Source organism: Salmo trutta, chromosome 16, assembly GCF_901001165.1.
Source record: "Salmo trutta chromosome 16, fSalTru1.1, whole genome shotgun sequence".
Lineage (NCBI taxonomy): Eukaryota > Metazoa > Chordata > Actinopteri > Salmoniformes > Salmonidae > Salmo > Salmo trutta.
The window spans coordinates 46,067,352-46,355,709 of record NC_042972.1 but is presented as its reverse complement, the minus strand read 5'-3'; the positions used below and the strand labels follow the sequence as shown (position 1 = coordinate 46,355,709).

General features: G+C 43.1%; 3 protein-coding genes, 1 long non-coding RNA gene, 1 other non-coding gene and 1 pseudogene across 15 annotated transcripts; 5 read left to right on the top strand and 1 right to left on the bottom strand.

Moving 5' to 3' along the window:
* The first annotated feature begins 18,723 nt into the window (after positions 1-18,723).
* On the top strand, positions 18,724-31,386 carry LOC115150862 (leucine-rich repeat neuronal protein 1-like). 2 transcript variants are annotated; one of them, XM_029694616.1, is made up of 3 exons: positions 18,724-18,901; positions 19,027-19,125; positions 28,152-31,386. In XM_029694616.1, the coding sequence occupies exon 3, from the start codon at positions 28,405-28,407 to the stop codon at positions 30,565-30,567; it is 2,163 nt and encodes a 720-aa protein (XP_029550476.1). In that variant the 5' UTR covers positions 18,724-18,901; positions 19,027-19,125; positions 28,152-28,404; the 3' UTR covers positions 30,568-31,386. The 2 variants fall into 2 exon arrangements, with proteins under 2 accessions (XP_029550476.1, XP_029550477.1); XM_029694617.1 differs by lacking the exon at positions 19,027-19,125.
* A 50,076-nt stretch (positions 31,387-81,462) lies between these two features.
* LOC115151215 (U7 small nuclear RNA) lies at positions 81,463-81,515 on the top strand. The gene has a single exon (XR_003867233.1). It is a non-coding gene; the product is annotated as a U7 small nuclear RNA (small nuclear RNA).
* A 2,183-nt stretch (positions 81,516-83,698) lies between these two features.
* Positions 83,699-86,836, bottom strand: LOC115150861 (uncharacterized). The gene is made up of 2 exons (XR_003867165.1): positions 86,684-86,836; positions 83,699-85,929 (listed from the first exon to the last, which is right to left on the bottom strand). It is a non-coding gene; the product is annotated as an uncharacterized LOC115150861 (long non-coding RNA).
* A 1,007-nt stretch (positions 86,837-87,843) lies between these two features.
* On the top strand, positions 87,844-90,168 carry LOC115149825 (histone-lysine N-methyltransferase SETMAR pseudogene; annotated as a pseudogene).
* Positions 90,169-115,422: 25,254 nt separating this feature from the next.
* Positions 115,423-251,350, top strand: LOC115150859 (inositol 1,4,5-trisphosphate receptor type 1). Of its 10 annotated transcripts, none has more exons than XM_029694607.1 (62): positions 115,423-115,580; positions 118,948-119,061; positions 125,975-126,045; positions 149,085-149,200; positions 149,741-149,827; positions 153,119-153,277; positions 155,157-155,255; positions 156,325-156,408; positions 156,519-156,665; positions 158,386-158,481; positions 158,750-158,794; positions 158,921-158,950; positions 160,152-160,306; positions 165,968-166,067; positions 166,160-166,320; positions 166,631-166,772; positions 166,915-167,073; positions 167,212-167,384; positions 169,187-169,306; positions 169,510-169,704; positions 169,885-170,136; positions 170,254-170,395; positions 170,492-170,645; positions 170,867-171,057; positions 171,265-171,397; positions 171,640-171,685; positions 171,795-171,960; positions 172,176-172,340; positions 172,448-172,519; positions 172,663-172,800; positions 173,004-173,129; positions 173,243-173,443; positions 173,603-173,854; positions 174,053-174,178; positions 174,495-174,623; positions 176,058-176,178; positions 176,375-176,559; positions 180,732-180,880; positions 182,154-182,265; positions 183,012-183,047; positions 188,515-188,556; positions 189,539-189,586; positions 190,147-190,276; positions 194,326-194,513; positions 208,208-208,397; positions 208,702-208,976; positions 209,736-209,936; positions 210,305-210,415; positions 212,110-212,205; positions 212,319-212,456; positions 214,664-214,762; positions 215,396-215,630; positions 222,313-222,435; positions 227,364-227,539; positions 228,043-228,207; positions 228,293-228,482; positions 228,709-228,801; positions 230,498-230,646; positions 231,302-231,467; positions 238,195-238,355; positions 247,941-248,102; positions 249,858-251,350. In XM_029694607.1, exons 2-62 carry the CDS (start codon positions 118,970-118,972, stop codon positions 249,945-249,947), a joined length of 8,355 nt encoding a protein of 2,784 aa, XP_029550467.1. In that variant the 5' UTR covers positions 115,423-115,580; positions 118,948-118,969; the 3' UTR covers positions 249,948-251,350. The 10 variants fall into 10 exon arrangements, with proteins under 10 accessions (XP_029550467.1, XP_029550468.1, XP_029550472.1 ...); XM_029694608.1 differs by having other exon boundaries at positions 171,631-171,685; positions 176,067-176,178; XM_029694612.1 differs by having other exon boundaries at positions 171,631-171,685; positions 215,396-215,588.
* Positions 251,351-259,893: 8,543 nt separating this feature from the next.
* LOC115150858 (class E basic helix-loop-helix protein 40) lies at positions 259,894-263,893 on the top strand. The gene is made up of 5 exons (XM_029694604.1): positions 259,894-260,290; positions 260,414-260,477; positions 260,619-260,726; positions 261,468-261,591; positions 261,756-263,893. The coding sequence occupies exons 1-5, from the start codon at positions 260,214-260,216 to the stop codon at positions 262,610-262,612; spliced, it is 1,230 nt and encodes a 409-aa protein (XP_029550464.1). The 5' UTR covers positions 259,894-260,213; the 3' UTR covers positions 262,613-263,893.
* The last annotated feature ends 24,465 nt before the right edge of the window (positions 263,894-288,358 follow it).

Sequence of the window (288,358 nt, the reverse complement as noted above, 5' to 3'; positions counted from 1 at the left end):
TGCATACACCTTAGCCAAATACATTTAAACTCAGTTTTTCACAATTCCTGATATTTAATCCTAGTAAAAAGTCTCTGTTTTAGGTCAGTTAGGATCACCACTTTATTTTAAGACTGTGAAATGTCAGAATAATAGTAGAGAATTATTTATTTCAGCTTTTATTTCTTTCATCATATTCCCAGTGGATCAGAAGTTTACATACACTCAATTAGTATTTGGTAGCATTGCCTTGAAATTGTTTAACTTGGGTCAAGAGTTTCGGGTAGCCTTCCACAAGCTTCCCGCAATAAGTTGGGTGAATTTTGGCCCATTCCTCCTGACAGAGCTGGTGTAACTGAGTCAGGTTTGTATGCCTCCTTGCTTGCACACGCTTTTTCAGTTCTGCCCACAATTTTTCTATGGGATTGAGGTCAGGGCCTTGTGATGGCCACTCCAATACTTTGACTTTGTTGTCCTTAAGCAATTTTGCCACAACTTTGGAAGTATGCTTGGGGTCATTGTCCATTTGAAAGACCCATTTGTGACCAAGCTTTAACTTCCTGACTGATGTCTTGAGATGTTGCTTCACTATATCCACATAATTGTCCTGCCTCATGATGCCATCTATTTTGTGAAGTGCACCAGTCCCTCTTGCAGCAAAGCACCCCCACAACATGATGCTGCCACCCTCGTGCTTCACAGTTGGGATGGTGTTCTTCAGCTTGCAAGCCTCCCCCTTTTTCCTCCAAACATAACGATGGTCATTATGACCAAACAGTTCTATTTTTGTTTCATCAGACCAGACGACATTTCTCCAAAAAATACAATCTTTGTGCAGTTGCAAACTGTAGTCTGGCTTTTTTTTATGGCGGTTTTGGAGCAGTGGCCTCTTCCTTGCTGAGCGGCCTTTCAGGTTATGTCGATATAGGACTCGTTTTACTGTGGATATAGATACTTTTGTACCTGTTTCCTCCAGCATCTTCACAAGGTCCTTTGCTGTTGTTCTGGGATTGATTTGCACTTTTCGCACCAAAGTACATTCATCTCTAGGAGACAGAACGCGTCTCCTTCCTGAGTAGTATGACAGCTGCGTGGTCCCATGGTGTTTATACTTGCGTGCTATTGTTTGTACAGATGAACGTGGTACCTTCAGGCGTTTGGAAATTGCTCCCAAGGATGAACCAAACTTGTGGAGGTCAACAATTTTTTTTCTGAGGTCTTGGCTGATTTCTTTAGATTTTCCCATGATGTCAAGCAAAGAGGCACTGAGTTTGAAGTAGGCCTTGAGATACATCCACAGGTACACCTCCAATTGACTCAAATGATGTCAATTAGCCTATGAGAAGCTTCTAAAGCCATTACATCGTTTTCTGGAATTTTCCAAGCTGTTTAAAGGCAACGTCAACTTAGTGTATGTAAACTTCTGACCCACTGGAATTGTGATACAGTGAATTTTAAGTGAAATAATCTGTCTGTAAACAATTGTTCGAAAAATTACTTGTGTCATGCACAATGTAGATGTCCTAACCGACTTGCCAAAACTATAGTTTATTAACAAGAAATTTGTGGAGCGGTTGAAAAACAAGTTTTAATGACTACAACCTAAGTGTATGTAAATTTCCGACCTCAACTGTATGTGTGCACATAGGATTTTGCTTAGCGTAAATAGAGAGGCAGAATCAACTCTAGTCTCTATTTGTCCCCTTTACATGCCCTTTGCGGTCCTGATACAGGCGTTTTCAGTGGTGAACTTGTATTACATTTGTCCTACAATGCTTGTCTGCCTGTGTCCGTGGTACTGATATCACCATGAGAGACTCATGCTGGGATCCATAATTGTGTGAGTGCTGTGCAGCAATTTCTGGAAGAGGTTACAACAAATACACACTGGGAGTATAACAGCCTCACAGCTGCAGTCTACATTTTACCCTACAGGCCCAGGGTTATTACGTCTATACACATTAATACAAAAAATGGGGCTGGACAGGAGAAGTCAATGCTAAAAAACATAACTGGTAGGATCATGATATGTCTCATGGATCCAGTGGGAGCGTATTCGTTTTGTTTTCAAAACATTACTCTATATTTTCTCTCTCTCTCTCTCTCTCTCTCTCTCTCTCTCTCTCTTACTCTCTCTTACTCACTCCCTCTCTAAACCATTAAGCAGGAAATAAACCCCTCTCAGGCTAGACATCTCTCAAATCAAATCTAATCAAAGTTTATTGGTCGCGTCCACAGATTTGCAGATGTTATCGCAGGTGCAGCGAAATGCTTGTGTTTCTAGCTCCAACAGTGCAGTAATACCTAGGGAGGTGACCAAGGACCCGATGGTCACTGACGGAGCTCTTGAGTTCAAATGTGGAGACGGGAGAACCTTCCAGAAGGACAACCATCTCTGCAGCATTCCACCAATCAGGCCTTTATGGTAGCGTGGCCAGACGGAAGCCACATGACAGCCCCCTTGGAGATTGCCAAAAGGTATCTAAAGGCCTCTCAGACCATGAGAAACAAGATTCTCTGGTCTGATGAAACCAAGATTGAACTCTTCTCCTGAATGCCAAGCGTCACGTCTGAAGGAAACCTGGCACCATCCCTACACCATCCCCACCACCCTATGCATGGTGGTGGCATCATCATGTTGTGGGGATGTTTTTCAGATCATCCGTTCACCTACTCCGCATCACCCAAAGGCATGGTGGTTGGAACCAAAAATCTCAAATTTGGACTCATCAGACCAAAGGACAGATTTCCACCAGTCTATTGTCCATTGCTCGTGTTTCTTTGGCCAATCAAGTCTCTTCTTCTTATTGGTGTCTTTTAGTAGTGGTTTCATTGCAGCAATTCGACCATGAGATGTGTCTGTTACTTGAACTCTGTGAAGCATTTATTTGGGCTGCAATTTCTGAGGTGCAGTTAACTCTAATGAACGTATCCTCTGCAGCAGAGGTAACTCTGGGTTTTCCTTTCCTGTAGTGGTAATCATGAGAGACAGTTTCATCATAGCGCTTGATGGTTTTTGCGAATGCACTTGAAGAAACTTTCAAAGTTCTTGACATTTTCCGCATTGATTGACCTTCTTGTCTTAAAGCAATGATGAACTGGACCATAGTCATAGACTGTTCTCTCTGCTACTGCACGGCAAGTGGTACCGGAGCGCCAAGTCTAGGACCAAAAGACTTCTAAACAGCTTCTACCCGCAAGCCATAAGACTCCTGAACATCTAATCAAATGGCTACCTAGACTATTTGCATTGCCCCCCCCTTTTACGCCGCTGCTACTCTCTGTTATTTTCTATGCATAGTCACTTGAATAACTCTACCTACATGTACATATTACCTCAATTACATTGACTAACCGGTGCACCCCCACATTGACTCTGTACTGGTACGCCCTGTATATAGTCTCGCTACTGTTATTTTTCTGCTGCTCTTTAACTACTTGTTACTTTTATTTCTTATTCTTATTTGTATTTTTTAAACTGCATTGTTGGTTAGGGGCTTGTATGTTGTATTCGGCACATGTGACTAATAACATTTGATTTGATTTGACTGTCATTTCTCTTTGCTTATTTGAGCTGTTCTTGCCATCATATGGGCTTGGTCTTTTACCAAAAGAGATATCTTCTGTATACCACTCCTACCTTGTCACAACACAATTGATTGGGCTCAAACGCATTAACTTCATTAGCATACTGGTTATTGTTCGGAATTTTGGATGACTGACGTGCCCAAAGTAAACTGCCTGTTACTCAGGCCCAGAAGCTAGGATATGCATATACTTGGTAGCATTGGATGGAAAACACTCTGAAGTTTCTAAAACTGTTAACATAATGTCTGTGAGTATAACAGAACTGATATGGCAGGCAAAAACCAGAGGAAAATCCATCCAGAATTATGTTTTAGGTCACAGGCCATTTCAATGCTAGCCTATAGGAAATACAAATAGATAGGACCCAGATTGTAGTTCCTATGGCTTCCACTAGATGTCAACAGTCTTTAGAAAGGGTTTCATTTGACTTGTTTGGATGAACTTTATCGGTAACTTTTTGGATTTGTTTGTATGCATGTTGAACGAGTGGATCACTGAGATCATTGGCACCAACTAAACTGACTTTTTTGGATATAAAGAAGGACTTTATCGAACAAAACGACTATTCATTGTGTAGCTGGGACCCTTGGGATTGCAAACAGAGGAAGATCTTCAAAGATAAGTGATTTATTAAATCGCTATTTATGATTTTGTGATGCCTGTGCTGGTCGAAAAAGTATTTTGATGTGGGGCGCTGTCCTCAGATAGTTGCATGGTATGCTTTCTGACAACGCGGTTGGTTTAACAAGAGGTTAAGCTCTTAAATGATGTATGACACTTGTATTTTCATGAATGTTTAATATTACGATTTTTAAATTTTGAATTTCGCGCTCTGCAATTTCACCGGATGTTGTCGTAGGGGTCCCGCTAGCGGTTCATTAACTTTTAACAAGGAACACCTGTTAATTGAAATGCATTCCAGATGACTACCTCATGAAGCTGGTTGAGAGAATGCCAAGAGTGTACAAAGCTGTCATCAAGGCAAAGGGTGGCTACTTTGAAGAATGTCAAATATAAAATATATTTGGATTTGTTTAACACTTTTTTGGTTACTACATGATTCCATATGTGTTATTTCATAGTTTTGATAGTCTTCACTGTTATTCTACAATATAGAAAATAGTAAAAATAAAGAAAAACCTTTGAATGAGTAGGTGTGTCCAAACTTTTGACTGCTACTGTATATATACATAAAATGGTGTATATAGACAGTATGGAAAGTATATGACAATAAAAGGTGTGTACCACAGTAGTTAAATAGGATGAGCCGTGACTAGAATACAGTATGTACATTTAATGTGGGGGAAACACTATGTAAACATTATTAAAGTGCCAGTGTTCAATGACTCTATGTACATAGGGCTGAATTCTAAGGCACAGGGTAGAGTACCGTGTGATACCCTGCTAGAACAGTGACTAAGGTTCAGGGCAGGGTATTGGGTGGAGGCCGGCTAGCAGTGACTGTTTAACAGTCTGATGGCCTGTAGATAGAAGCTCTTTCTTAGTCTCTCTGTCACGTGTGCTCCCTCTCCGGCCTCTAGGTTACCAGGCTGCTTGTTATGGCGCTCACCTGTCACCATCGTTATGCGCACCTGCGTGTCGTCAGACTCACCTGGACTACATCACTTCCCTGATTCCCTTCCCTATATATGTCACTGCCTTTGGTTCCTTCCCCAGGCGTCATTGTTTCTGTTTCTTGTCTGTGTGCTGTTAGTGTTTCTTGTTTTGTATTATATTCTGTTTATTTTGTTAAAACACTTACTACCTGAACTTGCTTCATGTCCTTACACTCTCGGTCCCAGCTTTGATGCACCTGTACTTTGTATTCGTATTAGCTGCTGCCAAGGCATCAGCTACTCTTCCTGGGGAGCAGCAAAATTAAGGCAGTTATTTTGCTTCGCATGATGTATTGCTTTCTCTACCTTCTTGCCCTTTGTGCTGTGGTCTGTGGCCAATAATGTTTGTACCATGTTTTGTGCTGCTACCATGTTGTTCTTCTGTAATGTTGTGTTGCTACCATGTTGTTGTCATGTTATGTTGCTACCATGCTGTGCTGTCATTTGTTGCTGCCATGCAATGTTGTTGTCTTAGGTCTCTCTTTATGTAGTGTTGTGGTGTCTCTCTTGTCGTGATGTGTGTTTTGTCCTATATTTTTATTTTATTTTTCATTTTTAATTCCCCGTCCCCGCAGGAGGCCTTTTGCCTTTTAGTAGATTTGGCAAATTTTACTGCTGGCATGAGTTACTTGATGTGGAATAGAGTTCCATGTAGTCATGGCTCTATGTAGTACTGTGCGCCTCCCATAGTCTGTTCTGGACTTGGGGACTGTGAAAAGACATCTAGTGGCATGTCTTGTGGGGTATGCATGGGTGTTTGAGTTGTTTGCCAGTAGTTCAAACAGACAGCTCGGTGCATTCAACATGTCAACACCTCTCACAAATACAAGTAGTGATGAAAAGATTTGGCATGGGTCCCCAGATCCTCAAAAGGTTCTACAGCTGCACCATCCAGACCATCCTGACCGGTTGCATCACCGCCTGGTATGGCAACTGCTCGGCATCTGACCATAAGGCGCTACAGAGGGTAGTGCATATGTCCCAGTACATCACTGGGGTCAAGCTTCCTGCCATTCAGGACCCATATAATGTAGGCAGTGTCAGAGAAAAGCCCATAAAATTGTTAGAGACAGTCACCCAAGTTATAGACTGTTTTCTCTGCTACCGCACGGCAAGCAGTACCGGAGTGCCAAGTCTAGGATCAAAAGGCTCCTCAACAGCTTCTACCCCCAAGCCGTAAGACTGCTGAACAATTAATAAAATCGACAATGGCCTATTTACATTGACCCCCCCTCCCTTTTGTACACTGCTGCTACTCATTGTTTATTATCTATGCATAGACACTTCACTCCTACCTACATGTACAAATTACCTCAACTAACCTGTACCCCCGCACACTGACTCGGTACCGGTACGCCCTGTATATAGCCTCGTTATTGTTATTCTTATGTGTTACTTTTTATTATTATTTTTTACTTTCGTCTATTTGGTAAATATTTTCTTAACTATTCTTGAACTGTACTGTTGGCTAAGGGCTTGTAAGCATTTCACGGTAAGGTCTACACTTGTTGTATTCGGCGCATGTGACAAATAAAGTTCAATTTGATTTGACAAAGTCAATCTCTCCTCCACTTTGAGCAAGGAGAGATTGATATGTATATTATTAATCTTAGCTCTCTGTGTACATCCAAGTGCCAGCCGTGTTGCCTTGTTCTAAGCCAACTGCAATTTTCCTAAATCCCTCTTTGTGGCACCTGACCACACAACTGAACAGTAGTTCAGGTGTGACAAAACTAGGGCCTGTAGGACCTGCCTTGTTGATAGTGCTGTTAAGAATGCAGAGCAGCGCTTTATTATAGATAGGCTTCTCCCCATCCTAGCTACTGTTGTATCAATATGTCTTGACCACGACAGTTATCAATCCAGAGTTACTCCATGCAGTTTAGTCTCCTCAACTTGCTCAATTTCCACATGAATCATCACAAGATTTAGCTGAGATTTAGGGTTTAGTGAAGGATTTGTCCCGAATACAAAGCTTTTCGTTTTCATTGCCACCCATTCTGAAACTAACTGCAGCTCTTTGTTAAGTGTTAATGTCATTTCAGTCGCTGTGGTAGCTGACGTGTATAGTGTTGAGTCATCTGCATACATAGACACACCTGCTTTACTCAAAGCCAGTTGCATGTCATTAGTAAAGATTGAAAAAGGTAAGAGGCCTAGACAGCTGCCCTGGGGAATTCCTGATTCTACCTGGATTTTGTTGGAGAGGCTTCCCTTAAAGAACACCATATGTGTTCTGTTAGACAGGTAACTCTTTATCCACAATATATCAGGGGGTGTAAAGCCATAACCCATACATTTTTCCAGCAACAGACTTTGATCGATAATGTTAAAAGCCGCACTGATGTCTGACAAAACTTCCCCCACAATATTTTTATCGTCAATTTCTCTCAGCCAATCATCAGTCATTTCTATAAGTGCTGAGTTTGTTGAATGTCCTTCCCTATAAGCGTCCTGAATGTCTGTTGTCAATGTTTACTGTAAAATAGCATTGTATGTGGTCAAACACAATTTTTTCCCAAAGTTTACTAAGGGTTGGTAACAAGCTGATTGGTCGGCTATTTGAGCCAGTTATGGGGGCTTTACTATTCTTAGGTAGGGGAATAACTTTTGCTTCCTTCCAGGCCTGAGGGCACACACTTTCTAGTAGGCTTAAATTGAAGATATGGCAAATAGGACTGGCAATATCGTACACTATTATCCTCAGTAATGTTCCATCCAAGTTGTCAGACTTGTCATTGTTGATTGACAACAATCATTTTTTCACCTCTTCCACACTTACTTTATGGAATTCAAAATTACAGTGCTTGTCTTTCATAATTTGGTCAGATATACTTGGATGTGTTAGTGTTAGCGTTTGTTGCTGGCATGTCATGCCTAAGTTTGCTAATCTTGTCAATTAAAAAATTATTAAAGTAGTTGGCAATATCAGTGGGTTTTGTGATAAATGAGCCATCTGATTTTATGAATGATGGAGCAGAGTTTGCCTTTTGCCCAAAATGTTATTTAAGGTGCTCCAAAGGTTTTTACTATCATTCTTTATGTAATTTATCTTAGCTTCATTGTGTAGTTTCTTCTTTTTATTCAGTTTAGTCAAATAATTTCTCAATTTGTAGTATGTTCGCCAATCGGTTGTACAGCCAGACCTATTTGCCATCTCTTTTGCCTCATTCCTCTCAAGCATACAACTGTTCAATTCCTCATCAATCCATGGGGATTTAACAGTTTTTACAATCATTTTCTTAATGGGTGCATGCTTATTAGTAACTGGGATAAGCAATTTCATAATGTATAATTCATAATGTGTCAAGTGCAGCGTCTGGTTGCTCGTCATTACACACCACGGATCAACAAATATTATTCACTTCAACAACATAGGAATCACTACAAAATGTATTGTATGACCACTTATACACAAGGCCCAGCCTTTGAAACTTTGGTTTTCCTAGATATGGCTACTAAACTCAGCAAAAAAAGAAACATCCCTTTTTCAGGACCCTGTCTTTCAAAGATAATTCGTAAAAATCCAAATAGCTTCACAGATCTTCATTGTAAAAAGTTTAAACAGTTCCCATACTTGTTCAATAAACCATAAACAATTAATGAACATGCACTTGTGGAGCAGTCGTTAAGACACTAACAGCTTACAGACGGTAGGCAATTAAGGTCACAGTTATGAAAACTTAGGACACTAAAGAGGACTTTCTACTGACTCTGAAAAACACCAAAAGAAAGATGCCCAGGGTCCCTGCTCATCTGCGTGAACGTGCCTTAGGCAGGCTGCAAGAAGGCATGAGGACTGCAGATGAGTCCAGGGCAATAAATTGCAATGTCCGTACTGTGAGACGCCTAAGACAGCAATACAGGGAGACAGGATGGACAGCTCATCGTCCTCGTAGTGGCAGACCACGTGTAACAACACCTGCACATGATCGGTACAGCTGAACATCACACCTGCGGGACAGGTACAGGATGGCACCAACAACTGCCCGAGTTACACTAGGAACGCACAATCCCTCCATCAGTGCTCAGACTGTCCGCAATAGGCTGAGAGAGGCTGGACTGAGGGCTTGTAGGCCTGTTGTAAGGCAGGTCCTCACCAGACATCACGGGAAACATCGTCGCCTATGGGCATAAACCCCCCGTCGCAGGACCAGACAGGACAGGCAAAAAGTGCTCTTCACTGACGAGTTGCGGTTTTGTCTCACCAGGGGTGATGGTCGGATTTGCGTTTATCGTCAAAAGAATGAGCGTTATACTGAGGCCTGTACTCTGGAGCGGGATTGATTTGGAGGTGGAGGGTCCGTCATGGTCTAGGGCGGTGTGTCACAGCATCATTGGACTGAGCTTGTTGTCAATGCAGGCAAACTCAACGCTGTGCGTTACAGGGAAGACATCCTCCTCCCTCATGTGGTACCCTTCCTGCAGGCTCATCCTGACATGACCCTCCAGCATGACAATGCCACCAGCAATGCTGCTCGTTCTGTGCGTGATTTCCTGCAAGACATGAATGTCAGTGTTCTGCCATGGCCAGCGAAGAGCCCGGATCTCAATCCCATTGAGCACGTCTGGGACCTGTTGGATCGGAGGGTGAGGGTCATTCCCCCCAGAAGTGTCCGGGAACTTGCAGGTGCCTTGGTGCAAGAGTGGGGTAACATCTTACTACAGCATGAACTGGAAAATCTGGTGCAGTCCATAAGAAGGAGATGCACTGCAGTACTTAATGCAGTTGGTGGCCGCACCAGATACTGACTGTTACTTTTTATTTTGACCCCCCTTTGTTCAGGGACACATTATTCAAATTCTATTAGTCACATGTCTGTGGAACTTGTTCAGTTTATGCCTCAGTTGTTGAATCTTGTTATGTTCATACAAATATTTACACATGTTAAGTTTGCTGAAAATAAACGCAGTTGACAGTGAGAGGACGTTTCTTTTTTTGTTGAGTTTATATTGCGATCACTACATCCGATGGATTTGGATACTGCTTTAGTAAGATATGATCAATACATGTTGATGATTTGATTCCTGTGTTGTTTTAACTACCATGGTACGTTGATTGGTATCCTGAACCAGGTTGTAGGCACTAGTTACAGTTTGAAGCTTTCTCTTGAGTGGGCAGCTTGATGAAAGCCAGTCAATATTTAAATCACCCAGAAAGTATACCTCTCTATTGATATCACATACATTATCAAGCATTTCACACCTTATTGAGATACTGACTGTTAGCAATTGGTGGTCTATAGCAGCTTCCCACCAGAATGGGCTTTAGGTGAGGCAGATTAACCTGTAGCCATATTACTTCAACAGTATTTAACATCAGATCCTCTCTAAGCTTTACAGGAATGTGATTCTGAATATAAACAGCCACACCTCCACCTTTGGCACCACTTTATAATCAAAGGTATTTTTAAAGTGAGTTTCAGAAACTGTCAGAATATGAATATCATCTGTTATATCTGTCACGTTTCTTCAGCTACAAATGTTAACGTGGGCTATTGTTAACACTTTTCTGGGATGCTTAATTATGTTTCTTGCTTTACTGGGAAGTTTAGCAGAGGTAGACATACTCAGGTTATTTTATTAGTGCAAGGTGAGCTGCACACGGTGGACTTCCTACTAGGGCACACCACCTTAGTAGTAACAGTATTATGATTACTGCATACAATAGCTGCAGGATCAGCAGAGGCCTTCAGGGCAGTAAAAGGACATAAATTAGGATAATGGCAGCCTTGTGAGGGTTAAAAAGCTTAAATGATTTACTCATGTCTGCCACGGAAAAGGAGAGCACACAGTCCTCGTCAGCGTCGGGGCTTGATGATGTTTTCCTCGAAGGGGGAGAAGAAGGTGTTTAGCTCGTCCATTGTCTGTAGACCCTGCCACATACGTCTCGTGTCTGAGCCGTTGAATTGCAACTCCACTTTGTCCCTGTACTATCGTTGTGCCTCTTTGATTGCCTTACAGAGGTACGAGCTGGTCTTTTTGTACGTCCATATCCCCAGTCCCCTTGCCAAATGCAGTGGTTTGCGCTTTCCATCTTCGCAAATGCTACCATCTATCCATGTTTTTTGTCTTGTTCTCATCATCACAGTGGGAACAACATCCTCTATGCACTTCCTGATGAACCCAGTCACTGCGTCAGTCTACACATCGACACTATTCTCAGAGGCAACCGAGAACATTTCCCAGACTGGGAAATTAGCAATGATAGCAGTGATCCAGGGTCTGTGTTGCACATATAGCACAGGAGATGTGTGGATAGAATTTCAATAGCGTTTTCCTTAGATTTCCTTTATTAAAGTCCCCCGATACCATAAATGCGGCCTCAGGATATGTGGTTTACAGTTTACACATAGTCCCTTCAGAGCCGTCGCTGTGTCGGCTTGGGGGGGAATATACATGGCAGCGAAGATGACCCGAAGAAAATTATCTCGGGAGGTAATGCGGTCAGCTTTTGATGGTAAGGTATTCCTGGTTGGGAGGACAAAAGGACTTGAGTTCCTGTAAAAAAAAAAAACTTTATTTTTCCCAGAGAGTTCTTTCTTTCTGTCTGTGTGATGGGCGGAGAACCCCATTGGCTGAATGGACGGGGACAATATATTTGTAGAGTGCCATGATTCCGTAAAACAGAGAATGTGACAGTCCCTGATGTCTCTCTGGGAGGAGATCTTCGCCCTGAGCTTGTCTTCTTAATTGTCTCACTACTCTGTGGGAGATGGCAGTACAGTATAGCAGCCCATGAAAGGCACATGTGTGGTTACTAGATAGAGGTTATTCAATATTTAAAAGGCGTAGTCCTGTGCATGTGCTGAGTAAATTAATTTCTGCCATCTCCAGTGACGCAGAGGCAGTGGACCTTCCCCAGGAGGAATGCTGGGGGATTCCTGTGGATGTTTAACTGATGACTATACTACCACCATCTCTTATGAGTGACAGCTTACAGCAAAACTCTCTTACTGGATGTTTATTTATTGAAATACTCAGGTACTGAAGTGGATGGTTCACTTCCAGCTCCTCCATTTTTCTGAATTTATCTAACCTGAATATTTCTGTTAGCTATGTATTGTGTGTGTGTGTGTGTGTGTGTATGTGTGTGTGTGTGTGTGTGTGTGTGTGTGTGTGTGTGTGTGTGTGTGTGTGTGTGTGTGTGTGTGCATGTGTGTGTGTGTTTGTGTGTATGCGTGTGTGTGTGTGTGTGTGTATAAGAGAGAAGGATAAAAACCTTTTAGACCTGAGGGAGAAAGAGAGAGCGTAGGCAAGCAGAAGAGATGAGATTCCCCCAGTCAGGGAAAGGACAGGCTGCATAGCCGACGTCAAGCTATCAAATCTGCCTGGCAACTGTAGCAACGCAAGCATTATCAGTCTATCTGCGATATCTCCGCTCCCTGCCTGACTCCTCCCATCCCTTTCACTACACTACCCCTGACCTTGTTATCCCCAGACATCCACTTTGTGATTCTCACTTTTGACCCACAGTCACTAGCCACCACATTGCCTGAGGACAGAGTCATTCTGAACTCAGAAACACTAACATTTGGTATTTTCTCCTCAACGCCACCTGGGTGGGTATTTACTGAAAGTGATACGAGGAGTGAGGAGTGGGGGGGAGGGTGGGGGGGGGGCAGTGAGGAATCTCATACCTAGAGGCACACACTCAGATGTACACATACTGTACACACAATAACCCCAAAATTTTAAAGTAGAATTCTGTTTTTCCAGATTTTTACATATGAATTAAAAATGAAAATCTGAAATGTCTTGAGTCATTAAGTTTTCAACCCCTTTGTTATGGTAAGCCTTGATAAATTCAGGAGTAAACATGTGTTTAATAAGTCACATAAGTTCCATGGACTCGCTCTGTGTGCAATAATAGTGTTTAACATGATTTTTGAATGACAACCTCATCTCTGTACTTACAATTATATGTAAGGTCCCTCAGTCGAGCAGTGAATTTCAAACAAAGATTCAACCACAAAGACCAGGGAGGTTTTCCAATGCCTCTCAAAGAACGGCACCTATTGGTAGATGGGTCAAAATAGGGATTTCACCATGAGGCCAATGGCGACTTTAAAACAGTTACAGAGTTTAATGGCTGTGATAGGAGAAACCTGAGGATGGATCAACAGTATTGTAGTTACTCTAAAATATTAACCTAATTGAAAGAGTGTAAAGAAGGAAGCCTGTACAGAATAAAACTATTCCAAAATATGCATCCTGTTTGCAATGAGGCACCAAAGTAATATTGCAAAGAATGTGGCAAAGCAACTCACTTTTTGACCTGAATACGAAATGAGTTCCACTCTCCATATTTTCAAGTAGAGTGGTGGATACATCATTTTATGGGTATTCTTGTAATTGTTAAGGACTGGGGAGTTTTTCAGGATAAAAAATAAACAAAATGGACCTAAGCACATGCAAAATCCTAGAGGAAAATTTGGGTTAGGCTGCTTTCCACCAGACACTGGGAGATGAATTCACCTTTTTGCAGACAATAGCCTAAAACACAAGACAGCATTTATGCTGGAGTTGCTTACCAAGAAGACAATGAATATTCCTTAGTGGCCGAGTTACAGTTTTGACTTAAATCTGATTGAAAATCTATGGCAAGACTTGAAAATGGTCAATGATCAACAACCAATTTGACAGAATAATGGGCAAATATTGTACAATCTAGGTGTGCAAAGCCCTTAGAGACTTATCCAGAAAGACGCTGTAATCGCTGCCAAAGGCAATTCTAACACTTATTGGCTCAGGGGGTTGAATACTTATCTAACCAAGATATGTTAGTGTTTTATTTTTCATTGCAGAGTATTTTGTGTAGTTTGTTGACAAAAAAAACAATAAAATCAATTTTAATCCCACTTTGTAACAGAACATGTGGAATGTGGAAAAAGTCAAGTGGTGTGAATACTTTCTGAAGGCACACACACTCACACATTATTTTTGTCATGCTAATGTTACAGGTGCTCAGCGGGAATATGAGAGCTCAGGAATCTAGCATGTGTCATGTTCAAGTCCTGTGACTTTAAATGGAACTAATGTTACCAGATTGTTTATGTGCTGGGTAAGTAACAGGTTGTAATGGCTGTTGAAGGGAGTAGACCAAGGCGCAGCGTGGTTAGTGCTCATCTTGTATTTCTTAAACTAAGAACACTATAAACAAAGAAACAAAAACGACAGCCCACAGTTCTGTCAGGTTAGACAACTAAACAGAAATTAACCACCCACAAACACAATGAAAAAAAAACTACTTAAATATGGTCTCTAATCAGAGGCAACGAGATTCAGCTGCCTCCAATTAGAGACCAACCCCAAACAATTCCAACATAGAAATAGACACCCTAGAAAAAACATAGAAATAGAAGAACATAGAACATAACCCAAAAACCCCAAAACACACAAACACCCCCTGCCACGCCCTGACCAAACTACAATAACAAATAACCCCTTTTACTGGTCAGGACATGACACAGGTATACAACTGTGGATTCCATCAATAGATGAAATGATAGCCTAACCTTCTTTTCTATTGGCCAGTGCTTTGAAACTATTATGTCTAAACTGCCATAATCCTGCATCCTTTATTACAAGCAAGAATGGGACGTTGAATGGAAATGAAATAACTTAACAGTAACATATCTTCAATTTGCACTACCTCTGCCTCAGGTAGCAGATTAAGAGGACAAGTTGCTCTCAACATCCTGCAGAGGCTCTGTCTTAAGCCTGCCCTACATTCTTATTCTCATCTCAGAGTGAAATATGAACAAACTTCAATCAACCAGTGGAGGAGAGCAGCGTGGTGTGAGGCTCGACAGTTGTAGGAAAAGGGCTGGAAGAGACTTCAGAGCTATGCAGAGCAGAAAAGACCTTTAAACAGAAACTAAAGAGGAAGCGAGACACCCCCCTCCATGTTTTTTTTCTCTCTTTTTTTGGTTCAATGAAAGTCAATGAACTAAGTAGAGCAGGCCCAGCTGCAATTGCATTGGTATCTATGGGAGACATACCCAGTTATATAGACCTGAGTGGACTATCTTCATTTATCCACCACCTTTGCTTTGGATAAGTCTGGGAAGAGCAGGGCTGTGCTCTGTTGCAGGAAAGACAAGTGTGATCTGTGGTGGAATTTGTAAAACAAAGCAACTTTGCTGAATGTTGAGAAGATCATGTTCAAAGAGAGAAAGGTCACGATGTACTGCAGTGGGACGATGTTTGACTTGTCTAAGAGGAGGAGTGTCTCAGCTCCTTCCCACTGGATCACGTTCAGTCAGTAGGGCTGCAGGGAGAAGAGAGATACTGTTGTTACTTCTGTCATATGAGGCTGAGAGAATGTCTCCATCTGGTGCTGCCTCCTCAAAGTAGTGTCAGTAGGCCCATACATGGCTGACGGTCAGTGGTCCTGACAGGCTGACCTCCTGGCTGACTCACAGCTAAATGCCATGTCACTCTGGCCAGGCATCATGCTCACAGTCTGACCAGACTCTCCCACAGAACCTCTCACTTCGACTTGACACATCATCCTGGAAATGAGTAACGATCAGTCACATTAATCACACTCTCTGTTATCACTGTCCATCATCAGACATGTACAATTTAGCCGATGGAAACAAATTCACTTGATACAGCTATCCATATCAACGCACTCCTAAACAGTATTAGTTACCAATAAGTATTCCTTGCACGGTCCATATTCTCAACTGTTTTAGTTTTCTCCTCACACCCCTTCACATTTCACATAAAACATCACAGTCATTCAGTTGCAGCTGGCAGCTGTGAGTGATAGCTTTATGGTCATTCCAGAGACTGTCCCTTTGTGAGATTAAGGGATATTAGAAACTGAGACACCAAGCACAAATGTGTTTGTTGTTTGTGCTCCCGAGCTCCCCTTTAACGCTTGTTATGTGATGTGGACTTTAGTATTCACAGAGAATCATCCTGGAAGCAGATGACCACGCCTGATAAACCACACTGTTTACCGCACAAGTTAATGGGAGGAATCAATACCAGGCATCGATACTGTGAATACAAAATGACTGGAATTAAAGCAGGACACGCACGCCAAAGACTCTATCACAACTGGAGCAACTATCTGCGTGTCGTGATCTTACTGAGACAACATAGTCTTTATTGCCATTATATTCTCTTCTGTGTGATAGGCCCATTTGACTACACCAAAGACCTTGTATCAAGACCTTCAAGAACTACACAACAAGACCTTCAGATCTACTGCGATGACCGGTGGGAGATGTCCCTTTGAGAAGTTCCTCAATGAAAAGGCTGTGAAGTTCTCAGGAGGAACAATACATCATCATTTTGCTTGAATTACAAACAGTTGATGCCTATGATCACCCCCAATGTTGCATTTTTACTGATATGAACAGACATGAATCATCAAAAAGCAGCTCCATTGTCATATACCACCACAATACACCTGGAAGAGGTAGCGGTGCAAGATGGAGCCTTCTTCCTGACATTCCTCCCTACCTCATTTGGTCAATCCATCTGCCCATCCAGCTTCAGACAGCCTGTGTTTTCACTGCAGCCTCTCTCTATCAGGGCCAGAGCTGGCCATCTGTCTTCATCTCTCTCCGTGGACAGGGACGGACAAACAGAGGCCTGGGAGGAGTCGATAAGAGCTTTCCTCCCTACCTGCCTCCTCCCTGCCCACCTCTCCTGTCACCTCACCAAGGGAGGCTTTGAAGCCATGGGTCTTGCACAGTCTGCAAGATCTACCTCCTGGTGTACAGCTCAAACTGTTGACTTTATCTTTCCAGAAAGGATGAAAGCTCAGAGTCATTTTTTAAAGGCTTGGTATCAGTCCTTTTTGTATCATGTTTGACCAGTCAATCAGTTCACAAACACATATGTCTTTTTATGCCTAGGGATCGTAGATCGAGGATAGATTAGGTTCAGGATTAAAGCTTTAAACCTGTTATGATTTCAGTCTCAACCTGAGGTGTTCACTTTCAACTGGAATGAATCACTGAGCATAGACTTGGAATAGTTCATCTTGCCAGTCATGAACCTTAGATTTCAAGAGTGTGCATGTCTCATCTATCTCATGTTGTGGAGTGCATTGGGATCAAGGTGCTTCAAAGTGAAGAACACTCAAGGAGAGCAGTCCACGTGACATCAAGCCTCACTTTCTTGAAAATAAATTGGACCTTTTTGACATTTACAGAGCAGGGTAAGGGGTGTCTACCAGAAAAACATTTAGGTCTACTTCTTCAACATGACATGGATTGCTTGGAGTGTATAGTTCTTGTTCTAATAAAGAAAAGTTCTCCAGCAACACATGGATGTGAAGAGAGCAGGAGATGGTTGGAGAATAGAGGTGGAGGAGCAATTATTCATTCAGGTCTTCCACTTCAACCCTTTCAGTATTCACTTGGCTCCCGTCTGGTTTGTTGCCATGCACTTTGAGACATGGCAACAGGGTTATGTTGCAAGAGCAGGTTCCCTCAGCCTTGTGTGTTCCTGTGCCTGGAGCGGGTTCATGTGGGTTCAACCCTCACTAAAAGGATTCTCAGCATCATTCATTTTTTATATTTTTATTTCACCTTTATTTTAACAAGGAGTCAACACTGCCTAAGTGGCACCAGAACACCCTATTTTAATAAGATCTGTGAATTGTTCCAGCAGTGGGGTGTAGTAAAACTAAAAGCGGATTCACCTAATTCGGTGGAGAACTGAGGAACCTCATGAGTTAACCAACCCTGTGAACGTGTTTTGTAACTCATGTTTTTATACTTCAACACTGAAGTTAGGCAAGTCTGCAGCTTGTGTAGGCCTAGCAGAGCTTTGTAAACAAAGAGGGAGTAATGAAGTGACCTACAGGACATTAATGAGGACCAGCCAACCTTTTGATACAGGACGCAATGATGCATACTTAAACTGTCCCCTGTGATAAATGTGATGCCGTCATACACTATTGCGCAAATCTAAATGCTGCAACTACAACACCGAATAATGTGTTGGGTCCATTACATCTGAGTCACTGCCTAGGGAGACCTGAAAATATCTGGGTTTGGATTGAAATCATTTTCAGGTCTTGCCATGAACTTAGGGTTCTGTCTATCTGGTCTAAAATAGGTGAGACTGTCAATAATTAATCAGCCAATTCAACTTTGCTGAAGGTCTGCAGTATATCTCTATTCTAACAAAAAGACCCCTCCAGTTACTGCTGACATTTGTTCAAAGTATACAATGTTACAAAGCTCAAGTGGAGCAACAAATAGAACGGGTTGCATATTAAACAACTTTAATCAGAGCAACTCAACAACAGCAAAACAAAGAGGCACATTGTCTCCTTGTCAAGCTGGGGCAACAGACGTAGCATTGCAGTCTGGATGAAAGAGGGGGCCGCAGGCAGAAGACTTTCTCACAAGGAAAATCAAGAAAAAGTGCCCCCCTTTGCGTTTCTCTATCCACTCCCCTCGTTCTCCAACTGCGCAGCCCTAGCGCATGCCTTTGTCCCCATCACAACAATCATCGAACAGATGGTGCTATGCTTGGGTGAGAATGACAGGCACCAGCCAGCAGCCAATCGCGTAGTCAGGAATCAGCTGACTCGTCTGGACAGCGCCAGGTGCTGTTTTCATATTTTCCTTGAAGGAGCAGTGGGCTACGGGCGAAGAGTAGAATATCGGCAGGCAACTAGTCAATGTGGCTTCAGTTGGCGTTTGGATGTCTCTACAATCTGCACTATGCTCTGCTCGAAGGTTAGCTTACCTGAGTTGCTGCTTGAATCACATGGAATAGAGGAAGAATAATTGTACATGATCATATTTAAGGAATCCGTTCAGGCTATCTATGTATTTATTGTATGCATTTGTTGGGGATGTAGGCTATTGACGCATAGAGGTGAAGGCTATTTGCATAAACCTTACTGATGTCCAAAGAAACTGGATGCAACTGAGAAGAGAGGGGATTGCATATCCACGAGGTGAGGCCAATACTTACAATTATTGCTTTAATTAGGCTAATGTTTGAACAAAGTCAGAATATATTAAACGGAAGCTGTTTATTTTGTAGCCTGGCATGCTCTTTCGAGGTATTTTGCAGTAGTAGGAGAACAGGTGGACGTGGATGTTATGAAAACTGGAACTCCGTGGCTGTACACCGATTGTCTGACACTTACCTTCACAATAAGGTTAAACGTGGCCAGAAAAAACAGCGGTCATAGTATCAATTTTTCTGTGAAGGTGACATTTCCCTAACAAAATTGTATTTGTTTGCCAACAACCTACAGTTACTGCATCACTGCCAGGGCATGACTTGCTGTGCATGGGGTGGAGGGACCCAAGGCAATAGCCTTTTATTCGAAATAATAACTAATAGCCAACCGATTTTTATAATAATGTAATATCCGGCTATCTAGATAATTGATCAGGATTAAGACTACTCTGCCTGTTGTTTTATATCTGCATCTATTATTCTTGTAATTATATTCCGGCCATTCACAATCAGAATTATACAAATTTCAACATCTCAATGCGTCAGATAACGTGCTCGGAAACAAACTTTGATCCTCGTGTGGCTCACCGCTGCGCATAAATGTAGGCAGGCACGCGTGGTGCACGCAACGTTGGGAAAATGTGATCTGCATATAGATGCGAAAGCATGTGGGCAGATGTCTCGATTATTTCATTAGTCTATTTCGGCAGAATTCGAACAGGCAACCGGTCTGTAAGAAAAAAAAGTCCAATGTTTCAAGAATATCTAAGAGAGAACAGGTTGTTAAAGGGGGGCAGGGAGTGGGGTAGCCTATTGTCATTGTATATACGCGTCTGCTGTTTTGCAGCTGTTGCTCCTATGTAATAGCTGAGGTTATTAACTTAGACTATTGTCTCACAAGCTTCTTATTCCCCCTTTGTATGACCAACAGTTTTTGTCAACACTAGGGCTAGGGTATGGTAGTGGAGCAGTATCTCTGGCACTGTTTTAAAGCAGTAATCAACAGTAGAAACAATAACAAAGATGATTCCCCCCCCATTTCGGTAAAAAGCTGAGGGATGGGGTTGGAGAAATGTAACCACTCTCAAATTCATAGACAGAGATATGGGTGCAAGGACTTATAGTTATCGGTCAGTCTGTTAAAGTTGCCATTTCTCATCACTTAGATACAGACTTTCATTGTTTTATAGGATGTCACTCATTGCTGTGGTTTCAAGTTGCCTATGCTAGAATTGTCATGTCACCACTTTGCCTGCTGAGCCTCAGTCAGTGTTGGCAGTGTGACATAGGCTGTCAGTGTCTAGACTGAAAAAAAATAAAGTGTTGAGGATGACCTTTTTCTTACAGCAGTTCAAATAAAGAAATGAGTAATGCTAAAGACACAACACTTGACCTTGTTGTGAGCCCTATGTGATATGTCAGGTTACACTCCAAGACCAGATTGGCAGTGACCAAACTGACAGTGAACAGCGGGCAAATCCATTTCTCAAAACTCAAAGAACAAAGTATTAGAGGAGGGGCAGAAGAGTGGCAAGGTGCCTGATGAGGAGTCTGGCCATTTCTTCTGTCTACCCTGGGGGTAATAGCCCTTCCCCCTCCCCCTCCACACACACACACACACACACACACACACACACACACACACACACACACACACACACACACACACACACACACACACACACACACACACACACACACACACACACACACACACACACACACACACACACACACTGTGAGAACACTCTGTGACAAAGGCCTGCTAATAGGCCTGTGTCTGTCCACCAGGCAGGGTTGTTAGGAGTCAGTGAGAAAGCCACAATGCCCTCCACCATGGAGAAGTGAGTTCCCTTGGGGCTGGGGCGGGGGCTGGGGATAGGGGGGCTGGGTAGGGAAGGGGAGGGTTCAGTGGAGGGTGTTGCGCTCAAGCTTCTCCCATTATTCTTGTAAAAAGGGGCAACCCATTAGTCTTTGTGTGGATCTCAGAGATAAGGCATGGTACAGGCTCAGCAGCTGTTCAACTAATTCTGTCCTCATAATCAGCTGAAGAAATCATTCTGTGCTGAATGGAACTTTTACAGTGGGCTTAGTGGCCCAAACACCCCAGGCTTAGTGGTGGGACATTACTGTTCTATTTTCTCAGTGCGAAGGGCACAGGCTACAAATACAAGCATACATTTCAGGTAACGCTTCAATTTACAGTGTTCTTAATACCGGAGAGACTCAACACACCTCTCTCACAGATATCTTATGACTACAGAGATGTACAATATGAATATTTTTCATATTCTAATCTAGCCTACAATCAACATGCATCTTCTCCTGTTGACATGACATGAAGAGGCTGAACCACTTAATGCAGGACATCATTTGAGCCGGCCAGTTGATTCTGCTCCTCGTATCATACTGTACAACATACTTCCCTCCCAAACCCTCCCTAACCCTCCTGTATGTAACTTATTTCACCCCTCCCACCCTTTCATGGGAATATAGTTATTTTAATACTTACTGTTCTTAAAAATATTCTCTGTGCTAGCTACCAATTTCCTTTCCCAATCCCAGCCCACCAGACTCTTACGGAGGTGTAAATGTTCATGGGCTTTTAGGAATCAGAATAATGGATTCTGAGCACCCTTCAAGCCTGCCCCTCGAGTGCCTCAGGGCTTATCAACAGTTTTTGTTATCTTCGACTTCATGTTTACACTCCTCAAATGAACGAGTGTGTTGAAAATCTACTTTCTCATTTTGTATTTGCTCATTGTCACTCAATTATAGAGTTAGCATAGGACTCCCGACTGGCGCAGCTGTCTAAGGCACTGCATCTCAGTGTAAGCGGTGTCACTACAGTCCCTGGTTTGAATCCAGGCAGTATCACATCTGTCCGTGATTGGGAGTCCCATAGGGCAGTGCACAATTGGCCCGGGTAGGCATCATTGTAAATAAGAATTTGTTCAGTAAAGGTTACGTTTGAATATTTAAAAACATTTATTTGAGCGTGAGTGTCCGTTTAAAGCAGGGGTGTCAAACTCATTCCATGGAGGGCCTTGTGTCTGCAGGTTTTTATTTTTTCCTTTCAATTAAGCCCTAGATAATCAGGTGTGGGGAGTTCCTTACTAATTATTGACCTTAATTCATCAATCAAGTACAAGGAAGGCAGGGAAAACCCGCAGACACTCGGCCCTCTGTGGAATTAGTTTTTTCACTTGGTTTAGAGGGAGTTCTAGAGGGATTGGTGATGGCGGAGAATTGACTTAAATTTGATTGTCCCTAAGGGAAGCCTTATCTTGTTTATTTAGATATCAGAATTATGGGATGGGATTTCATGTCTTCTATTGCTCACATCTCTGTGAGTAATATGCACTGTGTACACAGGATTGAAAAGTAAACACCCTTCTCATGGAAAAATGGATTTCACTCCTCATTACATATCAAAGACCTGGGAACAAGCAAATCCTTAACCATCAGCATTCAAAAAGAATCCTGTAACTCAAATATTTCTCAATTGTCAATTTGTATTCATGTATTCTTCGCATGATTCAGTGTTATCTGACAACTAGAGGTACAGTAGTGAAGTGAACCATTAGATTTTCCAGCACAGTCTCTTCTATTTGATTACACAGATTTGTATTGTAATGTATAACTATATAACAAGAGTACAGCTAACATTTGATTTTTTTAAAGCTCTGTGTTGTGTGTCTATTATGTGTAGTCTGAGTGTCTGTGTACCAGATATTTATTGTGCGGTTGTCCTCTTGGAGTTTGTTTGAAGTATTGTATATATACTGTAAATGTAGAATTTTCCCATACATACTTTTGTTTAGTTTACCATTCATTCAAGAACACCCTTATTTTATTACCATGCATTCAAGGACACACAGTCAGCCCATGAACGTCATTATTTTGTCGCAGTCTCTTTATATTTAAAATGGAGTACATCAGATGAAAGCCAACATGGAAACGTTCACATGAAACAGAATAGCATACTGTGACATTGACGGCAATGACTTGGTGTTGAAAACATATTTTTGGTTGACACTGTTTTGCAATTTGGCATTCAAATCAAATCAAAGTGTATTGGTCGTGTACATAGTTTAGCAGATGTTTCATAGCAGGTGCACCGAGGTAGGAGTAGTATGAGTTCTTGACAAAGGACAGAGAGTTTTCTGGATAGACAATGGCAAGTGTATCACTCATAAATAATCCTTTTCATGGTTGTCATATGCCATTTTGGCTCATAGCAGACAAGCTACAACTACTGTGCGTACCAGTAACCACTGATGCCCAAAAATCATGTATACCAAGGAGTTATGCACTTACATATCATGTGCTAAAGTAGCTTTGTGCCAATATGAATTCATACAGGATGTACTACAATATCACAGAAAATTGTGATCTTCAAATCACTAACCCATAGGATCACATAGTATTAACTGTGACTACTGTATTTAGGTTAAGTACCCCCATTGAGGATACAAAGGCTGTCGTGATTCAAACTGAATAGCTTTTTCTTTCCTTCCATGTAGTGTTGTTTTCTTCCCCCCTGCTGTGTGGCTGTGGAGGCCAGGTTTCAAGGCTGAGTTTCCTCTGGCTCCGAGCCCTCTGGGTCAGGAGAACACGGTCAAGGCTGCTTCAGGGTAGTGTCAACGCGGCTTTACAGCTGTTTATTAACACAGCATTGGCCAAGTTCACAAGCTCTCTTCAGCTGTATTGTCATGGTTCCAGGCAGTAATGATACACCCACCCCACTTAAACGTTCACCCCACTTAAACGTTCACCCCCCGCCCGCCCCACCTGCCTTATAAAACTAAACTGTTTCCAATATAACCATTTTGATACTTGTAAATGTTTAATGACACCGTTATCGCTGTCTCTGACAGTTCAAACTTGACACAACAATATTTTTTTTGTTTTCACTGGCTTCGACTGTTGTCAGGGAAGCTATGAGAGTAAAAGAAACAAAAACGTGTATGTTTTTAATCTTTGGCTTAGACCTTTTAGATAATATTTGAACTGAAGCCCTTGTTTGGAATACAAAGTCTTACATGAAATGATGGCCACTTAAATGTCACCTCTCACACTGAAATGGTACCATCTCTAAGGTCGTTCGGCGTCATGAACAGAATCTCAGATTAACCCCATTGTGATAAATGGAGGCATTATAAGAGAATGCATAACTACAGTAGGAGTAAATTGAAATATCAGATTTAAACCAATGGTATCAATGGGAATCCTTTAGCTTGTGAAACCTTTTAGGCTCCATATTTATTGCCTTAAACTTCAGGATTTAAGAACTTGCATAACTTTGTCACTTTTATGTGTTTTTGAGGCATTGTGGGCTACTTCTAAGCCTATTTAAGCCTATCAGTAATGGCTGACTGAGGACTCTCTGTTCAGGCTCAACCTTTGTCTCAAATGGTGTGTTCAGAATACATACACTACTATAATTCTGTAGTGCATTTAAAGCATTAGTGCAATGACATAAGGGTCCAATAATAAGCCGTTTTCTTACATTTCAATAGAATGGTTTGAATATGTTGTTTTTCTGTAAATAGTCAGTGAGTGAATAAACATGAGATAGGCTACAGTTGTTTTTAATTAAAGTAGTTGCACAGTGAGCTGTATCTCGGGGCGGCAGGTAGCCTAGTGGTTAGAGTATTTTGGTTAGTAACTGAAAGGTTGCTAGATCGAATCCCCGAGCTGACAATGTAAAAATCTGTCATTCTGCCCCTGAACAAGGCAGTTAACCCACTGTAAATAATAATTTGTTCTTAACTGACTTGCGTAGTTAAATGAAATAAATAAAAAATCTCTCATGAGGGTTTCAACTGTTACATTTCCTTGGATTGATCTCCACCTCCACTCACTTATTCTGCTTTAGCTTAAGGAACATGTCTGTATTACCCTTCTTTCACCCTGTGCAGGAAGAGCTTAAACCTGTTTCATGTCACCCTTGCACTGTTGCCAAGCAGTTTTTCACTCAGATGAATTAGTCAGCTCTTTAGTTCCAAAGCCTATTAGCGAGTGTTGACCACAGACACTGTTAGGTTAAGAAGGCCTATGGCAATGCAATACTCACTCACTGAGATTGATACCTCCTTTAGTAAATTCACCTAATTAGGTTACAGGATTTCTTGTTGCTCAGATTATAATGCCCTACAGGATTCCACCATGGTAGAGCCAGCTAGCCCATCTACATTCTATACTTTTACTACACATACAGGACAGGTTGGTACTCAAAGAGTTAAGCACTATTTCAAATGGTCTGAATGTTCCGGTAGTTACAGGGAGGAATCAGTCCTTATTGATTTCCACTTGCCACATTCAGAACTCAATTACAGAACCTTGTAGTTGCTCAAGTGTGCATATGTGCCTGCCTCTCCTCTGCAAAATCACTAACACACTTTAGTGATGGGAGCAAAAGCCTAGGAACCAAGTCAATTGTCAGTGAAATCATTATGTTCAAGAACATTACCACAATTAGAGTCAATGTTAATTGATATCACATATTAACTTGAGGTTTAATAGTATTGTGGCCTATTTGTTAGTCAGCACTGTATGGTATGGCAGATGCCAGTGCTCCTGTTATGCTCCTCACAAGACAAGACCATTGGGCCAGATTCTGGATTTACAAGTCCTTTTCCTGAAGTCCTTGGACAAAAGTAGTTATGGATGAATAACTGACTGTTGAGGCTGAGGAGAAGTGTGATGTATGCTTTTTACAAAATACTGTACTTGCAATGCTCACTGAAGGCTTCTCTCAGAAATACACAACAAATGTTAAAAGAAATCCACCATATTTCTGTACCAAAACCAGGACACAGTGGCTCTTTCATTAATAATCTAGGAACATACTTCTGCCATCATTTATTTTCTTCAGAGGCATGGAGAATACTGACATATCTCAGAGTATTTAATGATGTGCAGAGAAGCTAATGATCTATTGCTGATGGGCCTGTTGGATAGATGAAAGCACTCAAGTGAATTTGATCTGTGTCCAAGTATATCCAAGTTTTTTTTTGTGCCTGCATTATAATGATCTGATTTAGCATTTTTCTTCAACTGATGATGCTGCATAATTCACATTAATAATCTCTCAGGGAGATGAAGATGTAAATGTCAGCCAAACAGAAGGTTTGCTCTCAACATCATCATGAGCTGTGTTACATTCATGTTTTATTTAACATGGCTGACATGTAACTTTTGATTAACATAATATGACTAGACGTATGATACAGTATACCCTACATTTACCCCAGACACTACTTTTCACCAACTCCCTGTCTCATAAATCAAATTGTTTATGCTATACAGTTGAAGTCGGAAGTTTACATACACTTAGGTTGGAGTCATTAAAACTTGTTTTTCAACCACTCCACACATTTCTTGTTAGCAAACTATAGTTTTGGCAAGTCGGTAAGGACATCTACTTTGTGCATGACACAAGGAATATTTCCAACAATTGTTTACAGACAGATTATTTCACTTATAATTCACTGTATCACAATTCCAGTAGGTCAGAAGTTTACATACACTAGGTTGACTGTGCCTTTAAACAGCTTGGAAAATTCCAGAAAATTATGTCATGGCTTTAGAAGCTTCTGATAGGCTAATTGACATCATTTGAGTCAATTGGAGGTGTACCTGTGGATGTATTTCAAGGCCACCTTCAAACTCAGTGCCTCTATGCTTGACATCATGGGAAAACCAAAAAAAATCAGCCAAGACCTCAGAAAAAAAAATTGTAGACCTCCACAAGTCTGGTTTATCCTTGGGAGCAGTTTCCAAACGCCTGAAGGTACCATGTTTATCTGTACAAACAATAGTACGCAAGTATAAACACCATGGGACCACGCAGTTGTCATACCGCTCAGGAAGGAGACGCATTCTGTCTCCTAGAGATGAATGTACTTGGGTGCGAAAAGTGCAAATCAATCCCAGAACAACAGCAAAGGACCTTGAGAAAATGCTGAAGGAAACAGGTACAAAAGTATCTATATCCACAGTAAAACGAGTCCTATATCAGCATAACCTGAAAGGCCGCTCAGCAAGGAAGAAGCCACTGCTCCAAAACCGCCATCAAAAAGCCAGACTACGGTTTGCAACTGCACATGGGGACAAAAGATCGTACTTTTTGGAGAAATGTCCTCTGGTCTGATGAAACAAAAATGGAACTGTTTGGCCATAATGACCATCGTTATGTTTGGAGGAAAAAGGGGGAGGCTTGCAAGTCGAAGAACACCATCCCAACCGTGAAGCATTGGGGTGGCAGCATCATGTTGTGGGGTGCTTTGCTGCAAGAGGGACTGGTGCACTTTACAAAATAGATGGCATCATGAGGGAGGAAAATGATGTGGATATATTGAAGCAACATCTCAAGACATCAGTCAGGAAGTTAAAGCTTGGTCACAAATGGGTCTTCCAATGACCAAGCATACTTCCAAAGTTGTGGCAAAATTGCTTAAGGAAAACAAAGTCAAGGTATTGGAGTGGTCATCACAAAGCTCTGACCTCTATCCCATAGAAGATTTGTGGGCAGAACTGAAAAAGTGTGTGCGAGCAAGGAGGCCTACAAACCTGACTCAGTTACACCAGCTCTATCAGGACGAATGAGCCACAATTCACCCAACTTATTGTGGGAAGCTTGTGGAAGGCTACCCAAAATGTTTGACCCAAGTTAAACAATTTAAAGGCAATGCTACCAAATACTAATTGAGTGTATGTAAACTTCTGACACACTGGGAATGTGATGAAAGAAATAAAAGCTGAAATAAATCATTATCTCCACTATTATTCTGACATTTCACATTCTTAAAATAAAGTGGTGATCCTAACTGACCTAAGACAGGGAATGTTTACTGGGATTAAATGTCAGGAATTGTAAAAAACTGAGTTTAAATGTATTTGGCTAAGGTGTATGTCATTTTCCGACTTCAACTGAATGTGTTCCTGGTTGTCCATGCATTAAACTAGACTGCACAGTAACCCATAGTCTTTTTTGTCTTTGTTTTACAGACTCACCGTGCAGTCCTTAGGTTTTGATGAAAGAAACACTCTGAACAGTGGGAGGCTCACTATAACTCTGGAACTGTTTCACTGGAACCAACCCCCTGCACATCTTTTCCCACCTGGACCATTTTACAGGGATACAACTACAAGTCAGCAAAACCTCTGGTTAATGACAATAACACAGCTCTTTCCAAGGTCATCAACCTTTTCTGGTGTCCAACCCTCTGTGGGTTTGGACCGGTGAACACAGACAGACAGCATGGCTAGAGGGAGGTTCATCTACTGTCTATTAGGACAGTTGTTGGCTGGCCTGATTCTGGCGTCCGTTGGACTATCCTCCATCCAGAGAGATAATGAGTGTCCCCAGCTGTGTGTGTGTGAGATCCGACCCTGGTTCACCCCCCAATCTACCTACAGAGAAGCCACGACGGTGGACTGTAACGACCTCCGTCTCACACGCATCCCAGGCAACCTGTCCAGCGACACTCAGGTGCTCCTCCTGCAGAGCAATTACATCGCCAGAACCAGTGAAGAGCTGGAGCAGCTCTTCAACCTGACCGAGCTGGACCTGTCTCAGAACAACTTCAGCAGCATCCACGATGTGGGCATCACCAACATGTCCCAGCTCACCACACTGCACCTTGAAGAGAACCAGATTACTGAAATGCCTGACTACTGCCTACAGGACCTCAGCAACCTGCAAGAGCTCTACATCAACCATAACCAGATCAACATAATCTCCCCAAACGCCCTCTCTGGTCTGCACAATCTGCTTAGGCTCCATCTCAACTCTAACAGGCTCAAGGCCATTGACAGTCGTTGGTTTGAGTCAACGCCCAACCTTGAGATCCTCATGATCGGGGAGAATCCTGTTTTGGGCATCCTGGACTTTAACTTCAAGCCGCTTGTAAACCTGAGGAGCTTGGTTCTGGCTGGAATGGATTTAACAGACATCCCTGGAAATGCCTTTGTGGGACTAGACAACCTAGAGAGTCTCTCCTTCTACGACAATAAGCTAATTAGAGTTCCTCAGAACGCCCTTCAGAAACTACCTAACCTCAAGTTCTTGGACTTGAACAAAAACCCTGTGCACAAAATCCAAGAGGGGGACTTTAAGAACATGCTGAGGCTGAAAGAGCTGGGCATAAACAACATGGGGGAGCTGGTCTCCATTGACCGCTTTGCCGTCGATAACCTCCCTGAGCTTACCAAGCTGGAGGCTACGAATAACCCCAAATTTTCCTACGTGAACCGCCAGGCTTTCCGTGACGTCCCTGCCCTGGAGAGCCTCATGTTGAACAACAATGCCCTTAACGCCCTCTACCAGTCCACTGTGGACTCCCTGCCCAACCTGCGTGAGATCAGCATCCACAGCAACCCCCTGCGATGTGACTGCGTCATCCAGTGGATGAGCTCCAACAAGACCAGCATCCGCTTCATGGAACCCCTCTCCATGTTCTGTGCCCTTCCAGTTGAGGTCAGAGGTCAGCATGTGAGGGAGTTGCTCCAGCAGGACTCAGCAGAGCAGTGCCTGCCCATGATCTCCCACGACAGCTTTCCCAACCACCTGAACCTGGACATAGGCATGACTGTGGACCTGGACTGCCGTGCCATGTCCCAGCCTGAGCCAGATATCTACTGGGTCACACCTGTAGGGAACAAGGTGATGGTGGAAACCCTGTCTGATAAATACAGCCTCAGTAGCGAGGGAACACTGCGTATCTCTCAAATCCAGGTCGAGGACTCTGGCAGGTATACCTGTGTGGCCCAGAATGCTGAGGGGGCGGACACTCGGGTGACTGCTATTAGGGTGAATGGTACTCTCTTAGACAGCACCCAGTTGATGAAAGTGTACGTGAAGAAGACTGAGTCCCACTCCATCCTGGTTTCCTGGAAGGTCAACTCCAACGTCATGACCTCCAACCTCAAGTGGTCATCTGCCACCATGAAGATAGACAACCCCCACATCACCTACACAGCCAGGGTCCCAGTGGATGTCCATGAGTATAACCTCACACACCTACAGCCCGCCACCGAGTATGAGGTATGTCTCACCGTCTCCAACATCCACCAGCAGACACAGAAGTCCTGTGTCAATGTCACAACGAAGCACGCTGCCTTCACTGTGGAGATATCTGACCAAGGCACTAACACCGCTCTCGCAGCGGTCATGGGTACCATGTTCGGCATCATCAGCCTGGCCTCTATGGCTGTGTACATTTCCAAGAAGTGGAAGAGGAAAAACTACAATCACTCCCTGAAAAAGTACATGCAGAAAACATCCTCCATCCCCCTCAATGAGCTCTACCCTCCCCTCATCAACCTGTGGGAGGCGGACAGTGAGAAGGAGAAAGAGGTTTCCTCCTCATCAGAGACCAAACCAGGCCAGGTGGACACAACACGGAGCTACTACATGTGGTGAAAGCTACTACACGTGGGGTAAACCAGAAATAACACATTTTAGGAGCACAAAGTCCCTTATTTTGCTTCTTTGTGTGACAGTAATATGAAATATTTTTTTGCAGTTTTCTGCTTTGCTCATTTGAGGCGAAGAACAGACAGATATTTCAGACTTTTTAGTATAGTGTATTGCCTTTCTCTTCTTGCCCCCTTTTTGACAGTCAATATGGCAGCTTTGTTTAGCTCCCAGGACTTGGTAGTCATTGTGCTTTATTTTGAGTACTTGTTTTGATATCATAGCATGGGTATTGTCATGGATTCAGTCTGGATCAACTTGCTGGAGCTGGAATTGGATCCATTTTGATTTCTTTCTCTGGAAGTATTCTTAGCGAATACAATGTTTTTTTTCTCATAAAACAGTTTAAGTGTTAACTGTTGTACAATGCAATATATAAACCAATTTGTCTATGGACTACAATATAAGCTGACAAAGTAAGTTTAGACTTGATATACTGTCTATTGAATAATGTTAGCAATTGTTCTGTAATGTTGTATCAACTATAATTTCAATGACTTTTTTGACATTAACAAACAGTAATTTTTTATTAAGAACTTAAGTTTGCAGAGAAAATACCATAAACCAGCAATAGAAATATGAATGTTTAATAACTAGGTAAGTAGACTTAAAGCTTTTTCAATTCTCAGAATATTATTTTTTATTTTGCTAGAATCATTCAACAATCACTGATTTTGTTGTGATTTACACACGCAAATACTGTATGTTGTATATTGAGGAGCAAGCAAAAATAAAATACTTTTTTCCTCATATTTTTTTATACCATTTCCAGACCTTGTGTCATTATTTGTATGTTACATCATATGTAGTAAAAACAGGCTCTGGAAAAATATATTCATTTCAAACCTTAAGCATTTACTTTGACAACAAAGGTGTTTACCATAATTCCATATAACTAAAATGAGAACATGTAGTGCGGGGAGATGGTAAGATGTGTTTTACATTATGACATTATGGTAAATTATGCATTATATCAGTTTGAGTGTAGGTGTAGGCACAGTGTAGATTGCGATAAAGAGAGATGGAGTGGAGAGATACTAACTACAGAGGCTGAGATGCTGCAAAAGCAATTATCAGATCGTAATTAAAATCTGCCCCTTTAGTCTCCAATTATTGCTGCAAAAAGCCTTCGAGGAGCAAACAGCCCTCCAAAACCACAGATGAAAGATTTTGGAAACCAGGAAGAGGACATATGGGAGTAAATGGCAAGACAAGCCTCCCAAAGTGATGAAGACCACCGGGCACAGAGGACAGATCTTCAGTGTTCACACTGCCTTTTAATGACATATAGGGCAACAGTGTCCTCCCTTGCCTTGCCCACTCTCCAGGATGAGATGAGATGGGTGTGGGCAGCATTGAGGGGAGGAATGAAGTGGCTGAGCTTAGATCAAAGGAGGATGTGATTATGGATAATGGGCACTATTAAGCAGCACAGAATGCTGCATTATCTTACAGTCAGCAACCCGGATTTAATCAGAAAGATTCTAGCAGCTCCCAATTCTCTGCACCCTCATACTGTATGAGCAGAGCCTGTTCCAGGCATAAGCGACATAAGCGGTCTCTTAGGGCCCCGGCCACTCAATCGGGGTCTCAACTTACTATTGAGAGTAAGAAGAGTAGAATACACCAGGTGCAATTTCAAAATGTGGTTGTGCATAAGCAGTTTTTCTCTTGTTATGTCAATCACTAACAGTCACTCAATTAGCCATGTCAGCTAACGATTTTTAATTAAAATGGTCAAAAAGAAACGGCATGCACGCACCGATAGGACGCACAGAGTGTGAGTAGCTCTGTTTAGTACCAGACAACAAAGTTTAAATTAAGCCTCTAAAATCGATAAATCAACAAATCCCCAAGCAACTGGGAGAGAGTGAGCGGTCAGTTATGTCCAACAGCGAACCAATCAGTTGGTAAAACGGCGTGACTACCTGAATACAACAAGCCATGGATTCCCCCAGAGGAAAAGACAAGGAGCAACTTGAAGATGCGAACTAGAGTAATGAACAGCTAAAGGATATCCAGGAAAACATAGCTAAAGTGCTCTCAATGTACACCAAAACATACAAACTGTTACAATCTATTGTTAAAAAAGTAGGTTAGCTCGAAAAGAAAGTGTAGGATATCGTGTCAGATGTGTAGAAACAAGACAGCAAAATTAGCCACTTGGAAACAAAATTTTGAAGATTAATAATTGGACCAGCAAGAAAAACAGAATAAGATGAAACAATATCAGAATATTTATATATGTTTTGTAAATATATACATATTCAATATATATACAGTGCATTTTGAAAGTATTCAGCCCCCTTGACATTTTCCACAATTTTATTCTAAAATTGATGAAATAGTTTTTATTTCCCTCATGAATCTACTCACTATACCCCAAAATGAAAAATGAAAAACAGGTTTTTAGAATTTTTTGCAAACGTATTAAAAATAAAAACGGAAATATGACATTTACATAAGTATTCAGACCCTTTACTCAGTACTTTGTTGAAGCACCTTTGGCAGCGATTACAGCCTTGAGTCTTCTTGGGTATGACGCTACAAAAGCTTGGCACATCTGTATTAGGGGAGTTTCCCATATTCTTCTCTGCAGATCCTCTCAAGCTCTGTCAGATTAGATGGGGAGCGTTGCTGCACAGATATTTTCAGGTCTCTCCAGCGATGTTTGATCGGGTTCAAGTCTGGTCTCTGGCTGGGCCACTCAAGGACATTCAGAGACCTGTCCCAAAGTTACTCCTGCATTGTCTTGGATGTGTGCTTAGGGTCGTTGTCCTGATGGAAGGTGAACCTTCGCCCCAGTCTGAGGTCCTGAGAGCTCTGGAGCAGGTTTTTATCAAGAATCTCTCTGTACTTTGCTCCGTTCATCTTTCCCTCCATCCTGACTAGTCGCCCAGTCCCTGCCACTGAAAACATCCCCACAGCATGATGCTGCCACCACCATGTTTCACCGTAGGGACGGTGCCAGGTTTCCTCCAGACAGGCCAAAGAGTCCAATCTTGGTTTCATCAGACCAGAGAATTTTTTTCTTTCATGGTATGAGAGTCCTTTAGGTGCCTTTTGGCAAACTCCAAACGGCTGTCATGTGCCTTTTACTGAGGAGTGGCTTCCGTCTGGCCACTCTACCATAAAGGCCTGATTGGCGGAGCGCTGCAGAGATGGTTGTCCTTCTGGAAGGTTCTCCCATCTCCACAGAGGAACTCTGGAGCTCTGTCAGTGACCATCGGGTTCTTGGTCACCTTCCTGACCAAGGCCCTTCTCCCCCGATTGCTCAGTTTGGCCGGGTGGCCAGCTCTAGGAAGTGTCTTGGTGATTCCAAACTTCTTCCGTTAAGAATGATGGAGGCCACTGTGTTCTTGGGGACCTTCAATGCTGCAGAAATGTTTTGGTACCCTTCCCCAGATCCAATTTGTAAGTCGCTCTGGATAAGAGCGTCTGCTAAATGACGTAAATGTAAATGTAAATCTGTGCCTCGACACAATCCTGTCTCGGAGCTCTACAGACAATTCCTTTGACCTCGTGGCTTTGTTTTTGCCCTGACATGCATTGTCAACTGTGGGACTTTATATAGACAGGTGTGTGCCTTTCCAAACCATGTCCAATCAATTGAATTTCCCACAGGTGGACTCCAATCAAGTTGTAGAAACATCTCAAGGATGATCAATGGAAACAAGATGCACTCAATTTCGATTCTCACAGCAAAGGGTCTGAATACTTATGTAAATAAGGTATTTCTGTTTATATTTTTAATAAATTTGCAAACATTTCTAAAAACCTGTTATTGCTTTGTCATTATGGAGTGTTGTTAGAATAAGTCTGTAACGTAACAAAATGTGGAAAAAGTCAAGGGGTTTGAATACTTTCTGAATGCACTGTATAAAGTGGGTAAAACGGTATGTAAACATTATTAAAGTGATGAGTTTTCAATGACCCTATGTACATAGGGGGAAAAAGTCTCTAAGGTGCAGGGTAGTGTACTGTGTGGTAACCGGCTGTTTAACAGTCTGATGGCCTGGAGATAGAAGCAGTTTATCAGTCTTCCGGTCCCAGCTTTGATGCACCTGTACTGTTCCTCCGTCTAGATGGTAGCTGAGTGAATAGGCCATGGCTCGGGTGGCTGAGGTCCTTGATGAATTTCTTGGCCTTCCTGTGCCACCGGGTGCTGTAGATTTCCTAGAGGACAGCCAGTGTGCCCACAATGATGTGTTGGGTTAACCACACCAACCTCTGGAGAACCCTGCGGTTACAGACGGTGCAATTGCCGTACCAGGCAGTGATATAGCCGACAAGATGCTCTCAATGGTGCATCTGTATAAATTTTTTAGGGTCTTATGGGCCAAGCCGAATTTCCTCAGCCTCCTGAGTTTGAAGAGGCGCTGTTGTTCCTTCACCATACTGTCTGTGTAAAGGGACCATTTCAGGTCATCAGTCATGTGCACGCCAAGGAACTTGAATCTTTTGACCCTCTCCGCTGCGGCCTCTCTGATGAATCCTGCAGTCCACAATAAGCTCTTTCGTTTTGTTGATGTTGAGGGAGAGGTTATTGTTCTGGCACCACTCTGCCAGGGCTCTCACCTCCTCCCTGTAGGCTGTCTTGTCATTGTTGGTAATCAGACCTACCAGGGTTGTGTTGTCAGCAAACTTGATGATTATGTTGGAGACATGTGTGGCCATGCAGTCATGGGTGAACGGGGAGTACAGGACGGGGCTGAGCATGTATGATCTTGAAGGATGATGTTGAAGGATGAGCTGTAGTCGAGGAATCACATTCATAAATAGGTATTGCTCTTGTCCAGGTGGGATAGGGCAGTGTGCAGTGCAATGGCGATTGCGTCGTCTGAGGATCTGTTGGGGTGGAATGCGAATTGTAGTGGGTCTAGGTTGTTGGGTAAGGTGGAAGTGATATAGTCCTTAACTAGCCTCTCAAAGCACTTCATGATGACTGAAGTGAGCGCTATGGGGCGATGGTAATTTAGTTCAGTTACCTTCACTTTCTTGGGTACAGGAACAATGGTGGACATCTGAAACAAGTGGGGACAACAGACTGGTTTATGGAGAGATTAAATATGTCCGTAAACACTCCAGCCAGCTGATCGGCACATGCTCTGAGTATGTGGCTTGGGATCTTGTCTGTGCCAGCAGCCTTGCGGGGGTTAATACGCTTAAATGACTTGCTCACGGTGGCCACGAAGAACAAGAGCACACAGTCCTCATGAGCGGAGGGGGTCTGAGTCAGTGGCTCGATGTTATTTTCCTCGAAGCGGGTGAAGAAGGTGTTTAGCTTATCCAGGAGTGGGCGTTGGTGTCTGCGACGTGGCTGGCTTTCCATTTATAATCCTCGCCACATACATCTCGTGTCTGAGCCATTGAAATGCTACTCTTTGTCCCTGTACTGTTGTTTTGCCTCTTTGATTGCCTTGCAGAGGTCATAGCTGGTCTGTTTGTACACGTCCATGTTCCCAGTCACCTTGCCATGGTTAAATGGAATAGTTCACGCTTCCTGTTTTGCACGAATGCTGCCATCTATCACAGTTTTTTGGATTGGATAAGTTCTAAATGTCATAGTGGGAACAACATCCTCTATGCACTTCCCGATGAACCCATTCACGGAGTCAGTGTATTCGTTGATACTAAAGGCAACCCGAAACATTTCCCAGTCCACGTGATCAAAACAATCTTAAATCATAGATTCCGGTTGGTTAGACCAACATTGAACAGTCCTTACAAAGGGTGCTGCCTGTTTAAGTTTCTGACTATATGTGGGGAGGAGCAGAATGGAGGCATAATCTGATTTGCCGAAGGGAGGGCATGGAAGGGGCTTGTAGCTGTCCTGGAATCAAGAGTAGCACTGATAAAGAATTTGTGATGTGTGTGTGTAGCACAGGAGATGTAATGATAGAATTTCAGTAGCGTTTTCCTCAGATTTCCTTTATTAAAGTCCCCAGATACAATAAATACGATTTATGCGATATGTGGTTTACAGTTTGCACATAGTCCAGAGTATGTTACAGTCCCTAATGTCTCTCCGGAAGGAGATCCTTGCTCTCAGCTCATCTACTTCATTGTCCAGGGACTGAACGTTAGCGAGTAATATATTCGGAAGTGGTGGATGGTATGCACACCGCTTGAGTTTGACTACGGCCCCACTTGTTCTTCACTGTCTTTGGCATCAGCGTTTTGGTGCAGGCCCCGTGATGAATAAAGCTGCCTCTAGAAGTTCAAACAAAGGACCCTGGTCAGGGAAGTAACATTTTTGCTTGAATTTCTGGTGAGTGACCGCCAATCTAATGTCCAAAAGTATTTTTCGGCTGTAGGTAATAATACAAGGAACTTTCTGAGCAAATAATGTAAGAAATAACAAAAACATTTAAAAGAATACTGCAAAGTTGGCTAGGAGCTAGAAACAGGGTGACCATGTCTATTGGCACCATCTTGTTATAAATTGAGTAACACAAAGTGACACTATGGATTTAGACACACCAAAGTATCAATAGAATCCTCAAAGTAATGTCATACTAAAAGGAAGCTAATAATTGTATTTAATATAGACCCCTCCCCCGATAACAGTTTGCCACTGGGGGGAATGCTCAAGGTCCTTGCATATCTATGTAATGAGTGATTTTCAAGATGGTGACATACAACTGAGGGACAGACAGTAAAATCTAATGTTTTTAGAAAACTTAATTTTTGATGTTTTTACTCCAAATACAAACAAATACAACAACTTACAGATGCACACAAACAACGGCTACATCTCATCTGGCCAGAACCACATTCTCACACCTCCATCCCAAGTGCCTGCGTTATTGTTTACCACTTGGCCTTAAATTGTACCATTTTTTTTTCTCATTCGCCCATGCTATTTCATTATTTCAATAATAAATCATTACATTTCTCTATTGTGTTACTGATTGCGGATTGATTGATTTCCAAGTTTTTAATATACGTTTTTCAACATGAGCGTTGAGAAGAGAATCGTCCATACCATTGGGTATCTCACCCCCATATGCCATGTCTTGAAATATGCAGACAGACAGATTAACCCTCCTGTTGTGTTCGGTTCATGTTAATTCATTCTGTGTTCCCGGTCCAAAACGACTGCCCCATTATAGCTGATTATAAATCCATAATAATACATATATTATCACCTAATATTGTGTTAGATCTTTTTATCAACTTAAGTTCTTGTGAACATTGCCAGTTTTGAACTTCTATTTGCTATTTATGGCCTGTAAGACCTCATTGACCTGAGCTCATACAACTCGCTTTTGAGTAAAAAAAGCATAATGTATGAATTATTTTGACTATAACAAATACTCAGATGAAACATATTGTGCTATTTATCACAGACTACTTTGTGTCAAAGTTTAACAAGGACTCTCCTTCTCACCAGTGTCATGATCAAAGATATGATCAAGAGCCTCACATACAGTATATCGATTGGTCATTGTGCTGCCACAGAATGAATTGTGAGCAAGGCCCCAAAAAAGCTTTATATACCAGAGCAGTGAGAAAAGTTCTATATATTATTGAAACAATATTGCGATTGTTTGTGAGAATGTCAACAGGTGTGGTTCCCGTGGGGGAAAGATTATATTGGGGAAAGGTTCCCGTGGGGGTTGCCATGGAAGCCAAGAAGAGGAGTGAGGTGTGTGTGTGTGTGTGTGTGTGTGTGTGTGTGTGTGTGTGTGTGTGTGTGTGTGTGTGTGTGTGTGTGTGTGTGTGTGTGTGTGTGTGTGTGTGTGTGTGTGTGTGTGTGTGTGTGTGTGTGTGTGCGTGTATGTGCTCAAACACACATGCATGTGGGGGTCTGGGAGTGGAAGTGTGTCCATCTGATGAATGGGCATGTGCCTGAACTCAATTGTATACACTAATTGTAGTTTCACCAATTCATTTCTAATGACCGGTCATTTTGACTGGGAACACCACAGGTGTACAAAAGATAAATAAAACACCCAAAATGTAATGAAAATCATCCAAATGTATTTTGTGTGTTCAGATGCTCTGTGTGGACAAAGTCATGGAACCTTACGACAATCAGATTAAATGAACTACATTTTTCAGAGAGAAAACTTGGAAATCGGTCCAATTCGATCGGAACACAGTAAAAGGGTTAAAAGTATGTTTACATTGTAATACCTTCTAACTTTCTAGCTCTGTCCATAACTTCTGGACATTATTGCATTCACAGAAAGCATTGATAATTGAATATTTATTTGTTTTACACTTATTGTAAGATATGACTCTGCCGTTGTTCTGTAGATTATGTGAATTTTGTCTCTTGTATAATAAATCTATACATGTCACGTCCTGGCCAGTATAAGGGTTAATTAGTATTGTAGTTTGGTCAGGACGTGGCAGAGGGTATTCGTTTTATGTGGTTCGGGGTGGTGTGTTTTGTTGAAGGGGCATTTGGTTTAAGTATTCCGGGGTTTTTGGGCACTGTTTGGTTTTCAGGTATTCTATGTTAGTCTAGTATGTCTGTTTCTATGTTTGGTTAATTGGGGTTGGGACTCTCAGTTGAAGGCAGGTGTTGTCTATCTGCCTTTGATTGAGAGTCCCATATATTAGGGTGTGTTTGTTGTTGGTGGGTGATTGTTCTGTGTTTCGCCTTGTGCCTTACCAGACTGTTTTTTGTTGATCGGTCGTGTTTTGTTATTTTTGTACGTTCATTTTGAAAGTTAATAAAAGTCAAGATGAGCCTACACGTACCTGCTGCGTTTTGGTCCTCCTTCACCGACGACAACCGTGACAATACATTAGTTTTAACTGGAATAAGTATACATTTTAGTTGTAATTTCGTTAGATATGCTTCAACTGTCTCTCCATCTTGTGCCAACATCAGTTCTTTTTAAGTCTTGGTTCCAATAGTTTATATTTTTTCTAAGAGATTGTCAGTTGGATATGCTCTTTGCATTGTTTTATATATCTTCACAATCATATGAATATCCTTTTCTGATTCAAATAAGATTCCCTCAAGGTTGCTCTGACGTACAAAATATTTAAAATCAAAATTTCATGAAATGCAACTTTTAAGTTGCATGTATTTGAAACTATCTACATTGGTCAGTCCAAAATTACTTATTAATTCTGTCATGGAAACATTTATTTCCTGTTACCGGTTTATATTCCTTTAGTTTTCCATGTAGACCAAGTTATCAGCGAATTCTGAAAAGCTATCCAAGGATTGCTCCATAAGGTTGTGTTTTTAGTGAGTAAAATTGGTTCTTGTAGAATACGTTTCATTTTCTTCCATGTTGTTATAGTGTTCTTAACTATGAAGTTGTTAATGTTCTTAGCTTTATCCTTTGAAAGTAGAAAAAAAAATATTCTGGGGATGAACATGCACATCTTCAATATGTACCCCTTGTTCCTCTTTAGTGCATTTACGTAACTACACTGCTCAAAAAAATAAAGGGAACACTAAAATAACACATCCTAGATCTGAATGAATGAAATAATCTTATTAAATACTTTTTTCTTTACATAGTTGAATGTGCTGACAACAAAATCACACAAAAATAATCAATGGAAATCCAATTTATCAACCCATGGAGGTCTGGAGTTGGAGTCACACTCAAAATTAAAGTGGAAAACCACACTACAGGCTGATCCAACTTTGATGTAATGTCCTTAAAACAAGTAAAAATTAGGCTCAGTAGTGTGTGTGGCCTCCACGTGCCTGTATGACCTCCCTACAACGCCCGGGCATGCTCCTGATGACGTGGCGGATGGTCTCCTGAGGGATCTCCTCCCAGACCTGGACTAAAGCATCCGCCAACTCCTGGACAGTCTGTGGTGCAACTTGGCGTTGGTGGATGGAGCGAGACATGATGTCCCAGATGTGCTCAATTGGATTCAGGTCTGGGGAACGGGCGGGCCAGTCCATAGCATCAATGCCTTCCTCTTGCAGGAACTGCTGACACACTCCAGCCACATGAGGTCTAGCATTGTCTTGCATTAGGAGGAACCCAGGGCCAACCGCACCAGCATATGGTCTCACAAGGGGTCTGAGGATCTCATCTCGGTACCTAATGGCAGTCAGGCTACCTCTGGCGAGCACATGGAGGGCTGTGCGGCCCCCCAAAGAAATGCCACCCCACACCATGACTGACCCACCGCCAAACCGGTCATGCTGGAGGATGTTGCAGGCAGCAGAACGTTCTCCACGGCGTCTCCAGACTCTGTCACGTCTGTCACGTGCTCAGTGTGAACCTGCTTTCATCTGTGAAGAGCACAGGGCGCCAGTGGCGAATTTGCCAATCTTGGTGTTCTCTGGCAAATGCCAAACGTCCTGCACGGTGTTGGGCTGTAAGCACAACCCCCACCTGTGGATGTCGGGCCCTCATACCACCCTCATGGAGTCTGTTTCTGACCGTTTGAGCAGACACATGCACATTTGTGGCCTGCTGGAGGTCATTTTGCAGGGCTCTGGCAGTGCTCCTCCTGCTCCTCCTTGCACAAAGGCGGAGGTAGCTGTCCTGCTGCTGGGTTGTTGCCCTCCTACGGCCTCCTCCACGTCTCCTGATGTACTGGCCTGTCACCTGGTAGCGCCTCCATACTCTGGACACTACGCTGACAGACACAGCAAACCTTCTTGCCACAGCTCGCATTGATGTGCCATCCTGAATGAGCTGCACTACCTGAGCCACTTGTGTGGGTTGTAGACTCCGTCTCATGCTACCACTAGAGTGAAAGCACCGCCAGCATTCAAAAGTGACCAAAACATCAGCCAGGAAGCATAGGAACTGAGAAGTGGTCTGTGGTCACCACCTGCAGAACCACTCCTTTATTGGGGGTGTCTTGCTAATTGCCCATAATTTCCACCTGTTGTCTATTCCATTTGCACAACAGCATGTGAAATGTATTGTCAATCAGTGTTGCTTCCTAAGTGGAAGAAGAGTAGGGAGGTAGGCAATAAATAGGCCATAGAGGCGAAAATAATTACAATTTAGCATTAATACTGGAGTGATATATGTGCAGATGATGATGTGCAAGTAGAGATACTGGGATGCAAAAAGCAAGAGGGTAAGTAATAATATGGGGATGAGGTGTGCTATTTACAGATTGGCTGTGTACAGGTACAGTGATCGGTAAGCTGCTCTGACAGCTGATGCTTAAAGTTAGAGAGGGAGATATAGAGTCCAGCTTCAGTGATTTTTGCAATTCGTTCCAGTCATTGGCATTAGAGAACTGGAAGGAAAGGGGGCCAAAGGAAGTGTTGGCTTTCGGGATGACCAGTGCAATATACCTCCTGGAGCGCGTGCTATGGGTCGGTGTTGCTATGGTGACCAGTGAGCTGAGATAAGGCGGGGTTTTACCTAGCAAAGACTTAGATGATCTGGAGCCAATGGGTTTGGCAACGGATAGGTAGTGAGGGCCAGCCAACGGGAGCATAGAGGTCGCAGTGGTGGGTAGTATGTGGGACTTTGGTAATAAAACGGATGGCACTGTGATAGACTACATCCAGTTTGCTGAGTAGAGTGTTGGGGGCTATTTTGTAAATGACATCGTCGAAGTCAAGTATCGGTAGGATAGTCAGTTTTATGAGGGTATGTTTGGCGGCATGAGTGAAGGAGGCTTTGTTGCCAAATTGGAAGCTGATTCTAGATTTAATTTTGGATTGGATATGCTTAATGTGAGTCTGGAAGGAGAGTTTACAGTCTAACCAGACACCTAGGTATTTGTAGTTGTCCACATATTTGTAAGGCTTGGGCGTAGTAGGTGAGGAATCAAACGCAGGAAGCAGCGATACAGGGTAATGGCTTTTAATGAGCCCAACGGCGAAAACACAAGCCACCCCAAACAGCGATGAGAGCGCACACAAAACAAAGTGCCCCAAACACAGGGGACAAACACAGTCGGCGCACAACCACGCACTAGCGCAAAAACACAATCAGCAGGTACACAAGCAATACATACAGAGAAACAATCCCGCACAAAGAGCAGGCGGGCCTACTGGCTAATATAGCCCCGCTAATCAACCCAACACAGAACAGGTCCAAACAATAACTGAAAGGGGGAAAACAAAAGGGAATCAGTGGCAGCTAGTAGGCCGGTGACGACAACCGCCGAGCGCCACCCGAGCAGGAGGGGGAGCCACCTTCGGTGGGAGTCGTGACAATATTCTAGATCAGAACCGTCCAGACTGGTGATGCTAGTCGGGCGGGAGGGTGCGAGCAGCCATTAGAGGTAAAGATTTTTTGCACCCCCATTTTCAGTACTCCACAAAACTTCGCTTGCAAGGATAACGGCACTGAGCCTTTTTCTAAAATGTTTTATGAGATTGGAGAAGACATTGTGATGAATCTTAAACAATTACTCCATAGAGTTTCTTTCCAGATCCTTTATATCCTTCGTGTGCGCTTATGGACTGCCCTCTTCAACTCAAACCACAGGTTTTCAAATTGGGTTCAAGTCCGGAGACCGTTGGCCATTGCAAAATGTTGATTTTGTGGTCAATTAACCATTTCTTTGTGTATTTTGATGTGTGCTAGATGTTATTGTCTTGCTGGAAGAGCCACTTGCGGCCAAGGTTTAGCCTCCTGGCAGAGGCAACAGAGTTTTTGGCTAAAATGTGTTGGTACTTGGTAAAGTTCATAATGCCGTTGACCTTAAAAAGGACCCCAGGATCAGTGGAAGCAAAATAGCCCCATCACATCAAAGATCAACAACCATATTTTACAGTAGGTAAGAGGTTGTTTTCTGCATGTGATATCCTTCTTTTGACACCAAACCAACCACTGGTGTGTGTGGTCAACGAGCTCTATTTTCATGTCATCTAACCGTAGCACTGTTTCCAATCCAAGCGCCAATATCTTTCAGCAAACTCAGGCAGGAATTTACATTTCTTGGTTGCTCTAAAGAATTTTACAAATTCCGGCAACCCTTCCAAAGAGGCTATTATTGTCTTTTAGGTGGCATCTAATGCTAGATTTGGAGACTTGGTGAACCGAAGATGCAACCAAGTTCTGTAATTCTCCAACTGTGGCCCTTGAACTTTTCTTTGTCTCCCGAACTATCTTCCTCACTTTGCGTAGGGACAAGATACACATGCGTCCAATACAAGGCAAGTTTACCACTACTCCAGTGGTTTTAAACTTCTTACTCGTTGCCCTAGTAGTGGTAAGTGGTATATTTGGATTTGTATACCTTTTTTGTACCTACTGTCTGATTTATGAAGGTCAACAACCATTTGTCTCTTTTACTTTGTGAGTTGTTTGCCTTTTCCCATGGTGATACTTGACAAAGGGATTTTACATGCGTACTGCCAAATGTTTATACCCTCAGTAAAACAAGGAAACCATGGAAGGCCATAATACAGTTCCTTAAACTGAGATACACCTAAAAAAAAAGTAGAATGTTAATGCAGAATAATTGTTGTTTGCAGCACTGTACATACATAAAAACACAATTGGAACTGAGGCTGATAAATCAGGATTCTGCCTGTTTTAAAACTCTGTACAGAGCAACTGGCGGGTATTATCTCTTTCGTTTTTAAATCCTCTTTGGATCAGCAACATGCACCTATGCTCTGGAAAACTTTACTATAGTACCCATCCCCAAATTGACAAACACATCTGTAATAAATGACTGTAGGCCAGTGGCTATGAAGTGTTTTGTGAAGGGGATTAAGACACAGCAGCGTCTTAATTGCCTTCAGCTTGCTATTGTGACTGGTAGGGGGAAGGGGTTGTTGATGCCATCCTTATGCTACGGAACCTTATTGTATCTACAAGCACCTAGAGGGTCAAATGCCATGCTAAGGTCTTATTTGTTGATTTCTCTTTGGCGTTTAATACAATCCATCCCTCCACCTTGGCTCAGAGACTGACAGACAATTTATCATTGGATGGAAGCCTGGTGCTGTGGATCCTGGATTTCCAGAGCTATAGGACACAGCAGGTCAAGGTGGGACAGTGGATGTCGGACAAGCGCACCACTAGCATGGTCTCTCCTCAATGGTGTGTGCTTTCTCCGCTGCTGTATACCAATGACTGTAAAAGCTGGAAGACAATTGATTAAGATTGCAGACAACACAGCACTGGTCAGGCTAATCCAGGATGAGGAGAAGGAGCACGGGCCAGTCTTGGAGAACTTTGTTAAGTGGTTGATGACTCTCACTTAGGGCTGAACACAAAAAGAGAAAAGAAACGCATATTGACTGTAGGGAAAACATAACACCCTCACCACTGACTGTTGTTCAGGGGCAATACATAGAGGTAGTGTAGGAGTATAAAGATTTGGGTGTTGTACACAGAGTTGGGGAGTAACAGATTACATGTAATCTGTTACATGTAAGGCATTACAAAATACGGTAACTGTAATCTGTTACATTACCAGCAACAATATTGTAATCAGATTACAGATACTTTTGAAAAACTAGATGATTACTTAGAAGATTACGTTTAAATTCAGAAAGGATTTTTGCAAAAAAAATAATTGACATTTCTCTGTTTTCTCAATGACATTCAAATGAGCAATGAAAAATGGCGTAAATGTAAGTTTGTTCCATCTGAGCGAGTCTGACCACAAGTCAGAGACTACTATGTTGACACACCAAATGTGTTTGATGGATCGAGGGAAAAGAGCAGGAATAGGCTTTTGTAGGCTACAGTCCAAGCTATGTCTTCCAATGGTGTGACTGCTGTCGGCATCTAAAGATGATGTGAATTTAAGTATGCTCTCTCTAATTCTCTCTTCCTTTTCTTTCTTTCTTTCTTTCTTTCTTTCTTTCTTTCTTTCTTTCTTTCTTTCTCTCTTTCAGAGGACCTGAGCCCTAGGACCATGCCTCAGGACTACCTGGCATGATAACTCTTTGCTGTCCCCAGTCCACCTGGCCGTGCTGCTGCTGCAGTTTCAACTGTTCTGCCTGCGGCTATGGAACCCTGACCTGTTCTCCGGACGTATTACCTGTCCCAGACCTGCTGTTTTCAACTCTCTAGATAGAGACAGCAGGAGCGGTAGAGATACTCTCAATGATCGGCTATGAAAAGCCAACTGACATTTACTCTTGAGGTGCTGACTTGTTGCACCCTCGACAACTACTGTGATTATTATTATTTGACCATGCTGGTCATTTATGAACATTTGAACATCTTGGCCATGTTCTGTTATAATCTCCACCCGGCACAGCCAGAAGAGGACTGGCCACCCCTCATAGCCTGGTTCCTCTCTAGGTTTCTTCCTAGGTTTTGGCCTTTCTACACCTGCATTGCTTGCTGTTTGGGGTTTTAGGCTGGGTTTCTGTACAGCACTTTGAGATATCAGCTGATGTAAGAAGGGCTATATAAATACATTTTTGGGGATTTTTTTTGATGATCCAACTTGAATAAACGCTTGGAGGTAAGGATGACATCAGTGGTGTAGTCTATGGCGATACGGATCACCTATTGATATCTACATAGCGCATTGATGTGAATCACACTGCTGCTCTCTCATTTAGCTATTTGCCGCTTACGGATTGTGGTTGTTGTGGATGGCTGTTCACAAATCAAAATGTTTATTTGAACCCAATAATGGTTGAATTCAAGAAGTTTAAACTGCATATCAATCATTGTTTATGAAACCAGTGGAGAGCCAGTGAAAAATGCGATCTTGCAACAGCTGCATAGTGCGGATCCCAGCCTATAGAATAAAAGTGGGGCTTTTATTGCTCAATCTAATCCATGCTGATCATTTTTTTATATTCCATAAACCTAATAGAGACATGTTCAAATGCACACACTGTTGATAGATTTAAAGGGGCAATCTGTAGTTGCTACATCCATCTTTGGACTTATAAATTATATATATTAATGTAAAGATATAACTGAATCGTATTATTTTATCTAATAGAAAGCGATAGGTTAGAAGAAGCATACATAACCAACCCATATGTCATGTACGTCGTAAGGGACAGACCAAGGCACAGTGGGTATAGTGCTCATCTTCCTTCTTTATTTAGAGAGAACACTCAAACAAAATAAACAAATTACAAAACAGTTCCATAAGGCAAACAGGCTACACAGAACACAACCACCCACAAACCAAAAGGAAAAAACAGGCTGCCTAAGTATGGCTTCCAATCAGAGACAACGAAAGACACCTGACTCTGATTGGAAACCATACTCGACCACACATAGAAAACGAACATAGAAAATTAAATTTAATTTAAGTATTCCGCGGTTTTTGGGCACTGTTTGGTTTTCATGTATTCTATGGTTAGTCTAGTGTGTGTCTTTCTATGTTGTGTTAATTGGGGTTGGACTTCCAATTGAAGGCAGCTGTTTGGTGTTGCCTTTGATTGGAAGTCCTATATTAGTTGGGTGTGTTTGTCTTGTATTTTGTGGGTGATTGTTCTGTGCTTAGCCTTGTGCCTAGTCAGACTGTTTTGTTGTTCGTGGTTTCGTTTTTTTGTTATTTTTGTATGTTCATTTTTCAAAGCAAATAAAACATCAAGATGAGCATACACATACCTGCTGCGTTTTGGTCCTCCCTCACCGACGACAACCGTGACACATACATTTTTTTATTTTTCTGCCTCTTAAGGGGAAAGGAATCTAAAAGTAACTGAATGTAATCAGATTATGTTGCTGAGTTTGGCTAATCCAAAAGTTATGTTAGTGATTACAATTTTGGACAGGTAACTACTAACTGTAATGGATACATTTAGAAAGTAACCTACCCAACCTTAGCTGTGCATCAGCACAAGCTACGTTGGGGAAAATGCACAGCACTGATGTATAAGAAAGGACAGCAAAGGCTCTACTTTTTAAGGAAACTAAGCTCTTTTAATGTTGATCGTGTTTTATTGTCACTGTTTTACAAGTCCTTCATTGAAAGTGTCTTAACATTTTGTATCATCTGGCTGTGTTTTTTGCCCCTCTTTTTGGAACTTTGTGTCAATATATTTTATTAAACGAAATAAAAAATGTGGCGCTGCCACACATTTTCCGCCAGCCCTGCATCAGCCTTTAAATCACTGACTACTAATCTGCCTACAAGGAGCTTTACCTATGAAACGGCTAACACGGCAGAATCCTGATTTATCAGAGGCTGAAATGTAATCTGACCAGCCTGTCAGAAATGAAGCTCATTAGTGAATGATGGGGAAATGCTAGCTAGCTTTAACCACCCTATGTTTTACTAATTAAAATAATTATTGCTTTGAGTCTGAGAATGGTACTAGAGAAAATAGTGGCCGTTTTACAGGCTCCTGACCAATTGTGCTATTTTGTGTATTTTTGTACATAATGTTTCCACCATAATTTCCTATGACTGAAAAGAGCTTCTGGACAGCATGCTATCACTAACCTCGATTTGGAAGAGGACTTCTACTTAAATGAATCGGAGGCGAAACCAGGCCCAAATCTTCGACAGTCAAATAAGGAGGAGACGGCGCTGTACAGGCTACCTGACGAGACTACGTCGCAGAGAGGATAAATTGCCAATCACTGGAGAATACACTGGATGAGTTCCGTTCAAGACTATCCTATCAACGTGATCTGAAGAACTGTAATATCCTATGGTTCTCAGAGTCGTGGCTGAACAAGAATATGGTAAATATAAATCTAGCTGGTTTTTCTTTTCATTGGCAGGACAGAACGGTGGCGTCAGGGGAGATGTTGCGTGTTGTGTTTGTTAACATCTGGCGTGCAATCTTTAATATTAGGGAAATCTCAAGGTTGTGCTAGCCTGAGTTAGAAAATCTCATGATAAGCTGTAAATAGTATGGTTTAACAAGATATTTCTCGTACCTGTCTATTTACCACCACAAATGAATGCTGACACTAAGACCACACTCAACAAGCTGTATAGGGCCACAAGCAAACATGAAAATGCTTACCCAGAGGCGGCGCTCCTAGGGGCCGGTGACTTTAATCCTTAAGAGTCTATTGACACACCCCTGCTTCAATCTAAGTAACATAATAAAAAGAATCCCCATCAAAATCCGTAATCTGCAGTGGAAGGTGGCCGAGCTACAGCAGTGTTTGTCAGATCATGAGACGTCCCGAATTTCGGTGTTCTCACAAAAACCCGATGGTGTTCTTCGTTTTGCTCTATGACCTTCACAAGTGTCACGGGACTTGTCTCAAGGTAACCCATACAAACAAATGGAAGTATGGAGGTAGTTTCTTGACAACAAAAATATTTTGTGAGCTTTCTTATATCTCCTATATACTGTATACTGTAGGAAACACTTCAAAACCTTATTCCTTGTGATTTATTTTTCGACTCTCTGTTTTGCCATTTATGAATGTGTTATTCAATGCGTTTCTATGGGCTATAGCAGTGAAGGCCAAATTCTATATTTTATCAAATATATATATATATATATATATATATATATATATATATATATATATATATATATATATACACAGTACCAGTAAAAAGTTTAGACTCACCAACTCATTCAAGGGTTTTCTTTATTTTTACTATTTTCTACATTGTAGAATAATAGTGAAGACATCAACACTATGAAATAACACATATGGAATCATGTAGTAATGAAAAAAGTGTGAAACAAATCCAAATATATTTTATATTTGAGATTCTTCAAAGTAGCCACCCTTTGCCTTGATGACAGCTTTGCACACTCTTGGCATTCTCTCAATAAAAACCCTTGAATGAGTAGGTGAGTCCAAACTTTTGACTGGTCCTGTATATGTTTCAGGGCAGAAAACCATAGTTCCTGTGCCCAAGAACGCCAAGGTAACCTGTCAAAATCACCCCGTAGCACTCACATCTGTAGCCATTAATTGCTTTGAAAGGCTGGTCATGGCTCACATCAACACCATCATCCCAGACACCCTGGACACACTCCAATTTGCATACCGGCCCAACAGATCCACAGATGACGCAATCTCTATTGCACTCCACGCTGCCCTTTCCCATCTGGACAAAAGGAATGCCTACGTGAGAATACTGTTCATTGATTACAGCTCAGCGTTCCACACCATAGTGCCCTCCAAGCTCATCACTAAACTAAGGACCCTGGGATTAAACACCTCCCTCTGAAATTGGATCATGGATTTCTTGACGGGCTGCCCCCAGGTGGTTTTGGTTATTGAACTACATTAAGTGAAGTGGATTTACAGCCAGTAACAGAATTGCGGTAAAATAATTTCATCATGGGTCCCTGATCTGTACTGTACAGTAATGCATAATTATGAATGTCATTCTCTTCATGGTGATATATCCTAATAGGTACAACAAGGTAGAAATATGCAATATCCTCCGTTGCATATTTGGGTATTATTCTACACTCGGGCTATTATTTTAATGAGCTCTGCCACCAAACAAGACCAAATTTGGTTGGTCCAAACCGGACCAAATCTGAACCAAACATAGACGTCAATGTTTCAGAAGTTTGGACATCAAAGTACAGAACAGTGAAGCACAGTACAGTACAGTATAATACAGAATAAAGCATTCAAGTAGAGTTGTGTATTGTATAGTCAAGTAGATTAGAGCAGCAGGAGAAACAAAAACACTTTGAAATTTGACGTTTGGAGAACATAGATGAACATTTAATTCTGCAGGTAGACAGTGAGATCTTGTTGGATATATGTAGTTACCTTGAACAACTTGTGGTATAGTACCTCTTAAACGTTACGTCCCCTATTTAGGGGAGTTAATAAATATATAAAATAATGTAATAGAATTTAAACAAGACTACTTTCTCTTGATCACAGAGGGATGAAATCAGAGGAAAAGCAACGATTCAGCAGGCATTTGAATGGCATCTGTGCGTCCCTCAGAGGACGCTGGGCAGAAAATGCTCTGTTATCAGTTATATGAAATGTTGCTAATTTTGTACTGTCACTAAGTATAATCATATATATGTCATATTTATAATTTGATTGTTACTATATTTAGAAATATATTTAGAAAGCTTTTAAATACTTTCAAGCCTTATTCCCCCACTTTTGTTGAATAAGAAAAAACATACTTTTTCAAATTTTCATACACTATATATACAAAAGAATGTGGACAACCTTCAAGTTAGTGGATTTGACTATTTCAGCCACACCCATTGCTAACAGGTGAATAAAATCGAGCACACGGCCATGCAATCACCATAAACAAATATTGGCCGTAGAATGGCCTTACTGCCACCTTTCCAACAAGTCAGTTCATCAAATTTCTGCTCTACTAGAGCTTCCCCGGTCAACTGTAAGTGCTGTTATTGTGATGTGGAAACATCTAGGAGCAACATCGGCTCAGCCGCGAAGTGGTAGGCCACAAAAGCTCACAGAACAGGACCGCCGAGTGCTGAAACGGGTAGCTCGTACAAATCATCTGTCATTGGTTGCAACACTCACTACCGAGTTCCAAACTGCCTCTGGAAGCAACGTCAGCACAAGAACTGTTCGTTGGGAGCTTCATGAAATGGGTTTCCAAGGCTGAGCAGCTGCACATAAGCCTAAGATCACCATGCGCAATGCCAAGTGTTGGCTGGAGTGGTGTAAAGCTCGCCGCTATTGGACTCTGGAGCAGTGGAAACGCGTTCTCTGGAGTAATGAATCACGCTTCCCCAACTGGCAGTCCGACGGACTAATCTTGTTTTGGTGGATGCCAGGAGAATGCTCCAATGCATAGTGCCTACTGTAAAGTTTGGTGGAAGAGGAATAATGGTCATGGGCTGTTTTTCATGGTTAGGGCTAGGCCCCTTACTTCCAGTGAAGGGAAATCTTAATGCTACAGCATACAATAACATTCTAGACAGTTCTGTGCTTCCAACTTTGTGGCAGCAGTTTGGGGAAGGCCCTTTCCTGTTTCAGCATGACAATGACTCCGTGTACAAAGCGAGGTCCATCAAAAAAGGGTTTGTTGAGCCTTCTGAGTGGTGCAGTGGTCTAAGGCACTGCATTGCGGCGCTTGAGGCGTCACTACAAACCCGGGTTCGGTCCCAGGCTGTGTTACATCTGGGAGTCCCATAGGGCGGCGCACGATTGGCCAGCGTCGTCTGTGTTAGGGGAGGGTTTGGTCGGGGGGGTTTACTTGGCTCATCGTGCTCTAGCGACATTTTGTGGCGGCCCGGGCGCCAGCAGGCTGATCTCGGTCGTCAGTTGAACGGTGCTTCTTCCGACACATTGGTGCGGCTGGCTTCTGGGTTAAGCGTGCGGGTGTTAAGGAGCGCGGTTTGGCGGATCATGTTTCGGAGGACGGATGACTCGACCTTCGCCTCTTCCGATCCCGTTGGGGAGTTGCAGCGATGAGACAAGATCAAAAATGGATATGATGAAATTGGGGATAAAATGGGGGGGTAAAAACATATATATGGTTTGTCGAGATTGGTGTGAAAGAACTTGACTGGCCTACACAGAGCCCTGACCTCAACCCCATCGAATACCTTTGGGATGAATTGGAAAGCTAACTACGAGCCAGGCCTAATTGCCCAACATCAGTGTCCGACCTCACTAATGCTCTTGTGACTGAATGGAAGCACGTCCCCGCAGCAATGTTCCAACATCTAGTGGAAAGCCTTCCCAGAAGAGAGGAGGCTGTTATAGCAACAAAGGGGGGGACCAACTCCATATTAATGCCCAAGATTTAGGAATGAGATGTTCGACGAGTGTCCACATACTTTTGTTCATGTAGTGTATTTTTTATCATATTAGTATCAGTATCACTCAATCAAGGGAAATATAGTATTCTTTCTAACGAAGAAGAAACAGGGTCCTGAAAAAGAAATGTCCCTTTTTCAGGACCCTGTCTTTCAAAGATAATTCGTAAAAATTCAAATAACTTCACAGATCTTCATTGTAAAGGGTTTAAACACTGTTTCCCATGCTTGTTCAATGAACTATAAACAATTCATGAACATGCACGTGTGGAAAGGTCGTTAAGACACTAACAGCTTACAGTCGGTAGGCAATTAAGGTCACAGTTATGAAACTTAGGACACTAAAGATGCCTTTCTATTGACTCTGAAAAACACCAAAAGAGAGATGCCCAGGGTCCCTGCTCATCTGCGTGAACGTGCCTTAGGCACGCTGCCAGGAGGCTTGAGGACTGCAGATGTGGCCAGGGAGATAAATTGCGATGTCCGTACAGTGAGATGCCTAAGACAGCACTACAGGGAGACAGGACGGACATCTCATCGTCCTCGCAGTGGCAGACCACGTGTAACAACACCTGCACAGGATCGGTACAGCCGAACATCACACCTGCGGGACAGATACAGGATGGCAACAACAACTGCCCGAGGAATGCACAATCCCTCCATCAGTGCTCAGACTGTCCGCAATAGGCTGAGAGAGGCTGGACTGAGGGCTTGTAGGCCTGATGTAAGGCAGGTCCTCACCAGACATCACGGGCAACATCGTCGCCTATGGGCACAAACCCACCATTGCTGGACCAGACAGGACTGGCAAAAAGTGTTCTTCACTGATGGGTCGCGGTTTTGTCTCACCAGGGATGATGGTCGGATTCGCGTTTATCGTCAAAGGAATGAGCGTTACACCGATGCCTGTACTCTGGAGTGGGATCGATTTGGAGGTGGAGGGTCCGTCATGGTCTGGGGCGGTGTGTCACAGCATCATTGGACTGAGCTTGTTGTCAATGCAGGTAAACTCAACGCTGTGTGTTACAGGGAAGACATCCTCCTCCCTCATGTGGTACCCTTCCTGCAGGCTCATCCTGACATGACCCTCCAGCATGACAATGCCACCGGCCATAATGCTCGTTCTGTGCATGATTTCCTGCAAACAGGAAAGTCAGTGTTCTGCCATGGCCAGCGGAGAGCCCGGATCTCAATCCCACTGAGCACGTCTGTGACCTGTTGTATCAGAGGGTATGGGCTAGGGCCATTCCCCCAAGAAATGTCCGGGAACTTGCAGGTGCCTTGGTGGAAGAGTGGGGTAACATCTCACAGCAAGAACTGGAAAATCTGGTGCAGTCCATGAGGGGGAGATGCACTGGAGCACCAGATAGTGACTGTTACTTTTGATTTTGACACCCCCTTTGTTCAGGGACACATTATTCAATTTCTATTAGTCACATGTCTGTGGAACTTGTTCAGTTTATATCTCAGTTGTTGAATCGTGTTATGTTCATACAAATATTTACACATATTAAGTTTGCACAATCATTGGCTCAACTTACCCCATGGTCATTGGCTCAACTTACCCCAAGGCAAACTTTTTGACTATATTTGCCCACGCAGCTACAAGGATGTACTTTCATGCTAGGTTTAGGACCTCATATTGAAGCCTATAGAGACCCCCAACTGATGTAGAGAACAATCTACTTTGGCTTAGATTCAAGCATCATTAAACTTCTAACACAATAAATTCATTTGTCTTGGTGAAAATCACTTTTTCCATGTGGTTTCTTCCATTACAGACTCCTAAATATTGGGTCAAATTCTGAATTTTGTGTATGGTTTCCTAGAAACAAGAGGTGTCTCAACGAACCCTTTAGCTCAACTTACCCCACCCTCCCCTATTGTGTACTTCAACTTGTGTCCTCAAAAGTGACTACACCTCAGCAATTGATAGCTATTTTTTACCAGAAAGGTGAGAATTACTACGTATTGTTTATGATAAATAATTTGGGTATGTCTATTTAGTCGGAAATCTATATTTTCACATTACTTAACTAATGCAAACCTAATGATCATGCATGATCTGATATGTGTTTATGGGCATCTGAGGATTAGAACAGATGTTTTTTGTTGTTGTTGTAATGCCAATAAATGCTTTCTTTTGAAAATGTGTGTGGTAGTCTGCGCCATGTCTCATCTCAGCGGCCTGTTTCCATGACAACCCCTAGCTGTTACTACCTACAGAAGGTGGCTGGCAGCAGTCTGAAAAAAAAGCCCCAAGGCACAGAGCCTAAAATACCACTGACAAGGTTAACTCCCTGCAGGCAGGGAACTACAACACCATGTTCCCTTTCAAAGGTGTTCAGAGATTTTTTTGTTGTTGTTGCCTGTATACTAGTACTTAATTCTAGGCATCATGCCGCTGTGTAAGCCATGCTTTTGGAGAAGTGTGGAAAAACCTAACATGGGTCAAAGTCAGGACAAGTGTTTACTGAGAGTAGCTGTGATTTCATCGGGTTGGATTTTTCTTACAATTCATGGTGCAATAGATAAACGCCAATGCACAGGTTGGCTGTGTCTGTGTTTCTGCAAATACAGTGAATCATTTTCATTTGTCAAATCTGACAGAATGGGGTCACCCTATAACCATGGCACCAAATGGAGATCCATTTTAAAGAGATTCTTTTGGCAAGGCTCTGGAGCAATAACTGAAACCAGATTAAGCAATCCCAAATGACTGAAACATGAGCCTAATACTGTCTGTTGGCACGGTGTGTGGGAATACAGCTGGAGATTTGTCATATTCATGTTTCAGCCCAGAGCATGTTCTAGGTGTCTGGTGTGTCAGTGCTGGTGTCTGGTCTCTTTTTACTGCTCCGCTGGAGTGTGAAGCTGGCAGCAGTGCAGCCATCCAGAGCTGAGGTGACCTTCCGTTTCCCCCTGTCTCCTGACTCACAGCCCAGCTATCAGCTCTCCCTCAACAGGCCCATGGCCTGCGGCGCTCGCTGAGAGAAATTAATCAAAATGTAATCTTTCTGCTCAGCATGAGGAGAAAGCCAAGGCCTGCACCAGGACCTGACACTTTTTATTAGACCAGCTCACTGAACAGAGGTAGCTCCTTCTTTAAGAGGCAGGAATTAACTTACAATAGGCCCATATTTGTTCAGCAGCGTTCAGTACATACTAAGAGAAACTGAGTTCAAATGATGCATACTGTCATAGAGGTACACTTCAACAAATGCTGACTTTGGCCAATTTATCATTATTGGCAAGGGAAGAAGACTGCTGTTGAATACCTTTTATTTCTTTTTTCCCCCAATATTTTATTTTTCATTTTCTTTCCAAGTAAAAAAAAAAAAATGGAATACATTAATTTCAAAGAAGAGGTTGTCAATTCATGAGAGGTGTCTACTGTGTGAAGATAGCAATAGCCAGGGTGGAGGAAGTCACAGCAAGCAGGAGAAATCACTCAGCAACAACTGCCGTGGTATTCTCAAAAGTTCATTTTCAGCCAAGACAAAAGGTTACGCAAATACAACATTGCATGATTGACATGAAACACATTTTCACATAACACATTTTATTAAGCTCTCAGTCATTCCATTTGTTTTCGCAATGCCGGCATAAAGTTAGCAATAAAAATGTCAGCTCAAATAATGGCTGGGATTTGCCATAAACTGAATAGTTGTGCCTTATGCTAAAACAAATTGAACTCCATGGATTCTTGAGCGACAGAGCAATTATACTCCTTTATATCTCAATGAGGCTTTTATGCATACCAGATATGAATCGTGATTTCTGTCATAATCTAAATAATGTCAATGATTATAAGCCAATACAGGCAGGCACTGTGAATGAATCTTACTCCAGATTCATTGGAAAAGTTATTGATATCTTTATTAGCATCCAAAAATGCTTCCCTCTGAGTAAACTGATGACGGCACATTACAAATTCCTAGACACACAATGTCACTTTTAACAGTAAAACTGGTGACATTTTCCTCCATTTAGTTGTAAGCTTCTCTTTGTCAAGTGGCCTGCCTGTCACCACCAGTGCAGGGGGGTTGTTACCATGGCAACATTGATTTCTCTTCATCTCCCTTCGGGGGTTTAGGCAGATTTTATTTACAGGCTGCTGATATTGTTGCTAAATAAGGCCAATAACTCTAATTGAATTACTGATGCCTTGATAACAAACACAATTACCTTGTCCATGTGAAGAGTTTGTGAAGGAATGGGCTTTGATTTAATGCTCATCAGATTTATGTTCATGAACAGAACCGCATGGTTTTCCAGAGCTGAGGGATAGTTATGAGGTGTCATGTAGGCCATTAAAAGAAGGATTCGGAAGCCTTATACGGTATACGCTAAGGAACTTCGGCTGTCCCCATAAGAGAACCCTTTCAAGAACCCTTTCTGCCAGCCGTACACCTTTAGAAAAAAGGGCTCCAAAAGAGTTCTTTGGCTGTCCCCATAGGAGAACTGTTTTGGGTTCCATGTAGAACCTTCTGTGAAAGGGTTCTCCTATGGGGACAGCCAAAGAACTCTTTTGGAGCCCTTTTTTCTAAAGGCGTACGGCTGGCAGCTTAATTTCAGATATTCTGGACATTAATAGAATATGTATACCTTTGTTTTCCCTGCTCACCCTGAAATCTCTGTCATAGAATAGCAGGCTGTCTGTTGGTCAACCAATATAGGCCAAGGACAAACCCCCATAATTGGCATTGCTTTTCATAGGTCTTCCAAGTTAAAGGCTTTGTTCTTGTAGTCAGCTTAGATAATAATGATGGATGGATATAGAGTGGAACACAGGAGACAGAGATGAAGGACTCACAACAAAAGACTCAGAAGCTCTGCAGAGCAAAGAGTTGTAGGCAGAGACAGCTAAATTGTCCCTCAAATTGCTGTGATGAGAGAAGACTTTGCTGAGAACTGCACTCTGGCGTTTTCATGGAAGCATTTAGGGGTCTGCCTGTGTCTACAGCTGGACATGTGATGGGCACTACTCATGCTAGTGTAATGGAGGTTGTTCCAGACTAAAGTAGAATTTTCTTGTTTCTTTCATTTGTATGACATGATTTCACCCCTGACCCAGAGTGCAATGGGAGGACCTGCGGAGAGGGAACTTGTCAACTTGTCATCTCTTCCCTCCCCCATCTCTCTCCCTCTCTCCCTCTCTCTCTCTCTGTCTCTCCTCCTCAATATCAAATCTCTCTCTCTCCGTTACTCCCTCTCTCTACTCCTCAATGTCCAATCTCTCTATCTCTCTTTCCCTCTCTCTACTCCTCAATCTCTTTCTCTCTCTCGTTCGCTCTCCCTCTCTCTGTCTCTTTAGACTTTGTAAAAGATAAAAGATATAGAAAGTTAATCTTCTCTCAAAAGCAGTTATATAAATGAGCTCAATATAAATGACTGCTTATTCGTATGCCTAAAGTACATTCTCAGGGTAGAAGTGATCTAATCTGAGTGTTCTATATTCTCATGGGTGTGTCTGTTGACTGATGGTGTTCTAGTTCTGCCCACATATAGGTCTCTGCAGTGATGCACCCTTTGTTGTGTTCATTGGGCGTCAACTAGCTATTGAATTAAGAGCTCAGTGAAAGTACCCAATCTACGTTATTTCAGCATTGTTAATCATCTGTTAAATGCATAATAAATCGGGTGGACTGATTGTACTGTTGTTGTGTTTTCTCCCAGGGCCTCATTAAAAGATTCAGTTGGCTTGAAGTGCAGTGTGTGTTAGTCTCACTGTGAGAGTAGCTTTCAATTCATCAACTTTTCATCTGTACACTGTTCCCAGCTAACATGGTGGATCTGGGCCGATTTCGCCTGAGAGTCGGGGCACTCGGCTGAGAGTCAGACTCGGCCGACGTCATGTGGCCTGAGTCTGGGCCGCCTTCGGCAGTATTACTTATGGCTAGGATGCGGGGATTGAGCTTGGGCCGATTCCGGTGTGAGTTATTTGGCCCAAATGTATTACTTGGGGCTCGGGACGATTGTGGCTACTCTCTGGCAGATGATTACACGGGCTGCTTTATATAATTAACATTTCATTAGTTATTTATTTTTACATATTTTGTCATTGTTTCTGTGATCAAAAAAGAAAATTAACATTTAAATGAAATTCTTTATGAGTCCTGTTTAAGTAGTATTTTTGTATTTTTTATACTTTGTGCAAGGCAATTGATAAGCATTAAGAACTTTGTAGATGGGGCCTCCCGAGTGGCGCAGCAGTCTAAGGCACTGCATCGCAGTGCAAACTGTGTTGATACAGATGCTGGTTCGATGCCCGTGCTGTCCGTGACCGGGAGACCCATGAGGCAACGCACAATTGGCCCAGCATCGTCCAGGTTAGGGGAGGGTTTGGCCGGCTGGGATGTCCTTGTCCCATTGCGATGTAGAGACTCCTGTGGCGGACCAGGCGCATGCATGCTGATACGGTTACCAGGTGTACGGTGTTTCCTCCGACACATTGGTGCGGCTGGCTTCCGGGTTAAGCATGCATTGTGTCAAGAAGCAGTGTGGCTTGGTGGGGTTGTGTTTCGGGGGGATGCACGGCTCTCGACCTTCGCCTCTCCTGAGGCCGTATGGGAGTTCCAGCAATGGGACAAGACAATTGGATATGACAAAAAGGGGGTAAATTTTTTTTTTTAAATAACCCAAAAAATATTTGTGGATAGGTAAAATTTGTATATATATAATGGATAATAGTAATATTTAAAATGACCAAATCGGGTAATTTCGTATACATTTATTTAAAATTGCATAGGAACGCTTCTGGTAAGATGCCGGCAATGTCGGCTGAATTCCGATAGACGGAAACGGCCCGATGTACTTGGGCCGATTCTGGGCAGTCATTCATTATAATTCTGTCCCGAGTCCGACATCCGATTCTGGGCTGATTCAATCAGTTCCGGCCCCCAGGAAGAGGGCCGCTTCTGGGTCGATTCCTCATTGCTAGCTGGGTTCTGTTGCAAGTTTGGTTGCAATTAATTCCACTCAAAAGAAGTGTGATGAGGTGCAACTAAGCAAGACATGCAACAGTTTAAATGTGTTGTATCGATGGCATAATTAAGCAATAAGGCCCAAGAAGGTGTGGTACAGTATATGGCCATATAACACGGAGTGCCTGGCTACAGCCGTTAGTCGTGGTATATTGGCCATATGCCCCCAAAAAACCTGAGGTGACTGGTATTACTGTATAAACTGGTTACCAACGTAATTAGAACAGTAAAAACATATTTTTTTCATACCCGTGGTATATTTCTCTGATATACCACAGCTTTCAGCCAGTTTATAATTCATAAATAAACACAGATGAGAGTGTGACTGGGAAATCTGTGTGTCCACAGATCTCTACTTGGCTGTAAAATTGTCAGTTCTAGGAGGAAAAGGCTATCAATCCCCCCTCCAATTATACCCTGGACTCCTACTTCATAGGCTGTCTTCCTCTCTTACTGCCCTGCAATATTTATGGACCTCAAAGATGGTCCCACTCCATCACTCTTCTGATTTCCTAATTTCTGAGAGAAAGGAAGCTTTAAACCAATTGAAAGTGCAGTGGTCGAAAAAGTACACAATTGTCATACTTGAGTAAAAATAAAGATACCTTAATAGAAAATCACACAAGTAAAAGTGAAAGTCACCCAGTAATATCCTATTTGAGTAAAAGTCTAAGAATATTTGGTTTTAAATATACTTAAGTATTAAAAGTAAATGTAATTGCTGAATTATACTTAAGTATCAAAAGTAAAAGTATAAATCATTTCAAATTCCTCATGTGTTTAGTGAGTCCACCAGATCATTAGGGATGCCAGAGGCATTAGGGATGACCAGGTATGTTCTCTTGATAAGTGTGTAAATTAGACCATTTTCCTGTTCCGTTAAGCATTCAAAATATAATGAGTACTTTTGAGTGTCAGGGAGAATGTATGGAGTAAAAAGTACATAATTTCTTTCAGGAATGTAGAGAGCTAAAAGTAAAAGTTGTCAAAAATATAAATGTGCATATGTGTGTGTACGCACTTACAAGCCCTAGTTTTTGCAACCTGAGCCAATATCCTTACTACTGTCAGCATCTTTTTGCCTGACGTTTTGTCGCTTCTGAGCATTCTGAGACATAAAAAAATGGGTCACAAAACATCTTATGATTTCTAATCCATGTCTTTTAATGTAAACGTCTCTATATGCTTAAACTTTTAGATATAAGGCACTTTCTATCTGGACTTCTAGCCCAAGGCACAACAATTAGGTAATTCAAGAGAAGATATACCTGACCGCCGAGGAAAAGTATCCACAGACACAATGCTGCAGTATACAGGCCAGGTTACATGTTGAAGGTTGTGACTCTCCTCATAGAGATGGTTTTATCATGTGTGAATATTGTCTCCAGTGAGGCGTTGCCGTTTCTTTTTTGTTTATCTGAAAAACAGTTTGGCTTAATTACATTGATTTGAGCCAAGGGGCCATGCTCATTATGTTTTCAAATTGAATATGGAACAAATGGTAATTGCATTGCTTGTGATAAAAACAGGTCAGAAGCTTTTCTCATTTTTCTCTAAAACGTTTTACAGTACTGTGATGTGATGACATTGAGAATATTCCACAATAATTTCCTATTGTCTGCTGCAGCAATTATTCTCTTTTTGTCATTGGTGTAAATTGACTTCTCCCACAGACAGCCCATTTCATGCATGTATGGTTTCCGTGGGCAGTTGACTGGCTGGTGAGAGAAATATGGAGCCACGGTGATTGTAAGATCATAATTGAGGAACGGCTGGACTTTAGTAATACTCGGTATATATTACAAAGTTGCACATCATCACTCATTACTTAAGTTGTGCACTAGACAGGCACTGGTGCAAAAGATGATTAATGGAATATGATATCAAAACTGGGTTTCCTAACCTCTGTAAGTGTTGATAGTCCCCTCTGTGGACTGTGGTGAGATATTGATTCAGCAGACAGCATCCGTGGGTGCTCTTCATAGCCATGTGGCTAAGATAGAGCGGTGTTGTGAAAAGGGGTCACGACATGTATAGTACAGAGTACAGCAGGGTTATTTCCCTTTGACAGCAAACTGCCTAGAACATCTTCCCCAATATGGTCTCGGAACAGTTAATTTTCTGTTGCATTCAGGAACAAGTATGTTACTTAAATTATAGTCTGTCAATTGTCCAACACTCACTGTTGATTGCTCACTGATCTGACGGTCTTCCATGAATGTCAATTTCTCCACTAAGGGTTTCAGAACCCTGGACAGCAGTCCTGCAGATTGCACATACTGTAGGTTTGCTAAGTGGGGAGTGGGAAAGTGAAAGAGAGAGAGACTCTCGCTGGGTATTTTCACTGCAGAGCTCAGAAAAGTGGTCTATTACTAATTGCTGTGCTCAAATAGCAGAGCCCTCTACCAGAGCAGCGATGTGCACCTATTTTGGTGACTGGTGGGAACGTTATAGCCCAATCGCACTGAAAGCCAATTCTTATGCTCATAAGGCTTTTCAGTACAGATACAAGGTTCCTAAAACAACAAAATCGTTATTGTTAATTTATGGCTAAATATATATTTTTCTTAGTATTTCAACTTCCACCACAGGAGTGGACTCTCTGCACTGAGCTCCTCTGAGGCAGGAAGTATCAGTGGGAAACTAAAAGGCCTGAACATGATTGCGGAAAAGCAGCTATTGACCCATTGAGGCCCCTGTGCCGTGAAAGTACTTACTAGAAGAAAATCAATCGTCTGAACATCGAAATTATGTTTTAATAGGAAATAAAAACTTCTCAATCTTTACTGCAAATAAATGAATGAGATCACCTTGTTGGAATTAGATCAATGTGACATTAGTGATACACACTGCCCACCAGGGCCGGCTCCAGGCATAAGCGGTATAAAGGGTTGCTTAGGGGCCCACGGCTGCTAGGGGTCCCCCAATTCCCTTTTAGGAACTCAGTTGGGGTCTGAACTTACTATTGAGAGTAAGAATAGAAGAATACACCAGGTGCAATTTAGAAATTTTGGTTGTGCATCATTCAGCAGTTTTTCCCTTGTTATGTCAGTCACTGACCGTCACAATTAGCCATGTCAGCAAGAACAAATGTAATTGGTAGTTAGTCTAGCCCAGAGCCCTGACCTCCAGGAGCCCACCACTGATTTTGTTAGTCATTCTCTCTCAGATATCATTAACATGGCATAAGTCATGGGAAAATGTGCAGAATTACAGGAAATTTGCTTTAAAACTACAAAAATGTCTTTCCACCCCATGGCAAAATGTGTAGAATTGCAGGAAATTAACTTTAAAACCCTCCACCAACAAAAGGGGGGGGCAATAAAATGTTTGCCTTAAGGTGAAACAATTAGATTAATAACAAAAATCCCCATAAAAATCTGTCTGTTTAAGCTAGAGATATCTGTTTTTTTGGCATCCGCCAATTGCAACCGTACGCATCTGCGGTTTACTGCCGAGCTACAGTGGTGTTTGTCAGACCATGAGAGATCCCAAAAACCGGTCTGCTCATGAAAATGTCTGTTTCTTCCGAATGGTTTGGCCTACAAACGTATATGACCACTCTATGGAAAGATGACTCTTTCACAAACACGACAGTGTTTTCCGTTTTTCATCTCTCACGAACACGTACATGTCAGTTTTGCTCTAGTGTGCCCACAAGCCTCACAAGACTCATCTGAAGGTAGCCTGGTACCAGTTAAAAAAATATGGAAGTACATACTGAGTGTACATGCTCTTTCCATGATATAGACTGAACAGGTGAATCCAGGTGGAAGCTATGATCCCTTATTGATGTCACTTGCTAAATCCACTTCAATCAGTGTAGATGAAAGGGAGGAGACAGGATAAGTAGGACTTTTAAGCATTGAGACAATTGAGACATGGATTATGTATGTGTGCCATTCAGAGGGTGAATGGGCAAGACAAAATATGTAAGTGCCTTTGAACGGGGTATGGTAGTAGGTTCCAGACATACCGGTTTGAGTGTGTCAAGAACTGCAAAGCTGCTGGATTCTTCATGCTTAACAGTTTCCTATGTTTATCAAGAATGGTCCACCACCCAAAGGACATCCAGCCAACTTGACACAACTGTGGAAAGCATTGGAGTCAACATGGGCCAGCATTGATCTTAAAACAATTCCATATAGCTTAGTAGAACTCCCTTTCTCCCCCGGCTTAGACAAGGTTTCAACTGTTTAATACCAAAAATAAGGGGTTAAATACATGTAAAAAATAAAAATAAATCTCATACAGTGCATTCGGAAAGTATTCAGATCTGTTGACATTTTCAAAATGTTGTTACTTTACAGGCTTAGTCTTTTTTCCCCCTCAAATTATCTGTCTGCATTTATAACATTTTAACAAAACTTCCTGTTTCCATCACAGCTGTTGTGATTTTTTTATATATGGTATTACTTTACTCGCATAAAAGCTGAGGATGGAAAAGTGGTTACAGGAGCTTCTAAAGAGTCTGTAGTCAGTTCAATTTGGGGTCTGTGTTTTACCAGGTGATTGAGGTGAAGAGAGCCACTGGTGGGATGGCACGCTTTCCTTGACATCACCACTGGTCTATCCCCGAGAAATAACAAATATCACCATTTGTCACCGCCACTTTTTATGACTTAATTTGTCTGTGCATCGATCTGGCTATAAAACGTGTCTGGAGAACATCGAAACATCATAATAACAACTCATAGTTATCTTTTCAAGCGCCAGTGATTTAGAGATGTCAGTTTTACTGTAAAAATAAATAAGACTAAGAAGAGGGAAACAGTTGCTATAGGACCATGATGGGAGAAACCATAGAACCTCTCCAAGGTACACTACCGTTCAAAAGTTTGGGGTCACTTTGAAATGTCCTTGTTTTCCATGAAAACACACATGAAATGAGTTGCAAAATGAATAGGAAATATAGTCGAGACGTTGAATAGGTTATAAATAATGCTTTTTAAATTAAATAATAAATGTGTCCTTCAAACTTTGCTTTCGTCAAAGAATCCTCCATTTGCAGCAATTCCAGCCTTGCTGACCTTTGGCATTCTAGTTGTCAATTTGTTGAGGTAATCTGAAGAGATTTCACCCCATGCTTCCTGAAGCACCTCCCACAAGTTGGATTGGGTTGATGGGCACTTCTTACATACCATACGGTCAAGCTGCTCCCACAACAGCTCAATCGGGTTGAGATCCGGTGACTGTGCTGGCCACTCCTTTATAGACAGAATACCAGCTGACAGCTTCTTCCCTAAATAGTTATTGCATAGTTTGGAGCTGTGCTTTGGGTCATTGTCCTGTTGTAGGAGGAAATTGGCTCCAATTAAACGCTGTCCATAGCGTATGGCATTGCATTGCAAAATGGAGTGACAGCCTTCCTTCTTCAAGATCCCTTTTACCCTATACAAATCTCCCACTTTACCACCACCAAAGCACCCCCAGACAATCACATTGCCTCCACCATGCTTGACAGATGGTGGCAAGAATTCCTCCAGCATCTTTTAATTTTTTCTGCGTCTCACGAATGTTCTTCTTTGTGATCCGAACACCTCAAACTTAAATTCGTCTGTCCATAACACTTTTTTCCAATCTTCCTCTGTCCAGTGTCTGTATTCTTTTGCCCATCTTAATATTACATTTTTGTTGGCCAGTCTGAGATATGGGTTTTTCTTTGCAACTCTGCGTGGAAGACCAGCATCCCGGAGTCGCATCTTCACTGTTGATGTAGAGACTGGTGTTTTGCGGGTACTATTTAATAAAGCTGCCAGTTGAGGACTTGTGAGGTGTCTGTTTCTCAAACTAGACACTCTAATGTACTTGTCCTCTTGCTCAGTTGTGCACCAGGGCCTCCCACTCTTTCTATTCTGGTTAGAGACAGTTTGCGCTGTTCTGTGAAGGGAGTAGTACACAGCGTTGTACGAGACCTTCAGTTTCTTGGCAATTTCTCGCTGTCACAACTGTCGTCATGGAGAGAAGAAGTGGACCAAAATGCAGCAGAGTTAGTGTTCAGCATCATTTAATTCAAAAAAAGATCACTGGAACACTACAAAACAAAAAACAAGGAAACTGACAGCCAACAGTCCTGTCAGGTGCAACCACACTAAACAAGAAACAATTACCCACAACCCCAAAGAAAAACACACACTCCTATATAGGACTCCCAATCAAAGGCAACTCAACACACCTGCCTTCAATTGGGAGTCCTAATCACCAACACAACCATTCACACACACAAAAACCCTGCCACATCCTGACCAAAACTAATCCAATTGCTCCCTCTGCTGGTCAGGATGTGACAGTACCCCCCCCCCTCAAGGTGCAGACCCCGTAATGCACCTTACAAAAAGAAAACACAACAAAAAATCCCCAATACCCCAACAAAACCAATAACCCCTAAACAATAAGGGAGGGAAGGGAGGGTGGCTGCCGTCAACGACGACACTGTGCTACACCCTCCCCAACCCACCTGGAGGTGGCTCAGGTGCGGGACGTGGACCTCTCTCCACCTTCGGCGTCGCCCACTTCGGTGGTGCCGATAGCTGCGCCGGGCAGACAGGCCACTCGGGCTGACCATGGCAGACGGACCACTTGGGCTGGGCCGGAGGACAGGCGGGGCAGTCGGGCCACTCTGGCAGACCCGGGCAATCGGGCCACTCTGGCAGACCCGGGAAGTCGGGCCACTCTGGCAGACCCGGGCAGTCGGGCCAATCTGGCATCTCCGGGCAGTCGGGCCGCTCTGGCATCTCCGGGCAGTCGGGCCGCTCTGGCATCTCCGGGCAGTCGGGCCGCTCTGGCATCTCTGGGCAGTCGGGCCGCTCTGGCATCTCCGGGCAGTCAGGCCGCTCTGGCATCTCCGGGCAGTCGGGCCACTCTGGCGACTCCTGACTGGCAGGCGGCTCTGGCGACTCCTGACTGGCAGGCGGCTCTGGCGACTCCTGACTGGCAGGCGGCTCTGGCGACTCCTGACTAGCGGGCGGCTCTGGCGACTCCTGACTAGCGGGCGGCTCTGGCGACTCCTGACTGGCGGGCGGCTCTGGCGACTCCTGACTGGCGGGCGGCTCTGACGGCTCCTGACTGGCGGGCAGCTCTGGCAACTCTTGACTGGCGGGTAGCTCTGGCGACTCCTGACTGGCGAGGCTGGGCTGACACACTAGACGCCTGATGCATGGAGCTGGTACTGGACGTGCCAGCCTGGAGACACGCACCTCCATGCTAGTGCGGGGAGCTGGCCTGGGGCTCCATTCTTGCCCCGCAAAAGTGCCCTTGTGCCCCCCCCAAAAAAAGTATTGGGGCTGCCTCTCGAGTTTACTATCATAAGGTGAATGCACCAATTTGTAAGTCGCTCTGGATAAGAGCGTCTGCTAAATGACTTAAATGTAAATGTTAAATGTAAACTCTTCCATAGCCCTGGAAACGCTCCTCCTTATCTCTGCCCACATCCATCCTTCCTCCTCGTTCCTCTGCTGCTTGGTCCTGGTTTGGTGGGTAATTTTGTCACAACTGTCGTCATGGAGAGAAGAAGTGGACCAAAATGCAGCAGAGTTAGTGTTCAGCATCATTTAATTCAAAAAAAAGATCACTGGAACACTACAAAACAAAAAACAAGGAAACTGACAGCCAACAGTCCTGTCAGGTGCAACCACACTAAACAAGAAACAATTACCCACAACCCCAAAGAAAAACACACACTCCTATATAGGACTCCCAATCAAAGGCAACTCAACACACCTGCCTTCAATTGGGAGTCCTAATCACCAACACAACCATTCACACACACAAAAACCCTGCCACATCCTGACCAAACCTAATCCAATTGCTCCCTCTGCTGGTCAGGATGTGACACTCGCATGGAATAGCCTTCATTTCTCAGAACAAGAATAGACTGACGAGTTTCAGAAGAAAGTTATTTGTTTCTGGCCATTTTGAGCCTGTAATCGAACCCACAAATGCTGATGCTCCAGATACTCATCTAGTCTAAAGAAGGACAGTTTTATTGCTTCTTTAATCAGCACAACAGTTTTCAGCTGTACTAACAAAATTGCGAAAGGGTTTTCTAATGATCAATTAGCCTTTTAAAATTATAAACTTGGGTTAGGTAACACAATGTGCCATTAGAACACAGGAATGATGGTTGCTGGTAATGGGCCTATGTACACATATGTAGTCATTTACAGCATTAACAATGTCTACACTGCATTTCTGATCAATTTGATGTTATTTTAATGGACAAAAAAAGTGTTTTTCTTTAAAAAACAAGGACATTTCTAAGTGACCCTAAACATTTGAACAGTAGTGTATTTAACATCATGTTCAGTTGAGAATGATGCTATACAAGACTTTAAACAGAGGATTGACTCCATTGACATCCCACCTTGAAGTTACTGAGCATAGTCAATACGTCTTTAAAACAATGTTAAGGTCAAACAGTTCCAAATGAGGAAATAGACTATTTTATCTCCAGAACTTAGCAAGCCTCTGGTAAGACAGTGCAGAGAGATTACTGTATCCCATCTGTAACATCGATTTTGAACCATGGCAAGGTAAGTGGAAGTAGACAAAAGGAATACATTGGATTCAGGGAGTTTCAGGGAGTAAAGATTTTTAATGGGTGAAACCTGCCTGAGCTTGGCTGGACATGTCGCTCACTAGTGACTCAAGGCCATGGAATGGGAAAATAACCATACTTATTTAGTGTGATATGATACAAAAAAATCTAGCTGTATTTTAGCATTAATGTCATGTTCATTATTTATCCCCATTTAGCCTTATGGACTGAATTTCTATCTTATATTTGTAGGTTCTATTGATTGCTTGTCTTTGTTATTGTCTAAGCTGTACTGGCAAATGGCTGTGTTTCTATTTTCTGCAGACGCACCCAGACGTATCATCATCCTTCTAGTCTGGCACTCAACCACAGTACCATGAGGTTAAGGTCCTGCCCTCACTATTACTTCACTTTCATCCACATTAAGGGTGAAATGCTTTTTAAATCAGCAGAATTTGCTCCATTATCACCTCAACCTTTTTATCTGTCTCTGTGAGAGACATACATCTGTGGAATGGCCCTCTTCTCTCCTCCTCCCCCTAGGCAAGCAGGCAGCAGTAACCTGCAGAGTCAGAAAAGAAGAGAAGAGAGAAAAAGGGAGCTGAGTAATAGTTTCGAAGTCACTGATGGCCTGTGCAGTGCTGTGGAGAAAGATCACCATGAAACTCTGTGAGTCTCTCACCAGGGGCTTGTTCAGACTTGCAACACCAGGCATACACTAGGATTCTCTTGGTTCCCCCTGTGTTAACATGAACGATTCCTCAGTGTCCTGTACTCTACTACTGTATGAAAATCTAGTGTGCTGTTTTGTTGCTGCTGTAATGTTCATCAACTATTTTAAGAGTCTATTTTTACTGTGAAGATAACACTTAATTTTGCTCTATACTTGAGCATTTTGGATTTCAGATTAAATGTTTCATATAAGGCGACAGTACAGAATACCACCTTTTAATTAAGAATATTTTCATACATACTGTATCTGTTTTAATGTTTAGAAATGAAAGCACTTTACTGTATGCGTTTGCCCAAATACTGTAAGTATTTGGGCAAATTCACTTATAGTGCATTAAAGTAGTCAAACGTCTTAGTATTAAATCCCATATGCCTAGCATGCAAGCTTGTGACTCTATAAACTTGTTGGATGCATTTGCAGTTTGTTTGGGTTGTGTTTCGGATTATGTTATGCCCAAAAGTAATGACTGGTAAATAATGTATTGTGTCATTTTGGAGTCTCTTTTATTGTTTATAATAATATAATATGTTTTGGAACTTTTCTACATTCATGTGGAGGCTACCACGATTACAAATAATCAAGAATGAATCGTAAATAATGAGTGAGAAAGTTACAGAGGCATAAATATCATACCCTCCCGAAAATGCTAACCTCCCATATTATTGGTAATGGTGAGAGATTAGCATGTCTTTGGGGTATGATCTTCGTGCATCTGTAACTTTCTCACTCATCATTATTGTCACGCCCTGATCTGTTTCACCTGTCTTTGTGCTTGTCTCCACCCCCCTCTAGGAGTCGTCCATCATCCCCATTATCCCCTGTGTATACCTGTGTTTTCTGTTTGTCTGTTGCCAGTTCGTCTTGTTTGTCAAGCTTACCAGCATTTGTCCTGTCAGCTCCTGTCTTTTCCCAGCCTCTCTTTTTCTCGCCCTCCTGGTTTTTGACCCTTGCCTGTACTGACCCTGAACCCGCCCGCATGACCACTCTGCCTGCCCCTGAGCCTGCCTGCCGTCCTGTACCTTTGCCTCTGTTGCTGTAATAAACATTGTTACTTCGACATGGTCTGCATCTGGGTCTTACCTTATCCTGATAGTACGAACTGGCCGTGACTGACCCAGCAGAACTGGGTCAGCTGCATGACGCCATCTCCTCCCAAGGAACCACCATCGGGAGGTACGAGGAACTGCTTAGTGGCCTTATGGAGGGGGTCCAAACGTTGGCTGAACTCCATGACCTCGATTTGGACGGTTTGCTGGAGCAATTCGGGGGGCTGTCTGGGAGGCAGCATACCATGGTGATAACCCCACACGACCTCAGTAACCCAGCTGGTAGCAGCGCCATCTCATCGGACACTCCACCTTCGCGGGAGCCCCCCCCCACTCGATATGTCCGATTTTAAAATAGCTTTTCGGATGAAGCACATTTTGCAATATTCTAAGTACATAGCCCAGCCATCACGGGCTAGCTATTTAGACACCCGGCAAGTTTAGCCTTCATCAAAATCATATTTCCTATAAGAAAAATGGTCTTACCTTTCCTGTTCTTCGTCAGAATACACTCCCAGGACTTCTACTTCAATAACAAATGTAGGTTTGGTCCCAAATAATCCATCGTTATATCCAAACAGCGGCGTTTTGTTCGTGCGTTCTAGACACTATCAGAATGCTAAATCACGGTCGCGCGCATGGCGCAGAACGTGACAAAAAAATTCTAAATATTCCATTACCGTACTTCGAAGCATGTCAACCGCTGTTTAAAATCAATTTTTATGCAATTTATCTCGTAGAAAAGCGATAATATTCTGACCGGGAATCTGCAATTAGCTAAACAGCCGAATGAAAATACTCCACGGGGGCGAATCGCGCACGCGCCTAATTCAATGGTCCTCTGATGCGACACTTGGAAAAGGAGATAATGTGTTTCAGCCTGAGGCTGCCTCGTCATCGTTCAGGTTTTTCCCGGGTTCTGAGAGCCTATTGGAGCCCTAGGAATTGTCACGTTACAGCTAAGATCCTTACTCTTCAATAAACAGAGACAAGAAGAACGACTCCTTGTCAGACAGGCCACTTCCTGCATGAAACCTTGTCAGGTTTTTGCCTGCCATAGGAGTTCTGTTATACTCACAGACACCATTCAAACAGTTTTAGAAACTTTAGGGTGTTTTCTATCCAAACCTGAACAATAATATGCATATTCTAGCTTCTGAGTTGGTGTAGGAGGCAGTTAAAAATGGGCACATATTTTTTCCAAAATTCTCAATGCTGCCCCCTAGCCCGTAGAGGTTAAATAATTGTTATGCTTTTTGTGAACGTTTATCGTGAGTAATTTAGTAAATTGTTAGTAAATTCCCCAGAAGTTTGCGGGGGGTATGCTAGTTCTGAACGTCACATGCTAATGTAAAAAGCTGTTTTTTGATATAAATATGAACTTGATTGAACAAAACATGCATGTATTGTATAACATAATGCCCTAGGTGTGTCATCTGATGAAGATCATCAAAGGTTAGTGCTGCATTTAGCTGTCTTCTGGGTTTTTGTGACATTATATGCTAGCTTGAAAAATGGGTGTCTGATTATTTCTGGCTGGGTACTCTGCTGACATAATCTAATGTTTTGCTTTCGCTGTAAAGCCTTTTTGAAATCAGACAGTGTGGTTAGATTAACGAGAGTCTTGTCTTTAAATAGCTGTAAAATAGTCATATGTTTGAAAAATTTAAGTTTTCGGATTTTAGAGGAATTTGTATTTCGCGCCACGCCCATCATTGGATATTGGAGCAGACGTTCCGCTAGCGGAACATCTAGATGTAAGAGGTTTTAAGCAAGGCCTGGCCATGACGCTTCTGCCGCACCGACCCTATGACTGCGGGATTGACCTTCTCCCTAGCACCTCACCGTCCCGGGACGTCTGTACTCTCTGTCGGGACCGGAGACCAAAGCTATGGATACCTACATTGGGGACTCTCTAGCTGCTGGATTTCTCCATCCCTCTTCCTCTCCCGCCGGTTCAGGCTTCTTCCTCAGGGAGAAAAAAACAAGACCCTGCACCCGTGCATTGACTACCAGGAATTCAACGACATTATGGTTAAGAACCGTTACATCTCATCTCCTCGGCCTTCACGCCGCTCCAGGTGGCCACTGTGTTTTCCAAGCTGGATCTACAGAACGCCTACCAGCTGGTGCGGATAAGAGAGGGGGACAAGTGGAAGACAGCCTTCAACATGGCCAGTGGCCACTACGAGTATCTGGTCAAGCTCTTTGGCCTCACCAATGACCCTGCTGTGTTCCACGCTCTGGTGAATGATTGTTCTACGCGACATGTTGAACCGGTTCATCTTCGTCTACATTGATGACATCCTCGGCTTCTCCCGCTCCCCTCAAGAACACGTGCTCCACCTCCAGCAGGTCCTTCAACGCCTTCTGGAGAATCAGCTGTTTGTTTAGAAGTGCGAGTTCCATCGTTCCACCATCCCCTTTCTGGGTTACATCATCTCTACTGGGTGTGTCCAGATGTATCCCGGGAAGGTGAGACCAGTGATGGATTGGCCTCAGCCTACATCCAGGGTGCAGCTGCAACATTTCCTGGGGTTCGCCAATTTCTATCGCCACTTTATCCGGGATTACAGCACCCTGGCTTCCCCCCCCACTCACCTCTCCCAAGGTTCTGTTCCCATGGTCCCCAGATGATGACCGGGCATTCTGGGACCTCAAACATCACTTCACCACAGCTCCCATCCTGGTTCATCAGACCCATCTCATCAGTTCGTTGTGTAGGCCGATGCTTCGGACATCAGAATGGGGGCTGTCCTATCCCAGCGTTCTGCCCTTGACCTCAAGCTACATCCCTGCACCTTTTTCTCACATCGCCTCAATGCCACAGAAAGAAACTACGATGTGGGGAATCGGGAGCTTCTCGCAGTGAAGATGCGTTCGAGGAATGGACGCACTGGCTAGAGGGGGAGGAACATACGTTCATTGTTCACCTGGAGTACCTCTGCACCTCCAAGCGCCTCAATTCCAGGCAAGCGAGATGGGCCCTGCTGTTCACACAGTTCAACTTCTCCCTCTCGTACCGGCCGGGATCCAAGAATGTCAAGCCAGATGCACTGTCCCGCCGCTATAGCCCCACGACTACTACCCCAGAACCCAACACCATCCTTCCCACCCCCAGTCTAATGGCCAGTCAGAGCGAGCCAACCAGGACCTCGAGACCACCCTGTGCTGCCTGGTCTCCGCCAACCCTACCTCCTGGAGCCAGCAGCTTGTGTGGGTCGAATATGCTCGCAAACACCCTTCCCTGCTCTGGCACGGGCCTATCTCCCTTCGAGTGTTCCCTGGGGTATCAGCCCCTGCTCTTCCCTGAGCAGGAAGAAGAGGTATGCATACCTTCTTCCCAGATGTTTGAGCCCGGTCGGCCCTCCTCAAGACCACCTCCAGGTATCGATGACAAGCAGATCGCAATCGGACCCCGACTCCCCGGCACCGTCTCGGGCAGAAGGTATGGCTCTCCACCTGGGACCTTCCCTCCGGGTGGAGTCGCGCAAACTGTCCCCCCGATTTATCGGCTCTTTCCCCTTCTCCAAGGTCATTAGCCCCTCTGCCGTTCGTCTTCTGATGTCCCGTACCCTTCGTATACACCCCACCTTTCATGTGTCCTGTATCAAGCCTATGTTTCACATTCCCTTGTCTTCCATTTCCAGGCCCACCCCTCCTCCCTGTGTTATCGATGGCCATCCAGCATACACGGTGAGACGCCTCCTGAGGGTTCAACCACGGGCAGGGGTTTCCAGTACCCGGTTGACTGGGAGGGTTATGGCCCGGAGGAGAGGTGCTGGGTCACGCTAGAGACATCCTGAACCCAGCCCTCATTGCTGACTTCCACCGCCGGCACCTTGTCTGTTGCCAGTTCTTCTTGTTTGTCAAGCTTACCAGCGTTTTTCCTGTCAGCTCCTGTCTTTTCCCAGCCTCTCTTTTCCCTCGCCCTCCTGGTTTTTGACCCTTGCCTGCCTGACCCTGCCTACCATCCTGTACCTTTGTCTCTGTTGCTGTAATAAACATTGTTACTTCGACACGGTCTGCATCTGGGTCTTACCTTATCCTGATATTATTCACAATTAATTCATGATTATCCGTAATCATGGTAGCATCCACATTAATGTAACATCCCTGACTCTTCCTAAGTTCTTTGTGAATTTTTGTCATGTGAGTAAATCATGCTGCTGTCACTGTTGCCAAGCAGCAGAGGAAGTCTTCTGATGAGCCTCTGAGGGCGAGGAAATGCAATCTTAAGCCTTTCTACATACACCCATACACACAACCCTTCATGTCACTTCCGTGGAGAGGGAGGTAAAGTTTGTCAATGTGTCATGCTACAGTATGTCTACGGTATGTCTACATCTGTAATATGTTTACCCACATGAAAAAAAGAGCACAGGTTACTATAAAATAGTACTTACTGTAGAATACTGTAGAATACTCTGTGGTATCCCTTGATCATGTGTAGTACTTACCATAGAATTTCTTAGTATACTGTAGAATATTATACTACACACTGGTGTATCCCCCTCGACAGTGTAGTTCCTACTATACGATTTTGTAGCATACTGTAGTATACTGTAGAATACTACAATTCTATACTACCCTCAATCATGTGTAATACTTACTATAACATTTTTTGTATACTGTAGAACACTATAGTAATGTCCGCAATAACACTACCGTTTTTTAAACTATAGTAATACTACAGTATTTAATTTGCATATACCCCACCCATATCCTAGCTCCTGGCTCCATGGCAAACAGATGCTTTTAAAAGAGCCCCATTCTCCAAAACAATGGCAAATTGCCATGGAAGGCAGGATGCCAGTGACAGACCACAGAGTCAAATAACAATCAAAGGCCTATCAACCTCCATCACCTCAGAGAAATTGAAAGAAGAACTACAAAATCAAGAAGTTGCCACACAAATATCAACAGGATCATCAGCAGGAGGACCGAACAACCTACCACCTTTGACAGGGACCATCTAGCCTGGCCTGAAGACTCCACTCACCTGCTACTTAAAACAAGTTTTCTTCATGGGTTTCTTTCATTACATGGTAGAAAAACCCCACATCCCTGTCCATGTTACACAATGTTTTAACTGCCAGCTTTTCAAACACACTGCACAGAATTGCACTAACCCCACCTAGTGTGTGAGATGTGGAGTAGAACACTCACACAAAATGTGCACCATAGAAAAGCATGATGCCAAATATGCCAACTGTGCTGGGGAGCCCACTCTGAAGCCTCCAAGCACTGCCCTACCTACCTGGCCTTAGTAGGCCCCAATCAGCCTCTCAGTCCAGCCACAGCCCCAGCCCCAAAACCAGGCCCGACCTGTCTAGAGGGCACTGACCAAATGCATTGACCTCCAAAATGAACTCCTTGGCCTATGCAAGGATGTCTCCCTGTACAGCTCAATCTTGAAGAGTCTGGAGAAGCACCTCAATAATTTGCACTTTATTGCCTGAGCACATATTTACAAAAAAATATTTGAAACACTTTTAACCGTTCCTAATTGATCATTTTTGAATGTTTTACACATTAATATCAAGGGACTCTGGGCCAACAGAGAACTTTCAACAGCTTATAAATTGAGAAAGAGTTCCATGCTGCTTCTATTAATTAAATGTTTTTATCAACCAACATGGACTTCTCTTTACAAGGATATTATATCCTTAGGAGGGACAGGACCCAGAGTCACAGGGGAGGAGTGGCTCTCCTGATTAAGAGTTTACTCTCTTTCATTGAAACCGCCATCATATTAACCCCAGATCAATTAAAGCTAAACTAATTAATCACAGCCAGGTTGTCAGGTTGACCAACATAACAAGCCTGACTCTGGCCTCTAACTACTGCACTTCTGGAATCATCCCCTCCCCATCTCTTCCACCACCTGCTCCAGCAAGACAAACTCATCATTATGTGAGATTTCAATGCCAAACACCTCTTTCAACAGCAAATCTACAGTGAGGGAAAAAAGTATTTGATCCCCTGCTGATTTTGTACGTTTGCCCACTAACAAAGAAATGATCAGTCTATAATTTTAATGGTAGGTTTATTTGAACAGTGAGAGTCAGAATAACAACAAAAAAATCTGGAAAAACGCATGTCAAAAATGTTATAAATTGATTTGCATTTTAACGAGGGAAATAAGTATTTGACCCCCTCTCAATCAGAAAGATTTCTGGCTCCCAGGTGTCTTTTATACAGGTAACGAGCTGAGATTAAGAGTGTGCTCCTAAAGGGAGTGCTCCTAATCTCAGTTTTTTACCTGTATAAAAGACACCTGTCCACAGAAGCAATCAATCAATCAGATTCCAAACTCTCCACCATGGCCAAGACCAAAGAGCTCTCCAAGGATGTCAGGGACAAGATTGTACACCTACACAAGGCTGGAATGGGCTACAAGATCATCGCCAAACAGCTTGGTAAGAAGGTGACAACAGTTGGTGCGATTATTTGCAAATGGAAGAAACACAAAAGAACTGACAATCTCCCTCGGCCTGGGGCTCCATGCAAGATCTCACCTCGTGGAGTTGCAATGATCATGAGAACGGTGAGGAATCAGCCCAGAACTACACGGGAGGATCTTGTCAATGATCTCAAGGCAGCTGGGTCCATAGTCACCAAGAAAACAATTGGTAACACACTACGCTGTGAAGGACTGAAATCCTGCAGCGCCCACAAGGTCCCTCTGCTCAAGAAAGCACATATACATGCCCGTCTGAAGTTTGCCAATGAACATCTGAATGATTCAGAGGACAACTGGGTGAAAGTGTTGTGGTCAGATGAGACCAAAATGGAGCTCTTTGGCATCAACTCAACTCACCGTGTTTGGAGGAGGAATGCTGCCTATGACCCCAAGAACACCATCCCCACCGTCAAACATGGAGGTGGAAACATTATGCTTTGGGGGTGTTTTTCTGCTAAGGGGACAGGACAACTTCACCGCATCAAAGGGACGGTGGACGGGGCCATGTACCGTCAAATCTTGGATGAGAACCTCCTTCCCTCAGCCAGGGCATTGAAAATGGGTCGTGGATGGGTATTCCAGCATGACAATGACCCAAAACACACAGCCAAGGCAACAAAGGAGTGGCTCAAGGAGAAGCACATTAAGGTCCTGGAGTGGCCTAGCCAGTCTCCAGACCTTAATACCATAGAAAATCTGTGGCGGGAGCTGAAGGTTTGAGTTGCCAAACGTCAGCCTCGAAACCTTAATGACTTGGAGAAGATCTGCAAAGAGGAGTGGGACAAAATCCCTCCTGAGATGTGTGCAAACCTGGTGGCCAACTACAAGAAACGTCTGACCTCTGTGATTGCCAACAAGGGTTTTGCCACCAAGTACTAAGTCATGTTTTGCAGAGGGGTCAAATACGTATTTCCCTCATTAAAATGCAAATCATTTTATAACATTTTTGACATGCGTTTTTCAGAATTTTTTTGTTGTTATTCTGTCTCTCACTGTTCAAATAGACCTACTATTAAAATGATAGACTGATCATTTCTTTGTCAGTGGGCAAACTTACAAAATCAGCAGGGGATCAAATACTTTTTTCCCTCACTGTATCAACCCGGCGGGTAAAACACTCCACTTCATCCTGAATCAGAATGACCTTGTCTTATTAAGCAATGACTAGCCCACCTTCTACTCAACATCATATGAATTCACTGACACACTGGACCTCTGTTTCTGCACCCACGAGCTTGCTGCCAAGGTAGCCATGTTCTCGGCATGTGGAGATGTAGGAAGTGACCACTTACCAATACTCACTTCGCTCTCCCTCCATACCTAACCTGCAAGAAAAATAAAGAAATATCATTACAAAACAGCAAACTGGCAAAAACATAGACATAGTATCCACCAAGAACTCTGACCTACCCCCCCGTGACCCTGAACGGTGGAGCTGTGCCAGATTCTCTTTTCTGCCAGAGAATCTTCTGTCAAACGCCAAAGCCATTCCAAACATCCCAAACCTCTTCCCCCTCACCTCATCCGGTTGAAGCGGAAGGCACGTAGAGAGTACATGAAGTACAGAGCTAGGGAAACAAAAAGAAAAGTAAACCAGCTACAAACCCAAATAAGTACATTACATTACAGGCTAAAGAAAGAGAAACTACTAGGATAGATTTTATTTTAAAAAAAACTCAACACAGATCCAAACCCCAAAACCTTCTGGCAAAAAGTTGACATGTTAAATGGCAGGGCAAACAGCTCAAAAGTAACAGTGCTGAAACACAATGGGAAGATTGTCAAAGAGGACAGTAAAAGGGCTAAAATATAGTATTTAAAGACCACCTACAGCAAGTCCATTCCTGTCCTCCAGGCCCCATGTTCAACCTAGAGTGGAAGGTAATTGACCTGCTTTGACCGGCTTTACTTGGGTCATCGTGCTCTAGCGACTCCTTGTGGCGGGCCGGGTACCTGCAGGCTGACCTCGGTTGTCAGGTGAACGGTGTTTCCTCCGCTGGCTTCCGGGTTAAGCGTGCAGGTGTTAAGAAGCGTGGTTTGGCGGTTCATGTTTCGGACGACGCATGACTCGACCTTTGCACCCCAAGTCCGTTGAGGAGTTGCAGTGATGAGACAAGATTGAAATTCGGGAGAAAAAGGGGGCAAAATACATATAAATAAAACAAATTAAAAAATCGCCTCCTTCTTTCCTTAGTCAAATCTCTGACTTGCTCACCCTCTGCATTCACACAGGCCATTTCCCCAAACCCTGGAAATCAGCCTTGGTTACCATGATCCCCAAACCCAACAAAGACCCCCATCAACCAGCCAATTAGCCTTCTCTGCAGTCTAGGTGAGCACCTCAAGAGGGTCTTGGCCGACAGACTTCAGAAACATTTTGATCAGTGGCGGTCGGTTTAAGATGAGGGAGGATGATACTTTTTTATGAGCGTGGTCTTATTTCTATTACAATATTGGACAACTGTCATTCATATTACATTCATCTAGCTCAATATAACTTCGATAGGTTTAGGCTACTATATGATACTCACATTTTCCTTGTACCCATCCTGAGGTTGCTACAACCTAGCCTATGAATGACAGTTTACAACGTAGGTGCACAGGTCAGAGAATTATGAGTAAACAAGGTGACAGGCTGTTATGCGGAGTAGAACAGGGAAACCCAAGAGCAGACTCAGACAAGGAGACTGGGATGAAGTAACCAAGGTATTTTTGGAAACACAGGGGGAAGATGGGAAGGCCAGGAGAAGCTCGGGCGGGTTGCAGGAAACCAGGTGCGGCGGCTGAGGCTGGAGCGAGAGGGGTTGGGACAGGGTGAGCAGGTCCAGAGGGGAATCCAAGGGAGCAGTAGAGTGGGGAATCCAGGGCAGAGTAGCAGGATGAGGAGATGTGGAACTGGAGACAGGAACCAGAGTCAGAAAGGGCAAAACTGTAGCGGGGAGGAAAACCATGTCAGGCAAGGAAAACAGGCACAGCAGGATAACAGGATCTAAATAGTAACAAACGGCTAGAAACTTAGACTGACTGAGTAGAGATTACGATCTGGCAGGACTGAGTGGCAGGACTGAGTATTTGTAGAGGTCTTGATTATGGAACAGATTGCAGCTGGTGGAGATTTGCTCTGACTTCAGCACACCTGTCTCCACCCACACACACACACACACAGAGGGAGAGGGAGAGAGAACTGGAGGAGCGGCGGCAGGTCAAGGAAACACAGGATAAGCAGTAGAGGGCGTGGCAGGAGCAGATGTAACACAGACAGCGACGCATGAATTACCGCCTTGCACACTCTTGCCTGCATCTAGCTGATCTAGGGAGTAATCATTAGTCCAAAAGTTGCAAATGAGAGTTTCTATTGGACAAATTCAGCCATGTTTATACCTTTTCGTTTTGTTTGCTTCCGAGTGGCCCAGCCAGAACCTGGACTTGAACCTAATCTAACATCTCTGGAGAGACCTGAAAATAGCCGTGCAGCAACACTCCCCATCCAACCTGACAGAACTTGAGAGGCTCTGCATAGAAGAATGGGAGAAACTCCCCAAATACAGGTGTGCCAAACTTGTCATACCCAAGAAGACTCGAGGCTGTAATCGCTGCCAAAGGTACTTCAACAAAGTACAGAGTAAATGGTCTGAATACATATGTAAATGTGATATTTCAGCTTTTAATTTTTCATGAATGAATTCTAAAAACCTGTTGTTGTTTTGTCATTATGGGGTATTGTGGGGAGATTGATGAGGGGAAAAAACTATTTCATCAATTTCAGAATGAGGTGTCTGAATACTTTCCAAAGGCACTGTAAATATAGTAATACTACAGTATTTATACCATAGTATACTATAGTATTTTTTAATGTGGGTACTTATTATTACTTTGTTTCTTTTTCTTTTTTTACTTTTACTTTCCCAGTTTTGCTTGTTTGGCAACCTCCCTAATGTTTTTTTTCAGAAGTTGTGCCCCTCTTTGTTTCATTGGCAGTAGGACTGTGGCCTTTGATGAACTGTGAGAACCATGATGGCAGGCCCCTTTGAGAGGCCTGGGGAGTTGGCACAGGGAGAGTCCTAGTAATCAAGCCCTCTCAGGCTAAAGAAGGGAGAAGGGGGAGCCTTTGAAATGTCCTTTGTTCTCCAAAGTCAAATTAGACAGTGAGCAGCATGCCATCGAGCAACTTTCCTTACTAGCTGAGAGCAGCATCACTGGCAATTTGAAGAGAAGCCAATAAACACAGGAGCAGAGAGAGCACTGGGGTGTTGTTGATCATTTCCCCAAAGGACATGGTCTATCATGCTTTTGGTTCATTGGCTGTCCAACCAATTGTATTATGCCCTCAAAGCCCAGGTCTTCTGTGTTGTTGTCTTCTCATTAAATCCAAAAGACAAAGGAGTTAATTAAAGATCCCCCAACAAGCTCTGTCATTAAGAGAACAGGAGGTAAGGGATGTGCTTCATGAGAGCCTCACATTGTCAAGTCATATTAATCATGTAGAGACCCTCATTGAGAAAAACAAGCTGGTACTTCTGGTACATTTTAGAACCGATTTCCAACTGGGAAATCCAATCAAAAACACATTCCCTCTTATGCATATTTTTCTTCCTCTATTGTATTGGATAGCAAACTTCAATTGGTAAATGTCATATATTTGTCCAGACTTTGTTTCAGTTTACAGCACTGGGGGAATCCAGAGAGATACACTTCAAGCTGTGTGTAGGTTGAATATAATACAGTCTTGCTAAATCCTATTTGATCCTGTACCATTTGCTTATTTTCATCGACAGGGAGGCAGGAGAAAGCAGTAAAACGACAAAGTGCTGATGGGAGATTTCATTGTGTAGTATATTTATATATTGCTGACTGGACAGACTTGGGCTCATCGATCAATTAATCATCATTGCATGACAGCCATCAATACTCTACCCAGAGCTCTACCCATATCTAAAGTTAGTTTCCCTAAAAAGGTAATTTTGTTGGTGAGCATCCAGTGTCCTCGTTAATGACCTAACTGCAATACTTCTGTTTACAGTAGAATCCAGTAGAATTCAAAATGACAAAATGTGTTTTTGCCCAAGGACATTGTAAAGGAAAGAGGATAGGGAGAGTATTCTCAGAGGAAGATGACACAGAGTAGGTTGTGTGTGCAGCTGAAATGCCAGCCAGCAATGTGACCTCTCCCCATCTGCTTCCTTCTGCCACCTGAGAAAAACACTATAGTAAATACTACAGTAATGTCCGCAAAAACACTGCAGTCCGCAAAAGCACTACTTTTTTAACAATAGTAAATACTACAGTATATAATTTGCATATGCCCTGCCAATTCCTCTTCCCATGTCCCAATTTGTGTCACCCATAAGTGAAAAACCTACATGTCAAGTATAGATCATATTGTGTTACATACAAGTTATAGAAAAGAGCAGAAGCTATACCTACCTACCTACCTACCTACCTACCTACCTACCTACCTGTTATTGAAAAGAGCAGAAGCTCTGAAGCTCCCCAGTCTTACCTACCTACAGGTTATGAAAAATGTGCTCTTTTAATATTTCTCCAGTAGGTTTCCTCACGGAGAAAGCCTCCACTTCTATGTCAAAGATAATAAAACAGAAACACTATAATAAATACTAGTCATGTCTACAAAAACACTACAGTATATGAGTCTGCAAAAAATGAGAGTAAATACTACAGTATACTATAGTCCACAAAAACACTACAGTAAATACTACAGTATACTACAATTCGCAAAAACACTACATTGATTACTTAAGCAATATGGCACGAGGGGTGTGGTATATGGTCAATATACTATGGCTTGCTGTTCATATGCACGACGCAAAGCAGTGTGCCTGGATACAGCCCTTAGCCATGGTATATTGGCCATATACCGCAAACCCCCAAGGGGCCTTATTGCTATTGTAAGCTGTTTACCAATGTAATTAGAGCAGTACAAAAATTGTCATACCTGTGGTACACGGTCTGATATACCACGGCTGTCAGCCAATCAGCATTCAGGACGCTAACCACCCAGTTTATAATATACTATATAGCACAGTTTTCTTTTACTTCAGTATTTATACTATTGTTAATAGTAAATACTACAGTATACTCCAATACTACACTTTAGTCTGCAAAAACAATACAGTATACTATAGTATTTTCTTGTATACTGTGGTATGATTTCTTTCTCTATTTCCTCTCCCCTCCCCATGGGTCTAAGGAACAGATGGAGCACGGTGCTTCCAAAGCCCCATCATTACAGGATGGATTATGTCACTGGCAGGAGCCTTCCATTGTTGTCCATTTGGTGTATCGTTATCTCCAAGGTAACAGGGGTGGCTTCCAAAGCTACATTGTGCCAGGCGTCCCCCTGTTGGAGTGGAAGAGAGGATCCTCGCTCCTTACTCACAGGCTGCTGTCTCCCTCACTCTCCAGCTGGGTTCCACTTCCAACAATGCGTGTTTGTGCTCTTATGATGTGGGAACCACAGGACACTGTTCCCTCATATGGCCATGTTTTTTATTTGGTCTATATTACCTCTGAATTCTAATGTCTCACACACACTTTTCTTTAATGAGTCAGTGATTCATTACATGATGTTCTGGCTGTAAGTGGGTCTCTTTGTTAAGTCTCATAGCGCCACTTACTGCAAAAATTGTAGCAGTGCAATAGTGTGCTTGTGCTAGAAGGCCGCTAGGTGGCGACAATGTAAAACATTAATCATAGACTTTCCCTAAGTCTCTCCTTGGACTGGTGTAGTGCCCTTTCTATGTTGACATTGGGCGTGTTCAAGTGGATCACTTTTGTCAAGACGTTGACCAACGTTGGTCGCCGCCTTTCGAAGTGTGTTGGATTATGGGTATAAAAATTGTCTGACTTGTGACTACATGTCAACTGTATGGCCTTTACAACAACCATGTGATCAAAGGTCATGAACTTTCGACAGCAGTTGACTGGACAGTTGCTCCTCACCAACTGCAACTTAGCCTTCCCTGTAGCTCAGTTTGTAGAGCATGGTGTTTGCAACACCAGGGTTGTGGGTTCAATTCCCACGGGGGGCCAGCACATAAAAAAAAAAAAGTATGCTATGTATGAAATTGTATGAAATGTATGCATTCACTACTGTAAGTCGCTCTGGATAAGAGCGTCTGCTAAATGACTAAAATGTAAACTTGAAGTCGGAACCAAAGCATTGTGGGAGACAACTTTTTTCAGTTTTTTTCTAAGCAAAACGCGCTACAGGCTCCTAAATGGCTGATGTTGCCACCAATCATTGGTTATTATCAATGCATGTTTACTGTTTTGGGTGGATGAGTATTTAGAGCTTAAATACATCTTCATCCTTATATCCTTGCAATCTAATTACATAGGCTACATGTGATCCACATGTGGGGGCAACATTGTAGGTTGGTTTCTGTATGGACCTCGCTTTGTGCACGAGCCTTGTCATGCTGAAACAGGAAAGGGCCTTCCCAAAACTGTTGCCACAAAGTTGGAAGCACAGAATCGTCTAGAATGTTATTGTATGCCTTAGCGTTACGATTCCCCTTCACTGGAACTAAGGGGCTTAGCCCGAACAATGAAAAACAGCCCCTGACCAAACTTTACAGTTGGCACTATGCATTGGGGCAGGTACAGTGGCGGTTCTAGACCATTTCAACTGGGGGGGCCAGTTGTACTGTTAGAGGGGCCAGTTACATTAGACGTTATTGTTGTCATATCGTTTTCTTCACTGCATTGCAGGCATTAGCAGGCAAAAGACCATGTTCATAATCATTCAATAATTTATTTCCATTATAATTTTAATTTGCATTACATATTCAGTATCAGGTCACATCAACTGTATTCTCCGGTTTTTGTGTTTTTTTAGCAAAAAGATCAGCAAATTAATCTAGACTCATGGCCTTTGCCCTCCTTGACTTAATACTTAATACAGCTAAATTGCTTAATCTGTCATCTGACATTGTGGACCTGAGATACGTTTTCACCAGCTTTAGTGCAGAAAAACTCAGTTCACAAGAAGCAGTACTAACAGGGATTGAAACAGCTATCTTGCACAGTTTAAAGAGCTCAAAGAAAACTTCTTTATAAGGCTCAATGAATAATGCCCCTCTACTACACTGGAGGGTCTCTGCATGCCACTCTGTATTTTCCTTTCTAAAATTCTTCTGAACTGATGTAGTTCATGCCCCAAGTCCTCAATATTTGATTCATACATTCTAGTAAATGGAAACAGGGACTTCTCTTTGAGAAACACATCGCTTGTAGGGTTTAGAGTTTGGATGCCATTCATTATGTCACAGTTTTTGTTGGGAACCTTCTGTTAAGCTTGTTGAGCATATGATCTAAAACAGGGTAGAAAAGGGTTGTACGAAAACTGCCCTTTTCTTGTTCTGAATCGGACCTCTGACCCACTGTACTGAGTAGTCTCCATTCAATTGAGAGCTTAGCTTTTTTGGTCGTTTTGCAGGGGGGTGTATTGCAGTACCACATTGCTCAGCTGTGTTCAACACTTCATTCCATAGGTCATCAAAAAATGACTCATCCCTGTAGTCATTCAAAGTTTGAACTAAGGCTTCAACTAAATCAACAGCCTTTGACAGGTCAAGTGATGAAGACTGTAGCATATCTGATAGAAATGTTGCTTCTCCAAACACTTTATGGAGTGTAACAAGGCACACAATGAATTGTAAATCTATCTCTGCAAGCAGACCTCGTGCCTCAACAGATCTGTCACCATTGTGTTCTTGGACTATGTCTTGCAGGACTTGCTTAATGGCAGGTAATCTATTCATAATAGAATGTAGAGCCATATATCGACATGCCCAGCGAGTGTCACTTAGTCTCTGAAGCTCTCTAGGTGCACCTGGGTACATCTCTTTTTGTATGCTAAGCCATTTTTGATGCACATACGACCCAGATGTAAAGACGTAAAGTCTTTCTAGTAAGGAGAAGAACTGTCCTACCTCAGGGACAGCTTTGACTGTATCCACTAAAACTAAGTTTAGACAGTGTGCACTGCAGTGGATGTCAAAGGCATGCTTTGCTTGTTCTTTAAGGCGTGCCTGGATGCCTGAATGCTTACCACTCATAACGGAAGCACCGTCATATGCTTGGCCTACTAGGTTGTTTTTGTATTCAAGACCATGACTTTCTAATATGTGTATGATTTTGTCAGTAAGCCCTGCTGCATCTAGTCGATCAGCCGATTCAAAGTGGAGAAAGCTCTCATGGACAGCTCCTCTGAGATAGTACCTGAGTGCTAGAGATATCTGCTCCTTTTTTTTGTTGTTGACATCTTTTGTTTTGTCTCGTCTTCCATTATGCTAAAGACCTCACTGTCTTTCACTTCTTCAATCATTTTTGTTCGAACCATGTCTGCCAAACAACTCAGAACCTCATTCTGTATCCCTTTGCTTGTATATTTTGCATTATGAATGGAAGTCAACCTTTTTTCCACAGTTGTGTCATGCTTAGCTATTGTTTCTAGGATTGCCATGAAGTTCCCTTTATTATCTGACTCTGCAGACTCATCGTGTCCTCTTTGTGCAATGTTTTGTGTGGCTGTAAGTAGTAGTACTTCTATTGTTTTAATATAGTCCCGATTTTCTTGAACCTGTTTGTTGTGTTCCTTGTTTAGGGCATTTACCAGTGTTGCGTTACTTTTTACAGCTTTCTGATAGTCTCTCCATGTAATCATTGCTTGTTTGTGCCGCTCAGACCTGGCATGAACTGCAAATCCCCCCTCTTTGTAAGTTGCCTTCTTCCAGTTCTTAAAACCCAATTGTGAATCAAATACAGTCTCTGAGACTTTGGGAGGGCTAAAATGCCTGCAGGCGTAACAAAACACAGAGTCAGGTTGTTTTGAATATCCAAGCCAGGGGTGGATATGGTACCAGGCCACCTTGAAGCTCCTCCTCCGGTCCCCCATCAGAGCTCTTTGGGTATATGTTCATCATTGGCTGCACCGGTGGTTCCTCCCGGGATTTGCTGATATCTGCCAAAGAAAAAAATATATAATTAAAAGTATCCATTTGGGTCATTTTTGATATACCATTGCCATCAGGCAACTTCTGAAATCCATCTGATATCTATATCACAAGCCCAATAGCATATTAAATAAGAATTCATTTCAATCACAAAACGACTCATTTCTATACACCATATAAACTGACTAATTACACTGCTTCACAAGTAACCACAGATTTATTCAACATCACAAACCTGATGGTCCACTGCTTGTGGACGCACGAGGCTGCTCTGTTGGTGTCTCACCCTCAGCCTCTACCTCAGCCTCAGTCTCTACATCTGTCTCACTTTCCTGCTCTACCTTCCCTTACTCTGTCTCTCCAATGGACAAGTCTTCCTGCTCTCTCTCTGCAGGCTCTCTGCTCTCTCCACACCTGAACCATCTGGATCTGGATCTGTCTCACTGTCTGCCTTGTCTTTCTCTTCATTTTGGTGAAAACTAAAGAGCAAAAGCAATGGGGACCACGCTTATCAATTCATTTACTTAAAATACCTGACTTGCTAGGTAACTACCCTTTATGTCTAACCGTTTTACGTTACAATGCGTTTACGGAGTGTGGTTTAAGTAAAAACACTCAGCACCATGAGTTTGTTGATTATATATTTTATCCTTTTTCATGCTGCCACAAAGTAACAAACGGCCAGGTTAAGATAAGCTGATCTAACGTTACACTTCTGTAATGCATTTAATACAAATACAACATATTAACAATTTTACTCACCTCTATATTTCCTTCTTTGTGCTTGAACTCTAAAAATGATTTCATACTCCACTTCGGAATGTCTTACAACTTCTGAATAGAAAAAAACTTGCAGATGCATGTGGTTGTGTTACTGCCTAAAGCCGCAGCTGTTGTGTTCCGCCTAAAGCCGTCCCTCTAGAAAATGTGTGGGTTAAATTAGTGTTCCACGTTGCCACTGTCTAATAACGGATGTAAAAAACGAACGACACCAAAAATGTGTTATGTAAAAATTATTTCATACTCCACATTTAACGGGGCCACGAGGGGGTCCACAATTGTTGTCACAGGGGCACTGGTCCCCCCTGGCACCCCCCCAGAACCGCTAGTGGGCAGGTAGCGATCTTCTGGCATCCGCCAAAACCAGATTTGTCCGTCAGACTGCCAGATGGTGAAACGTGATTGATCACTCCAGAGAAGACGTTTCCTCTGCTCCAGAGTCTAATTGCGGAGAGCTTTACGCCACTCTAGCCGACACTTTGCATTGCGCATGGTGATCTTAGGCTTGTGTGTAGCTGCTCGGCCATGGAAACCCATTTCATGAAGCTCCCAACGAACAGTTATTGTGCTGACGTTGCTTCTAGAGGCAGTTTGGAACTCGGTAGTGAGTGTTGCAACCGAGGACAGACATTTTTAAAGCGCTACAATGTTTGTCTATGGAGATTGCATGGCGGTGTGCTCGATTTTATTCCCCTGTCAGCAATGGGTGTGGCTGAAATAGCTTAATCCAATAATTTGAAGGGCTGTCCACATACTTTGTATATATAGTGTATCTTGTTTTTTTGCATTGTACGAGTCTCAATCCTTCGCCTCCGTCTATGTCGCACTTCCGCATCTGCGGTGAATGGTGACAGAGCTAGAGCCGTGTTTGTCAGACCATCCCTTAAAATCGGACTCCTCACAAAATTGTCTGTAGCGTCCGAACGGTTTTTCAAACCCCTCTATGGATAGACATGATGCTGTTCTCCGTTTTGCTCTACGACCCCTACAAGTGTCTTCGAACCCTCGCCAACTTCTGTCTGTAGCGTCCGAACAGTTTGGGCTACACACAAATATGTGAAAATGTGAGACTCACAAGAATATGTAAGGCGGTTGTTTTGCTCTAGGACGCTCACAAGACTCGTCTAAGTTCCCCCGGTACCATGTATGGACGTCTGCATGGAGACTGTTTAGTGACAAAAATAATGGACGTGTAAAAAAGTATAATTTTTTTTATTCCAGATCTATCTTACATCTCTCAGATATAGGACAGACACTTCGTAACAATGTGTTTGTATGGGCTAATAGTAGTAAGCCCAAATACAATGTTTAATCAAATGATTTTTGTGTATATTTTTTCATACTTCAAGAGGTCTTAAACTTCAAAATAAAATAGCATAATGACCCTTGGTATTACCTTCTTAAAACAATTCCATATAGCTTAGTAGAACGCCCCATAACTTATGGTTTAATAAGGGGTTTAAAGGGGGCGTGTGTATGTGTGTGTCTCAGTCACCAGATATCAACCGAATTGAACTCTTACAGGAGATTCTGGAGCGGCACCTAAGACGCCGTTTTCCACCACCATCAACAACACACCAAATTATGCAATTTCTCGTGGAATAATGGTGTCGCATCCCTCTAATAGAGTTCCAGACGCTTGTAGAATCTATGCCAAGGCGCATTGAAACTGTTCTGGAGGGTCATGGAAGACACTATGTTGATGTTTCCTTTATTTTGGCAGTTACCTGAAGATCCTCATTCAGGGTGTCTAAACTATTTTCTGCCAGTTGGTGGCAGTACAGTATCATCACCAGACATCACTTAGACATTCTGGATGAAATGGAGAGAATACAAAAGAGGCTCACTTCTAAAGCTGGTGTACTGCCCCACTATACAATTTTATTACACGTCTTTCTCTTTGAAGATTTGCACCACTGCTTGCTAAAAGAAGCAGAGCTATGCTGGATTGGATGCTATTAAGGATTAAAACACTTTTATGTGGGATTGAAAAAACTTTTACTCTGTAACTATCTCCTCTAGCCAAGTTAAATCCTCCAACGCCAATACCTTGACTGGTTGTTATTTTTATTTTTTTATTGGTCTGATTACCTTTGTATCTTATAAAATGTCAGTCCCCTTTTCATCTGTCTCTTTGGTTTCAGTATTCTCCAGAGAATGTCCAGGGGCCAGGATGTCACATAGACCCCAGTGAGGTGATTCTTCCTGGATGCTCCTGCTACACCCACTCCTGCCAGAGAGAGAGCTCCTCCTGCCTGCAGACATATGGACAGACATACGACAGGCTGTCACCAGGACCAGAGGAGATACTGTCAATTGTTACTGCAGGCCTATGCTTGAGTGTAACGCCTTGTGTGGCTGTAGTGCGGTCTGCAGGTAACCGGGTGGTCCAGAGAGGCCTGGGGCTCAGGTTGTGTGTCTACCCCACAGAGGACAGGGGCTTGGGGGCGCCAGCACTGGAGCCAATTTCCTGTGGGACCTTTGTGTGTGAGTATGCTGGGAAAGTGCTCGGCTTTGAGGAGGCCAGGCGTAGAACGCTTGCACAGGGGCCTGAGGACAACAACTACATCATTGCTGTGCGGGAGTATGCTGGACAGGGCCCAGTTAATGTGACCTTTGTGGACCCTATTGTGGTTGAGAATGTGGGGCGATTTCTGAACCACTCCTTCCAGCCCAACCTGTTCATGGTGCCTGTCCAGGTGCACTCCCTGTGGCTCAGTTGGTAGAGCATGGTGTTTGCAACGCCAGCATGGTGTGTGCAACGCCAGGGTTGTGAGTTCCATTCCCGCGGGAGGCCAGTACAAAAAATACATTTAAAAAATGCATGAAATGAAATGTATGTATTCACTACTGTAAGTCGCTCTGGATAAGATTGTCTGCTAAATGACTAAAATGTGCCCAGGCTGGCCCTGTTCACTGGCAGGGACATCACCCCTCAAGAGCTCACATTCGACTATTCAGCGAGCTATAGCAATACACACTATGGGTTGGTTCAGAGTGACCCTGGGACAGAGGCCAGTGGGACAGATACCCTCCAGAGGAAACCATACCGCTGTGGTGCCCAGAACTGTGCCCAATTCCTGCCACTGGACATATCTGTTCTCAACAATTAGATAGAGGAATGTGGTTATTTGTTTCATATCTGTAAGTTGATGTTTTGTAACTTGAAGTGATCATGTTGTACTGGAAAGGAGAGACATTTGCACTGAACCCTTGCTTTTTTTTTATTTTGGTCGAATCCAACTCTCCAGTTCTAATGTACGTGTTATTTTATTCAATGTAAATTCTGCACCCAGTGTGTCAGTTCTGTGCTAACAGCGTCGTCCATCATTGTAGATAAAGATGGTTCTGTATGACACATCAGTTGCTCCACCTACACAGTCTGCTGATGTAGTCATCCTGTCCGTACCAGTGTGCCATCCATCTGGATTAAAGGGGCAATCCGGGATTGCTCCATTTTGGACTCATGTAACCATTGATTCTTGAATAATATAACTGATGGGGTAAGACAGCTTCAACTGTCATACCCTATCAGAACCCAAAATATAAGCTTGTTATACTGTAATTTTAAACATGCACTGCTTCAAAACATGGTTAAAAATCTCATCCCTCAGCTGTTAACCAGAACAAGTGTCATGGTGACCGCTTTGTTGTTTTTCTAAATCCTGGATTGACCCTTCTATGATGATGACCCCCCCCCCCTCCCCCTGTTCTCTCACGATTGCCAACTATCGTGAGAGAACTGTCCCCAACTCCTTTCTGTTGGATGGCATCGCTGGTCTGATATAGTACTTGTGCTATGTGGGGCACGTCCCACCAGACCTAGCTATCGAAACACTTCAGTCCCCAAGTCTCATCGTGCCCTGCCTGGACTGTAAGTCCTCGCCCGACAGCAGATGAATCTACCAGATCTTTATGCCAACTGTCTGATATTGACTACAGTAAAAGACGGTTATGGCTTTTTAGTGGTATGTATTATACTAGGGTTTCCCAAACTAATTGTTCTTGCCCTAGCACTACACAGCTGATTCAAATAATCAAAGCGTGATGATTAGTTGGTAATTAGAATCAGCTGTGTAGTGTTGGGGGGGGGGGGGGTACGGATGGACGTGCACCCAGGGGTGGCCCAGGACCGGGTTTGGGAAACCCTGTATTATACAAATCATGTGTGCTCCTAGATTGGCGATTGGCTTTAAATGTTGTATGCAAAGGTATTTCTGTGTCAATAGAGATGATCCCCACATCCATTTAACCTTCAAAGATACAGAGCATAGAAGTCATGGGTATCTTGTCTTCATCCCTCAACTTTACAATTCTCTATGTATTTCTGTATTCTTTCAACACAGTGCCCCCCTTGAAGGTATCTTCAGCTTTTCATTGGAGCCAAATCTCCAGAGGTGTGAGACATTAAGAAGGGCCGGAGGGTATTTCAATATAGTAACGGGTCTTATTCCCCTGCCACGGGAGGGGCCACTGTGTCCCACTTTACTGTGACCATTCTTAAATGAGGCCTCTCTCCTCTCAAATGTCCCCACTTCCAGTCTAGACCCGCTTTCATACCAGCTGCTTATTAATATCCACATTTGGGTTAATTAGTAGAGATACCATGGCGTGTTCAGTCCAGAAATGAGACCAGCGCTCCAGTCACGTTGTGGGGCTGGGCGGGGGTCGAGCAGAGCGGCTCTACCACTAGGTGCTCTCATTTCACTTCACCCAGGTTAAAGCGTGGGCGGAATTGGCACATATTAGACCAGCTTATTGGTCCTAAAATGAAATCTCTGCCCAGCCGGGGCACCAGCCAGGCAAGCTTTAAGAACGCGCCCATCCTCTCTAGCATGTTGTGGAGATGGTAGGCCTCAGTCAGTGTCAGAGAGAGAGAGATGAACTATAAAGGATGTTATGCATCAACCTACATTTTCTCAGCTCTATAATGAGGGTTCCCTTTGCTCTATATGTTTAGTTTGTTATGTTTGGTTCTGGTTGACCATGGGAATGCTTCTTCTGCCATTCCACTCCTATCAGAGGTGGCACAGTATATCAAACACCTGTGACCACTGAGATTTGTCTTTAATCAAGGTATCGGTCAGGTTGGTCTGTGACAGCAGGTGACAGCAATTTTTTCATGAGGAAGCATTTTTCTTTCGCCTAATTCTGTGTCTGAGCGTTCCAGAACATGTCGAAGCAGAGACCTAATCCTGTTTGTAATACTTGATTTATGTCATTTTGTGAGTAAGCAAGCGACCCCTTAAATCCCTATGGCAACAGCATGTGTGTACAGTAGGCGATTGGACAGCAGGGTTGTGTGCGTGGTTCAGGACAGGCAGTCTTCCACACACACTGTTCAGGACTGGAGCTGGAACTGAGTGCCTCATTCCCAGAACAGTCACCTAGCAACCAGCACTTAACCACATGAGGTGAACTTCCTCATGGTTATTGCAGTGGGCAGCTGCTACAGCACAGCCTTGGTCACAGTCACACCAGTCGCAACACTTAAGACGGACAGACATTGATTGTAGACTACAGTATGTTATGCTGTCCTTCTATGCTACGACTACAACATGAGTAATACCTGTACCATTTCTTTTTGACCTCGAAAAATGTCTACGGCCAAAAGTTTTGCTCAAAATGTCTTCTAAAATGAGTGTGTCATAGCCTTGAACTTTTTCTTGTCCTAGATACATATATAGCGTTAGATACTGGATATTTATTGATCTAGTTCATCATGAATCATTTTGAGAGTTTAGGTCTTTAATACTTCAAATGAGAAAGATGATGAAAATAATAACTTGACTGGCCATAGTAAGCTCCATACGTATAACCAGAAGAACATTGAAGCCAGTGTGGTGGTACTTTCTTGTGTGTGTCCACTGACACAATGTTTCGCCAGTGCCTGTTCCACTGATGCCAGGTTAATAAAAGGCTGCTATGATAGAGACATGATAGAGACAACAAGTAGTGGGAGTATAGAGTCTATTTCAGAATGGTCAGTCAGAAATATGGTCTGGCAGCCTGTCATTACTGAAGTGGAGCACCTCTCTAATGAAGGAACAGATGTCATTGCCACCGAACTTGGGGCCAAAAAATAAATAAATCAGGTCAACACGGATAAAAGAGATTTGTTGGTGCCATATCTAATTTAAAGAAAATTGTTCCAATAGTGTTATGGTTTTTTCATGGAGTTGGAGTTGTTTTGTAGCTATTTCTATATAGATATTTGACAATAATCGCTGCACTGCTTTCACGGAGTTGGGGATGGGTCATGACCTGATTGCGCTGACACATTGCTCCTCCATCTCCACTCCCTCTATGGATATAAGGTAGTCCGAAAACGACATGGACCGCTGGAAAAACATAGCATATAGATCATGCTCCAACAGTCTTCCCAGCACAGACCTGACTAACGAGACATGCTGTGCGCGGTCAGCAGAATAGACCAAAATGTTGTCTATATAAACCACTATGCCCCGTCCCAGCATGTCCCGAAACACTTTGTTAATAAAGGCCTGGAAGGCTGAAGGAGCATTAGACAGGCCAAAGGGCATGATGAAATACACGTAATGACCCATGGTCGTGGAAAAAGCCAATTTCCATTCGTCACCTGCACGAATGCACACCAGATTGTATGCGCTCCTCAAGTCCAGTTTTGTGAAGTACTGCGCCCCGTGCATTTGTTCGATGATGGTTGGGATGAGGGGTAAAGGATAGCTGAACTTAACGGTGGCTTTATTCAGAGTTCGATAATCAATGCAGGGGCGCAGTCCCCCATCTTTCTTCTTCACAAAAAAAAGCTTGAGGAGGCTGGTGACATAGAGGGGCAGATTAAACCCTGCTGGAGGCTCTCCTGTACGTAGGTCTCCATGGCCTCGGTCTCCGTTTCGGTGAGGGAATAGACGTGTCCTCTCGGGAGGGCTGCATAAGACAGCAGGTCAATGGCACAATCCCAGAGGCGATGAGGAGGCAGGTGTGTAGCCTGGGTCTTCGAGAAAACCCTGTGCAGATCCTGGTACTCCTCCGGTAAATCCACTTGAGGGGTGTGGTCCGGAATTTCCACCGTAGTGGTGTTGACAGACACTGAGAGACACCTCCCCTGGCACTCCTGTGACCAACCCAGCAGTCTCCTCTTGGACCAGAAAATAACAGGGTTATGCCAACTCAACCAGGGGAGACCTAAAACAACAGGGTGCGTGGGGGTGTCTATAATCAAAAAGGTGATCTGTTCTAAATGAGTGTCATGGATCAGCAGAGAAACGTGAACTGTGATGTGATGTATGAGCCCATTCCTTATTAGACCATTATCCAGGGCTCGAACCGGAATGGGTGACTGTAGGGGAACCAAAGGGATGCGTAATGCAGTGGCCAGTGCGCTATCTAACAGATTCCCGGCAGCTCCGGAATCAATCAGAGCTAACGGGAGTGAGGGGTTAGGGTATTCAGGGAATTTTATGGGAAAACCCACTGGTTGAGTTGACAGAAAAGGAGGGAATGTCTTGCATCCTGCCTGGGTTGGAGCAGCGGAATTCTCTGGCTTGTCACCTCCTCACCTATTTGTGGATAGAGGGCAGGTCAGGGAAAAATGACCCCTTTCTCCACCATAGGAGCAAAGGCCCAGATTCCTCCTTCTCCTACACTCTGCCTCGGGCAAACGTGCAGAGCCCACCTCCATCGGCTCTGGCCACGGAGCAGGTGTAACCATGGGCTCCGGATACCACGCAGGTCTTCATCGGGACAGCAGGAGGTTGTCCAACCGGATCGCCATGCTGATGAGCTGGTCGAGTGACAGGTTGTCATCACGGCAGGCTAACTCCATTTATACCTCCTCCCGCAGTCCGCAGCGGAACACGGTGACCAGAGCGACTCGTTCCATCCGGTGGAGGCCGCGATGGTCCGGAACTCCAGGGCGAACTCAGAGGCGGTCCTAGATCCCTGGCGTAGTCAGAATTGGTGCCCCCCCCGGCCCTCTACAGGATGATCAAACACCGAGTGGAAGAGGAGGGAGAAGCGCTCGTAGGACTCGACCTCGGGTCCACCCGTTTACCAGACCGCGCCACCCCAGTCCAGGGCCCATCCGGTCAGTGCCAAGATGACGGCGGCAACCCTGTCTCTCCCGAAGACTGCCTCGGTGTAGCGAGCAAGGTACAGGTCGCCTTGCAGAAAGAATCCCTTGCATCTCGCTGGTGCACCGTCAAAGCGCTCCGGGAGGGACAGTGGTATTACGCAGACTGGCTCAGATGGGATGGAGGCAGGTAGTGGTGGTGTGGGGGCTGGTGCCGGAACCGGTGATGGAGGCTGGAGGCTGGAGGGACTGTACATCCCCCTCCCAACGCGGGATGGTCGCCAGCAAGTTGTCCATAGCGCTGCCGAATCTGGAGAGACAGTCCTCGTGATGCTGGACTGTCTCTACGATGGTCGCCAGCTCTGCTTTTTCCGCCCTCTCAATTTACAATGGGTCGATCATTCTGTCACGCTGCATAAGGATGGGAGACAGGCGCAGGAATACGTAATAGTTTTTTTTAATTCCTTACCCAAAACAAAAGAGCAAGGCGCAAACCTCTAAATAATTCACGGGATGAGACCCGTAATAACAAGTGCACAAAAATACACATAGCACCAAAAACCGAATAAAACAGAGCATGGGTACTCACAAGACCAACGGACATACTGTAGGACAGTGATCGACAAGGACGATGGGGAACAGAGGGCACATATATAACATACTAATCAGAGGGAATGGGAACCAGGTGTGCGTAATGAGACAAGACAGTCCGGGGTTGGTGGTGATGATCCAGTTCAGTGACACCTAGAAGGCTGGTGACGTAGACCTCCGGAACTGGTGAACGGAATGAGCAGCAGTACCGGGGGGATCCGTATCATTGAACCAAACTCCCCACCTGAACCTGCACACCCATTGGGTGTTTTCTTTCTAAGCTGTAACAATCCTATTACCAATATTCTCTCTCACCACTACAGTCAGTGACAATCTCTGATAGTACAACATGTTTGGTGATTCAATGGAACATCGTTGTCTGATTTTTGCACACATTAACTTGAGTTGAATTGTCCCTGTTTTGTTAAAAGAAGTGTAATCTAATCTATTCATGGAAACATACATACAGTGGGAGAGTAAGACAGATACGTGCATGTATAGTATGTATAAACATGGAAGTGAAAGCATGTCAGTAGCTCTGTCTGGTTAGTTGCCAGACTGAATCCAAAGGGATTACCTGCTGTTAAAGGGTATTACTGAAAAGGTGTTAAAAGGGGTTCTGTGGGTTAAATAGGTGAGTTCATCATCACCCCTGCATGGCTCTCTGGGCGTTCTCCTTGTTCAAGGTAGGTGCTCCTTGGTACAGTCTTCACACTCTTGAAATATGTATCATTAAATGTAATTGAATCGAACACCACCTGGTAGACAATTTGTTCTGGTACATCTCTATTATGCTGAAATCAAGAGATGAGTTAGTATTTTAGTCTGGTATGACAATACATATTATGAGCAGAATGAATATCCCATGATATCAAGCATGTAATCTCCCCTCCTTGAAGTGATGGGTTGTGTACTTCCTTTGACCAAAGATGCAACTAAATTCTAATTTCCTGCAAAGAATAATGTGTAGAAAAATACATAAGATGGAAACATCATTTTTCACACTTTGAGAGCAGCAATAGAAGTAATAGCACCAACCACTAGGCCTAATTAGAATGTCTCTGTAGCTAGTTTAATAAGCACATTTCCATAGGGGACTGCAAGGCCATTATAATGGCATAATTGTATTTTATTTTTAGTGAGGAAGAACTCTACCCTGTAGGGCACAGCACCAGTTTCTGTTCTTTTGACAGCAGGACCCAAATGAAACTGAACCAAATAAATACAAAAATGAAATAAAAGAACCCTAGACATGTACTTTGAAGAGAGGCGAGGGCAGTGATCTCCATGAGAACATGTTATTAGACATTTTAAAAGCAACCATATGTTGAATCTTTTGGCCATAATTTTTTTTTTATTCAAGTACTCATCCTACATTTTCTTAACTTAAATTATATTTTAATTTTTTCTCCCAACTTCTTCATAGTAACTTCTGTCCTGTTTCTGTCTCTCGCATCTGCATGGAACTAAATTCAAAACCCAGAAACCTGTCTGTCCGCAGGCTGCTGTCCTACAACACACTGGCCAACAGCATTTGAAACATCAGATTTTATCAATGGGTGCATTCTACTTAATCTGGCATTTATTTTTACTTTTCCGGCTTGGTTGATGGGATGCAAATGAAGGGAGGACAGGGAGGAGAGGAAGTTGCTATGAGAGTGCTCAGTACTCCCATGCAGGAAAGGCTTATACTGTACTGTAGAGTGGGGTACTTCTGAGATAAATAAACCAGCCAGCCATGACTGTTCTTCCTCTGTCTCACTGGGATCTGATCCTACAGATGGAAAAGATATAGCTGGTTACTTACCTTGAAATGAGATACATTTTGAAAAACAGAACACTTGACCCAGCTTTCATATACAGTAGCTTACTGTAAAACAGTGGTCATCAACCTTTTCTGAGTCAAGATCACTTTCGGAGTCAGAATGCAAGCCGATATCTCCAGTACCATTCAATTTAGTTTTTTAAACATGGCTTAAAAAAATATAAGCTTAGGCACATTAACCACTAAAACAGTTCTGGAGCAATGAGGTTTGTGCAATGGGCTATAGGCTTAATACATTATAACTGCATATTTGCTAGGCTTGAATTGCCCTGTCAATTGTTCTTCTCAGACCATTTTGAAACTATATTTTAAAAAATCTGGTATAAGATCACACTTGTAATACACTATATATACAAAAGTATGTGGACCACTTCAAATTAGTGGATTTGGCTATTTCAGCCACACCCGTTGCTGACAAATTATAAATTCGAGCACACAGCCATGCAATCTTCATAGACAAACATTGAGAATAGAAAGGCCTTAATAGAAAGCTCAGTGACCTTCAACATGGCACCGTCATAGGATGCCACCACACAATCTCATAGAACTGGACCACCGAGTACTGAAGCGTATTGCACGTAAAAATAATTTGTCTACCGAGGTCCAAACTGCCTCTGGAAGCAACGTTAGCAGAAAAACTGTTCGTTGGGAGCTTCATGAAATGGGTTTCCATGGCCGAGCAGCCACACACAAGCCTAAGATCACCATGCGCAATGCCAAGCTTTCCGGCATTGGAAAGCTTGGCATTGGAAACGCATTCTCTGGAGTGATCAATCACGCTTCACCATCTGACAGTCTGATGGACGAATCTGGATTTGGCAGATGCCAGGAGAACGCTACCTGCCCCAACTCATAGTGCCAACTGTAACATTTGGTGGAGGAGGAATAATAGTCTGGGCTGTTTTCACAGTTCAGGCTAGGCTCCTTAGTTCCACTGAAGGGAAATCTTAACACTACATAATAGAATGACATTCAAAACGATTCTGTGCTTTCAACTTTGTGGCAACAGTTTGGGTAAGGACCTTTCCTTTTTCAGCATGACAATGCCCCCTTGCACAAAGTGAGGTCCATGCATAAATGGTTTATCGAGATCGGTGTGGGAGAACTTGACTGGCCTGCACAGAGCCCTGACCTCAACCCCATCAAACACCTTTGGGATGAATTGAAATGCCGACTGCGAGCCAGGCCTAATCGCCCAACATCAGGACTCGACCTCACTAATGCACTTGTGGCTGAATGGAAGCGAGTCCCCGCAGCAATGTTCCAACATCTAGTGGAATGCCTTCCCAGAAGAGTGGAGGCTGTTATAGTTGCAAAGGGGGGACCAACTCCGTATTAATGCTCATGATTTTGAAAGGAGATGTTCAACGGGCAGGTGTCCACATACACATTTTGGTCATGTAGTGTATCATTTGTTATATTACTTGTGAGGCACACCTGAATGAGCATAATAATTCGCTTTTTTGATTTTACTGGACTGATGACCTGCATCTGATGGTCAGTCTGAGGGGAGGAAGCAGCGGTGAGGCTGCTAATCACACAACTAACCGTCCCTCCGCTCACCCTCACTTTCGTTGGGGACACAGTCTTTTTTTGCTGTATTCGTTGAGTCTCTCTCGTCTCTAGGTTTTAAAAGTTTTTAAATCTCACAGTATCAACTTTGCTGTGCGTTTGAGGTTTCTTTTTAAAGTCTGTGGCTCGAGAAAACTGTATAGACACGATCTGAGCTATCTGATTGGCCAGCGGTAGGCCTATAGGTGCGCTTGATTTGCTTTCTGGGCCTGCTGGTTAGGTGGAGTTCTACCCTCAGACACATTAAATGGTTCAAAATAGGAACACTTTGGCTTCACAGCGCTATGCTGCTGAATCAAGTGCACCTACTGCCAACAGCGTGAAAAAAATGTAAGAAAAAGGAACACAAGGCTTTATCGTTTTTTACAGAAGAGTTTTGTGGTCGACTGGAGATCGACCAATCAATTACGATCGACCGATTGGTAAACACTGCTGCAGAAGAAAGGTAGTGTTGTGTTAACCCATAAGAGTCTAAGCCCTGTCTACGCCGGGAGTGGGGGGAGGGAGCAACAGGTCAGCACCTCAGGAGACAGGAGTCAGTTGGCTTTTCATAGCCGATCATTGAGAGTATCTCTACCACTCCTGCTGTCTCTAGAGAGTTGAAAACAGCAGGTCTGGGACAGGTAGGACGTCCGGTGAACAGGTCAGGGTTCCATAGCCGCAGGCAGAACAGTTAAAACTGGAGCAGCAGCACGGCCAGGTGGACTGGGGACAGCAAGGAGTCCTCATGCCAGGTAGTCTTGAGGCATGGTCCTAGGGCTCAGGTCCTCCGAGAGAGAGAGAGAAAGAAAGAAAGAAAGAAAGAAAGAAAGAAAGAGAAAGAAAGAAAGAGAGAATTAGAGAGAGCATACTTAAATTCACACAGGACACCGGATAAGACAGGAGAAATACTCCAGATATAACAGACTGACCCTAGCCCCCCGACGCATAAACTACTGCAGCATAAATACTGGAGGCTGAGACAGGAGGGGTCAGGAGACACTTTGGCCCCATCCGATGATACCCCTGGACAGGGCCAAACAGGCAGGATATAACCCCACCCACTTTGCCAAAGCACAGCCCCCACACCACTAGAGGGATATCTTCAAACACCAACTTACCATCCTGAGACAAGGCCAAGTATAGCACACAAAGATCTCCGCCAAGGCACAACACAAGGGGGGCGCCAACCCAGACAGGAAGACCACGTCAGTGAAAATAATAGCATACTCTGAGTTGTCCTTATGTTAGGTCCTGATGTGGCTATGCCAAATGGCTGCAGGCTACACTAATTCATTTAGCAGACAAGATTTGATATTATTTTATAGTATGAAGAATACAATTGAACAAATCTGAATTTGAGGGAGTGCGCACATGCAGCTATTGTGTGTTGAGCGCTTAACAAATAAATACTGTCGGTACTCCTATATGCTTAATATAGAGTTATTATTACTTTCCTTGTTCTACAAATGTTGGACTTTATGTTTTGATTTGTAATACATTGTAAGGCTGCATGATGAGACTCTAACAATGATTTGAAAAAAGTAGCTTGAAAGGCATAAGCTCTGCTTTGTTTTTTTTGTGCAGGCTGTACACACTTCAATAGTCTCTCATTCACAATTTGACAAGCACTTGATAATGCCTTGAATTTCACGGCAGAATCCCCTTTGTGGCCGTAATGCACCCTAAAAAATCCATGCCTTGTGCGGGCTGGAGTGCTGAGTTGTGCCCTTTTCCCTAAGTGCTGCACAATGCGAAGCACCTCTCATTCGCATGGCTCTCCATCATGTGATCTGGTCTTTCTCACAGGCTACAAGTGAAGATAGACACATCGTGGACGCATCTGCGTCCAAGGAGCATATTGAAAGAACTGTCCACACTTATTTTTCATCAGCCAATAAGATTAGTTGGCCTAATGAACAGCAAAAGCACTAGTTTATGTCAATCTACCATCCCCCATAGTACAAAAGTCGACCTATTCTATTCTGTGGAATAAATAAATATTCCGAACATAGTCTGGGACAGTTGTGGGGTGCAATAGATCCCAAAATAATACAGCCACTAGCATAAAAAAAACAATTTTACACTACGTGGCTGACGCAACAGATCAGAACGTTTACCTTAAAATTGATAAACCATTAGGCTATTTCTTCACATTATAAGCGCAGCAATGAACACATGGCAGTAGACTATAAGCGCGAATGTTCCATTAGCGGCAAAACACCATTACCAAAAGTGACCGCGAATGTGACTTTGCATGTCATGCTTTTATTATAAAGGTGCATTTTTATGGTGAAAAGTTTCTCCCCAAACTTGAAGCTCATGAGCTGCTTATGTAAGCCAGTTAGGCTCTAAACCCCTTGTAACGTGGATGAATGTGCTTAATTTTAAGAAGCTATTTGGCCACTTTAGTTATGATACAAACCTTTTCAAAACATATAGGCCTATGAGTTACATGAGGTGTGCGTACATGTCATCTATGCACTTAAATAGTGAATGAATGGAGGACGCTTTTACTGTGGTTCACTTTCATGCGAGCCAGGTAGTCTATACTCCTGTTGTAAAGATAAACAATGGCTTAACATTAGGAAAGTTGAGAAATGTAGTAGGCCTAGTCTATAGAAAGCTGATGGGATCCTCCTCGTTTTAGTACAGGCCATCACTGTTTTCTCACGCAATTGCATAGCCTATAGAAATGTGGCGCAACATGAGCTCATGAGGTGTTTGATTGGATTTTCGATACATTTGCATTGATGTCAGAGTGATTAGAAGGACAATCGAGTGCTGAGTACCAGGCAGTTAGCAAGTTTGGTAGCCTACTAATGACCAGCAGCAGCATCAGAGCTTGGAGAAGCCTAATTACCGTGCGGAACACAGTGACCAAAGCCGACTCGTTCTCACCTTTACACAGAGGGGTAGGACAAACCTTTCGGACGCAACAGACAATTTTGTGAGAAGTCCAATTTTCGGGATGGCTCATGGTCTGACAAACACTCTCTAGCTCTGTCGCCTTTCATTGCAGATGCGGAAGTGTTATATAGGTGATGGCGGGGGATTAAGATGCATCCAATGCAAAAAAAAATGATAAAGTGCATTCGGAAAAGATTCAGGCCCCTTTACTTTTCCCACATTTTGTTACGTTACAAACTTTTAAATTCCTTCATCAATCTACACACAATACCCCATAATGACAAAGCAAGTTAAGACATTTTTGCAAATATATAAAGAAAAAAATAACTGAAATATCACATTGACATAAGTATTCAGACCTTTTACTCAGTACTTTGTTGAAGTAACTTTTGCAGAGATTACAGTGTCGAGTCTTCTTGGGTATAACACTACAAGCTTGGCACACCTGTATTTGGGGAGTTTCACTCATTCCTCTCTGCAGATCCTCTCAAGCTCTGTCAGGTTGGATGGGGAGAGTTGCTGCACAGCTATTTTCAGGTTTCTCCAGAGATGTTCGATCGGGTTCAAGTCCGGGCTCTGAATGGGCCACTCAAGGACATTGAGACTTCTCCCGAAGCCACTCCTGCGTTGTCTTAGCTGTGTGCTTAGAGTTGTTGTCCTGTTGGAAGGTGAACCTTCGCCCCCAGTCTGAGGTACTGAACACTCTAGAGAAGGTTTTTATCAAGGATCTCTCTGTACTGTTCTCTGTTCATCTTTCCCTCAATTCTTACTAGTCTCCCAGTCCCTGCCGCTGAACTACATCCGCACAGCATGATACTGTCACCATGCTTCACCGTAGGGATGGTGCCAGGTTTCCTCCAGATGTGATGCTTGGCATTCAGGCCAAAGAGTTCAATCTTGGTTTCATCAGACCAGAGAATCTTGTTTCTCATGGTCTGTGAGTCTTTAGGTGCCTTTTGGCAAACTCCAAGTGGGCTGACATGTGCTTTTTACTGAGGAGTGGCTTCCGTCTGGCCACTCTACCATAAAGGCCTAATTGGTGGAGTGCTGCAGAGATGGTTGTCCTTCTGGTAGGTTCTCCCATTTCCACAGAAGAACTCTAGAGCTCGGTCAGAGTGACCATCGGTTTCTTGGTCACCTCCCTGACCAAGGCCCTTTTCCCTAGATTGCTCATTTCGGCTGGGCGGCCAGCTCTAGGAAGTCTTTGTGGTTCCAAACTTCTTCCATTTAAAAATGATGGAGGACACTGTTGTTAGGGACCTTCAATGCTGCATATATTTGTTGTTACTCTTCCCCAGAGCTGTGCCTCGTTAAAATCCTGTCTCGGAATTCCTTCGACCTCATGGCTGTGTTTTTGCTCTGACATGCACTGTCAACTGTGGGACCTTATTATTACTTACAGTGTCTTCAGAAAGTATTCATACCCCTTGACTTATTCCATTTTGTTTTGTTACAGCCTGAATTCAAAATGTATTAAATTGATTATTTTTCTCACTCATCTACACACAATACCCCATAATGTGAAAACATGTATTTTGAATATTGTGCAAATTTCTTGAAAATGAAATAAATATATATCTCATTACACAACATTTGAGGACCTAACAAAACAAAAACTGACCTCAAAACAGCTTGAATACAACACCTTAATGACCCGTGAACCATAAAATGCACTAACTAGACTTAAACAGAACTATTACGAACATGGGATAAGGCAGGCAGTTACTTGACTGGCAAATAAGAAGGGAGGAAGCGAAGAGAGACAGATTCAATTACATTGCCTCGTACTGTTGTAGTCTAGAGCTCTAATGTGAACTTGACATTCAAGATTATTTATGAGAACCTACATGTCTGAAGGAGGTTTGTCAGAAGTGATGCAGGAGTTTCTGGATAGAGTAACATTAAAGTCCTTGACTAATGAGGACAGAGATAATCTGGAAGAGGTAATTACATTTCGGGAGGCCATTTTTAGCATTGTGTGGGGGGAAGGCACCTGTGCTGGATGGATTTTCCATTGCTTGCATTTTACAAGGCTTTCCTTCCCAAGTTAATTGAGCCAATCTGTAATATGTTCAGCCATGCAATAGTGACAAGCAAGCTACCAGACAATCTACAGCTATCACTCATTACTATATTGCCTAAGCCAAGGAAAGACCCCACCCAATGCAGCTCCTATAGGCCCATATCCACACTTAATACAGACTATAAAATCTTGCTAAACTCATAGCCCATGGACTCGACGGGGTCTTACCAGGCCTGGTTAATGTAGATCAGACAGGCTTGGTACGAAACCGATCGTTGTCAGACAATATTACGAGATTATTAAATATGTATTGTGTGGAGGGTAAACAGGAGCCTGTAGTGATGGCTGCGTCTCATGCCTCTCAGGGAGAGCTCTGGAGTGGGCAAACGCTGTGTGAAGAGAGGAAGACGCGGCGTTGGACCACTTCCAGGAGTTCGACTGTCGCTTCCGGGCCGTCTTTGACCATCCGCCCGAAGGAAGAGCAGCAAGGGAACAACTCTTCCATTTTGAGGCAGGGAATGAGGAGCGCCCAGGAGTTCGCGCTGGAGTTCCGGATCTTGGCCGCCGGAGCAGGATGGAACAACAGGGCCCTCATCGACCACTATCGATGCAGCCTGCGCGAGGACGTCTGACGGGAGTTGGCCTGCAGGGATGTCACCATTACCTTGACCAACTGGTGGATCTGTCCATCCGGTTGGATAACCTGCTGGTCACCCGTGGACGTCCTGAGGGGGCTCTGTCGGTTCCATCTCCCAGCACTCCCGCTCCGGTGCCCATGGAGTTGGGAGGGGCTGCGCATAGGGAGGCTGGAGGAGGAGCCTTCACGTGCACCATCTGTGGCCGCAGAGGGCACACTGCCGGTCGGTGCCGGGTTGGCCCCTCTGGGAGTCGAGGCAGCAGGCAGGGCACTTTGGCGTCACCCCAGGTGAGTCTGCACCACTCTCATCCAGAGTCCTCGGTTGTCCACCTGTTTGTACCTGTTTGTTTCCCTGAGTTTTCTCCGCTTTCCCAGCATAAGGCACTCGTCGATTCAGGCGCAGCTGGGAATTTTATCGACAGAGCGTTAGCCCTTAGTTTAGGGATCCCCATTATTGTGGTTAAATCTTTCCGGTTCACGCTCTGGATAGTCGACCATTAGGGTCCGGGCTAATCATGGAGGCCACCATCTCCCTGGCCATGGAGACGCAGGGGGGTCACGAGGAGAGAATCAGTCTCCTTCTCATTGACTCTACTGCATTTCCCGTGGTACTAGGCCTTCCCTGGTAGGCTCGTCATAACCCCACCATTTCCTGGCAACAGAGGGCTCTCACGGGGTGGTCGCGAGAGTGCTCGGGGAGGTGTGTAGGGGTTTCCGTTGGTGCTACCACGGTGGAAAGTCCAGACCAGGTCTCCATCGTGCGCATTCCCCCAGAATATGCCGATTTGGCTCTCGCCTTCTGTAAAAAGAAGGCGACTCAATTACCACCCCATCGACGGGGGGATTGTGTGATAAATCTCCTGGTAGACGCTGCACTTCCCAGGAGTCACGTGTATCCCCTGTCGCAAGTGGAGACAGTGGCTATGGAGACATACGTCTCCGAATCCCTGCGTCAGGGGTACATTCGGTCCTCCACTTCACCTGCCTCCTCGAGTTTATTTTTTGTGAAGAAGAAGGTCTGTGCCCGTGCATTGACTATAGAGGTCTCAATCAAATCACGGTGAGGTACAGTTACCCGCTACCTCTTATCGCCACAGCGATTGAGTGAATGCACGGGGCGCGCTTCTTCACTAAACTGGATCTCAGGAGTGTGTACAACCTGGTGCGTATCCGGGAGAGAGACGAGTGGAAGACAGCGTTTAGTACCACCTCTGGGCATTATGAGTACCTTGTCATGCCGTACGGGTTGATGACTGCTCCATCAGTCTTCCAATCCTTTGTAGACAAGAATTTCAGGGACCTGCACGGGCAGGGTGTATTGGTGTATATCGATGACATTCTGATATACTCAGCTACACGTGCCTAGCATGTGTCCTTGGTGTGCAAGGTACTTGGACGACTGTTGGAGCATGACCTGTACGTCAAGGCTGAGAAATGCCTCTTCTTTCAGCAGGCCGTCTCCTTCCTAGGGTATGGCATTTCAACCTCAGGGGTGGAGATGGAGCGTAACCGTATTGCAGCCGTGCGTAATTGGCCGACTCCCACCAAGGTAAAGGAGGTGCAGCGATTTTTAGGGTTTGCCAATTACTACCGGAGATTTATCCGGGGTTTTGGCCAGGTGGCTGCTCCCATTACCTCACTGCTGAATGGGGGTCCTGTACGTTTGCAGTGGTCGGTTGAGGAGGACAGGGCTTTTGGGCACCTAAGAGCTCTGTTTACCTCGGCTCACGTGCTGGCCCATCTGGATCCCTCTGTAGGGTTCATAGTGGAGGTGGACGCGTCCGAGGCTGGGATAGGAGCCATGCTCTCTCAGTGCTCGGGCACACCTCCGAAGCTCCGCCCCTGTGCTTTCTTCTCGAAGAAGCTCAGCCCGGCGGAGCGGAACTATGATGTGGGGGACCGGGAGCTGTTGGCTGTGGTTAAGGCTTTGAAGGCGTGGAGACATTGGCTTGAGGGGGCTAAACACCCTTTCCTCATCTGGACTGACCACCGCAACCTGGAGTACATCCGGGCAGCTAGGAGACTGAATCCTCGTCAGGCAAGGTGGGCCATGTTCTTTACCCGTTTTGTGTTTACCCTGTACTACAGACCAGGTTGCCAGAATGTGAAGGCAGATGCACTATCCCGGCTGTATGACACACAGGAGCGGCCCATGGATCAGACTCCCATTCTCCTGGTCTCCTGCCTGGTAGCGCTGGTCGTGTGGGAGCTGGACGCGGACATTGAGCAGGTGTTGCATACAGGGCCCGCTCCACTCCAGTGTCTCATCGGGCATCAGTACGTTCCGTCTGCTGTCCGTGACCAGGTGATCTATTGGGCCCACACATCACCCTAGTTGATCTATTGGGCCCACACATCACCCTCCTCTGGTCATCCGGGGATCGGTCGGACGGTGCACTGTCTGACTGTGAAGTACTGGTCACCCTGCTGGAAGCTGGGCCCGCGGTTTGTGGGGCCATTTAAAGTCCTAAGGAGAGTGAACGAGGTATGTTACAGGTTACAGCTTCCCCCCGATTACCATATTAACCCCTCGTTCCATGTGTCTCTCCTCAGGCCGGTGGTGGCTGGTTCGCTCCAGGAGTATGAGGTGCAGGAGGTTTCTCGGCCCCCTCTGGACATCGAGGGGGCCCCGGCGTACTCCATTCGTTCCATCCTGGATTCGAGGTGTCGGGCGAGGGGCCTTCAGTACCTCGTGGAGTGGGAGGGGTACGGTCCGGAGGAGAGGTGCTGGGTTCCGGTGGCGGATGTATTGGACCCTGGCCTGCTGCGGGAGTTCCACTGTCGCCGGCCGGATCGCCCTGCGCCTCTCTGGGTCGTCCCCGAGGCCGGTGTCGACGCACTGCTGGAGCCGCGCATCTGGGGGGGGGGTATTGTCACGACTTCCGGCGTTCGGGCGGCTTTCGGCGGTCGACGTCACCGGCTTTCTAGCCATCGCCGCTCCATTTTTCATGTATCCATTTGTTTTGTCTTGTTCCCTGCACACCTGGTTTTCATTTTGCAATCACACTACATGTATTTATTCCTCTGTTCCCCCCTCATGTCTTTGTGGAAGATTGTTTGTGTGTTACGTGTTTTTGAATGCACTAGGCTTATGTGCGTTTTTCCCATGTTATTTTCACGAAGCCTGTTTTGTATTCATTTGATGTGTTGTGACTGTTTTGCGCGTTATACACTTTGCCTTGTTGGCTGGAGGTTTTTTGGACGCAGCTGCTTCTGTCTGTATATCTCTCCTGCCGAAATAGAGTGTGCGGCCTGTTCACAATTCTCTGCTCTCCTGCACCTGACTTCAGCACAAGTACGCAAACGCCTGACAGTTTTAGTGGCTTCAATGTTGCATGGAGGCATTTTAATGTTTAATCTGGAGTACATTGATGAGTCTGTGTTCCAATTCCAGCAGGGAAAAAAAATGGAAAGACAAGATTTTAATGGGGCAAATGAAAATAAAGTAGATCACTCACACCAGGTCAGAGCTACAAACTTGAAGTCAAAGACAGAGTTTATTTGCTAGTTGAAAGAGAGAGGACAGAAACTAAATTAGCGTACCATAACCAAATGTACATTCATGCCTTTGGTTGTTGATGTTCATTGTCCACCTCAGCTGAAGGTTCACTTCAAAACACTAGATGCTCTCTATGTTGCAGCATGTGTACAATACAGTTGCATCTTCAGGATATTCCATCCACGGCTAGGAATAATGATATTTTCCTGTGTGAACAACAGCCTAGAGGGAATAAACCATTCAGGCTCAATTGTTGTGGTGTCTGACCCGGTTGAATTGTTGAGGTGTCTGACCCAGTTGAATCTTATTCAGAAAATCTAATTGATTGAAGAGTTTGTGGCAGTGGTGTTTTTGACAGCAGGTTGTCCACACAAACGCTGGGCTTCTCTCATTTTCTTTCCAAGACTGACATGCACAGCATGAGGCCTCACTATTAGGGAGAGTGCATGTTTTGGACGTTTCTGTTTTGAACATGGCAACCCACCTATTATACACCGTTATATCCTATAAAAACATCACTAAATCTCAGGGATTTTATCCTCCATCGTCATCATGTGCATGGTAGAAGCAATGTCATGTGACATGTAGGCCTATGTCAGCTGTTTTGTCCATTACTACACTAGCTTGTGAGCTAGATCAGGAACAGTTTTTAAGCTATTATTCTGTTGCTATTCTGATGTTATTTATTCTGATGCTGTACACCCACATACCTTCTATATGTGTTTGGACAGTGAAGCTAAAATGTGTACAGTTGGCTCTATACTGCAGCATTTAGGATTTCAGATCAAATGTGATGAGGCGACAGTGCAGAAGGTCAACTTTTATTTGAGGGTATTTTCATACATATCTGTTTTACTATTTAGAAATGAAAGCACTTTATGTATGTAGTCCCCCCCATTCGAAGATGGCTAATCACTTACCATTACCAATAATGGGAATGTATCATTTTTTGTGGGTGTATGATCTTTGTTCCTCTGTAACTTTCTCACTTATCATTATTCACGATTCCTTCATGATTATTAATAGTTATGGTAGCATCCACATTCATGTAGAAGTGTTCAGATACATATTCTATTTTTTTAAATAAAAGTGAATCCAAAATGACAAGATACATTATTCACCATTCAGTTCCTATTGGTAAAAACATAATCCGAAACACAGCCAATACAAACTGCAAAAGGATCCAACAAGTTTGTAGAGTCACAAGCATGATGCATTCATTGCGTACTAGGAATATGGGACCAAATGCTAAACTTTTGAGTACTTTAATACACTATAAGTGAATTTGTCCAAATACTTACAGTTGAAGTCGAAAGTTTACATACACAATAGCCAAAAACATTTAAACTCAGTTTTCACAATTCCTGACATTTAATCCTAGCAAAAATTCCCTGTTTCAGGTCAGTTAGGATCATCACATTATTTTAAGAATGTGAAATGTCAGAATAATAGTGGAGAGAATGATTTATTTCATATTTTATTTCTTTCATCACATTCCCAGTGGGTCAGAAGTTTACATACACTCAATTAGTATTTGGTAGCATTGCCTTTAAATTGTTAAACTTGTGTCAAATGTTTTGGGTAGCCATCCACAAGCTTCCCACAATAAATTGGGTGAATTTTGGCCCATTCCTCCTGGCAGAGCTGGTGTAACTGAGTCAGGTTTGTAAGGCCTCCTTGCTCGCGCACGCTTTTTTAGTTCTGCCGACAAATTTTCTATAAGATTGAGGTCAGAGCTTTGTGATCTAATACCTTGACTTTGTTGTCCTTAGGCCATTTTGCCACAACTTTGGAAGTATTCTTGGGGTCATTGTTCATTTGGAAGACCCATTTGCGATCAAGCTTTAACTTCCTGAGTGATGTCTTGAAATGTTGCTTCAATATATCCACATAACTTTCCTTTCTCATGAAGCCATCTATTTTGTGAAGTGCACTAGTCCTTCCTCCAGCAAAGAACCCCCACAACCTGATTCTGCCACCCCCATGCTTCACGGTTGGGATGGTATTCTTCGGCTTGCAAGCCTCCCCCTTTTTCCTCCAAACATAACGATGGTCATTATGGCGAAACAGTTCTATTTTTGTTTCATCAGAGCAGAAGACATTTCTCCAAATAGTATAATCTTTGTTCCCATGTGCAGTTGCAAACCGTAGTCTGGCTTTTTTATGGCGGTTTTGAAGCAGTGGCTTCTTCCTTAATGAGCGGTCTTTCAGGTTAAGTCGATATAGGACTTGTTTTACTGTCGATATAGATACTTTTGTACCTGTTTCCTCCAGCATCTTCACAACGTCCTTTGCTGTTGTTCTGGGATTGATTTGCACTTTTTGCACCAAAGTACGTTAATCTCTAGGAAACAGAACACGTCTCCTTCCTGAGCGGTATGACGGCTGCGTGGTCCCATGGTGTTTATACTTGCGTACTATTGTTTATACAGATGAACGTGGTACCTTCAGACATTTGGAAATTGCTCCAAGGATGAACCAGACTTGTGGAGGTCTACAATTTATTTCGGAGGTCTTGGCTGATTTCTTTAGATTTTCCCATGATGTCAAGCAAAAAGGCGCTGAGTTTGAAGGTAGGCCTTGAAACACATCCACAGGTACACCTCCAATTGACTCAAATGATGTAAATTAGCTTATCAGAAGCTTCTAAAGCCATGACATAATTTTCTGGAATTGTCCAAGCTGTTTCAAGGCACAGTCAACTTAGTGTATGTAAACTTCTGACCCACTGGAAATGTGATACGGTGAATTATAAGTGAAATAATCTGTCTGTAAACAATTGTTGGATAAATTACTTGTGTCATGCACAAAGTAGATGTCCTAACCAACTTGCCAAAATTGTAGTTTGTTAACAAGAAATTTGTGGAGTGGTTGAAAAACGAGTTTTAATGACTCCAACCTAGGTGTATGTAAACTTCCGACTTCAACTGTATGAAAAAGAAAACGTCTTCAAATAGGGGGACTAGATACATAAAGTAATTTCATTTCTAAACGTTAAAAAAGAAATGTATGAATATACCCTCAAATAAAAGGTGACATTCTGTACTGTCACCACATATGAAACATTTGATCTCAAATCCAAAATGCTGGAGTATAGGGCTAAATTTGCAAATCTTAACTTCACTGCAAAATGTAAAAGTGTAGGTAAAATTGCCTTTGGGCAAATCACTCCCAAATAGAGACAGCACTTTAAATTAATTGTTCATCCATAATGACACACTTTAGCCTACAAAGTTATTCATAGTGTCAAAGTTTACTGCTCAAAAAAATAAAGGGAACACTTAAACAACACAATGTAACTCCAAGTCAATCACACTTCTGTGCAATCAAACTGTCCACTTAGGAAGCAACACTGATTGACAATACATTTCACATGCAATAGTGCAAATGGAATAGACAAGAGGTGGAAATTATAGGCAATTAGCAAGACACCCCCAATACCACAGACCACTTCTCAGTTCCTATGCTTCCTGGCTGATGTTTTGGTCACTTTTGAATGCTGGCGGTGCTTTCACTCTAGTGGTAGCATGAGACGGAGTCTACAACCCACACAAGTGGCTCAGGTAGTGCAGCTCATCCAGGATGGCACATCAATGCGAGCTATGGCAAGAAGGTTTGCTGTGTCTGTTAGCGTAGTGTCCAGAGCATGGAGGCACTACCAGGAGACAGGCCAGTACATCAGGAGACGTGGAGGAGGCCGTAGGAGGGCAACAACCCAGCAGCAGGACCGCTCCCTCCACCTTTGTGCAAGGAGGAGCAGGAGAAGCACTGCCAGAGCCCTGCAAAATGACCTCCAGCAGGCCACAAATGTGCATGTGTCTGCTCAAACGGTCAGAAACAGACTCCATGAGAGTGGTATGAGGGCCCGACGTCCACAGGTGGGGGTTGTGCTTACAGTCCAACATCGTGCAGGACGTTTGGCATTTGCCAGAGAACACCAAGATTGGAAAATTCGCCACTGGTGCCCTGTGCTCTTCACAGATGAAAGCAGGTTCACACTGAGCACATGTGACAGACGTGACAGAGTCTGGAGACGCCGTGGAGAACGTTCTGCTGCCTGCAACATCCTCCAGCATGACCGGTTTGGCGGTGGGTCAGTCATGGTGTGGGGTGGCATTTCTTTGGGGGGCCGCACAGCCCTCCATGTGCTTGCCAGAGGTAGCCTGACTGCCATTAGGTACCGAGATGAGATCCTCAGACCCCTTGTGAGACCATATGCTGGTGCGGTTGGCCCTGGGTTCCTCCTAATGCAAGACAATGCTAGACCTCATGTGGCTGGAGTGTGTCAGCAGTTCCTGCAAGAGGAAGGAATTGATGCTATGGACTGGCCTGCCCGTTCCTCATGTCTCGCTCCATCCACCAACGCTACGTTGCACCACAGACTGTCCAGGAGTTGGCGGATGCTTTGGTCCAGGTCTGGGAGGAGATCCCTCAGGAGACCATCCACCACCTCATCAGGAGCATGCCCAGGCATTGTAGGGAGGTCATACAGGCACGTGGAGGCCACACACACTACTGAGCCTCATTTTGACTTGTTTTAAGGACATTACATCAAAGTTGGATCAGCCTGTAGTGTGGTTTTCCACTTTAATTTTGAGTGTGACTCCAAATCCAGACCTCCATGGGTTGATAAAATGGATTTCCATTGATTATTTTTGTGTGATTTTGTTGTCAGCACATTCAACTATGTAAAGAAAAAAGTATTTAATGAGATTGTTTCTTTCATTCAGATCTAGGATGTGTTGTTTAAGTGTTCCCTTTATTTTTTTGAGCAGTATAGTAGGCCTAATACAATTCCAAGCTAAAAATTATCAACACAGAAATGATAAAACAGCTCTAAACATAAGTCTATCTTTATTGTCATATCATGAACGTCAACATCAATATCATACAATGGCTCCCAGTGCCATAGACTGGAAAGGAAAAGGTCAATGGTGCATAAGTACAGTTTTTCTCATTCATTGGAACAACATTCCTCAAACACCACTGCTGCACTATATATACAGTACCATTCAAAAGTTTGGACACACCTACTCATTCCAGGATTTTTCTTTATTTTTACTTTTTCTACATTGTAGAATAATAGTGAAGACATCAAAACTATGAAACAACACATATGTAATCATGTAGTAACCAAAAAATGTTAAGCAAATGAAAATATATTTTATATTTGAGATTCTTGAAAGTAGCCACTCTTTGCCTTGATGACAGCTTTGCACACTCTTGGCATTCTCTCATCCAGCTTCATGAGGTAGTCACCTGGAATGCATTTCACAGGTGTGCCTTGTTGAAAGTTTATTTGTGGAATTTTTCTACCTTCTTAATGCGTTTGAGCCAATCAGTTGTGTTGTGACAAGGTAGGGGTGGTATACAGAAGATAGCCCTATTTGGTAAAAGACCAAGTCCATGTTATGGCAAGAACAGCTCAAATAGGCAAAGAGAAACAACAGTCCATCATTACTTTAAGACATGAAGGTCAGTCAATACAGAACATTTCAAGAACTTTGAAAGTTTCTTCAAGTGCAGTCGCAAAAACTATCAAGCGCTATGATGAAACTGTCTCTCATAAGGACTGCCACAGGAAAGGAAGACCCAGAGTTACCTCTTCTGCAGAGGATAAGTTCATTAGCGTTACCAGCCCAAATAAATGCTTCACAGAGTTCAAGTAACATACACATCTCAACATCAACTTTTCAGAGGAGACTGCATGAATCAGGCCTTCATGGTTGAATTGCTGCAAAGAAACCACTACTAAAGGACACCAATAAGAAGATGAGACTTGCTTGGGCTAAAAAAAACACAAGCAATGGACATTAGACCGGTGGAAATCTGTCCTTTGGTCTGAAGAGTCTAAATTTGAGATTTTTGTTTCTAACCACCGTGTCTTTATGGCAAGCAGAGTAGGTGAACGGATGATCTCCTCATGTGTGGTTCCCACTATGAAGCATGGAGGAGGAGGTGTGATGGTGTGGGGGTGCTTTGCTGGTGACACTGTCTGTGATTTATTTAGAATTCAAGGCACACTTAAAACCTCTCAGGGATTGGCGTCCCCCTAGCGGGACAACTTCCGGTGAAACTGGAAGGCGCGCAATTCAATAAATAATCATAAAAATTATGGATATTAAACATTTAGGTACATAGAAGTGTCTTATATCGGTTGAAAGCGTACATTCTTGTTAATCTAACTGTACTGTCCGATTTACAGTAGCTATTACATAGAAAGCATGCCATGCGATTGTCTGAGGACGGCGCCCCACATCAAAATATTTTTCCACCGGCACAGGTTTCATAAATTCACAAATAGCGATTAAATATTCACTTACTTTTTAAAAATCTTCCTCTGATTTGTCATCCAAAGGGTCCCAGCTATAACATGTAGTGTCGTTTTGTTAGATCAAATCCTTCTTCATATCCCAAAAAGTCTGTTTAGTTGGTGCCATCAATTTGGGTAATCCACTTGTTCAACATGCAGAGAAAAGAATCCGAAAATCTACCCCTAGACTTTGTTTCAACAAGTCAAAATATGTTTACTCCTCAGATACCCTATAATGTAATCAAACTATAATATTTCCTACGGAAAGAAGTATGTTCAATAGAAACCGATTTTAGCAGGTGCGTCTTGTCTTCATGGTGCGCCCAAACACAAATTTCCAAGACTGTGTCCCTGTACTAAAACTGATATTTCTTATTAGTTTTGGAAGTTACAAGCCTGAAACTTTGAACATATACTGCTGACACCCTGTGGAAGCCATAGGAATTGCATCATGGGAGCTAAAATTCAGTATTCCCATATACTTTCCATTGTAAGAGCATAGTCTCTCCCCCAAAGAATTCTGGTTGGTTTTTCTTTGAATTTTCTCCTACGATATCTATTGTGTTATAGTCTCCTACATTATTTTAACCTTTCTACAAACTTCAAAGTGTTTTCTTTCCAATGGTACCAGTTATATGCATATCCTGGCTTCAGGGCCTGAGCAACAGGCTGTTTACTTTGGGCACGTCAGTCAGGTGGAAATTGAGAAAAAAGGTGCCTAGCCTTAAGAAGTTTTAACCAGTATGGCTACCTATGCATTCTGCCATCCCATCTGGTTTGTGCTTAGTGGGACTATCATTTGTTTTTTAACAGAACAATGAACCAACACACCTACTGTACAGGCTGTGTAAGGGCTATTTGACCAAGAAGGAGGGATGGAGTGCTACATCAGATGACCTGGCCTCCACAATCAACCTACCTCAACCCAATTAAGATGGCTTGGGATGAGTTGGACCGCAGAGTGAAGGAAAAGCAGCCATCAAGTGCTCAGCATATGTGGGAAGTCCTTCAAGACAGTTGGAAAAGCATTCCAGGTGAAGCTGGTTGAGAGAATGCCAGCTGTCATAAAGGCAATGGGTGGCTACTTTGAAGAATCTAAAATCTAAAATATATTTTGAATTGTTTAACACTTTTTTGGTTACGACATGATTCCATATGTGTTGTTTCATAGTTTTGATGTTTTCAGTGTTATTCTACAATGTAGAAAATTGTAAAAATAAAGAAAAACACTTGAATGAGTAGGTGTGTCCAAATATATATATATATATAGCGAAAGGGGCGTTTCTTCAAAGAGCATGTGGAGGAGGTAAGAAGGGGATTGCCGCTGAGGACAAATTCAGCTGTCAGAGACGTGGTGTTCTAACTGGAGTTTCAGCCGGCTATCATGGAATTAAACGAGGACAGCGCAGTAGAAATTCACGTTTGTTGATCCTTCCTGAATCGCTTCTATTTTCGTCGCATTCTTCCTTTTGTGAAGGTAAAGTCCTATGCACATCCTCATCCTGTAGCTTAGTTTTGCGAGGAGCATCCTCATCATACATCAATTGTCAAGGAAGTACCGTACGGCTAACCCACAAGTTGTAGCTAGCCTACCTCGATATAACGTTAGTAGGCTACGGCTTCTACCGTTTTTATTGCATTGCATTTCAAGTTCACCAAAATGGGCCTGTATAGTAGAATTAAACCTGAAATTTAAGACGTCAAAATGTCAGACTGTTTTCGACTCAAAGTGACATGTCAGATGTGGGCAATACTGACACAATGTAACCAAGCTGTATATGTGTGGTTTATGCGACTCCGTTGCATTTATTTGACAGCTTCACTCAGGATGTAACCATGTATCCTAGCAAGCAGGCAAAGACTGGCAACGTAGCCTAACATTGTAATGACAATGTATCAATTTAGTCATTGTCAAACAAATCTATTCTTTGGGATTAGTGTAAATGTAGGATTAGTGTAACTTTTTATCTGTATTGATTAATTTTGTTTCATCCTGATAATTCAGAAGCCAATCTCAAGCAAATGTTGCCTACATCAATCAAATTTATTTATATAGCCTTCTTACATCAGCTGATATCTCAAAGTGCTGTACAGAAACCCAGCCTAAAACCCCAAACAGCAAGCAATGCAGGTGTAGAAGCACGGTGGCTAGGAAAAACTCCCTAGAAAGGCCAAAACCTAGGAAGAAACCTAGAGAGGAACCAGGCTATGAGGGGTGGCCAGTCCTCTTCTGGCTGTGCCGGGTGGAGATTATAACAGAACATGGTCAAGATGTTCAAATGTTCATAAATGACCAGCATGGTGAAATAATAATAATCACAGTAGTTGTCGAGGGTGCAACAAGTCAGCACCTCAAGAGTAAATGTCAGTTGGCTTTTCATAGCCGATTATTGAGAGTATCTCTACCGCTCCTGCTGTCTCTATCTAGAGAGTTGAAAACAGCAGGTCTGGGACAGGTAGCACGTCCGGTGAACAGGTCAGGGTTCCATAGCCGCAGGCAGAACAGTTAAAACTGGAGCAGCAGCACGGCCAGGTGGACTGGGGACAGCAAGGAGTCCTCATGCCAGGTAGTCTCTCGGAGGACCTGAGCCCTAGGCATGGTCCTAGGGTTCAGGTCCTCCGAGAGAGAGAAAGAGAGAATTAGAGAGAGCATACTTAAATTCACACAGGACACCAGATAAGACAGGAGAAATACTCCAGATATAACAGACTGACCCTAGCCCCCCGACACATAAACTACTGCAGCATAAATACTGGAGGCTGAGACAGGAGGGGTCAGGAGACACTGTGGACCCATCCGATGATACCCCCGGACATCCATGTCTTCATCACGTCAAATATCTAAAAACGTGTCAACTCAGATTCATCTCATTTTCACATGTTATAGCTTAGACCCTATTTTACATCATCTGAGGTGTTTGTGTTGTGCCAGCCGTGCATGCTCTTGAATACAGGGTGGGTGTCATTTCAATCATAGAAACAGAATTCAGAGAATGGACCTATCCCTTCAGACCACTGCAATTTAGCTGGTACTCAATTTCAATTTTAATTGAATTGAAATTGTAACTTCCAAGATGGCTGACTTCCATAGGAATGTCTATTCTAGTATATATATTTCAGTAGGTTTCCTATGGAAGATTGACAGTTTAATTTAAAACAATAGATTTTCCCACTCAAGTCAACATTCTGTCATGTGTGGAGATCCAACCAGCTTTGTGGTAGCACTTGAAAGTTTACATTTTAATTGTATTTGCATTTTAGTACATTTATAAGCCACATGACACCCACCCTGTATTCAATAGTGTACTGTGTCTCAACCGATGGTGTGCACATCACAAACACCTCATTCGATGTAAAATAGGGTCTGATCTACATACACTGAACGTACAAAACATTAAAGACACCTGCTCTTTCCATGACATTGACTGACCAGATTAATCCAGGTGAATGCTATGATCCCTTATTGATGTCATCTGTTAAACCCACTTCAATCAGTGTAGAAGGGGAGGATACTGGTTAAATAAGGATTTTTAAGCTTTGAGACAATTGAGGCAAGGATTGTGTATGTGTGAGGGTGAATGGGAAAGACAAGATTTAAGTTGCTTTGAACAGGGTATGTTGGTAGGTGCCAGGCGCCCCAATTTGTGTGTGTCAAGAACTGCAACACTGCTGGGTTTTTCACACTCCACCATCCAATGGACATCCAGCCAACTTGACACAACTGTTGGAAGCATTGGAGTCAACATGGGCCAGCATCCCTGTGGAACGCTTTCGACACCTTGTAGTGTCCATGCCCAACGAATTGAGTCTGTTCAGAGGGCAAAAGGGGGTGCAACTCAATATTAGGAATATGTTCCTTTTTGTTTTGTACACTCAGTGTATATGAACATGAACAATATCGTTATTCACGTGTTTTGAGTAATTGACGTAAAATATATATTTTTTAATATAGAAATTATGAAATAGTTTACCAACCCTTATTGTGAGCTTTCAAATAATATACAACTTAACCATTTATATTTTTCAGTGATGAAGACATCGATGTCTCATGGTAGGGTCAACTTTGAACACCTCCATTTCCTGAATGTTTTGGCATTCAGGTCCAAAAGGTTACTTTCTGACCACGTCTACCATGGGCAAACAATTATGGAAGGTTTTGTTGGAATCAAATGGGGTGCAGTCAGAAAGTGATTGAATTCAAATGGAATGACCCTTATTCAATTCTTGCTCTGTACGGTATTGTGTGTGAGAGATTTGGCTGTGTTGACACTCTTCCTTAGGCTTTGTCTACACACAAATACACATAGCATGCACCAAACTGTTTGTTCGATTGTTTAATATGTAAACATGGGCCATATCTTGGCAATAAATAGCAATGCTTACTTCCCATTCTCCACACTGTACAAATCCAACATCCCACAGGAAGGACAGTCCTATCAAGTTCTGTTGATCCAGTCAAGTTCCAGACGTGCAAACTGCCTGAGTACATTCTTCTTAGTCTATAATCCTCCCTTGATTAAACCAGATGGAATTGCTGAATATTTTCTAGATTAATAATTATCCCATGCTGGAGTTATTTCATTGTGCTACTGCAAGACATCCTATATTGGTCGATATGAATACATATCCAATCGCACACATGTTTGGCAACATTTTACCTTATGTTGCCATTATACCTATGTAGTAGTTACTATAGTAACAATGTTGTAGTTACACGGTAATAGCGGTATAGGTTATTTATTGCATAATATACAAATAAATATGCAGTATTTATCCGTGTAAATGACTGTACATCTGTGTGGTTTATTTGTCATGCTAACTCTTGTCTGTTCCATCTTTTCCAGGCACCGTCCTGGGTGAGACAACATGTCGGACAAGATGTCCAGTTTCCTCCACATAGGCGACATCTGCTCCCTCTATGCGGAGGGCTCCACCAGTGGATTTATCAGCACTTTAGGGTATGTCTCTCTGCCTACTGTTTTACAGCTGCATATGAATCGCATCCCTCTCAACTTGAATTCTCATTAAAACCCCACTGATATTCATCACAAACATTCTCTTTTATTGAATACATGCATGCTCATAGACTCATGTCTGTCATAGTACAGTACACATCCAAGATCAGACACCAGTCTGTGCACATGTACGCACGCAAATACACAGACAGATCCAGGTACCAGTGAAAATATGAACCTTATTGGTGTTTGAAGCCAGGGAGACAGCTGGATCTGCAGCCAAGGTGATAATGTAGAATAATGGAGGGACTTATTTAATTGCTTAGTCTGAGTTATGGCTTTTACTTCACAAGTTTAATTATGTTTTTCTCAGAATAAACCCATGCTAATTCCATTGTTATGAAAGAAACACTGTGGTGGTGAAGTGTATAATAAGAACAGCTAGATTGCAGAATTCTTGTCATTGAGGTGATACTGTTCTATGCCCTTAAAACACACTTTGATAAATGGCAAGGCAGAGAGTGTTTGGAACTGGTGTGTGAGAGGCAGAGAGGGGTCACATACTTTTGGAGTCCAGCTGATGCAGGATAGCAGTGGAAAGGGGAAAAATAGGGTGTTATTAGCAAATAAGAGAGTGAGATGAAGGAAAAAGGGAAACCGTAGGAAAGGTGAGTGTCAGGGAAGAGAGGGATGGGGATGAATGAGAAACATGTTATACTGAATGGGATAGTGTCAATGGGACATGATGCAGGTGATGTCATATTGTGGGAGGTTTATGGGATGTGTTAGCTCTCCTCTTTCTCCCAAGTTGTACCATTAGTAAACCCTGAAATGATGGGCCTAAGTGGCTTCAATTATTTTGCTTCCTGTGATTGAATTTAAATATTGAGAGCTTATGCAATGAACTGTAAAATTGAAAAATGTAAACTCCAGTTCTTCCTCTAAGTGCTGATACCCATTTATCAAAGAGAATCAGAGAGCATTTTCACGCCTCAACTTTCATCACGGCCAAAGTGAGGGTTGAGGGAGATCATTGACTGAACCGTGACTGGATTCACAAAAGGCTGATGGACTTGACAACACTTCTGGAAGGTTATAAATTATTTCAGCCTCTAGTTCTCTGGCGTCAGAGCAGCTTGACTGCCTCCTGTTCCTCCTCCATTTTCTGCTCATGCCATTTTGTTATTCTTTTGCCTTAGTGAAAATGAACATGGCATCTGTATTGCCCTTTCTACTCTTAGCCTCCTTGTTTAGCAGTTTTAATCATACCTCGTCACTATCTGGCCCTTGAGTCCATTTCTGCCGTAACATTGACTCTTAACAGCGTAATGAAGCTTTCTTGCTCCTTGCTGAAACAAGCAAGGTGTTGTAGCAAACACGTCTTAGTTGCCTAGACACTAGTGGTGGGGAGTTGACTCCAAAATAATAGATTCCTCTATTCCTTGCCCGTCGACTCCCATTTCCGGGTGTCAAGCTAGGAATCGACTCCTAAGATTCAGTAGTTTTGCAATGGAGGAGACGAGTAGTTGCCATAGGCTACTTCCGAGAACACAAACTCTTGCATCTTTCACAGCACCTTCTAGCCATGACTGTAAACTCATGGGTACACTCGCAATGGCTGCCTGGTATTGTGATACAATAATTTCCATGATAATGTAGAATGTACATTCAAATGATGTTAACTGATGTGGCTCATGCAATGGAATATATTTGTTGTAATGTCAGTTAAGTTGAATCAACAAATCGCAGCACGTATTTTACTTCCTGCTTTGCGACACGCAGTTGCCAGAAGCCATCTGTCTAACCAAAAGTGGAACTCATGTCTAAAAATCGAGATTTTGCTCATCTGCCATTTTTTTTTTTTTGCTAATCCGTTTTTAATTATTTTATAGCGCTTTTCATTAGACCGAATCTCAAAGCGCTTGTTAAGCAAAATAAACAAGTTATTCAAAAATAAGTATAGGCTACAACAGTAGCTTGATCAAGTCTGTTTTGAAAGCTTCTTGAAGCATACAGCAGATGGACAGCCATGGTCATGAGAGGATCGGGAAGCGCATAGCTAGATGGTCACTCCATCAAAAAAATCACTCTGCTATCCGTAGCTATGATGCACTGGCTACAATGGCAAACCATGTGCGATCAGATGATCAAACTTGCCCCAGCTAGCAGCCTAGTGCTGCTAGCTGGGGCATTATGGTAGCTAGTTTGCAGTTTGGGTGTCAGTGAAACTTTATGGAGGGAAAAGTACACCATTTCTTTAGGAATGTAGTGAAGTAAAAGTTGTCAAAAATATAAAAAGTAAAGTACAGATACCCCAAAAAACTACTTAAGTTGTACTTTCAAGTATTTTTACTTAAGTACTTTACACCCGTTACATTTCGAATGCTTAGCAGGACAGGAAAATTGTCTAATTCACACACTTATCAAGAGAAAATGACTGGTCATCCCTACAGCCTCTGATCTGGCGGACTCACTAAACACATGCTTTGTTTGTAAATTGTGCCCCTGGCTATGTTGGAGCGTGCCCCTGTGTCACGGTCGTCGTACATCATAGACCAAGGCGCAGCGGGTTGAGTGCTCATTTTCACTTTTTATTTTGAACACTTAAATAAACAAAACAATAAACTAACTAACAGTCTTGCATGCTAAACACAGCAGTGCAAAGAACAACCTCTCACAAATCCCATAACAAACATACTCCTAATTATAGGACCTTCAATCAGAGGCAATGATAAACAGCTGCCTCCAATTGAAGGCCCCAATACCAATTACCTAAACATAGATCTAAACACCCTAGAACAGACATAGAAATATACAAACGTCTAACATAGACCAAAACCCCGGAATACATAATTCAAACACCCCTCTACATAAACAACACACCCCGAACCACATAAAACAAATACCCCCTGCCACGTCCTGACCAAACTACTATATAATAACAAATAACACCTTTACTGGTCAGGACGTGACACCCTGGCTATCCGTAGATTTTAAAAACAAAAAAATTGTGCCTAATATAAAGAATTTGAAATGATTTACACTTTTACTTTTGATTCTTAAGTATATTAAAACCAAATACTTTAAAACTTTTACTCAAGTAGTATTGTACTGGGCAACTTTCACTTTTACTTGAGTTATTTTCTAATAAGGTATCTTTACTTTTTCTCTAGTATGACAATTGGGTACTTTTCCCACCACTGCTAGTTTGCAAGCTTGTTGATGAACTTGTATGGCACCAAAGTTTTGGGACTATTCTTAGAAATCAGCATGTATCTTACTTGCTACTTTGTAACCTTTGGCCAACACGATAATGTTTCAGCTAGAGCGGTCAGCTGTGCTGCAGAACTCTGCACACTAATCATGGCAAAACAAACTGCCTTATCAGGAAAGCTAATTTGTGCTATTAGCTAGAATTTCACTACGCTAGCTAGCTAGAGAGTGTATTAAGCATTGAGTGTGAGAACTGGCATTTTCATATGGATTGATTTGAGACTGGTTCAGCCAGCATGCAGACTCTAGCTAGCAAATTTCCATGCACATTTAGAGTTGAATAAATCCTGACTCTAAAACCACAAAACACCTTAGCTAGATGTAGAATTAAGTAGTGAAGACTTGCGCATTAAAAAACTTTATTAGGTGCAGGTTTATAGTTTTTGGTAAGATTAACTCGGATTCTTTTGAGGATGAAAGGGTGTTCAGTGGACGATGTCACCATGGTAACATTTTCTTTGATGTTAGGACATATTTATCATATTTATAGCCAAACTTATTTTTAGTGATCCTGTCTGACGTGAGACAATTTTGGTACTCTCGCAATGGCCGCAAGTCCACCCATTATGCCACCATTGACTTGAATGGGGACGCCCTTTCTATTCATTCTATTTCTATGGCAGCACACACGGTCAGGAGCGGAGGAGAGAAGAAAATGTGGGTCTAAAAGTGGTTCTTATGGTGACCACGGTCATTTGGCTGGTCAATTACTGTCTTCCAAAATTCCATGACTGTCAAAGCCCTACTTGACAGTGCTCGTTTGTCAAGTTGCCAACCTTGCACTGTTCTGCCTGGTAATCACTTTTTTTATAGCAACAGCAGGCAGTGTACAAGGAGGCTGTGATGCTGTTGGTTGTCTCTGTGTATCATACTGACCACTGAGAGACAGCTGTATAATGAGCCACCTGGTCTGCAGCTGATTTAGAGAGGACTGTTCTGTTTGCGACTGTACCAGGGGCCTATAGTCTTTCCTTGGCTGGCTGCATCCTGGAACACAAAGCAAGATTGAAGCCCTCTGGTGATTTGACATATCCGTCATTACACCTCTTTACAGGCTCAAATCAAAGTTTATTGGCTGCGTACACAGATTTGCAGATGTTATCACAGGTGCAACGAAATGCTTTTGTTTCTAGCTGCAGCAGTGCAGCAATCCCTAGCAATACAAAAGAATACACACATAATCCAGAAAGTCCCCAAAGAATTGACACAAAATATCAGAACGAGCAATCAGACCGATCTCTGCATACAAATCCAGTTAAATGACATCTTGCAGGAGTCATTAATGCAGATAGGCCTGACTCTATCCATTATCAGCACAATGCAGTTCATCCATGTGCTACATGGACAAAATATTAGTAATTTGATATGTAAAACAAATACAACTATCGTAACCCCATTCATTCCCCTTGGGGAGATGCTTACAGTGTGTTTTTATCTAAACATAAGAATGTCCTACAGTACAATACATAGCCTACACACTGCATGGGCTATAAAAGGAAAATGCTGCCTGGACTGGATCCAGAACCCCATGGAGGTGTCATATTTATATTTCAGACTACCTGCCAAGCATCCTGTGTTTTGCAGCCAGTAGTAAATCTGACTGAGCTATTATGAAAATGATTTATGGGTTTTATAACTGTGTAGTTACACTAATTACTACAGTAACATTGTAGTCACATATTATTTTACTAAGTGCTTTGTAATCGCAAAATAAGGGAGTTGAGCGTGTTTTGCTATTTCCCAGGTAGTATAACTTTGTTATTATTATTAGTTACAAAATATTAGCCTATGTAACATGTCAATGCAATGCTGTGACTAGTGTAATTACAGTGTAACTACACAGGTATAAGAGCAACACATGTTATTAAAATGTTAGATTCTAATAGTGTAAATGCTTCAGCAGAATGCTCTAAGAATGAGGATCGATAACAGGCCTAATTCTGATTCTTGCATTGCTGCACCAACATAGGAATCAAACAGAGAGTGTTTGAAGGAATGCCAATCACAGGTGTTCAGATTCCAAGTGCCTCCAATATTAATTCACCTGTGTTGGTTCATAAGGCACAATGGATTTAGATGTTTAGGAGTTAAGTGTGAATAGGCGTGTAATAAGAACTATTATTTGTAATAATAAGGGAAAAAAATTGCTCTTGAAACCGTGAGTTTTAATGCCCTAAAAGGTTTATTCACAGGCAAAGCCCCAATCCTTTTTATATTTCACCAGCTTCTCCCAAACCAAATATTTATTTTCATAATAACCCCTGAAATATATATACATTTAAGCCAGGAATCTCTGCCGAAGCTGTTCTTGCTCTGTTTATTTTTAGCTCAGAAGGTTTGGCTTAGGTCTGAGTGAGCAGACTGGCTTAGTATTGCTGTGAATGCCCTTACAGCGGGTAGCGGGTGAAACACAGCTCACATCCACTGTTTAGACGGTTTGGTCTCAGGCCTTGATGTCCTCATAGGTTCTCTCTATGTGCAGCCTCCAGAGAGGGCAGCTGGATGCCTCTGCTCTGCTTGGCCAAAGTTGGGCATACTGAGTTTGATGGGCAGCTCCCACAGCAATCTGCCCTCTACAACTCTTGACCAATATTCCTTTTGTTGGTACAATGAAGTAGTGGTATTATGCACTGTGATGCTGGTTGGTGACACATGCAGGATAGCCTGGATGAAAATGACAGTAATGCTTAGGAGTGAAAGAGACGGGTGTAATAATAAAGATGGAGACTAAAGGGCAATCTGCAGTTGCTACATCAATTTTTGCAATTCTAAATTATGTATACCCATTGATTCTTAAAGAATATACCCCAGCAGAACCCACAATATAATCTTGTTTTACTCCAATGTTTGTAAACAATGTAAATGTAGGCCTAAACAAACACTATATAGCCAAAAAACATGGTTCAAACTGTAATTTTAATGTCATGGATGGTCAGTCCTTGCATCCAGTCAATCCTTGCGTTTATTACCAAATATGGATGAGCCTGTGTGCCAGTGGCAGCAGTGGCATCACCCAAGTGGGTACTGCACAAATGGTAGTGCTGGAGGAGCACGGAGGGGATGTTGGGCACGGCGAAGTGCGCTGCTGAGGCTGCGGACCTATCTGTCTTTAACCACCTGTCTGTGACTGAGATGCTTCCTCCTCCATTGATGTTTCCTCTGCTTCGTTCACCATCCAAAGTGCTTGAACAACCCTCCATGACCCATCCATCAGACGTCTGAACTTGCTTGATTAGCTACCTAAGACATTTATTGATTTACTTTGATTTCTTGGTGTGTACGCAATTCAGCTTTTAGCTGCCATGTATACTGAAATAAAACTCAACTCAACATCCATAGCTCTGTCTAAGAATTTGAATGTGGTAACATTTCTCCTGTCCCATCCCTCAGCCTTTTACCAAAACAGCGGTGGGGTGCCCAGCTTTGTTATGGTTTCATCTGCAAATTTCCCCTTTAAAGTATTGAGCGATTCAACATCATTCTTTGTACTGTGTATGCACGTGCATCAGTAGCATCCACTGCTGAGAATGAAAATTGTAGCTGATGTTATTGTTTGTCTGTTTTCGGAGGCTAGATGGATGTGTAGTCAGAGAGATTAATATTCTGAGTGTTTGACAGCTGTCATTGCTCCTCTTGTCCCCAGGCTTGTGGATGACCGCTGTGTGGTACAGCCAGACACAGGCGACCTTAACAACCCACCCAAGAAATTTCGAGGTAAGGACCATCACTCTGTTCAGTCTGCTGTTCAAATGCAAGCATTCAACCAATATCGTTTGATCAAACAATCAGCAAGGAGTTAAGGCATTGCTTCATGTGACCTTTTTTCACTATAGTTTGCTCTGTCAGTCCAAATCAAAGAATACTTTTATTTGTCACATGTTTTGTAAACAACAGGTGTAAACTAACAGTGAAATGCTTACTTACGGGCCCTTCCCAACAATGCAGAGATTTTTAAATAATTTAATAATATCAAAATATTAACACAGGGAATAAATATACAATGAGTAACGATAACTTGGCTATATACACAGGATACCAGTACAGAGTCGATGTGCAGGGGTACGGGGTAACTGAGGTAGATAATATGTACCAATAGGTAGGGATAAAGTGAATAGGCAACAGGATAGATAATAAACAGTAGGAGCAGCGTATGTGATGAATCAAAAGAGTTAGTGCAAAAAGGGTCAATGCTGATAGTTCAGGTAGCTATTTGACCTCTTAAGGATTAGCCCCTTTTTTTCAATTTTCACCTAATATGACATAACCAAATCTAACTGCCTGTAGCTCAGGCCCTGAAGCAAGGATATGCATATTCTTGGTACCATTTGAAAGGAAACACTTTGAAGTTTATGGAAATGTGAAAGGAATGTAGTAGAATATAACACATTAGATCTGGAATAAGATAATACAAAGAAAAAAAGAAAACATTCTTTTGTATTTTTTTGTGTACCGTCATCTTTGAAATGCAAGAGAAAGGCCATAATGTATTATTCCAGCACAGGTGCAATTTAGATTTTGGCCACTAGATTAGAGGTCGACCGATTATGATTTTTCAATACCGATTACTGGAGGACCCCAAAAAAAGCAGATACCGATTAATCAGCTGATTTTTATATATATATATGTGTAACAAATGACAATTACAACAATAATGAATGAACAATGAACACTTTTTTTATCTTAATATAATACATAAATAAAATCAATTTAGTCTCAAATAAATAATGAAACGTTCAATTTGGTTTAAATAATGCAAAAACACAGTGTTGGAGAAGAAAGTAAAAGTGCAATATGTGCCAAATAAAAAAGCTAACGTTTAAGTTCCTTGCTCAGAACACGAGAACATATGAAAGCTGGTGGTTCCTTTTATAACATGAGTCTTCAAAATTCTCAGTTAAGAAGTTTTAGGTTGTAGTTTTTATAGGAATTATAGGACTATTTCTCTCTATACCATTTGTATTTCATATCTTTGACTATTGGATATTCTTATGGGCACTTTGTATTGTCAGCCTAATCTCAGGAGTTGATAGGCTTGAAGTCATAAACAGCACTGTGCATCCCAGCATTGCTAAGAGCTGCTGTTTGAATGAATGCTTACGAGCCTGCTGCTGCCTACCACCGCTCAGTCAGACTCTTTATCAAATCATATACTTAATTATAATATAATAAACACATAGAAATACGAGCCTTTGGTCATTATCGTGGGGCGGCAGGTAGCTTAGTGGTTAGAGCGTTGGACTAGTAACCGAAATGTTGCAAGATCGAATCCCCGAGCCGACAAGGTAAAAATCTGTCGTTCTGCCCCTGAACAAGGCAGTTAACCCACTGTTCCTAGGCCGTCATTGAATATGAGAATTTGTTCTTAACTGACTTGCCTAGTTAAATAAAGGTTAATAAGTAATTAATATGGTCAAATCTGGAAACTATCATTTCGAAAACAAAACATTTATTCTTTCAGTGAAATACGGAACCGTTCCTTATTTTATTGAACGGGTGGCATCCCTAAGTCTAAATATTACTGTTACATTGCACAACCTTCAATGGTATGTCATAATTATGTAAAATTCAGGCAAATTAATTACGGTCTTTGTTAGGAATAAATGGCCTTTCAACAGTTCGCAACGAACCAGGCGGCCCAAACTGCATATACCCTGACTCTGCTTGCACTGAACACAAGAGAAGTGACACAATTTCCCTAGTTAACATTGCCTGCTAACATGAATTTCTTTTAACTATTTCACTAACTATACTGAGCAAAAATATAAATGCAACATGCAAAGTGTTGGTCCCATGTTCCATGAACTGAAATAAAAAATCCCAGAAATGTTCCATATGCACAAAAAGCTTATTTCTGTCACGGTTGTCTGAAGAATGGGACCAAGGCGCAGTGTGTATCGTTCCACACTTTATTAAAACTGTGAAACTATGCAAGACATACTAATAAACAAAACAACAAACCGTGACGAAGAGGTGCAACATACACTACTCAAAATACAATCTCCTACAACTCCAGGTGGGAAAAACAACTACTTAAGTATGATCTCCAATTAGAGACAACGATGACCAGCTGCCCCTAATTGGAGATCATCCCAAAAAACAACATAGAAATACAGAAACAAGAACATGACAACATAGAAAATCTAAACTAGACACAACCCCGTCACGCCCTGACCTACCCTACCATAAAAAATAAAAGCTTCTATGGTCAGGACATGACAATTTCTCTCAAATGTTGATCACACATTTGTTTATTTCCTTGTTAGTGAGCATTTCTCCTTTTGCCAAGATAATCCATCCACCTGACAGGTGTGGCATATCAATAAGCTGATTAAACAACATGATCATTACACAGGTGCACCTTATGCTAGGGACAATAAAAGGCCTCTCTAAAATGTGCAGTTTTGTCACAATGCCACAGATGTCTCAAGTTTTGAGGGAGCGTGCAAATGACATGCTGACTGCAGGAATGTCCACCAGAGCTGTTGCCAGAGAATTGAATATTCATTTATCTACCATAAGCCGCCTCCTACATCGTTTTAGGGAATCTGGCAGTGCGTCCAACTGGCCTCATAACCGTAGACCATGTGTAACCACGACAGGCCAGGACCTCCACATCCAGTTTCTTCAACTATGGGATTGTCTGAAACCAGCCACCCAGACAGCTGATGAAACTGTGAGTTTGCACAACCAAAGAATTTCGGCACAAACTTTCAGAAATCGTCTCACATTCGATGACCACTGGCACGCTGGAGAAGTGTACTCTTCACAGATGAATCCCAGTTTCAACTGTACCAGGCAGATGGCAGACGGCGTGTATGGTGTTGTGTGGGCAAAAGGTTTGCTGATCAATGTTGTGAACAGAGTGCCCCATGATGGCGGTGGGGTTATGGTATGGTGCAGGCATAAGCTACGGACAATGAACACAATTGTATTTTATCAATGGCAATTTGAATGCACAGAGATACCGTGACGAGATCCTGAGGCCCATTGTCATGCCATGCATCCGTCACCATCACTTAATTTTTCAGCATGATAATGCACAGCCCCATGTCGCAAGGATCTGTACACAATTCCTGGAAGCTGAAAATGTCCCAGTTCTTCCATGGCCTACATACTCACCAGACATGTCACCCGTTAAGCATGTTTTCGATCCTCTGGATCGAAGTGTACGACAGCGTGTTCCAGTTCCCACCAATATCCAGCAACTTCGCACAGCCATTGAAGAGGAGTGGGAAAACATTCCACAGGCCACAATCAACAGCCTGATCAAGTCTATGTGAAGGAGATGTGTTGCACTGCATGGTACAAGTGGTGGTCACACCAGATACTGACTGGTTTTCTGATCCACGCCCCTACCTTCTATTTAAGGTATCTGCGACCAACAGATGCATGTCTGTATTCCCAGTTATGTGACATCTATAGATTAGGGCCTAATGAATTTATTTCAATTGACTGATTTCCTTATGTTAACTGTAACTCAGTGAAATCCTTTAAATTGTTGCATGTTGCGTTTTATATTTTTGTTCAGTGTATTTATCAGTATTATCATTTACATTAGAAGCTGTTCAGGTTCCTGTCGGTTCCAGATTTGGTGCACTGGTACCGCTTGCCGTGCGGGAGCAGAGAGTCTATGACTTGGGTGGCTGGAGTCTGACAACTTTTAGGGCCTTCCTCTGACACTCGTATATAGGTCCTGGATGGCAGGGAGCTCGGCCCCAGTGATGTACTGGGCCATACGCACTACCCTCTGTAGCGCCTTGCGGTCGGATGCCAAGAAGTTGCCATATCAACCGGTGATGCAGCCAATCAATATTTTCTTAACTGTGCAGCTGTAGAACGTTTTGGGGATCTGAGGGCCCATGCCAAATCTTTTCAGCCTCCTGAGGGGGAAGAGGCATTTTCGTGACTTCTTCACAACTGTGTTGGGGTGTGTGGACCATGATCATTCTTTAGTTATGTGGACACCGAGGAACTTGAACCTCTGCCCACTCAATTACAGCCCTGTTGAAGTGGATGGGGGTGTTCTCGGCCCCATTCCTGTAGTCCACGATCAGCTCCTTTGTCTTGCTAACGTTGAGGGAGAGGTTGTTGTCCTGTCTCATCATCGTCGGTGCTCAGGCCAACCACCATTGTGTCGTCAGCAAACCTAATGATGGTGTTGGAGTTGTCCGTGACCACACAGTCATGGGTGAACAGGGAGTATAGGATGGGATAAAGCACGCACCCCTGAGGGGCCCCCGTGTTGAGGGTCAGCATGATGGATGTGTTGTTGCCTGTCCTCACCACCTGGGCATGGCCTGTCAGGAAGTCTAGGATCCAGTTGTAGAGGGAGGTGTTTAGTCCCAGGGTCCTGAGCTTAGTGATGAGCTTTGAGGGCACTATGGTAATGGACACTGCAATAGTCAATGAACAGCATTCTCACAGTAGGTGTTCTCTCTTGTCCAGGTGGGAAAGGGCAGTGTGGAGTGGATCTGTTGGGGCAATATGCAAATTGGAGTGTGTCCAGGGTGTCTGGGATGGTGTTATGTTAGCCATGACCAGCCTTTCAAAGCATTTCATGGCTACAGATGTGAGTGCTACAGGGCAATAGTCATTTAAACAGGTTATCTTGGTGTTCTTAGACACACTATGGTGGTCTGCTTTAAACGTAGATATTACAGACTGGGTCAAGGAGAGGTTGAAAATGTTGCCAGCTCGTCAGCGCGTATTTTGGGTACGCGTCCTGGTATTCCGTCTGGTCCCTCGGCCTTGTGAATGTTAACCTGTTTAAAAGGTCTTACGTCGGGTACAGACAGTGAGATCACAGTCCTCCGGAACAGCTGGTGCTCATGCATAGTTCAGTGTTGCATGCCCCGAAGTGGGCATAGAAGGAATTTAGCTCATCTAGTAGGCTCACATCACTGTGCAGCTCACGTCTGGGTTTCCCTGTGTAATCCATGATAGTTTGCAAGCCCTGCAAGATATGCTCAGCGTCAGAGCCGGCATAGTAGGATTCGATCTTTGTCCTGTATTTACGTTTTGACGGGTCATCGGAGTTCATAGCGGGATTCCTTATAATCGTCCGGATTAGTGTCCTGCTCCTTTAACACGGCAGCACTAACCTTTAGCTCTGTGTGGATGTTGCCTGTAATTCATGGCTTCTAGTTGGGATATGTATGTAAGGTCAATGTGGGGGCAACTTCGTCGATGCACTTAATGAAGCCGGTGACTGATGTGGTAAACTCCAATATTACATGAATCCAGGAACATATTCCAGTCTGTGCTATCGAAACAGTCCTGTAGTGTATAATCTGCTTTGTCGGACCACTTCTGTATTGAGCACTGGTACTTCCAGTTTGATTGTAAGTAGGACTCAGGATGATTGAGTTATGGTCAAATTTGCCAAATGGAGAGCTTCGTATGCGTTTCTGTGCATGGAGTAAAGGTGATCTAGAGTTTTTCGCTCTAGTTGCACAGGTGACTTGCTGGTAAAAGTGAGTGTCCTCTGTTCTGTGTCACAAACCTGCTCGAAGTTCATAAGGGAGACAACGAATAAAATATATTTATTAAATAAAGTAAACCAAATACAATTAACAGTGTGTGTAGTGTAAGTGAGTGTTCTGCATGTATAAATGCGGGGTGTTGAAAGGTGCCAAAGCAAAGGCCACAAAAAACACCACAACCAAAATCTGTCTGCATGGAGAGAGTCTCCAACATGAATGGGGAAGTTGTGTATTTATCCTGGGACACACCTTGGCTTAGGTGTGTTCCATGTCGCTGACAACCCTCCCGGCTCCGCAATAAGGAAAACAAGAGCAAAAAGAAATACTGCAGACAAGAGTGGGAGGGTCGTCACCACCCCCCCATAAAAACCAGGGACCAACAAGGACCCCAGAACAATTGACAGCCTCTGCGTCCCAAATTGACGAAGGTGTACATGTTCACACTTCCATTTGCCCCAGCCAACCCCGTCCTCCCCAGACCTCAGCAACCTTTGCACACAGGAAGCAACGTCTAAGAGGAAAGAAGAAAGAGACCAGAAGGGAACAGACAGAAGCGACAGAACAATACCAAACAATGGTCAGTCACGTAAACATTCAGGAACAGGGCGCACAAGAGCGTGTCAGCAACAAGCTCCAACAAAAATAACATCAGGGTCCTTCTCATTAAATTTTGGCAACATCAACGTAACAGAATTTGACATTATCACCAACTTCAATCTTGTAGTGTTCAGCGATCTTCAACAGCTGTTTTTTAGTACTTAGTTCTAACAGTTCCTGATGGAAAGCAAATGAACTCATCTACATTTGACACCATAGTCAGAAGTAAATACAAAAAAAAGTCTCGCTCTTCCACTCTGCTGAACACACCAGACCACAAGAGAAGTGACAATCACAATGGGCACCACAGAAGAGAGATGAGATGTAGATGGAGCTTCCCCAAAACCTACAGTAACTCAACCCTAGTCTTCATGCGGATTCGTGGTGGGTAATTACGCACTGTAGCCCGCTGTCAAGGAAATAAACCACCCAGCACGCTGGCAAATTCCCCCAAGCCACGGCTATGCCCGAGACAACTGCTCAGTCCACAGACACCACACAAAAATAACCATGCCCAACGTATTCCAAAATGAAACACGTCACTAAGCTTAACAGGGGAAAAGGCTATAGCTCCGGGTAGTAAGTGTCACTACCCTACCCAAATCTCCCACTGAGGTACACAGCCAATTGTACTCACCTAAGACCAATGTCCCAACAGCAAGAAGAGTTTCCAGCCTGGGCAGGGGCCTGGAAACTAACATATGTACTCTCCAACGCAGCACACAACCAACTATCCACCGCAGTGGCAAGTTTACCAAACAAACAATGGCAACCAGTACTGGGCACCTAACATTACAACTCAAACAAGCTGTAACAAAAGATGCAAACAAAGCACCTACACATTAACTCCACGTTTTCTCCCAAACACAATACCTTCAAGATCCTGGATAAGCCCCCACTTGTCACGAACCGGCTCGAAGTTCATAACAAAAGGGAGACAACGTGGAGACAAGGAATAACAAAATATATTAAATAAAGTAAACTAAATACAATTAACAATGGTGTGTGTAAGTGAGTGTTTTACATGCATAAATGTGATAATGCAGGGTGTTGAAAGGTGCCAAAGCAAACAACCAAAAGGCCACAAAAATACCACAACCAAAATCATTCTGTGTCTGCATGGAGAGAGTCTCCTCCATGAATGGGGAAGTGGTGTATTTATCTTGGGACACACCCCGGCCCAGGTGTGTCCCATGTCGCTGACGACCCTCCCGGCTCCGCCCACCGGCATCCTATTAAGGAAAACAAGAGCAAAGAGAAGGAATACGGCAGACAGAGTAGGAGGGTCGTCACATCCGATAACATTACACTGGACATGATGTCAGCTGGAAAAAGCTGTTTAGATTCTCTTCTCTGAGGACATCATCATTACATGGGGATTATAACTAAGTACTGTATATTTAACCAAGTGGTTTGTGCTCCATGTAACCATTAGATCAGTAGTTGACACTGAGGAGATATAAAAGGTATTTTGAGACATGGAGATGTGACCCCTGCTCCTTTGTTATGAAATGTGAACTGGTGTCTTTGTCAAAATGAAGCTGTACTGAAGCTAATTAACCTTGCGTTCACCTGCCACCCCTCAGCCCCTGACTGAAATGTGGCACTAGGCTACATTACAGTACAGTTAGTACACCACAATGTGTCACCTAGTGAGAGGCCTGTACCCTGTGTTAACTCTGAGGGGAAAGAATGTTTAACTCTGATGCCCTTTGTTCTTTCACCACTAAAACAATGAGAATTTTCATCTATTATTTTATCTGGCAGTGGCAGCATTTAAAAATTAAGCTTGTATCAAATGTCTTTGGACTGTAAAACATTTTGTGAAGCGATTGATGGCAGAGTGCCATGTTTCTTATAGTTATTGAGGCTGAGATGTCGAACTAGCCAGATGCAGTCCATTTCCTGCAAATGTAAGCAGTGTGGATTACGCTAGGACATCTCTCAGAGCTAAGTGTTCAGAGACTGTCTAGAAGTCTGAAACAGGATTGTGTGTGAGTAAAATGTACTATTTTCTGGCAGTTTCTCAAGGCATTCGGGATTCTTCTACTACAAGTTATGAGTCATGCTTTTGATCAATGTTTGACATTAATGAACACAGCCCAGGGGTCCTTGCATTAGATCAGATTGATCTTCATACATCTTTCATGACAGGTCTGATAGACTTCACTGTTCATTTCCACATTTCCATCAACAGGTGAGCACTCAGTTAATATAGATTGATGCAGTAGTGCGGAAGATGCATCCCACTGGGTGTTAGACTCCAATGTGTTTCCAGGGTTTGGTTTTGCCTGAGTGTTGCTCTCAGTAATGTTGTCTGTGAAGTCGCAAACTGTTTGGTCGTTCTGAGGCCCATTTGTGATAGCCAAAAGCAGCCCCTGGTGTCTTGGTTACATTGCAAACCCTTATTTCCAGTTTGCTGTTATTGGGATTTTGATTTTGATAGGCTGAGGCAGCAACAAAAATAGATTTTTTTTTGTTATTTCGTTAACTTTCCTTTCACTGGAACTAGAGCTTCATATCTTCAGAGGCATCTTAATTCATGAACAACAACACTGTCCTGAAATAAAACACTTTGGTACATCTACGAGTGTATTTTGATGCCACTGCTGTTTTAAACCCTACCACATTTAATACTTGGACGTTCTGGAATTCACTTTTTATTGCTTTAACATATCAAATCCAATGTGTTTGTTGTTTAGTCATTCAAATAGTCGGGAGGACTCGGAACGATTACTATGTTTAGTGAAATGAAAGTACATTGGGACTCGTGGGGTTCATCATAAATTGCTATGGCTGTTTGAACTGGCACTGTGTCAATCCTATTGCCATAGAAATGGCATATTGACCTTTCCTAGATGGAGATTTCAACGGTGGATGAAGTATGCTACAAAATTGCTCTTTTTAGCTCATTCCGAACACATAGGCTTTGTGCATAATGCAAATGCTGAATTTCATCATTTATTGTATACTGGTAGCTTACATAATAAGATAATAGACTACACTCTCATTTATAGCACTTTGATTAAAACTACATTAGGTTATTTTGGAGAAGCTATGAATTTGTATGATTGGTTGGAAGTTATATAAATGTTCTGTTTTGAGCTTTATTCTCAGACTTATTCTCGGACTGTTACTTTTCCCCCCACTATCTCAAAACCATACAGGCTAGACGTTATTGGGACTTTAAGACTGATCAGTGATGTGTCAGACAGTAAAGCACCTGGAGTGTTTACAGTAGAAGCCTCCCTGCATCTCAAGGTCAGTGCAGCAGGATGATTCTGGCATCAGCAGGGAGGGCCATCTGGGAGTGGTTGTGAGACTCCTGCTTGATGGGCTCCTGGAGGTGCTGGCTCCATACTGTCTCGGTCTCTAATGGAGCCCTTTTCAAATGAGCACAAGGCCTTAGCAGGCCTCCAGAGCAGACCTTTTGTAAATTATTTTTTGAGTGAAATGACGTGATTGCCAATGTGAGTTACATTTACTCGACTCAAGGTCATGTAAATTGAATTGACATTTTTATCCCTGAAAATGATGAGCCCCACTTTACATTATTTAGCACGTCCCGTGTCATTGTCACACAAATCACTCCCTATTTGTGACTGACCGGCTCAATTTGGTCTTATGTAGCAAAATTATTTTAAATTGTGTTTTTTACATTGAATAAATGTAGAGACTCAGAGCTAGCAATGGGTATATCATACACTACAGTTGAGTAACAATGGGAAAGTAATTCTGCTTTGCAAGTCATAAACTTGTAAACACCCTTTTGAGAAAATGGCCCTTGAATGTTTTGGTCCACCTACTAGAGAGCTCTTTGTCTGCACCCATTCAGCATCGTTCACACCCTCTTAACAGTACGCTTTAACTTACAATGAAAGCAACTTTCTGACAAAATTAGAAACTTATAGTATCTGAAAATGTAGCAAGCTAGACTCTCTTACCCTTATACATGGATGAACGTTTCTCCCTCTCTGTCATGGATGACATTGTTACCCTTAGTTTGAAGATATAATCCAGAGACAGGTGTTTTATACAAAGCCTTCTTCTATGTATTCTTTTTTTAACTCCCTCTGCATTATTTGTAATGAAACGGCAGAATTTACCATCTGCTTCTCCCGGGCATTCCCTTGATTTCAAAACACGGCCCTCCAGAAAGTGGAGAGCATTAGCAACACTTTACGATATCTTTTGAAATAGCTGCGTTAGAAACGATTACCTACACATACCGATGTGTCTACATTGAAATGCCTCTCCTGTAAAGTAGTGACGCTCGACATATGCCTAGTTTCCTGAAGCGAGTCACATTTTATGTCAACCTTCAGGTTCAATGGTGACAAAATGAAGAGGTGGTGTGTAATGAAACACACCACAACTACTCTTATACAGTGCATTTGGAAAGTATTCAGACCCCATGACTTTTTCTATATTTTGGTACGCTACAGCCTTATTCTAAAATGGATTAAATCATTTTTTTTACCTCATAAATCTACACACAGTACCCCGTAATGACAAAAAATAAACGTTTTTTATTTTTTTGTTGCAAATGTATTCAAAATAAAAAACAGATACCTTATTTACATAGGTATTCAGACCCTTTGCTATGAGACTCAAAATTGAGTTCAGGTGCATCCTGTTTCTTTTGGTCATACTTGAGATGTTTCTTGATTTGAGTCCACCTGTGGTAAATTCAATTGATTGGACATGATTTGGAAAGGCACACACCTGTCTATATAAGGTCCCACAGTTGACAGTGCATGTCAGAGCAAAAACCAAGCCATGAGGTCGAAGGAATTGTCGTTAGAGCTCAGAGACAGGATTGTGTGGATGCACAGATCTGGGGAAGGTTACTAAAACATTTCTGGAGCTTTGAAGGTCCCCATGAACACAGTGGCTTCTTCTTAGAACTGGCCGCCCAGCCAGACTAAGCAATCGGGGGAGAAGGGCCTTGGACAGGGAGGTGACCAAGAACCCGATGGTCACTCTGACAGAGCTCCAGAGTTCCTCTGTGGAGATGAGAGCCTTCCAGAAGGACATCCATCTCTGCAGCACTCCACCAATCAGGCCTTTATGGTAGACTGGCCAGACGGAAGCCACTCCTCAGTAAAAGGCACATGACAGACCGCTTGGAGTTTGCAAAAAGGCACCTAAAGGACTCTCAGACCATGAGAAACAAGATTCTCTGGTCTGATGAAACCAAGATTGAACTCTTTGGCCTGAATGCCATGTGTCACTTCTGGAGGAAACCTGGCAGCATCCCTACAGTGAAGTTTCTCAGGGACTGGGAGTCTACTTAGGATCGAGGGAAAGGTGAACGGAGCAAAGTACAGAGAGATCTTTGATGAAAATCTGCTCTTGAGCGCTCAGGACCTCAGACTCGGGCAAAGGTTCACTTTTTTGTCACCCCCGTGCTTGAATATATCCTTAGGACAACGCTCCTAAGCACACAGCCAAGACAACGCAGGAGTTGCTTCGGGAGCAATCTCTGAATGTCCTTGAGTGACCCAGCCATAGCTCGAACCTGATCTAACATCTCTGGAGAGACCTGAAAATAACTGTGCAGTGACGCTCCCCATCCAACCTGAAAGAGCTTGAGAGGATCTGCAGAGAAGAATGGGATAAACTCCCCAAATACAGGTGTGCGAAGCTTGTAGTGTCATACCTAAAAAGACTGGAGGCTATAATCGCTGCCAAAGGTGCTTCAACAAAGTACTGAGTAAGGGGTCTGAATACTTATGTAAATGTGAAATTTCAGTTTTTTTATTTTCAAAATGTTGCTAAAAACAGTTTTTGCTTTGTCATCATGGACTATTGTGGATAGATTGAGTGGAAAACGTAACAAAATGTGACATAAGTTAAGAGGTCTGAATACTTTCCGAATACACTCTATATTGCACTCTCCATCCGGATATCGAAGATCACCTGCACTGTAGCACAATGGAAGATGATTGAATGTAAAGAGTCAATTTATTGCCTCTGGTTAGTTTGAGGTCAATTGTATGTTTTGCCGTATGGATGTTTTTGTGTTTTTCTTTTGGTGCAGGAGCTCAAGATAATTTGATGGACAGTGTCAATTCCTTCCTCTCAAGCAGCTGTCCAGTCTCCTGCTAGAGATTCAGGAGAATGAACCATCCATGCATCAGGTTTCAGACCTCTAACAGGACTCACCCAGATATATCACTGCTTAGTATTGAGATAAAAGAGGAATCAATAGCTAGCAGCAGAGTACCTTTTAGTTGTCTTTGTAGTCTTAATATACAGTTGAAGTCAGAAGTTCACATACACCTTAGCCAAAAACATTTAAACTCAATTTTTCACAATTACTGACATTTAATCCTAGTAAAAATTCCCTGTCTTAGGTCAGTTAGGATCACCACTTTATTTTAAGAATGTGAAATGTCAGAATAATAGTAGCGAGAATGATTTATTTCAGCTTTTATTTTTTTCATCACATTCCCAGTGTCAGAAGTTTACATACACTCAATTAGTATTTGGTAGCATTGCCTTTAAATTGTTTAACTTGGGTCAAACGTTTCAGGTAGCCTTACACAAGCTTCCCACAATAAGTTGGGTGAATTTTGGCCCATTCCTCCTGACAGAGCTGGTGTAACTGAGTCAGGTTTGTAGGCCTCCTTGCTCGCACACGCTTTTTCAATTCTGCCCACACATTTTCTATAGGACTGAGGTCAAGGCTTTGTGATGGACACTCCAATACCTTGACTTTGTTGTCCTTAGGCCATTTTGCCACAACTTTGGAAGTATGCTTGGGGTCATTGTCCATTTGGAAGATGCATTTGCAACCAACCTTTAACTTCCTGACTGATGTTTTGAGATGTTGCTTGAATATATCCACCAAATGTTCTATCCTCATGATGCCATTTATTTTGTGAAGTGCACCAGTCCCTCCTGCAGCAAAGCACCCCCACAACATGACGCTGTCACCCCCGTGCTTCATGGTTGGGATGGTATTCTTCGGCTTCCAAGCCTCCCCCTTTTTCCTCCAAACATAACGATGGTCATTATGGCCAAACAGTTCAAGTTTTGTTTCATCAGACCAGAGGACATTTCTACAAAAAGTATGATCTTTGTCCCCAAACTGTAGTCTGGCTTTTTTTATGGCGGTTTTAGAGCAGTGGCTTCTTCCCTGCTGAGCGGCTTTTCAGGTTGTCAATATAGGACTCGTTTTACTGTGGATATAGATACTTTTGTACTTGTTCCTCCAGCATCTTCACAATGTCCTTTGCTGTTGTTCTGGGATAGATTTCCACTTTTTGCACCAAAGTAAGTTCATCTCTAGAAGACAGAACGAGTCTCCTTCCTGAGCGGTAAGACGGCTGCGTGGTTCCATGGTGTTAATACTTGCGTACTATTGTTCGTTTGTCCAGACGAACGTGGTACCTTCAGACATTTGAAATTGCTCCCAAGGATAAACCAGACTTTTTTTTCTGAGGTCTTGGCTCATTTCTTATGATTTTCCCATGATGTCAAGCAAAGAGGCGCTGAGTTTGAAGGTAGGCCTTGAAATACATCCACAAGTACACCTCTAATTGACTGAAATTATGTAAATTAGCTTATCAGAAGCTTTTAAAGCCATGAAATAATTTTCTGGAACTTTCCAAGCTGTTTAAAATCACAGTCAACGTAGTGTATGTAAACTTCTGACCCACTGGAATTGTGATACAGTGAATTTTAAGTGATATAATCTGTCTGTAAACAATTGTTTTGAGAAATTACTTGTGTCATGCACAAAGTAGATGTCCTAACCGACTTGCCAAAACTATTGTTTGTTAACAATAAATACATGGAGTGGTTGAAAAATGAGTTTTAATGACTCCAACCTAAGTGTATGTAAACTTCCGACTTCAACTGTATGTTTTCGTGCCGCTTTTGTTCATTTTCTGGCTTTACCATTCTCATTTTTGACTGAGAATAGGCCTACATTAGGTCTTTAGCCACATTTCGGAATCGTGTTTCTGCTCAATGGCTTGCATTGTCAAGATGGTGAGCTGTTTTTGTTGTGGTTTGCACAACTGTTGTTTCGGTTCCCCAAATAGCCACAGTTGACATGTCCACTACTGGACATTCGTCTATTTAATCATCTAGGCTTGGATGGATGAACCTTAGTTGCAGCAATGGGAGTGACTGAAGTTATCTGGACTGATGTTGTGTTGGGCGGTTATACTGTAGGTCACCAGAGTTTTTGTCTGAGGGGTTGGCCTACAATGTATTGGTAGACATTGGCAGCAGGGTCCATTCCTATCTCCAGCTCCTTTTCCCACTGACCTCCCTACCTTATTTGGCAATGCTGTCTAACTAGCGAAAAATGAAAAGGAAGGAAGAATTCTGCTTTTAGTAAAGAGAGCAAATCTCAGATGCATTTAATTAGAGACCTGGCTACCTACTTGAACCATTTAGTTGTCTTGATCCTGCCCTCCCTGCTAAACATCTGTCCTAAATGTTCATATTATTTCTCTTTGTCAGAAATAGAGCACAAGGTCCTGCACTGATGAACTACTTCCCCCTCGACTTTTCCCACCATGTCCAGCCCTGTCTTGTGCTTTTGTATTATAATAATACACCATGGTGTTTGATTAGATGCAAGACCAGGCAGTTCATTTTAGCAAGACAAGTGCAAAGTGTGTTCATGCCACAGTACAGAAGGAAAACCATATGCTGATTTCCTGGAACCAAACCAGACCTTACATCTCTGACATGCAGAAGCACACTCACTCAGGGAGCAGCACTCTGCGCTTGGTTGGAGATTGATCAATACTCAACTGTGATACTAAACTCAGCAAAAAAAGAAAAGTCCTCTCACTGTCAACTGAGTTTATTTTCAGCAAACTTAACATGTGTAAATATTAGTATGAACATAAGATTCAACAACTAAGACATAAACTGAACAAGTTTCACAAACATGTGACTAACAGAAATTGAATAATGTGTCCCTGAAAAAAGGGGGGTCAAAATCAAAAGTAACAGTCAGTATCTGGTGTGGCCACCAGCTGCATTAAGAACTGTAGTGCATCTCCTCCCATGGACTGCACCAGATTTGCCAGTTCTTGCTGTGAGATGTTACCCCACTCTTCCACCAAGGCACCTGCAAGTTCCCGGACATTTCTGGGGGGAATGGCCCTAGCCCTCACCCTCCGATCCAACCGATCCCAGATGTGCTCAATGGGATTGAGATCCGGGCTCTTCGCTGGCCATGGCAGAACACTGACATTCCATAATTCAATAGGATTGAGATCCGGGCTCTTCGCTGGCCATGGCAGAACACTGACATTCCTGTCTTGCAGGAAATCACGCACAGAACGAGCAGTATGGTTGGTGGCATTGTCGTGCTGGAAGTTCATGTCAGGATGAGCCTGCAGGAAGGGTACCACATGAGGGAGGAGGATGTCTTCCCTGTAACGCACAGCCTTGAGATTGCCTGCAATGACAACAAGCTCAGTCCGATGATGCTGTGATACACCCCCCCAGACCATGACGGACCCTCCAACTCCAAATCGATCCCGCTCCAGAATACAGGCCTCGGTGTAACGCTCATTCCTTCAACGATAAACGCGAATCTGACCATCACCCCTGGTGAGACAAAGCCGCAACTCATCAGTGAAGATCACTTTTTGTGAGTCCTGTCTGGTCCAGCGACAGTGGGTTTGTGCCCATAGGCGACGTCTGGTGAGGACCTGGCATACAACAGGCCTACAAGCCCTCAGCCTCTCTCAGCCTGTTGCGGACAGTCTGAGCACTGATGGAGGGATTGTGCGTTCCTGGAGTAACTCTGGCAGTTATTGTTGCCATCCTGTACCTGTCCCGCAGGTGTGATGTTCGGATGTACCGATCCTGTGCAGGTGTTGTTACATGTGGTCTGTCACTGCGAGGATGATCAGCTGTCCGTCCTGTCTCCCTGTAGCGCTGTCTTAGGAGTCTCACAGTACAGACATTGCAATTTATTGCCCTGGCCACATCTGCAGTCCTCATGCCTCCTTGCAGCATGCCTAAGGCATGTTCACGCAGATGAGCAGGGACCCTGGGCATCTTTCTTTTGGTGTTTTTCAGAGTCAGTAGAAAGGCCTCTTTAGTGTCCTAAGGTTTTATAACTGTGACTTAAATTGCCTACCGTCTGTAAGCTGTTAGTGTGTTAATGACACTTCCACACGTGCATGTTCATTAATTGTTTATGGTTCATTGATCAAGCGTGGGAAACAGTGTTTAAACCCTTTACAATGAAGATCTGTGAAGTTATTTGGATTTTTACAAATTATCTTTGAAAGACAGGGTCCTGAAAAAGGGATGTTTTGTTTTTTGCTGAGTTTATAAGAAGGACAGTCCTAGTGTTTGTAGAGTGAGCTCATCCTTCTAGAAACTGTCATCATTGGCCAGTGGAATGAGATAGCCATGTTTAACTCGATATACCATATCTCTTTTTGAAGTATCAACATGTCAGGGGCATTATCTTGTGAATTTATAAGCAAAGCCCTGCTCTAGACCTTGTGACATGTCATGAACAAAAATGTGATTCCACATTCAATAGGTTCTCCACGCCAAATAATGCTACCTAACAATACACTGCTTCAATCAATTCATCATGCGCCTGAGAAAATGGGCACCCCACTTTGCAGGCAGCTGGTCACTCACACACTCACTGCACGGCTGCTTGACAGTTCCCTTCAGTTTGTTCTACCTATCTAGCTAGGTAAAGAAATAACTGAACTTTAGTTAGCGAAAATATACAAAAACTTAACAGTAGGCCTATACCTAGCTGTCTGTTTTTTAAGTCTGATGACCCACAAGTGTTGAAATAAATGAGGAAAGATGAAATCCTGATTCAGCAGGTACTATTAGCTAGCTAGCTGTACCAGTTTTAGCTGGCTAGCTTGTTTTTTTCACTGCGCTTGCTGGCTCAGTAATATTATATTGAAGCCAGTCACTTAATAAAATTGGGAAAGAGTCTATTACCAAAGTACAGTTGTTCCTGGAGTGCTTAAGAACTTTTGAAGCTGTAATTTCTCCAAAATACGAAATAAATGCCTGTTAAGCAGCAGTTTGTTTACTGCCATACTAGCTCTGGGCCTGGTTTCCCGATAGCTATGGACGAGTGTTTTAAATCAAATGTATTTATAAAGCCCTTTTTACATCAGCAGGTGTCACAAAGTGCTTAAACAGAAACCCAGCCTAAAACCCCAAATAGCAAGCAATGCAGATATAGACCAGTGGCTAGGAAAAACTCCCTAGAAAGGCAGGAGCTTAAGAAGAAACCTAGAGAGGAACCAGGCTCTGAGGGGTGGCCAGTCCTTTTCTGACTGTGCCGGGTGGAGACCAGGTGGATTGTGGACAGCCAGGAGTCATCAGGCCAATTAGTCCTGAGGCATGGTCCTAGAGCTCAGGTCCTTCGGGAGGGCAGGGAGAGAGGGAGAATTAGAGGGAGCATACTTAAATTCACACAGGACACCAGATAAGACAGGAGAATTAAACCAGATGTAATAGACTGACCCTAGCCCCCCGGCACATAGACTATTGCGGCATAGATACTGGAGTTTGAGACGGTGAGGGGGGGGTTGGGCAACACGGTTTCCCCGTCCAACAATACCCCTGGACAGGGCCAACCAGGCAGGTTATAACCCCACCCACTTTGCCAAAGCACAGCCCCCACACCACTAGAGGGATATCAACAGACCACCTATTTACTACCCTGAGACAAGGCGGAGTATAGCCCACAAAGATCTCCTACACCGCATGAACCCGAGGGGGCGCAAAACCGGACAGGAAGATCACATCAGTGACTCAACCCATTCAAGTGACGCACACCTCCTAGGGACGGCATGGAAGAGCACTAGTAAGCCAGTGACTCAGCCCCCGTAATATGGTCAGAGGCAGATAATCCCAGTGGAGTGAAGGGAGCCGGCCAGGCAGAGACAGCAAGGGCGGTTTGTTGCTCCAGTGCCTTGTCGTTCACCTTCACACCCCTGGGTCAGACTACACTTAATCATAGGCCCTACTGAAGAGATGAGTCTTCAGTAAAGACTTTATCCGGGTAGCCGGAGAGTAGAGCATTGCAGTAGTCTATTCTAGGAGTGACAAAAGTGTGGATTAGCTTTTCTGCATCATTTTTGGACAAAATGTTTCTGATTTTTGCAATGTTACGAAGATGGAAAAAAGCTGCCCTTGAAGTATTCATGATATGTTCGTCAAAAGAGAGATCAGGGTCCAGAGTAACGCAGAGGTCCTTCACAGTTTTATTTGAGACGACTGTACAACCATCAAGCTTAATTGTCAGATCCAACAGCAGATCTCTTTGTTTCTTGGGACCTAGAACTAGCATCTCTGTTTGGTTCGAGTTTAAAAGTCAAACATTTGCCATCCACTTCCTTATGTCTGAAACACAGTCTTTCACGGTAGACAATTTTGGGGCTTCACCATGTTTCATCGAGATGTACAGCTGTGTGTTGTCTGCATAGTAGTGAAAGTTGACATTGTGCTTCCGAATGACATCACCAAGAGGTAGAATATATATATAGTGAAAACAATAGTGGTCCTAAAACGGAACCTTGAGGAACAACGAAACGTACAAATTAAATCAAATTTTACTGGTCACATACACATGGTTAGCAGATGTTATTGCGAGTGTAGCGAAATGCTTGTACAAATGGTTTGTCAGAGTTTAATTCATCACTGCTGAAGTGAAAGCCATCCTCTCTTGGGGAATGCTGCTTTTTAGTTAACTTTGCGACAGTATCAAAAAATAAATGTTGGATTGTTCTTATTCTCCTCAATTAGGTTGGAAAAATAGGCTGATCGAGCAGCAGTAAGGGCTCTTTAATATTGTAAGGTACTGACTTTCCAAGCTATTTTCTGGTACTGTCTTTCCGTTCCAATTTTCTGGAAACTTGCTTCAGGGCTCGAGTATTTTCTGTATACCAGGGAACTCATTTCTTGTGAGAAATGTTTTTTGTTTTAAGGGGTGAGACTGCATCTAGGGTATTACAAAAGGTTAAATTTAGATCCCCAATTAGGTGGTTAACTGATTTTTATACTCTGACATCCTTGGGTAGGTGGAGGGAGTCTGGAAGGGCATCTAGGAATCTTTGGGTTGTCCGAGAATTTATAGCATGGCTTTTGATAATTCTTGGTTGGGGTCTAATCAGATTATTTGTTGCGATTGCAAACGTAATAAAATGGTGGTCCGATAGTCCAGGATTATGAGGAAAAACGTTTAGATCCACAATATTTGTTCCACGGAACATCATTCGATCTAGGGTATGACTGTGGCAATGCATGGGTCTGGAGACATGTTGGACAAAATCAACTGAGTCGATGACCAAAACCAACTGAGCCGAAAGCCTTTTGGAGTGGGTCTGTGGACTTTTCCATGTGGATATTGAAGTCACCAAAAATTTGAATATTATCTGCCATGACTGCAAGGTCCGATAGGAATTCAGGGAACTCAGTGACGAATGCTGTATACAGCTCAGGAGGCCTGTAAACAGTAACTATGGATAACAATATCCCTATACTCTCTACACTCGCCAGTTTTAGCCTTAGCCAGCACCCTCTTCAGATTAGCCTTTACGTCTGTAGCCCTGCCCCCTGGTAAACAGTGTATGATCGCTGGATTATTATTTTTAAGTCTAATATTGCGTGTAATGGAGTCACCAATGACGATGGTTTTAAATTTGTCAGAGCTAATGGTAGGAGGCTTCGGTGGCTCAGACCCCGTCGTAACGGGTGGAGGAGAGACCTTAGAAGGCTCGGCATCTGACTCTGACTCGTTGCTTAATGGGGAGAACCTGTTTTAAAGTTTATGTTGGCTGAATTAGCGACACCGGTTGAGCATGCCGACAGCATTTCTTTCCAGAAGACTTGAAAAATTGTCTGGGGGGGATTTATACAACTATCTGTACTTACTGGTGACAGACGCTGTTTCATCCTTTCCTACACTTAAATTGCCCTTGCCTAACGATTGCATATGAAGCTGGGCTTACAACTCTGCTATCCTCACAATAAGGTGATAGTTCTCCTGTAGATTATGAGTACAGCGACTGCAATTAGATGGCATAGCGTTAATGTTACTACTTAGCTTTTCGGCTGGTGGAGATCCTGTAGAACCATGTCCAGATAAAGCGTCCGGGGTGGAAAAAGTAGAAAAAAAATGATAAAGTTCAGCGAGGAAAAAAGTAAAACGTTGGTAAATGGGTTAAATGCATAATTTTAATTAAATGGTTATTAAAAGTTTGGCAGGTAGCAACAAGCAGCACGGAGGCAACGCAGAGATGTGACGTCACAGTTCATTTTCAAGATGCATCGTTCTTATAACGGCCGAAACAACTCACGCCACAAAGGGAGAACTTTAAATAAGTGAGTTGTTGGAGCATGTGTTGATACTGATAGGATCGAAAGAAAGGCAGCGCTGATCTCGGATCAGCTTTCTTCATTCAAATCTTACCTTAACATTAGAATTATTCTACAATACTGGCGACGGATCAGCTCTTAGAAAGATATTATTGCCTATTTGGCTGGCTGCAAACTATGTTGCTTATTCTAATGCTTACCCTATAATGATGCACTAAATCACAGATTTGGCACATCATTGCCCACATGTTGTTACACATCATGAAATATATTGAGGGAAAAATTACAGACAGTAGCATACAATAAGCAAAATAGAACTCAATTGATTGAACATTAAATGTATTTCAATATGATCAAAAAACTGTATATAGGCCTATGTAGCCAAAACTGTATTTATATTTTATTTGCAGTCATCTCAGTTTTCATTCATCTTTTTATTCTTGAGTGTTTGTAACCATTTCAAAGACAGTTTTGAGATTTAGTGGTGCTGCTCTGAAGGTTCAAAAAATGTATTTAGCCTTAAAATGATTTTGGGGAAACTGGGCCCAGAACAAAAAATTCAGCCTACGTTGAATGCATGAAGTGAATACTGTGCTGGTAGTGAACTACTTTGTTAAAAGTCAGAAGTTCCTTCTGGAACTGAAGTTCTAGTGTATTGTGGGTGTCTATTGCAAATTTCAAGGTTCCAGAGTTATTGGGATTCCAGAGAAATTACTCTGAGATTGGTCAGTAATGGATATGGATGTAGAACAATGGAGCTCTTGTGCGGTTCTGAAAGTCCTATCAGTCATGGCTACAGTTCCCGCTGCACAGTGAGAGGATAGCATTCTCTTGCAGTGTTTTACAGGCTTTGCATTTGAATTATAGCAGAGTCTATTGAGGGAAATTCAAGAGATGACCTCAAGTGATGACATGACCAAGCGCTATGGCATCAGCATGTTGCAACCTTATTTGCCTAAGTTTCCTCATGGGGCTTCAAGGTTGGTTTGGGATGGAGCAGTGTACTCCTCTTCACCCCACCTCTCCAGCCTCTCACAGGCCTCATCACTCCTCCAGGTAGCCACAGCAACAGGACTGAGACTCCATGCAAGACTCTGTGTGCCTGAGCACTGAACAGAGGGAAAGTGTACCTGGCTAAATCCTAAGATCCCTGTTGAGTATTAATAGCCCTGTTAAGCTATTTAAAAGGACTGGTTTCCATGGAGCTTTAACCCAGCATTTTAAACCTCACTTCTTCCTCTCTGATGTGGGATTGGTACATTGCAACAGTAATTGCTTTGGTGACATGTCTGACACTTAGGTGTGTTTCTCTAGGAAATATTACCCGCTGCTAGGACGACTCATTCCTGTCAGTGATAGACTGTCTCTGATTGTAGTCATACACTTCTCAGAGAGCTGTGGTAACATGGATGAAAGGAGAAGGCGATGGTATTTGAAGAATGTCACCTGTTGAGTCTTTTATCATTGGATCGTCACAGTCTGGCAGAGTATGCTGTATTTAATGTGACTGTGAAAATTCTGTACTAAGTATTGTATATAGTAGTACATTATTATATTATTTGGTACAGTGGGCCTGCTGTCTAAACTTCCATTTATTTGATCTAAAGCAGCATTGTTTTAAGCATTTCAATGGCCTGTTTTATGTTGATTCCTGTCTGTTCCTCAATGTTTGCACTGTGGGTTGTGTCATACTGTACCCTGCCATTTCCTGCACAGTTTGTCAACTGTTGTTTAAAAAAAGAAAAAACACAACCCTTCCTTCGTACTTTGTATCATTTGCTTACACCCCTCCCAATTCTGTCCTCCTATCCTAATTCCCCTAACATGGTCTTCTTCACTCCATAAACCCACTTCCTCTCCCTCGCTCATTTACCTATCCGTCTCTCCTATTGTCCCTGGCTCTCTTCTCTTCACCTCCTCCTGTGCTTATCCATCCCGCTCTCCCCTCTCCCCCACCATGCATCCCATGACAGCTAATCCCTGTACTGTGGCGTTCGTTGGACGAGTTTTGTGGTGGCGCTTGGTGCTCACTGGAACGGCAATTGTGTACACCTGTCACAGATAATCAGGTCCCCCATTGTGCCTTGCCGGTAGCCAGCCTCGGGGACTGGAGGAGGAACTAGGCTTTTCTGTCAGGACTCACCATCATCCTGTTGTATTGATTTAGAGATATTCATGTTCTTGTTATACTGACAACCAATTACTCCTCGCCCTTTTGGTAACTATTCCCACCACTTTATTCATCATGCACTCAATGTTATGGATTTGATGATAAATCAGCACATCTGTTCTCTGACTCTCCTTCTCTGTTCTTCATTCCAGACTGCCTTTTCAAGCTGTGCCCCATGAACAGGTACTCTGCACAGAAACAGTTCTGGAAGGCAGCAAAACCAGGGGGAAACAGCACCACTGACACAGTACTACTGAACAAACTCCACGTGAGTACCCTCATCCCACTGGTTTCTATTCATTGTTCTCTAACACAACTGCTCCCCATTCTGCTTTCTGGTTCTTTTCTGGTTCTAATCTGCATGCGGTGCTGTGTTGTTGAGGTCGAGAAAATCATTATAAGTGAGACACTCTCCACTTTTATTACACGCCATAATACCCAGATCGGTATTTCATAAAGTACTGCATCTTATTCTTAATGTGTTTTTGGAGCACTAAATCTAAAGGCATGGACAGACCGGTAGGATTGTCGAGCGTCTCCGGCCCGAGAGTACTTTGCACCTCTGAACAGAGTACTGGCCGTAATTTGCATACCAAGTGCAAACCGATTCTACATGTAGAAACAAGTGAAAATGACGGCAATCACCAACGGTGGGCGGTCCCATTTAAACACACCGCGTAGACAGCAAGCGAATGAACAGCGAACAACCGGCCCCGAACTGTGCAGACCGACAATCGGTCTGTTGAGATTTCGCTTTCGTTTGTGGCTATTGTATTGTCTGACATAATATGTTATCCCTATGTTTCAGCATGCTGCTGATCTGGAGAAGAAACAGAATGAATCTGAGAATCGAAAGCTGCTAGGAACTGTAATCCAATACGGAAATGTCATTCAGGTATGACCGGGAAGAGTAAGGGTAATGTGGTAACAAGGAGATTGAGTTTGGTATAGCTATACCATGACAGTGTCATTAAGGTTAGGGAAGAGCCTGGAGCAGAAAGCCATTAATGCAGACAATTATCATCCAGGCCTTATCATCCTCTGCATATTTGACCAGTGAAAGTTTACTACACCGAAGTGAGATTATCAGGTCACAGGGAAACCGGTTTAATAGAACACTAGAAGTAGATGTGCTCTATAGTAGGGGAGAGTGGGGTAAGTTGCGTCAAAGTGTTAAGTTGAGGTCCATACAGAAAACCAATAATTTGACCAAATATTTAGGAAGAGGTCATAATTTTGTGGAGTCTGTGAAGGAAGAAACCACATGGGAAAAGTGGAAAGCATGTTTGGTCCCAAAAATGTATTTTCACCAAGTCAAATGAATGTATTGTGTTAGAGGTTTAATGATGCTTGTATCTAAACCAAAGTATATATTTATTTATATTTTTCTATTCATCAGTTGGGGTCTCTATAAGCTTCAATATGAGTTCCTAAACCTAGCATGAAAGTGTATCCTTGTAGCTGTGGGGGCTAATATAGTCAAAATGTTTGCCTTGGGGTAAGTTGAGCCAATGGAAGTTCAGCAAATTGAAGTGTTTTCTTCCCAGGTGTAATGCAAGGCATTATAGCTGGGATATGAGGTAAGAACAGGGCCTGGAATATGTTAAAAGTTAGGTGTTAAGCCTGTGTTAAAAGATGCTTAAAATTATTAATATACAAAAAAAACGATTGTGTTGAAAACTGTAATGTTCACATGAATTCAGATTTTTTTTGGGGGGATACACAACATCCTAAAATATATGGAGATATCTTTGTTAGAAAGAATAAACATTTTTCCTTGAAGGTGTGACGCCAAATGTAAAAATGGCTCAACTTACTCAACTCTCCCCTATGTCAGTTGGTGTCAAGTGACAGACCCATTGTATTAGCGATATCTATCATCTAAAAAGGCAAAACACCTGCATATATTTTAGGATAGCTATCTCCTGAAAAATGGTGCTCATGCTTTCAGAACTGTATTTGAGGAAGTTGTACAGTAGGCCTATGGGGTTTATGTGTTTTAGGGGTGTGATGACAGGAAAGGTATTGAGGGCAGTAGGGTACAGCTGTGCTCCTCTGCCAGTGTTTAATATTTAACACAGTCTTACTACACTAGTAAGTGGGTAGCTACAACACTTGAGAGAATGCATTGTAAACGCATATATCTGTAATTGTCTGAGACATTTTGAACTACTAGTTTTTTTCAGTCCCTGCTTTCTCCCTCAAAACAAACAACCACAATCAGAAAGGTTGGTTAAGGTTAAGTCTCACAGTACCAATCAAATGTATTTACAAAGCCCTTTTTTACATCAGCCGATGTCACAAAGTGCTATACAGAAACCCAGCCTAAAACCCCAAACAGCAAGCAATGCAGATGGAGAATACCTGTTTGAGACGGCGAGGCTGGTTGAGGTCAATAGAGTAAACATGCCTGATTTATTTCTTGGTTGAAATTATGGAGCAAAGAAGGTCATGAGAAATAAACTCAGCAAAAAAAAGAAACGTCCTCTCACTGTTAACTGCATTTATTTACAGCAAACTTAACATGTGTAAATATTTGTATGAACATAGCAAGATTCAACAACTGAGACATAAACTGAACAAGTTCCACTGACATGTGACTAACAGAAATTGAATAATGTGTCCCTGAAAAAAGGGGGGGTCAAAATCAAAGTAACAGTCAGAATTTGGTGTGGCCACCAGCTGCATTAAGTACTGCAGTGCATCTCCTCCTCATGGACTGCACCAGATTTGCCAGTTCTTGCTGTGAGATGTTACCCCGCTCTTCCACCAAGGCATCTGCAAGTTCCCGGACATTTCTGGGGGGAATGGCCCTAGCCCTCACCCTCCAATCCAACAGGTCCCAGATGTGCTCAATGGGATTGAGATCCGGGCTCTTCGCTGGCCATGGCAGAACACTGACATTCCTGTCTTGCAGGAAATCACGCACAGAACGAGCAGTATGGCTGGTGACATTGTCATGCTGGAGGATCATGTCAGGATGAGCTTGCAGGAAGGGTACCACATGAGGGAGGAGGAATTCTTCCCTGTAACGCACAGCGTTGAGATTGCCTGCAATGACAACAAGCTGTGAAACACTACCCCAGACCATGACTGACCCTCCATCTCCAAGTCGATCCCATTCCAGAGTACAGGCCTCGGTGTAACGCTCATTCCTTCAACGATAAACGTGAATCCGACCATCACCCCTGGTGAGACAAAACTGCGACTCATCAGTGAAGAGCACTTTTTGCCTGTCCTGTCTGGTCCAGCGACGGTGGGCATGTGCCCATAGGCGACGTTGTTGCCGGTGATGTCTGGTGAGGACCTGCCTTACAACAGGCCTACAAGCCTTCAGTCCAGCCTCTCTCAGCCTATTGCAGACAGTCTGAGCACTGATGGATGGACTGTGCGTTCCTGGTGTAACTCGGGCAGTTGTTGTCACCATCCTGTACCTGTCCTGCAGGTGTGATGTTCAGATGTACCGATCCTGTGCAGGTGTTGTTACACGTAGTCTGCCACTGCGAGGATGATCAGCTGTCCGTCCTATCTCCCTGTAGCGCTGTCTTAGGTGTCTCACAGTACGGACATTGCAATTTATTGCCCTGGCCACATCTGCAGTCCTCATGCCTCCTTGTAGCATGCCTAAGGCACGTTCATGCAGATGAGCAGGGACCCTGGGCATCTTTCTTTTGAAGTTTTTCAAAGTCAGTAGAAAAGCCTCTTTAGTGTCCTAAGTTTTCATAACTGTGACCTTAATTACCTACCGTATGTAAGCTGTTAGTGTCTTAACGACCATTCCACAGGTGCATGTTCATTAATTATTTATGGTTCATTGAACAAGCATGGGAAACAGTGTTTAAACCTTTACAATGAAGATCTGTGAAGTTATTTGGATTTTTATGAATTATCTTTGAAAGACAGGGTCCTGAAAAAGGGACACTTCTTTTTTTGCTGAGTTTATATCTGAACAAGTGCCTTGGATTATGCTTATATATATTAATAATAATAATCCAGGGGAGAAAAGGGGCCATTCCTTTGGGGATATCTAGGAAGGGCCACTGTGCCAATATTTGATATCTAACTCCAACTCTCCTTGTAGATATACTCCATGATAGACTCAGACTGTGACATGCATCTGTACATTTATTATGTTTCCATGCATGTATGAGTTTATAACTGTGTCTGTTGTTTGCCACTCTTTCAGCTGTTGCACTTGAAAAGCAATAAGTACCTGACGGTGAATAAGCGACTCCCTGCCCTGTTGGAGAAGAATGCTATGAGGGTGACGCTGGACTCTGCAGGCAACGAGGGCTCCTGGTTTTACATTCAGCCCTTCTACAAACTGCGCTCCCTGGGAGACAGTGTGAGTGTCTAGCCCAGGGTTGGCTGTAGTGTGGGTCAAAGGTCAGATAGGAAGTCTTGTCATGTCTCTCTATAGAACAATGGTAAAGCCCAGACAACAGCCTTTCCTCTCAAGAGCAAGACGTGATGCTCATTGATTGTTCTGATTCTTAGCTATCGGTATTGTTCTCTTCAGGTTTCAATTTCTTAATTGGTGGATATGCCTAGCATTTTAACATTTAACCATTCAGGCTAGCTGGTAAAAGTTGTATTGTCAGGCATCTAGATAAAGAGTGATTAAGAGCTTAACATGTAAAGATCTCACTGAAAGTTCACATGATGAGTCTGGCACACAAGATTCTTAAAGCTCCTGGCGTCAGTGGCCACAGGAAAAATCCTTCCCACAGGGATCTCTCGGACAGCACTTCTCTGTTAACGCTTGATACCGCTTAAGCTTATCTGCTTTATAAATAGAATCAGGGGTGTATAGAATTGACAAGTTGTACAAATACATGAATATATCATTACCTATTTTGACATTGTGATGGCTTCAGGGTGTGTACTAGTTCAATTGCAAGAAGGCTACCGTAGGTAAGTCCATCATCATTAGCTTTAGCCATTAGGGTATTTCTGGAATGACTCCTGTGCTGATGAGATGGTCCAGTGTGGCCACCTAGTGTTTGGTAGCCAACATGGTCTGATGTGAACAAGTCAACCAATATGTTATCATTATTTGCCTGGTGTTACATAGCACCAAGCACTAGTTATATACATTAAGAGGATAGTGGATGTTGACAGGAATGAATATGAATTATTATGGTAGTTCTCAGACATCTCAGACCTGTGTGGCGTGACATCCCGTGCGGCAGCAGGATTTCACCTGGCTGTTATAAGACCACAGCTGTTCTCTTTCATTGTGCAATCAACTGTTGCCAGAAGTGGAGAGCTTCTGGTTATCTTGAAGGGCACCTTCCCTCTGCTCTAAACTAATCTGACCCCTCCCTGTGTGCGTGTGCCAGAGCTGCCGTGTGTAGCAGCTCTGCCGGGGCCTCTGTAGATCAGCACACTCTGGAGAACCCTGATGGATGTACACGTGCTATCAGTGGTTTTCTACATGATCATATATATGATATTGATGGCAGTTACATGCACACAATAAAGTGATTATTGTGGATACATATTTAATATAATAGTTTGTTTAAAACGTTTACATGCTTTGCAAGAAGAACGATTTTGCTAAATAATCCTGTTTTACATGGACGCATCTGAAATCCGTCTACCTGATGGCACTCTGAAAATGCAGGAAATCGGCAATCAATATTAACGTTCTACCACAGGGAACATGTTATTTTTGGGAAGCATATTTGATTCTGAGTTGGGACATATAAAGTTTTTAAGTGAAGACTACTACCTCTAAGATGCGTACATTCAGTTGTTCTGAACTCACTTCACTTGCGCAAAAGGAGGAGGCTCTCGACTGGTGCGAGCACATGCGCAGCTAAAATACACCGCTGGAACACAGATTTTTAAGGTGTTTACATGTCCTAATAATTTCAAAATAATACTCAGAAAAGCAGGTGTTTTAATCAGCGTATACTTACTTAGATTTTGACCTCACGCCAATTCGGATAAGTAGAGTAAGGTGTTTATATGAATATTGCATAATCAGCCTACTGCCATAATCAGTTTAATATTGAATTAATAAATAAATAAATAAATATTAATATTGAATTATTAGTGTGCATGTAAAATACTCAATGACACACAATCAGACTGTTTCTCTGTTTGTTGTGTCTCTGTGTCCATGTCTCTGTGTGTACATGTGTGGCTGTGATATTCTGTGTAGTTGATTATACTGTGCGTGTATAATAATGCTATTGATTGCTCCCTGGTCTGTCTAGGTGGTGATTGGAGACAAGGTGGTCCTTAACCCTGTGAACGCTGGACAGCCCCTTCACGCCAGCAGCCATCAGCTGGTGGACAACCCAGGATGCAATGAGGTAGAGTACATGTTTCATCTTGTGGAACAGAATCCATATTGGGAAAGTCTCTATTGTTTTATTAACCAAGGTGCCCCTGCACATTTTACTTCCTCGAGTAGTGCAGGTTTTAACTATACTGAGAACTGTGCTTTGTTATTGTTCATTCTGTCCTCTCAAAGATGAGGAAACGCATTCATTAGTTCCTGTTTTATTTTTGTTGTGTACTAATCATCCTTGCTATATGTGAAGAATGAAGTGTAAAACGGCCAGATTGTCTTGAATTAATGAAGTGATGGTTGTTTATGCTAGTCCATACACCATTCTTAAAGCTCAACAGCCATAAAGACAAATGACAGCGCTAAAGGACAGTGTACGAAACATTAGAAACACCTTCCTAATATTGAGTTGCACCCCCTTTTGCCCTCAGAACAGCCTCAATTCGTCAGGGCGTGGACTCTACAAGGTGTCGAAAGCGTTCCACAGGGATGCTGGCCCATGTTGACTCTAATGCTTCCAACAGTTATGTCAAGTTGGCTGGATGTCCTTTGGGTGGTGGACCATTCTTCATACACACGGGAAACTGTTGAGCTTGAAAACCCAGCAGCGTTACAGTTCTTGACGCACTCAAAACAGTGCTCCTGGCACCTACTACCATACTCCGTTCAAAGGAACTTAAATATTTTGTCTTGTCAATTCACATAGCACACACACACAATCCATGTCCAAGGATTATAAATCCTTCTTTAACCCGTCTCCTCACCGTCATCTACACTGATGGAAGTAGATTTTACAAGTGACATCAATAAAGGATCATAGCTTTCACCTGGCTTCACCTGGTTAATCTGTCATGGAAAGAGCAGGTGCTCCTAATGTTTTATACACGTAGTGCATAATTACTGAGCTTCTCCAATCCTGCAAGCCTGAACAAACCCACATGCACAAAAAGGCGCAGGCTCATTTGTTTTGATGTCGCTTTTTTAAGACAAACTTGATGATGTGAATACAAGTCTATCCCAACTGTATAACTGAGAATTAAACCAGGTCTTTCCTGATACAACTCACACATGCTTATCATTTTGTTTTTCAGGTGAACTCTGTAAACTGCAACACAAGTTGGAAAGTAGTTTTGTTCATGAAATGGAGTGACAACAAGGAGACTATTCTTAAAGGGGTAGGTACTCTGATTAGTTGATTGAAATGTATTGGACACAATAACAGAAACAGGGTAGATGGCTCTCCTGCCCTCATTTTACTGACTGGTGTCTGTGTTTGTGTTGCCAGGGTGACGTTGTTCGGCTGTTCCATGCAGAGCAGGAGAAGTTCCTGACATGTGACGACTTCAAGAAGAAGGAGTACGTCTTTCTCAGGACTACAGGACGCCAGTCCGCCACCTCCGCCACTAGCAGCAAGGCATTGTGGGAAGTGGAAGTGAGCATAGGACAATGAGATATTAGATACATGGTGTAATTCATGGTACACAATCACATATGACACTGATATTTAAGGATATGGTTACACGATAACTTTGCATTGCCATGACATTCTGTAGGTCGTTCCAAAGCTAGTTACCCTGAATAAGTCCTGGGGCCTAATTTCTCAATTTTGCAGAGAAACTATTCTAAAATGCTACTTACGAACAGAATTTAGAATGTCCGTTTGCAAAGAAAGTGTGATTTATCAAACAATCATACGAGCATCATACACACACCGGTAGGAGATCTCCAGTGATATATACCAATATTGTTCTCAGCCTCAGTGCTCGTGCACAGCCTTGGCTATTTGCATTGCGAAACACCCCTAATTAACCATATATGGTCAAAATCATAACTTTAAAGCCTGTGGGAAATAAACAACGCCATACCGTGATATACAATGGTGCAACCAACAAAATCTAAGAAGCATAAAACTTTTCCGAGACTGAAATAAAGGTGTTAGAGTCAGAGGTTGAGTACAACCAAAAGGTTTTATTTGGCTCGCTCAGTTGTGGCTTGACCAGTAAACATTTGAACAAACAGTAGCTACAAAGAGAGGACCATTAGGACCATTCAAGTTGCTTTAGCAATGGCAAATATACTTCAAATGAGTAGGCAACACTCACCAATAAGCCATCCATCCTCAACAGCTCTCTCCTGTAGGCGCAGAGGCCAACATTGCTGTTGTGCAGGATGAACGAGCCGTGCGTTGCACCTGGCCACCTTGCCACCACATTCAGCAGCGTATTTTGCGCGTCACATAACCTATCACCAGCACATTAATTGAGTTGCCTTTTCCGTAGTTGAACTCGTTTTGGGATGGGGCTTTTATTGCTCCGTTGGTATTTGGGAACCCATTCATTACAAAGAAACCCCTCTTGACCGCAAGCTGTTGTGCGATGGTGTGTGCCTGTGGCCAAAAAACAAAGGGTCCTTGCAAAAAACGATATCTATTATGCCAATCTGTACTTTCTGTAAAAAGGTCTCACCTGTCACAAAAAACGTGCTCTCTGCGAAATGCAGCGTGTCAAACAGAGCGAGATCAGCTATCTCGCATTCAGTTTCCCACTAACTTCAACAATGGTTTCACTTTCACACATGCCTTTTAATTTAACAATTACTGTACTTTATATGGATTATTATCATAACAAAATGCACTGATGTGGTCAAATTACACTACATGACCAAGAGAATGTGGACAACTGCTTGTTGAACATCTCATTCCAAAATCATGGGCATATTTGGAGTTGGTCCCCCCTTTGCTGCTATAACAGCCTCCACTCTTCTGGGAAGGCTTTCCACTACATGTTGGAACATTGCTGCAGGGACATGCTTCCATTTAGGCACGAGCAATAGTGAGGTCGGGCACTGATGTTGGGCGATGAGGCCTGGCTCGCAGTTGGCGCTCCAATTCATCCCAACGGTGTTCAATGGGGTTGAGGTCAGGGCTCTGTGCACTAATTTGAAGGGGTGTCCCCATGCTTTGTATATGTATGTATATGATATAGTGTAACGCTCGTCGTCGGGTGATAAGGAAGCGGACCAAAGCGCAGCTGGGAGCGAACACATGTGAAACCATGTGGGTCGTCCTGTATCTTTATAAGATGTTTTTACTCGTATGTTATCAGTCCAGATAGCTGTTTCTCATGCTGTCCGGTTTTGCTTTCTTTTATCAGGTGGTCCACCATGACCCTTGTCGGGGCGGGGCTGGCTACTGGAACAGCCTGTTCCGGTTCAAACACCTTGCGACAGGATCATACCTGGCTGCTGAGGTGAGTCCTCTCACACCTACTGTAGTCATATTACATGGTAGTCTACCAACCAACCACTTGCATGGCTGAATTGATTAATACCTGGGAGTATAATGTGTACAATCATCTTGCAGTGCTTCAGTATGCGATCTGAAAGTCTTAACAACGGGGCTTGATTAAGTTGGACCTGATCTACTTTCTATTCACTTACAAGAGGACTATGTATTGCCTCTTGCTTCCTCACATGTTGGAGTTAAGTATCCCATTCTGGTTCTTGATATCTTTTCAGGTGAACCCCGACTATAAGGAAGAATGTCCTGAGCCCAGGTCCTCAGTAAGTCAACCAGAGACTACTCTATGTCTGTGTTTCATGTCTGAGCTGTGTTTGCTCTGACTTGCCCTATCTACCGCTGCTGATCTACACTTTCAACTCTGTGTTGGATCTTGTTTTTCTTTCCAGGTGGTGGATTCTGTTCCCTTTAACTTCCAGGTACTGTGTCTGTCCTGGTGTGTTTCATCCTCTGAAATACTTCATCCTCTGAATTGAGAGATTCTTTAACCATCATTTAATAGTGAATTCACCCTCTTGAAGAGAACTCAACTAAATCTTGGTCTGACTTCCTTAATTCGGGTCTCTCCATACAAGCCACTGTTTGTGTGTAGTGTGTTTTGAGTAGATCTTATGAAAACCATTTTCTATCATCATCACATTTTGAAGATTTTTCTGCATATTCTGAAAGGAGAGCGTCCACTTGTAATAGGTTTACAAATTCAATGGCATTGGCAGTTGTAGTAGATCTCCACTGGATGTCATCATACCATATTCTCTGTGTATGGTACTGGAGCTCCACCGTAGATGGCAGTAGAACACCATCGATTACTCTGTGTGGAGTGTGTCTATGGAGGGAATATGCCAAAGAAACATGATCTTCTGGGGTAGAATCCAGGGTCTGTCTGTCTTTCCATAGTTTGTTTCAGTTTCCTTCTTATTGAATTGCATTCATAAAAACTCACTTATTATATAAGCCCTTAGCCTAGATTAGTGGTTCCCAAACTTTTTCACTGGGGGGGGGGGGGGGCTCCTTCCATCATTGGGGAACATCCCGCAAATGTTTTTATTTATATATCATATAAATCTAAATGCATTCTGAATTGAATTGGACTTTAGATCAGTCAACTTGACAGGATGCGTCAACAACACATTAGCTCTTCTAAAACTGGAAAAGGTCTCTGAGCTGGCGTAAACTCCCATCTCAACGTAACTTCTTGCTCAGTCCTCATCTGAGTGGTACTGATGAATACAGCTAATACGAGGAGAGATGTGTTGGTTGGTGTATTTGTCTTGGGGGATGGAGGAAAAAGAGGGAGTTAGGTTAGTCAATTATCCCAATATCAGAATAATGATTAACTTGCATTACTGTACTGTAAAGCTGGAAATGAGAAAATCTCTGGCTGCAGTAACCCGAACAATGTTGCAATGCTTTAACTTCTTAATGTGATCCATTGATATAGCACTGATTTAAGTTATTGTTGCCATGCGTAAGTCTTAACTAGAAACAGATTAGAGGAAACATATCTTCATTCCTGATCTGTGTTACACACAGTCACAGTAATATTGAAATGATGAACTGGACTGCTGTGTTGAGGCTTCAATATGAACTAACAGTGTCCTCTTTATACTGTACCTCCAGTTGGACTCGGACCATGAGGCCCTGAGAGCGCGTTTGCGAACCCCCCAGGAAAGGGTCATGTACCAACTGGTGTCTGTTCCTGATGGCATGGACATCTCCTCCATCTTTGAACTGGACCCTACCACCCTGAGAGGTGGGGACTCCCTAGTGCCCAGGTACACAGCCAAATATCACACATGATATACCTGCTATTTTTTACTTGGGGTCAGGGGAAGTAGTGGGCGGGACTCTATTTCCTCCTGTAGCGGCCGTGTTACAGGCTGCTGCTGCTGACAGTCACGTGTTGACTGGATGGGGCACCCACCCGTGACGCATCTTCATAGAGATGGAGAAGGGACCTCAGGGGTGTCTAATCATGCAGCCTAGTTAGTCTGAGAAACCAAGGAGCAGCTTTTACAATTCAAAGAGGACCATTTCAGGGCTATTGTGGGATAGCTAACGAAGTGTTCAATTGTTTGTTCTTTGATGTGAATAGGTTTGCAGGAAAGCATAGCTCAGTGTTGCACATGATTCAATTTTAGAACTTTTGTTTTCAAAGTGATTCATATTTCTAAGATGTCTCACCATCTTCCACAAGAATGTGCTGTTGTGTTTTCTCACAATCAGTCAGAACTCTGACCTTGCTGAGGTGATACCGGACATTGGCCATTCATTCCACTTTCTGTGTGTGCGTGTGTGTAGGAGGGAGTCCAGTTTGTTTTCTACTATCTAATAATAGTCAGGAAAGTCCCGGTATGATTTGAAGCAGGAAACCATGGTGATGAGGCACTGCAGGCTAGTTCAGGAGAACCAGAAGATGTTGCAACATGTCTTGATCTAGCCACCTCCCGGTCCCCTAACTAAACACAGAAGCCAGATGTTGAATAACCATCCATCTGCCCACACAGAAAACACACCATCATGTTTCTCATGAAGTAAACTGCTCTTTCAGACAGCTACTTCCAAATACATGGGAATGATCAGGTTCTGTCCATATATGGACATCAGACAATGTGATAGTAAGGTGTGCTCGATCCAATGTATTTATAAAGCCCTTTTTACATCAGCAGATGTCACAAAGTGCTATACAGAAACCCAGCCTCGAACCACATGTTTTCTCAACATAAAGTGTCTTAGTAGGACATTGGGCCACTACGAGCCAGAACAGCTTCAATGCACCTTGACATAGATTCAACAAGTGTCTGGAACTCTATTGACTGACACACACACACACACACACACACACACACACACACACACACACACACACACACACACACACACACACACTAGTGTGAGTAAAGATGACTAGCTCTCTCATGTGCGCAACAGGGCGTAGATTGCTGACATACCATATGTCTATATTTACCTTTGCTGTGTTCCTTCTTCTTCACCCTTATTGACTGTATCATGTGCAATGGCGGTGTTTGCTAAAATAACAATAGTGTGGTTGTTTCTGTCACCAGCATCACATCAGAAAGGCCAGCGCCTCACACTGTAGTGTCAAAGACTGCATTGTGTAACGTTGTCAGGTGCGTGCCTGCCTTCTGGCTACTATTGGCTGCACCCTCCCTCTCGGCTCCTCCTCCCCTCCCGTCCTACCTGAAATAACCCATGTTCTTCAGGACACGAGCAGGCAGGCTGAGCTTTAGGTGTGAGTCATTAGAGTGAGCATGGTGGATGGTCTACACAAAGGTAAGCCTGTTAGCCTAATGGGTCATTACGCAACCAGGCCAAGAATACAGCCAGTGTCTGGTGTACTGTCTGCGCCTACGGCTAGAGAAGGTGGACACCAGAGTATGTGAGCGGAGTAGAGCTGAAGGGAGCGAGGAGCGGCGAGTGCTCAATTTGACTCGAGCACGGAACGAGATTCCCAAAGGCTGGAGTGTCGGCCTTCTCGCCCCTGCTCCAATTTCACTCCAGTAGCGCTCCAGTACCGCTCATTTCATGAGCTCAGGGCATGCCCGGCCCAATATGCATTTATAGTCTACTTGTGTGCCGCTATAGCCCCTTGCTTTAGCTACTGTCATGAAGTTTGCTAAATATTTTCATAAACAAACTGATAAAACAGACAAGTGCAAAATCAAGGTGATTTACAAAGATGAGAACCAAGAGCAAGGGATATATATATATATATATATATATACACTACTGTATCAAAAAATGTTGCTTATGGAATATCTACATAAGTGTACAGAGGCCCATTATCAGCAACCATCACTCCTGTGTTCCAATGGCACGTTGTGTTAGCTAATCCAAGTTTATTATATTAAAAGGCTAATTGATCATTAGAAAACCCTTTTGCAATTATGTTAGCACAGCTGAAAACTGTTGTTCTGATTTAAAGAAGCAATAAAACTGGCCTTCTTTAGACTAGTTGAGTATCTAGAGCATCAGCATTTGTGGGTTTGATTACAGGCTCAAAATGGCCAGAAACAAACACCTTTCTTCTGAAACTCGTCAATCTATTCTTGTTCTGAGAAATGAAGGCTATTCCATGCGAGAAATTGCCAAGAAACTGAAGATCTGGTACAACGCTGTGTACTACCTTCACAGAACAGCGCAAACTGGCTCTACCAGAATAGAAAGAGGAGTGGGAGGCCCCGGTGCACAACTGAGCAAGAGGACAAGTACATTAGAGTGTCTAGTTTGAGAAACAGCCGCCTCACAAATCCTCAACGGGCAGCTTCATTAAATAATACCCGCAAAACACCAGTCTCAACGTCAACAGTGAAGAGGCGACTCCGGGATGCTGGCCTTCTAGGCAGAGTTCCTCTGTCCAGTGTCTGTGTTCTTTTGCCCATCTTAATATTTTATTTTTATTGGCCAGTCTGAGATATGGCTTTTTCTTTGCAACTATGCCTAGAAAGCCAGCATCCCGGAGTCACATCTTCACTGTTGACGTTGAGACTGGTGTTTTGCGGGTACTATTTAATGAAGCTGCCAGTTGAGGACTTGTGAGCCAGTCAGTTGATTATTGACAAGTTCTTCCATCACTTTTGATAAACAGGGCAAAATATAAATTATTTCATAGTTTTGATGTCTTCACTATTATTCTTCGATGTAGAAAATAGTAAAAATAAAGTAAAGCCTTGAATGAGTATGTGTTCTAAAACGTTTGACCGGTAGTGTGTGTATATGTATGTGTGTGTGTATATGTATGTGTATAGATAGATAGATCGATCGATAAATCAGCCTGGCAAGAGTGGCCAAAAAGGTGTTTAGCATCTCCAGTGGCTCTGCAAGCGCAGAGACGATATTCTCTGCTGTTGGTCTGCTCTCCCTGCACCATCGGAATGAGCCTTAAGCCACAGATTCTGGACAAACTGCTGTTTCTAAAAATGAATTCAAAGGCACTGTAGACTGAGTCTAATAAGGCATTTTTCATTTAATTTGTATTTAATTCTAAGTAAGTCACAGGGCTATATCTGCAATTTATAGACTAAAATGAGTTAACACAATGAAATGTTGTTTAAATGTTAAGCGCCTAATGACCCTGACTCCTACCAGACTAGTGTGTCGTACTCGCAAATACTTCACAATGTATTTCTTTGTAGGCTATAGCCTTGAGATAATTGAAATAATATAGCCTAAGTAATTCATCTCTTTTTTAGTCTCCCTGTCTGGCTCTTGACCTATTTAGGGTGTTTAGATGCAGTTTAATATGACATGTAGCCTATTTGACATTTTGAGCGCTTCTTACGTTCACCTTTTTCATGTTTATTAAAATACTTTTCATTAAAATCTTATGGTTTGGTTTCAATAATTCAAAACCAAATGGTAGGTCCAGTTAGCCACAAAAATAGATGGGTGTTGGTTAAATTGTGTAAACATAAGAATTTGTTCCTAACTGACTTGCCTAGTTAAATAAAAAAATAAAAATACAGGGATGGGATATGCCACTGTACTCCAAATGTTACCTTTATCCAAACTGATACATTGGGAAGATTGAAATACTGCTATTTCTTTCTGGAAAACTGCCCTTTTTTCGTCCTCATGCTAGGTAGCAGTAGCTACAGCAGCCATTATGAATGGCACATCGCGTTGAACAACAAAGAAGCTGATTGGCTGACAGTGCTGTTTTGGCACACAAAACATCAAAGTATTTGTATTTTGGAACTAGATTTTCATACATCTTGTTTGAGGATGTAACAGAAAGTCATCACACCCACTAGTGGTGAGAGCCCACTCTAAATGTTATTACCATCATCTATAACTAAGTTGGTTTTAGGTGGTTTGAACAACCAATTGATATACAGGACCAGTCAAAAGTTTGGACACACCTACTCATTCAAGGGTTTTTCTTTATTTTTACTATTTTCTACATTGTAGAATAATAGTGAAGACATCAAAACTATGAAATAACACATGGAATCATGTAGGAACCAAAAAAGGGTTAAACAAATCAAAATAAATCTTATATTTGAGATTCTTCAAAGTAGCAACCCTTTGCCTTGATAGATTTGCACACGCAAACGTGTGCAAATCCCACGAAGCGCAAACCAGATGGGATGGCATATTGTTGCAGAATGCTGTGGTAGCCATGCTGGTTAAGTGAGCCTTGAATTCTAAATAAATCACAGACAGTGTCACCAGCAAAGCACCATCACACCTGCTCCTCCATGCTTCACGGTGGGAACCACACATGCAGAGATCATCAGTTCAACTTCTCTGCGTCTCACAAAGACACGGCGGTTGGAAACAAAAATCTCAAATTTGGACTCATCAGACCAAAGGACAGATTTCCACTGGTCTAATGTCCATTGCTCGTATTTCTTGGCCCAATCAAGTCTCTTCTTCTTATTGGCATCCTTTAGTAGTGGTTTCTTTGCAGCAAATCAACCATGAAGGCCTGATTCATGCAGTCTCCTTTGAACAGTTGATGTTGAGATGTGTCTGTTACTTGAACTCTGTGTAGCATTTATGTGGACTGCAATTTCTGAGGCCAGTAACTCTAATGAACTTATCCTCTGCAGCAGAGCTAACTCTGGATCTTCCTTTCCTGTGGTGGTCCTCATGAGAGACAGTTTCATCATAGTGCTCAATGGTTTTGCGACTGCACTTGAAGAAACTTTCAAAGTTCTTGAAATATTCTGGATTGACGGACCTTCATGTCTTCAAGTAAAGTAATAAAGTAAGTCCATAGTATGGACTTGGTCTTTTTCTCAAATAGGGCTATCTTCTGTATACCCCACTACCTTGTCACAACACAACTGATATGCTCAAACGCATTAAAGAAGGAAAGAAATTCCACAAATTAAATATTAACAAGGCACACTTGTTAATCGAAATGCATTCCAGGGGACTACCTCACGAAGCTGGTTGAGAGAATGCCAAGAGTGTACAAAGCTGTCATCAAGGCAAAGGGTGGCTACTTTGAAGAATCTCCTGTCCTGACTCAGCCATCTATGACCATGCAGTCACCATGCATGGTTGTATGCAGTTGATTTCTTGCATCAAGAGCAGATTCTGAGAAATTGAGTGACGTAAGTTATTGAGCGTTCCATTCTGTCCTCACAGGGCTTGGTTTAATAAGACAAAAAAAAAATCCCATCCAAGTTGAAAGAGCATTACAGACTAAACACAGCTGGTATTCCCTAGTAATCCCAAATACTTCTGCAAACAATATAAATGTTTAAACAAAGTTCACTTTTCAAGGCTACTGTAAGGTTGACACCGGAAAAAAAATCACCTGAAGAATTACTATCCACAAACATAATTTTGCATATAAAAGGCCTCTGAGTAGAATTATCATGGAGAGGTAGACTAGTATAGTGGACTGTTGTTGTTTTTTGTGTTGGTGCGGTCCTCTGAGTTGCTCTGTCCTGTTCCCTCAGGAGCTCTTTTGTGAGGCTCAGGCACCTCTGCACCAACACATGGGTCCACAGCACCAACAACCCCATTGACAAGGAGGAGGAGAAGCCTGTCATGTTACGGGTGAGTGGCTGGGAAGGATACTAGTGTGTGACCTTTGATCGGACTTGTAAAATCAATTTATTCAAAGTATGTTTTACATGTCGTTCTTTTAGATTGGCACATCAGCAGTTAAAGAAGACAAAGAGGCCTTTGCCATAGTGCCTGTCCCCCCAGCGGAAGTCAGAGACTTAGACTTGGCCAACGATGCCAGTAAAGTGTTGGCATCCATTGCTGGCAAACTGGAGAAGGGCACTATAACACAGAATGAGAGGAGGTAAAGTGTGTGTTTGAAACAGATGCCGGCAGTAACCTTTTGACCTACTGTATTACATTGTTGGAAATATCTGGTAGGTTGAAAGTCATTTTAGAAGATTGCTGTTGGCCTTTTAACATTTGGTAGAAGTATTATTTATCATGTTGAGCTGTGTCGTCATTTTAAGGTCCACCAGGTATTCCATAGTTTTTCTCTTTTAGCTATTGTCCGTGGCTCCTCTCTCTAGAGAGGCTGGCTGTAGGAGTGGATGTTATCTGGGATCCTGGTGGAACCATTCATTCCTCCCTGGCCCTGTCTCTCTGGTCTTCAGGTTTGTCACTAAGCTTCTGGAGGACCTGGTCTTCTTCGTGTGTGACATCCCCAACACTGGCCAGGACGTGCTGGAGATCATGGTCAACAAGCCCAACAGAGAGAGACAGAAACTCATGAGGGAGCAGAACATCCTGAAACAGGTACAGCTCATTGTACTCCATGGTAGTATCATCTACTTTGGGCTTGGGGTACGTATGACAGTCAATGTTAAGTTAACCTCTCCACATTGTCAATTTAAGTGTCACAATTTAAATTACATATGGAATCCATATCCCTCTTTAGATTTTCAAACTTCTCCAAGCCCCGTTCACGGACAGTGGGGATGGTCCTATGCTGCGATTGGAAGAGCTTGGTGACCAGCGCCACGCCCCCTTCAGGCACATCTGCAGGCTCTGTTACCGGGTATTACGGCACTCCCAACAAGACTACAGGAAGAACCAGGTCGGTGGGCAGAACTGATTGATTGCATCGATCAACTCAGACACACAGCAGAAATGTGCTGGCTAAAAGGCTAAATTTACTTAACCTGTTAGTTGTGCATTAGAATGGTCCTGACCCTCACTGACTCCCCCTCTACAGGAGTACATAGCCAAGCAGTTCCGCTTCATGCAGAAACAGATAGGCTACGACGTTCTGGCTGAGGACACGATAACTGCCCTGCTCCACAACAACCGCAAGCTCCTGGAAAAACACATCACGGCCGCAGAGATTGACACCTTTGTCACCCTGGTCAGGAAGAACCGGGAGCCCAGGTGAGACCAAGAGGACGAGGCGATAGGATGGGGGCATGCCATGGGCCTGATTCAGAAGGTTGTCTGTGGGTGGAAGTTTGTTTGTACAGCACCAGCCAGGGAATGTAGTAGATGTAGATGTATTCAAATGTATGCATGAGGGTATCAGAGGATGGGATTGTTTTGGACCCTGGCACTGGAGGTAATTGCTGTCATTAGTGCTGTCGAGCTCCAGTCTTGTGCTGCTGGCGATATGAGAACCATGCTGATCCAAGGGTCTGGATAAAGGGGGCTTTTATTGGGGTCTGATGGAGCTGGGAGGGGGACTGTGTCGGGACTGGAGCCTTCTGTTTCCAGCAGCACAGGGCTGTAGCAGGTCACTGAGCCTGAATAACCCTACTCTGGGAGCCTGTACTGTGGATATTGGCTAGTGCACTGTTGTAGACCCCGTATTTTTCAAGTTTTAATGTCACATGCCTTTCAAAACCCAACAATGCAAGAATGAATAACAATGTATTATTATAAAAAAAACACAAGAATATGAATTACACAATGAAATAAGTGCTCACCCCTCCGTTTCCTGTAGTCCACGATCAGCTCCTTGGTCTTGCTGACGTTGAGGGAGAGGTTGTTGCTCCGGCACCACACTGCCAAGTCACTAACCTCCTCCCTAATAGGCTCACTCATTGTCGCCAGTGATCAGGCCTACCACCGTTGTGTTATCAGCGAACTTGATAATTGTGTTGGAATTGTGCGTGGCTACACTTTCGTGGGTGAAGAGGGAGTACAGGAGGGGACTAAGCACACACCCCTGTGGGGCCCCTGTGTTAAGGGTCAGCGTGGCGGAGGAGATGTTGCCTACCCTTACTACCTGGGGTCGGCCCATCAGGAAGTCCAGGTTCCAGTTGCAGAGGGAGGTGCTCAGTCCCAGAGTCCAAAGCTTGGTGACGAGCTTGGAGGGGACAATGGTGTGTAGTCAATGAACAGCATTCTCACATAGGTATTCCTCTTATCTAGGTGGATGAGGGCGGTGTGGAAAAATTGAGATTGCATCATCTATGGATCTGTTGGGGTGGTATGCAATTTGGAGTGGGTCCAGGGTGGCTGAGATGGTGGAGTTAATGTGTGCCATAACCAGCCTCTCAAAGCACTTCATGATTACAGAAGTGAGTGCTACAGGGCATTAGTCATTGTGGCATGAAGGCATAGAATTCTTAGGAACAGAAAGCATTGTGGTCATTTTAAAATGTGGGAATTACAGACCGGGGCAAGGAGAAGTTGAAAATAACTGTGAATATGCTTGCCAGCTATTCTGCGCATGCCCTAGAGCGCACCCTGGAGTACCGTCGGGGCCCACGGCCCTGCGGGTGTTGAACTGATTGAAGACCCTTCTCACGTCGGCTTCAGAGAGCGAGATCACCCAATCCTCACACCCGGCTCAATGTTGTTGTTGTCAAAGCGTGCATGCATTGAGTTTGTCTGCTGGAGAGGCATCGTTGGGCAGGGTTGGGTCTTCCTTTGTAATCAGTAATGGAATGTAGCACCTGCCACATGAGGCGGGCGTCCGAGCCTGTGTATTATGATTCGACCTTATTCCTATATTGTCCTTTTGCTAGTTTGTTGACTCTGCGGAAGTCATAGCAGGACTACTTCTTCCTGTCTTCGGCCGTAGCATCAAGGTTGTCTACGATAGCTCTGTGTGTGGTAGCCCTGTTCTTCAGTTTAGCACCAACGTCAGTGTTAATCCAGTGCAGTGGTGTTTGCCTCTTAGGCAGCTGGGCCTGTATGTTGACCATCCCCTTCTCTTTGACCCTCATCTCCAGGTTTCTGGACTACCTGTCTGATCTATGTGTGTCCATGAACAAGTCCATCCCAGTGACTCAGGAGCTCATCTGTAACGCCGTGCTGGACCCATCCAATGCAGACATCCTCATCGAGACTAAGTAAACCCCACTAAAAACATGAGTGTGGGTGTGTGCGTGTTTGAACATTATACTGATGCTTTCTAATTAGATTGTCTCCAATATAGTGTTATTAGTAATGCTGTTGATTATGAAAACAAAGACCGACGTGTGTTTCAGTATTCATTGTTTTCTGCAGTTACTTTGCACTATGTTGACTGTCTGTTTTATTTGCCGCCGACCAGGCTAGTTCTGTCGCGCTTTGAGATTGAGGCTGTAACAATGGGGGAGAATCCCATAGAGACGGAGGAGGATGAGGAGGAGGTGTGGCTCTTCTGGAGGGACAACTGCAAGGAGATCCGAAGCAAGAGTGTCAGAGAGTTGGCCCAGGACGCCAAGGAGGGCCAGAAGGAGGACCAGGAGGTGGTCAGCTACTACAGGTCGGGGATTAGCGCCTTACAGGGTTCAGGAGGAGTTAAGGTTGGATTATGGGTGCAATGACATGTTTGGATGTACAGTATGTAAAAGCATATGGGACAGTTTGATTGTCTATGTACATAGCCTGCTTTCAGACTAATACCCCGACCAGATGTTAAAGTATGCTCCTCTCCCCCCTGCAGGTACCAGCTGAATCTGTTTGCGCGGATGTGTCTGGACCGTCAGTACCTGGCCATCAATAAGATCTCTGGCCAGCTAGACGTGGACCTGATCCTGCGCTGCATGTCTGACGAGGACCTGCCCTACGACCTTAGGGCATCCTTCTGCCGCATGATGCTGCACATGCACGTGGACCGCGACCCCCAGGAACAGGTCACGCCAGTCAAGTACGCACGCCTCTGGTCCGAGATCCCCTCCAAGATCGCCATTGACAAGTGAGTGGGGTTTATGAACGTGTTGTTAGGGTCCTATCAGCGATATTCTGCATTACCTAAGCTCATCTATAGGCTACCTCTGAGCCTTTACACAAGAATGTTCTCTCACTTTCTAAGCTACGACAATGATGGTACCACCAGAGATGAGATCAAGGAGAGGTTCTGCCTGACCATGGAGTTTGTGGAGAACTACCTGATGTCTGTGGTGTCTCAGAACATCCCTTTCGATGACAGAGAGAAAAACAAGCTCACCTTCGAGGTAGGTTTCTCTGGAAACATCACAAAGTGTCAACCAGAGAGAATGTATCATATGGGGAATTATCACACTTCCGTTTTCACTTTTCTCTGTTAAAAGGTAGTGAACCTGGCAAGGAACCTCATTTACTTTGGCTTCTATAACTTCAGTGACCTGCTGCGACTGACTAAGATCTTATTGAACATCTTGGACTGTGTTCATGTCAGCACCATTTACCCCATTACCAAGCTGGAGAAGGGAGAGGAAAAACAAGGTGAACACCCGGCTTCTTCCTGTCTGTCAATTGGTATTGGCTGTTACTGATGTAGTGTTATTGAGGTGCACTCTCTCGCTCTCAATACCCTTCCCTTATATGAGGAATCATGTGGGAGTTAATTAGGTTCGGTTATTGTGTTGTGTGTGAGTAAGCACCCCTGTTCAATTCTGAGGTGTGTGTGTGTGTGTGTGTTTTTGTGTGTATGTGTGTGTCCACAGGCAGTAATGTGATGAAGTCTATCCATGGGGTGGGGGAGCTGATGACCCAGGTGGTCCTTCGAGGGGGGGGCTTCCTCCCCATCACCCCCACCCACCAGCCGGAGGAGGGTGTGGTCAAGACCCAGACAGAGCCGGAGAGGGAGGACATCATGGTGATGGACACCAAGCTCAAGATCATCGAGATCCTCCAGGTAACGTCTGCCCCTGTCATCTGGCCTTTTATATTGATTTTCCCATGTTATTTTCAAATATCTTGGCTTTGATTTCCCATAGTATCAAATACAAATGTGTAGAAAATCTAGATGAAGGACATATTTTTCTCAGTATGATTATTCTTAGTGGTGAGCTCCGAAGCCTGGTGTTTTAACTAACTGATGTGCTCTGTTCCTGCCCACTAGTTCATTCTGAATGTGCGGCTAGACTACAGGATCTCCTGCCTGCTCTGTATCTTCAAGCGAGAGTTTGATGAGAGTAACCCTCAGGGTGATAATACACCGTCTAGTGCTAGTCAAGATGGAAATAATATGACAGGTCAGCATACTGAAAACCAAAGCCTTGCCTTTTCTTTCTTACTGCTTTTACCCTCAAGCTACGGACACTACAGACATAACAGATTCCACGTGTCCCTACACCCTTAGTATTTGTATTACATTTTTATTTTCAGATATTTATCAAGTTCATTTGCGGTGTCGATGGTTTCCAAAGTGAAGTATAGCCTGCAAACGGGGTTCACAAGAATGTAAATGCTTTATTTGTTTTGTTAGGGTCTCTAGATTTTGAGAACATAGAAGAGCAGGCAGAGGCAATCTTTGGAGGAAGGTAAACCCTCTCATTTTAAAGCAATGCAGTGTCAGTCTCCATAAAAGGACTGTTTTTAAGACTGGGATACTCAGTCCCCAGTGTCTGAGCCTGGTGTGTTGTTCTGCAGTGAGGAGAACACCCCTCTGGACCTGGATGACCATGGAGGGAGGACCTTCCTGAGGGTGCTACTGCACCTCACCATGCATGACTACCCTCCCCTGGTGTCTGGGGCCCTCCAGCTGCTCTTCAGACACTTCAGCCAGAGACAGGAAGTCCTCATGGCCTTCAAACAGGTAGGCCTCCGACCAAAGAACTCACAGGTCCACAAGAACTCACAGGTCCACTCTATCAGTTCTCCGCACACTCATCAAGAATCGTATCTTTAGTTAGAAAGGCATCATATGAATGAGCATTAAAGTCATTTGATTACAAGGCAATTAAAGGCCTAGCTTGCTGTGGAGATTAAACTTAAGTCTTAACTGAGTTATATCCCTTCCTCTTCCCTTAGGTCCAGCTCTTGGTGACCAGCCAAGATGTGGACAACTACAAGCAGATCAAGTCAGACTTAGACCAGCTGCGCTCCATCGTGGAGAAGTCGGAGCTGTGGGTGTACAAGAGGCAGGGGGACGAGGACGGAGGGGACGGACCCTCAGAGTCCGACCATAAAATGAAGGTATTGCGTCAAAACTTCCTAACGATTATTGTACATCTCAAGGATTTTTTATGGGATGCTTCACATGTGTATGAACAAGCTCTCATTCTAACTCTGTCCATGTGCAGGGGGATTCAGGCGGCTCTGACAAAAAGAAGGAGGAAAGCAACAGCAGTTACAACTACAGGGTTATGAAGGAGGTACCATCTTCTTCTTCATTTTCTCTCATCTCTGAGTTGGCGGTGTAAGGAGTCATTGCCTTCACTCTTTTAAGATGTTGTCAGTCATTAGAGATGTATAAGGCAGACAGTCTCTGAGCCCCTTCTCTCTTCCCCGTGTTCAGATCCTGCTGCGGCTCAGTAAGCTGTGTGTCCAGGAGGGAGCATCGGGGAAGAAGAGTAAGAAGCAGCAGCAGAGACTATTGAGGAACATGGGAGCCCACAGTGTGGTGCTGGAGCTACTGCAGATCCCCTATGAGAAGGTACTGGAGAATATGATGGGCCAGACCTATACTCTCAAAACATCCCTTTATAGACTGACCAAAAAGGCATGAAGAAAACACTAGAGCATTTATACCACAGAGTTGTACATAGGCTTGGTCAATCATTTCATTTGTGGAAGGTTTGAATGATGGCTGCAGCTCTTTGGATGTGTGTCTGCCTGTACTTATGACGAACACTCCAGGGCGAGGACGTCCGCATGCAGGAGATCATGAAGCTGGCTCATGAGTTCCTCCAGAACTTCTGTGCAGGGAACCAGCAGAACCAGATCCTGCTGCACAAGCACATCAACCTATTCCTCAACCCAGGGGTGAGTGGACTTTCCTGGGGAAAGGGTTAGGGCTGGGATGAACCAGTGGTACTCCATCCTTCCCATACCAATAAGTCCACTAGTTTGATGCTTCTATTTCACCTTCTCTTCAGATTCTGGAGGCAGTCACCATGCAGCACGTTTTCATGAATAACTTCCAGCTGTGCAGTGAGATCAACGAGCGAGTGGTGCAGCACTTTATCCACTGCACCGAGACGCACGGCCGCCATGTCCAGTACCTCAAGTTCCTTCAAACCATCGTCAAGGCTGAGAACAAGTTCATCAAGAAGTGTCAGGACACCGTCATGGCTGAGGTGGGACACCATAATTACCGTGCACACATGATTCTAATGCAAATGAAACACATGCATTTTAGCAATATAAACCTGCAATACTACCCAAACAAAAATGAATTCAAATCTATATCGTGTGTCAGCAGCATCTGATAACTACTCTGTCTTCCTCCTGCTCAGCTGGTGAACTCGGGCGAGGACGTCCTGGTGTTCTACAACGACCGTGCGTCCTTCCAGACCCTGGTCACGATGATGCGGTCGGAGCGGGACCGTATGGATGAGAACAGCGCTCTGAGGTACCACATCCACCTGGTAGAGCTGCTGGCCGTCTGCACCGAGGGAAAAAACGTCTACACTGAGATCAAGTGTAACTCTCTGCTGCCTTTGGATGACATAGTGAGGGTGGTCACCCATGAGGACTGCATCCCTGAGGTGAGTGATTGACCGAAGAGCTAAAAAGCATGCATTGGTAGTCTACTGAAATGATGAAGAGCCTGGTGTACATGTTGTGTTCATGTGACTCATTTGAACATTTGCTTCTTGCAGCAAGTTAAATGGCCATTCTGGGCTCTTGAGATAATTATGTACTTAGGCACCTATGAAGTTGTTCATTCCCAACTTTTTCTCCAGGTGAAGATAGCCTACATCAACTTCCTGAACCACTGCTACGTGGACACAGAGGTGGAGATGAAGGAGATCTACACCAGCAACCACATGTGGAAGCTCTTTGAGAACTTCCTGGTGGACATATGCAGGGTAAACAAACACACATCACCTCTCTTCCATATCTCATGGCTAGTCAACAGACATGCTGGTGACATGTTACTGAGACCTTGTTGATAGTCTGCTGAGCATTCTACAGGGATACTCTCAAAATAAGGTTAGCTTTATATGTTCTCCTGGGAGTGTTCTGCTGAGAGGCAGTGTGAGATCACAGCGTGGAGTAACAATATTCTATCCTCCTTCCTGTGAGGATCCAGGAAGTGTGATCCAGTGAATGCTCACCCATTACCCACGTCTGTCTGGTGAGTGAGTCAGGCTAACCTTGGTTGTCCGTGTCTGCTATCTGTAGGTGTGCAACAACACCAGTGACAGGAAGCATGCAGACACGGTTCTGGAGGGTTATGTGACAGAGACAGTCATGAGCATCGTCACCACCTTCTTCAGCTCGCCCTTCTCTGACCAGAGCACCAGCCTGCAGGTAACCATGACCACCGTAACAAAAAACACTAAATAAAAGCAGTTGAATTGTGGATATTCTGTTGGGTGAAATCTGGTCATCAATCATTTTCTGTTGATAGTGATCTGTGTTAACTTATCATTTTCTAAAAGGCATTAATGAATTCCTCGTCTGTGTGGAAGAAACATTATCCCCAAAGGCTCTACACTGACAGTTAACATGTAATATATGACATTTTGCTTCAAATAGCTGGCACGTCAGGTGTTTGTAAGTATGAGTAAAAGTCCCACTGTAATTGGTTTTCCATCCCCTGGGTGTGTTCCTTACCAGCAGTCATAGAGTAGCCAGACGTTTCCTCAATGACTGGTCTTCACAGAACTGAGTCAGCACCTTCCAAGAATTCTTTACAGATGGTGTGTGCAAATGCGTTAGAAACCTCCCCTCAGTTCCTTCCCAAATCTTTAGGCTTGTTTTCACAAGATACATGGGATGTGTGTTTGCTGGGAAATAATTGCAAATGTCACGTAACGAATGGTAAATCACTCTGTGGCCTACTATAAATGGTTGGGATGTATGACATGTGGAGGGGAAGACTTATCCACTTCACTCTAAGGTTTTTGCAATCACTCCTGGAGTTGTCTAGTAATACCAATTCCTGTAAGGAACTAGATTTTTGTGTAGACTTTATTAGGTTTAGTTTCTCTTATAGTCATTTCCACATCCTTTCCAACCCATTTCCCCCACCATCCCACATCCCATTAGACTCAATATACCAGTTGATGTGAACCGCCTAATGATATTCATTCCCTTCTCTCCCATGACAGGCATGCATTCTGGGAAAGATAACTGAGGTATACAGTATATTGTGCCGTAGGTTTGTGTGCAGCTGGTTCACAGGGTGTTGCTTCGTCCTGGTGGTAGCGGTGATACTGTATGTTTTAGACATTGGTCTAGTAGTAGTTGGGACCTGAGCTGATTCTGGTGATAACCAACAGGCATACTAGAAGTGTTAAACCCTCTTACATACTGTATGTTATAGCACCTTTACAGTACATACAGTTAAAGGTTCGAGAATTGTACGGGTAAACAGGAGAAAACGCTTTGAAACGTAAATAAACGTTCAGGTAATACTTTCTCGGTTTCAAAGGTTTTCTCTGATTTCTTCCTGCTGAACATGACTCAATTTGTGTCTGATGGCACCCTCGAGTTGGGGAAACTGGGTTCTAGAAATATGGTCTGTGATAAACCACAAAAGCCTTTGTTGATCACTGCTGGGGATTTTAGCTTTGTTTAATGTGCAGCTTCTGACTTGTCTTTTGACGTCTTGTCTCCTCTCATATCTACTGTCTTTACTTCCTGTCTGTCTGTCTGTCTGTCTGTCTGTCTGTCTGTCTGTCTGTCTGTCTGTCTGTCTGTCTGTCTGTCTCTCTCTCTCTCTCTCGCGCTTTCTCTTAGACTCGTCAGCCGGTGTTTGTACAGCTCCTGCAGGGGGTGTTCAGGGTATACCACTGCAACTGGCTCAACCCCACTCAGAAGGCCTCCGTTGAGGCCTGTATCAAGGTGCTGTCTGACGTGGGTAAGATACCTGCAATTGGCCTCCACCTCTTGCCCAAACACTGTCTTGATAAAGTCAAAGAAATACATCTTCTTTGTAGTCACAAGCCAATGAGCTCATTTTATCTGTCATCTAGAAGAAAAAAATACATCTTTACATTTTTTTTTTAAACGAGCATCCCTCTTAAGTTTGCGTCCTACTGTTTCATTTCACACAGCCAAGAGCAGAGCCATCGCGATACCAGTGGACCTAGACAGCCAGGTGAACAACCTGTTTGTCAAGTCCAACAACGTGGTCACCAAGTCCATCTTGAGCTGGAGACTCTCCGCCAAGAACGCCCCCAGGAGGGACTCCAACGCCACTGCGTCCGTTAGCTACAGGAACATCATAGAAAGGCTGCAGGTGAGGATTCAGGAATACAGTGCCTTCAGAAAGTATTCACACCCCTTGACATTTTCCACATTTTGTTGTGTTACAGCCTCAATTTAAAATGGATTACATTTAGATTGTATGTCACTGGCCTACACACAATACCCCATAATGTCAAAGTGGAATTATGTTTTTAGAACATTTTACAAATGTAATAAAAAAGGAAAAGCTGAAATGTCTTGAGTCAGTATGTATTCAAGCCCTTTGTAATGGCAAGCCTAAAGTTCAGTAGCAAAAATTTGCTTAACTAGTCACATAATAAGTTGCATGGAGTCACTCTGTGTGTAATAATAGTGTTTAACATGATGAATACCACCTCTCTTTACCCCACACATACAATTATCTGTAAATTTCAAACACAGATTAAACCACAAGAAACAGGGAAGTTGTCCAATGCCTCGCAAAGAAGGGCACCTTATTGGTAGATGGGTAAAAAAACAAACAAACATTGAATATCCGTTTGAGCATGGTGAAGTTGTTAATTACACTTTGGAAGGTGTATCAATACACCCAGTCACTACAAAGATACAAGCGTCCTTCCTAACTCAGTTGCCGGATAGGAAGGAGACTGTTCACACCAATGGTGACTTTATAACAGTTACAGAATTTAATGGATGTGATAGGATAAAATTGAGGATGGATCAACAACATTGTAGTTACTTCACAATAATGACCTAAATGACAGAGTGAAAAGAAGGAAGCCTGTACAGAATAAACATATTCCAAAACATGTATCCTGCTTGCAATAAGGCACTAATAATAGTAATACTGCAAAAAATGTGGCAAAGAAATTAACTTTATTACATTTACATTTGACATTTTAGTCATTTTAGCAGACGCTCTTATCCAGAGTGACTTACAGTAGTGAATGCATACATTGTTTTTTCCCGTATGTCCTAAATACAAAACGTTTTGTTTGGGGCAAATCCAACACAACACATCACAGCGTACCGCACTTCATATTTTCAAGCATGGCGGTGGATGCATCATGTTATGGGTATGGTTGTCATCGGCAAGGAGTAGGGTCTTTTTTTAGGATAAAAATAAACGGAATAGAGCTAGGCACAGGCAAAATCCTAGAGGAAAATCTGTTTCTGTCTGCTTTCCAGCAGACACTGGAAGAACAATCCCGCTATGCCCTCAGATGAACCATCAAACAAGCAAAGCGTCAATACAGGACTAAGATTGAATCCTACTACACCAGCTATGACGCTCGTCGGATGTGGCAGGGCTTGCAAACTATTACGGACTACAAAGGGAAACCCAGCCGCGAGCTGCACAGTGACGTGAGCCTACCAGACGAGCTAAATGCCTTTTATGCTCACTTCAAGGCAAGCAACACTGAAGCATGCATGAGAGCACCAGCTGATCCGGACGACTGTGTGATCATGCTCTCCGTAGCAAATGTGAGCAAGACCTTTAAACAGGTGACCATTCAGACAAATTATCAGGGCATGTACTCAGAGCATGCGCGGACCAACTGGCAAGTGTCTTCACTGACATCCCTGACCAAGTCTGTAATACCCACGTGTTTATAGCACCGTAGTCCCTGTGCCCAAGAATGCGAAGGTAACCTGCCTAAATGACTACCGCCCCGTAGCACTCACGTCGGTAGCTATGAAGTGCTTTGAAAGGCTGGTCATGGCTCACATCAGCACCATCATCCTGGAAACCCTAGACCCACACAATTTGCATACCGCCCCAACAGATCTACAGATGACAGAATCTCAATCGCACTCCACACTGCCCTTTTTCACCTGGACAAAAGGAACACCTACGCTATGTGAGAATGCTGTTCATTGACCACAGCTCAGTGTTCAACACCATAGTGCACACAAAGCTCATTACTAAGCTAAGGACCCTGGGACTAAAACCCTCCCTCTGCAGCTGGATCCTGGACTTCCTGAAGGGCCACCCCCAGGTGGTAAGGTTAGGCAACAACACATCGGGTGCATGCTTGGTCCCCATCTGTACTCCCTGTTCACCCAAGACTGCGTGGCCAGGCATGACTCCAACACCATCATTAAGTTTGCTGACGACACAACAGTGGTAAGCCTGATCACCGACAACGATGAGACAGCCTATAGGGAGGAAGTCAGAGACCTGGCAGTGTGGTGCCAGGACAACAACCTCTCCCTCAGTGTGAGCAAGACAAAGGAGATGATCGTGGACTACAGGAAATGGAGGGCCGAACAGACCCCCATTCATGTCGATGGGGCTGTAGTGGAACGTGTCGAGAGTTTCAAGTTCCTTGGTGTCCACATCACCAACATGGTCCAAACACAAGAGGGCATGACAACACTTTTTTCCCCTTAGGAGACTGAAAAGATTTGGCATAGGTCCCCAGATCCTCAAAAATGTCTACAGCTGCACCATCGAGAGCATCCTAACCAGTTGCATCACTGCCTGGTATGGCAACTGCTCGGCATCCGACCGTAAGGTGCTACAGAGGGTAGTGCGTACGGCCCAGTACATCACTGGGGCCAAGCTTCCTGCCATCTAGGACCTATATACTAGGCGGTGTCAGAGGAAGGGGCAAAAAATTGTCAAAGACTCCAGTCACCCAGGTCATAGACTGTTCTCTCTGCTACCGCACGGCAAGCGGTACAAGAGCGCCAAGTCTAGGTCCAAAAGGCTCCTTAACAGCTTCTACCAAACTATAAGACTGCTGAACAATTCATCAAATGCCACCCGGACTATTTACATATACCCCCCCCCCCCCCCTCTATTTTTACACTGCTGATACTCGTTGTTTATTATCAATGCATAGTCACTTTACCCCTACCTACATGTACAAACTACCTCAACTAACCTGTACCCCCGCACATTGACTCAGTACCGGTACCCCCTGTATATAGCCTCCACACTGACTCAGTACCGGTACCCCCTGTATATAGCCTCCACACTGACTCAGTACCGGTACCCCCTGTATATAGCCTCCACATTGACTCAGTACCGGTACCCCCTTTATATAGCCTCCACATTGATTCAGTACCGGTACTCCCTGTATATAGCCTCCACATTGACTCAGTACCGGTAGCCCCTGTATATAGCCTCCACATTGACTCAGTACCGGTACCCCCTGTATATAACCTCCACATTGACTCAGTACCGGCACCCCCTGTATATAGCCTCCACATTGACTCAGTACCGGTACCCCCTGTATATAGCCTCCACACTGACTCAGTACCGGTACCCCCTGTATATAGCCTCGCTATTGTTATGTCATTTTGTGCTACGTTTTATTGTGTTACTTTAGTTTATTTAGTAAATATTTTCTTAACCCTATTTCTTGAACTGCATTGTTGGTTAAGGGCTTGTAAGTAAGCATTTCACAGTAAGGAATACCTGTTGTATTCTGCCATGTGACAAATACAATTTGATTTGATTTGAAATTCACCTTTCACCAGGACAATAACCTAAAACACAAAGCCAAATATTCACTAGAGTTGCTTACCAAGACAACATTGAATGTTCCTGAGTGGCCTAGTTTCAGTTTTGACTTAAATCGTCTTGAAAAACTATGGCAATAATTGAAAATGGCTGTGATGAATTGACCAGTTCCCAGAAACAGAATTAATGGAACTGCATTAGTAAGGAATGACCTGTAATCCCCCAGAAAGCTAATCTAGTGTGTGTGTTGCAATTTCTTTGTACCCACCACACTGTATACAGTAACTCTACCAGAATCCCTCCCGCCTTCCCTCCCAAGACAATGTCTACATCAACACACAATGTGATGCAACTGTAACAGTTTTCTTATTTCCATGGAGTTTATCATGACTCTGACTCATGGGGATATAGAGCAGGGTGAGGGAAGTTGAACTGGGCTGGTCTGTTTTCGAGGTTTTTGGTAAGCCGTGGTCTACTTCTGCTTTTATAATTGTTTTTCCAGTGTGCAGTCTGAGACAATAAGGTCACAAAGTTCACCATAGTGTTTTTCAGTTTTGTCAGCTTCCCTGTACCTTGTTTGGTCACGACTTCAAATGTAAGGGCTGGAATCCAGGCCCCAATCTCATACAGTTCAGTTGGGCTTCATCTAGACCTACCACTGGTGTAACACTCAGTGTGCCAATGCCCTGAGTGTGCCTGTGCCCTATTACCTCTCTAACCATGCCTTTCTTCTGCATTGCTCTGTGTTTAAGGACATAGTGTCGGCTCTAGAGGACCGTCTGCGTCCTTTGGTCCAGGCTGAGCTATCTGTCCTGGTGGATGTACTGCATCGCCCAGAGCTACTCTTTCCTGAGAACACAGACGCCCGCAGGAAGTGTGAAAGCGGTGGCTTCATTTCCAAGTAAGACTCATGTGCCCACTAACCACTGCAAGCCACCCACCTCCTTGACATGCTGACTAACAATGGACGTGCCTCTTGCAATGTCCAGTGATGAACCACAGTCTGCAATTTTCTTAGAAATTGAGACATTTTTTTTCCACAGCAGTTGTAAACCAAATGAGGGTTTAGCTACTAGAAATTGATCTAGCTGTGGTTTAACTGGGAAGTCTGCACAGTCTCCTGATACTGTCTCAATGTTGAGGAATGCATTGTGCTCTTTCATACTGTACCTGCCATATTGTAACTAGAGTTGGGACACATCCCGTACATTTTAGTCATTTAGCAGACGCTCTTATCCAGAGCGACTTACAGTAGTGAATGCATACATTTCATACATTTTTTTCCCATACTGGTCCCCCGTTGCAAACACCATGCTCTACCAACTGAGCCACACGGGACACACCGTACAAGTGTACGGTAACTGAATCCGTCATTGATCAGGGCATGCTGCTCCAGACATGCTACTGTAGTGACCCAGGGCTTTGTTTTCACATGTCCTGCCCTGAACCTACTGGAGCTCTGTCTCCCTCACACAGGGCTCCCTCCCTCCCTGCCTTACACAGGCCAGGCCATTCCTGTGTCTGTTGTGTTTGATAAGGGCTGAGATTGGATTACTGGGCATGAGGGCGGGCGTCTGGGCTTTTTGAACAGGTGCCGGCTCAGGGATTTGCCTACTGTAAAGGGCCGCAGGCAGGGGGGGTTAATGTGTGGAGTAGCACGTGAGATACCACAAGTTCACACTGATTCAGGACAAGGACTTACATTTCAAAGGTAAAACAGTACAGTACTAACCGTAATATGTACAGTAGAATAAAATGGGACCTTTAGGAAAGCCTGTATGCCGGGAAGAGATTGGGTCTAATGGTTTTCATTGAAGTGTTCAGACTCATACACATCATTTGAACTGAAATGCTCCTATCAATGAATACAAGTCAAACACAGCACCTGATCTGATTGACAGCACCTCTAAGACCCACGTGAGGTCAATCTCTACTCCAAGCATTTATACCCAATAATGAATTAAGCCAATCAATTACGATATGTCATGCTGACATAATATTATCTCTTAATTACTCAAGCTTAACAGTAAATACTGTAGGGGGGCCTCTCTGAAATCAGGGTTTGTTACCACTGAAGTGTTTTTTTGGGGGGGGGGGTGTACAGTTCAGTACAGTGCAGTATGTGTGATACAGCTCTCCTCCTGTCCCTGTCCCTGTCCCTGTCCTCTGCCCAGGCTGATCAAACACACCAAGCAGCTACTGGAGGAGAACGAGGAGCGGCTGTGTATCAAGGTGCTGCAGACTCTGAGGGAGATGATGACCAAAGACCGTGGCTATGGGGAGAAGGTAAATGGCCGTCTTCACCACCACCTCACAATACTTCCCTTGTTCTCTCTACACTGGGTTTTATCATGAGGGGAAACCGAGTGCTGCTAAGAGGCCTGGTATTCTGTAGCTTTTTACAGAGGTCAATGCAGAGGTCAGAGGTTAACAGCAAAGCTGGAGGTTAAGTTTTCCTCTGCTGCCCTTTGCCTTCCCTCCAGATGATACTGGTAGTACATTATGTCTGTGATGGATGGGATGAGTCTTTTGGTTTGGTTTAAAACCTACAGTAGCAGCTGCCCTTCTGCAGGAATAAGATGCCAAGGGTGTGTATATATGGTATCCTCAGTGCTAATCATATTGGCACAGTCAGACACACAAATAAACCGCAACAGATTAGTGTCCATCTGAAAATGACTTGTCTATGTTTGGTGGTTGGGGACAGTTCCAGTATACTTTAACAACACCAGCATGTTGTAATTGAACTTTAACTCTAATACACCATTAACACTAATACAGCATTTACTGTATGGACTGTAAATGACTCTCTGTACTAATCTCTGATTAATGACCTTGGTTCGCTCTGCTTTCTGTTCTGTTGAGCGAGACCAATCCATTGCTTTGAAATGCAGTAACCTGTGTGTTTTTACTAACTGACTGACTGACTGACATGGTGTGGGGTTTCTTACCGACTGTTTGTCTGGTTTCAGCTGCCTCCCCTCCTCCTAACCCAGCTCTACTAACTCTGCCTGTATACTCTTCTCTTCCAGCACATTGCCTTTGATGATGAGATGGATGTGGCTGAGGTTGATCATTTTCCTTCTTTCGTTAGGTTTCTGTCTCGTACAAGTCGTGTGGTGTAGATAGATGTGCCTGAGCTAGTGGTTTTTCTGTCTTGTTATGTGCTGCTGACTTCAGAGTAGCTGCTAGTTTCCGTGTGTGTTACCGTGCCACTAGCATGCTAAGCACTTTTTGGTGTTGCCAACTTGCTATACTCCAATGTGTCTGTATTGTAGTCAGACCTGCGTTCAAAATACTCAATTCACTCCCATGCATTTAACCCAGGTATCGGAAAATTGTATTTGAAGTATTCGAAAGTATTCGAAAATACTGTCAAATACAATTTGGCAGACTATTTGGTTTTTACAATTAACCATTCAAATACTCAAATAAAAGTGTGTTTGAAAATACTCAAATACACCAAAAAAGTATTTTAAATGCCAGATGGTTTGTTCCAAGAAAAAAGTGCCTTTTGCATCCCTTCAATATTTTAAGTAGAAATTGTGCACCAATATTGCAATTTAAAAGCCTTTTATATTACATGACGTGCCCTTTTAACATAGACCACATGGAGAGTTTAATAAATCTGATAGTTAATATGAATAAAGATTTGCTAAAGTGCCAAAATTCTATATTTTGACATGTCCCTCTGTGACTTCTAGGATTTTAACCCACTTAACCCCATAACGTCTCCAAGTTTTCACCATCATTGTAAAGCCCTAGTTATTTTGTTGCTTTAACAAAGCCATATCTGAAGATGATTATTTATTTCATGTGATTAGTGATTCATTTACGTCTGTCCTTCATTTTAAGGTCAACCCTGTCACGTGAACTGAACTCTTGTTTTAATATGATGAAACTTTTTTTTGTAAACTTTTTTTTTTACTAAAGAAACACAACATCTAACAATCAAATCATAGTGTAGAAGCAGGTGAGCTGGTTCTACTATTTTGAGCTATTTTCTAGTGTTTTGAGGTGGAAAAGTGAGGGGTCGGGCATAACACATCAACCAGTAGACAGGCTACAAATGTTTTAACTATTTTTTTTTCTGTAAAGTTTGCATTCAACTGCCCTTCCCTGTTGTACACAACAAGCTTCCATTCACCCTGTCACAAGGGGATTTATGGATGATTTATGATGAAATTGTCAACCCTGTTACGGTCAACCCTGTTACGGTCAACCCTGTTACTTTATTTGGCACTTACTATAGTCGTTTTTTTATTTAACCTCTTGAGATGGAAAACACATTTTTTTAATTAAGTTTAACATATACACATTAGGTGAACAGGACATGTGAAAATGAGGTGAAATCATATAAATATATATTTTTTTTACCAAGTTACACTACTCAAAAGGCACCCAATTGGTGGAACGACCCAGATACAGAAGTCCATGTATTTGAACGCAGGTCTGATTGTAGTCGTCTGCTTGAAGTTGAATTATGGTCGTTGTGTACATAGATCCAAAGGTCTTTATACAGTTTTTTTCAGACTGGAATTGCATGTTAGGAATCTGGTATTTTTGGAAACAGTGCACACGGACCATAATGGCAGACCCTGGGGGGGGAGAGACTCTCTTTGGATGGTGGTCAGAGGGACAGGGTGGTTCCCCCTAAATTCCTCACCACCATTACCACAGCAGGTGTGTGAGTATTTATACACGTGAAGCTATCCCTTAAATGTAGTGGTTGGAAACCAGATCATACCAACATCCATAGAGGGTAAGGGGGTTGGTGCGTGCAGGTGTGCTTGCTACTGTATATGTACATTCAGGTCTGTGTTTCTATGTCTGTGTCTGCCGTAAAGACAGTGCACCCTGCAGATATCCTATTTTTGTTTACCTTTCATCTGGTACTGTATCTGTCTGTTTAGGGACTTTCAGAGAGGCTGGGACCAGTGCCATATGGGAGGGTCTAACTTCTTACTTAGAAGTGTTTATAGTTCCTGGATGTTGCGCAACAGTTAATATTACCCTTGTTAATGGCAAAGCACCAGACTACAGTACACCCCATTCCAAAGCATACATTGAGAGGGTATGGCATATAAGAGCACAGCTTTCAACCATAGATTGGAAGATATCATTTAGTATAAGTTGCAGTATTACTGTAGTTTAACTTTTTGGGCACAACAACATTATCTACTCACAACTTCAAGCACTTGATTTATTGTACAGTAAATGAGCACAAGAATGGAATGAGTTACTTTAGGGTGAAAAAGGAAAGAAATCAAGAGAGGGAGAGATAAGAAGGAAAGGTAAACATAGATATCAGACTGAGTGACTGTTGGAGAGCCTACACTCTAAGCTGCATGTCTGCCAGGAGATCACATGAGTGTATTTTCTCTCTCTCTCTCTCTCTCTTTCTCTCTCTCTCTCTCTCTCACACACTCTCTCTCACGCTCTCTCTCTCTGTCTCTCTCTCTCTCTCTCTCTCTCTCTCTCTCTCTACTCCTCCTTCCCTCCATGTGGTATCCAGTGTTGGAAATCCCCAGCTGCTTCCCCTCCCAAAAACAATCCCTGACACTCCCTCCTAAAATGGGAGTGAACAGATAGACTGCTTCTTTGTTGCATCAACGCCCCCTCCCCGTTTTACTGTCTGAAGAATGTACGCACATACTTTACAGACACACACACACACACACACACACACACACACACACACACACACACACACACACATATACACACACACACACACACACACACACACACACACACACCCCACCCACACATCCGGCACATGCATGGACCCAGGAGGGCCCTACTGTGGGATGCAGTGTCCCAGACCCTAGGCTGATCCAAAGCCCACACTTCCCCTCTGCAGCAGAAACAGCACCAGCAGCACTGAGCTGTCTGTCAGTTAGCTGTTCCGTAAGCCCTGTGTTAAGCTTGCTGTGCTGTTCGGCATGCCAGCCCCTCTGTGGCTTCCCACTGCTGCAGGAGAGCTCTGCCATGCACTACAGTACTCTCCCTATTCATCTGAGAAGTATAGGGTACTGTAGTACCCTGTGTCGGTGTGCGTGTTTGTGTCGGGGATGGGTGGGATAATGTAATAGGGTCAGCAGCAAGCAGAGATAATATGGCTTTAGGTTGGCGATATGTTGTGTGCCAACTGGGGGGGGGGGGGGTTACGCAATAGAGATGATTTCTATGCAGGAGAGGGCACGACGGTCTGTTTGTCTCCGCATGTGTCTCTCTTGCTCCCTCGCCTCGCTGTGTGTCCCCGTGCCAGCGGATCTCTATCGTCTCATTATCCCTGGCAAACTCTCTGTCTCCCTCTCTCTCTATTTATATCTCTCTACCAATCTTTTTCCTCCCTCTTAGTTTCTCCCTGTTCTCTCCTCTCATGGCCGTTCTAAATCCCACAGTGCTGGTGTCCTCTGCCTCAGCGTTTCCCTGCTTGTCCTCAGCTATACTCAGCGCTGCTGCAATGTGTGTGAGGCGATTTGAGGGAACCTTGGTTGTTTCTCTGATCCCCTCCAACAGGGGAAACTATAGGCACTTTTGCTGGCCATGCAGCTCTGTCCCAGGTTCCCTGCAGCCTGCCTTCGTCCTGCACGATACTTGGGCTCCCGCCAGCTCTCAGGCAGCGGTTATGTAAGAGCTAGCATATCCCCCCCCCCCCTCCCTGAAATTCACTCTCCACTGATGTGACCTTCAGAAGTAATTGGCAATAAAAGTGTGGCGGAGCTGTTTACTGAGAGACTGGCAGCGCCTCGTGTTGGGCGGCGCTGGGGCGGGCAAGGGAGTGTTAACAGTTTCAGGCCCGCCACTGATGTAATGGTGTCAGACAAGAACAAAATAAATCATCTCTCTGTCCTCCCCCTTATCCCCCTTTATCTCCTATGATTCTCTTCCTGTTTGTCTCTCTTTCTTGTTGACTGTATGTCTCCCTCCCTCCCCCTGCCTATTTATTCTTTGTCCTGTAATCTTCCATGCTAGGGGATAGAAGGGTGGTGGTGGGGGGGGGGGAGGCCCGGCAGGTTATATAATAAGGAGAAGGAAGGGGTGGTATGATTCTGACTCCAGACCCATGTGACACACCCTGAAAACAAGTGCAGAGACAAGTGGAACCTCCATGGGGGAGTCGTCTCGTCTTTCCACTGCTGAAATGTGATTGTAACTTCCATAAAGATGACCTTATGTTTGGCCCTGTATCGCAGTGGAGTAGTGACTCAGCCCACTATACCGCTATATAGTTGACGTCATACAGTCTGAGAAAACGTACAAGTGGAACCAATGTTGGCGGTCATGGGTCTAGCTGTGTCCAGGGCTGATGTCAGCAGTTCCATGGGAAAAGCATGGGCGACCCCCAGCGTTCAGGTCCCCGGGACTCAGGGAAGACAAATCAGGTCAGATAAGGCCCATAATGATTGTCATGCTCCACCACTGAAAATGTCGACGGATAGGAAACCCATTGAAAAGTAACTTTATGATGTTGCGCTTTAATTGAATTAGACAAGTGAATCAGGGTTAAAACCTTTGAGCCTTGTTTGCATGCATCATCCTTTTTCCTGTGGAAATTGATGTTTTACGTAAACAGGGGCCTGATAAGGGGAGATTCTTGTCTAGTCTCACAATTACTCAGAGTCAGCATGACTGCGTTACTGAGGCAGAGTCAACTCCACTGTGGTCTGTCTGTGTATCTGTCTCTGCCTTTTCACTTTGCACCATTTAAATGTATCACATCCGTCTGTCTGTCTCTCTTCCTAAAGGTCCTTTTTAACAAGGTGTTCAAGCAAGCGTTTCATTTCAGCAGTCAGCCCACAGAAAATCAAATGTCTCTCTTTTCTCTTTGGGCGCTTTGTCAAACATTGAGTATGAACAACATCAACAAGTCAGTGTTGGCTGAGGTGTTAGGTTTTTAAAAGTATTCGTACAATTTTTGTTTACATTTGCATGTATTATTATGCACTGTAACACTAATAGACCTACTTGTAGCTCCATCATGCCACTAAAAGCCATATCCGCAAGTCTGGTTTGTCCCTTAACTCCCTAGGCCTTCATTTTAGGACCTGCAATTTCTAATCTGCTCACATTAACAACTAAACAGCCCATTCATTGTCCTATGTCAAGGTGTTCATTTTGCTTTGCAAGCAACTGGGAGAAAGCATGGGCAACCCCATGAAGGCATGTGAACACAGGGAGCGTATAATAGTGATGTTTGATTATATAACACAGACAAGTGCTCTAACAACAGCAGAGACTTAGCATAGAAACGTCAGATAAGAGTGTGTTTGTTGTCCCCTTCTCCGTGGCTGGCTTTGAGTCATGCGCTTTTGTTGCTGTCGGCCACATGATGGGCCAACTGATCAACTGTAACCAGTCAGACATACAAGGAGGTCCTTGGCAAAGCTGGCATGGCCTTGTATTGATCTGTTTGCACTGTAAGGCAAGTGACCTGAGAGCTGCCTGAGGTTAATTTGCCCACTGACTGTGGTCTAACCCAGACCTTGACTAACCCAGACCATTTGTCTTATCTGTCTATCTATTCAGTTGGCCCCTCTGCCGGCTGAGCCTGAAGTCCCTGCTGCAGATGTGAGTTCAACACCCATATTGCCTGGGCCTCAGCACAGCCTGGGCCTCAGCCCTCTAATATGGGTTATTGTAGAATATAGATAATCTGAGTCATCCATCCTCCCCGCTCATCAAGATGGAAACAGTCAAATCCTCTCCCTTTTCAGGGCCCACTCACCAAAACACACACACACGCAAATGTTTCCCCTTGTGGATTTTTAATGATGCTGTGAACCGACCCATGTATGTCCCGTTTCCCTCCCTCCATTCATCCCTCCATCCCTCTGTAGGTGTTTGAGTGAAGAACAGTTTCCTGACCTTCTTTCTGCAGGATTTTGGAGCAGCGTGCTGGGTGTTTTTCCATGGCAGATGGGAACATGGGTTTACACTGTGTCAGTACCACTACTAGCACACTGCACTGACTCCATTAAGTCATCTGGAAAGGGATGGGTTTTTCTCATGGTTTGATTGCGTTTTTGCCCCTTGCAGCCGGTTGCTCCCTTATGTATTTAACATGGTTTCATTTGTGCTGCAACTGCAAAGTAACAAGGGAGTCACTCTGAGCCATCCAGTTTGTTGGTTGAAATAACCCAATATCAAAGGATTGAGCAGCAAAGTTTACGCCTTGTTCTAGCATTGTGAACGTAAAAAAGTGTAAAGTGATTATGAGATGTTAATGGGAGGGTTGTAAATAAATTGTATTTTATTTCTAACAGCAAGCCACCTTGTTATTACATTTCTTCAGACTTCTCTAACCGGTGCTTAAAACTTTCTTTTCACTAAGCCTTGCATGATTATGTTCCTACCCCACATCCACTCCAACACACAACCCACCTCCCTATGTTAACTGCATGAAATCATTTGGCTCAGTTCCCTGCATGTAAGGAAAGTGACTAATGTGCACAGTATTAACACCCCTCTTTTGTTTTGTTTTTGTTTTCCCCTAATTTTCCTTTTTTGGACTTTCTTTGATTTACTTTCTGCTAACTCACCTCACCCTTAGGAGCTTGATCCCAACCAGCCCCAGAAGCAACTGGAGGACCAGAGAAGGGTAGGTACAGTTCAGTACGGTCTGATCCTCTCCGTTCCGGAGTCCGCCAGCCTGCTCTCTCTGGCCCACCACAGCTGGCTGTCCTGGTGCACTGATGCACCTGACCTGGCCTGCAGCCACTCTGCTTCCACAGCATGCCCACCTACTCACAGGGTTACCCCCCCTCACTAACGAACTGTCCACTGGGTGTGGGTGTCAATGGGTTTCAGGAGGAATATAGGGAAATTATATGTACTGTATATGAGTTGGAAGACTGTCTTTTGAGACACACTGTATGAGGCGCGAGGCTCAATCAGAGTTGAGATCAGAGGTCAGATTTGAGCATGCTTTGCCTATTACCTGGCAAAGGTTATTAACAAAGGCAAGAAAACAATACTTTCTAAGAAGCACACTGTTTCCACTGGTTAAAGATGCAGGGTTAATATCTTGAGACTGACTGTATGAGGGTGCCAGGCACAATCAGAGTTGAGGTATTCTATGCTGATAACACTGATGTTGGGAGTCCTTATCTGATGATGATGATGTAGGTTCCATCCTCTGACATCACCTCTTTCCACCAGGGTGAAGCTCTGAGGCAGATTCTGGTGAATCGTTACTATGGGAACATCAAGCCTGGGGCCAGAAGAGACAGTGTGACGACGTTCAGCAATGGTCCGGTCCCCCCTGGAACAGAAGGGAAACCTCGAGCAGGTATCTGTCTGTCTCTGTATCTCTGTCTCTCTGGATAAGTTTGTACGGACTGGCTGAATATCTCAATACCTCAGAGTATTAAAGTTTTCAAATCAGGGTGATGAGTCATGGTTGGTCTCTTCTCCATGCTTGGAGAAAAGGAATGAGTTCCTTCCTGTTCACACTCCTGCCTCAAATCAAATGTAATTTGTTGCATGCTTTGTCAACAACAAGTGTAGACTAACAGTGAAATGCTTACTTATGGGCCCTTCCCAACAATGCAGAGAGACAAATTATAGAAAAAAATTGTAACATGAGGAATAAATACACAATGGGTAACGATAACTTGGCTATATACATGGGGTACCAGTACCAAGTCTATGTGCAGGGGTACGAGGTTATTGAGGGCAACAGGATAGATAATAAACAGTAGCAGCATATGTGATGATTCAAGAGTTAGTGCAAAAACGGTCAATACAGATAGTCTGGGTAGCTATTTGGTTCACTATTTAGCAGTCTTATGACTTGGGGTTGGAAGTTGTTCAGGGTCCTGTTGATTCCAGCCTCTGTGCATCGTTATCGCTTGCCGTGCGGTAGAGAGTACAGTCTAGGACTTGGGTGGCTGGAGTCTTTGAACATTTTTAGGGCCTTCCTCTGACACCGCCTGGTATAGAGGTCCTGGATGGCACGGAGCTCGGCCCCAGTGATGTATTTGGCTGTACACACTACTGCCTTGCGGTCGAATGCCAAGCAGTTGCTATACCAAGCGGTGATGCAGCCAGTGAAGATGCTGTCATTGGTGCAGTTTTTGAGGATCTGAGGGCTCATGCCAAATGCGTCGTCGTGCCTTCTTCACGACTGTGTTGTGTGTGGATCATGTTATTTCCTACGTGATGTGGACACCAAGGAACTTGAAGCTCCACTACAGCCTCGTCGATGTGGATGGGGGCATGCTCGGCCCTCCATTTCCTATAGTCCACGATCAGCTCCTTTGTCTTGCTGACATTGAGGGAGAGGTTGTTAGCCTGGCACAATACTGCCAGTTTACTGACCTCCTTTAGGCTGTCTTATCGTCGTCGGTGCTCAGGCCTACCACCGTTGTCGTCAGCAAATTGAATGATGGTGTTAGAGTCGTGCGTGGCCACACAGTCATGGGTGAACATTAAGTACAGGAGGGGACTAAGCACCCAACCCTGAGGGGCCCCCTTGTTGAGGGTCAGCGTGGCCGATGTGTTGTTGCCTACCCTCACAACCTGGGGACGGCCCGTCAGGAAGTCCAGGATCCAGTTGCAGAGGGAGGAGTTCAGTCCCAGAGTCCTGAGCTTACTAATGAGCTTGGAGGGCACTATGGTGTTGAACACTGAGCTGTAGTCAATGAACAACATTCTCATGTACTGTAGGTATTCCTCTTATCCAGGTGGGAGAGGGCAGTGTGGAGTGCAATAGAGATTGTGTCTGTGGATCTGTTGGGGTGATATGCGAATTGGAGTGACTCCAGGGTGTCTGGGAAGATGGTGTTGATGTGAGCCATGTCCAGCCTTTCAAAGCATTTCATGGCTACATATGTGAGTGCTATGGGGTTATAGTCCCTGTGCCCAAGAATGACAAGGTAACTATGGTGGTCTGCTTGAAACATATAGGTATTACAGACTGGGTCAGGGAGAGGATGAAAATGTCAGTGACGACATTTGCCAGCTGGTCAGTGTATGCTCTGAGTACAAAAACTATTCCGTCTGACCCCCGTGGCCTTGTGAATGTTAGCCTGTTTAAAGGTGTTCCTCACATTGGCTACGGAACACAAGATCATACAGTTGAATCCTACTACGCTGGCTATCAACAGCACGTGCTTTCATGCATGGTTCAGTGTTGCTTGCCTCGAAGCGAGCATAGAAGGCATTTAGCTCATCTGGTAGGTTTGCGTCATAGCCAGCGTAGTAGGATTCAATCTTTGGCTGTTTGACCACTTTTGGAGTTCATAGTGGGATTTCTTAAAAGCGTCCGGATTAGTGTCCCGCTTCTTGAAAGTGGCAGCTCAGCCTTTAGCTTAGTGCGGTTGTTGCCTGTAATCCATGGCTTCTGGTTGGGATATGTATGTACGGTCACTGTGGGGATGACATTGAAGCACATATTAATGAAGCCCGTGACTGATGTGGTAAACTCCTCAATGTTATCGGATGAATCCTGGAACATATTCAAATCTTTGCAAGCGAAACAGTCCTGTAGCTTAGCATCCGCTCCAAAGGACCACTTCTGTATTTAGCGCGTCACTGGTATTTCCTGTTTGAGATTTTGCTTGTAAGCAGGAATCAGGAGTATAGTGTTATGGTCAGATTTTCCAAAGGAAAGGTGAGGGAGAGCCTAGTGTGCATTTCTCTGTGTGGAGTAAAGGTTATCTAAAATGTTGTCACCTCTAGTTGCACAGGTGACATCCTGGTAAAATGAGGTAAAAAGGATTTCAGTTTCCCTTCTTTAAAATCACTGGCGACGAGAAGTGTGCATTTTCTTGTTAGCTTATGGCCCTATGCAGCCTGTTGAGTGTGGTCTTAGTGCCAGCATCAGTTTCTGGTGGCAAATAGACATCTACGAAAAACTTGCGACTTCCTTAACATTAGAGATTGCGTACCAGCTGTTGTTAACAAAGAGACACACCCCTCCCCCCTCATCTTACCCAAGGCTGACCGACCGTTCTTGACGATGCATGGAAAAGCCAGCGAGATGTATTTTATCCATGTTCTTGTTCAGCCACGACTCCGTGAAACATAGAATATTACAGTGCTACAGGTCCCATTGATAGGATAGTCTCGTACGGAGCTCGTCCAGTTTATTCTCTAGTGGCTGTACGTTCGCCAACTAAACAGAGGGTTGAGGTGGTTTATTTGCATGTCAACATAGTCTAGTCAGGATGCCAGTTCGTCTGCCTCTTTTGCGTTGTCACTTCCTCTTTCGAGTCCTGGGGATTAGGGCCTGTTCCTGTGTAATCAGAACGTCCAGAGGTGCCAAATCGTTGATGTAGAAATTGTCATCCAAATCAAGATTAATGATTGCTGTTCCAGAAGTTTTCGGTCATAGGAAATGATGGCGGAGTCATCATGTACAAAAAAAAGTAAAGATCAGTGTAATAAAAACACAAAATAGGTCAGGAGCCCGAAAACGGCTGCTATTCACTGCAGCGCCATCTTAATTATGCCTGCCTGCCCCTGTCCTCCATTAAGCCTTTGGACCCGGGCTCTGTCCCTCAGCATACGAGCCCTCTCCTCTGGCTGAGCCGGGCCGTGCTGTTGCCAGGCGACCAGAGAGACTGGCTCTATATTAGAAAGGCCTGTGGAGTGTGGACACACCTGCTCCCACAGCCAGAGAGTGGCCCTCTGGGTAACATTATCACACATCGACTTCCTCGTGTGGCTGGAGCAGTCATCATGACTGGATGAGGCTCGCTAGTCTTAGCCAGGAAATACAGCTATTTTCAAGGGACTGAATGATGATCACTATAGTTGTGGCATCCCATCTTTGGTTTAGTTGTCCATCAAGATTAATCTCATTACATTATATAATAAGCAAATTATGCAGTGAATCAATGAAGAGGAAAGAGACAGACGGATCTCTTCAATCTGCCCATTTGACAATCCTCTTGATGTAATTCAATTCTAAAGTATTTGGTCTGTAATGTCTTTTTCGTTATGTGTGGGACCCCAGTAAGACTAGCTGTCGCCATTGGCGTCAGCTAATTGGGATCCAAATAAATGAAAAATCTATTGAGTGGTGGAATAGTAGTTTTACTCTCATTTAGAGTGACAAGTTCTCCTGTATACTGTATGTCCTTCCTCATTGTCCTTCCTCATCCTCATAGTCTCTCTGTACCTTTCTCTCTGTCCCGCTCTCACTGTCTCGCTCTCCCTGCCCTTCTCTCACTTTACCTTTCTCCCTATCTCTCTCTCCCTGTCCCTCTCTCCCTGTCCCACTCCTCCCGTCCCTCTTTCCATGTTCCTCTCTCCTTGTCCCTCTTTCTTCCTGTCTCCTTGTCCCTCTCTGCTTGTCCCTCTCTTTCTGCCTCTCTCTCTGTCCCTCCCCAGTGGTGAGTTCAGGGGCGGCCGCGGCCCAAGGGGAGCTGACCCTGCATGAGGTCCAGTGCCGCCTGGATAAAGAGGGAGCGTCCGACCTGGTAATTGACCTCATCATGAACGCCACCAGCGATCGTATCTTCCAGGAGAGCATCCTATTAGCCATCGCCCTGCTGGAGGGCGGTAACACGGTCATCCAGGTGAGAATGAACCCGTGCCAGGTGCATAATGTAATATGAATAGAACATGCTAGAGAGGCAGTAGAGGGAAAGAGACTGGGCCCAGAGGAGGAGAGCAGGAAGTGGAGGCAGAGGTTGAACTAATGATCTGTCTGCTGGGAGAGGTCCAGGCTCTGACTAGCTCCCCAATGTGTCACCACAGAGTTTCTAAACCCAGAGGCGCAACAACCCGAGACTTCCGGGAACACTTGCAAACAGACCATACAGACCAGGTTGGGGTCTGGGGTTTGAGAAGTCAATGAGAAAAGTGAACAATTCTTCTTTAGTTGTTAATTTTCTCTAAACCTAAAGGTACAATCTAGATTCGAGCCAATGTTTTAAGTAGTTGAACATGTTAATACTCCAACCTAGTGAAAGTGACAAACTGACACGTTTTCATTTGTCAAAAATAACTTTATATGGAAGGAGTGCCTTTGATTTGACGGCCTGCACATGCTCAGTTCAGCGCGAGATGACCGTTAGACCCGATAACGTGTTTCTACGCAGGAGCTCAGCTAGCCAACTTCGCAATGGCATCACCTACAAGTGTGATTGGGATTTGTATTGGAGAAGTAGTTTTAGCCTATCTTCATGCTGTACTGTCTTTGGTGTCACCACCTCCTCTCCTTTCAGCCAGTCAGCCAGGGGTTGCTATAGCAACACAGTCCTTCACTTCTCTACCCTCACAGCAAGAGTGAGAGAGGAACAGGGGATGGTGGGGGGAGGGGGTGCTGCTGATTGTAGGCCAATTACATTCCCCTGCTTATCGCCCACGTTTGTGTGTGCGTGGGCTTGTATTTGCATAGTAGTTCTACCTGATGAACCCTGGCTTGGCTTCACACAGCTCAGGCAGTGTACTCAAAGGCACTCACATGACTCTCAGGTTACATAACCACAGCATGTCCCTGGCTTATTAATACAGAGAGCCTCAAAACATTCAGACTTGGCTTTTAACTGGGTAGCACTGTGCTGTCAAAACAAGGGAAGAGGAGCAGTCATGGGAGCCCCAATGTTCCAGACAGAGCAGACACATGTAGAACAGCCATTCCCTAGGTAGTATTCCACCATCCCATTGGCTAGACTCACACAGATCCACATACAAACATGCAAACCCAGGCAGGTGTTTTCATGTAGATCTATGGATTGATAACGCCAGTGAGCTACTTGGCTTTTTATTTATTTAATTTTTATTTAAACTTTATTTAACTAGGCAAGTCCTTCTGCGGGGACGGGGGTTGGGATTAAAAATACAAATAAATTAAATAAAAATATAGGACAAAACACACATCACAACAAGAGAGACAACACTACATAAAGAAAGACCTAAGACAACAACACAGCATGGTAGCAACACAACATGACAACAACATGGTAGCAACACAACAACGTAGCAGCACAAAACAGGGTACAAACATTGTTGGGCACAGACAACAGCACAAAGGGCAAGAAGGTAGAGACAACAATACATCACGTAAAGCAGCCACAACTGTCAGTAAGAGTGTCCATGATTGAGTCTTTGAATGAAGAGATTGAAATAAAACTGTCCAGTTTGAGTGTTTGTTGCAGCTCGTTCCAGTCGCTAGCTGCAGCGAACTGAAAAGACAAGCGACCCAGGGATGTGTGGGCTTTGGGGACCTTTAACAGAATGTGACCGGCTGAAAGGTTGTTGTACGTGGAGGATGACGGCTGCAGTAGATATCTCAGATAGGGGAGAGTGAGGCCTAAGATGGCTTTCTCTTGTGCTAAGAGCAGCCAGCAGTGTGTGCCGTGGGCGTGTCTTCCTTTTGGCTTTGTGGCGATGCTTTCTTTTGAAGTTTGGGTTAATGTTTGCGAAGTCATCTGTGCCTGTGTGTTTGGTGGTTGCCAACCCCATGCGAGAGTGTTAATTCTGAAGAGTTTCTCACTGCAGTGTGGGCGAGTGTGAGAGGGGAATTACTGCAATTACTCAGTGTGATACTTCTGTCGTAAGGGAATCAATCGCTGATCCTCCTGCCTGCCTGCCTTTTTATTTTTTTAGGTAAAGCGTATTCGTTTATAGAACAGTTTTGTCACAATGATCTTATTTCATCCCACTCTTAAACACCACTATGCTTTCCTGCACTTCCACTGGGGCCTTGGAAAAGCCCTCCCTTCAGGAAAGCATTGCAGGTAGCTGCCAGGGAAAGCGATTGGCTTTGTAGCCAAGGAGCCTGCTCAACTTCAAACAGGGCTTCTTGTTTCATAATGCCAGTTAGTTTTTTTCCTTCTTGTTTTGCAGGGGACAAGTGAGCTTTGTTGCGGGGTCACATATGGTGCTGAGTCAATCTAAAACATATCAGCAGACGCATCACATTTCTTCCTGTTGCATAATGCTGGGCCCGCTGCCCCTCTTCTAGGACAGAAGGGCTCTTGTTGTCCAAATGAAAAGCAGGACAAAAACATGCCACAGATTTATCCATGCAGTTTGTTTGTTTGTTTTTGTGATAATCTGGGGCCGTCGCCAGGCCAACGGGATTTGCTTTGGGAAAGAGGGAGGGAGGGGAGGAGGGAGGGGTCGTATGAAGGGCCAAAGTGAAGGCAGTGTTGGGAGCAGAGCTGCAGCACTGAGCTGTGTGTGCCAGCCATGCTGGGGGAAAGGGGAAATGGGCCAGGTCCTCTGCAGCCCTCTCCTCTGCATGCTCCCACCACTGGGGACATTAACTCTCTTAACATGCCCACTGATTATATTCTCACCATACTAATGAAAGACTTTCCAATCAAGGCTCCTGCTTACTCTGATTTCTGACAAGATGGCTGTCACTGACACGGCTTGTGTAATTGGGATTCCAGGCCCAGCTGTAATTATGGCTTTCATTGTTTGTAATCCATTTGACTCCCCTTTTAGAAATGTTGTGGGTAGTCAGTCACACCATTTTGTGAACATGAAGCGTTCTGTGAGATGGTGTTTTAACTCCTTGATGCCTTTCTCTGGCTTTCTCCTGGGATATCAAATCAAACATGGAAGAAGCGTCAAAAGAAAACCGGGTTCCTGTTTTTGCACGGTGGCTAGGAAAAACTCCCTAGAAAGGCCAAAACCTAGGAAGAAACCTAGAGAGGAACCAGGCTATGAGGGATGGCCAGTCCTCTTCTGGCTGTGCCGGGTGGAGATTATAACAGCACATGGCCAAGATGTTCAAATGTTCATAAATGACCAGCATGGTCAAATAATAATAATCATAGTAGTTGTCGAGGGTGCAACAAGTCAGTAACACAAGAGTAAGTGTCAGTTGGCTTTTTCATAGCCGATCTTTGAGAGTATCTCTACCGCTCCTGCTGTCTCTAGAGAGTTGATAACAGCAGGTCTGGGACAGGTAGCACATCCGGTGAACAGGTCAGGGTTCCATAGCCACAGGCAGAACAGTTGGAACTGGAGCAGCAGCATGGCCAGGTGGACTGGGGACAGCAAGGAGTCATCAAGCCAGGTAGTCCTGAGGCATGGTCCTAGGGCTCAGGTCCTCCGAGAGAGAGAAAGAAAGAGAGAAAGAGAGAATTAGAGAGAGCATATTTAAATTCACACAGGACACCGGAAAAGACAAGAGAAATACTCCAGATGTGACAGACTGACCCTAGCCCCCCGACACATAAACTACTGCAGCATAAATACTGGAGGCTGAGACAGGAGGGATCAGGAGTCCAGAGACTTATAGTCCCATGTAAGGCTCTGCTCCAGAACTGATCCAGGTCTCTCTTGAAAAAATACATTTGTATCTCAAAAAGACTAACCTGGTTAAATAAAGGTAAAAAAATATATATAATTGTTGAAATCCAAATAGGTCAGACAGTAGTGACAAGTGTCAATTAGATTGCAAAGCTGCTTGCTCTGTCTGGAAGGCTTTCTGGCCCATAGATGCCCACACTATTGGCTACTACAACACTGGCAGTAGGCAGACCAGCCCTTTAGGCTATGGTGAGGTCATTGTAATGTTTCAAGGGATAAACTGCATTCCTCCTCTGTAAAACCTGAAATTAGGTCATTTTTCAGTATTTTACGCTTTCATGTAGCCTGAATTGTTTGTCCTTTGCATGATGGAACATTGCCTTGAACAAGCTTCCTGGTTCACTATCAGTTATTATCAGTGCTCAAACGCCAAACCGCTTTATGTTCTATTTTCATCTTTGTCTTGTGAGAGTGATATAAAAACAACATAGCTTCTTAGAAAACCCATCCCTTCAAGCCCGGAACTTCTAGAGAAATGTATTAATAGAAATGTCAGAGAGAGACGGGGGGGCTGGAAACATCTCATTTTCAATCATTCTGTCAGAGCCACATACTGTAACTGCTCTGCTTACAGGCTACGATGAGTGAGGAGTGAAGGGTCATTTTGTTTACTATACATGGGCATGATACCAAATGGTTGAACTCATGACCTAATGGATGTGTGATCTCATTTCTGGACTGTATTCTGAGGATGTGTTTGGTTGCCTGTAATTAGAAGAACAATTACACAGTATAATGATTGAACTCTGCTTTCTGACTGGCCTATCATTTCACAGGGCTGTCAGGTCACTGCGCACCTGTCTACTAAGCCTATCTCTGACAGAGCACGCAACACTGTTAAACATTTACTTAGTATTCAGACCCCTTGACTTTTTCCACATTTTGTTATTCTAGAATGGATTACATCGTTTTTTCCCCGCTCATCAATCTACACACAATACCCCATAATGACAATGCAAAAACAGACAACAAAAAAACAACTGAAATAACACATTTACATACAGTACCAGTCAAAAGTTTGGACACCTACTCATTCTAGGGTTTTTCTTCATATTTATTATTTTCTACATTGTAGAATAATAGTGAAGACATCAAAATCATGAAATGACACATATGGAATAATGTAGTAACCAAAAAGTATTAAACAAATCAAAATATATTTTATATTGAGATTCTTCAAAGTAGCCACCCTTTGCCTTGATGACAGCTTTGCACACTCTTGGCATTCTGTCAACCAGCTTGGTAGTCACCTGGAATGAATTTCAATTAACAGGTGTGCCTTGTTAAAAGTTAATTTGTGACAAGGTAGGGGTGGTATACAGAAGATAGCCCTATTTGATTAAAGACCAGATGACCTGGCCTCCACAATCACCCGACCTCAACCCAATTGAGATGGTTGTCTCTGATTGGGAATCATACTTAGGCAGCCCTTTTTCCCTCCTTCAGTTGTGGGATCTTGTTTTTGTACAGCTCAGTGAAAGCCTGCAGAACGTGACTTTCTTGTTCCTTTGTTTGTTGTTTTGATTTAGTGTTCTGAGTTATAATAAATATTAATCATGAGCACTTACCATGCTGCACCTTGGTCTCCTCTCTATGACATTCGTCACACCATAATGACAAAGTTAAAACAGGTTTCATTTTTTTTGCAAATGTATACAAAAAAACTGATATTACATTTACATAAGTATTCAGACTCTTACTAAGTACTTTGATGAAGCTCCTTTGGCAGTGATTACAGCCTCGAGTCTTCTTGGGTATGACGCTACAAGCTTGGCACACTTGTATTTGGGAAGTTTCTCCCATTCTTCTCTGCAGATCCTCTCAAGCTCTGTCATGTTGGATGGGGAGCGTCACTGCACTGCTATTGTCAGGTCTGTCCAGAGATGTTTATCGGGTTCAAGTCCGGGCTCTGGCTGGGCCACTTAAGGACATTCCGAGACTTGTGCCGAAGCCACTCCTGCGTTGCCTTAGCTGTGTTCTTAGGGTTGTTGTCCTGTTGGAAGGTGAACCTTCTAAGGTCCTGAGCACTCTGGAGCAGGTTTTCATCAAGGATCTCTCTGTACTTTGCTCCGTTCTTCTATCCCTCGATCCTGGCTAGTCTCCCAGTCCCTGCCGCTGAAAAACATCCCCACAGCAATATCCTGCCATCACCATGCTCCACCAATCAGGCCTTTATGGTAGAGTAGCATCATACCCAAGAAGACTCTAGGCTATAACCACTGCTAAAGGAGCTTCAACAAAGTACTGAGTAAAGGGTGTGAATGCTTATTTAAATGTATAATTTCAGTTTTTATTTTTTAAATAAATTAGCTAAAATAAAATGTTAAAAAACGTTTTGGTTTTGTCATTATGTGGTATTGTGTGTAGATTGATGAGGGGGGTAAACAATTGAATCAATTGTAGAATAAGGCTGTAACGTAACAAAATGTGGAAAAAGTCAAGGTGTCTGAATACTTTCTGAAGGCACTATATATATGTATGTGTATATTCTTATGGGGTGGGATTCTTGGTAAGTCGACGATCTTTGTGTTTCTGTCTTTTCATTTGCCAGAGTGGTTGTCCTCGTAATCTGATGTTGCTTGGTGTATTCTATTTGTGGCGTGGAGTTCCCAGTTTCTTTTGTGTTTATGTTGCATATTTTTTTAGGTTTGTTTTCATTGTGTCTTTGTATATTTTATTTTGCCCTCCTTGCGTCCTCTTCCCCTCTGCCAGGTGTCCGTAGAGGATTTGTTTTTGTGGAATGCATGAAAATGTCATTAGGTTGACGTCATACAAATATACATGGAGTGTACAAAACATGAACACCTTCCTAATATTGAGTTTCACCCTCTTTTGCCCTCAGAACAGACTAAATTTGTTGGGGACTCTACAAGGTGTCAAAAACATTCCATAGGGATGCTGGTCCATGTTGACTCTAATTCTTCCCACAGTTGTGCCAAGTTGTTTGGATGTCTTTTGGGTGGTGGACCATTTTTTATTATCACGGGAAACTGTTGAGTGTGAAAAACCCAGCAGCGTTGCAGTTCTTGACACACTCAAACTGGTGCACCTGGCACCTACTACCATACCCCGTTCAAAGGTATTTTGTCTGGCACATTCACCCTCTGAATGTCACAAATACCCAATCCATGCCTTCTTTAACTTGCCTCCTCCCTTTCATCTACACTGATTTGAAGTGGATTTAACAAGTTACATCAATAAGGGATCATACCTTTCACCTGGATTCACCTGGTCAGTCTATGTCATGGAAAGAGCAATGTTTTGTACACTCAGTGTACGTTGTCTTGTCACTCTGATCTTAAAGGGATAGTGCAAGATTTTGGCAACTTTTCTACTTAACCAAAGTCAGATGAACTCATCGATACCATTTGCATGTCTCTGCATGCAGTTAGAAGGAAGTTGAAGGTAGTTTCGTGAGCCATTGCTAACTAGCGTAATTATACAGGAACAGCTATTATGCTTGCTGTTCCCATAGACTTTCAGTCTTTGCGGTAACAATAGTTAGCAACTTCCTTTAACTGCATGTAGAAACAAAATTGTTATCCATGAGTTAATCTGACTTTGGGTAAGTAGAAAAATGTCTTAATTGCCAAAATCTTTTTAAAAGCTCGTCCCGGAGGAAATTTATAAAGATATGTGTTTTAAATAAATCATATTTTTGGGGAGTGGCACCAACTATTTAACAGCGGCTGCCCGTCATTGCAAAATGGAATATAGGGGAAACACTGTGTGTGTGTCTTATGTAACAGATGAAGAGGCCCACTATGGCAGCTTCTCTACCTGGCCATCTCCCTGTGTGAACCCTGGCCTGCCCTGTCATGGAGGGGAACAGGTGTCAATGCTGTTACTCAATAGGCATGCCGCAGCACGGTGATGTCCACCGACGCCTGCAGCGCAACTTCATTTATTGTCACCAGCTCGGACTCACTCTCTTTTCAGAAACCTCCTTGAGAGCCAATAAACCTTTTTTTTTTTTTTTTGCCCTTCTTTTTTTTTTTTTTTACCTTGAGCTAATACACTCTTCAGCAATCAGAGTATTTTCTTCACCTGAAAAACTTTAGCTAACAAATATTACTAGGATTTCCCTTCCTGAGACTTTTCACAGTGTACTCACGCACTGTTCTCTTATTAGTAATCAATGATCTCGCTTATCACTACCATACAGTGTTCCAAGCACTCCTTATCTCCCCCTACAGTTCCACCACGCTGATGGCAGTGGCTGGCAGGGGTTGTGATTGGATACTGGTTGGTTGGTTGATTTGTTTGTTTTTCTATCCTCTTATATATGACCGGGCCTCTGTAGAACTCAGAGTGAAGTGAAGTGCCACAGCTTGCTCCCTCCCAGCACGCTCCCCTCCCAGAGCGGATCGCCGTGGTTACCAGCTGGGTGGGTACGGTACGTTGCCCTGCAATGATTACAGCCTCAGCCATGTTGCTCACTGAAGCTTCAGGAGAGGAGGCAAGGGAGCGAGGGTGCCAGCGATATAAATAGAGCTTACATAACTGCCCCTTGTTGATGCCAAGAGCCGGGACAGCAGTGAAGAGGAGGAAAATAAAAAAGAGGACAGATAGGAATGCATAATGACCTTGTTTTATGTGGCGAGAGACCTGGGGGCGGGGCTCAGCCTACTGTACGTGACGGTGAGCGCCAGGGTCGACAGGGGCCTCGGGGCTTTTGATACAGAGGGCTTAGTGCACTCAGTGGGTCTTGCAGGCAGGGTCTAAGCTGCTGCAGAGGACAAGCTGGTGGTTTCCTGGAAGAATGAATCACCAGGTTGATGGTGCATGCCCAGGGATAAATAAGCTTACCACGACAGCCATGCTGGTTATTAGACTCTAGAGGGCTATAGTGCAGATGCAACAGGTATGTGTGCGTGTGTGTGGCTGTGCTGCACACTGATTCAGATGGTAAAGGAAAAGGTTATTGTTCTACTCTTTCCCCATTCCCTGCTGCAGGAAAGGTCACTGCCCTCGTGCCATGGGCATGTTTTGTACACATGAACTGTATCCTTGTTTGAAATCTGTCACGCATATGGTTAAAGGTGGGCCGCAGTCCTGTGGTTGGGTGAGGGAGGGGATTAACTGTCACTTGGCAATGTCCAAGTACTATTGAGTATCACCTGCTAATGGCACCTTAATGCCTAGGCCAGGGTTCCTCAACTGGTGGCCGGCGGGTGGCTTTATTTGGCCCACAAAGTTTTCAGAGCCCCAAAAAATGTATACATTTAAAAATAAGTAAATAAATAAATAAATAAATATATATATATATGTGTGTGTGTATGTTTGACATAAATGACTTAAAAAAACACACCAGGAAATCAGCGCCAAGTGATTTTTATTTAAGAAGTCTCTTCCCAAGTATTCCCACACATGATAGAAAGACACGACATGATTGTATACAAGTGCAAGCAAGGTTTGAAATTATTGTTTTAGTCAAACAATATATTTGTTTGGGCTTCTTGCGGTTAATTTGCGGTCTACGAATGATTTGTAATTATGTTCTGGTCCCCTGACCATCCACTCAAGAAAAAACAAAATAATTATCTAGACCAGTGGTTCTCAGCTGGTTTTGCTCGGGGACCCAAATTTGAGAATGACAATTGAGTGACGAACCAATATTGTGGACTGTTGATGATTTCATTGTATTATGTTGTATTGCAGCTGCCTTGGGCAAGTTTCACTTGCAAAATAGACTCTGTCTCAATTATGGTATTAAGAAAGTCATTACACAGCCATATTAACTGAGAACACATTTATTATCAATTCAAGAGAATAAGCCATTTAATTAGGCGACCAGTTCAGGAGTGGGGTGTAATACATTATCAGACTCAGAACATGACATCAAAACCAGTCCAATAATGTTAATGAACAACACATACCAGTGTTTAAAATTGAAAAAACAACAGTCATTAGGAATTCTTAATCATCAATCATCAATTATCATGTCAATAGTTTCATAACCTTGAAAAGTGTTTTTACAGGTGTACGTTTTTAACCAGTTCAATAAAATGTAATATGAATGTCAGAATAGATTAACAATAATAATTAACATAGGGAACAATAACTCATTAACCTGTTTATTTATTATGTGTGTGTGTGTGTGTGTGTGTGTGTGTGTGTGTGTGTGTGTGTGTGTGTGTGTGTGTGTGTGTGTGTGTGTGTGTGTGTGTGTGTGTGTGTGTGTGTGGCCTATCAGTGGGAAAGCTGGGGGTGTTTGATAAGTTTATTGAAGTTTGGTTGACAGGGCAACTCGAAGGTCATGCAGGCTGTCCAGTTTGTTTGTTTCTGCCTTTAGTTTTCAGCATGGCTATAGCAGAGAAGCCACTTTCACACAGATAGGTAGTTCTGAACGGTAGCATGATTCTGATTGCATGACAGAGCAAGATACCCATCACGGTGCTCCAGAACTTTGGCAGTGTCATTTCCGAGAAGCGCATGCTCAGTCCGCCAGGTAGGAAACTTGCGTGAACCATCCGTCACAATCGAAATGTTCCTGGCAGAGGTGACTTGTTTTCCGAAAGAAACGCAGCAATCTCCGCTCTAAGCTCATAAAAGTGACCCAACACTTTACACCTGGAAAGCCAGCGGACCTCTGCATGATAAAGCACCTGCTGGTGCTCCCTCCCCATATCCCTGCAGAAGGCCTGGAAACACCTGCTTTTCCTAGAACTCTTTTTGATATACTTGACACACTTGATCACATCCTGGAGAGTGGCGTGGAGCTCAGGCACCATGTCCTTCGCTGCCAATGCCTCCCTGTGTAGGAAGCAGTGGTTCCACGTTGCACTTTGTGCTCTCTCCAGGATCCGCTTTACTACCCCGGTCATGGCAGCTGCCCCATCAGTGGTCACACCGACGCACCCATCCCAGGCCAGTCCCACGGAGCCCAGGTGCACATCCATTGTGTTAAAGACAGGCTCTGCAGAGTTGGTGTCTGACATAGACCATTAGAATGGCATGGTTAGCAACATCCGTGGATTCATCAAGCTGCAGTACGTAATGGCCATTTGCACTAATGCGCTCTGAGGCGTTATGGCCTCAGACATGTCCTGGATTCTCCTCCTCATGGTGTCATTGGATAAGGGGATGGTTTTAAGTTTGTTGGCGGCTGACTCTCCCAAGGTTTCAATGCACCTATCAATCGCAGCAGGGAGTATGAGATTCTCTGCGCTGGTGTGGGCTTTTTTGCACTTAGCAATTCACTGGACTACAAGGTCTGATGCGCGAAATGCCTTTTCATGTACCATGTATACCTTGTTCAATGAATCTTGTGAGGCCTCCAGATATTGATATTTCCTTTTTAAAAAGTCAGCTGTTTTATCTTTGTGGCTTGGATGCTTGCTGCCCAGATTACGTTTCATTTTGGAGGGTTTCATGCTCTCATTAGCTAACAGCTCTTTGCATAGGACGCACTACTGTCTACTCACCGTCTGTCTTCTATATATGGGTGTGTTTGTAAATTCATCAGTTATTCTGCGCTCTGGCACACTCAGACGCGAGTGCTCTGAAATCTGAGTAGATAGCAAGAGCGAATTTACGAACGCACCCTACGTAAAACCATATTTGATGAAGTCGGGGTTGTACTTTCTCTTCTTGACAGGGACCGTGTTGTCTGCTTTGTTGTTGACATTTGAAGCAGCAGTAGATGAGGGAGCTGCACGTTTTAAAAACTTGTCCGTGGTTTTACTCTGACAGCTAGCCTACATGAGTTAAATGACAGCAAACTATCCACATGTCCAATAACCGCAGAACAAATCTGCATTGTTAGCTGTCAATCAAGCTAGCTGTCAGAAGAAGATCTGTATTATCTGATTGGACGTGTCACATTTAAAACTAAACAATGTTGCAGAATGACATTTTTATTGGATCTGTGTATGTCGAGAAATCTGTAATTGAATTGGATCAGTGAGGACGTTAGAGGGGGCGAGGACGTTATTGTATTGGTTAATGAGTGAGTGCAGCGTGACAACCCTCTAAGTCCGAATTTCACAACTGGGGGGCACACTGCACGTGTAAAGTCAACAACAATAAGCGGTGCTGCGGTATCCTATCAAAATAAAAGTCTCGGTCCGGCGGTTACCTTTCCAAATAATGTTTTTTTTTTTTTCTTGCACAAGTCCCACGACCCCTTAAAATCCTCCCGCGACCCCCATGTGGTTTGCGACTCCCCCCCAGTTGAGAATCACTGATCAAGATGATGATCCCTGGCCTAGGCTATTCAATTTCCCTATTGATATTTTTCTCTATCTTCCTTCCGTGTGTGTTATTGGCGCAGACCATGACATAATGTTATTTTCCCAAGATATGTTTAGAAACCTGCTCAAGATAGTAGTGTTCCAGAGAATTGGAAACTGATAGGCAATACTAGTCAGCAAACTGACAAATTCCTACATATGTGCAGATAGAGCCACAGAGCTACAACCAAGTTGCCCTGACAGGGTTTTTCCTTAGCCAGCTCAATTCCTGCTGCTGCTGCTGTTGTTGTTTTCTTGGACATTGTCATAAGGCAGTCAGGTGTTGCCATAATTATTGTCATCCAAGCGATCTGAGATGAAATTACTTGTTTATGGTCACAGTCATGAGGGTTTTCCCATTTGAACTGGGTAATCTTGTTATAAAGTTGCTTTCTGGCAGTTGTCCCCTCTGTGTGGTAATGGGTAGAGGTTTGCCTGCTTACATAACCACTGCTGATTTCTGATCACTATCAATGAATGACCGTGGTTTTGTCAACAAGATTGACTTAACCACATGCATTCCTTTTTTACAGTTTTGTTGTTTATTGAAAAGTTATTTTAAAGGGGTAAAAAATACTTCAGTTAACTTAATCTGAACTTTGTGCTTACTCTCGGGTCATGGTTACTGCTGGAATTCTATGAGTACTGTTTAATGCATGCACAGTTTTACTATAACATTTTCTGGTTTTCCTTTAACTTCTGTTTACTGTATGTTCCCTTATCTCTTCAATGAGTTGAGTCTCAACCTGGAAAGAATGCTGGTTATGTAAGAGGTTTTCAAACTGCCCCAGAATTAATGTGATAACTCCTGCCCGCCTCTGGTCTCCCCTCCCTCCCTCTTCCCTCTCACACCAAGCACACACTTCGTGCCACTCGGGTGCTCAAAAAGTAGGGCAGGATTTTCCACCTCTTCTTTACCTTCATTTTCCCCCTTGTTATCTGATGTAACAGTGTTTGTGCTGAGGCTCGTTTGCAGTGGCTCCCTCCCTTCAACCACTCAGCTGATTGCAAGCCTTATGTAAGGAGGGAAAATGGGACTGGATAACAGCAGCTGGAAAAAGCAAAGCCCCATGCATGGAAGAAAAAGTTGTCAAATTAGTGTGCAAAAAAAATACATTTGTTTTATAGGTTTTGCAGTGTCAGACTATAATCATAAAGTCCTATACTTTCACTTGAAGAGTTTTGTTTTGGTGAAAAGTACTTGATGCTGAATTTGGTTAAAGCCACCTTTGTTTGAGTTGACAAACTTCCTGTGATTGCTGTGTACCTGGCTGTGTTTGCTGTATGACTTTGTGTACAGTGCAGCCTGCCCTGCACAGTGCCAGTAGAGTTGTGCCCTTTGGGCAGAGAGCAGATGGTGTGAAAACAGGTGAACACATGGAGGCACTCCAGGTTATTTCCTTGGCATAGGGCTGAGGGTTATTTAACAGAGCTTCAGCGAGAGAGAGCCTCTGGGTGCATAGCAGACAGACAGACAGACGAAGAGACGTGGTCAAACTGCCAACAAACGGAACAACAAATATAACTGACCTTTGAGCTGTTTACCTTGTATTGCTTACAATGGGGAAACATGTAAATTATCTGACAACATTATCATAATACCTCACTATGAATCCCTCTCGCTACCACTTCCCATATAAACACAGAATGAACTCAAACAAAACCTCTTACATCCGCATTTACTTGTTCTTCGTGTCCGTCTCCAGAAATCCTTTTTCATGCGTCTGACGGGGGAAAACAAGTCAGAGATGTTCTTCAAGGTGTTCTATGAGAGGATGAAGCTGGCCCAGCAGGAGATCAAGGCCACTGTGACCGTCAACACCAGCGACCTGGGCAGCAAAAAGAAAGAAGAGGAGCCCCCGGACAAGGACACGCCCACCGCTAAAGGAAAGAAAGGTCAGGGGTCAGGGTTGCAGGCCTGGTGTGAACAACATCCTGTTCCTGTCTACTGAGACAGTCAATCCAGTGAATTTACTGCACTCAGAACACGGCACAAATCATACATTAGTCATTCACAAACACATACAGCTGTTTCACACTGCAGTGCAAATTGGGGCCCAATGATGAAGCTCACATTCTGTGAGCTACAGCTCTGCTCCTGTGTGCAATGTGCAGTGAGACTCTCCCATGTCTTACTCTGTTGTACTCTGGTGCCCTTCGGTGTGTGTGTCTCTGAATTCTCCTGTTCCTCTCTCTACAGGGATGGAGGTGGCAGTGGTGTCTACGGTGGCGGTTGCCGTGGTGACGGAGGAGGTCAAGGAGCAACTGGTGGAGGCCTCCACGGTCACTAAGAAGGCGTTCACAAGGTACCGGCGTGAGGCCGAGGCCGAGGAGCACATGGCTGCCGCTGAGGGTCAGGGCCCCGCCAGCACTCCAGATGACCAGGAAGGGGAGATGAGTGTCATTATCACCATCATGCAGCCCATCCTGCGACTCATGCAGCTGCTGTGTGAGAACCACAACAGGGAGCTGCAGGTTGGTCAGCCACACCACCAGGGGGCACTACTCTGGTTTACTTTACGCAATTTAGTTATTAAAGGGGGGCTGCGATGGTTGCTCAAGCCCCATGGCACACTTACCGTTTCAGTGCTGGTAAATTTCCATCACCAGATCTTTATACAGAAACGAAACCATATGGTGAAAATAGACATCCGTTGGAACAACATGATGCAACTGTTTCCATATCTGGTAGCGCTTGGTCTGGTTTCACTATGAGGACGATTGTGTTTGGAAATGGGGACGTCCAATACCTCAGACTGACAGTGAACTTCCCCCACTAACATCCTCTGTGCAGTAAGGTCAAGGCTCCACATTATTGACAGATAGCTGGATGCTGAATCACCGTAGCTCGTCATCAGTTGTGTAGTGTATATGGCCTGGCTGGATTGATCCTGAGCCAAACACACAGTGGGCTAACATTATCAGGATTTAATCTCACTGTTTAAATCACGAGTTAAAGATGTGTCTCATTATTAGATAAACCAGCCATTGAATTAAACTCTTAGGCAAAAAGCAACCGTAACAGGTAGCCTTTTTAACACAGCACATGAAACATTGATATTTGGTCATTTCTGATGATATTATACTCAAAAGCCAGTACATTTGAGTTTCAGTGGAATAAACCCATTTGTTCATAGAGGGATCTGAGCTTATTGTTCATATTGCCAATGTTTAGAATGAACATATGAATTAGTGTGTCTCTAACTTTGAGTCGTGTGTAACTTTCCTCTCCAGAACTTCCTACGGTGTCAGAACAACAAGAACAACTATAATCTGGTGTGTGAGACACTGCAGTTCCTGGACTGTATCTGTGGCAGCACCACTGGAGGCCTGGGGCTACTGGGACTCTACATCAATGAGAAGAACGTAGGCCTCATCAACCAGACAGTAGAGAGCCTCACAGAGTACTGCCAGGGACCCTGCCATGAGAACCAGGTGGGCACACACACACACACACACACACACACACACACACCGATTCTACCTAGATCAAAGCTTTGTTTTATAAGTGCACATGCAGTATCATGAAACGTTGTTGTCAGATGACCCAGTGTTTGCATATAACTGATGGTTCTATTTCAGTAATTGCAGGGTTGGTCTTATTTGGCGGTGCTTTATTTGGCTTTTACATTCTCTTTACTAGCCCAGCTAGGTCCCAGTAAACAGCTGCATGCTAAGAGAAGGCTTTCCTTGCAGGATCATGTCAGACTAAACTAAATCCTTTTTGTAATATTGTTTTCTGGTAAATGTCACATCAGTCCCAGAGAGGAATGCAAAAAGTTTCCTGTCTGTTTCTCTGTCAGAACTGCATCGCCACTCATGAATGCAACGGTATCGACATCATCATCGCTCTGATTCTCAACGACATCAACCCTCTAGGCAAGAAGAGGATGGACCTGGTGCTGGAGCTCAAGGTATGGTAGTCATGTTGCACCCTGTTACGTTTTCCTTCATTATCCATTTGGCATATTTCTTTGTCCTGTATTTGTATTTGTAATCAAGGTCATTAAGGTCATTTCAAGGTCATTTCTAATCAAGTAATTAAGGCAGTTCTACAATTTTAAAAACATTATAATACATTTACAACAGATTTCACAACACATTAAGTGTGTGCCCCAAGCCCCTACTCTACTACCACATATCTCCAACACAAAAACCATGTGTGTGTGTGTATAGTGCGTATGTTATTGTGTGTGTGAATGCTGTTCCATAAAGTGTATTTTTATCTGTTTTTTTTATCTAATTTTACTGTTTGCATGAGTTACTTGATGTGGGATTGAGTTCAATGTAGTCATGGCTATATGTAGTACTGTGCGCCTCCCATAGGCTGTTCTGGACTGTGAAGGGACCTCTGGTGGCATGTCTTGTGGGCTATGCATGAGTGTCCGAGCTGTGTGCCAGTAGTTCAAACAGACAGTTTGGTTCATTCAACATGTCAATACCTCTCACAAATACAAGTAGTGATGAAGTCAATCTCTCCTCCACTTTGAGCCAGGAGAGATTAATGTTAGTTTTCTGTGTACATCCAAGAGCCAGCTGTGCTGTCCTGTTCTGAGCCAATTGCAATTTTCCTATGTCCCTCTTTGTGGCACCTGACCACCTGATTGAACAGTAGTCCAGGTGCGACAAAACTAGGGCCTGAAGGACCTGCCTTGTTGATAGTGCTGTTAAAAAGACAGAGTAGCGCTTTATTATGGACAGACTTCTCCCCATCTTAGCTGCTGTTGTATCAACATGTTTTGACCATGACAGTTTACAATCCAAGGTTACTCCAAGCATCTTTAGTCACCTCAACTTGCTCAATTTCCACATTATTTATTAAAAGATTTTAGTTTTTGAAATATTTAGGACTAACTTATTTGTTGCCACCAATTCTGAAACTAACTGCAGCTCTTTGTTAAATGTTGCAGACATGTCAGTCACTGTAGTAGCTGACCTGTATAGTGTTTAGTCATCCGCATCCGCTTTACTCAAAGCCAGTGGCATGTCATTAATAAAGATTGAAAAAAGTAAGGGGCCTACACAGCTACCCTGGGGAATTCCTGATTCTACCTGGATTATGTTGAGAACCCCTCTCTGTGTTCTGTTAGACAGGTAACTCTTTATCCACAATATAGCAGGGGGTGTAAAGCTATAACACATACATTTTTACAGCAGCAGACTATAATCGATGTCAAAAGCAGCACTGATGTCTAACAAAACTTCCCCCACAATCGTTTAATCATCAATTTCTCTCAGCCAATCATCAGTCATTTGTGTAAGTGCTGTGCTTGTTGAATGTCCTTCCCTATAAGCGTGCTTAAAGTCTGTTGTCAATTTGTTTACTGTAAAATAGCATTGTATCTGGTCAAACTACATTTTTTCCAAAGTTTACTAAGGGTTGGTAACAGGCTGATTGGTCGGCTATTTGAGCCAGTAAAGGGGGCATTACTATTCTTATGTAGTCGGAATGACTTTTGCTTCCCTCCCGGCCTGAGGGCACACACTTTCTAGTAGGCTTAAATCTTTGTTTCAATGCATTTTTTAACCTTCAGCACTCATGACAACCTGAATTTTATCCATCCTCCTGATGTTCTGTCTCCCTTGCACCTCTCTCTTTCTGTTCCAGAATAATGCATCCAAGCTCCTCTTGGCCATCATGGAGAGTCGCCACGACAGTGAGAATGCAGAGAGGATACTATACAACATGAGGCCCAAAGAACTGGTGAGTGGCATATACAGTATTGGTTGCAAGATGCACATGCAGCACAGCATGGCACAGAGGAGAATGTTAAGGCGAAGTTATCTGACGGTCTGGTTTGTGACGTTCATGTGCAGGTGGAGGTGATAAAAAAGGCCTACATGCAGGGGGAGGTGGAGCCGAATGAGCCTGCTGAGGAAGATGAAGATGGCGAGGAAGAGCATGCAGCCTCTCCACGAAACGTGGGCCATAACATCTACATCCTGGCTCATCAGGTACTTAGTGGCTGCATGCAACTGTCCACCCCCCTGTAACAGCTACACAACCTATAGGCACAATTACATCAGAGCACTACCCTCCTTGCTTCCACCCTAACCCCCCTGAGGCACAATACAGCTCTATGCACAATTGTGTCTATTCATGTATTTATGTGGGTGAACAACACCGACAGTTACAGTTCATTCGGAAAGTATTCAGACCCCTTGACATTTTCCAAATGTTGTTATGTTAGTCTTATTCTAAAATATATTTTTTTTTAATTACCATCAATCTGCACAAAATATCCCATAATGACAAAGCAAAAACTGTTTTTCAGGCCAATTTTAGCAAATGTATAAAAAAAATTCAAACTGAAATATACATTTACATAAGTATTCAGATCCTTTACTCAGTACTTTGTTGAAGCACCTTTGGCAGCAATTACAGTCTCGAGTCTTCTTGGGTATGACGCTACAAGCTTGGCACACCTGTATTAGGGGAGTTTCTCCCATTCTTCTCTGCAGAGCCTCTCATGCTCTGTCAGGTAAGATGGGGAGTGTTGCTGCACAGCTATTTTCAGGTCTCTCCAGAGATGTTCAATCGGGTTTAAGTCTGGGCTCTGGCTGGGCCACTCAAGGACATTCAGAGACTTGTCCCAAAGCCACTCCTGCACTGTTATGCCTGGGTGCTTAGGGTTGTTGTCCTGTTGGAAGGTGAACCTTCGCCCCAGTCTGAGGTCCTGAGCACTCTGGAGCAGGATTTCATCAAGGATCTCTTTGTACGTTGCTCTGTTCATATTTCCCTCGATCCTGACTAGTCTCCCAGTCCCTGCCACTGAAAAACATCCCCACAGCATGATGCTGCCAACACCATGCTTCATTTTTGAGATGGTGCCAGGTTTCCTCCAGATGTGACTCTTGGCATTCAGGCCAAAGAGTTCAAACTTGGTTTCATCAGACCAGGGAATCTTGTTTCTCATGGTCTGAGAGTCCTTTAGGTGCATTTTGGCAAACTCCAAGCAGGCTGTCACATGCCTTTTACTGAGGTGTGGCTTCCGTCTGGTCAATCTACCATAAAGGCCTGATTGGTAGAGTGCTGCAAAGATGGTTGTCCTTCTGGAAGGTTCTCCTATCTCAACAGAGGAACTCTAGAGCTCAGTCAGAGTGACCATCGGGTTCTTGGTCACCTCCTTGACCAAGGCCCTTCTCCCCCAATTGCTCAGTTTGGCCGGGTGGCCAGCTCTAGGAAGAGTGTTTTCTAATTTTTTACCCCTTTTTCTTCACCCCTTTTTCTTCACAATTTCGTGATTTCCAATTGGTAGTTACAGTCTTGTCTCATCGCTGCAACTCCCCTACGAACTCGTCATAGGCGAAGGTCAAGAGCCATGCGTCCTCCGAAACACGATCCTGCCAAGCCGCACTACTTCTTGACACACTGCCTGCTTAACCTGGAAGACAGCCGCACCAATGTGTCATTGGAAACACCGTCCAGCTGGCGACCGAAGTCAGCTTGCAGGCGCTCGCCACAAGGAGTCGCTAGAGTCGTGATGGGACAAGGAAATCCCAGCCAGCCAAACCCTTCCCTAACACGGACGACGCTGGACCAATTGTGCGCCACCTCATGGGTCTTCCAATCATGGCCGGCTGTGACACAGCCTTGGTTCGAACCCGGTCTGTAGTGACGCCTCAAGCCCTGCAATGCAGTGCCTTAGACCGCTGCGCCACTCGGGAGGCCCCCTCTAGGAAGAGTCTTGGTGGTTCCAAACTTCTTCCATTTAAGAATGATGGAGGCCACAGTATATTTAATACATTTTATAATAAGGCTGTAATGTAACAAAGTGTGGAAAAGGGGAAGGGGTCTGAATACTTCCCGAAAGCACTGTATGTAGGTGAAAATGTTGATCCCAAGGCATGATGCCCTGCAGGCTAGTGGGTGAACACTGAACAGAGTCTACATCCTGTACTTGGAGCACAAAGACAAACCGTGGCATGTACTGTCAGACACTGCAGTGATCTGGTATCAGTGTTAGTCACCTGTGCCCACACCTAGCACGTTCCATGCCACCTGCCAGATAAAATGAAGAAAAATAGACACAAAACATGAAGCTGGTGACTTAGAAAACCCTGATCGTCAATTTTGACTTATGTCTGTACAATGAATATTCACAACTATAATGTGGTACATCACCTGACGACATTGGTACATTCATACAATGTTGTTCCAGTTGGCCCGCCACAACAAGGAGCTGCAGGCCTTGTTGAAGACCTATGGGGAGGGGGATGAAGCCCTGGAGTTCTATGCCAAGCACACAGCTCAGATTGAGGTCAGTCATTTTAGTCTGATTCAGGAGAGTCAGCCATTGTGGCTCTGCCCCTGCCGGTGTCCTCTCCCTGCACTGAAAAGTTCAATTTTGTCCACTGTGTTTTTACTATGTTATTTTCCGTTTTATTACCCCTGTGTTCACTATGGTGGATTGCAACATGTACTTTGTCATAAATATGTTTAGACTTTTTATTACCCTACTCATGTGACAGTCATGTTATTTTTCTTGGCCTGCTTTTCATACTGTTAGTATTTTGTTAGCATATGAAAATGACTAGCAGCTTTGGTATGTTTGCACCTGTTCCACTGTGTGCTTAGCAAGGGGAAAGAATGCTGTCTTTTGACAATGCAGAAAACCTCAAACGTGGAAGAGCTTATCAAATTAGTGTGTGTTGCACAGTGCTTTTATACACACAGCCACTTATACACACTCTCTACTCTTCTTCTGGTGTATAACATTACTATAGCTAAAAAATGTCTTAGCCATTTTTCCAAGGGGAAGAATAGGAACCAACATGCCACTATCTAACCATACAGTTTGGGGCCTACCTAGTCCAGGACCTAGAGTTGCCCGTCCCCCCCTGAGAGAGAATGTCTGTGACAGGCAGCGTTGGCTGCATGTGGTTGTGTCCAGATTGTGCGGCTGGATCGCACCATGGAGCAGATAGTCTTCCCCGTGCCCAACATCTGTGAGTTCCTCACCAACGAGTCCAAGCTGCGGGTGTACTACACCACGGAGCGCGACGAGCAGGGCAGCAAGATCAACGACTTCTTCCTGCGCTCCGAGGACCTCTTCAACGAGATGAACTGGCAGAAGAAGCTGCGAGGTACTCAAGAGCCAACCACTGGTAACGCAAACACGGTTCCCTGTGCGTCCCTCTCCCTACCTCTCTATACTAGGTACCTGCTTTACATGCCCTCAGCCCTCCCTGACCCCTCCAGGCCCTTCAGGAGACCCCCCAGGCTGGGTCAGGTTCTCCCTGCGTGGGCCAGAGACCCACCCTGAACCCTGGATGGAAGGGAGGGAGGGGAGAGGGCATATAAAGGTTGTATGTTAAGTTGGAGCACCTAACATAAAGTGGATATTGGCTAAGATATTTACAGTGTAAGGTTGGAGTGAAATGTTTACATGACAGAGGGAGAATTGTTGAGAATGTGGGTGTGACTTTCTGCCACGTCTCATAAAGAATTCTGAAATGCTTGATTGACTCCTGTTCACGCCCCACACATACCACTGTTTTCACAAGCAGGTACTGTACTGCACTTTTGTTTATGTTCCCAGCCCGTACATTCACATACAGTTACTTATGATGGTTTGTTGTTTATGTCAGGTGAGAATTAATCTTTCTTGTCACAGAAACACACACACACGCACACAATCAGATGGATATATTTGGACTGTTTACTACACTGAGTACATGCCATGGCCCTGTCTCAGAGGGCGTGAATAGATAGCTAGACGAGAGGCCGAGCTGCTCTGAGAATAGGGTGTAATGGGATTGGTCAGTCTGGGTGGGTCTCGACCAGGGAGAGTCAGTCCAGGATCCAGCAGACCATCAGACACAACTGCTGACCCCAGGCCCACAAGGGTTCAGGCAGCACAGACTGAGAACAATCAGGTAGTCCCCTGTCATGAGCCATCTATAGAACTGCTGGAGAGTGTGGTGGAGGACAGGACCAGATTAGGCCTACTATGAGAGGGACTGGGGGAGAGAGTGATTCAATAGATTGGGAGAAGAAATACTTTTTTGTGAAGGTAGAGAGTTAGACACTTAAAGAATAAGATTAGCGTTCTCAGAATCTGTTTGCAAACAGTATAACACCCTAAGCCTCATGGGAGGTTAAAAAAATGAAGAAAAAAAACAGTCCTACAATAACTCATGGTGTGATTGTTGATGCCCTCATCCCAAGTCCACCCACAAAACATCCCCCATGTAACACATTCAGTAGGGCATCTCCCTATTGACACACAGTTCCTGATTCTTCCACCCCCCCCCCCTCTCAGGCTGTGATCGCTGTATGACTGCACTCTTTGTTTCCTCAATGGGAGCGTGTTTCTGCCTGCCTGTCTGTCACTCTGTGAGCCATGTACTGTTTATAAAAGTCCCCACCCTCAGTTCCTCTTTTCAAATGAAGAAGCTGCCTCCAAAATAGCAGTGGCCGCGCAACCTTCCGACCCTCTGATCAAGGACCATGTGGGCAGAAGGCGAGGCGAGCGTTGCTTATGTTGGCCGGGGAAGGGATTGGCGGTCATCAAGTACTGAACACACTCCAAAATCACCCCATAGGATTTGTGTACACTAAATAAGCCTGCTAATTGGCTTAACCCCCTTTCCATTATTTGAATTATGTTTTTTCTTTGCTGTTTAGTGTGTATTTTAACCTTGCAAATTGCCTATCTGACCCTACCCTTACCTATTTAAAAATAAACCGATTGTGAACCTTAGCCTGGACGTAATTCTAGTTTAATGTAGAATTAACCCTCAGTTTGGATACATTTTTATTTTATTTCACCTTTATTTAACCAGGTAGGCTAGTTGAGAACAAGTTCTCATTTACAACTGCGACCTGGCCAAGTTAAAGCAAAGCAGTTCGACACATGAAACAACACAGAGTTACACGTGCAATAAACAAACATACAGTCAATAATACAGTAGAAAAAGTGTATATACAGTGTGTACAAATAAGGTAAGATAAGGGAGGTAAGGCAATAAATAGGCCATGGTGGCGAAGTAATTACAATATAGCAATTAAAACTGGAATGGTAGATGTGCAGAAGATGAATGTGCAAGTAGAGATACTGGGGTGCAAAGGAGCAAGATAAATAAATAAATACAGTATGGGGATGAGGTAGTTGGATGGGCTATTTACAGATGGGCTACAGGTGCAGTGATCTGTGAGCTGCTTTGACAGCTGGTGCTTAAAGCTAGTGAGGGAGATAAGTGTCTCCAGCTTCAGTGATTTTTGCAGTTCGTTCCAGTCATTGGCAGCAGAGAATTGGAAGTAAAGGTGGCCAAAGGAGGAATTGGCTTTGGGGGTGCCCAGTGAGATATACCTGCTAGAGCGCGTACTACGGGTGGGTGCTGCTATGGTGACCAGTGAGCTGAGATAAGGCAGGGCATTACCTAGCAGAGACTTGTAGATGACCAGGAGCCAGTGGGTTTGGCGACGAGTATGAAGCGAGGGCCAGCCAACGGGAGCATACAGATCGCAGTGGTGGGTGGTATATGGGGCTTTGGTGACAAAGCGGATGGCACTGTGATTGACTGCATCCAATTTGTTGAGTAGAGTGTTGGAGGCTATTTTGTAAATGACATCGCCAAAGTCGAGGATTGGTAGGATGCTCAGTTTTACGAGGGTATGTTTGACAGCATGAGTGAAGGATGCTTTGTTGCGAAATAGGAAGCCGATTCTAGATTTAATTTTGGATTGGAGATGCTTAATGTGAGTCTGGAAGGAGAGTTTACAGTCTAACCAGACACCTAGGTATTTGTAGTTGTCCATATATTCTAAGTCAGAACCGTCCAGAGTAGTGATGCTGGACGGGCGGGCAGGTGCGAGCAGCGATCGGTTGAAGAGCATGTATTTAAGTTTTACTTGCATTTAAGAGCAGTTGGAGGCCTCGGAAGGAGAGTTGTATGGCATTGAAGCTCGTCTGGAGGTTAGTTAACACAGTGTCCAAAGAAGGGCCAGGAGTATACAGAATGGTGTCGTCTGCGTAGAGGTGGATCAGAGAATCACCAGCAGCAAGAGCGACATCATTGATGTATACAGAGAAGAGAGTTGGCCCGAGAATTGAACCCTGTGGCACCCCCATAGAGACTGCCAGAGGTCCGGACAACAGGCCCTCCGATTTGACACACTGAACTCTATCAGAGAAGTAGTTGTTGAACCAGGTGAAGCAATCATTTGAGAAACCAAGGCTGTTGAGTCTGCCGATAAGAATGTGGTGATTGACAGAGTCGAAAGCCTTGGCCAGGTCGATGAATACGGCTGCACAGTATTGTCTCTTATCGATGGCGGTTATGATATCGTTTAGGACCTTGAGCGTGGCTGAGGTGCACTCATGACCAGCTCTGCAACCAGATTGCATAGCAGAGAAGGTACAGTGGGATTCGAAATGGTCGGTAATCTGTTTGTTAACTTGGCTTTCGAAGACCTTAGAAAGGCAGGGTAGGATAGATTTAGGTCTGTAGCAGTTTGGGTCTAGAGTGTCTCCCCCTTTGAAGAAGGGGATGACCACGGCTGCTTTCCAATCTTTGGGAATCTCAGACGATACGAAAGATAGATTGAACAGGCTAGTAATAGGGGTTGCAACAATTTCGGCAGATAATTTTAGAGAGGGTCCAGATTGTCTAGCCCAGCGGATTTGTAGGGTCCAGATTTTGCAACTCTTTCTTTCAGAACATCAGCTATCTGGTTTTGGGTGAAGGAGAAATGGCTTGGGCGAGTTGCTGTGGGGGGTGCAGGGCTGTTGACCGGGGTAGGGGTAGCCAGGTGGAAAGCATGGCCAGCCTTAGAAAAATGCTTATTGAAATTCTCAATTATAGTGGATTTATCGGTGGTGACAGTGTTTCCTAGCCTCAGTGCAGTGGGCAGCTGGGAGTAGGTGCTCTTATTCTCCATGGACTTTACAATGTCCCAGAACTTTTTTGAGTTTGTGCTACAGGATGCAAATTTCTGCTTGAAAAAGCTAGCCTTAGCTTTCCTAACTCCCTGTGTATTTTGGTTCCTAACTACCCTGAAAAGTTGCATATCAAGGGGGCTATTCGATGCTAATGCAGAACGCCACAGGATGTTTTTGTGCTGGTCAAGGTCAGTCAGGTCTGGAGAGAACCAAGGGATATATCTATTCCTGGTTCAAATTTTTTTGAATGGGGCATGCTTATTTAAGATGGTGAGGAAGGATAACCAGGCATCCTCAACTGATAGGATGAGGTCAATATCCTTCCTGGATACCCGGGCCAGGTTCATTAGAAAGGCCTGCTCGCTGAAGTGTTTTAGAGAGCGTTTGACAGTGATGAGGGATGGTCGTTTGACCGCAGACCCATTACGGATGCAGGCAATGAGGCAGTGATCGCTGAGATCTTGGTTGAAAACAGCAGAGGTGTATTTGGATGGCAAGTTGGTTAGGATGATATCTATGAGGGTGCCCGTGTTTACGGCTTTGGGGTTGTACCTGGTAGGTTCATTGATAATTTGTGTGAGATTGAGGGCATCAAGCTTAGATTGTAGGATGGCCGGGGTGTTAAGCATGTCCAAGTTTAGGTCACCTAGCAGCACAAGCTCTGAAGATAGATGGGGTGCAATCCATTCACATATGGTGTCCAGAGCACAGCTGGGGGCAGAGGGTGGTCTATAGCAAGCAGCAACAGTGAGAGACTTGTTTCTGGAAAGGTGGATTTTTAAAAGTAGAAGCTCGAATTGTTTCGGTACAGACCTGGATAGTAAGACAGAACTCCACAGGCTATCTCTGCAGTGGATTGCAACACCGCCCCCTTTGACAGTTCTATCTTGTCGGAAAATGTTATAGTTAGGGATGGAAATTTCAGGGGTTTTGGTGGTTTTCCTAAGCCAGGATTCAGACACGGCTAGGACATCCGGGTTGGCAGAGTGTGCTATAGCAGTGAATAAAACAAACTTAGGGAGGAGGCTTCTAATGTTAACATGCATGAAACCAAGGCTTTTACAGTTACAGAAGTCAACAAATGAGAGCACCTGGGGAATAGGAGTGGAGCTAGGCACTGCAGGGCCTGGATTATCCTCTACATCACCATAGGAACAGAGGAGTAGGATAAGGGTACGGCTAAAAGCTATATGAACTGGTCGTCTAGTACGTCCAGAACAGAGAGTAAAAGGAGCAGGGTTCTGGGTGCGATAGAATAGATTCAAGGCGTAATGTACAGACAAAGGTATGGTAGGATGTGAATACAGTGGAGGTAGGCCTAGGCATTGGGTGATGATGAGAGAGATATTGTCTCTAGAAACATCCTTTAAACCAGGTGATGTCATCGCATGTGTGGGAGGTGGAACTAAAAGGTTTGCCAGGGTATATTGAGCAGGGCTAGAGGCTCTACAGTGAAATAAGACAATAATCACTAACCAGAATAGCAATGGACAAGGCATATTGACATTAAGGAGAGGCATGCATAGCCGAGTGATCGTAAGGGTCCAGTGAGTAGTGAGGCTGGTTGGAGACACGGCGATTCAGACAGCTAACAGGCCAGGGCTAGCAAGCTAGCAGAAGGGCCTCAGAGGGACGTCGCGACGGGGGAAGTCTGTTTATAGCCTCCTCGTGCGGAGCCTCCTCGTGCGTTTACGTCGGTAGACCAGTCGTGATGGATTAGTAGGGTTCCGTGTTGTAAAGGGGACCAGTCCAATTGGCACAATAGGTATAGTGGCCCAAGAAATTGTCCGATGGACCTATTCAGCTAACAGCCGATATGCTCTAGACAGCTAGCGGTCCGCGGCTAGCAGGCTAAAGACATTAAAATGGAAACACTGCTCTGGTGTCTATTAGCTTATGTAACCATTGTATGTAGTACTATCATCATCACGCTTTGATTATTTGAATCAACTCTCTAGTGCAAGGGCAAAAAACTAAATGTGCACCCCTTGGTGTCCCCAGGACTGAGTTTGAGAAATGCTGCCCCACTGGTTTGAATGCTTCAGCTGACACAAAAAAGGCAAATACTTCAGTGAAGTGAAGACGTGCCACTGGGGTATATTATTTGCTGCGAGAAAAACTGATAAGTGAATCACCCGATCACCCATGATGTTTGGGTACCAGCTAACAGTAACCTTCCTACAACTGTAACCAAATACAAAATTGCCCCCCCTCTTTCAAAAATGTCATACTAGACACAATTCTAACCCCTAGTGGTATGTCTTATATTTGAGATTTAGCTCTAGATGCAATTGTGATTTTTGAAGGGATACTTCAGGATTTTCCCCAGAGTCAGATAAACTTGTAGATAAAATGTTTGTCTCTGTGCCCAGTATGAAGGAAGTTGGAGGTAGTTTTGTGAGCAAATGCTAACTAGTGTTAGCGCAATGACTGGAAGTTCTATGGGTATCTACTAATAGATATTATAGACTTCCAGTCATTGCACTAACATTTAGTTAGCGGTTGTGTTAGCGCTAGTTAGCAACTTCCTTAAAACTGCATACAGGGACATAAAAATAGTATACATGAGTTCATCTGACTCCTGAAGTATCCCTTTAAGAACCTCTGCATTGTGCATAATAATATGAATAATTTATTACATTTATAAAGTGCTTTTCATTATACAGAATGATCTCAATGTGCGTAAGTGGACAATCCTCCTATGAATGCTCTGTCAAATGTGTTTACGCGCTATAGATACTGTATGTGTATGTGCATCTCCTGTGATGTGTTCTGTGAATCTTGTCTAAGTTTGGCGAGTGCAGCAGTATTGTGATGGTGGTGTAGTTGTAGTAGAGAATGCACTGCAATGTTTTCTGGTGTAGAGGTGGTCCTAATGACTATGTATTGACCGTGTGTGTTGGCCCTCTTCGTCCCTTCTCCAGCCCAGCCCATTCTATACTGGTGCTCTCGTAACATGTCCTTCTGGAGCAGCATCTCCTTCAACCTGGCCGTGCTCATGAACCTGCTAGTGGCCTTCTTCTACCCTCTGGAAGGAATCCGCGGAGGTCAGTGAGTTCTCTCCTCCTTCTCCCCTACCTTATCTCTCCCTCAGCTAAATTGTCTGCAGGGTATCTGTGCCAAACGATGACTGATCTCTGTATGTGTTCTCTGTTTAATTCTACAAGTGTGACTGTTACCAAACAGGATATTGAAGGAAATGACTAGCACAGACCATTAAAGCAAGGGAACTACATTACAACACACATTACACACAATCTCAAGTTGTTTGGGAAGGTGAATGGAGCATATACTGGGTCACCACTGTTTTCAAACTGTTCTCTGAAAATATTGTGATTTCACTTTGCCATACTGTACATTTCAACAGTAATTTATGCTTATTTAGTCATGCTCAGGATGACTTAGCTAACAGTTTGAAGCAAGCGTGTTTGTAAAGCTATATTATGAGTGCATCAAGGTTATGTGGCTACCTATTCCACACAATGTCTTTGAGATAATTATTTGGATATTTAAAACAATTCCTTTCATACATTTATGAAGGTAACCTTTACCTCTGATCTGTGATGCAAGGCTGGATTCCTGTCTCCTGCCTGTGGTTTAGGTGTCACTGGCATCACTTATTAATGTCAGGTCCTCTGAATCAGGCCCTGACCTGATTATTGATATGGGGTTTGAGCTAAACGCACACACACACGCACACACGCACACATTCATTAACTTAATTAACTTGTCACCAGACTCCTGTCTTCACTCTGATGCTGACGAGTCTTCAGTCAGGATCCATTGCCATGTATCTGTCTCTCAAGTTTCAAGTTTTATTGTCACATGCACAGAATACAGCAGGTGTAAAACAGAACAGTAAAATGCTTAACTTGCGAGCTCCTTCCCAATAATGTGCAATAAATGTAGTAATATAGTTAAGCGATAATGCCCGAGAAGCCAGTGTTTTGAGGGTAGGATAATGACCGAGACATGGTCGAGGGCCTGCAAACCGGCCCAACATATTCAAATAATTATTGACATATTTTCATAAAAAAATTATTTAAATTAATTTATTCATACTATTTCATCCTTCCACAAGATATAGTCCCAAAACAAATCTAGGGTTGCTACCCAAGCCGGCTGGTCGTTTGTGCTATTGGTTCGGTTACTAGAGACGCGACCCAGTTGATAAGTCTTTTTGTTCTGTATCTATGGACTTGACCAAGTCGTTCGTTCTAAATGTTCCATTTCTATACTGGCTGGCAACATTTTTATCCCTTGCCTGCTAGCTAGCCAACTACGGCTAACTTACAGTCACGTCAAACAGTGTAGAAAGAACAACAACAGTAGCTGCATTTGGCTGTTTTCTAGTGACATTTATTTGGATACATCCATAACAATGCGCTAATGAGGCACGATTTCACCTGGCATAGAAAATGTGCTCTCTCATTAGGACACTGTTGTTCAGTGGAGCTATCCAACAACACAGCTAACACAATCACTTCAAACTGAAGCTGGAAACTCTGCAAACTAGCTACACTTCATTTTGTTTTACCTTTTTTCAATTGACATTTCTTTGTGTATATCCATAAAATTATGCTGATTAATGATTTCGACTGGCTGAGAAAGGCTGCCTACCTCTATCTCTCGTCCCGACCCCTACACGTTCATTCATCGAATTTGAATATTGAAACAATGTTGCAAATGTCGGAGAGACAGACAGTAAGGTTTAATAAATCTCTGCTGTTAAAAACTAAATGTTAGTCTAAAAGAAATGTGAGATAATGTCTAGATGCTTTTTATAGTGGAGATCAAGTTTATACATTTCCTGGCTGGGCTGATGAGAACGTTGATTGTCCAGTCAGATGGAACAGAGTAAATAGGCATTTTAATGTCATAGATTTAGCCGGTGGTTACTTGTGGAATAGACACCGTCTGGAATGCGCTTTTAACCAATCAGCATTCAGGGTTATACAACCCGTTGTATAAATAAGAAATCAAACATGAAATGTGACAGAAGGAAAAAGAAAAACACAAGAATTCAGTTATATACAGGTCTTATATACAGTACAGGTCTTATATACAGGTCGTATATACAGTACATATCTTATATACAGATCTTTTATACAGGTCTTATATACAGTACAGGTCGTATATACCGATCTTGAACATCATTGTATCTGTGGAAATAAAGATAAAGAAAACGATGAATACACAATACAAGTAATACTCATTGAGAAGATCTCAATTGCATACTCCTCGCATCCTCTCTCTTTGTGTCTCCTTCTCAAAACCCCTTGGATGAGAAAGCCTTCTGACCTTCTCCAATGGGTTTTGAGAAGGAGACGAGGAGAAAGGACATGTGAAGTATGCAATTGAGATCTTACCATCTTATAGGATCAGTGCATTTCACTGTGCCCCAGACTGAAATTTGACATTTCCTTAGGAACATATGGTCAGGCAAGAGCATAGCCACTCATTAGGCTTAGGTGTTGAACATGGCATAATTGAGCTGCTCTAGTGGTTGGCCCAGGTGGGGCTTAGAATTGATTTCAAGCTTTTAAATCCTATCTTTTACCTTCACTGTATGCCAGTGTGCAGGGGAAAACTGTTGCCCCTGTGCAATGTCAAGGATTGAATAAACAGGATTTATTTCGTCATTTTAGAGACATTTTCACATAACTGCCTTTTCTCTCCAGCTCTCTCTCTCTCTCTCCATCTCTCCCTCTTCATGCCTGACCGCAGTGTTAGTCTGTGGTGGTGTGTAAAGCACAGCCCCAGTCATTAAGGCCTTTATTGTTCCAGAGCAGAGTTGCCGAGAGAAGACCCACATTGTGACTCGCATAAACTTTACATTGTTCTGTCTGGGGTCAAGCGGCGCAGTCCCTTTTGTTTTGAACTTCCTCAGAGAGAGAGAGAGAGAGAGAGAGAGAAGCGAAAACGCTTTTAGCTTAGAGCTAGAATACATTCATGTGGTTTCCAGTGTCTTCAAAAAGATTAGCATCAGACTGTAGGGTTCAGCTCAGGACATCAGCGAGGGGGGAAATGATGTCGGCTTAACATAACTTTTGTGGGCTCCCGAGTGGCGCAGCGGTCTAAGGCACTGCATTTCAGTGCTAGAGGGATCACTACAGACCCTGGTTCAAATCCAGGCTGTATCACAACTGGCCGTGATTGGGAGTCCCATAGGGTGGCGCACAATTGGCCCAGCGTCGTCCAGGTTAGGGTCTGGCCGGGGTAGGCCATCATTTTAAATAAGAATTTGTTCTTAACTGACTTGCCTAGTTAAAAAAAAGTAAATTAATGATGTAGCCAGCCATCATGTGCATAAAAGCTTGGCTATCGAATCATTATTTCTCAGTAGTAAATCTTAAACGCATATACAATTAATTGGTCCATAATAATGTCTCTCCGGATGTATGCCAGCTCTGATGCTGCTCCTTGTTAATGTTCAAACCAGCTCCTTGTAAAAGAGAAGTTCACTTCAGTGGCCTGGTAGACTTTAAACAAAGCTGGTTTCTCTAAAGGTCCTGTGCATTTACAGTAGTGAACCTTGCCCAGAGCTCAGCTGATGCACTCTCCTATAAAACAAGTCAGAAAAAGCCTAGCAGTCATTCCATAGTGCGCTGCTTGTCCCAGTCTGCCCAAGACTTCCCAGGGAAGTGTTTGTCTGGAGAGGACCTGGTTGAGCTCTATGCTTCGTGCCTCTCCACTCTTCCGGAGGTGGGTCAGTGCGGCATGGCTGGCATAGCAGCTGCCTGTTGGGAGGGAGAGTACTTTGGCCTAACTTAGCCATGTTAACAGATGAAACTCCTCTCTTGTCTTTTGACCACGTGTCCACTCTGAGAATCTGCTTTGAAGTCTGTTCCCACAGACCTGCCTGTTTGGCCTTTCAAGATATCAGACAATGTGTGTAGAGGAGGAGTTGAGCAGTGGCTGCATCCTGCGCTCATCCTGCTTTGCTGTGGTAGATCTTTTGGACTTTTGGATCTTTTGGACTTTTTGGAGAGAAAGGAATGGGGTTTGGAGAGGAGGCCTGTGACGTCCATTCCTCCCTCCGTGGCGGCGGAGTCTAGCTCCCTGGCGTGCTGTCAGCCGGCAGGCCTGGGATCCCTCCCAGACCATCCCTCATGAATTTCTCAGGAGCCAGGGGTATTTTTAGCGGACCCAGTTATGTAACGAGCACCTGTCATGTGATCTCTCCACGGAGAGGAGAAGAGAGGGGCACGGACAGGGAGGGAGTGGGAGGAAGCTCAAAACTTGCCTCTGGCTGGGGCCTGGAAGTGAATACGGCGAAGACGACTGACCTCGTTTTCAGCTTAACACACACACACGCACAGATGTGTACACACACACACACACGCATACATACATACATACATACATACATACATACATACATACATACATACATACATACATACATACATACATACATACATACATACATACATACATACATACATACATACAGTTCTCCGACTGACTTTGTCCTTGTGTTGCACAGAACAGAGCTGGGACTAAGCCACCAAGTTAGTGCCAGGTAAGCTCATTATAAAGCTTCACTGAGCCACAAACGTTCTGATGTCACACTTTCCGTATTATGTAACTGTTGTATTGTAACGTTTTAGAGCTCTGCCTCATCTCCCTGGGGAGAACAATGTGTCTGAACATGTCCAACAGGTGAAATTACTGCAGGGGGATATCCCTCACTGGAGGCCAAGATTGTTTGCCTGTTAATACTATCATTACAGCAGTTGGATGAGCCAGTGCTTGTAGTGTTGGCTGCTTTTTTCTTTTGATTCAACATTCAATGTAAACAGATCTTTAACTGGATCTACTTTTAAAAGTGATGTAATTTACAGTCAACCTATGTGTTACTGTAGGTATATTCCAAGTTGACATCTTACATGGACAACACTATCCACGTCCCATCCCTCCCTCCTTTTTAACCCTACTCTTGCCTCTATCCTCTCCCACCTCCTCTCTCCAGGTACCCTGGATGGTCACCTGTCAGCTCTGCTGTGGGTCGCCATGCTGGTGTCCCTGGCCATCGTCATCATCCTGCCCCAGCCCCACGGCGTCCGGGTCCTCATCGCCTCAACCATCCTCCGCCTCATCTTCTCTGTGGGCCTGGAGCCAACCCTCTTCCTCCTAGGGGCCTTCAACGTAAGTGTGTCTGCAAGTGTGTGTACCTCTGTGACTGGATGGGTTTCTGGTCACTGGGTCCTTGCTTTTACGCCTGCCACGTTAGGTTACAGTAGCCTCTGTGCCCTCAAACACCCTGTCCAGTGTCCTCACCTCACCCGTATGTGAGGTGAGGTGTGTAGTGCGTCACTGTGGGATTCCACAGAGCTCTGTGGCACTCTTGTCAACCAGGCCAACTAAACACTAAATGACATGTCTTCTGATGAATAAATACCTGTTGGATAGATGCATGACTCATGCTTTTACACAACATATTTTTAAGTCACTGATGTCAACTTTACTGTGTTCAAGTCCACCTCTTGTTGACCTGTATCTATGCCAGTCTCTCTAAGTTGGATGTGTTTGTCTGCTATGCCTGGTTGTTTCTGAATATCTCTACTTTTTTTTGCATACCAGTATTTACCATTTAAATTAACCTGGCAAAGTTGTTGCTCAATCCCTCCATGTTTTTCACTGTTCCTCAGGTGGGCAATAAGATGATCTTCTTGATGAGTTTCGTGGGGAACAGAGGGACGTTCACGCGGGGCTACAAGGCCATGATCATGGATGTAGAGTTCCTCTACCACCTCCTTTACCTGATCATCTGTAGTCTGGGCGTTTTCGTCCATGTCTTCTTCTACAGTCTACTTGTAAGAACTGGACTCACTCACTCACTCAATCACTCAGCCCCCCTGCTTCCCACTAAGCTGTGTTTTTCTCTTGTCTCTCCTGCAGCTCTTTGACCTGGTGTACAGGGAGGAGACGCTGCTGAATGTGATCAAGAGTGTAACCCGTAATGGCCGCTCAATCCTGCTGACAGCGGTGCTGGCTCTCATCCTGGTCTACCTCTTCTCCATCGTGGGCTACATCTTCTTCCAGGATGACTTTCTCCTTAACATTGACAGGATACCTAATAAAACACTTGGTAAGGTCAAAGAGCAGGCGCTCCCTATGTAACTTAAAGTTCCCAAACAGAATGGCTTCCTCAATCTATCCTCCCCACCCTGATTGTCACATTTAAAACTTGCATCAGGTTTCCTGCTGTAAATTAAGTCTGTAAGGCCTAATATGGTCCCTCGTTTGCAATAGACAATACTGAGCCAAAAAGGGCACAAAAGTTTCTCCTGACCCTATGTTTTCCTGTTTGGCAGGGAGTGGAGCCAGTATGGTGGGAGAGTTCCTATCGGCAGAAGTGTGTCGGAAGGACAGTGGGGAGAACTGCTCCGCGGAAGCTGTTGTGGATGGTATGTGCTCAAGAGAAAGGGAAATGTGTGTGCGCGGGCTTCTGCGTCCTCACAGACGCCTAAGTCTACCCTCCTCCAGAGGAGAAGCTTCCCATAGTTCCACTGAGCCGTAAATGTGTGCGGCCGGGCAGTTATGGGATTAGGCCTGGTTTAGGGAGGGGCATGAGTACTCAAGTACTCGAATGCCATCAAAACACCATCTTTAACCAGAAATCTTTTTTTCTTTTCAAATACTGTAGAACTATTTGTCAAATTTATTTCATAACTCTTGTCAAAGTTAAATGTGTCACATTGAGATAGAGCGGGGTTAACTATCACATTACAACTTCTTTATTTAAGATTTTTAAATATTTAAAATGGACAAATACAAATGGCAAATATTTGATGGCAAATTCTTCTGATTGGCTGTGGGGGGGGCTGTTTCAAGCTCATAGCAAGAAGCGGGCAGTATCAGCATGGCTGCCAAATAGTGTGAGGTTTCGAAGTATTTTGATCAAACTGATGAAAGTTGACCCATGTGCAATGCAAACTATGCAATATCAAGCTCTCCTATCACAGCACAGCTAGCTCCATGAGATTTCATATGCACAAAGAAACCTTCAAAGAAGGGGGCCAAGCAGCATAAATCTCGCATCACTTCTTTTGCCACTGCAAAGCGCCGCTGTGATCCCTTACTTAACCTACCTTTTACGTAGTCCTTTTGATTCCTAACATAAGGCTTCTACAAGCAAGCGGCACGGCTGAGGTTACTGCCTTTTTGAAGATTATGTTCCACGGTGTAATATAAACAGTTGATATTACGGTTTCAATAAATGTATCTTAAATTGCACCTTTTTTTCGTTGTCAATATATGTGAGGACATTTTGCAATTAGGATTTGTTATCTGTAATGGTTATGATAAATTAGGCTTTGTTGTGCACAGTTGGCATATAGATAAATGGCAGGTAGCCTAGCGGCTAGGAGAGCTGGGCCAGTATCCAAAAGGTTGCTGTTTCAAATCCCTGAGCCTACTAGGTGAAGAATCTGTCTGTGCCCTTGAGCAAGACACCTAACCCTGGGCTAGGGGAAGCACACGGGGACTTAGGCCATGCCGTGTGTGTCTGCTGCTGGAGGACCAGGATCCAGAGGAAGGGGAGAAGAGGTCAGGGGTTAATTGCCATCAGGCACAGGGTAGGTTGACGGGTTCGCTCTGAGAGGGCGCAGGGGGCAGCTTGTTGGGATCCAGGCATTCTAACGGACCCTGTAAGAGTTCTTTAGAAAAATCTCCCAAATCAAAGACGACCTACATGCTGCCTTAATGTGCTCAGACAACCTTGTATGAACCTTGTCAGGCTCTGGGGAGTCTGGGTTCAAACCTCATGGAGGCCACCACCACCATCACCACCACCCAAATTAATGATGCTTGTCTGGTGACTTGTTGTTTTGTGAGAACAGTTTGAAAGGGTCACATCGTTATTGTCAGTGGTTCCCGTGCTGGGATGAGGCAGGCAGTGGAAGTTTCTTTTGAGTGAGATGTTTTGTTTGCACAACATTTTCCTAATTGACTAGTTATTGTTTTCTCCTCAAGACAGAATTTGCTATGAGGTCTTGTATATGAGAAATGCGGATTTGAGTTAGAGGATGTGGATTAAAAGGGTTTGTGGATCTGTTGTGGATATACTATGTGCAATACATGTCCCTGATGTCCCCTCTGTAGCTGCCATAGCCACCCAGCCGTCGGCGGTAGTGATCGAGGACAAGGAGCGGTCATGTGACTCTCTGCTCATGTGTATTGTCACTGTCTTGAGTCACGGCCTGAGGAGTGGAGGTGGCGTGGGGGACGTCCTGCGGAAGCCATCCAAAGAGGTACGCAAATGCCCATGTTGAACACAACACCTAAGGCTGGTACAATTATCTTATAATTGTGTTACTGACAATTATGGACAATAACCGTGAACTAAAAATAATAATTGTCTTATTACATACATTTTAGGAGAAGTGGAGATTCAACTTTATATTGAAGTGGATATACTAGTTTACCCAATAGTAGTTTTTTATTTTTACACGAAGTGGGTAAAGTTGGTAATTGCTTTACGAGCAGAACGGCACGGAGAAGCTTAATTTCAAAAACTTCCAAGCGGTAAAAACCATTCGTTTTTGAGACAGGGGTGTCACCAAAGCTGTGTTGTATTCGTAACTTGTTTTCAAAGATGCATTACAAGTTCAAAACATTTTTCAACAAAAATGACAAATATGACAGTAACCGTGTCCATTTGCATGACAAGTAATCGTTACCCAAAATTCCAGAATCGTCACAGCCCTAACACCAAACCATTTACATGTCCCACAGTTCCAGACTTGGGAAGAAACAAATACATTTTAGCTTCACAACAATATCAATTATTGGAACAACGTTGCTGCAGTCGTGTTTCTTAGCAGCAGTCGTCTTTGATCGTTGACTATTTGTAATGTTCAGATGTGTATTATCAAACGTTTTTTCTGTCTTCTGTGTCTTTGGTAGGAGCCTCTGTTTGCTGGCAGGGTGATCTACGACCTGCTCTTCTTCTTCCTGGTCATCATCATCGTCCTCAACCTCATCTTCGGAGTCATCATCGACACCTTTGCCGACCTCAGGAGTGAAAAGCAAAAAAAAGAGGAAGTCCTGAAGACGACATGCTTTATCTGCGGTGAGCGGCCCTACCTGGACCTGGCTTGGCTCTTCTGGCCTGTGTCCAATGCTAGTGATCAGTGGGCTGATGCTCGGCCTGAGACTGTCTGTTAAGCTATCATGGTGGTAGCTACCATTTTGAGCTGGGGTTGGAATGACTAGTGGTTGTGGTCTGAAGAGTCGGAAGCAGTGCTATTTCAGAACAAGGTTTGCAGTGCAGTGCAGCGAGCGTTGGAGGAGGATGAACAGACATTGCAGATGAGTGGTCTCAACCTGCACTTTAAGTCTGTCTGAGGCTCTTAATGTTGCATGCCTCACAGCTGGCCTGTGGCAGAATGGGGGCTGTTTTGCTCAGCTCAACAGTGTAAACAACAGAACGCCTTCTCTTCCCAGAACCAGAATGGTTAGTCATGGCTGATGCGTAGGAGTAACTTCCTCCTGTTGCCAATGCAGATTCTTGACCATGTTGGTGTGCTGTGCAATGCAATGGCAATGTACGGATCACATCAGCCAATTACAACAATGTTGACTGTTAACACTCCAAACATATACAGCATAGGGCCTCCCGAGTGGCGCAGTGGTCTAAGGCTGTGCCACCAGAGATTTTGGGTTCGAGTCCAGGCTCTGTCGCAGCCGGCCGCGACTGGGAGACCCATGGGGCACAATTGGCCCAGCGTTGTCGGGGTTTGGTCGGCAAGGATGTCCTTGTCCCATCGTGTACTAGCAACTTCTGTGGTGGGCCAGGCGCAGTGCACACTGACATGGTCTCCAGGTATTTGGTGTTTCCTCCGACACATTGGTGCAGCTGGCTTCTGGGTTAAGTGGGCATTGTGTCAAGAGGAGAGGACGCACGGCTCTCGACTTTACCCTCTCCCGAGTCCGTACGGGAGTTTCAGCAAAGAGACAAGACTGTAACTACTAATTGGATGCCACGAAATTGGGGAGAAAAAGGGGTACATTTTAGTTTTTGTTTTCAATTATAAAAAAAAGACATTCAGCAAACACTGGATGATTTTGTTTTACTGTTGCTGTTACTCGTTACTGTAGCCTATGCTATTTAATAAACCGTATCAATCCACAATGGACTAGGAAGAGAATATTCCATACCCCAAGCCGAATTGGAGTTGATGACAATGCAAATATCATCAACAACCTACATAACTTGAGACAACAGCATACAGTATTAAAGGGACATTTAAAAAAATATCAACTTTATATTCATCATCTCCAGCACCACCCCAACATCAACATATGTGACCCACCACTTGGATTCGGTCCTATGTAGCAAAATTTGAAATAGTGTTTTTTTACATTGGAGAAAAGTAGAGACTCAGAGCTAGAAAATGGTATATCATACACTGCAGTTGAGGAACAATGAAAAAGTAACTCTGCTTCGAAAGTTGATAAACTTGTAACCCGACTTTTGAGAAAATGGCCCTTGAATGTTTTGGTATGCCTACTGGAGAGCTCTTCTTTGTCTACACCCATTCAGCATCTTTCACACCCTCTTAAGCTTAAGCCCCACCCATCTCTTTTAAGGATTCACATGTGAGGCCATGTGCTAAACAGAGTGAGTATTGTAGTAAACAACCAAAGATTTCAAGACTAAAAGTGGTAAAAGCGGTAGCATACAATAAGGAAACTCAAGGTAAAAATACACTATCTAGTACTTGGCCGATATCCTAATCTGATTTTGGTGCAGGTCATGTTGTTCTTCACTTTACTATCTCTGGTGAACATACACACTATATCAAATACAATCTAAGTTTATTTGTCACATGCACAGGATACAGAAGTTATAAACGGTACAGTGAAGTGGTAACTTATATACACTACCGGTCAAAAGTTTTAGAACACCTGCTCATTCAAAGGTTTTTCATTATTTTTACCATTTTCTACATTGTAGACATCAAAACTATGAAATAACACACATGGAATCATGTATTAACTAAAAAAGTGTTAAACAAATCAATATATGTTTTAGATTTTAGATTCTTCAAAGTAGCCACCCTTTGCCTTGATGACAGCTTTGCACACTTTAGGCATTCTCTCAACTAGCTTCATGAGGTAGTCATCTGGAATGCATTTCAATTAACAGGTGTGCCTTGTTAAAAGTTAGTTTGTGGAATGTATTTCCTTAAAACCTCTTACATCTAGACGTTCCGCTAGCGGAACACCTGCTCCAATATCCAATGATGGGCGTGGCGTGAAATACAAACTCCTCTAAAATCCGAAAACTTCCATTTTTCAAACATATGACTATTTTACAGCATTTTAAAGACAAGACTCTCGTTAATCTAACCACACTGTCCGATTTCAAAAAGGCTTTACAGCGAAAGCAAAACATTAGATTATGTCAGCAGAGTACCCAGCCAGAAATAATCAGACACCCATTTTTCAAGCTAGCATATAATGTCACAAAAAACAAAACCACAGCTAAATGCAGCACTAACCTTTGATGATCTTCATCAGATGACAACCCTAGGACATTATGTTATACAATGCATGCATGTTTTGTTCAATCAAGTTCATATTTATATCAAAAAACAGCTTTTTTACATTAGCATGTGACGTTCAGAACTAGCATACCCCCGCAAACCTCCGGTGAATTTACTAAATTACTCATGATAAACGTTGACAAAAAACATAACAATTATTTTAAGAATTATAGATACAGAACTCCTCTATGCACTCGATATGTCCGATTTTAAAATAGCTTTTCGGTGAAAGCACATTTTACAATATTCTCAGTAGATAGCCCGGCATCACAGGGCTAGCTATTTAGACACCCAGCAAGTTTAGCCTTCACCAAACTCCGATTTACTATTAGAAAAGTTTGATTACCTTTGATGTTCTTCATCAGAATGCACTCCCAGGACTTCTACTTCAATAACAAATGTTGGTTTGGTCCAAAATAATCCATAGTTATGTTCCAACAGCGGCGTTTTGTTCGTGCGTTCAAGACACTATCCGAATGGTAAATAAGGGTCATGCGCATGGCGCATTTCGTGACAAAAGATTTCTAAATATTTCATTACCGTACTTCGAAGCATGTCAACCGCTGTTTAAAAAAGCGATAATATTCCGACCGGGAGTCGTTGAATCCGTTCAGAGACGATAGAATAAAAACATGATGTCGTCTCGTGCACGAGCATGAGTCCCGTTGTCCGCTGATAGACCACTTAGCAAAAGCGCTCGTGTGTTTCAGCCAGGGCTTGTAATTACGTCATTCAGCTTTTTGCCGCCTTCTGAGAGCCCATGGGAGCCGTAGGAAGTGTCACGTAACAGCAGAGATCCTTTGTAATGGATAGAGATAATCAAGAAGGGCAAGAAATGGTCAGACAGGGTACTTCCTGAACAGAATCTTCTCATGTTTTGGCCTGCCAAATGAGTTCTGTTATACTCACAGACACCATTCAAACAGTTTTAGAAACTTTGGAGTGTTTTCTATCCAAAGCTAATAATTATATGCATATTCTAGTTTCTGGGCAGGAGTAATAATCAGATTAAATCGGGTACGTTTTTTATCCGGCCGTGAAAATACTGTCCCCTATCCATAACAGTTGAGCCAATCAGTTGTGTTGTGACAAGGTAGGGGGGTATACAGAAGATAGCCCTATTTGGTAAAAGACCAAGTCCATATTATGGCAAGAACAGCTCAAATAAGCAAAGAGAAGCAACAGTCCATCGTTACTTTTAAGACATGAAGGTCAGTCAAGAACTTTGAAAGTTTCTCCAAGTGCAGTAGCAAAAACCATCAAGTGCTATGATGAAACTGGCTCTCATGAGGGCTGCCACAGGAATGGAAGACCCAGAGTTACCTCTGCTGCAGAGGATAAATTCATTAGAGTTAGCAGCCTCATAATATGCAGCCCAAATAAATGCTTCATAGAGTTCAAGTAACAGACACATCTCAACATCAACTATTCAGACGAGACTGTGAATCAGTCCTTCATGGTCGAATTGCTGCAAAGAAACCACTACTAAAGGACACCAATAATAAGAAGAGACTTGCTTGGGCCAAGAAACACGAGTAATGGACATTAGACCTGTGAAAATGTGTCCTTTGGCCTGGAGTCCAAATGTGAGATTTTTGGTTCCAACCACCGTGTCTTTGTGAGACGCAGTGGTGGTGAACGGATGATCTCCGCATGTGTATTTCCCACCGTAAAGCATGGAGTAGGAGGTGTTATGGTGTGGGGGTACTTTAATTTGTGACACTGTCTGTGATTTATTTAGAATTCAAGGCATACTTAACCAGCATGGCTTCCACACCTCCAGGCTATCTAAGCGCTATTTCACCAAGAAGGAGAGTGATGGAGTGCTGCATCAGAAGACCTGGCCTCCACAATCCCCCGACCTCAACCAAATTGAGATGTTTGGGATGATTTGAACCGCAGAGTGAAGGAAAAGCAGCCAACAAGTGCTCAGCATATGTGGGCACTCCTTCAAGACTGTTGGAAAAGCATTCCAGGCAAAGCTAGCTGATAGAATGCCAATATTGTACAAACTGTCATCAAGGCAAAGTGTGGCTATTTGAAGAATCTTTGTTAACACATTTTTGGTTACTACATGATTCCATATATGTTATTTCATAGTTTTGATGTCTTCACTATTATTCTACAATGTAGAAAATAGTACAAATAAAGAAAAACCCTTGAATGAGTAGGTGTTCTAAAACTTTTGATCGGTAGTGTATTTGCATAGTAGCAATATCAAAAACAGAAAGTGTCCAAAATATATATATATATTTTAAATATTTTATCATTAGTAGATGACGCTTCCCCAGACACACTTGTCTAAATTAATGGGTCATGTGAAAGAAATGTCAAGACATGTACGCATGTTCATGAAGTACAATAGATGGCTGTAATCACCCCCAGACACACCTGGCTAACTTGATGGTCATGTAATCATCTGGCGAAGTGGAGTTTTTTGTTTAGACATCGCTAAACAATGAACCGGCATAATCCCAACTCATACTGCTACCAATACAAACGTATTGTTGTACAGTATCTGTGGTATGAATCTGCAGGTAGCTAAAGCTAACCAACTAGGTTCAATTTTAGCTAGCTAACATTAGGCAGTAACTAGCAATGCAAATGGATTTCTGATTCAAATAATATTACTACACAGATCATACACGTAACGTTAGCTAGTAAGCCAGCAAGCTAACGTTTGCTAGTTAGCTAACAGTAGGCTTTAACTTGCAATGAAAATTACTTTCTGCCAAAATTAGAAATGTATTCACATCACGCTTCACATCAGACGGGAACCATTTAAATTAATTTTGTTTGTAGCTTCATCTTGTTTGGCCAGCATTGTGTCAAGTCACTCTGGTTCACACTGACTGTGACGTGTGCAGAAAGTAGCCCATCACAACTTTTTCCAACTGATCTGTCAATAGCACCTGCTAAATTCAGGGCATCAATGTTGTTGAGAAAAGTACCAAAACTTTTGTAGTTCTCGATGGCTAACATTATATCTTTCAAGAAAGCCGTGGTAGAAAGGATTATCAACACATACTGAGCAGCTCACATTATAGACAGAAGCATGCTACATGGCAGACCAATCCAAAGTCATCTCCTGGCATGTCCAGCCCATCCATTATCTCAGCCAATCAATGGCTAGCAGGAAGGTTCCTGACTTTTTCCATGGCTAAACCAAATAGGCTCGTAATTTAACAATTTTATTCGTATTCACAGATGGAATACAAGTTTGTTATTAAGGCACAAGAAAGTTCACAGGAAGTTCACAGAAGGCATTTCTGCAAAGACATTCAAATGCCTCTCCTGTGAAGTAGTGACGTGCGACATACACCTAGCTTCCTGAAATGGGTCACGTGAAAATGGCACGTTTCTATGTTTTGTAGTAAAAAAGATAAGAGGAAGATAAGTGTTTCCAATGACATCATCGGTGTGCATCATGTGATTTTAACCAATTATGAGTAGGCATTGCGTACTAATTGCCTACTAGTTGGTTGATAATGTTATTGGAAACGCTTATCTTCCTCTTATCCTTTTTACTACAAAACATAGAAATGCGCCATTTGCACATATGTTGATGTTTGGGTAGTGCTGGAGATGATGAATATGAAGTTACATTTTTTTAAATAGTTTCCTTTAAGCCATGAATTGATTGATTTTTGTGTTTTACAGATCATAGGGTCTTACAGGAGCCATGTATAGGTCTAAAAAGGGCCTAAAATGTACACTTTCATAATGATTTTCTCCAAAATGTTTTGTGATGAAAATGTAAAAAGCTTTTCAAACATCCTTCCTCCAGATTAAGATCCTATGTGAAAATTGCCAGAACAATCTGAGATACCAAAGATGTTTTGAATCACCCTACTGTATATGCCATTTAGCAGACGCTTTTATGCAGAAAGCGACCTACAGTCATGTGTGCAAACATTGTATGTATAGGTGGCCCTGTAGGACAAAAGGGAATGTAAAAAACGAGCTTATGTGAGACATTGAGAACCTGTTGAGTGTTAAGTCCCTTGGCCTATTCTATTCTCCCTCTGAAATGCATTGTGTTCTTTTCTCCAATGACGCAACTTTCCCGTGCTATTGTTGTGCAGTCAGTCATTCCAACTAAGGTCATGACAATCACCAGACTCATAATGATTGACCCATTATTGCCACATATGCATTGTTTGTTTACAGATGAAGAATGCAGTAACTGCCATGCATTTGTGTCAGCACGTTTGACAATTTGTTTTTTGCATGTCCCCTCGTGTGCAGGCCTGGAAAGGGACAAGTTTGACAACAAGACAGTGACATTTGAAGAGCACATCAAGGTGGAGCACAACATGTGGCACTACCTGTTCTTCATAGTGCTGGTGAAGGTGAAGGACTCCACAGAGTATACAGGACCAGAGAGCTACGTCGCTGAGATGATCAGGGTACGACTAGACTACTACGCATAGTACCAGACAGCTTATTACGAAGGAGATTCTTGATTATACACATCAAGATAGGCAGGGATGTGGTCATAAATATATCTTGGAACAGGGAGTTTGCAGTTCTGCATGACTTCATCAGAGAGGCTCACATATCTGAGCTTTGATCAATTGTGTCTCCTGAGAATGCAGGTCAGCTCCTATACTAGATAAAGAAAGACATTTTGGCATGCAGTAAAATATCTCTGTCCCATGGTGAGAATACATCTAAAAACATCTTCAGAAATAGAAAACCACAAGCACCAACACAATGTAGACTTTTTAAAAGTCATCCTCCACCCTGTTTTACCGTGTTATACCCTGGTCCATCGATATCGCTCCTGTCTGGTTACGGCCAGGATGTCGCCTCATGATAGCTGCTGAACAGTGTGGGAAACCCCTACCTCCCACAATGTCTGCTGTGTCTCCTATGCCAACCAGGCCTGAGGTTATTGCACTGAAGACCTAATGACCTACTCTTCCAACGGCATGGAGGCATCTCAAACACATACATTGACATTTAGACTGAAGAACTCCATGGGAAGTAGTTCATTCCTTGGTGTCTTTAGAATTGTTTAAAATATGTTGTTGCTCGATGAGTTTTGTTCAAATTTTGTTCTTAAATGTCAGTAGGCTATCCATTGCTTTTTAGTGATTTAATGGAGAATTATAACTGTCAAAGGAAAGCCCCTTCTTCAACAGTGGTAACTTTCCCGATGCAGTTGTGCTGGTGTTGGCTTCTGACACAGTTTTCTGAACAGGCACTATTTGGCCCAGTTCTGTCTCTCGGTTTGAGGTGCACTGCAAGGTCTTATGAGGAGTCATCTGATTTGGGATTAACTAACCCCCTCTTAGCTTTGGACCCTACTGAGCCAAACAGAGCTTGTCGGGGACACATTGTGGCCCAAAGGAGGATTTAAAGTGACCTCTGCTTGAGAGAGGGCACATGGTGTGTTAGAATCCACTGACCCGTCAACTCGAACAGTCAACCACAACTGGACTCATGCAACATGTTTGATCATGTGGGGCCTCCTGCTCTGGATTGGGAGCTAAATTAGGTGTCTGTAGCACGGCTCTCTGCAGAGCTCAGACATGGTAATTTACTGCAAGAAGCTGAGTTTAGAGAATTCACAGCTTAGATGTTAGCTCTCCAGCATCAGGAGGTTCATGCATGTCTGCATGCAGGCTCTGGGCTATCAATGGATCAACACTTTTACCAAGAACTAAGTTAATAGCTCGTATGTGTGTATATGTGTGGATATACAGTTGAAGTCGGAAGTTTACATACACCTTAGCCAAATACATTTAAACTCCGTTTTTCCCAATTCCTGACATTTAATCTTAGTAAAAATTCCCTGTCTTAGGTCAGTTAGGATCACCACTTTCTTTTAAGAATATGAAATGTCAGAATAATAGTAGGGAGAATAATTTATTTCAGCTTTTATTTCTTCACATTCCCAGAGGGTCAGAAGTTTACATACACTCAATTAGTATTTGGTAGCATTGCCTTTAAATTGTTTAACTTGGGTCAAACATTTCGGATAGCCTTCCACAAGCTTCCCACAATAAGTTGGGTGAATTTTGGCCCATTCCTCCTGACAGAGCTGGTGTAACTGAGTCAGGTTTGTAGGCCTCCTTGCTCGCACACGCTTTTTCAGTTCTGCCCACAAATTTTCTATAGGATTGAGGTCAAGGCTTTGTGATGGCCACTCCAATACCCTGACTTTGTTGTCCTTAAGCCATTTTCCCACAACTTTGGAAGTATACTTGGAGTCATTGTCCATTTGGAAGACCCATTTGTGACCAAGCTTTAACTTCCTGACTGATGTCTTGAGATGTTGCTTCAATATATCCACCAAATTTTCTGTCCTCATGAATCCATCTATTTTGTGAAGTGCACCAGGCCCTCCTGCAGCAGCAAAGCACCCCCACAACATGATGCCGCCACCCCTGTTCTTCACGGTTGGGATGGTGTTCTTCGGCTTGCAAGCCTCCCCCTTTATCCTCCAAACATAACGATGGCCATTATGGCCAAACAATTATATTTTTGTTTCATCAGACCAGAGGACATTTCTCCAAAAAGTATGATCTTTGTCCACATGTGCAGTTGCAAACCTTTGTCTCGCTTTTTTATGGAGGTTTTGGAGCAGTGGCTTCTTCCTTGCTGAGCGGCCATTCAGGTTAAGTAGATATAATACTTGTTTTACTGTGGATATAGATACTTTTGTGTCAGTGTCCGTGTATAGGAGATGAGAAATAGAGTCAATCGCAGGACACCGAACTGAGTAAAACATACGTCTTTACTCTAGAAAAAGCTCATCATACAAAATCCACGCAGGGATAAAACAATAACGATAAACACAACGAACACGACCAACAGTAAAACAATAACGCACAAAACATCATGATAACCAGAGGGTTTAAATAGGGAAGTAATCATAACGAAATGGGAACCAGATGTGTACAATCAAGACATAACAAATGGACAAAGAAACATGGATCGGTGGCAGCTAGAAAGCCGGTGACGATGACCGCCCGAACAAGGAGAGGCACCAACTTCGGCGGAAATCGTGACATTTTGTACCTGTTTCCGCCAGCATCTTCACAGGGTCCTTTGCTGTTGTTCTGGAATTGATTTGCACTTTCCACACCAAAGTACGTTCATCTCTAGGAGACATAACGCGTCTCCTTCCTGAGCGGTATGATGGCTGCGTGGTCCCATGGTGTTTATACTTGCGTACTATTGTTTGTACAGATGAACGTGGTACCTTCAGGCGTTTGGAAATTGCTCCCAAGAATGAACCAGACTTGTGGAGGTCTACAATTTTTTTTCTGAGGTCTTGGCTGATTTCTTTTGATTTTCCCATGATTTTCCCATGATGTCAAGCAAAGAGGCACTGAGTTTGAAGGTATGCCTTGGAATACCTCCAATTGACTCAAATGATGTCAATTAGCCTATCAGAAGCTTCTAAAGCCATGACATCATTTTCTGGAATTTTCCAAGCTATAGTTTGTTAACAAGACATTTGTGCAGTGGTTGAAAAACTAGTTTTAATGACTCCAACCTAAGTGTATGTAAACTTCCGACCTCTACTGTGTGTGTATGTATGTGTATATATGCTGAAAGAAAGCAAATGATTATTGTCCATTTAAAATAACATCAAATTAATCAGAAATGCAGTGTAGACATTGTTAAGGATGTAAATGACTATTGTAGCTGGAAACGGCTGATTTTTAATTGAATATCTACATAGGCGTCAGAGGCCCATTATCAGCAACCATCACTCCTGTGTTCCAATGGCACGTTGTGTTAGCTAATCCAAGTTTATAATTTTAAAAGGCTAATTGATCATCATAAAACCCTTTTACATTTACATTTTACATTTTAGTCATTTAGCAGACGCTCTTATCCAGAGCGACTTACATTAGTGAATGCGTACATTTCATACATTTTCTTTTTTCCGTACTGGTCCCCCTTTTGCAATTATGTTAGCACAGCTGAAAACTGAAAACTGTCCGGATTAAAGAAGCAATAAAACTGGCCTTAGACTAGTTGAGTATCTGGAGCATCAGCATTTGTGGGTTCGATTACAGGCTCAAAATGACCAGAAACAAATAACTTTTTTCTGAAACTCGTCAGTCTATTCTTGTTCTAAGAAATGAAGGCTATTCCATGCGAGAAATTGCCAAGAAACTGAAGAACTCGTACAACGCTGTGTACTACTCGCTTCACAGAACAGCGCAAACTGTCTCTAACCAGAATAGAAAGGGGAGTGGGAGGCCCCGGTGCCCAACTGAGCAAGAGGACAAGTACATTAGAGTGTCTAGTTTGAGAAACAAATGCCTCAACTGGCAGCTTCATTAAATAGTACCCGCAAAACACCAGTCTCAATGTCAACAGTGAAGAGGAGACTCCGGGATGCTAGCCTTCTAGGCTGGTGTTTTGCGAGTACTATTTAATGAAGCTGCCAGTTTAGGACTTGTGAGGCGTCTGTTACAGCCTTATTCTAAAATTGATTAAATAAAAAGTGTTCTTCATCAATCTTCACACAATACCTCATAATGACGAAGCAAAAACAGGTTTTTAGACATTTTTGCACATTTATAAAAAATAAATGAAAAAAAAGCTTTTTTTACATAAGTATTCAGACCCTTTGCTATGAGACTCGAAATTGAGCACAGGTGCATCCTGTTTCCATTAATCATCCTAGAGATGTTTCTACAAATTGATTGGAGTCCAGCTGAGGTAAATTCAATTGATTGGACATGATTTGGAAAGGCACACACCTGTCTATATAAGGTCCCACAGTTGACAGTGCATGTCAGAGCAAAAACTCAGCCATCAGTTCTAAGGAATTGTCTGTAGAGCTCAGAGACAGTGATTACAGCTTTGAGTCTTCTTGGGAATGACACTACAAGCTTGGCACAACTGTACTTGGGGAGTTTCTCCCATTCTCCTCTGCAGAACCTCTCAGCTCTGTCTGGTTGGATGGGGAGCATCGCTGCACAGCTATTTTCAGGTCTCTCCAGAGATGAGATGTTCGACCGGGTTAAAGTCTGGGCTCTGGCTGAGCCACTCAAGGACATTCAGAGACTTGTCCCGAAGCCACTCCTGCGTTGCCTTGGCTGTGTGCTTAGGGTCGTTGTCCTGTTGGAAGGTGAACCTTCGCCCCAGTCTGAGGTCCTGAGCACTCTCAAGCAGGTTTTCATCAATCTCTTTGTACTTTGCTCTTTTCATCTTTCCCTTGATCCTGACTAGTCTCCCAGTCCCTGCCACTGAAAAACATCACCACCGTATGTTGCTGCTGCCACCACCATGCCAGGTTTCCTCCAAACATGACGCTTGGCATTCAGGCCAAAGAGTTCAATCTTGGTTTCATCAGACCAGAGAATCTTGTTTCTCATGGTCTGAGAGTCCTTTACGTGACTTTTGGCAAATTCCAAGCGAGCTGTCATGTCTTTTAACTGAGATGTGGCTTCTGTCTGGAAACTGGCCGGATTGGTGGAGTGCTGCAGAGATGGTTGTCCATCTGGAAGGTTCTCTAATCTCCACAGAGGAACTCTGGAGTTCTGTTAGAGTGTCCATCGGGTTCTTGGTCACCTCCCAGACCAAGGCCCTTCTTCCCCAATTGCTCAGTTTGGCCGGGCAACCAGGTTTAGGAAGAGTCTTGTTGATTCCAAACTTCTTTCATTTTAAGATTGATGGAGGTCACTGTGTTCTTGGGGACCTTCAGTGCTACAGAAATTGTTTGGTACCCTTCCCCAGATCTGTGCCTCGACACAATCCTGCCTTGGAGCTCTATGGACAATTCCTTCCACCTCATGGCTTGGTTTATGTTCTGACATGAACTGTCAACTGTGGGACCTTATATAGACAGGTGTGTGCCTTTACAAATCATATCGAATCAGTTGAATTTACCACAGGTGGACTCCAATCAAGTTGCAGAAACATCTCAAGAATGATCAATGGAAACAGGATGGACCTTAGCTCAATTTCGAGTCTCATAGCATAGGGTCTGAATACTTATATAAATGTGATATTTCCGTTTTTTATTTGACATGAATTAGCAAAAAAAATCGAAAACCTGTTTTTGCTTTCTCATTATTCGGTATTTTATGTAGATTGATGAGACAAAACAAACAATTTAATACATTTTAGAATAAGGCTGTAACGTAACAAAATATGGAAAAAGTCAAGGGGTCTGAATACTTTCTGAATGCATTGCATGTAAAATGTATATGCAAAATGTGTTTATGTTCGCAAGAAAGCTGTTAAAAAGGAAAGTTATTTTTGACCTCCGAAGAGGGGGATGGGTTAATAAAAGAAAATAAATGTTTGAGCTTTTAGAATCTGAGAAGTGGAGGAATCGGTCACATTAGTTATCGTCCTATGATGTCACAACTCAACACAGGAGATCTTTCTTCTTCATTTGACATGGTAGGGGAAACGGCTCCCTATGTTGGTGTAATAGGCTTAATACTGTATAATAGTTCTATTGATACATTTCCCCTTCTTTCTCCCCTGGTTACCCTAACAACCATGACAGTGTCTCATGATGATGCTGTCTGAAGTGGTGAAGACACCTCATATGCACAGAGGGGATTTAAGAGAACAGGGGGTGTAGATAGAAGTCTGACAAGTCTGACAATGACTGGGACTGACGTCAATTGCAGAAAGCCTTGGCTGAAGTGTCGGGTTGAAGGCTTACATTTATATTGCTTGACTTTGGTACGCCAGAATCTGTTGCCCTCATTATTATTGTGGCCCATGCTCGCTGCTCCGAGATGCATCCACATCGTGATTTGAACTTTGAATCGCATTGATAAGAGAATGCTTTAGGCATTCCAGAAGGGGAGTGAGAAGGAGTTTTCCCATTGTGTTTTGCACATTGTTTCTATTTCTTTGTTAGGTCTATTTTGAAATGTGATCTGTTGCTTTAATTTGCGTGGAAGAGTAGTAGATGTGGTGGGTTGTCAGTATGTCAGGTGGCCTGTGGCTTGCCTGTGACGTTTCTGTTGCTGTCAAAACCACACAGCATCCTGTTTCTCTGTCATGGCCCTTGTGGTTTTAATAATGGAAAATGAATTTCTGTCATTTCCATTGAGCTACTGTGAAGATTAATTTAATGTCAGCGGTGACAGCGGTCTGAGACTTACTGGAAGTGTTTTCACTTGTAAACACTGAGAAAGGAAAAGGGGTTTTGGGGGGCCGGTCTGTCAAACTGACTCTTGACACAGACGGCAAAGGGCAGGATGATCAATCTTGCTGTACTTCACGCCTCTGCCCCTCTCTCATCCAAGATAATCCTGGCACTTTGATTACAAATTGATTTCAGACAAATAATGTTGACACGATTTTACTTATGTTGTTATGTCTGAGCTTTACAGTCTTGTTCTTGAATGGTCTGTTTCTACATTCAGCAGTACACTAGCAGAGCAATCTAGTATACTGTGTCGGTGCATTTCAAGTCTATTATAGTAGGTAGATGTCCAATACAGAGTACGCATGTACATGATCACGTGGGAAAGCAGCATTATGCTGCGGAGGGGGGTTGAGCATGCACACAGCTCTTCTTTCCTCATTTCAGAATGAGTCTCTGTGTGATTCCCCTGTCCTGCTGTTTGTCTGACCTAGGACTAGCCTGTGGCCCATGCAGCCGCCACTCTCGCCCCCGCATCTCAGACTACACCACTGAAACCAAGGGACTTTTCCAGCCATGCAGCTGTGCTCACAACAGGCGACAGTGCAGGTGCTACCCAGCACGCTCCTGTTCAAGCACACAATCTACTGTTCGGTCTGTAGTTAAGCTAACTGTAATGCTACTTTGTAGGGTCTGGGAGTGCACATGCATGTACATGTAGCTAAAGGAGGGACTGTTTTTTAATGGTGTGCGTCTACCAACGTGTGTTTTTGTTGAAGGGAACTCCAGACAGACCTGTTCACACAGCCTCCGTTTGTTTGAGGGCAGGTTCAGACAGTGCACAATAACATTGGTATGTAGTGGCCCAGTGCTGGAGGAGATGGAGGGGTGACAGAATGTGCTCAGAGTGGCCCTTTGCTGCTCGCCTGGATGAACGCAGCGACCCTTTCACTGGCTCCAGGCTCTGAAGTGACTGGCCGTCACACTTACTGTATTCTCCACGCATAAACGTTTGTGCACTAGGTGCACTGGGCATGCCTTGTACAGTACGTTTTCCCTTTTCTTTTTTTAGATGCCATCAGTTTAGTCATGTGATTCCACTCGGGTAGAGCAGGTTAGCATAAGAAATGAATTGAGAGGTATTGACTGATTGATAGCTGTGGTGTTTTGATGTGTACTGTAGGCTACACACCAAGGAGAAGCGTGGAAACTTTTTACAAATGAGGAAAGAGGCAAAGAGTTGTTATAAATCACTGTGGATGACTTGAGATGTTTTCTTACCTCAACTATTTAGATGTGAAACTAATCAGTGGTAGTATATGGAAAATTCAAGCAATTCTCATTTTGTCACTTTAGGGGTGTGTTGTGTTAAACTCCACATTGCCACCGAAGAGGAAGTTTGCATGCAACAATATACCACATTAATGAAATGGGGAACTCAGCCCTATATTGCTAGTTAAGTCTGAGTAAATGTTCCTCTATTCGGCCCTCACACATCCAACCTGACTGTGTTATTGTATAATTAGACCATCATTTTTTTAAAGGAAGTTGTCTCGGTAAGTCTGAACTCCCTGGTATGGAAAGTCCCCAACATTAATTCTATTACATTTTATTATAGGCTTGATAAGTGCACAAAGACAGATAGCCAGACAAAGAGGGATTGAGAGAAACACAAGTCAAAGAGGCATCTGTTTGCCAAGTGGAGCCTTAGCTAGCTAATATATTTGATGTCATTCTGACTTACCCTAATGTGTAAGGCTTTGTCAAAGAAAATCAAAGGGTGTTAGCATGTTATTGGTGAAATTTGATGAAATAAGTGTTCACCCGAAATTTAATTACACTGAACAAAAATATGAATGCAACATGTAAAGTGTTGGTCCCATGTTTTCATGAGCTGAAATGATCCCACAAATTTTCCATACACACAAAAAGCTTATTTCTCGTCAATTGTTTTTACAAATTTGGCTACATACCTGTTAGTGAGCAGTTCTCCTTTGCAAACATAATCCATGCACCTGACAGGTGTGGCATATCAACAAGCTGTTTCAACAGCATTATCATTACACATGTGCCCCTTGTGCTGGGGACAATAAAAGCCCACTCTAAAATGTCCAACACAGTGCCACAGATTTGAGGGAGTGTGTAATTGGCATGCTGACTGCAGGAATGTCCACCAGAGCTGTTGCCAGAGAATTGAATGTTAATTTCTCTACCATAAGCCGCCTCCAATGTCGTTTTAGATCATTTGGCAGTACGTCCAACCGGCCTCACAAACGCAGACCACGCATATGGCGTTGTGTGGGCGAGCGGTTTGCTGAGTCAACTTTGTGAACAGAGTGCCCCATGGTGGCGGTGGGGTTACGGTATGGGCAGGCATAAGCTACAGACAACGGACACTATTTAATTTTATCGATGGGTATTTGAGTGCACAGAAATACCGTGAGAATATCCTGAGGCCTATTGTGAGCCCAATTTTTTGGTTTTTTAAAGGTCGTGAAAACCATAGACTAGTGTCGAATGCATTTATTTCAGTTGACTGATTTCCTCATATGAACTGTAACTCAGTAAAATCTTTGAAATTGTTGTGTGTTGTGTTTTATATTTTTGTTCGGTATACATTAAATGAATGACAAAATGTGATGAAAATATTTTTTTTAATTCCCTGAGCAAGCAAATTGTAAAGATATTTGATTGATGTTTAAATGAAAGGTTATTTGATATATTCTGGACAGTATGCTAACACTTTACAATATTTACTTTTTCAAACTGTATGGACCCAGTAAAGTGTTACCAAATATTTTTTATACATTATATACATCATGATTAGAGACCAAAATGTAAATGTATTGTGCTCCAACACATGTTCTAGTCATGCTCAAATAAAATCTCTTCTCCCTCTGGTCACCAGGAGCACAACCTTGACTGGTTTCCACGGATGCGGGCCATGTCTCTGGTCTGTAGCGATGCGGACGGGGAGCAAAATGAAATCAGGAGCCTACAGGAGAAACTGGAGTCTACCATGAAGCTAGTCTCCAACCTCTCTGGACAACTGACTGAGCTCAAGGAGCAGGTGAGTTGACCCTTTTGCCTGTGACTAGATGATGGTCTGTATAGATATTGCTATGAAAATATTACATTATTTCGATATTTTTCCATATATTTTGTGTATCTTTTGATCTGTTTGATAGCAACTCTTTGCCTTGTAGGTGTAGAGCTTACTAAAATCAGAAGGCAATGACTCATAGTTCACAATGCTGCAACTCATGTGGCCTTCAACCTGATCTGATTTACGTCATTAAGCAAGGATTAGTTCCATAATGACTTAGCTCATACTGTATTGTGGGCATCCTACTCAGAGCTAGAGCTTCTTTAAATGCAGTAATTATATTTATGTACATTCATCTGGTAAACTTTATATGACCATTGTCAGATTACAGTAAATTGGCTAAATGATAATGATGCTCTTAACACCTCTTATTTCCTATTAACATATCAAACATTATTATTATAATGACAATGATTATAATGACAATGGCTATCATTTAATTATACAACCTTTATTAGTTGTGTTCGGATCAAGAAAACGTTACTGGTCATAAATCATTTCATCGATCTCGACATACTGTTTCTTGTAAACAAAGTAGTATTTGGGTCTATCAATAAAATTAGAAGTGTCTATGAGGAAGTGGGTGTTATTTAGACACTGACCCAGACAGAAGGAAATGGTTGTTGTGTGGCTAAAAGGTTTGGATGAGGGCACAAAAAAACATTTTCTCTTGATTATTCATTACTAAATATCTCCATAAATACATGTTCGGATCTGAATTGGTTGATGTCTACTTGGCTTTTGCACGTTCTTTCACACGTACACAAACATGGACCAAAATATTAAAAATGAACTTTTGGAGTTTAGTTGACAGACAAATTCAGACTAAACTGTGCTTTTTACATTGGACTGTTTCAGTCTTATTTTCCCAGAAGTTGCCTTATTCTCCTCTCCCCTCCCTTGCCTGTAAGAGTCTTAAGCATGCTCCATGGCACTCAGAAGTGGCACAAACAAGAAAATGGTTTCAAAAACAACTGGCCCAGACAAGAGCTCCATCTGTTACATAATTCCAACGAAAATTGATTTAATTAGTTTGCTGTGGCACAAATAAAGAGTCGCATTCTACTGTAACTGAGTTTAGCCAATGGCCACCCCCACAGCTCTCTCACAAACTTTAATGCTGCTCTTTCTAGCACTTCCCAACATCTAATAATTAATTCCTTTATAACGCTCATCTCATGACCAACAGCGTTTGTGAGGGTATTTGTATTGCCTTTGCCATTGAATGTTTGCAATATTAAGATTGCGAAATCTTTTTTAGGAAACTTGTTTTGTTTGTTTTAATACTTCAGTGTATTTAAAACTGATGTTGTCCCTAGTGCCATGAAAGCCAACATCTTTCATTATCTCTCATGAGCCTGACTTGAAAGTAAAAAATTATTTTACTTGGGTTTCACTGCTGGTTGTTTGCTTACTGTGGTTTACTGTTGTTAGACAAGATGACATTCTGAAAGGGTAGAAGGATACGTTTCAGATGAAACACTGAAACCCTCCCGTTAAACTCAAAAGATTTCACTTCATTGCTGTGCAGCATTTGCAGGCACGGACAGTTTTTACTTTATCTGAAAAAGAAACTTAGCATCAGCTTATTTGGAGGTAAGTGTCAGACACCGACAACCTTTAACCCACCAGTAGATGTGACAGAGCAGCGGAGGTACAGATACAGAAAACTAGAGTTGAGCAAATAACCCAGCTCCTGTCCCGTGTGTTGTCCTCTAGATGACAGAGCAAAGGAAGCAGAAACAGAGAATTGGACTGTTGGGTCATCCTCAGCATCCTCAACACGCCAACCCCCAGCAACCTGCGTGAGGCTGAGGATGCCCCCAACCCATCCACAAGACCCAGGAAGACCCACTTCTACTCCTGCTTTGTGTTTGCATAGAGAACAGAGTGCAGAATCTTCACTTAGTGGTCCCTCCCACCTTCATACTGTAGCTACCCGAGTGTGAGTGTGAAGTGTAACAGTAGGGAATACACTGACATAGCTAGTCATATAATTGTGATGTGTAGGTTTGCCCACAAAGGTATAACTCCAACAAGAACACTCACCACACCCAGACACCCCATCTTTTTCCCAGGCCATTTGGGATTGGTGCCAAATGTTTTCTATGTAGAAACGAAAGTGAATTCCCATTACATGGCCTTTACTGGGTGAACTTGAAATACAGCAGCGCTGTACCGGACACAGGAATAGGTAGTCCAACGTGAAGATGGCACTGAGAGACATGGAAAGAAACATCTTTTTGTACATACTACTGGTATAGCAAGCAGTATTTAATGTCTTATTTTTGTATTTTGTGCAATATCACTACTTAAATATGCAACCACCTCCTTGGTGTATGAATTTAAGTTGTTCTTTAAGTCATGCCTTATTTAATAGGGACAGAAAACATTTTCAAATGGGAGCTTTATTTTTTATTATTTTTGCTTCAAATTAAATGGGGACCTGTTGTTAGACTTCACATATGGAAATTCTTCCATGTAGAATAGGAGTTGGTTGGACAGATGAAGTTACATGCGTTGTTCTTGCTTTTCTGATTTTACTTGTTTTATTTCTTTCAGAATGTTTCATAAAAAGTATTTAATACGCTTAATAGAGATATAGTATTGTCTGAGAGCAAGTATAGGTCGTGTTTTCGGCTTCCTTTCTGCGAATAAGAATGTGTCCTACCTTGTTGTACTATTTTATGATATTTGCTTTCTTATTAAACTGGGGTAGTGGGAGGTGTTAGGACATTTCATCCAAACAAATGTAATATGTTAAAATATGACCAAGCTGTCATGATTTGTTAATCTTTCCACATTTTATTGCACTAAATATTATTAGCGTCTATCGTCCAGGTTTGTCATGTTTTAAATATACACCTATCATATGTGCCATTTGTCCCTTTAAGATGTATATTTGGCTACTGATTACCTACTTGTCACAAAGTCATTGTGTTTTTCATTGTTTTATCGTTCAGCACAGCTGTTGAGTTCTCAGTTCTGCTGTTTAATACTTTGTTCAATTCATTTCAGTTTTTTTTTACTTTGTCGCTTAAGCCATTGTTGTCGTATAGGGACCTACGTTTTCAGAAAGGTAATATGGAATTTAAAGCGGTGTTACTGGAAATGAATGTTCAAAGGACTAATTTAAAATAGTTAAGTACTGTCAGAATTGTAAAATAATGTAGAATTATTTAATAAAATATACAGTATGTAATTCTCCTTTATATCCACCATTGAATCTTGTCACTACACAGTAGGCTACTGGGCTACTATATAGGAAATGTTGTGGTTGAGATAAATCACAGATGCTGCCTACATCTGCTTTTAATTCATAAGGCCTATAGGCATTCTATACATTTTACAGTGACTCAATTCTGTATAGGAAGTGTACTCTGTTTAACCTCAAGTTGCAGCGTAATGGGTTTATTTGCATGGTTCGTTTCTATCTGTGGGTGGAACTACTTTGAAATGTTCTATACAACTAGCAAGTCAGCTTTGTAGTTAGCAGAGAGCCCAACGGCCTTCAAACTTTTCACAATTAAAAAATGTTTTTTTGTATTTTTTGAGGTGAATATTATGGATCTAATTATTGAATTTGTAAATATGTGTCCATAGATACACATCTGGCCAGTGTCTTGAAGAGGTATTGACTTTAGCTTGATAATCAGTTACTTTGTATCAAATGTTGAAGGAAAGCTGTATTCCAGTTTTGTAGTCCATTGCAAAATCCAGCTGCAAAGGTCATCATTTCCCCCCAGTTTTTTCACCTACTTCTACAGTGTCTGCTTTTGTTATAGAAAATATTACTTAATTTGTATTCAACTCTTTGTAAGTATTGTCACAAATATTGAGGGATTTATACACAGTATAGAGTTCCAGTCAAATACTGGCAACCTTGCACTTTTTCAAGGGAGGTCAATGGAGCAGAATGTTATGTTTTTTCTAAACTGGTTGTATGGCTACTTTTAACCCTGTAGGCACCTGCAATTTACCACAGGTGAGATAGATTACACATTAACGAGAATCACTTGCCTCTAACCAAATTAATTAGAATTGTGAATAATGTAGTCTAGTTCATTTTTGTGAAAAATCTTAATTTCAGTTGAGATTTTATTTTCTTCTTGGTCCTGTGCAGTTGTAAATCAAACAAATACACAATGTTTTCACCTTTTTTCTTTCTTAATTTAAAAATATATATAAATTGTCAATTGTGCCAGGCTGGTGCATAGACGAGCACAAATCAAAACAGAAAGTGTTGCAGAGTCATATCATCCTCACTGGGTGAAATGTAGCTATTCAGAGAAACGGAGTATATTAAATGAAAGATAAATGGACTAGTGCGTGTCTGTAGACTCAAACATAAACAAGTTTACAGAATAGCCAACCTCAGTCACAAAAGGAGTGTGTGTAATTGGCTGGAATTAAAACGGTGTGTCTAGCTTAATTGAGGGACTTCCCTGCAGGATTCCCCACATACCTAGGGGTTACTGAACTTGTGACTAATTATATAGGCTAAATATTTATTTACAGTGCATTGGGAAAGTATTCAGACCCCTTGACTTTTCCCCCATTTTGTTACGTTACAATCTTATTCTAAAATGGATTAAATCAATCTAAACATAATAGTCCATTATGACTAAGCAAAAACAGGTTTTTAGAAATGTTTGCAAATGTATTTTTTTTTTTAAATGGAAATATCACATTTACATAAGTATTCAGACCATTTACTCAATGCTTTGTTGAAGCACCTTTGGCATCAATTACAGCCTCGAGTCTTCTTGGGTATGACACTACAAGCTTGGAACACCTGTATTTGTAGGATTTTCACCCATTCTTCTCTGCAGAGCCTCTCAAGCTCTGTCAGGTTGGATGGGGAGCATTGCTGCACAGCTATTTTCAGGTCTCTCCAGAGATGTTCGATCGGGTACAAGTCCGGGCTCTGGCTGAGCCACTCAAGTACATTCTGATACTTGTCCCAAAGCCACTCCTGCGTTGTCTTGGCTGTGTGCTTAGAGTTGTTGTCCTGTTGGAAGGTGAACCCCAATCTGAGGTCCTAAGTGCTCTGGAGCAGGTTTTCATCAAGGATCTCTCTGTACTTTTCTCTGTTTATCTTTCCCTCGATCCTGACTCCCAGACTCTGCCTCTGAAAAACATCGCCACAGCATGCTCATGCCACAAGCATGCTTTACCGTAGGGATGACACGTGACACTTGGCATTCAGGCCAAAGAGTTCAATCTTGGTTTCATCAGACCAGAGAATCTTGTTTCTCATGGTCTAAGAGTCCTTTTGGCAAACTCCAAGCGGGCTGTCATGTGCCTTCAGTCTGGCCACTCTACCATAAAGGCCTGATTGATGGACTGCTGCAGAGATGGTTGTTCTTCTGGAAGGTTCTCCCATCTTCACGGAGGAACTCTGGAGATCTGTCAGAGTGACCATTGGGTTCTTGGTCATCTCCCTGATCAAGGCCCTTATCCCACGATTGCTCAGTTTGGCAGGGCGTCCAGCTCTAGGAAGAGTCTTGCTTGTTCCAAACTTCTTCTATTTAAGAATGATGGAGGCCATTGTGTTCTTGGGGACCTTCAATGCTGCAGTTTTTTTTTTAGTACCCTTCCCCAGATCTGTGCCACGACACAATCCTATCTCCGAGCTCTATGGACAACTCCTTTGACCTCATGGCTTGGTTTTTGCTCTGACATGCGCTGTCAACTGTGGGACCTTATATAGACAGGTGAGTGCTTTTCTAAATCATGTCCAATCATCAATTGAATATACTACAGGTGGACTTGTGTTTCTTGGCCCAAGCTAGTCTCTTCTTCTTATTGGTGTCCGTTAGTAGTGGTTTCTTTGCAGCAATTCGACCATGAATGCCTGATTCACGCAGTCTCGTCTGAATAGTTGATGTTGAGATGTGTCTGTTACTTTAACTCTGTGAAGCATTTATTTGGGCTGCAATTTCTGGGGTGCAGTTAACTTTACTGAACGTATCCTCTGCAGCAGAGGTTACTCTGGGTTTTCCTTTCCTGTGGCAGTTCTCATGAGAGCCAGTTTCATCATAGCGCTTGATGGTTTTTGCGACTACACTTGAAGAAACGTTCAAAGTTCTTGAAATGTTCTGAATTGACTGACCTTCACGTCTTAAAGTAATGATGGGCTGTCGTTGCTCTTTGCTTATTTGAGCTGTTCTTGCCATAATATGGACTTGGTCTTTTACCAAATAGGGCTATCTTCTGTATACCATCCCTACCTTGTCACAACACAACTGATTGGCTCAGATGCATTAAGAAGGAAGTAAATTCTACAAATTTACTTTAAAGGAAATGAGTAGGTGTGTCCAACCTTTTGACTGGTACTGTACGTCCAATTGACCTCTGTGCCCAGTGGGTTTCCAAGAGGTGTTGACTGTTCCTGACTTGAAAATTTGAGACAAAGTTTCAATATTGCTGTCCATCAATGATTCCCAACCAAATTTACTGAGCTTGAGCGATGCAACAACAACAAAAATATGGATATATTTTGCCCTGAAAGTTGTGCAAAGTTGGTAGAATCTTATTCAAAATTATTCACAGCTGTAATAGCTGCCAAAAATGCTTCGACCAAGTAGGCTATTAACTCTGGGGTGTGAAGACATACGCAGTCAAGACGTAGACCTCGAATTTTCTGTAATTTTTCTTTCACTTTGAAATTGTGGAGTAGATCAATAGGAACAAAAAACACATTTGATCTATTTTAAGATAACATTTAAGAACATTTTTAGGCAGCAAACAGCAAACTGCAAGGAGTGTGTAAAGTTTCACTAAGCACAGTAAATATTGTAATAGACCATTGCCTATTTTAAATAGGCTATTAGACTCTAAATTACAGACCTGGTTTGCTCCATATTTCCCTATGTCAAACCTTCTCAAGCAGGATACAGTGCATTTGGAAAGTATTCAGACTGCTTGACTTTTTGAACATTTTGTTACGTTACAGCCTTATTCTAAAATGGATAAAATACATTTTTCCCCTCATCAATCTACACGCAACACCCAATAATGACAGAGCAAAAACAGTTTTTTGGACATTTTTGCAAATGTATAAAAAAAACTATGCCTTATTTACATAACTATTCAGACCCTTTGCTATGAGACTCGAAATTGAGCTCAGGAGAATCCTGTTTCTTTTATTCATCCTTGATGTTTCTACAACTTGATTGGAGTCCACCTGTAGTAAATTCAATTGATCGGACATGATTTGGAAAGGCACACACCTGTCTATATAAGGTCCCAGAGTTGACAGTTCATGACAGAGCAAAAACCAAGCCATGAGGTCGAAGGAATTGTCTGTAGAGATCCGAGATAGGATTTTGTCCAGGCACAGATCAGGGAACGGTACCAAAACATTTCTGCAGTATTGAAGGTCCCCAAGAACACAATGGCCTCCATCATTCTTAAATAGAATAAGTTTGGAACCAGCAAGACTCTTCCTAGAGCTGGACGCCCTGCCAAACTGAGCAATCGGGGGAGGAGGGCGTTGGTCACTCTGACAGAGCTCTAGAGTTCCTCTGTGGAGATGGGAGAACCTTCCAGAAGAACAGCCATCTCTGCAGCACTACATCAATCAGGCCTTTATGGTAGAGTGGCCAGATGGAAGCCACTCCTCAGTAAAAAGCAAATGACAGCCCGCTTGGAGTTTGCCAAAAGGCACCTAAAGTACTCTCGGACCATGATAAGCAAGATTCTCTGGTCTAATGAAACCAAGATTGAACTCTTTGGCCTGAATGCCAAGTGTCACGTCTGGAGGAACCCTGGCACCATCCCTACGGTGAAGCATGGTGGTGGCTGCATCATGCTGTGGGGAAGTTTTTCAGCGGCAGGGACTGGGAGACTAGTAAGTATCGAGGGAAAGATGAACAGAGAAAAGTACAGAGAGATCCTTGAAGAAAACCTGCTCCATAGCGCTCAGGTCCTCAGACTGGGGTGAAGGTTCACCTTCCAACAGGTCAACAACTCTAAGCACACAGCCGAGACAATGCAGGAGTGGCTTTGGGACAAGTATCTGAATGTACTTGAGTGGCTCAGCCAGAGCCTGGACTTGAACCCAATCGAACATCTCTGGAGAGACCTGAAAATAGCTGTGCAGCAACGCTCCCCATCCAACCTGACAGTGCTTGAGAGGATCTGCAGAGAAGAATGGGAGAAGCTCCCCAAATACAGGTGTGCCAAGCTTGTAGTGTCATGCCCAAGAAGACTCAAGGCTGTAATTGCTGCCAAAGGTCCTTCAACAAACTATTGAGTAAAAGGTCTGAATACTTATTTATATGTGATATTTCTGTTTTTTTATTTGTAATAAATTTGCAAACATTTCTAAAAACCTGTTTTTGCTCTGTCATTATGGGGTATTGTGTATAGATTGATGAGGGGGAAAAAACGATGTAATCAATTTTAGAATAAGGCTGTAGCGTAACAAAATTCATAATCCTTTCTGAATGCACTGTATATCGTCCAGACATGTGCACATCTTACAGTATTAGTCTACTAGGCTATTTACAATTAATGTCCATGAAAATATGTTGTCATTGCTGGGGACATACTGTAAGTGTGTATGCTGTGTGGCCACTAGGCAGACAGGCACGCTCAGCTCATAGAAATAGAGGACTCATCTTTATATCCGTGCCATAGAGCCCCACCGTAGAGGCGTCATAATACCCATAAAACCAAACAGGGAAATGGTTCCAATCGTTTCTCCACCATTCATTTTTCCCATAGTGAATTTTTGAACCACTTTAAAATAAGGGCTATGTTTCATGTGGGCTTACCCTGGTGTGACGTTTTGATAACCATGTAAATTTCTCTCGGACAAGGTGACTTTTATCAATATATTTGGCTCTATTTACTCTCAGATTCAAAAATGATAATTAGCATCAAAGTAGACATCAAGCAAGACTACAAATCCCTGCAAGCTCCTGCATGTCATATCTATCTGACACCTTTGCTAACAGGTATTGTGTCAATTTAAAACTTGCGCAAGACAGTTCAGACTTGTGAATTTAAAGAAATGTTAATTTATTCATTACTAAATGTAGCTAACATTAGAAGCTACAATCCGCAATATTAAAGCTGATCTACCCCCTAAAAAATAAATAAAAATATAAAAATTGATAGTTAATCTAGAGATTCTTACCTTTGCCTCGATTCGGCAGGCTTGTCCAGATCATCATCATTAGCAGCTAATTAGCATTTCATTTTTGGGGGGTAAATACAAATCAAATCAAATACAGGCAAATATATTGATAAAAGTCACCTTATCCTAGAGAGATTTACATGGTTATCAAAATGTCACGCCAGGTTAAGCCTACACGAAATACATCCCTTATTTTAAGTGTTTCTAAAATCCCTTATGGGAGAAATGAATGGTGGAAAACAGATTGGAACCATTTCCTTGTTTGACCGCTAGGTTTTATGGGTATTATGACTCATACTGTGGTACTCTATTATAGCATCTGTGACAGCATGGGCAGTGCTACTGAGGCTACCACCCATAGGAATCCCCACTCAGTTGACTACTTTGACTACTTTAAAATGGTGGAAGCCCTCAATGGCAATGTTCATGCTAAAACGGTTATATCCATGATGAGTACTTTCTCTATGTCTCAGCTCTATAGTGTATGACAGCAGGGATCAGGGCTTTGTTCTGTAAGTTTTTACAATCTGGAACATTCAATTGAATGGAAACGATGCTGTACTGAACGATCAGTTGAAAAACGAGGAGGTTCTGGGTTGGGAAATGCTGTCAGAATGGCCACTGCTCTTTAAATACGTCACTCATTGCTTCAAGCCATACCTTGCCTCTCCCATCAAACTGGAGCAAACGTACCTCATGCTGTTCAATAACTTTTTGGGGAAATGTGACGTTCAGTACAAACTGTTCCACACCGTAGTAAACATTCAAGCGATCTTAAATCACCTCTGGTCTCTGTCCGCGTGGCCATGAGGAGCTCAACGTGACACCTTGGTGCAGCCGGCAACAACAAACCGATCTACAGCATCAAGACTCATCCCTCCGCAGGTGCACGTGCACACGCAAATGGGTAGTGTGTGGACACCATGTCAATTCTGAGCCTATTGGCACATGCAAGAATACAGAACACCTTGGAGAAAATAAACCAGGCAATGTGCCACCAAATAATTACTCCCACGTGGCATTACGTGTGTTATTATTGTATTATTATGTAATAGCCTACATACATTATTGACTGTACTATTGGGTTGGGTGGTTTGGTTTATTGGGGATTTTTGCCATGGACATAGGCCTACATGTATATAGGCTTTATCTAAACCTATAATTGAAAACCTACTAAACATAATAGTGTAAACAAAACATACATTGTTATTTTAACTTTCACACTCACACAAATTGAATAGGAGGCTACACCAGAATGGAAATGTGTGTTCTTCCCTGCAAATTACTTTCTGTGGATGTTTTCTCAATTGTAATCACATTTAGCCAAAGAAGGTCTCACCTACTTTCCTTACATTTTTTTTTAAAGAATAAGTAAAAAAAATATATAGTATTTTTGTTCAATCATACAGTCACAATAAAGGCCTAGTTCACATATTTGTATTTATTTGTATTTGTAATTATCAGGGGGTGCCTCAGCACCCCTACTTCCTGTGGCTATGCACTTTCCAATTCCCCACTGTCCTATAATAAGTTATAAACCTTCATAATATAGATTTGCACCCCCTTTTGCCCTCAGAACAGCCTCAATTCGTCAGGGCATCGACAAGGTCGAAAGCATTCCAGGCCCATGTTGATTCCAATGCTTCACAAAGTTGTGTCAAGTCGGATGGATGTCCTTTGGGTGGTGGACCATTCTTGATACATTTACATTTTAGTGATTTAGCAGACGCTCTTATCCAGAGGGACTTACAGTAGTGAATACATACATTTAAAAAAAAAAAAATTGGACTGGCCCCCGTGGGAATCAAAACCACAACCATGGCGTTGCACACACCATGATGACATTGCAAACACCATACTCTACCAACTGAGCCACAGGGAAGACTGATACACATGGGGAACTGTTGAGTGTGAAAAAAACATCAGCATTGCAGTTCTTGACACACAAACCACCTACTACCTACCATACCTTGTTCAAAGGCACTTAAATAGTTTGTCTTGCCCATTCACCCTCTGAATGGCACACATAAACAATCCTTGTCTCAATTTTCTCAAGGCTTAAAAATCCTCCTTTAACCTGTCTCCTCCGTTGTATCTACACTGACTGAAATGGATTTAAAGTGACATCAATAAGGGATCAAAGCTTTAACCTGGATTCGCCTGGTCAGTATACGTAATGGAAAGAGGAAACTGGTGCCTAATGTTTGTACACTCAGTGTATAGGCCTATGTCATTATTCTGCATATTGAAGTTGTACATGAAAGTACAGTTGGCAGAATGTACAACATGCCAGTAGCCTTCATAAAGAACAAATCGATTGGGCTTTAATGTGTATGGAAGGAATTCTCCCCACTCTCTATCTAGTAAACATGGTCGACTTGCACGTTCCGCCTAGAGTTGTTTTAAAGTCTCGTGGCGTAGCTGTAGCATGGTGGTACACGTGACACAGCCAATGATGCATAAACCCAGCCCGCTAGAATAAGAGGGAGGGCCATTCTCGTGCAGATCGCACAGAAAGGGGATGGGTTGGAAGCGCCGTCCAACACGTGAGGCTCATGTGACGGAGGTAGGTCAGCTCTCCAACGGAGAGACTGTCTTGTCACAGGGTTTATTTAACACGTAGACCAAACCACCCCTCTCACACATTTACCCGGGAGTAGAGCTACTAAACCATTGCTGTGCTTGGATCTCAGAGTGACACCATCACATTGACAGTCTGCAAAGCAACAGCCTGTTGAAAGATTATTCTTTATAGAAAAAGTGTTAGCTATTGAATAGAAGATCATAACAATAATAGCAAGAAGAAGAAGACAAATATTTATTTCTTAAATTACAATATTTGCTGACTATTGAAACAGATCTGAAGAAGCCTATTTTTAAGGTTGAATTTTTTGAAGACAAATATTTGGATTTAATAAAGACGCAAAATGGAGAGGATTACAAGTGCACAACCTCCACCTTGTATGGTAAAACACCAGTTGCTGGAGATGGCAGACATGCAAGGGTAAGTCCCCAGAAACAGCTGGCAATTTATGCATTATAACATTGCAAAACAACCTGGTATTGTTGTGTAAATAAATAAATAAGCATGATTTCTTATCAATATTTTATTCTCATTGTCCTATAGAATGGATTTCCCAATGTACGTGTTCAAACCCCGACGGGGGTTGAAGCGCGGGGAAGACAGTAAGGTATGCTACAGTTCTTTACTTTAAACATTTTGTTCATTTAGTTTAAAACAAAATGTTCATCTTTGGTAATATATTCATTCTTATTCCATATTGAATATATCTTACACATTGACTCACAAATGTATGCATGTTTTCCCTCAGGAGTCATACAAGTTACCCCACCGATTGATTGAGAAGAAAAGACGTGACAGAATCAATGAATGCATTGCCCAACTGAAGGATTTATTGCCAGAACATCTTAAACTTGCAGTGAGTACGAATTTCATGTGTACTGACGATGTAATAGCAATGCAAAAGGTCTAGCGCCATCTGGTTCATGTTTGATTTGTTTGGTCGAATCAACGCCTTGATTAGTCTGACATTTAATTCAAACATTTTGCCTGATATGACAAAGGAAAGTTATTATTCGATTTTTTTTCTCATAATTATCCCCCACGATGAAATCGGGAGGGAACTGTGGATCTGTCTCTGTCGGTTCGTTCGATCGTATTTAAACGCGATATCTTAGACAGCACGGGGCCGATGATGACAAAACGTGGGTGAATTATGCGTTTTGCCATAGAGATCCGTCATTTACAAAATTACACTGATTGATTGGCCCAAGACGGGAGCTATAGTAATTAACTGAAATCTGCATCATTTGTGGGGAACAACGTGTTTACTGTTGCCTTTTGTAAATGTGTTTTATTATTTTTATTAATATTATTATATCAATAATTGTTCATATCATCATACTGAAAAGTTTGGCTAATTATAATTAATTGATTTAACTGGCTACACATATTGACACAAAGACTTTAAAAACAATACATATTACATAAATAGTACATTGATCAACTATGCTTTTAAGTTATATTTATTGCATTGTGTTTGAATGTTGGTGTGTGCGGATTCCCTGCCTTCCCCCTGTGGTGGTTTGTCCTTTGTTCAGCTGCTGAAACTGTTACATAAGAAAGATCAACATGCTTATGGAAGGTTTTCCTGTTTTAGACATTGGGCCATTTGGAGAAAGCTGTGGTGTTGGAACTCACCCTGAAGCATGTGAAAGCCCTGAGCACTCTCCTGGATCAGCAGCAGCAGAAAATCATTGCATTGCAGAATGGCATGCAAATCAGTAAGTTCGACACCGTGATATACACTGTTTCATTTTATTATGGGCGACACCCTATTCCCCCGATCAATAGTATTAGTTATTATTGACATACCATCGAGATGGTGGTTTCATTGCCAAAACTGTAGTATTATTGAATATATCTGATATGACTTTGTTTCTCACAGGTGATCAGAGCAGTGTTAGCTCAGAGAACAGTGAGGAGATGTTCCGCCTTGGTTTCCACGTCTGTGCTAAGGAGGTCCTTCAGTACCTGGCTAACCAGGAGAGCAGCAAAGACCAACTGACCCCCTCCCACATGATCAGCCATCTCCAGAAAGTAGCATCAGAGGTGCTCCAGAGTCCACCCAGGCCCCAGCCAGAAGAGTCTACCCACAAACCCGTCGAGAGCATGGAAAAGCCTGCTGGTCATCCGCCTAAGGGCAACGAGGGTAAAGCCAAGAACTTTGTGTCTGTCATTCAAAGGACATACCCCCACGGACATGGGGAGCAGAGTGGCAGTGACACAGACACTGACAGCGGCTATGGAGGGGAACACGAGAAACGGGACCCCAAAGGCCAACGCACAAGCTGCTACGGCAAGGAGGGGGAGGTCAAGTATGATGTGGCTGAGAGGATGGCAGGAGGTGGCATCAAGCAGGAGGGTGATGAGCCCCAGGTCAAGAGGTTAAGAGCTGACTCCTCAGAGGATGAATCTTCCTCTGGACAGGTGGTCAGCAGCCACGGAAGCTACATGAGCTTCTCCCAACACCAGACCCCACTCTGCATGCCCTTCTACCTCATCCCCCAAATGGCTGCAGCATGGCCCATGCTGGAGAAGTGCTGGTACCAAGGGGGCATGCCCCTTTTGTACCCAGGCATGAGTGGCTCTGCAGCCAGCTTGTCTCCAGAGAAACTACCCCAAAACCTGGTAATGTCGCCCAGGCCAGGTTCCCCGGCACACCACCAGACACCTATGGATTCACCAGCTCTCTTCCAAGCTTTAAAGCAAGTCCCCCCCATGAACTTTGAATCCAAAGACTGATACACTTTTGTGTTTGCACCCTACTCTATGAACATTTGGTGTTGAATGAATCGCCTGCTGGAAGGCATCCTGGGAATGGGAAAACAAAGACGAGAGCACCAGCAAGCAGCTGTTTCACCCCTCAGCCCACATTCTCCCTTTGAGAGCAAACAGCAACTGTTACACACAAACACAGTAGCCACCGCCCTCCAAGCTAGCAACCATACACTGAGAGGAGCCTTGGAGCCAGTCAGCACTGAAGCTCAGTCCCTTTAGAGGCTCAAATATGACCTGTTGCAAAGTTCTGAGTAACTGTAAAGAGATGGTCTACACAAGGACATGACAAAAGTGTTTGAGGGTGAGACTTACCGTGGGGATGGTTTCTCTGCACTTCTGTTTAATCTCAGAGTTAAACCCAGAATGTGATGCGCAGACAGCACAGCCCCCAGCCATTCGGACCTGCCCTTTGCGCATATCGGTCTGTAATGAATGTAAGAATTGTAACGAAGCCCCTGTAGATGCTGCTTGAGTTTCTACGTGTTGTGAACCTGTCACTGGAGGAGGAAACTGAAACTGCAGCAGACCGTCCTTTAGACTAGAACGCTACCAAATACGTCTCTGGTTTATGTTGACCAGAGCAGTCACAAAATCCATTGCTCCCTCTTCACCCACCAAGTGTACCTTGCAGCTAAATTGATTTTTATTCTTTAAACAAGTCAGGAAGGTGTCACCGGACCTGATCTGCGTCACTCATGATGTAAATACAGAAGTGATTTTAGTTTTGAGTTTGTAACTCACTACCATTCGTGCAAGTAGTTCTTGTGAGGTAATGTCTTGTAATTATTTTGTTTATACTACTTGTACATATCTATTTTTGATACATGACCTACAGAGTGTATTTTCAGACTAGAAGGAGAGAGTTTTAGCAGGCCATTTTGCTGTATGCCAAGAGAATGTGTACATAGCATTGTGCTAGACCTGATTTGCATCATGCTCATTATTAATTTCTCGTCTGGTCAATTTCTGTCCTGATCTAAGTTTATGCTGTTGCCTTTACTTGTTTATAGCAGACAACAATTGTGGCGGATGTCTAACTGTATTTGTATTAATTATTGAGTCTGTGGCAAAGAGAGGAGAGTGAATGTAACGTTAAGGCAAAATGTTAGTTTTATATAGAACTAGGTACTTGGATTTGTATTTTAGGATCTAACAGATGATTGCTTGTTGTACATATTTTGTCTAGTATTGTTCACATACATTTTTAAAGATATTAATAAAGATGTTTTTTTCCCCCTGTGGAAATAAGTGTTTGGGTCGGAATCTTGGTAGAACACTTTAGCATGTTGCACAGCAAAGCAACCCAAACTGGCTTCTCATCCAGTGGCAGTCAGTGCTATTTAAGATGAGGGAGGACAATAAAAAAAAATATATATAATTTTCATTAGCATGGCCTTTTCTATTACAGCATATTGGATTACTGTTATTCATACTCCATTCACTCAGTTCAATGTAACATTGATAGATCCAGGCTACTACTGTACATGATAGTAGAATTTTCCCTATACCAATCATGAAGTTGCTACAACCTAACCTATGAATGAAAGTTTACAACGTAGTTGCACACAGGTCGAAAATAAAAATTTAAGATGACAGACAGTGGCACATTCGATACCGCATTGCATAGTCTTACCTGCATTTAGCTCATCTAGGGTGTAATCATTAGTCTAACAGTTGCAAATGAGAGTTTCTATTGGACAAATTCAGGTATGTTTATCCCTGTTTCGTTCCATTTAAGAAACGTTTTTCAATAGAATCGGTGGAATGAATACACCACTGATCACACGTTAACACAGTTCACTTTCATAGCAGCCACGTTGTATTCCTTCTCACATCTATGCGCTCTCCTCCTCTCACATTTTCTTTTTCACTTGTGGACTTTAATGCATTAGCTGTATGGGACCAGGTGAAAAATACTTTCCAAAACAAACTATAACCACTACACACAGCCTACATCATTGTCACCATAATAGCTAAAGTAACGTCATAGTCAACATAGCTAATAGAACTAACACATTAGTAAACACAATACAATCATGCAGTAACGTTAGTGTACAGTCAGTAAGCAGTTTAGTAAGCAGTTTAGCAGTTACACCAGTGGACCCCGGTGGCAATAAATTAATAAAATCTAAAGCTTACCTTGACTTGGAAGAGTTCCAGTGTTTGTGTTGGTTAGTCAATCAATCAAATGTATTTATAAAGCCCTTCTTACATCAGCTGATGTCACAAAGTGCTGTACAGAAACCCAGCCTAAAACTCCAAACAGCAAGCAATGCAGGTATAGAAGCACAGTGGCAAGGAAAAACTCCCTAGAAAGGCCAGAACCTGGGAAGAAACCTAGAGAGGAACCAGGCTATGAGGGGTGGCCAGTCCTCTTCTGGCTGTGCCGGGTGGAGATTATAACAGAACATGGCCAAGATGTTCAAATGTTCATAGATGACCAGCAGGGTCAAGTAATAATAATCACAGTGGTTGTCCAGGGTGCAACAGGTCAGCACCTCAGGAGTAAATGTCAGTTGGCTTTTCTTAACCGATCATTCAGAGTATCTCTACCGCTCCTGCTGTCTCTAGAGAGTTGAAAACAGCAGGTCTGGGACAGGTAGCATGTCCGGTGAACAGGTCAGGGTTTCATAGCCGCAGGCAGAACAGTTGAAACTGGAGCAGCAGCACGGCCAGGTGGACTGGAGACAGCAAAGAGTCATTAGGCCAGGTAGTCCTGAGGCATGGTCCTAGGGCTCAGGTCCTCCGAGTGAGAGAAAGAAGAGTGAAAAAGAGAGAACGAGAGAGAAAGAGAGAGAGAATTAGAGAGAGCATACTTAAATTCACACAGGACACCGGATAAGACAGGAGAAATACTCCAGATATAACAAACTGACCCTAGCCCCCCGACACATAAACTACTGCAGCATAAATACTGGAGGCTGAGACAGGAGGGGTCGGGAGACACTGTGGCCCCGTCCGATGATATCCCCGGACAGGGCCAAACAGGCAGGATATAACCCCACCCACTTTGCCAAAGCACAGCCCCCACACCACTAGAGGGATATCGTCAACAAACTTACCATCCTGAGACAAGGCCGAGTATAGCCCACAATGATCTCCGCCACGGCACAGCCCAAGGGGGGCGCCAACCCAGACAGGAAGGTCACGTCATAGTCAGCTAGGTAACATAGCATCCCTCTGTTTGAGCCGGGTGTTTCAGTAGGCTAAACTAGCTAGCTAGCGGCATTTGCTAGCTAAGTAAGTGAAAGTGAAAGTTAAAAAAATACAAAATATCTCTCGCTCTCTCTTGCTTCTCCTTAATATTTTAATAAATGAATTTGTTAAAAACTGTTAAACTATTGTCTTTCTCTGTCTTTGAGTCAACTACTTACCACATTTTATGCACTGCAGTACTAGCTAGCTGTAGCTTATCCTTTCAGTACTAGATCATTCTCTGATCCTTCGATTGGGTGGAAGTTGTCATAATTTTGTATTGAAGGCAATTTACCCAGAGGACGGAAGCTAGCTGTCCTCCGGCTACACCATGGTGCTACCCTACAGAGTGCTGTTGAAGCTACTGTAGACCTTCATTGCAAAACAGTGTGTTTTAATCAATTATTTGGTGACGTGAATATATTTAGTGTAGTTTTATCTAAAAAGGATAACCTTTTTAATGTTCTACTATTTTTATTTTTATGAAATTCACTGAGGAGGATGGTCCTTCCCTTCCTCCTCTGAGGAGCCTCCACTGTTCTCAACATAACAACACATCCATACATGACAGTAGCTCACCCATAAGGCAGCAGTGCCAGTATAGACCTAAATGAAGAGGACATGAATTCAAGCAGTTTGCTGTAAACAACTAAACAGTATCATGTATATTCCAAACAACAAACTACTTTATTATTAAGAGATGTCAGACACATAGGGTATTATATTATGACTACCTGACATTTTTTAAACATGTGGATTGATTGATAGATTGATAGACAAAATGTTGGATTGATTGATACATAGACAAAATAGTGGATTGATGGTCTTCATCATATTAGACATCTTTAGGCTAATATTCAATAATATTTTTGAGTGATTGTAAGTTTTATCAGTTACAGTAAAAGTTCCCCGATAACGTTTTATATAGCCTATTCCTCAGAAAATAAGAGCCAACCAACAGAACCAATAGGCCTATACTTATTTTATGCCTTTACCTCACAAATCCTATAGCATACAGTTTTTCTTTACAGCATGGCTATTCCTTAAAGCAAAAAGACAGATGTCATGTCCTGACCATAGAGGGCTCTTATTTTCTATGGTAGAGTAGATCAGGGCGTGACTGGGAGGTTTATCTAGTTTATTTTTTCTATGTTGTGATCTAGTTTATTTTTTCTATGTTGTGTTCTAGTTTCTTTTTTCTATGTTGGGTTTTTTGTATGATTCCCAATTAGAGGCAGCTGGTCATCGTTGTCTCTAATTGGGGATCATATTTAAGTACCGTAATTTCCGGACTATAAGCCGCAACTTTTTTCCCACGCTTTGAACCTCGCGGCTTAAACAATGACGCGGCTAATATATGGATTTTTCCCGCTTTTAATTTTCTTTTCTCCAAAAAAAACACATTCTGTGACGTGCTCAGTTTTTTGGCGGCATGAAGCTTTCATTAGACCAATGAAATTGCCAAACGGGTTAAGGTCAAACAACTTTTTTGTTTGCTGTTTAGATTAAATCTGTAAGTCGCTCTGGATAAGAGCGTCTGCTAAATGACTTAAATGTAAATGTAAATGTAAATCGAGCGCTCTCAAACTTCCCATCATTCTGATTACGGTAGTCATTTTGTCACCCCCATCATGGCAAAGACACAGAGAAATGCATATGATGCAGCTTTCAAGTTGAAGGCGATTGATCTGGCTGTTGGAAAAGGAAATAGAGCTGCTGCACGGGAGCTTGGTCTACGATAAGATGTTGGAAACAGCAGCGTGAGGAATTGACTCAGTGCAAAAAGACAACTAAAGCTTACTGCAATTTTTTTGTTGTTGTTGTTACAAGCCGTGTTTCGTTAGCCTGTCTGGGAACCTGGGACGCTTGCGTCCCACCCTAGTCAACAGCCAGTGGAATCGCGTCGCGCGAAATACAAATACCTCATAAATGCTATAACTTCAATTTCTCAAACATATGACTATTTTACACCATTTTATAGATACACCTCTCCTGAATCGAACCACGTTGTCCGATTTCAAAAAGGCTTTACAGCAAAAGCAAAACATTAGATTATGTTAGGAGAGTACCCAGCCAAAAATAATCACACTGCCATTTTCAAAGCAACTAGCATGCATCACAAATACCCAAAACACAGCTAAATGCAGCACTAACCTTTGACAATCTCCATCAGATGACACTCCTAGGACATCATGTTACACAATACATGCATTTTTTGTTCGATAAAGTTCATATTTATATATAAAAACAGCAATTTACATCGGCGCGTGACGTTCAGAAAATATTTTCCCTCAAATGCTTCCGGTGAATCCGCGCTACAATTTACAAAATTACTATTCGAAAACATTTTTAAAATGTAATATTGTCATTCAAAGAATTATAGATTAACATCTCGTGAATGCAACCGCATTGCCAGATTTAAAAATAACTTTACTGGGAAATCACACTATGCAATAAACAAGATGCTATGCTCAGAAAAATAGGGTAGGCGATACAGGTTAGCGCCATCTTGGAACCATCTAAAATCAAATATACTATTGTAAATATTCCCTTACCTTTGATTATCTTCATCCGAAGGCACTTCCAGGGATCCCAGGTCCACAACAAATGTAGTTTTGTTCAAAAAAGTTAATAATTTATGTCCCAATAGCTCCTTCTTGTTGGCGCGTTCCAAAGGCTACTCATAATGTACGAGGCGCGCCGGACTTGTCGTCACGAATGTGCAAATAAAATATATTTACGTTCGTTCAAACATGTCAAACGTTGTATAACATAAATCTTTAGGGCCTTTTTCAATCAGAGCTTCAATAATATTCAAGGTGGACGATTGCATTGTCTTACTAAACGTTTCGGAACAAAAGGGTACCCATGGGCGCCCGCATCATAGTAGTAATGGCCCTCCCCCTATGACCAACTTTCCAAGCCTCTCTTTCGGTCAGTTTCTACCATAGAAGACTCAAACCACTTTGTAAAGACTGTTGACATCTAGTGGGAGCCTTAGGAAGTGCTAAATGAATCCTAACTCACAGTGTTTTTCATAGGCAAAGTGTTGAAGGTGATTCCACAAATCAGATTTCCACTTCCTGCATGGAATCTTCTCAGGTTTTGGCCTGCCATTTGAGTTCTGTTATACTCACAGACACCATTCAAACAGTTTTAGAAACTTTAGAGTGTATTCTACCCAAATCTACTAATTATATGCATATTCTAGTTACTGGGCATTACTGGGCAGGAGTAGTAACCAGATTAAATCGGGTACGTTTTTTATCCGGCCGTGCAAATACTGCCCCCTAGCCCCAACAGGTTTTAAAGCCTATTTATTTTTCTTACAAGCCGTGTTTCGTTAAAGCCTGTGTAAAGTTCATTTGTTTCAATGTACCGGTAGGCACCTGCGGCTTATAGACATGTGCGGTTTATTTATGTTCAAAATAATATATATTTTTTAATTCAGTGGGTGCGGTTTATATTCAGGTGCGCTCAATAGTCCGGAAATTACGGTAGTTGTTTTTCCCACCTGTGTTTGTGGGAGATTATTTTGAGTTAGTGCATGGTGCACCGCTGTCGTCACGGTTTGTTGTTTGTTTATAGTTTATTGTTTGTATTGCAAAGTTTCACATTTAAATAAAAGATGTGGAGCGATATTCACGCTGCGCCATAGGTCCGTTCCTACACACAGACGTGACAACAGGAAACATCGCCACCCTCAAATAATCTCAGCGGCACATAACGCATAGCCTATCTTCCAGTACCAAACTGGACGGCAATGTGCTTAATAACAAGTGCGATGTATCTATAACAGAGGGGTTCAACTTTTTTCTTGCCCAGGGACCCCCGCCCAGACAAAGTAGCAACCCAGGGACCCCATCATATGTTAGCAATTTTTTTTAATCACATCTTGTCTTATCAGGTGAATGATAATGGCAAGAAGTAATCAACATTTTAAAATGAAAAAAATTGGTAGAATGTATAGTTTAAAAAAAACAACTCTTATTCAGGTGGTTATACAAAGGTTAGCCATGTGTTGGCAAAATGAATGTCCAAGTCAAGAAAGCTTACTAGCAGCCTGCGGCGCTCGCCACCACTGGTACTCGCGGCTGGGTTCTCTTTTTTTAAAGCTTATGTCAGATACTCCAGTGAGTGTAAATAGCTAGTACCTCCAGAACCCCAGGTTTAAAGCCTACCCCTGATCTATATTAATGTTTTTACCCATTATAGGCTGTTGTCTATTAGACTTGTTGTCTAATTGCATTGGCAGCATGACCTTACAGTGGACATATACTGTAGTTGTCAATCTGAATAGTGAAATAGGCTACCTGTTTAACATACCTGTTTACCGGTCCCACCATAAACGACTGTCCCACCTTAAAAAGATTGTACTGTAGACTATCCCAAAATCCCCTGCTATGGAAATTGTGCCGCCGCACTGTGGGCATGAGTCATGCAACTGGCGATCAACCGTGTGCCACAAACTCTACATGGGCGTGGCAGCAAGAAAGATGCACCTTCCATGGTCTAGTAGCCTGAAATGGTAAATTCAACATTTATCATATTAACATTATTCAATATACTACATATAGCCTGTAATTATTTATTTGACAGGGACAATGCACATCAATTAACATTTCAGAAGTTCAGTAGTTTCTCTGTAGTCCCTGGGCAGATTTATAAAAGCATTTAGCATCATAAACATTCCACATAAAATACATATACACATCAAATACAATAAATCCAAACAAGAAACAGTACGAACAACAACAATAACAAAATAATAAGTGGCTATATTAAAGCTAGAGTCATTAATTGAAACAATAACAAAGGTGGATCCCTTCCTGTGTTTTGTTAAAACACTGAGGGACAGGCCTGGAGAAATATATAAACTCTTAAATTCATAGACAGGATACAAAGATGAATGATCCATGATATACATATATATTTTTTAAATGTAACATTGTTAACAAACATTGAAGTAAAACAAGCTTATATCTTGGGTTCTGATGGGATACGACAGTTGAACTAAGCTCATGAGGCATTTACTGAATAAATTATACTCCTCAAGAATCAATGGGTAGGCCTACATTATTAACTTACAAGTCCAAAAATGGATGTAGCAATTAAGAAATCTAGCTTTAAAACTGTATAGGCCTAAGTGCATATATTGCCTAATAGGCTAATGTCAGTACTTTTCTCTTATAATACCACATACGATTAGGAAAAATCCACTTGAAGGCCCCTCAAACTGGGAATTACTAGTGGGAAACTCATCTATCATCCCCGAGCTCCAACTTCTCCCACATGCTGACCTCTGAAGTGACCTACTAAACAAATGACCTCAATAACAGCATTTTCATCAGTTAAATGCAACAACAAATCATTATTTCAAAGCATTTGAATGCATCCAACTGATATTTACTACATCACAACTTGAAATTACCACATTATGAACACAGCATTAGAGCCTCTTGTTTAATTTCTCATTTTTAGGGGCTAGGCTACAGTCTGACCAACCAGGGTAAGGGTAGTGTGGATGATTGTTTTGATTTTGTTGAAGTATTATAAGACAAATGATCCACACTACCCTGGCCCTGGCTGGTCAGACAGTAGCCTACCCCTGAGAATTTCAAAGCATTCACATACCTGACCCTTGAAGTCAGATAAAAAATATATATAAATCACTGTAATGGTGCGCCATCTTCTGGGGAAAAATAAGACCTAAGTGTAATATTGTCTGAGTCTCAATAGTATAAGAAGTAAAAAAGTAGATTGAGACCTCTGAGGTAGATATTATTGAGATGCAGATGTTATGGTCATATGACAGCTCGTAGCCTACTTCCTGTTGACAGACTTTTTGCACTTGTGCTTGTCGAACTGAACAGCTGTCTGGAGTTAGATAGAACACAGTAGCAATCTATCTAGCAACCATAGAATTTACTGGTCTTGCTGCTAGATACTATATAGAAGGGACCTTTGCCTTCTTTGTTTTGCTGAGGGAACCTACTGTATCATCTTCCCAGAATTAACTTTTCAGATACCTACAGATTAGAGACTATGTTAGAAAACATCTTTCTACATTTGGAAATGCTAAACCTTCCATGTTTGACAGATGCATAAAAATGTGCCACCTCAGGCAAACTGATATCTCATCTATATGACGCTTTTCAGATGCCATTAAGGAAAAATGGGAGGAAGAGCTAGGCACTGACATTTCTGAAGCAGATTGGGAAGATAGTTTGCAGTATATCCACACCTGCTCAATTAACTCCAGACATTGTTTTATACAATTCAAGATCTTACACAGATTACAATTGTCGTGTCTTTGGCATCATTAAACTGAAGACATGTTTATCAAATAACTCTCTGTAATTAATATTATGCGATTAAACTGATTAATCGTGTAACTGTAATTAACTAGGAGGTCGGGGCACCAAGGAAAATATTCAGGTTACAAAGTTATACTTTTCCTAATATAACTTTAAGATATCATAATATCTGATCTGAGTCTTCTGATTTATGATGTATTCTTTACCTCGTCAGTCTCATTCCAAACGTTGTAAACTGTTGGTCTGCACGAAGCCAGTCTTCACTGAGTCATCCATACATCAATTGTCTTAAAATCATTTATTTACTAAACTAAGTAATTCACAGAAAGGCATACAAAACAGTAGGTATCGTTACAAAGAAATGGTAGAGGAATGTGCCCTAGTGGGCTAAACCGGCATGGGTGGCTTGTTAAACAAAAGGGGGTGGGTCAGCTGTGAAGGCACTACAGAGTTGATAAATATTAACAATTGAAATGCTAATCCTTTGCACATGAACGCTCACTCATTCGGGAACAATTGCAATCAATATATATATTTACGCTCAGTGTGTTGTCGGGATCTTTGTTGGAGATCTCTCTCTCTCTCTCTCTCTCTCTCTCTCTCAGAATGGATCTTTCAAAGCGACATTCGTTCATGTCATTATAGGACAGTTGTTTCCGGTGGTTGTCGCGTTCAATGATACTGAATTCCTAGCTGCAGACTAGTAATTAATATCAAAGACTTCTTCTTATTCTGTATCGATAGTCTTATAGTTTAACCACGTGGTATGGTTAAAGTTCAGTAGAGGGATGCATGGTCAAACCTATTAGCCAACTTGTAATGGAGTGGAGGCCTGGTCTAGTGATAGAAACCCTGGGTGGGGTTTATATTCGGAATACAGAAAAAGGCGGTCTCATGACGCCAGGTCCTGTCTGTGTCCCTGGGGGCGTGCCGATGACTTGGTAAAACTTTAAACAGAAAATACAATTCTCTCACATTAACATCTTACAAGCATCCCAACATATTCCAAATAGCTTTATCATTAATTTTATACAACCATTAGATGTAAGTCTCATAGCTGAGGCTACTATTTAAACATTATTATGGTAATATGGCCGTATTGTCTCTCATGAGTTTCACAAAAATCTTTTATACCTTCTCCAGAACATAAATGTCGTTCGGTTCTCCAATTCTGTGAGGTGGAAGAATCCTTTGTTGTCTCCATGAAAACACTCTGTCTCTTTATACTGTGGCCATGAGGTGGGACATTTTCTTAGGAATTTACGACCCCTTCTGACCACAGCAGCCTGGGTGTAGGAGACAGAGGGAGATGGTGAAGAAGTGCAGGGGGAGGTGCAGGGGGAGGGTGTCAACTGTGCTCGCTGTACCCAAAGAGGTCAACGTCATGACACAATGTTGAAAAATTAAACTACATTGGATATTTCCTGATACCTCCCCTATGTGTGATACAGGTCATGCTGGGGAGGGTACACTACTCCATTGCTTTGCCCTATAATCTAACCTGTATGGTTATTGGTGTGGAATTTTAGGATCCTCTCTGAAGTTCTGGAGACTTTAATTGACCCAGACTCGCTTCTGCAGTAGTAATGGTAGTCACTGGTTATAGTTGAAAAAGGAGGGAGATAGAAAGATGGGTTGATTAATAGATAGATAGGATAGCCTGAACAGCCTTGAACGGTCCAAGAGTTACTTTTACTGTTGGTGGGTTATTATATGCTAATTTGAATTGTTATAGTTTATAAAGTTTTAAAAATGTTAAAGTTGTTTTAATGTTTGTAGCTTGGGATTTGTAGCTTGGGATTTTAACAAAGCAAATTTGAGAACAAGGCTACCTAAATTCTATCAGTAGCATTTAATCCATGAGATGTTATGCTAATTTATGCTAATTAAAATAATTTATAAAGGTGTTTGAGAATTTCAAGTTTTAAAGTTGGTATTGTAGCTTAATTGGCTAAGGAGCTGGACATTTTTGAATAGCTACCACTGTATTCCTATGGTTCGTATTCAAACCCATGTTAATTAATGCAAATTTAAAATGGTTATAGTTCAAAGAGTATATATTGCATCAAAAATGGCGCCGACAGAGATGATTGCCTCGCTTCGCATCCTTAGGAAACTATGCAGTATTTAGTTTTTTTTATGTATTATTTCTTACATTGTTACCCCAGGAAATCTTAAGTCTTATTACATACAGCCGGGAAGAACTATTGGATATAACAGCGACGTCAATTTACCAAAATTGCAACCAGGATTACGACTTTCCCGAAGCAGATCCTCTGTTTGGACCACCACCCAGGACAATGGATCTAATCCCAGAAGCCGACTCAAAACAAAGGCGCCGCAGAAGGAGCAGACGGAGCGGCCTTCTGGTCAGGCTCCGTAGACGTCCACATCGCCCACCACTCCCGAGTATACTACTCGCCAATATCCAGTCTCTTGACAACAAGGTAGACGAAATTCGAGCAAGGGTTTCCTTCCAGAGAGACATCAGAGATTGTACCATCCTCTGTTTCGCGGAAATATGGCTCTTTCAGGATATGTTGTCTGAATCGGTTCAGCCACCGGGCTTATCCATGCATTGCGCCAACAGAGATAAACACCTCTCTGAGAAGAGGAAGGGGGGGGGTGTATGCTTCATGATGAATGACTCATGGTGTAATCATGATCACCGGACCTAGAATTCCTTACAATCAAATGGCGCCATATTACCTCCTAAGAGAATTCGTCAGTTATCGTCACATCTGTGCACATTCCCCCTCAAGCAGGCACCACGACGGCCCTCAAGGAACTTCACTGGTCTCTATATAAACAAAACCATATATCCTGAGGCTGCATTTATTGTAGCTTGGGATTTTAACAAAGCAAATTTGAGAACAAGTCAACCTAAATTCTAATAGCATATTGATTGCAGTACTCACAGGGGTAATACACTCGATCACTGCTACTCTAACTTCCGCGATGCATACAAAGCCCTCCCCCGCCCTCCCTTTGGCAAATCCGACCATGACGCCATCTTGCTCCTACCGTCTTATAGGCAGAAACTCAAACAGGATATACGAGTGACTAGAACCGTTCAACGCTGGTCTGACCAATCGGAATCCAAGCTTCAAGATTGTTTTGATCACGCAGACTGGGATATGTTCCGGTCAGCCTCAGAGAATCCAAGCTTCAAGATTGTTTTGATCACACAGACTGGGATATGTTCCGGTCAGCCTCAGAGAACAACATCGATCTATACGCTGACTCGGTGAGTGAGTTTATAAGAAAGTGCATTGGAGATGTTGTACCCACTGTGACTATTAAAACCTACCCTAACCAGAAACCGTGGATGGATGACAGAAATCACACAAAACTGAAAGCGCGAACCTCCGCATTCAACCATGGAAAGAGGTCTGGGAATATGGCTGAATATAAACAGTGTAGTTATTCCCTCTGCAAACCAATCAAACAAGTGAAATGCCAGTACAGGGACAAAGTGGAGTCGCAATTCAACAGCTCAGACACGAGACATATGTGGCAGTGTCTACAGGAAATCACGGACTACAAAAAGAAAACCAGCCACGTCACGGTCACCAACGTATTGCTTCCAGACAAACTAAAAACCTTCTTTGCCCGCTTTGAGGATAATACAGTGCCACTGTCACGGCCCGCTAACAAGGACTGTGCCCCCCACCCCGCTCTCCTTTTCTGTGGCCGACGTGAGTGAAACATTTAAACGTGTTAACCCTCGCAAGGCTGCTGGTCCAGACGGCATCCCTAGCCGCGTTCTCAGAGCATGCGCAGACCAGCTGGCTGGTGTGTTTACGGACATATTCAATCGCTCCCTATCCCAGTCTGCTGTCCCCACATGCTTCATGATGGCCACCATTGTTCCTGTACCCAAGAAGGCAAAGATAACTGAACTAAATGACTATCGCCCCGTAGCACTCACTTCTGTCATCATGAAGTGCTTTGAGAGACTAGTCAAGGATCGTATCACCACCACCTTACCGGTCACCCTAGACCCACTTCAGTTTGCATACCGCCCCAACAGGTCCCCAGACGATGCAATCGCCATCACACTGCGCACTTCCCTATCCCATCTGGACAAGAGGAAAACTTATGTAAGAATGCTGTTCATTGACTACAGCTCAGCATTCAACACCATAGTACCCTCCAAGCTCATCATCAAGTTGGAGGCCCTGGGTCTCAACCCCGCCCTGTGCAATTGGGTCCTGGACTTTCTGATGGGCCGCCCCCAGGTGGTGAAGGTAGGAAACAACATCTCCACTTCGCTGACCTCAACACTGGAGCCCCACAAGGGTGCGTGCTCAGCTCCTGTACCCCCTGTTCACCCATGACTGCATGGCCATGCACGCCTCCTACTCGATCATCAAGTTCGCAGACGACACAACAGTAGTAGGCTTGATTACCAACAATGATGAGACAGCCTACAGGGAGGAAGTGAGGGCACTCGGAGTGTGGTGTCAGGAAAACAACCTCTCACTCAACATCAACAAAACAAAGGAGATGATTGTGGACCTCAGGAAACAGCAGAGGGAGCACCCAACTATCCACATCGAAGGGACAGCAGGCAGTGGAGAAGGTGGAAAGTTTTATGTTCCTCGGCGTACACATCACAGACAAACTGAAATGGTCCACCCACACAGACAGTTTGGTGAAGAAGGTGCAACAGCGCCTCTTCAACCTCAGGAGGCTGAAGAAATTTGGCTTGTCACCCAAAACCCTGATAAACTTTTACAGATACACAATTGAGAGCATAACGCAATGCAACACAACGCATCACCAGGGGCAAACTACCTGCCCTCCATGACACCTACAGCACCCGATGTCACAGGAAGGCCAAAAATATCATCAAGGACAACAACCACCCGAGCCACTGCCTGTTCACACCGCTACCATCCAGAGGGCGAGTTCAGTACAGGTGCATCAAAGCTTGGACCAAGAGACTGAAAAACAGCTTCTATCACAAGGCCTTCAGACTGCTGTGCACTAGTTTACTCCAATTAGGGAGTTTAATTAACCAATTTATTAATATTATTCTGACATTTCACGTTCTTAAAATAAAGTGGTGATCCTAACTGACCTAAGACAGGGAATCTTTCTAGGATTAAATGTCAGGAATTGTGAAAAACTGAGTTTAAATGCATTTGGCTAAGGTGTATGTAAACTTCCGACTTTAACTGCATATATATACTGTATATTTGTAAATGTTAGATTAAAAAGTACCATAGTGATTGAGTGTCCAAAAACTCAGCAAAAACAAAACGTCCCTTTTTCAGGACCATGTCTTTCAAAGATAATTCGTAAAAATCCAAATAACTTCACAGATCTTCATTGTAAAGGGTTTAAACACTGTTTCCTGTGCTTGTTCAATGAACCATAAACAATGAATGAACATGCACCTGTGGAACGGTCGTTAATGCACAGCTTACATAACAGCTTACAGACGGTAGGCAATTAAGGTCACTGTTATGAAAACTTAGGACACTAAAGAGGCCTTTCTACTGACTCTGAAAAACACCAAAAGAAAGATGCCCAGGGTCCCTGCTCATCTACGTGAACATGCCTTAGGCATGCTGCAAGGAGGCACGAGGACTGCAGATGTGGCCAGGGCAATACATTGCAATGTCCGTACTGTGAGACGCCTAAGACAGCACTACAGGGAGACAGGATGGACAGCTGATCGTCCTCGCAGTGGCAGACCACGTGTAACAACACCTGCACAGGATCGGTACATCCGAACATCACACCTGCGGGACAGGTACAGGATGGCAACAACAACTGCCCGAGTTACACCAGGAACGCACAATCCCTCCATCAGTGCTCAGATTGTCCGCAATAGGCTGAGAGAGGCTGGACTGAGGGCTTGTAGGCCTGTTGTAAGGCATGTCCTCACCAGACATCATGGGCAACAACGTCACCTATGGGCACAAACCCACCTCTGCTGAACCAGACATGAATGGCCAAAAGTGCTCTTCACTGACAAGGCAGGGTTTTGTCTCACCAGGGGTGAAGGTTGGATTCAAGTTTATCATCGAAGGAATGAGCGTTACACCGAGGCCTGTACTCTGGAGAGGGATCGATTTGGAGGTGGAGGGTCCGTCATGGTCTGCGGCGGTGTGTCACAGCGTTATCGGACTGAGCTTGTTGTCATTGCAGGCAATCTCAATGCTGTGCGTTACAGGGAAGACATCCTCCTCCTTCATGTGGTACCCTTCCTGCAGGTTCATCCTGACATGACCCTCCAGCATGACAATGCCACCAGCAATACTACTCGTTCTGTGCGTGATTTCCTGCAAGACAGGAATGTCAGTGTTCTGCCATGGCCAGCGAAGAGCCCAGATCTCAATCTTATTGAGCACGTCTGGGACCTGTTGGATCGGAGGGTGAGGGCTAGGGCCATTCCCCCCAGAAATGTCTGGGAACTTGCAGGTGCCTTGGTGGAAGAGTGGGGTAACATCTCACAGCAAGAACTGGCAAATCTGGTGCAGTCCATGAGGAGGAGATGCACTGCAGTACTTAATTTAACTGGTGGCCACAACAGATGCTGACTGTAACTTTTGATTTTGACCCCCCCTTTTTTCAGGGACACATTATTCCATTTCTGTTGGTCACATGTCTGTGGAACCTGTTCAGTTTATGTCTCAGTTGTTGAATATTTACACACGTTAAGTTTGCTGAAAATAAACGCAGTTGACAGTGAGAGGACATTTAGATATACTGTACCTTGATATTTGCATTGCTACTAAGTGACACTCCAATTGTGCTCCACTATTCCACCTGCTAAACACACACACACACACACACACACACACACACACACACACACACACACACACACACACACACACACACACACACACACACACACACACACACGCAGACCATAAGCTCAGATGCTCAACAGTTGTTACATACCAGTGACCAACTCAAGAAAGGACTTGATTCACAAATGCATAAACAAGATTTTTGGTTCTAACCACCATGTCTTTGTGAGACGCAGAGTAGGTGAACGGATGATCTCTGTATGTGTGGTTCCCACCGTGAAGCATGGAGGAGGAGGTGTGATGATGTGAGTGTGCTATGCTGGTGACACTGTCTGTGATTTATTTAGAATTCAAGGCACACTTAACTGGTATGACTGCCACAGCATTCTGCAGCGATATGCCATCCCATCTGGTTTGTGCTTAGTGGGACTATCATTTGTTTTTCAACAGGACAGTGACCCAACACACCTCCAGGCTGTGTAAGGGCTATTTGACCAAGACAGAGAGTGATGGAGTGCCGCATCAGATGACCTGGCCTCCACAATCACCCAACCTCAACCCAATTGTGATGGTTTGGGATGAGTTGGACCGCAGAGTGAAGGAAAAGCAGCCAACAAGTGCTCTGCATATGTAGGAACTCCTTCAAGACTGTTAGAAAAGCATTCCTCGTGAAGCTGGTTGAGAGAATGCCAAGCGTGTGCAAAGCTGTCATCAAGGCAAAGGGTGGCTACTTTGAAGAATCTCAAATATAAAATATATTTTGATTTGGTTAACACTTTTTTCCTTACTACATGATTCTATATGTGTTATTTCATAGTTTTGATATCTTCACTATTATACTACAATGTAGAAAATGGTAAAAAGAAAATTAGTAAGTAGGGTGTGTCCAAACCTTTGACTGGTATTGTCTGTATATTGTATAGTTATAACCCTTAACTAATACTGTTTACATGTGTGCATATTTTTGTCTAAAAGAATCACATCAGTAAGATTCCAAGTCATTCGGATTACCACAATCATATAAACAGCTTCAAATGGAAACAGCTGTGTCTGTGTCTGCGTGTGTGTGTGTGTGTGTGTGTGTGTGTGGTGGTGACAATCAAGAGTACAGTGATGGGCCTCAACGTCATGTTCTAACAGGACAGCACTATAGAGGGCAGAACCAAACCTATCAGTTATAAGTATATAGAGGGTGACAGCATTCACAGCCCACCGCTCAGATGGGTGAGGGCATACCAGTCAACCATTTTTACATATTCTCTCTAGCCGGATTTAGTGACCAGGTCTGTAATTGGTCTGTAATTTCTCAGGATTCAGCGACAAACAATTTTTTACATTGTCCGTAATTTCACCGGATTTGCGACCAATAGTTTTTATAGACTGGTTTTCTTATCCACGCCCCTACCTTTTTTTGAAGGTATCTGTGACCAACAGATACATATCTGTATTCCCAGTCATGTGAAATCAATAGATTAGGGCCTCATGAATTTATTTAAATTGACTGATTTCCTTATATGAACTGGTACTCTGTAAAATCTTTGAAATGGTTGCGTGTTGCGTTTATATTTTTGTTCACTATATATTTGGTGCTTGCCACATGGTGCTTGCCTACGGAGCTGTGAGGGGAACGGCACCTCCGTACCTTCAGGCTCTGATCAGTCCCTACACCCAAAGAAGGGCACTGCGTTAATCCACCTCTGGCCTGCTCGCCTCCCTACCTCTGCGGAAGCACAGTTCCCGCTCAGCCCAGTCAAAACTGTTCGCTGCTCTGGCACCCCAATGGTGGAACAAGCTCCCTCACGACGCCAGGACAGCGGAGTCAATCACCACCTTCCAGAGACACCTGAAACCCCACCTCTTTAAGGAATACCTGGGATAGGATAAAGTAATCCTTCTAACCCCCCCCCCAAAAAAAAAGATATAGATGGACTATTGTAAAGTGGTTGTTCCACTGGATATCATAAGGTGAATGCACCAATTTGTAAGTCGCTCTGGATAAGAGCGTCTGCTAAATGACGTAAATGTAAATGTAAATATTTAGGCTAGTTACATTAACAGTAAACTAACGCAGTAAATAAAAGGGGAACGGATGTCCAAATAACCAAAACATGGCTTACAGCGTACTACAGTGAGATGCGGCCAGCCACAGCTGTCTTGCCAAACAAATAGGCCTATACAATACATTACATTCCTGTGAATCAAATTCGACCCACGTAATCAATTAAGCAATGCCAGCAGACCACAAACATGTTTCCAATATGTACAGTTCCCTTTACAGCAACGAAAACCAGGAGGCTACCAAGAACCAGAACCATAATAGAATGTATCTATTTCTATGATGAAACATACTGATATGTAGCTATACTGTACCTAGGGGCGTCCTTTGGGTTCTTGCATTGGAATTATATTTAAGTCTACATATAACACACTATACCACAAACATAAAGGTTCAAATGCTTTTGACCAAGAAGTGACAGGTTCAATGGCACGAAATCTCTGCTGCGCTCTATCAGCACCATGGACAGAACCCTGCACAGTAAAGCAAGATTTAAAAAAAACCAACCATCTAGATTGTTTCAATCTTACCGTTGCAGCTTCCTTGATGCTCTGTGGAATTGCCAGAGTAAATGGATCATTCCATTCTCCCCCAAATCTTATTTTAAGATCCCCCTCAAATGCCAGTTGGGTTAGTTGAGCTTTGTTCGGGTGTAGTGCGCTTCTTCTGTGCTGACTGAACACGTTTGTCGAAGTGGAAAATGAGTTCTTGCATGTAGCTGTGGATGCCCCAAAAGTCAGTCCATGTTTCAATGCAGTAACTACGGTTGGCATAGCGGAGAGATGCCCAGAGAATCGTTGCAGGATATCAAGTGGGGTCCATATGTCCTCATTGGAGTCAGAGCGAGCGATTTCAGTCTGCAAACATTGATGAGCGACACTAAACTCAGCTTCCACCAAATCTGTTTTGCTTAGACCCAGCAGTGGTTACACCATTTTTCCATTTAGAAAGCCAAGGCTGTCTGGGTCAACGCACAGAGGGTCTCCACTTGTTGAGTGTTGCATTCGCTGAATCATTCTGACATTTCACCAATGACAGCATCCAACATGCTGAAGAACAGTTTTTTAGACTCAGTCTCTTCTCTTCTGTCCTGCTGGCCTTCTGTTGCCTATTTTTGCCAGGAGTCATTTGTTTGGAGATGGAGAAGACTGAGGATTCTGTGCACCATGGTGGCCTTCAGCAGCTATGTAGCCTCTAGTCTCACTTCTGTGTTGTAGGAACGCATGCATTCGATGCCAGAGAGGAACTTGCCAATGCTGTCATAACTTTTAACAACCACTGACACAGTAGCCAGGTGCCTGGTCCACCCTTGATCCAGTAGCCTTTTGAAGGTTTCTTCAGTGTACAGTGTAGCCACTGTTGGTTTCTTTAAGAACTTGTAGGTAGGCAGTCACAGACATTAAAGAATAACATATGGCACTTCTCTGTTTACTTTGTCCTGCAATATTTTCTGCATGCCCCTCTTTTTACCTGACATGACACCAGTGCCGTCATAACATTGACTAAGTATATTTTCTGTGCCAAGGCCAACCTTTGTTAACTCGGTAAATACAAGGTTTGTAAGTGATCACAGTATTTTGTAGTTGCCATTGGTGCACATTACTGTTTTCATCCATGTAACAAGTGACAATGGATATATTTTTTTACATCCAGTAGGATCCTTGGTACCGTCTACCTTCAGTGTGTTCCAAGATTATCCCATTTCTTTAACTATATCCTCAGTGACAATCTCACTCATGAGCCCTATGATTTCATTTTGAATATCGTGTGATGTGTACACTGAGTCTACAAAACATTAAGAACACCTACTCTTTCCATGACATAGGCTGACCAGGTGATTCCAGGTGAAAGCTATGATCCCTTATTGATGTAACATGTTAAATCCACTTCAATTAGTATAGATGAACGTGAGGAGACAGGTTAAAGAAGGATGTTTACGCCTCGAGACAATTGAGACATGGATTGTGCCATTGAGGGTGAATTGGCAAGTGAACTATACCACTTCAAGGAGCCCCCGTAAATCTCCTCATGACCTACTTGAGCAATCACACTGGGTTCAGGAGATAATATTGTTTTATTTTTCGGATACATTCCCTATGACTTTGATGATCATCGAGAAAATGCAATTGTATTGAATGCCTTTTCTTCTATAATGATTTGCATAGTTCTGTACATTGTTTGTGTCCAGTTGGATCTAGATTTAGTATTTTGAAAAAATCAGCGTCGGAGCATTGTCTTGTTTCTCCAGTTATATGGTGGACGCCACAGACCACGAGAAGGTAGAAGCCTCCAGGAATGAGCTACACAATCTGTTGGACCAAGCCTTGGCTATAAGGCATCACTGTAAGTCAATTCTGTTGTGAAATCTAATGGTATATCAATCCCAATCTGTGGACAGTCACTGTCACTCTTCTATAATCTTCTTTGAGTTCTTAAGACCTGATGTTCAGCCCATCGGGGTTGAACTTAAACCATGCCATACATCCCCCAGGAGGGTCCAATTACTCCAATCAGACGCCTCAATCATCGCTCCTAATTAGCAATCACAACCACTAATGGTTTAAGTGACTCAGGCTGAGTGGCATTGGACTAAGTGCTCATTTGTACCCCAGCCAAGATGTTTTATTACGTTTCAGTTCACAGCCCAGCAGCTTGCTAACTTACAAGACAATGTTTGGCCAAGCCGACTCCATTGACTTCTCTGATAGAATGCCAAATAGGGGTTGTCTTTTTCCCCCAACAAAGAAGGTTATGTAATAGCGATATTATAGATTATCTGTCCATAAGGTGTGATGCGTCTGCAGTACCAGGGAAATGCAGCCTAGTGGGATTGGCTCTGCTGAGAAATCTGAGTCACAGAGAGAGATCGTCATAAAGCCTGCTTTCAGTCTCCATACACCCACTGACCCCTCTTGCTCTTCTCTTCTTTCTTCTCAGGTTCTAGTGCTTGACAACAAGAGGGACCTTCCCAGTGTGCTTGACAATAAGCAACTTATCGAAAAGTTGTAAGATGCTCCGTTTCCCCCAGTTCAGGAGAAATGTGTGATATGGGTCAAAATGATGAGAACAGACATGTTAACCTACACTGAGTATACCAAACACTAGGATCACCTTCCTAATATTGAGTTGCAGGTGTTCTTAATATTTTGTATACTCAGTGTATATATCCTTAATTTGCATGTTGCAGAGAGGTTTATTGTACATAGAATATTCTCTTAACTAACTGGATGATGATGATCTTAACAGTGTAATTAAAATCTTCCCTAGATGAATGAAATGGCCATAACGTCTGCAGGAATGAACTTGTTTAGCCCATTACTTGCTAACCATTTATCTTGGGCTTCTTTTAGAGATGGCTGGTTGATGTGGGGTTGAAGAGAGAAATGCTCTGCCAGGTCCTTAAAGGCCCGGTGTAGTCAAAAACATGATTTTCCTGTGTTTTATATATAGCTACACACTACGAGGTTGGAACAACACTGTGAAATTGCATGAGAAATTGCTCTTCGCTAAGATGCTATTTTTTTCTTTTTGACCATTTAAATTAAAAACAATCACTAAGGTACTTAATTGTTACCCAGAAATGATTTGATATTGAGATTAAAACGGCTGCATTGGACCTTTAAATGCCTTTTCATCTTAGCATGGTTTAGAAGGACCATTACTTACATAACCCAAGTTAGGACCATTGAACGGTGACGAAAGGAAATGTATTGTATATTTAACTCAACTAGCAGACACTGTTATCCTGTATACAGTCAAGTAGGACCTAAATCTATTCAACAACAAAAGAACCCTTAGAAAAAGAAAATAAGGCACTTACTGATTTAATTCTGCAGGAATCTGTCGGCCATCCAGGACATAGGTGAGTAGTAGTATGAGGGAGGCAACGCACACAGTGTCAGCATTTCTAATTCAAATAAGATGGAGTGTTGTGCTTATGCTCATTCTTTATTCTTGTTTGTCCCCTCTGTAATACATAGTAACTTCTGTTTTACAGTTGTTTTTGGATTTAAAAAATGGCTCAGCAATAATGTAATAACGTATATCTGCTTTCTCCCTCCCTCATCTTCAGATGTCACTCTACAATGGTTAATCCAACATTCCAAATCCCGAAGGAGTGAGAGTGAATTCTAGGCCCCAGAATTCGCTGCTTCTGTGAAGTGGTTCTCTACCTCCCTTTCTATTCTAATCTCAACCCACCACCTCCTTCTGCACCCTGAGCACCGTTTTCAGTAGTCTTCAGTTCACCACTACCACAACACCAACCACTGCTTAGTCTTTCAGTTCTCACAATACTTTGATGTAAGTGTAATATGGTCTGTGTGTAGCTTGTGTAGAGGAGTCAGGCGCAGGACAGCAGATATGAGTAAATAAATGTAATTTACTCAAAATAGATAAATATAATACAATAAAGCGAGCCCACATAACGGACCGTCTTACATACAAACACTTACTCACAAACAAACATGGGGGAACAGAAGGTTAAATAATGAACAAGTAATTGGGGGATTGAAACCAGGTGTGTAAGACAAAGACAAAAAAAATTGAAAATGAAAAGTGGATCGGCGATGGCTAGAAGGCCGGTGAACGTCGACCGCCGAACGCCGCCCGAACAAGGAGAGGGACTGACTTCGGCGGAAGTCGTGACAGTAAGGGTGGACAGCGGAGTCCCTATTAGCTAATCATGCCTGTTGTTCCGGTGGAGACATTTTTCGTGTTTGTGTCCATCCTTTGGTTTTAACGCTACAAACTGGGTTCAGGGAATTTCATGACCTCTCAGTCCATCATATCAGTTTGACCCTGTAGGCATTGGAATCCTGTCTCTTCATTCAGGATCTAGTCCAGTTCATTGTCCCCATTGTATGTCATTGAAATAATGTTTGATTGTACATTTTGATGGGTTTTGTCAAAACACGTTGTTTGTGTGAATGCCCTTATATGACAAGCTGTAATAGCTATAATGTAAGTTAATTGTTTTGTTGGTCAATGGAAATGATAATGCATTTCATAAAGTGGCTTACAGTTTACATAACAAATGAAAAGTAAGACGGTACGGAATGCTGTAGTCTATGAGCTCAATCTTAAAAGTGCCTTCTGCAAAATCTCTTTAATTTCTGAAGAATAATAGCTTTCCATGCAAGAAGATGTTAGTCACACATACAGATATGCTAAACATAGTCTTTGTTAGTCTTTGGACACCACTGAACTCTGTAGAATCACATGTTATTTAATTATCTTTTGTAAATATGCTTCAATTTTGATAATTGCGAAAGAGAAAGGGTTAGTCAGTGACGCAATTAGGAGGTTTAAAGGGTAACCAGAAACACAGTAGTCCTCAACATTTTGTTCAGGAGGAACATATTCTCGGTGGTTTTTGAGTGTCTCACTCTCATGGGTTAGTCTAATCTTGAATATCAAGCCCACAGAGCGTCATCTAATTTAATCAGAAAGCCAGCCAGTGTTACTCATTGAGGAGATTATGGCAGATAGTGTTATCCTCCTCACAATGCCTATCAGTCTCCCTCATCTGAAGTCTGAGACTGTATGTTTAATATGGATGCCTTATCATCTCTAAGCTTTAGCTTGAATAATGATGTATTTCGTGAATCCTTATTGATCCAAGGAAAATGCTGCAAGCCTCAAGATGTCACCTGTCTTAATTTGACATGCTGATATATTAAGGAGTCATCATCAGTTACTAACTGTGAAACGACAACAATTTCTGGAAATGTTCTCAAATCATGACCTTATGACAAACTATAGATTTTATTCTGTCCCTTGAATAGACATGAATAGATGATTCACTGCACCCAAATCAATGTGAAGAGCTTTTAATACCAAAACCACTGATTTTCTGCTTGTACAGTACTAGGTCTTCTGCACCTCATCTCGTTTGCTTGAGGATGTCCTCAGTACCTCACATTCTTTGTTCATCTGTTTGCTGTCCCAGACATTTGAAGAGTGACACCATATGGAATGAAAGACTTTGCCCTTTGCCCGCCATATTCGTGTGCAAAACCGACAGATTCAACTGCATCATTTGTAAATCAGAAGTTAAGATTTGTAAAGCAATTTTTCTGTGACTGTAAAAATAAATACAAATCTATTCTATTTACTTCTCTGCACAGTGGAAGCACCGGGAAAGCATTAGCAGATAGAAGGCTCTGCTGATGTTGATGGTCATTTGATTTCTGTCCACAAGATGGAAGCAAGGTGCTGTGTACGCTGATAGGAGCGGGAACAAGTCACGGTACCATAGCCTACTTTCTCCTCTTCCTCTTGAACTTTTCTTAAGCCTAAGAAACGTTTTTAGTCCACAACTTCATTACACACAAAACATTTTGGAGTTTTCCCAGCACAATATTTTGGAATAGCCTGAATCTCATGCTTTCTGTGGGACATCTTGATTGACATGACAGGGGTATACCTAGTCCATTGTACAACGGAAGGCCTTCAGCTGAAATGTGTCTTCTGCATTTAACCAAAATCCTCTGAATCAGAGTGGTGTGGGGGCTGCCTTAACCAACATCCACAGCACCCAGGGAACATTGGGTTAACTGCCTTGTTCAGGGGCAGAACAGCAGTTTTTTTTTACCTTGTCAGCTCATGGATTTGATCCAGCAACCTTTTGGGTACTGGCCCAACACTCCAACCACTAGGCTATGATCACTCATCCCACTGTAAACATTTTGTTGAAAACCTTGGTATTGTGGTCTCTGGATCACACTGGATAATCGACACAACCTGATTCCTTTAACGGCTATCAGCATGATCCCTACATTTTCTACACTCCATCTCTTAAAGATCCAAATGTGTATTTGTTGGTCAGACAGACCGTACAGGTTCTCTGTGGTAAATGTATTCGCGTAGGTACAGCAGACACATTTTGATTTTAAGGTAAGCCTTAAGAGCTCATAATTGGCACATTGGTCTAAGGCACTCCATCTCAGTACTAGAGATGTCACTACAGACCCTGGTTTGATTCCAGGATGTATCACAACCAGCTGTGATTGGGCGGTGCAAAATTGGCCTACCGTTGTCTGGGTTTGGCTGGTGTAGGTTGTCATGGTAAATAAGAATTTGTTCTTAACAGACTTGCCTAGTTAAATAACAAATACATGTCACAGGCTTTCACCTCACAATGAGTGAAGCTTGGGTGTCTGAGGCTAGTCTAAGGTTAAGTGTTTCTTACTAAAACATGTTTTACCTTGAATTCCATAGGTCTTAAGCAGATTTTGTGTTCAGTGTTTTAATGCATTCCAGCTGTGGCTACTTACCACAGGCAGCAATATGTCTCCAACATCTGACCCTCTCGTCACACCAAGCGTATAATATCTGGTGTACAATATCTCCATTCCTAGTTCATTTCGTG

Coding starts and splice junctions, on each gene's coding strand:
- LOC115150858 (XM_029694604.1), top strand. CDS start 260,214: ATGGAGAGGATTACAAGTGCACAACCTCCACCTTGTATGGTAAAACAC. Junction 260,291..260,413: donor GAGATGGCAGACATGCAAGG/GTAAGTCCCCAG, acceptor ATTGTCCTATAG/AATGGATTTCCCAATGTACG. Junction 261,592..261,755: donor GCAGAATGGCATGCAAATCA/GTAAGTTCGACA, acceptor TGTTTCTCACAG/GTGATCAGAGCAGTGTTAGC.
- LOC115150859 (XM_029694606.1), top strand. CDS start 118,970: ATGTCGGACAAGATGTCCAGTTTCCTCCACATAGGCGACATCTGCTCC. Junction 172,520..172,662: donor ACTACAGGGTTATGAAGGAG/GTACCATCTTCT, acceptor CCCCGTGTTCAG/ATCCTGCTGCGGCTCAGTAA. Junction 188,557..189,538: donor CTGAAGTCCCTGCTGCAGAT/GTGAGTTCAACA, acceptor CCTCACCCTTAG/GAGCTTGATCCCAACCAGCC.
- LOC115150862 (XM_029694617.1), top strand. CDS start 28,405: ATGGCTAGAGGGAGGTTCATCTACTGTCTATTAGGACAGTTGTTGGCT.